General features: G+C 39.8%; 22 protein-coding genes, 3 non-coding genes and 1 pseudogene across 27 annotated transcripts; 16 read left to right on the top strand and 10 right to left on the bottom strand.

The window, feature by feature from the left end:
• Window positions 1–37,919: 37,919 nt before the first annotated feature.
• LOC145911143 (tight junction protein 2-like) lies at window positions 37,920–40,489 on the bottom strand. Its single transcript, XM_082998398.1, has 4 exons — window positions 40,401–40,489; window positions 39,451–39,621; window positions 38,874–38,976; window positions 37,920–38,083 (listed from the first exon to the last, which is right to left on the bottom strand). The coding sequence occupies exons 2-4, from the start codon at window positions 39,618–39,620 to the stop codon at window positions 38,045–38,047; spliced, it is 312 nt and encodes a 103-aa protein (XP_082854524.1). The 5' UTR covers window position 39,621; window positions 40,401–40,489; the 3' UTR covers window positions 37,920–38,044.
• A 9,901-nt stretch (window positions 40,490–50,390) lies between these two features.
• Window positions 50,391–52,191, top strand: LOC145890939 (uncharacterized). Its single transcript, XM_082981896.1, has 6 exons — window positions 50,391–50,519; window positions 50,576–50,729; window positions 51,120–51,244; window positions 51,427–51,511; window positions 51,683–51,743; window positions 51,869–52,191. The coding sequence occupies exons 1-6, from the start codon at window positions 50,410–50,412 to the stop codon at window positions 52,189–52,191; spliced, it is 858 nt and encodes a 285-aa protein (XP_082838022.1). The 5' UTR covers window positions 50,391–50,409.
• Window positions 52,192–65,389: 13,198 nt separating this feature from the next.
• On the top strand, window positions 65,390–67,951 carry LOC145912749 (uncharacterized). Its single transcript, XM_083000335.1, has 6 exons — window positions 65,390–65,469; window positions 66,013–66,169; window positions 66,314–66,438; window positions 66,796–66,880; window positions 67,048–67,108; window positions 67,483–67,951. Coding segments are annotated over exons 1-6 (717 nt in total). The 5' UTR covers window positions 65,390–65,467; the 3' UTR covers window positions 67,770–67,951.
• Window positions 67,952–69,530: 1,579 nt separating this feature from the next.
• LOC145890923 (uncharacterized) lies at window positions 69,531–72,180 on the top strand (annotated as a pseudogene).
• Window positions 72,181–73,198: 1,018 nt separating this feature from the next.
• On the top strand, window positions 73,199–76,837 carry LOC145890907 (amine sulfotransferase-like). Its single transcript, XM_082981895.1, has 9 exons — window positions 73,199–73,238; window positions 74,510–74,571; window positions 74,809–75,109; window positions 75,280–75,393; window positions 75,625–75,722; window positions 75,847–75,967; window positions 76,136–76,251; window positions 76,487–76,649; window positions 76,719–76,837. The coding sequence occupies exons 1-9, from the start codon at window positions 73,199–73,201 to the stop codon at window positions 76,835–76,837; spliced, it is 1,134 nt and encodes a 377-aa protein (XP_082838021.1).
• Window positions 76,838–79,272: 2,435 nt separating this feature from the next.
• Window positions 79,273–82,776, top strand: LOC145902885 (sulfotransferase 1C4-like). The gene is made up of 7 exons (XM_082990977.1): window positions 79,273–79,527; window positions 80,639–80,752; window positions 80,894–80,991; window positions 81,263–81,383; window positions 81,572–81,687; window positions 82,006–82,165; window positions 82,493–82,776. Exons 1-7 carry the CDS (start codon window positions 79,296–79,298, stop codon window positions 82,606–82,608), a joined length of 957 nt encoding a protein of 318 aa, XP_082847103.1. The 5' UTR covers window positions 79,273–79,295; the 3' UTR covers window positions 82,609–82,776.
• A 1,764-nt stretch (window positions 82,777–84,540) lies between these two features.
• LOC145890891 (amine sulfotransferase-like) lies at window positions 84,541–86,973 on the top strand. The gene is made up of 7 exons (XM_082981894.1): window positions 84,541–84,772; window positions 85,109–85,222; window positions 85,384–85,481; window positions 85,762–85,882; window positions 86,029–86,144; window positions 86,444–86,603; window positions 86,858–86,973. The coding sequence occupies exons 1-7, from the start codon at window positions 84,541–84,543 to the stop codon at window positions 86,971–86,973; spliced, it is 957 nt and encodes a 318-aa protein (XP_082838020.1).
• A 3,792-nt stretch (window positions 86,974–90,765) lies between these two features.
• LOC145910284 (amine sulfotransferase-like) lies at window positions 90,766–93,331 on the top strand. Its single transcript, XM_082997358.1, has 7 exons — window positions 90,766–91,049; window positions 91,383–91,496; window positions 91,658–91,755; window positions 92,042–92,162; window positions 92,349–92,464; window positions 92,754–92,913; window positions 93,167–93,331. Exons 1-7 carry the CDS (start codon window positions 90,794–90,796, stop codon window positions 93,301–93,303), a joined length of 1,002 nt encoding a protein of 333 aa, XP_082853484.1. The 5' UTR covers window positions 90,766–90,793; the 3' UTR covers window positions 93,304–93,331.
• Window positions 93,332–94,271: 940 nt separating this feature from the next.
• On the top strand, window positions 94,272–102,429 carry LOC145890875 (uncharacterized). Its single transcript, XM_082981893.1, has 18 exons — window positions 94,272–94,379; window positions 94,684–94,757; window positions 94,996–95,038; window positions 95,097–95,391; window positions 95,771–95,884; window positions 95,999–96,096; window positions 96,357–96,477; window positions 96,669–96,784; window positions 97,059–97,218; window positions 97,514–97,622; window positions 97,769–97,823; window positions 99,861–100,152; window positions 100,632–100,745; window positions 101,034–101,131; window positions 101,266–101,386; window positions 101,445–101,560; window positions 101,762–101,921; window positions 102,196–102,429. Exons 1-18 carry the CDS (start codon window positions 94,272–94,274, stop codon window positions 102,309–102,311), a joined length of 2,310 nt encoding a protein of 769 aa, XP_082838019.1. The 3' UTR covers window positions 102,312–102,429.
• A 3,371-nt stretch (window positions 102,430–105,800) lies between these two features.
• LOC145890859 (amine sulfotransferase-like) lies at window positions 105,801–109,055 on the top strand. Its single transcript, XM_082981892.1, has 7 exons — window positions 105,801–106,080; window positions 106,653–106,766; window positions 107,046–107,143; window positions 107,291–107,411; window positions 107,815–107,930; window positions 108,134–108,293; window positions 108,940–109,055. The coding sequence occupies exons 1-7, from the start codon at window positions 105,801–105,803 to the stop codon at window positions 109,053–109,055; spliced, it is 1,005 nt and encodes a 334-aa protein (XP_082838018.1).
• Window positions 109,056–111,403: 2,348 nt separating this feature from the next.
• Window positions 111,404–119,635, top strand: LOC145911031 (uncharacterized). Its single transcript, XM_082998268.1, has 4 exons — window positions 111,404–111,658; window positions 117,396–117,588; window positions 117,654–119,239; window positions 119,383–119,635. The coding sequence occupies exons 1-4, from the start codon at window positions 111,425–111,427 to the stop codon at window positions 119,560–119,562; spliced, it is 2,193 nt and encodes a 730-aa protein (XP_082854394.1). The 5' UTR covers window positions 111,404–111,424; the 3' UTR covers window positions 119,563–119,635.
• Window positions 119,636–119,969: 334 nt separating this feature from the next.
• On the top strand, window positions 119,970–121,735 carry LOC145912740 (uncharacterized). The gene is made up of 3 exons (XM_083000323.1): window positions 119,970–120,095; window positions 120,160–120,321; window positions 120,813–121,735. Exons 1-3 carry the CDS (start codon window positions 120,084–120,086, stop codon window positions 120,969–120,971), a joined length of 333 nt encoding a protein of 110 aa, XP_082856449.1. The 5' UTR covers window positions 119,970–120,083; the 3' UTR covers window positions 120,972–121,735.
• Window positions 121,736–122,178: 443 nt separating this feature from the next.
• On the bottom strand, window positions 122,179–161,522 carry LOC145890843 (usherin-like). Its single transcript, XM_082981891.1, is given in 77 exon segments — window positions 122,179–122,250; window positions 122,866–123,120; window positions 123,306–123,601; window positions 123,988–124,077; window positions 124,318–124,494; window positions 124,832–125,049; window positions 125,515–125,753; window positions 125,971–126,227; window positions 126,363–126,516; window positions 126,680–126,871; window positions 127,359–127,617; window positions 127,905–128,005; window positions 128,067–128,205; window positions 128,512–128,662; window positions 128,811–128,931; window positions 129,159–129,390; window positions 129,661–129,950; window positions 130,172–130,513; window positions 130,868–131,159; window positions 131,411–131,583; window positions 132,026–132,483; window positions 132,726–133,089; window positions 133,307–133,370; window positions 133,547–133,680; window positions 133,793–133,952; window positions 134,206–134,366; window positions 134,615–134,733; window positions 134,825–135,016; window positions 135,656–135,798; window positions 136,057–136,271; window positions 136,824–136,970; window positions 137,159–137,323; window positions 137,726–137,884; window positions 138,090–138,180; window positions 138,445–138,474; window positions 138,913–139,022; window positions 139,469–139,567; window positions 139,844–140,046; window positions 140,342–140,540; window positions 141,026–141,162; window positions 142,418–142,591; window positions 142,805–142,970; window positions 143,668–143,864; window positions 144,085–144,251; window positions 144,575–144,705; window positions 145,153–145,231; window positions 145,614–145,808; window positions 146,026–146,131; window positions 146,303–146,564; window positions 146,902–148,157; window positions 148,381–148,579; window positions 148,644–149,253; window positions 149,483–149,935; window positions 150,121–150,248; window positions 150,585–150,958; window positions 151,271–151,415; window positions 151,585–151,760; window positions 152,201–152,470; window positions 152,712–152,970; window positions 153,247–153,493; window positions 153,826–153,947; window positions 154,194–154,324; window positions 154,393–154,521; window positions 154,833–154,961; window positions 155,148–155,261; window positions 155,674–155,863; window positions 156,210–156,415; window positions 156,781–156,970; window positions 157,439–157,597; window positions 157,991–158,121; window positions 158,486–158,681; window positions 158,868–158,961; window positions 159,114–159,211; window positions 159,464–159,593; window positions 160,052–160,242; window positions 160,763–160,949; window positions 161,380–161,522. Coding segments are annotated over 77 exon segments (15,534 nt in total).
• Trnap-cgg (transfer RNA proline (anticodon CGG)) lies at window positions 140,657–140,728 on the bottom strand. Its single transcript has one exon. It is a non-coding gene; the product is annotated as a tRNA-Pro (tRNA).
• Window positions 143,024–143,095, bottom strand: Trnap-cgg (transfer RNA proline (anticodon CGG)). Its single transcript has one exon. It is a non-coding gene; the product is annotated as a tRNA-Pro (tRNA).
• Window positions 143,263–143,334, bottom strand: Trnap-cgg (transfer RNA proline (anticodon CGG)). Its single transcript has one exon. It is a non-coding gene; the product is annotated as a tRNA-Pro (tRNA).
• Window positions 161,523–162,287: 765 nt separating the features above from the next.
• LOC145890827 (usherin-like) lies at window positions 162,288–163,921 on the bottom strand. The gene is made up of 3 exons (XM_082981889.1): window positions 163,692–163,921; window positions 163,009–163,218; window positions 162,288–162,603 (listed from the first exon to the last, which is right to left on the bottom strand). The coding sequence occupies exons 1-3, from the start codon at window positions 163,919–163,921 to the stop codon at window positions 162,288–162,290; spliced, it is 756 nt and encodes a 251-aa protein (XP_082838015.1).
• Window positions 163,922–167,793: 3,872 nt separating this feature from the next.
• On the bottom strand, window positions 167,794–184,270 carry LOC145899817 (rho guanine nucleotide exchange factor 10-like). Of its 2 annotated transcripts, none has more exons than XM_082988738.1 (25): window positions 183,286–184,270; window positions 182,884–182,993; window positions 182,611–182,713; window positions 182,096–182,241; window positions 181,835–181,900; window positions 181,646–181,771; window positions 181,374–181,467; window positions 181,010–181,199; window positions 180,048–180,219; window positions 179,462–179,671; window positions 178,726–178,933; window positions 178,164–178,272; window positions 176,983–177,146; window positions 176,498–176,651; window positions 176,147–176,238; window positions 175,240–175,358; window positions 174,717–174,854; window positions 174,261–174,343; window positions 174,045–174,199; window positions 172,916–173,057; window positions 172,417–172,592; window positions 171,909–172,055; window positions 171,107–171,317; window positions 170,502–170,697; window positions 167,794–170,063 (listed from the first exon to the last, which is right to left on the bottom strand). In XM_082988738.1, the coding sequence occupies exons 1-25, from the start codon at window positions 184,151–184,153 to the stop codon at window positions 169,911–169,913; spliced, it is 4,332 nt and encodes a 1,443-aa protein (XP_082844864.1). In that variant the 5' UTR covers window positions 184,154–184,270; the 3' UTR covers window positions 167,794–169,910. The 2 variants fall into 2 exon arrangements, with proteins under 2 accessions (XP_082844864.1, XP_082844872.1); XM_082988746.1 differs by having other exon boundaries at window positions 174,717–174,788.
• Window positions 184,271–186,590: 2,320 nt separating this feature from the next.
• On the bottom strand, window positions 186,591–193,737 carry LOC145899134 (uncharacterized). Its single transcript, XM_082987857.1, has 9 exons — window positions 193,568–193,737; window positions 193,227–193,436; window positions 192,959–193,076; window positions 192,444–192,647; window positions 192,165–192,306; window positions 191,446–191,776; window positions 189,977–190,079; window positions 189,439–189,663; window positions 186,591–189,206 (listed from the first exon to the last, which is right to left on the bottom strand). The coding sequence occupies exons 1-9, from the start codon at window positions 193,656–193,658 to the stop codon at window positions 188,171–188,173; spliced, it is 2,460 nt and encodes an 819-aa protein (XP_082843983.1). The 5' UTR covers window positions 193,659–193,737; the 3' UTR covers window positions 186,591–188,170.
• Window positions 193,738–205,268: 11,531 nt separating this feature from the next.
• On the bottom strand, window positions 205,269–209,599 carry LOC145907631 (uncharacterized). The gene is made up of 3 exons (XM_082994923.1): window positions 208,531–209,599; window positions 206,379–207,842; window positions 205,269–206,164 (listed from the first exon to the last, which is right to left on the bottom strand). Exons 1-3 carry the CDS (start codon window positions 209,315–209,317, stop codon window positions 205,791–205,793), a joined length of 2,625 nt encoding a protein of 874 aa, XP_082851049.1. The 5' UTR covers window positions 209,318–209,599; the 3' UTR covers window positions 205,269–205,790.
• Window positions 209,600–210,552: 953 nt separating this feature from the next.
• LOC145907784 (protein FAM136A-like) lies at window positions 210,553–212,294 on the top strand. The gene is made up of 3 exons (XM_082994935.1): window positions 210,553–210,704; window positions 211,064–211,187; window positions 212,008–212,294. The coding sequence occupies exons 1-3, from the start codon at window positions 210,609–210,611 to the stop codon at window positions 212,202–212,204; spliced, it is 417 nt and encodes a 138-aa protein (XP_082851061.1). The 5' UTR covers window positions 210,553–210,608; the 3' UTR covers window positions 212,205–212,294.
• Window positions 212,295–212,426: 132 nt separating this feature from the next.
• Window positions 212,427–240,006, bottom strand: LOC145895341 (protein RRP5 homolog). Its single transcript, XM_082984132.1, has 38 exons — window positions 239,865–240,006; window positions 239,666–239,791; window positions 239,412–239,555; window positions 239,011–239,175; window positions 238,687–238,807; window positions 238,158–238,286; window positions 237,748–237,863; window positions 232,265–232,336; window positions 231,292–231,612; window positions 231,142–231,216; window positions 230,722–230,879; window positions 230,149–230,267; window positions 229,943–230,061; window positions 229,682–229,830; window positions 229,250–229,352; window positions 228,513–228,647; window positions 227,935–228,142; window positions 227,537–227,718; window positions 224,794–224,891; window positions 224,499–224,611; window positions 224,034–224,156; window positions 223,827–223,945; window positions 222,996–223,180; window positions 222,557–222,686; window positions 222,125–222,273; window positions 221,619–221,823; window positions 221,131–221,317; window positions 220,590–220,794; window positions 219,956–220,118; window positions 219,632–219,771; window positions 219,201–219,347; window positions 218,786–218,879; window positions 215,560–215,841; window positions 215,195–215,289; window positions 214,687–214,855; window positions 214,197–214,350; window positions 213,714–213,879; window positions 212,427–212,646 (listed from the first exon to the last, which is right to left on the bottom strand). The coding sequence occupies exons 2-38, from the start codon at window positions 239,771–239,773 to the stop codon at window positions 212,472–212,474; spliced, it is 5,523 nt and encodes a 1,840-aa protein (XP_082840258.1). The 5' UTR covers window positions 239,774–239,791; window positions 239,865–240,006; the 3' UTR covers window positions 212,427–212,471.
• LOC145913688 (uncharacterized) lies at window positions 232,555–237,377 on the top strand. Its single transcript, XM_083001436.1, has 11 exons — window positions 232,555–232,709; window positions 233,084–233,215; window positions 233,618–233,781; window positions 234,614–234,829; window positions 234,980–235,058; window positions 235,247–235,427; window positions 235,510–235,606; window positions 235,903–236,050; window positions 236,315–236,450; window positions 236,756–236,925; window positions 237,179–237,377. The coding sequence occupies exons 1-11, from the start codon at window positions 232,555–232,557 to the stop codon at window positions 237,375–237,377; spliced, it is 1,677 nt and encodes a 558-aa protein (XP_082857562.1).
• Window positions 240,007–240,475: 469 nt separating the features above from the next.
• On the top strand, window positions 240,476–247,285 carry LOC145906316 (protein MCM10 homolog). 2 transcript variants are annotated; one of them, XM_082993735.1, is made up of 17 exons: window positions 240,476–240,632; window positions 240,790–240,897; window positions 241,006–241,465; window positions 241,570–241,729; window positions 241,913–242,091; window positions 242,438–242,578; window positions 242,829–243,035; window positions 243,186–243,252; window positions 243,349–243,434; window positions 243,728–243,905; window positions 244,314–244,426; window positions 244,631–244,799; window positions 244,991–245,192; window positions 245,590–245,672; window positions 246,033–246,128; window positions 246,427–246,593; window positions 247,067–247,285. In XM_082993735.1, exons 1-17 carry the CDS (start codon window positions 240,515–240,517, stop codon window positions 247,191–247,193), a joined length of 2,661 nt encoding a protein of 886 aa, XP_082849861.1. In that variant the 5' UTR covers window positions 240,476–240,514; the 3' UTR covers window positions 247,194–247,285. The 2 variants fall into 2 exon arrangements, with proteins under 2 accessions (XP_082849861.1, XP_082849869.1); XM_082993743.1 differs by lacking the exon at window positions 240,476–240,632 and having other exon boundaries at window positions 240,834–240,897; window positions 241,026–241,465.
• A 2,560-nt stretch (window positions 247,286–249,845) lies between these two features.
• On the top strand, window positions 249,846–253,490 carry LOC145890811 (uncharacterized). Its single transcript, XM_082981888.1, has 6 exons — window positions 249,846–250,044; window positions 250,742–250,981; window positions 251,229–251,615; window positions 251,867–251,993; window positions 252,355–252,404; window positions 252,661–253,490. Exons 1-6 carry the CDS (start codon window positions 249,846–249,848, stop codon window positions 253,197–253,199), a joined length of 1,542 nt encoding a protein of 513 aa, XP_082838014.1. The 3' UTR covers window positions 253,200–253,490.
• A 5,140-nt stretch (window positions 253,491–258,630) lies between these two features.
• LOC145910207 (uncharacterized) lies at window positions 258,631–260,716 on the top strand. Its single transcript, XM_082997254.1, has 2 exons — window positions 258,631–258,747; window positions 259,659–260,716. The coding sequence occupies exon 2, from the start codon at window positions 259,688–259,690 to the stop codon at window positions 260,024–260,026; it is 339 nt and encodes a 112-aa protein (XP_082853380.1). The 5' UTR covers window positions 258,631–258,747; window positions 259,659–259,687; the 3' UTR covers window positions 260,027–260,716.
• Window positions 260,717–268,201: the final 7,485 nt, after the last annotated feature.

Below are 268,201 nucleotides of genomic sequence, written 5' to 3'. Positions count from 1 at the left end.
TGGCGTTTTACGGCTGTCTAGTGCTGTTGATGTGGAATAACACAGCGGGTTTCCAGTAATTCCAAACCAATTTAATTTTCTTCATATTGTTAACCCATATTTCAGTGAAAGTAGGGTTTTGTTGTCAAAATGAGATTTAAAAACATAAAAATTGATCTGAAATAACTGTAGAGGGTTTTACAAATAGACTTTTACGAATTTAATAAACCACTGGACCTAAATGACATCTCTCACAGTGACAACTTTGGTTTAACTTGTATCTTACAGCATCAACGTAATATACACTCTCTTGTTACTGCCAACAAAACCTTGAGATCCAAATGCACACAGCAAACAACGCATAACAATCACCGTGAATGTCAGTAACCTTTCGACAAAGCAGCACAATTAATAATTCAAGCAAAAATCAGCGCTAATCCGCCAAATTCTGTGCTGTTACATCACCAACACCTGGCCCACTGGTAAGTGTGCAAAGTGAATAAGGTTATTTAAACTGAGTAGAACGTCACTATCCAAGCATTACAACACACACCACACCCTTTCTCCCAGCCTACGCATGTATGTCGTGGGGTTTTGTCACACAATCAACTGCCATCCCTGTTCGTAGAATGAGTTTCGGTTTGTGATGATGACAAATAACTGATTGCTGAATAGATCCAGTGGTGAATTTTGCTTACCGGAGCGAATGAATTTACACCAAAACATAAACCATAGTGCTTTCGTATACTGGGTAAGATTTCTTAATATAATAATATAAATGAATAAGTTCACTAAATTTAAGTTCCTCATGACTATCTGGAACACACAAGCCGTTCGATTGTTACCGGACCGTTGGCTTCTCCACTGCTTCAACCTCATAAACCTTATCACAAACAATAAAATGCAAAACTGTAAGCGTTTTAACCTGACAAGCACATAAAGAAGGTGTTTGCGAGATGGTCGCCGCACACCATCGCACTGTACGTTCCAAAACGAAACCAGTTACATGTTCGGAAATACCTGCCAGACATCTACAACTGCTCAAAACTACGCCATATTTCGGCACCTGTTGAAGAAAAAGTCGTCATAAACTTCAGGGAATTCTCGCCAAATGCTGGACTGAACAGGCACCCCATACTAACACACAGCGGGTGTTTTGTTCTTTACGTCACTGTTGCGACTGTTGCGTCACGCTGCCCAAACAGTTGGGGTGTTTTCGTCTTCTGGGAGTTGTAGGCAGCAGTTTTTATATGCTGACAGCCTATTGTTTTATTACATTTATTTGCTAAATAGATTAATTCGTTTACAACAAGCGTTGTCATTGTTATAGGACAATGCTTTTTTGTGCCAAGTTTCGAATCTCCTAATTGTTTGAAACAATCACGCACCCTTACAGCATACATTTCATTTTCTTCTGTTGGCAAATCGTCATATACTACAAACTATCTTCAAATCAATCCCATATGTCTAAAACTTGGTTGCAAATGACGTCGCATAAATATAAATTCGTTTAGACTTGTAGTAAGATTACGAAATATGGTACACGGGCTTTAAACTGAAAAAAAAATTACCCTGCCTTTCTGGCAAAGCATAATATCTACTACAAAGCATTTACTGTACACAAAAGGTTGCATTTGCAGACATCGTTTAAACCAGTTTAGTAATGAATCATCCAACTTCAAATCCATCCATGGTGGGACGTGCAGCAGGTCACTTATCTATGGTCTGGAATGTCAAGTATTTTTTACACTTGTTGGCAAACACACGCGACTTTGTAAGCCCGGTTTTAGCCGATTCATCACCTAGTACGCGACAAATACATCGGTAGTACAGTTTCCTGTACCGCAATACTCACAAACTGATTGTGATAGAATCTTGTAATGACCCAAGACGTATTACAACCTAACAACGACCGCTTTTGTGTCAAACACCTGCAACAATCTGTCTAAGTTTTGAAGTGACATTTGGCCTTACGCCTCAAAACAAACGAATAATAGTCACAACACGTTGTAAGTCTATAATTCTACACGTTTTTTTGCGGTAATGTAAGCAGGAACATTACCATGCCTTAACCACTAAAACATTTTAACAACGTCAAAGAGGTTGTTGATATCCACATGTAACTTACACATCAACCACTGGCAAACAAATTTAACTAAAATGCAGATATAAAAATGTCGTTTGCATTTTTAACTATATACGAACGCCTGAACGTCAGTTGCAATTGGCTTGAATAACAACAACAACGCATCAGCAAACCGATACATCACGTTTTTACCAAAGGCATCTGACACAACTTCCCGATCATGTCTTGAACTTAAGAGATCTGTGGTCTGATTGAATATAGGTGGAAAAATACATTCTAAAGCACAGAGGTTCGTTCAAACAACACCCGCGCAGCTGATCACAAAACTGACACAAAATTTACTGCAATAACAAATATTAACAAATAAATAATATCGTTATCTTCCAAAAACCATTAATTATCGCAAGGACGTTTGTGAGCAGTCGCTTCTCAATCTCGAAGATAAGTTGCAGTTGTCTTACAACCTCCTAAAACTAAACCACTGTTACCACCTAATATCACAGACTTCGCCACACGCTACAGTTGGATGGTTTTCCTTGAGCAGCAAACAAAACGATGACGATAGAAAAAAGGTGGATAGAGAATGTGGGTCGGCCAGGTAGACACCAAAAGACGGTTCCTTCACCGTCTCGACTTACACACCAGAGTCTACCCACCACAAAGCAGTGTTTCGGGTCCAGCTCTTTCCACAATGAATTGCTCGCTACGCGTGTGTGCGGGTGCGAGTGACGCATGAGCGCACACGTGGATTCAAGCGGCCTCGGGCGCCTTCATGGTCGGCTGAAAACACCGGCCGGGTTTGGAAATAGTGGGAAGGAGGGTTTTCGTGTCTCGTTCCAAAACCGCGAAAGCTTGACCTTCCAAACCGCTGCACTGACCTCGGACCATTTGGCAAATGTTAATGTGTTCTAAACACGCGGATGTGTTGTGGACCTTCCACAGTAATAAGACATTACAATGATTTTTGCGAATTAATTTTTATCGTAAATTCCTACAACCGGTGTACTGCTAGATACTGCCAGATACGCAGCTGTGTAAATAAAGGGGGAAACCATTTATATTTGAAAATATTTGACAAAAATAATCACCTTCAATTTCTGGCAATATATATAACGTTGTCACAGTTGGACAATTCGTTTAGGCTTATCCAAACGCTATACCTAGACTGCATTTTTGTAACTACTTCCATTAAGACGTCAGAACTCTTGCGTCTTAGGTTGAGGTGTGACGCCGGATTTTGAATGTGTGACGTCAGTGGAAAAGGTTGGAGAGCAGAGCGCTTAACAACTCAAATTTGGGAGAAACGCTAAAATTAAACGTCGATCTTTGCTTTTCAAATCTGCTTGTGAGAATGTAGCAACAAAGCATCAGTTTCAGTTATGATTAACCCTGGTTTTCCAGTTCTCAAAAGCCGATCGTCAGGTTATGTACTTTTGCGGGTCTTCCCTCCCAACCACTTTCCAGCCATTGGTTTTGTTTATACTTAGCGCTATCTAGCGGTTAATTAAAATTAGATTAATCCTAGCATGTTTAGATCAGTGGTTCCGATCCATGTCACCCTGGGGTCATTTGTGCTGCAATGGCACTTTGATGTTATTTCGAGGTCACCAACTTTCATTGTTGCCTCAATTTTCTATTGTTCGCGACCTAATGTTTATCTTCACATTTAAACTCATAATGTTCCCAACGCAAAGAAAAACATCATCTAACGATCATATGATAAGTAAATAAGAGACTACAAGCACAAAGAAATTAAAGGCAAGCATTTTATTTGCTGTTGGTTGATGGTTCCATGCAATATTACCAATCCTTCAGGTACAATAAGTTGCTTTGTTTGGTTTGTCTTTAAATTTACGATGTGTTTTACAACATGCGTACTCTGCAAGCTTGCAACACTACATTGTAACTTAACTGTTCACCGAGCCATAGGTTGACTTAATGGAAAGCTGCATGTAGGAATAAGTAAGAGAGGAATGCGGAAATGCAGTTTTAGATGATTTAGATTTTTATTAATTTTTAGTTATTTTAATTGTTTCAAAAACTAAGACCAGTGCTGTAAAAAATCAACAAATGAGAGTTTTACGTTTGAGGACTGTTGTAACACATCTGACGTTAAGCCTCGTGTGGCTTCAAGGTCAAATCGTGGAAGGTCAGGAGTGTGTGAAAACCGGACAATGCAGGTGAGGCAAACAATCGACAACTGTTTGGGTCCAACTTTGTGATGTAAATCTCTCAGGTGCTCGATGTCGGATGAGAGCGGAGAGATAAACTTGAGGAGTTTGGCGTCCACGAACGGCGCCCCACGGTGGACCATAGACGGTGGCGACAAGTTCGAATATTCCTACAATCCATGTGGAGGATTTACAAGCGAAAAGTTCACCGACTTGGCGGTAGAAGCTCTTGCTTAAATAAGAGTTGGAAAATTCAGAAAGACCAACATACGGATATTAATGACTAAAATGTTTTAAAACGTTTGCAATGTTTAATTTGCTGTTTGCTAAATAAGTAACATGCCCTGCTATGTAGTGAGACAAGCTTCTCCTATAAGTTACATAGTCCATGGAAGACGTATAACAGCATCTGAATCAGTGGATTTTCGGTTTCCGAAGCTGATGACACTTTACACCTGTCTTGGCATTAGAGTGATTTTTTTGTCTTGTTTAAATGCGTCCATTTCACCTGAATATGAGTTTTAACAAAAAATAATTTTAGTCAGTGTAACCAGTTTTACAGAAATATCTTGAGTTGAAACTAAACAGAATCCCCATCGTTTCATTCAGGTTCACCAGGTTCGTATCAACGAAACGCACTTGGAATATGATCTCGGTGTCCAGAGTAACGAAGTATTTGAGACCACGACCTCTAGTGGAACATCTGCTGTCTACACTTCAGCCGACTTGAAAAGGTTGCTTCTGTATTGGAGTTTAACAATGTTTAAATATGCATCTGTACACTGGCTTCCAACCCTACAACAAACAAATCTTGCATATGACTACTAGATTTTTGTAGTAGCGAAATATTATTCATGAAACTTCAAATTATTGATCAAATATCTTTTGCAAAATCATTCTGTATTAAATATTGTAGAACATCTCGTGTTCTACTTGTGTGTGATCTCTATGCTGAAGAACACCAGTTGGAATTTGTTGGGGAGCTCATCACACTGCAATACGTAAGTTGGTCCATGAACTTTGCATTCATCTTTATCCAGTAACCCAAACTTGCACAAACTCTATCGTATTGAGGTTTTTTATAACGACAGCGAAGTAACAACTTATGGGAATCCCCTAATTCTTTCCCCAAAACCCTAAAGCTGAGTTCTAAAACCCAAAATACTTTGCAGGAATTTATACTTGCCGGACCTTGCGCTTGTCCTGGGGGTTGCGATGACAACGGCATTGCGGGTAAGTGCCAAAACACCCAGTTTAGCTACAATTTTATTGTGATTTGTAACTTTGATGATGTGTTGTATCATACAACCTAAATAATATAGTTCCGGAAAATGACCTTGTGTTAATTTCGTTTTTAGTGGCGACCACAACCACAACGACCACCACAACCTTAACCACAACAACCACCGGTTTGGCATCAACAACTGGAAGCAATCCAACCAAAAAACCGGATCAAACCGGTTTTAACTGGAACCAAGTCGGACTCGATTTGGTCAGTTTGATATTTCACGACCTCATTCTGGTTGTCATTATTGCAGGAGTTTACATCGTTATAAAGTTCTTTGTTGCGTCACCAACACCGGTCAAAAGCGATTCGTCCAACCGGTCGTTCTCGAATCAAAATTTTTCGAACACCGGAAATGACGCAGATGGTAATATTTACGTTGTCAACAATGATGCAGATGTGTAAACAGTAGGATTTCTACTAATAAAGATGCAACAAAAATATTGCTGTTCAACATAGTTTCAACATTGTTTAACGTAACCACCTTTTTTTAATTGATTATCATGAAATTGAGTCAAAATTTCGGTATGATTACAATACTGCTGGTAATTAAACATTTGGATATAATTTACTTTATATTTTTCGATATGACATTTGTATTATTGAAAACGAGGGTGTGCAATTGACTTCTATTGTGTGATTATTATCAACGTATGGTTGTAACCTTTTGTATTGATTGAAAATCGAAACTCAATACAAACAAAAATGCGTGGATTTCAGCAAAGTCTTGTGAAAAGGCGTTGAGTAATTCCTTGACTCGCTTTGCTGCGTGTACTGGGAAGTGGGGATGAGTTAGAGGTCTTCCCACCTCTTACCTCAACATATGTTAATGTTCAGAGATGGAAAGCCTGAATCACGTAAACATGAGAAAGATTGCAACGAGTCAGAAGCGACAAGTAGTAAACAAACAGAGAAGCAACTCAAACCGGACGTGCACGATGCGACCTAGCTTCGACTGTTTGATGTAAATCCTGGGTTAATATTTCATTTGTTGGGACAAATAATGACCTAGTCTGATACTTATTCGATGTGCTGCTGAAAGCTACAGTGTGATGCGCTATGAAAACAAACGCACATCTGCACCTGCCACTATGGTGTTTCATGAATAGTTTTAATGTTAAAAAGCTTCATTTGCGGCGGGTAATTCATCCAAAGGTGCAAAATTCAGAACACGTTTCACCGCCACAGTGTGTTGAATCCTGCCCTCGAAACATCGGTTCAAACACAGCAAAATTATTTAATGGTGGGCTGTTGACAGGGCCACTGTTTTGAACTAATAGGCGCCATCCTGCTATTTAGGTGGCAAGATCGTTGTAAGTCACACCATATAGCTGCACTGATGAGACCTGTTAGGTCGATACAGGGCCCTTGTCTGCAGCTCACTATAAAAAACATTATTGGCTCTATTGCTAAATTATTTTAATAATTTTTTGTTTTAATTTTGAATACTACTAAAACTTTTCTCTGCTGTGACATGAAAAACTTGGTGGTCGTGGTTTGGTCATATATCATTCCTGTTGGGTGAAAACATTACCTTCCCATTTCCCAACATATTGGTTTATATGAGTAATGTGTATAATGTTGGGTAATAATCCTTTCTATTTGTTTTCATTGCAGCTTTCTTGCTGGTGGCAGAGGCAGCGGATAATGCGAGGAAACCGCGTCATCTCACGCGTAACTCAATTATCGAATGCAACTATAACAACTTTTGCGCTGCGGAAGGTCAACAAATTCGAGAGTAATAATTAACGAATTGTTGCAAAGTCCCATTGCATCGCAATTAACGAATTGCACGATATGTCTGTTCATTCTGGGTCGATATGGAAAGGTTTCGTTGCTATACGTTATATTCAGAGCCCCCAGTTGTTTTTAGAGTCAGCACAAAAGTACATTCATTATTTATTTGTTGGGATGTGAAAATGGAAAAAATGGTCCAATATTGTTGAAAGTGATGCGTGATAAGATTTAAATGGTTATTCGGTTATTTCGGATTAAAATGAATTGTAAATATTTATTATGTACAGATCTGTTACAAGCAAGTGTTGGTGTTATTATATTGTTGCTAATTGACACTCTGTATCCGTTATGAGGAAATATCCTTGTCTGCTGGGTATTGTGGTGGCCGCGTGCCTTTTCCTTCCCCGGTCTCTCTCGCAACGTTGTCAACGAATCGACCAATGCAGGTGATTCATGCATAATTATCTGTTCAACTTTAATATCATAAGGTTGTCCATGGAATTTATCCATTATATGCCATGGCATGGAAAAGCCGATGAAAATTTTTTATTTCCTAAATCACATCCAACTTTGTATTTCACTTTAGGCCACAGTTTAGCATCACGCTTCCATTGGGGTTCGAACTCGCTACCCAGGGTATTCCAAGCGATTGTTCTGTTGAATAAAATACAGCAGTACTACGCAAAACCAGGGGATTCACCATTTTGGTTATCGCATACTTTATCTGTTATTAAACATGTTAATTTGATCACGTGGTTTAGACAAGGTGATCATCAATGGAATATAAAAAACTTTCTACGCAATTCAGATGTGAAACATTTGACGGTTCAGGCATCATCGATCTCAACAGTCTAGCTGTTCCCGCTGACGAAGCACCTAAGTGGACACTAGAGGGCGGTGACGGGTGGTTGTATTCGTACAACCCATGCATCGGATTCGATTCAATACAGTTTACAAATTTAGCGGTACGGACCGAGTTGAAAGTCACGACTTTTGATTACTACAAGAAATTTTTATCGATTTATCGTTTGGAATTCAGTTGTTTTCGATGCCCTAATGTCTACGTCGTTTACATCAGGGTTTTCCAAATAAGGGATTGCACGACAAATTTTATGGGCGAAGAGTTCAATAAGATAACACAAAATACAATATTTGACTGCAATATTTTACAATCCAAGCCTCCATACACGAATGCTGGGTCTTTATCTAGACTCGCAGTTTTTCAGTCGTTTTATTAAAATTACTTTTCAGATTATCTTAAAATTAGATGACTGTCAATGAGGGGCGCGTGAAGTTTGTTCTAAAAGAGGGTAGCGAGCAATAAAGTTTGGCAAGCCCTTGTTTTTACTGTAAAAAAAACATAGGACAAAAATACTAAACATAGAAATCACCGTCGCTTAAACCCCTCTAACGGACTGTTCCATGTTGAAATGTGCAGGTTTTGCAACAAAGCAACAGCAGTTCCGAAGAGTACGAACTTGGATCTCAATACTATGAGGATTTCTCTTATTCCGTCGCTGCGGGTCTTGCGATTACTTACTACTCATATGACTACCTCAGGTAATGTGTGGATTAAGATTCACCCCAGGTTACACGTTGTAAAGTAACATTAAATATATGCGCTGTTGAAGAAAAATAACTTTTTTAACTTCGTAACATTATGCATGGTCACATATAGCCTGGGTTGCCAAACCTTGCCTATTTCTAAGATTTTTATGAGCAATGGTGTAGAAAATACTTTTTTTACTTCGGGACGACCCTGTATGTATAGTTGTGGTACTATGCTGTTTTTTAAGGTTAGCAATCGTTTTCCAAAGTTGTTTGTAAATAAATTATGAACCAATGAATTATTTAACCCGCATGGAATCAAGTAAATAAGTTAACAGCTTTGTAACCAACTTTTTACCAATTCCAGGGCAACAAACGTGTACTTGATCTGCACTCCCGGCCTAACCGAACACAATCTTCAGTTCATCGGTGAAACCATAGTTACCCGATACGTGAGTTGCCTTCAAACATGATAATACAAACCTTTCCTCATTAATGTTCACATAATTAGGCGTTCCTGCTTGCGTTAAAAATACGGGAATAATGTTTTTTTTTATTATCTGTTATCCCGATTGAACTTTTCTTTCCATAATAAGTTCGTAGGATCGAATCTTAACGATACAGACTGTTTCAGGATTTCATCCTTGAAAGTCCATGTGCTTGCCCTGGAATGTGTGACGCCAGCGGGATTATTAGTGAGTGATTTCTATGTGGAATATTTAACATGCACCGTATGGTTGTCGATAGTTTCGATTCGTTTATCATTTTAGGTGTTTTTGGAATTTTCCAACTAGTGTTTAATGTTCTGTATGTTGTGCTTGTCCAAAATACTTGCCTAGTATGACATAATGGCGAGTGGAGCATGTAGTCAATAGGTTGCAGCACCAAACGAGGCTGTTTCAAGACTTTTAGTTTGTCTTAAGGACCTATATGGGTATTAGATAGGAGAAATCCTGTGTTCAAGGCCCTCGGCTGTAATGCATCTAGCGACTGTTCCGCTTGTTTCCCAATGACCGTTGATGGGTCTTGTGACTTACATAGGGACCTGGAATTCTACAAAGTTGAAAAAAAAAAAATTGCTCCTGGATGAGACTGTACAGAGCAAGGACTTTTTGGGCCTCCTGGAAGATCATATGACCAACAGGGGGGTATACCCAGCCCTTGGGGGAGGGCATTGACACTTTTTCAACAACTAAATTTGATGCCATCGCATAGAGAAGAGTTGGAACTTACAAAAAAATGCAAATGAGTGGGTAGTTGAACGATTCATTTTTCTGCAAAATCCAGTTCCATTTTTGGTTGCTCTTTTAACCAAAATATTGAGTAACCAGGGGGGCAAATGGCCCTAGGGGGGTGGCTAAACCATTTTTTCGGAGACTAATTTTGATCAAAATTTGTAGATATGAAATGGATCTTTCATAAAATCACAAATGATTGGACACTTAAACGATTCATTTTGCCACAAACACAGCCTGATTTTTTTGCTCCATTTTCAACATAAATTTCAGCAGCACCCACCAGCAAGTTACTACCTAATTGGAATAGCTCAAAACCACACTAAAACTGCCCCAAACACCTTAAAATTCGCCATGACAACAGCACGCACATGTGCGCTCATTCAACCGTAAATTTAACTTAATTGCGTCACTGCTTTGCTTGGTGATGCATGACTTTGCATTGTGACACAGGTCTACACGGTGGGCATTTCCCAGCACCAAAACTAATTTTCATAGAAATACCAATATGCGTCCTTCAATAGAAGGTCAATGGACCAGATTCCCAATTGGCCTAAGCCGCAAAGTATATGGGACATTCACCTATCACAAAGTGAAGTTTCACACCTGGTTGATCATCGATCCCAGAGTTATGGCTGTTTTTGCCAACACCCCCTAAACAACACAAAATGGCCTTATCAGCAGGGCTACAAGCAGTACAGCTAATAGGCAGAAAATGATGCCACCGACCTTAAGCGGTTCACATAAATTACACCGAAACATCATGCACCAGTCATGGCAACACCCATTTGTATGCACACATGCTCAATGACACAACAAAAGTTTCAATTAATCAATATTCGAGGCTAATTAGTCACATGCATAATGGCAAGAAATCATGGCTATCTCCAAAGCATGAAAATGACATGAAAAAAGTGCTGTTAAGTGGCCCACAAGACCTTGCAAAGTGTTTTGTATTGAAATTTAATGGCCCAAACACAATTAGGAACTACTGTACATGTCAACAAGTGCAGTACATACAGGAAATACATTGTTGGTTGCGGCAGTTTCAGCAGTGGGTTTATTGGAATCCTTTCGTCTGAAGTATCACCCACCGGCATTGGACCACTTCTTTCTGTGGCAATAAATACAGTACTTAGGCCACAAAATAATTATATTTCATGTATTATGACTAAACAAGATGAAAAAGCCTTTAATTCAAGATTTTGCAAAATAGGTCAACAAAAGAATGGATGCTGTGAAAGACAGCACATGCAACAAATGCCATGACGAATGAACAATACATTGCAAAAACTATGTGTTATAAATGACTCAAAATGTGTTGCGGAATGACAATAGAGGAAATGCATGCATTTTAAGCTATATTTCAAGTTGTTTGAAAGCTGAAAGTCATGCAACAGACCCCATACTTTATGTACATTAGGGCATTGAAAAAATTCATTTTTGTCACTAGGTGGCGACTGATGACTGGAGCTGGTTTAAAATCCTCCTATGATGTTTAACTTACATAAATAAACATATTTCAGTGTAAATTTAATGTCTATTTCACCATTTAAAAAATTTGACATTTCGCCTTAAGGACCTATATGGGTATTAGATAGGAGAAATCCTGTGTTCAAGGCCCTCGGCTGTAATGCATCTAGCGACTGTTCCGCTTGTTTCCCAATGACCGTTGATGGGTCTTGTGACTTACATAGGGACCTGGAATTCTACAAAGTTGAAAAAAAAAAAATTGCTCCTGGATGAGACTGTACAGAGCAAGGACTTTTTGGGCCTCCTGGAAGATCATATGACCAACAGGGGGGTATACCCAGCCCTTGGGGGAGGGCATTGACACTTTTTCAACAACTAAATTTGATGCCATCGCATAGAGAAGAGTTGGAACTTACAAAAAAATGCAAATGAGTGGGTAGTTGAACGATTCATTTTTCTGCAAAATCCAGTTCCATTTTTGGTTGCTCTTTTAACCAAAATATTGAGTAACCAGGGGGGCAAATGGCCCTAGGGGGGTGGCTAAACCATTTTTTCGGAGACTAATTTTGATCAAAATTTGTAGATATGAAATGGATCTTTCATAAAATCACAAATGATTGGACACTTAAACGATTCATTTTGCCACAAACACAGCCTGATTTTTTTGCTCCATTTTCAACATAAATTTCAGCAGCACCCACCAGCAAGTTACTACCTAATTGGAATAGCTCAAAACCACACTAAAACTGCCCCAAACACCTTAAAATTCGCCATGACAACAGCACGCACATGTGCGCTCATTCAACCGTAAATTTAACTTAATTGCGTCACTGCTTTGCTTGGTGATGCATGACTTTGCATTGTGACACAGGTCTACACGGTGGGCATTTCCCAGCACCAAAACTAATTTTCATAGAAATACCAATATGCGTCCTTAATGATGTTCTTTATTTCCCAATGAAGGCCGCATCTCTGTATTTCTATGGAAAAGACTTTCCCGGTTGGGAATTGCCCTTCTCGAACTCCTGCGTAACAGAGTAAAATTGTGTGTAACAATGCAATGGGTCATGCATGGGCGCCAGTGTTTTGGTTGAATGAGCGCAGATGAACAGGCTGTTGCCAGGGCGATTTTCAGCGTGTTTGGGGCAGTTTTAGTTTGTTTTTCAGGGCTATTAGTCAGGCAGTAAATTGGTAGAGGGTGCTGTTGTACATGTAGCTGAAAAACTACCCAAATATTGAGGTTGATTTTGTGAAAAAATGAATCAGAGAAAGTATGTTCAATTTGTGATTTTCTGTTAGTGCGGACCCTTGGCAAGGAATTGTGGCCAAATTTATAATCAAAATAACTACTTAAACTGCTCCCCCGGGGGCATTTTGACCCTCTGTTGGCCATTATTTTGGTCAAAAAAGCAGAAAAAAGTGTAGGTTTGTTTTGTGAAAAAATGAATCAGAGAAAGTTACCTCCATTTGCGATTAAGTGAAGCCACCAACCCTCCTCTACACAATTCATGAAGAATTAGATGTCTTGTAATTGTCTTGGGGCCCCACCGGGGCTGTTTGTACACCCCATAGGACTGACAATTTAGCAGTTAGCCTTTGCAAAACCCCCCAATGTGCTGTCTTAAGGCCGCATCTCTGTATTTCTATGGAAAAGACTTTCCCGGTTGGGAATTGCCCTTCTCGAACTCCTGCGTAACAGAGTAAAATTGTGTGTAACAATGCAATGGGTCATGCATGGGCGCCAGTGTTTTGGTTGAATGAGCGCAGATGAACAGGCTGTTGCCAGGGCGATTTTCAGCGTGTTTGGGGCAGTTTTAGTTTGTTTTTCAGGGCTATTAGTCAGGCAGTAAATTGGTAGAGGGTGCTGTTGTACATGTAGCTGAAAAACTACCCAAATATTGAGGTTGATTTTGTGAAAAAATGAATCAGAGAAAGTATGTTCAATTTGTGATTTTCTGTTAGTGCGGACCCTTGGCAAGGAATTGTGGCCAAATTTATAATCAAAATAACTACTTAAACTGCTCCCCCGGGGGCATTTTGACCCTCTGTTGGCCATTATTTTGGTCAAAAAAGCAGAAAAAAGTGTAGGTTTGTTTTGTGAAAAAATGAATCAGAGAAAGTTACCTCCATTTGCGATTAAGTGAAGCCACCAACCCTCCTCTACACAATTCATGAAGAATTAGATGTCTTGTAATTGTCTTGGGGCCCCACCGGGGCTGTTTGTACACCCCATAGGACTGACAATTTAGCAGTTAGCCTTTGCAAAACCCCCCAATGTGCTGTCTTAAGGCCGCATCTCTGTATTTCTATGGAAAAGACTTTCCCGGTTGGGAATTGCCCTTCTCGAACTCCTGCGTAACAGAGTAAAATTGTGTGTAACAATGCAATGGGTCATGCATGGGCGCCAGTGTTTTGGTTGAATGAGCGCAGATGAACAGGCTGTTGCCAGGGCGATTTTCAGCGTGTTTGGGGCAGTTTTAGTTTGTTTTTCAGGGCTATTAGTCAGGCAGTAAATTGGTAGAGGGTGCTGTTGTACATGTAGCTGAAAAACTACCCAAATATTGAGGTTGATTTTGTGAAAAAATGAATCAGAGAAAGTATGTTCAATTTGTGATTTTCTGTTAGTGCGGACCCTTGGCAAGGAATTGTGGCCAAATTTATAATCAAAATAACTACTTAAACTGCTCCCCCGGGGGCATTTTGACCCTCTGTTGGCCATTATTTTGGTCAAAAAAGCAGAAAAAAGTGTAGGTTTGTTTTGTGAAAAAATGAATCAGAGAAAGTTACCTCCATTTGCGATTAAGTGAAGCCACCAACCCTCCTCTACACAATTCATGAAGAATTAGATGTCTTGTAATTGTCTTGGGGCCCCACCGGGGCTGTTTGTACACCCCATAGGACTGACAATTTAGCAGTTAGCCTTTGCAAAACCCCCCAATGTGCTGTCTTAAGGCCGCATCTCTGTATTTCTATGGAAAAGACTTTCCCGGTTGGGAATTGCCCTTCTCGAACTCCTGCGTAACAGAGTAAAATTGTGTGTAACAATGCAATGGGTCATGCATGGGCGCCAGTGTTTTGGTTGAATGAGCGCAGATGAACAGGCTGTTGCCAGGGCGATTTTCAGCGTGTTTGGGGCAGTTTTAGTTTGTTTTTCAGGGCTATTAGTCAGGCAGTAAATTGGTAGAGGGTGCTGTTGTACATGTAGCTGAAAAACTACCCAAATATTGAGGTTGATTTTGTGAAAAAATGAATCAGAGAAAGTATGTTCAATTTGTGATTTTCTGTTAGTGCGGACCCTTGGCAAGGAATTGTGGCCAAATTTATAATCAAAATAACTACTTAAACTGCTCCCCCGGGGGCATTTTGACCCTCTGTTGGCCATTATTTTGGTCAAAAAAGCAGAAAAAAGTGTAGGTTTGTTTTGTGAAAAAATGAATCAGAGAAAGTTACCTCCATTTGCGATTAAGTGAAGCCACCAACCCTCCTCTACACAATTCATGAAGAATTAGATGTCTTGTAATTGTCTTGGGGCCCCACCGGGGCTGTTTGTACACCCCATAGGACTGACAATTTAGCAGTTAGCCTTTGCAAAACCCCCCAATGTGCTGTCTTAAGGCCGCATCTCTGTATTTCTATGGAAAAGACTTTCCCGGTTGGGAATTGCCCTTCTCGAACTCCTGCGTAACAGAGTAAAATTGTGTGTAACAATGCAATGGGTCATGCATGGGCGCCAGTGTTTTGGTTGAATGAGCGCAGATGAACAGGCTGTTGCCAGGGCGATTTTCAGCGTGTTTGGGGCAGTTTTAGTTTGTTTTTCAGGGCTATTAGTCAGGCAGTAAATTGGTAGAGGGTGCTGTTGTACATGTAGCTGAAAAACTACCCAAATATTGAGGTTGATTTTGTGAAAAAATGAATCAGAGAAAGTATGTTCAATTTGTGATTTTCTGTTAGTGCGGACCCTTGGCAAGGAATTGTGGCCAAATTTATAATCAAAATAACTACTTAAACTGCTCCCCCGGGGGCATTTTGACCCTCTGTTGGCCATTATTTTGGTCAAAAAAGCAGAAAAAAGTGTAGGTTTGTTTTGTGAAAAAATGAATCAGAGAAAGTTACCTCCATTTGCGATTAAGTGAAGCCACCAACCCTCCTCTACACAATTCATGAAGAATTAGATGTCTTGTAATTGTCTTGGGGCCCCACCGGGGCTGTTTGTACACCCCATAGGACTGACAATTTAGCAGTTAGCCTTTGCAAAACCCCCCAATGTGCTGTCTTAAGGCCGCATCTCTGTATTTCTATGGAAAAGACTTTCCCGGTTGGGAATTGCCCTTCTCGAACTCCTGCGTAACAGAGTAAAATTGTGTGTAACAATGCAATGGGTCATGCATGGGCGCCAGTGTTTTGGTTGAATGAGCGCAGATGAACAGGCTGTTGCCAGGGCGATTTTCAGCGTGTTTGGGGCAGTTTTAGTTTGTTTTTCAGGGCTATTAGTCAGGCAGTAAATTGGTAGAGGGTGCTGTTGTACATGTAGCTGAAAAACTACCCAAATATTGAGGTTGATTTTGTGAAAAAATGAATCAGAGAAAGTATGTTCAATTTGTGATTTTCTGTTAGTGCGGACCCTTGGCAAGGAATTGTGGCCAAATTTATAATCAAAATAACTACTTAAACTGCTCCCCCGGGGGCATTTTGACCCTCTGTTGGCCATTATTTTGGTCAAAAAAGCAGAAAAAAGTGTAGGTTTGTTTTGTGAAAAAATGAATCAGAGAAAGTTACCTCCATTTGCGATTAAGTGAAGCCACCAACCCTCCTCTACACAATTCATGAAGAATTAGATGTCTTGTAATTGTCTTGGGGCCCCACCGGGGCTGTTTGTACACCCCATAGGACTGACAATTTAGCAGTTAGCCTTTGCAAAACCCCCCAATGTGCTGTCTTAAGGCCGCATCTCTGTATTTCTATGGAAAAGACTTTCCCGGTTGGGAATTGCCCTTCTCGAACTCCTGCGTAACAGAGTAAAATTGTGTGTAACAATGCAATGGGTCATGCATGGGCGCCAGTGTTTTGGTTGAATGAGCGCAGATGAACAGGCTGTTGCCAGGGCGATTTTCAGCGTGTTTGGGGCAGTTTTAGTTTGTTTTTCAGGGCTATTAGTCAGGCAGTAAATTGGTAGAGGGTGCTGTTGTACATGTAGCTGAAAAACTACCCAAATATTGAGGTTGATTTTGTGAAAAAATGAATCAGAGAAAGTATGTTCAATTTGTGATTTTCTGTTAGTGCGGACCCTTGGCAAGGAATTGTGGCCAAATTTATAATCAAAATAACTACTTAAACTGCTCCCCCGGGGGCATTTTGACCCTCTGTTGGCCATTATTTTGGTCAAAAAAGCAGAAAAAAGTGTAGGTTTGTTTTGTGAAAAAATGAATCAGAGAAAGTTACCTCCATTTGCGATTAAGTGAAGCCACCAACCCTCCTCTACACAATTCATGAAGAATTAGATGTCTTGTAATTGTCTTGGGGCCCCACCGGGGCTGTTTGTACACCCCATAGGACTGACAATTTAGCAGTTAGCCTTTGCAAAACCCCCCAATGTGCTGTCTTAAGGCCGCATCTCTGTATTTCTATGGAAAAGACTTTCCCGGTTGGGAATTGCCCTTCTCGAACTCCTGCGTAACAGAGTAAAATTGTGTGTAACAATGCAATGGGTCATGCATGGGCGCCAGTGTTTTGGTTGAATGAGCGCAGATGAACAGGCTGTTGCCAGGGCGATTTTCAGCGTGTTTGGGGCAGTTTTAGTTTGTTTTTCAGGGCTATTAGTCAGGCAGTAAATTGGTAGAGGGTGCTGTTGTACATGTAGCTGAAAAACTACCCAAATATTGAGGTTGATTTTGTGAAAAAATGAATCAGAGAAAGTATGTTCAATTTGTGATTTTCTGTTAGTGCGGACCCTTGGCAAGGAATTGTGGCCAAATTTATAATCAAAATAACTACTTAAACTGCTCCCCCGGGGGCATTTTGACCCTCTGTTGGCCATTATTTTGGTCAAAAAAGCAGAAAAAAGTGTAGGTTTGTTTTGTGAAAAAATGAATCAGAGAAAGTTACCTCCATTTGCGATTAAGTGAAGCCACCAACCCTCCTCTACACAATTCATGAAGAATTAGATGTCTTGTAATTGTCTTGGGGCCCCACCGGGGCTGTTTGTACACCCCATAGGACTGACAATTTAGCAGTTAGCCTTTGCAAAACCCCCCAATGTGCTGTCTTAAGGCCGCATCTCTGTATTTCTATGGAAAAGACTTTCCCGGTTGGGAATTGCCCTTCTCGAACTCCTGCGTAACAGAGTAAAATTGTGTGTAACAATGCAATGGGTCATGCATGGGCGCCAGTGTTTTGGTTGAATGAGCGCAGATGAACAGGCTGTTGCCAGGGCGATTTTCAGCGTGTTTGGGGCAGTTTTAGTTTGTTTTTCAGGGCTATTAGTCAGGCAGTAAATTGGTAGAGGGTGCTGTTGTACATGTAGCTGAAAAACTACCCAAATATTGAGGTTGATTTTGTGAAAAAATGAATCAGAGAAAGTATGTTCAATTTGTGATTTTCTGTTAGTGCGGACCCTTGGCAAGGAATTGTGGCCAAATTTATAATCAAAATAACTACTTAAACTGCTCCCCCGGGGGCATTTTGACCCTCTGTTGGCCATTATTTTGGTCAAAAAAGCAGAAAAAAGTGTAGGTTTGTTTTGTGAAAAAATGAATCAGAGAAAGTTACCTCCATTTGCGATTAAGTGAAGCCACCAACCCTCCTCTACACAATTCATGAAGAATTAGATGTCTTGTAATTGTCTTGGGGCCCCACCGGGGCTGTTTGTACACCCCATAGGACTGACAATTTAGCAGTTAGCCTTTGCAAAACCCCCCAATGTGCTGTCTTAAGGCCGCATCTCTGTATTTCTATGGAAAAGACTTTCCCGGTTGGGAATTGCCCTTCTCGAACTCCTGCGTAACAGAGTAAAATTGTGTGTAACAATGCAATGGGTCATGCATGGGCGCCAGTGTTTTGGTTGAATGAGCGCAGATGAACAGGCTGTTGCCAGGGCGATTTTCAGCGTGTTTGGGGCAGTTTTAGTTTGTTTTTCAGGGCTATTAGTCAGGCAGTAAATTGGTAGAGGGTGCTGTTGTACATGTAGCTGAAAAACTACCCAAATATTGAGGTTGATTTTGTGAAAAAATGAATCAGAGAAAGTATGTTCAATTTGTGATTTTCTGTTAGTGCGGACCCTTGGCAAGGAATTGTGGCCAAATTTATAATCAAAATAACTACTTAAACTGCTCCCCCGGGGGCATTTTGACCCTCTGTTGGCCATTATTTTGGTCAAAAAAGCAGAAAAAAGTGTAGGTTTGTTTTGTGAAAAAATGAATCAGAGAAAGTTACCTCCATTTGCGATTAAGTGAAGCCACCAACCCTCCTCTACACAATTCATGAAGAATTAGATGTCTTGTAATTGTCTTGGGGCCCCACCGGGGCTGTTTGTACACCCCATAGGACTGACAATTTAGCAGTTAGCCTTTGCAAAACCCCCCAATGTGCTGTCTTAAGGCCGCATCTCTGTATTTCTATGGAAAAGACTTTCCCGGTTGGGAATTGCCCTTCTCGAACTCCTGCGTAACAGAGTAAAATTGTGTGTAACAATGCAATGGGTCATGCATGGGCGCCAGTGTTTTGGTTGAATGAGCGCAGATGAACAGGCTGTTGCCAGGGCGATTTTCAGCGTGTTTGGGGCAGTTTTAGTTTGTTTTTCAGGGCTATTAGTCAGGCAGTAAATTGGTAGAGGGTGCTGTTGTACATGTAGCTGAAAAACTACCCAAATATTGAGGTTGATTTTGTGAAAAAATGAATCAGAGAAAGTATGTTCAATTTGTGATTTTCTGTTAGTGCGGACCCTTGGCAAGGAATTGTGGCCAAATTTATAATCAAAATAACTACTTAAACTGCTCCCCCGGGGGCATTTTGACCCTCTGTTGGCCATTATTTTGGTCAAAAAAGCAGAAAAAAGTGTAGGTTTGTTTTGTGAAAAAATGAATCAGAGAAAGTTACCTCCATTTGCGATTAAGTGAAGCCACCAACCCTCCTCTACACAATTCATGAAGAATTAGATGTCTTGTAATTGTCTTGGGGCCCCACCGGGGCTGTTTGTACACCCCATAGGACTGACAATTTAGCAGTTAGCCTTTGCAAAACCCCCCAATGTGCTGTCTTAAGGCCGCATCTCTGTATTTCTATGGAAAAGACTTTCCCGGTTGGGAATTGCCCTTCTCGAACTCCTGCGTAACAGAGTAAAATTGTGTGTAACAATGCAATGGGTCATGCATGGGCGCCAGTGTTTTGGTTGAATGAGCGCAGATGAACAGGCTGTTGCCAGGGCGATTTTCAGCGTGTTTGGGGCAGTTTTAGTTTGTTTTTCAGGGCTATTAGTCAGGCAGTAAATTGGTAGAGGGTGCTGTTGTACATGTAGCTGAAAAACTACCCAAATATTGAGGTTGATTTTGTGAAAAAATGAATCAGAGAAAGTATGTTCAATTTGTGATTTTCTGTTAGTGCGGACCCTTGGCAAGGAATTGTGGCCAAATTTATAATCAAAATAACTACTTAAACTGCTCCCCCGGGGGCATTTTGACCCTCTGTTGGCCATTATTTTGGTCAAAAAAGCAGAAAAAAGTGTAGGTTTGTTTTGTGAAAAAATGAATCAGAGAAAGTTACCTCCATTTGCGATTAAGTGAAGCCACCAACCCTCCTCTACACAATTCATGAAGAATTAGATGTCTTGTAATTGTCTTGGGGCCCCACCGGGGCTGTTTGTACACCCCATAGGACTGACAATTTAGCAGTTAGCCTTTGCAAAACCCCCCAATGTGCTGTCTTAAGGCCGCATCTCTGTATTTCTATGGAAAAGACTTTCCCGGTTGGGAATTGCCCTTCTCGAACTCCTGCGTAACAGAGTAAAATTGTGTGTAACAATGCAATGGGTCATGCATGGGCGCCAGTGTTTTGGTTGAATGAGCGCAGATGAACAGGCTGTTGCCAGGGCGATTTTCAGCGTGTTTGGGGCAGTTTTAGTTTGTTTTTCAGGGCTATTAGTCAGGCAGTAAATTGGTAGAGGGTGCTGTTGTACATGTAGCTGAAAAACTACCCAAATATTGAGGTTGATTTTGTGAAAAAATGAATCAGAGAAAGTATGTTCAATTTGTGATTTTCTGTTAGTGCGGACCCTTGGCAAGGAATTGTGGCCAAATTTATAATCAAAATAACTACTTAAACTGCTCCCCCGGGGGCATTTTGACCCTCTGTTGGCCATTATTTTGGTCAAAAAAGCAGAAAAAAGTGTAGGTTTGTTTTGTGAAAAAATGAATCAGAGAAAGTTACCTCCATTTGCGATTAAGTGAAGCCACCAACCCTCCTCTACACAATTCATGAAGAATTAGATGTCTTGTAATTGTCTTGGGGCCCCACCGGGGCTGTTTGTACACCCCATAGGACTGACAATTTAGCAGTTAGCCTTTGCAAAACCCCCCAATGTGCTGTCTTAAGGCCGCATCTCTGTATTTCTATGGAAAAGACTTTCCCGGTTGGGAATTGCCCTTCTCGAACTCCTGCGTAACAGAGTAAAATTGTGTGTAACAATGCAATGGGTCATGCATGGGCGCCAGTGTTTTGGTTGAATGAGCGCAGATGAACAGGCTGTTGCCAGGGCGATTTTCAGCGTGTTTGGGGCAGTTTTAGTTTGTTTTTCAGGGCTATTAGTCAGGCAGTAAATTGGTAGAGGGTGCTGTTGTACATGTAGCTGAAAAACTACCCAAATATTGAGGTTGATTTTGTGAAAAAATGAATCAGAGAAAGTATGTTCAATTTGTGATTTTCTGTTAGTGCGGACCCTTGGCAAGGAATTGTGGCCAAATTTATAATCAAAATAACTACTTAAACTGCTCCCCCGGGGGCATTTTGACCCTCTGTTGGCCATTATTTTGGTCAAAAAAGCAGAAAAAAGTGTAGGTTTGTTTTGTGAAAAAATGAATCAGAGAAAGTTACCTCCATTTGCGATTAAGTGAAGCCACCAACCCTCCTCTACACAATTCATGAAGAATTAGATGTCTTGTAATTGTCTTGGGGCCCCACCGGGGCTGTTTGTACACCCCATAGGACTGACAATTTAGCAGTTAGCCTTTGCAAAACCCCCCAATGTGCTGTCTTAAGGCCGCATCTCTGTATTTCTATGGAAAAGACTTTCCCGGTTGGGAATTGCCCTTCTCGAACTCCTGCGTAACAGAGTAAAATTGTGTGTAACAATGCAATGGGTCATGCATGGGCGCCAGTGTTTTGGTTGAATGAGCGCAGATGAACAGGCTGTTGCCAGGGCGATTTTCAGCGTGTTTGGGGCAGTTTTAGTTTGTTTTTCAGGGCTATTAGTCAGGCAGTAAATTGGTAGAGGGTGCTGTTGTACATGTAGCTGAAAAACTACCCAAATATTGAGGTTGATTTTGTGAAAAAATGAATCAGAGAAAGTATGTTCAATTTGTGATTTTCTGTTAGTGCGGACCCTTGGCAAGGAATTGTGGCCAAATTTATAATCAAAATAACTACTTAAACTGCTCCCCCGGGGGCATTTTGACCCTCTGTTGGCCATTATTTTGGTCAAAAAAGCAGAAAAAAGTGTAGGTTTGTTTTGTGAAAAAATGAATCAGAGAAAGTTACCTCCATTTGCGATTAAGTGAAGCCACCAACCCTCCTCTACACAATTCATGAAGAATTAGATGTCTTGTAATTGTCTTGGGGCCCCACCGGGGCTGTTTGTACACCCCATAGGACTGACAATTTAGCAGTTAGCCTTTGCAAAACCCCCCAATGTGCTGTCTTAAGGCCGCATCTCTGTATTTCTATGGAAAAGACTTTCCCGGTTGGGAATTGCCCTTCTCGAACTCCTGCGTAACAGAGTAAAATTGTGTGTAACAATGCAATGGGTCATGCATGGGCGCCAGTGTTTTGGTTGAATGAGCGCAGATGAACAGGCTGTTGCCAGGGCGATTTTCAGCGTGTTTGGGGCAGTTTTAGTTTGTTTTTCAGGGCTATTAGTCAGGCAGTAAATTGGTAGAGGGTGCTGTTGTACATGTAGCTGAAAAACTACCCAAATATTGAGGTTGATTTTGTGAAAAAATGAATCAGAGAAAGTATGTTCAATTTGTGATTTTCTGTTAGTGCGGACCCTTGGCAAGGAATTGTGGCCAAATTTATAATCAAAATAACTACTTAAACTGCTCCCCCGGGGGCATTTTGACCCTCTGTTGGCCATTATTTTGGTCAAAAAAGCAGAAAAAAGTGTAGGTTTGTTTTGTGAAAAAATGAATCAGAGAAAGTTACCTCCATTTGCGATTAAGTGAAGCCACCAACCCTCCTCTACACAATTCATGAAGAATTAGATGTCTTGTAATTGTCTTGGGGCCCCACCGGGGCTGTTTGTACACCCCATAGGACTGACAATTTAGCAGTTAGCCTTTGCAAAACCCCCCAATGTGCTGTCTTAAGGCCGCATCTCTGTATTTCTATGGAAAAGACTTTCCCGGTTGGGAATTGCCCTTCTCGAACTCCTGCGTAACAGAGTAAAATTGTGTGTAACAATGCAATGGGTCATGCATGGGCGCCAGTGTTTTGGTTGAATGAGCGCAGATGAACAGGCTGTTGCCAGGGCGATTTTCAGCGTGTTTGGGGCAGTTTTAGTTTGTTTTTCAGGGCTATTAGTCAGGCAGTAAATTGGTAGAGGGTGCTGTTGTACATGTAGCTGAAAAACTACCCAAATATTGAGGTTGATTTTGTGAAAAAATGAATCAGAGAAAGTATGTTCAATTTGTGATTTTCTGTTAGTGCGGACCCTTGGCAAGGAATTGTGGCCAAATTTATAATCAAAATAACTACTTAAACTGCTCCCCCGGGGGCATTTTGACCCTCTGTTGGCCATTATTTTGGTCAAAAAAGCAGAAAAAAGTGTAGGTTTGTTTTGTGAAAAAATGAATCAGAGAAAGTTACCTCCATTTGCGATTAAGTGAAGCCACCAACCCTCCTCTACACAATTCATGAAGAATTAGATGTCTTGTAATTGTCTTGGGGCCCCACCGGGGCTGTTTGTACACCCCATAGGACTGACAATTTAGCAGTTAGCCTTTGCAAAACCCCCCAATGTGCTGTCTTAAGGCCGCATCTCTGTATTTCTATGGAAAAGACTTTCCCGGTTGGGAATTGCCCTTCTCGAACTCCTGCGTAACAGAGTAAAATTGTGTGTAACAATGCAATGGGTCATGCATGGGCGCCAGTGTTTTGGTTGAATGAGCGCAGATGAACAGGCTGTTGCCAGGGCGATTTTCAGCGTGTTTGGGGCAGTTTTAGTTTGTTTTTCAGGGCTATTAGTCAGGCAGTAAATTGGTAGAGGGTGCTGTTGTACATGTAGCTGAAAAACTACCCAAATATTGAGGTTGATTTTGTGAAAAAATGAATCAGAGAAAGTATGTTCAATTTGTGATTTTCTGTTAGTGCGGACCCTTGGCAAGGAATTGTGGCCAAATTTATAATCAAAATAACTACTTAAACTGCTCCCCCGGGGGCATTTTGACCCTCTGTTGGCCATTATTTTGGTCAAAAAAGCAGAAAAAAGTGTAGGTTTGTTTTGTGAAAAAATGAATCAGAGAAAGTTACCTCCATTTGCGATTAAGTGAAGCCACCAACCCTCCTCTACACAATTCATGAAGAATTAGATGTCTTGTAATTGTCTTGGGGCCCCACCGGGGCTGTTTGTACACCCCATAGGACTGACAATTTAGCAGTTAGCCTTTGCAAAACCCCCCAATGTGCTGTCTTAAGGCCGCATCTCTGTATTTCTATGGAAAAGACTTTCCCGGTTGGGAATTGCCCTTCTCGAACTCCTGCGTAACAGAGTAAAATTGTGTGTAACAATGCAATGGGTCATGCATGGGCGCCAGTGTTTTGGTTGAATGAGCGCAGATGAACAGGCTGTTGCCAGGGCGATTTTCAGCGTGTTTGGGGCAGTTTTAGTTTGTTTTTCAGGGCTATTAGTCAGGCAGTAAATTGGTAGAGGGTGCTGTTGTACATGTAGCTGAAAAACTACCCAAATATTGAGGTTGATTTTGTGAAAAAATGAATCAGAGAAAGTATGTTCAATTTGTGATTTTCTGTTAGTGCGGACCCTTGGCAAGGAATTGTGGCCAAATTTATAATCAAAATAACTACTTAAACTGCTCCCCCGGGGGCATTTTGACCCTCTGTTGGCCATTATTTTGGTCAAAAAAGCAGAAAAAAGTGTAGGTTTGTTTTGTGAAAAAATGAATCAGAGAAAGTTACCTCCATTTGCGATTAAGTGAAGCCACCAACCCTCCTCTACACAATTCATGAAGAATTAGATGTCTTGTAATTGTCTTGGGGCCCCACCGGGGCTGTTTGTACACCCCATAGGACTGACAATTTAGCAGTTAGCCTTTGCAAAACCCCCCAATGTGCTGTCTTAAGGCCGCATCTCTGTATTTCTATGGAAAAGACTTTCCCGGTTGGGAATTGCCCTTCTCGAACTCCTGCGTAACAGAGTAAAATTGTGTGTAACAATGCAATGGGTCATGCATGGGCGCCAGTGTTTTGGTTGAATGAGCGCAGATGAACAGGCTGTTGCCAGGGCGATTTTCAGCGTGTTTGGGGCAGTTTTAGTTTGTTTTTCAGGGCTATTAGTCAGGCAGTAAATTGGTAGAGGGTGCTGTTGTACATGTAGCTGAAAAACTACCCAAATATTGAGGTTGATTTTGTGAAAAAATGAATCAGAGAAAGTATGTTCAATTTGTGATTTTCTGTTAGTGCGGACCCTTGGCAAGGAATTGTGGCCAAATTTATAATCAAAATAACTACTTAAACTGCTCCCCCGGGGGCATTTTGACCCTCTGTTGGCCATTATTTTGGTCAAAAAAGCAGAAAAAAGTGTAGGTTTGTTTTGTGAAAAAATGAATCAGAGAAAGTTACCTCCATTTGCGATTAAGTGAAGCCACCAACCCTCCTCTACACAATTCATGAAGAATTAGATGTCTTGTAATTGTCTTGGGGCCCCACCGGGGCTGTTTGTACACCCCATAGGACTGACAATTTAGCAGTTAGCCTTTGCAAAACCCCCCAATGTGCTGTCTTAAGGCCGCATCTCTGTATTTCTATGGAAAAGACTTTCCCGGTTGGGAATTGCCCTTCTCGAACTCCTGCGTAACAGAGTAAAATTGTGTGTAACAATGCAATGGGTCATGCATGGGCGCCAGTGTTTTGGTTGAATGAGCGCAGATGAACAGGCTGTTGCCAGGGCGATTTTCAGCGTGTTTGGGGCAGTTTTAGTTTGTTTTTCAGGGCTATTAGTCAGGCAGTAAATTGGTAGAGGGTGCTGTTGTACATGTAGCTGAAAAACTACCCAAATATTGAGGTTGATTTTGTGAAAAAATGAATCAGAGAAAGTATGTTCAATTTGTGATTTTCTGTTAGTGCGGACCCTTGGCAAGGAATTGTGGCCAAATTTATAATCAAAATAACTACTTAAACTGCTCCCCCGGGGGCATTTTGACCCTCTGTTGGCCATTATTTTGGTCAAAAAAGCAGAAAAAAGTGTAGGTTTGTTTTGTGAAAAAATGAATCAGAGAAAGTTACCTCCATTTGCGATTAAGTGAAGCCACCAACCCTCCTCTACACAATTCATGAAGAATTAGATGTCTTGTAATTGTCTTGGGGCCCCACCGGGGCTGTTTGTACACCCCATAGGACTGACAATTTAGCAGTTAGCCTTTGCAAAACCCCCCAATGTGCTGTCTTAAGGCCGCATCTCTGTATTTCTATGGAAAAGACTTTCCCGGTTGGGAATTGCCCTTCTCGAACTCCTGCGTAACAGAGTAAAATTGTGTGTAACAATGCAATGGGTCATGCATGGGCGCCAGTGTTTTGGTTGAATGAGCGCAGATGAACAGGCTGTTGCCAGGGCGATTTTCAGCGTGTTTGGGGCAGTTTTAGTTTGTTTTTCAGGGCTATTAGTCAGGCAGTAAATTGGTAGAGGGTGCTGTTGTACATGTAGCTGAAAAACTACCCAAATATTGAGGTTGATTTTGTGAAAAAATGAATCAGAGAAAGTATGTTCAATTTGTGATTTTCTGTTAGTGCGGACCCTTGGCAAGGAATTGTGGCCAAATTTATAATCAAAATAACTACTTAAACTGCTCCCCCGGGGGCATTTTGACCCTCTGTTGGCCATTATTTTGGTCAAAAAAGCAGAAAAAAGTGTAGGTTTGTTTTGTGAAAAAATGAATCAGAGAAAGTTACCTCCATTTGCGATTAAGTGAAGCCACCAACCCTCCTCTACACAATTCATGAAGAATTAGATGTCTTGTAATTGTCTTGGGGCCCCACCGGGGCTGTTTGTACACCCCATAGGACTGACAATTTAGCAGTTAGCCTTTGCAAAACCCCCCAATGTGCTGTCTTAAGGCCGCATCTCTGTATTTCTATGGAAAAGACTTTCCCGGTTGGGAATTGCCCTTCTCGAACTCCTGCGTAACAGAGTAAAATTGTGTGTAACAATGCAATGGGTCATGCATGGGCGCCAGTGTTTTGGTTGAATGAGCGCAGATGAACAGGCTGTTGCCAGGGCGATTTTCAGCGTGTTTGGGGCAGTTTTAGTTTGTTTTTCAGGGCTATTAGTCAGGCAGTAAATTGGTAGAGGGTGCTGTTGTACATGTAGCTGAAAAACTACCCAAATATTGAGGTTGATTTTGTGAAAAAATGAATCAGAGAAAGTATGTTCAATTTGTGATTTTCTGTTAGTGCGGACCCTTGGCAAGGAATTGTGGCCAAATTTATAATCAAAATAACTACTTAAACTGCTCCCCCGGGGGCATTTTGACCCTCTGTTGGCCATTATTTTGGTCAAAAAAGCAGAAAAAAGTGTAGGTTTGTTTTGTGAAAAAATGAATCAGAGAAAGTTACCTCCATTTGCGATTAAGTGAAGCCACCAACCCTCCTCTACACAATTCATGAAGAATTAGATGTCTTGTAATTGTCTTGGGGCCCCACCGGGGCTGTTTGTACACCCCATAGGACTGACAATTTAGCAGTTAGCCTTTGCAAAACCCCCCAATGTGCTGTCTTAAGGCCGCATCTCTGTATTTCTATGGAAAAGACTTTCCCGGTTGGGAATTGCCCTTCTCGAACTCCTGCGTAACAGAGTAAAATTGTGTGTAACAATGCAATGGGTCATGCATGGGCGCCAGTGTTTTGGTTGAATGAGCGCAGATGAACAGGCTGTTGCCAGGGCGATTTTCAGCGTGTTTGGGGCAGTTTTAGTTTGTTTTTCAGGGCTATTAGTCAGGCAGTAAATTGGTAGAGGGTGCTGTTGTACATGTAGCTGAAAAACTACCCAAATATTGAGGTTGATTTTGTGAAAAAATGAATCAGAGAAAGTATGTTCAATTTGTGATTTTCTGTTAGTGCGGACCCTTGGCAAGGAATTGTGGCCAAATTTATAATCAAAATAACTACTTAAACTGCTCCCCCGGGGGCATTTTGACCCTCTGTTGGCCATTATTTTGGTCAAAAAAGCAGAAAAAAGTGTAGGTTTGTTTTGTGAAAAAATGAATCAGAGAAAGTTACCTCCATTTGCGATTAAGTGAAGCCACCAACCCTCCTCTACACAATTCATGAAGAATTAGATGTCTTGTAATTGTCTTGGGGCCCCACCGGGGCTGTTTGTACACCCCATAGGACTGACAATTTAGCAGTTAGCCTTTGCAAAACCCCCCAATGTGCTGTCTTAAGGCCGCATCTCTGTATTTCTATGGAAAAGACTTTCCCGGTTGGGAATTGCCCTTCTCGAACTCCTGCGTAACAGAGTAAAATTGTGTGTAACAATGCAATGGGTCATGCATGGGCGCCAGTGTTTTGGTTGAATGAGCGCAGATGAACAGGCTGTTGCCAGGGCGATTTTCAGCGTGTTTGGGGCAGTTTTAGTTTGTTTTTCAGGGCTATTAGTCAGGCAGTAAATTGGTAGAGGGTGCTGTTGTACATGTAGCTGAAAAACTACCCAAATATTGAGGTTGATTTTGTGAAAAAATGAATCAGAGAAAGTATGTTCAATTTGTGATTTTCTGTTAGTGCGGACCCTTGGCAAGGAATTGTGGCCAAATTTATAATCAAAATAACTACTTAAACTGCTCCCCCGGGGGCATTTTGACCCTCTGTTGGCCATTATTTTGGTCAAAAAAGCAGAAAAAAGTGTAGGTTTGTTTTGTGAAAAAATGAATCAGAGAAAGTTACCTCCATTTGCGATTAAGTGAAGCCACCAACCCTCCTCTACACAATTCATGAAGAATTAGATGTCTTGTAATTGTCTTGGGGCCCCACCGGGGCTGTTTGTACACCCCATAGGACTGACAATTTAGCAGTTAGCCTTTGCAAAACCCCCCAATGTGCTGTCTTAAGGCCGCATCTCTGTATTTCTATGGAAAAGACTTTCCCGGTTGGGAATTGCCCTTCTCGAACTCCTGCGTAACAGAGTAAAATTGTGTGTAACAATGCAATGGGTCATGCATGGGCGCCAGTGTTTTGGTTGAATGAGCGCAGATGAACAGGCTGTTGCCAGGGCGATTTTCAGCGTGTTTGGGGCAGTTTTAGTTTGTTTTTCAGGGCTATTAGTCAGGCAGTAAATTGGTAGAGGGTGCTGTTGTACATGTAGCTGAAAAACTACCCAAATATTGAGGTTGATTTTGTGAAAAAATGAATCAGAGAAAGTATGTTCAATTTGTGATTTTCTGTTAGTGCGGACCCTTGGCAAGGAATTGTGGCCAAATTTATAATCAAAATAACTACTTAAACTGCTCCCCCGGGGGCATTTTGACCCTCTGTTGGCCATTATTTTGGTCAAAAAAGCAGAAAAAAGTGTAGGTTTGTTTTGTGAAAAAATGAATCAGAGAAAGTTACCTCCATTTGCGATTAAGTGAAGCCACCAACCCTCCTCTACACAATTCATGAAGAATTAGATGTCTTGTAATTGTCTTGGGGCCCCACCGGGGCTGTTTGTACACCCCATAGGACTGACAATTTAGCAGTTAGCCTTTGCAAAACCCCCCAATGTGCTGTCTTAAGGCCGCATCTCTGTATTTCTATGGAAAAGACTTTCCCGGTTGGGAATTGCCCTTCTCGAACTCCTGCGTAACAGAGTAAAATTGTGTGTAACAATGCAATGGGTCATGCATGGGCGCCAGTGTTTTGGTTGAATGAGCGCAGATGAACAGGCTGTTGCCAGGGCGATTTTCAGCGTGTTTGGGGCAGTTTTAGTTTGTTTTTCAGGGCTATTAGTCAGGCAGTAAATTGGTAGAGGGTGCTGTTGTACATGTAGCTGAAAAACTACCCAAATATTGAGGTTGATTTTGTGAAAAAATGAATCAGAGAAAGTATGTTCAATTTGTGATTTTCTGTTAGTGCGGACCCTTGGCAAGGAATTGTGGCCAAATTTATAATCAAAATAACTACTTAAACTGCTCCCCCGGGGGCATTTTGACCCTCTGTTGGCCATTATTTTGGTCAAAAAAGCAGAAAAAAGTGTAGGTTTGTTTTGTGAAAAAATGAATCAGAGAAAGTTACCTCCATTTGCGATTAAGTGAAGCCACCAACCCTCCTCTACACAATTCATGAAGAATTAGATGTCTTGTAATTGTCTTGGGGCCCCACCGGGGCTGTTTGTACACCCCATAGGACTGACAATTTAGCAGTTAGCCTTTGCAAAACCCCCCAATGTGCTGTCTTAAGGCCGCATCTCTGTATTTCTATGGAAAAGACTTTCCCGGTTGGGAATTGCCCTTCTCGAACTCCTGCGTAACAGAGTAAAATTGTGTGTAACAATGCAATGGGTCATGCATGGGCGCCAGTGTTTTGGTTGAATGAGCGCAGATGAACAGGCTGTTGCCAGGGCGATTTTCAGCGTGTTTGGGGCAGTTTTAGTTTGTTTTTCAGGGCTATTAGTCAGGCAGTAAATTGGTAGAGGGTGCTGTTGTACATGTAGCTGAAAAACTACCCAAATATTGAGGTTGATTTTGTGAAAAAATGAATCAGAGAAAGTATGTTCAATTTGTGATTTTCTGTTAGTGCGGACCCTTGGCAAGGAATTGTGGCCAAATTTATAATCAAAATAACTACTTAAACTGCTCCCCCGGGGGCATTTTGACCCTCTGTTGGCCATTATTTTGGTCAAAAAAGCAGAAAAAAGTGTAGGTTTGTTTTGTGAAAAAATGAATCAGAGAAAGTTACCTCCATTTGCGATTAAGTGAAGCCACCAACCCTCCTCTACACAATTCATGAAGAATTAGATGTCTTGTAATTGTCTTGGGGCCCCACCGGGGCTGTTTGTACACCCCATAGGACTGACAATTTAGCAGTTAGCCTTTGCAAAACCCCCCAATGTGCTGTCTTAAGGCCGCATCTCTGTATTTCTATGGAAAAGACTTTCCCGGTTGGGAATTGCCCTTCTCGAACTCCTGCGTAACAGAGTAAAATTGTGTGTAACAATGCAATGGGTCATGCATGGGCGCCAGTGTTTTGGTTGAATGAGCGCAGATGAACAGGCTGTTGCCAGGGCGATTTTCAGCGTGTTTGGGGCAGTTTTAGTTTGTTTTTCAGGGCTATTAGTCAGGCAGTAAATTGGTAGAGGGTGCTGTTGTACATGTAGCTGAAAAACTACCCAAATATTGAGGTTGATTTTGTGAAAAAATGAATCAGAGAAAGTATGTTCAATTTGTGATTTTCTGTTAGTGCGGACCCTTGGCAAGGAATTGTGGCCAAATTTATAATCAAAATAACTACTTAAACTGCTCCCCCGGGGGCATTTTGACCCTCTGTTGGCCATTATTTTGGTCAAAAAAGCAGAAAAAAGTGTAGGTTTGTTTTGTGAAAAAATGAATCAGAGAAAGTTACCTCCATTTGCGATTAAGTGAAGCCACCAACCCTCCTCTACACAATTCATGAAGAATTAGATGTCTTGTAATTGTCTTGGGGCCCCACCGGGGCTGTTTGTACACCCCATAGGACTGACAATTTAGCAGTTAGCCTTTGCAAAACCCCCCAATGTGCTGTCTTAAGGCCGCATCTCTGTATTTCTATGGAAAAGACTTTCCCGGTTGGGAATTGCCCTTCTCGAACTCCTGCGTAACAGAGTAAAATTGTGTGTAACAATGCAATGGGTCATGCATGGGCGCCAGTGTTTTGGTTGAATGAGCGCAGATGAACAGGCTGTTGCCAGGGCGATTTTCAGCGTGTTTGGGGCAGTTTTAGTTTGTTTTTCAGGGCTATTAGTCAGGCAGTAAATTGGTAGAGGGTGCTGTTGTACATGTAGCTGAAAAACTACCCAAATATTGAGGTTGATTTTGTGAAAAAATGAATCAGAGAAAGTATGTTCAATTTGTGATTTTCTGTTAGTGCGGACCCTTGGCAAGGAATTGTGGCCAAATTTATAATCAAAATAACTACTTAAACTGCTCCCCCGGGGGCATTTTGACCCTCTGTTGGCCATTATTTTGGTCAAAAAAGCAGAAAAAAGTGTAGGTTTGTTTTGTGAAAAAATGAATCAGAGAAAGTTACCTCCATTTGCGATTAAGTGAAGCCACCAACCCTCCTCTACACAATTCATGAAGAATTAGATGTCTTGTAATTGTCTTGGGGCCCCACCGGGGCTGTTTGTACACCCCATAGGACTGACAATTTAGCAGTTAGCCTTTGCAAAACCCCCCAATGTGCTGTCTTAAGGCCGCATCTCTGTATTTCTATGGAAAAGACTTTCCCGGTTGGGAATTGCCCTTCTCGAACTCCTGCGTAACAGAGTAAAATTGTGTGTAACAATGCAATGGGTCATGCATGGGCGCCAGTGTTTTGGTTGAATGAGCGCAGATGAACAGGCTGTTGCCAGGGCGATTTTCAGCGTGTTTGGGGCAGTTTTAGTTTGTTTTTCAGGGCTATTAGTCAGGCAGTAAATTGGTAGAGGGTGCTGTTGTACATGTAGCTGAAAAACTACCCAAATATTGAGGTTGATTTTGTGAAAAAATGAATCAGAGAAAGTATGTTCAATTTGTGATTTTCTGTTAGTGCGGACCCTTGGCAAGGAATTGTGGCCAAATTTATAATCAAAATAACTACTTAAACTGCTCCCCCGGGGGCATTTTGACCCTCTGTTGGCCATTATTTTGGTCAAAAAAGCAGAAAAAAGTGTAGGTTTGTTTTGTGAAAAAATGAATCAGAGAAAGTTACCTCCATTTGCGATTAAGTGAAGCCACCAACCCTCCTCTACACAATTCATGAAGAATTAGATGTCTTGTAATTGTCTTGGGGCCCCACCGGGGCTGTTTGTACACCCCATAGGACTGACAATTTAGCAGTTAGCCTTTGCAAAACCCCCCAATGTGCTGTCTTAAGGCCGCATCTCTGTATTTCTATGGAAAAGACTTTCCCGGTTGGGAATTGCCCTTCTCGAACTCCTGCGTAACAGAGTAAAATTGTGTGTAACAATGCAATGGGTCATGCATGGGCGCCAGTGTTTTGGTTGAATGAGCGCAGATGAACAGGCTGTTGCCAGGGCGATTTTCAGCGTGTTTGGGGCAGTTTTAGTTTGTTTTTCAGGGCTATTAGTCAGGCAGTAAATTGGTAGAGGGTGCTGTTGTACATGTAGCTGAAAAACTACCCAAATATTGAGGTTGATTTTGTGAAAAAATGAATCAGAGAAAGTATGTTCAATTTGTGATTTTCTGTTAGTGCGGACCCTTGGCAAGGAATTGTGGCCAAATTTATAATCAAAATAACTACTTAAACTGCTCCCCCGGGGGCATTTTGACCCTCTGTTGGCCATTATTTTGGTCAAAAAAGCAGAAAAAAGTGTAGGTTTGTTTTGTGAAAAAATGAATCAGAGAAAGTTACCTCCATTTGCGATTAAGTGAAGCCACCAACCCTCCTCTACACAATTCATGAAGAATTAGATGTCTTGTAATTGTCTTGGGGCCCCACCGGGGCTGTTTGTACACCCCATAGGACTGACAATTTAGCAGTTAGCCTTTGCAAAACCCCCCAATGTGCTGTCTTAAGGCCGCATCTCTGTATTTCTATGGAAAAGACTTTCCCGGTTGGGAATTGCCCTTCTCGAACTCCTGCGTAACAGAGTAAAATTGTGTGTAACAATGCAATGGGTCATGCATGGGCGCCAGTGTTTTGGTTGAATGAGCGCAGATGAACAGGCTGTTGCCAGGGCGATTTTCAGCGTGTTTGGGGCAGTTTTAGTTTGTTTTTCAGGGCTATTAGTCAGGCAGTAAATTGGTAGAGGGTGCTGTTGTACATGTAGCTGAAAAACTACCCAAATATTGAGGTTGATTTTGTGAAAAAATGAATCAGAGAAAGTATGTTCAATTTGTGATTTTCTGTTAGTGCGGACCCTTGGCAAGGAATTGTGGCCAAATTTATAATCAAAATAACTACTTAAACTGCTCCCCCGGGGGCATTTTGACCCTCTGTTGGCCATTATTTTGGTCAAAAAAGCAGAAAAAAGTGTAGGTTTGTTTTGTGAAAAAATGAATCAGAGAAAGTTACCTCCATTTGCGATTAAGTGAAGCCACCAACCCTCCTCTACACAATTCATGAAGAATTAGATGTCTTGTAATTGTCTTGGGGCCCCACCGGGGCTGTTTGTACACCCCATAGGACTGACAATTTAGCAGTTAGCCTTTGCAAAACCCCCCAATGTGCTGTCTTAAGGCCGCATCTCTGTATTTCTATGGAAAAGACTTTCCCGGTTGGGAATTGCCCTTCTCGAACTCCTGCGTAACAGAGTAAAATTGTGTGTAACAATGCAATGGGTCATGCATGGGCGCCAGTGTTTTGGTTGAATGAGCGCAGATGAACAGGCTGTTGCCAGGGCGATTTTCAGCGTGTTTGGGGCAGTTTTAGTTTGTTTTTCAGGGCTATTAGTCAGGCAGTAAATTGGTAGAGGGTGCTGTTGTACATGTAGCTGAAAAACTACCCAAATATTGAGGTTGATTTTGTGAAAAAATGAATCAGAGAAAGTATGTTCAATTTGTGATTTTCTGTTAGTGCGGACCCTTGGCAAGGAATTGTGGCCAAATTTATAATCAAAATAACTACTTAAACTGCTCCCCCGGGGGCATTTTGACCCTCTGTTGGCCATTATTTTGGTCAAAAAAGCAGAAAAAAGTGTAGGTTTGTTTTGTGAAAAAATGAATCAGAGAAAGTTACCTCCATTTGCGATTAAGTGAAGCCACCAACCCTCCTCTACACAATTCATGAAGAATTAGATGTCTTGTAATTGTCTTGGGGCCCCACCGGGGCTGTTTGTACACCCCATAGGACTGACAATTTAGCAGTTAGCCTTTGCAAAACCCCCCAATGTGCTGTCTTAAGGCCGCATCTCTGTATTTCTATGGAAAAGACTTTCCCGGTTGGGAATTGCCCTTCTCGAACTCCTGCGTAACAGAGTAAAATTGTGTGTAACAATGCAATGGGTCATGCATGGGCGCCAGTGTTTTGGTTGAATGAGCGCAGATGAACAGGCTGTTGCCAGGGCGATTTTCAGCGTGTTTGGGGCAGTTTTAGTTTGTTTTTCAGGGCTATTAGTCAGGCAGTAAATTGGTAGAGGGTGCTGTTGTACATGTAGCTGAAAAACTACCCAAATATTGAGGTTGATTTTGTGAAAAAATGAATCAGAGAAAGTATGTTCAATTTGTGATTTTCTGTTAGTGCGGACCCTTGGCAAGGAATTGTGGCCAAATTTATAATCAAAATAACTACTTAAACTGCTCCCCCGGGGGCATTTTGACCCTCTGTTGGCCATTATTTTGGTCAAAAAAGCAGAAAAAAGTGTAGGTTTGTTTTGTGAAAAAATGAATCAGAGAAAGTTACCTCCATTTGCGATTAAGTGAAGCCACCAACCCTCCTCTACACAATTCATGAAGAATTAGATGTCTTGTAATTGTCTTGGGGCCCCACCGGGGCTGTTTGTACACCCCATAGGACTGACAATTTAGCAGTTAGCCTTTGCAAAACCCCCCAATGTGCTGTCTTAATGCAGCTGCAATCAATTTTTTTTCTGTTCAGCAATAGAAGTCCCCCTTCATGAGTCATCAGACCCGGCAATTGTTTTTGGCAAACAAGAGAAACTGTAACCAGGTGCACAATAACAAATGACTTCTAAAACTCAATTTTTGGGATTTAATTGAGAGATGCGGCCTGTACAAACTGAAGTTAAATCACCCATTAGTTTAAGTTTAACCACAAAAATATTGTGTGGTTTTGAATTTTTTTACCTCACCTGAATCTGAACCCAGAACATCCCGGGCGCAAATCTCGATTACATTTTTTCGTAGGCATTTGGGTCGGACGCTTTACTGCCAATATTTTTAGATGCACCAACGGAACCAGATGCAACTACGACACCACCTGGTAACACAACTGGATCTTGTGATTGTTGCAATAAAAACGTTCCGTCCTACTGGGATGACGTAGGAGCGGATATCGTAAGCTTGCTTCTCCACGATATGATCTTGGTGTTTGTAATCGTGTGCGCGATTCTCGTTATGAAGTTCGTGTTTAAAAAACGGTTGGCATTTTTCGTGGATGACGGGGACATAAGTTTCCGACCCCAGGAATCAGCGCAAGCTGCGTCCAATCACGAGTCAGCTAATCGTACGGAAGCTGTGATGACCGTCAACATCGCTCCAGCCCCAGATATGAACTTCCACAACATCGAGAACGTTTACTCAAACCAGGAATAAAATGAGTCCACCTTTTTGCCAAATCCAGTCAAACAATAGCAGTGCGTCTTTTTATCATTGTAATGAACAGTTTGCAATGTCAGTATTTGACCTTATTTGTTTTTAAATAAACAGTTTGCAAGGTATAAGCAATGATGTCAATAAACGTACCAACTCCATTTTCGTTACATTTTACATTCCTGACCCTTTTTTACACTTGCCCACCACATGACCTTGACCATTTTTGGTACGTAGGCCTTTAGGCAAGGGTGAGCGACTGAGGGAAATCTTTGACCCAATTACCGTTTTTGTCCAACTGTGACGCAACAAACAAGCTAATGTGGGGTCAACAATTTTCTGCCAAACAATAATTAACGAATAGTTTGAAGTGGCGATGTGCCAGCCAGCCAACCACCAACTTACTCAGACCATGAATTCCGCTGATAAGAGAGTTTAAAATATAACAAAGATATTTGTAACTTACGAATCTTTCGAAGGATATTTTTGATTAAAATCATTCGATAGGATCAGGTTTTTTGATATTCGTGTGTGTTTTAATTTCGGCTAAGCAAGAAAGACATACGTCTACAATGGAATCATGCTTGGTGTGACTATGGACGATCTTGTAGGTCGAACGGCTAGGAAAAGAGCTGCACTGAACAGTGGCCATCTGTATGCAGCTCACAGAAATCGTATTATTGCATCTATGCTGATTTAAACGACCTAGATGTTTATCTACGAGCATTCTAAACATAACGATCACATAAACATATTAATTAGTACCCACTGAGTACATATGGCTATACATACAGGTCTTAGTGTGATTAGTTGAGCTGCACACAACCTACATACCTGCCATGAACAAACACATCAGCTCGCTTACTGTTCTGATAGCGAGTTGCCTTTTTCTCCATCTTGCTGCTTCTCAACGTTGCAAAAGATTGGACCAATGCAGGTACGTAAATGTTAAGTGGTCGGGACCAATCTGTTTACCGTCGTATTACCACCAAAGCTGTACTGATGAGACCACATGTGAATTTTCTTGTATCTATTTTCATCATGTTGGTTCCAACTGAATCCCATTATCTTTGATTAAACCTGATACAGGTGTGAAACACTTGACGGTTCAGGCATCATCGACCTCAACAGTCTTGCACTTCCCGCCGACGTAGCACCTAGATGGACACTAGAGGGCGCTGACGGGTGGGAGTATTTGTACAATCCATGCATCGGATTCGATTCCAAGACATTTGTGAATTTAGCGGTAGGATTAAGTTTATGAATTTTGGTCGATAAACGATGCGTTGACTTTTGTTTTATGCATGCGGTTGTTCGCAATGTCCACACGAAAAACGTATGTTTTTGTACAAATCTGTGCAGGCCTTGAAACGAGAGCATCTATGAGTACGATATAGGAAACCAAGCCTTAGAGGATTTTTCTTATTCCCTCACAGCGGGTCTCGCCATTACCTACGGCTCATCCACCCTGAGGTTTAGTTGCTTTCAGGTTTTGCTTTTTGAATATAAACTTTTGGGGCCACACAATTTTTACACAGAACAACACTTTAATATTAAGTTTCGGTTGCGTTTTTCCGTTAAGCAAGCATAGTAAACACTTCATTGTAAAGTAAGGGAAGATGTCATTTATACCTTAAAACAAGTAACAATTGGAATTGTTAAACTATTGAATGTTTAACCACTTTGCGTTTGATCGTCTGCAAGAAAATAGAATTGGTCAAGAGGTGTTACAGTTACACAAGTGTACAAGATGATATTAGAGCAAAAATTTAAAAACTGTTGATAATTGCATCCCAGGATATTTATATGTAATAAACATGATAAAAAACAGTAAATGAGTAAAGGTACCGCATTTTACTTTTTTTTGGTATACAGCAGGGACAGTGCCTTTCAACAAAAACATAATGGACTTGCCTTTCATATTTAATAGCCATAGCTAAAATTCATTAAGTTGAAAGATACAAGAGTGCCAAGCTAATTACTTTACTGTAGCCCAGGGCAAAATGTGCAGCACAGGCCAACAATTATACCTCCAATGCTATGCAGAAAGAATGCCCCAAGCTATTTTGACTTTGCTGGTGACACAATGATTTTGTAGCCAATTTATTCAATAGGTGGGCCATTAAATAAAGGCTATTCATCACAATTGGCAGTGTGATGTCACAGAGCTGGGGGTGTACTTTCAGTTGAAAACCAAACAAAGGTGATAGTGAGAAAACAATTGCCCTTCATGAGTTGGTGTAACAACCACATTCCAGAGCGGTTCATTTATTACATCACAGAACAAATTATGACTCACACAGGGGCAGGGAGAAATATGTAGGGCAAGTATAAATATAGTGATGGTTTATAAATACAACAGCTAGAGACTCCCTGTAGGTGTAACACAAATTCTACCAAATAACATATTTATTAAACAAACTGCAACTTATTGTGCAATTTAACATATTGTGGGTTGCAGTTGTATTTGTTTTAAGTTAATCTTACCAGTTCAACTCTTTGCCCAGCATTTTTAAGTTCTCGTACAGCTTGTGAATGCACCATGTTGAACATTGGTTTGCCATTGACGCGCAAAACAATGTCGTTGATTCTAAAAAAGATAAATCTACTTTGAATTTTGTCTCAAAGGAACAACAAAATTAAATATAAGCCTATTAAAAACAGCAATGTTCAGGCCAACATTAGTATAGTTTTGTTTCAGTGACTAACTAATCACATAAGTTTCCGCCAAGAAGAAAAAAACACCAATTGATTACTTAAATGTTTTAAACACCAAGTGCTAATTGATGGGTCAACAAGTTATGCAAGGGACCAACACAAGCAGTACATTAGAGTAATTATAAATTTATCACTGTGATGCATCTTATACATTATTTTATCACATTATAAGGGAACATATTGCTGAGATGAACGTTCAGATTCTGAAACCAATTTACCCTTTCACTGCTGCACTTAAGAGGACTCAGGAATATTTTAAGCACAGTTAAGTTGACTCTTACAAAGATAGAAACATATGCCATATCAATAACAGGGTTTCAAATCAGTGTTTTTAGATATGTCGTACTTGAGTCTTTCTGCAGCAGGTCCTTTGGTCACGACATCAGAAATTATGATGGAGGGGTCACCAGAATGAGAGCCAACATTGTCTTTGCCCCCACTGATGGCTATTCCAAACCCCACCCCTGGGGCCTTCTCCAGCACATAAGTGTGCTCTTGCCAAATAAGCTCATCCATTCTGAATAAAAATATACAAAATCTGTGTATGTGGATTATAGGAAATAATCATTTGTGGCTTTTGAGATCCACACTTGATTGGTTGCCGTTTGCGTTACAAAGAGTGAAACCAATACATTTAATTCAACAAAGAAATACAAGGGTATTAAATGATAATTTTAATATTTATAAATGTTAGTAACTATCAACAGAGCTATTGAATATGTCTACTATACAAATATATTTGTCTTTAGTTAAAAATGGTCGTTTGCACAATTTCTAAGGACTGAAACTTTATAGTCTTCAAACTGAAAGGTTGGGTATTTGCAGAGGAGTTGCTGCTGGTCAATGTTTAACGTGACTTCAAACACTGCTCTGCCATGAAGCGTAGAATACCAAGTTGTTTATAGCATATTTACCAAAGGATAATTCAGACTGTGGTATGCCTAGAACCACAAACACATAATTATTAAGTAATAAAGTATTGTAGATTACAAACACATGATAGATGATAGAGGTGCACATAAAATTACAAACATTCTAATTAGTTATTTCGTGTAGATGTATGGGCATCAAAACTTTAGCAACTTTTGCAAATGTCTAGATTGATCGAAACAGAAATCGCTAAACCTTGTGGTTTTTAATCAGCTGAGAAACCATCAGTGTAAACCCTAGATTGACTAAACAAACCAAATACAGGAAATTGTCAAACCATAAGTAAAAGGCAATTTCCTCGGACAGTTTCCTTGATTCAACAGAGGAAAGCAGTTCAGATTGTTCAAACAAAATGGTTTCACCAACCTTTTTGTGCAGCCCCTTCCTTCAAGATTTTTGTGTACAGTTCCTTGATATACAGAACAAACAGGTCTATGACAGCCTATTAAGAGAAAAAACCTAGACAATGGACAAAGTTTTATTTTTTGGTTCAAAAAGCATTGGTTCCAACTAAACTTCACATTTATATAATACAAGGCATTTGCCGGAGCTTTGAGCTTGCACTGAGAAACTATGTATGTGGATTGCTCAACATATTTCAGTCACAGCAACAATCTTACACATGTACACATTTGAACTTTAATATTGGTATCAGCTTACAAGACATGTGTCAGGGACTTAACAAGATTTCAGATTGTTTTGGTCCACAGAGGTTTAAGCACGAGCCACAATCCCACAGGGGAATGTGGAGTTACTGTGTGTGGTATAATAGTTAGCAACAACATGACAACAGTAATACAATTGCTCACTGATCATTACGGCACAGTTGTTTCTAAATAATAAGATGTTTACAATAATGATTGAAAACCAAACTGAATAATAGGTATTATTGACACATTGAAAGAAAGTAACCAAGACACTTTAAGGCAAGTTTATTACAGTTGTATATTCCACAAGCAAATGTCATATAGGTTTATTGGCAAGACATGAGAAAATATCATCAAAATCTTTGGCACATCAATACCAAACTAAAAAATATAAAATTTTCATTGACACAAATATGAAACATAAGTTTGGAATGAAACAACTAATCCACCTGCACAGTTTATTTTGAACTGAATATCATAAAAATGGATTTCAAAGTAAAAACGATTTATTATAAATCTGTTCACTTGCAAACTGATAACAAAAAGTATTCCTTTTGATAATTATGAAATATTCAGAAGTTTATGCCAGTTTCTATTCCCTTAAGTTTAAACATTGCCCACTATAATTATCTGCTCAAAATGCTACGTGGTTTTTGAAATTACAAACAAACCTCTATGCTTTCTGACAAACACCACAAATATTATCAAATACAAAACAACGCTTCTGTAATACCGCATAACGAGGACTTCCACGGCACGAGCTTTTAACATTGATTCTTAAGCGACCTTTTGACAACTGTACATTAGCAAAACCTTAGTTGAGAACTTGTGCGGAAAAACGATTCCCGATCAATAAACGCGCCCACAACCTGGCCGAGAACGACCCCCCCAAATGCAGATTTTAAAAGTTTTTCAAAGCTTCTATCTGCACATTTTCTACGATCGATGTGACTGCGACAGCGAACACACCCATAGCAAAAACGGCGACCAGAGCAGCTTCGAAAGCGGGTTAAGGAGAGAAAGAATGCGCGATTTAAACGAAGACGCGATCCTATTGGCTTTAACAGCGAGATAAAGCCCGAGGCGAGAGCAGCGCATAACGGAATGCGCTTGTTCGTTTGCTAAGAGTGCAGGGACCTAAGTGTGCAGAACGAAACACTGCCGTATATCTGACTCCTGAATCTATTAAAAACTTCTACCAAAGAAACTACCCTTGCGACTTTTAATTCAAACATAAAACGTAACACAAACATACCTTGATCCAAAACAAAACAACACAAAACGCGCAGCGTCCAGAGCGTAGTTCTATCGCTTCGAAAGTGTTCTCTATCCTCTGTCCATATCGTTTTCTATATTCTCCCCGGCTTAAGGCCGTGCGACGGTATTTATAATATTTTCGAAAATGAGAAAAATGCGATTATTAAGGAACGTCGATTTCGAAATTAAAAATATAAACCGATTAACACATCTGTGCGAGATTAACACATCTGGCGAAATAGAAACGAAGCGATTGACCTACATGCCAGTTGCGCTTGTACGGAATTTCAATACACAAAAAAAATGACGTTTAATCAAAAAGTTTCTCTACAGAAAGTCCCCCGCTGCGAAAGTGTTTGCTGGGTGAATGTCAGGTGTTAACGTGCGTCTTGGATTAGCACGCTGAGGTTTAATCGTGCCGAACATCTTTGTGAATCGATATATCGTTGAAACGTCCAGTAGCATTTGAACGTGCACTGAAGTTCGATGTAGAATGTTGTCGCGATCTGTAGACATTCTCGAACAAACAATAGTTAAAAGTCCTAGGCCTAAGTTACCTCATACGTATCGCGCGTTGTTATGATTTGTCAGGTGTTTTGTTAGTAATTTTCTTTTTATATTTGCGTGACAAACAGCTTCGGTTTCTTGCAAAGAAGCAAGTGACTTTTAAATCAAGCGCTGCGATAAGAACAAGGACAGAAAACTGAGGATAATATACAAATAATAATAGGTTTGAGTATTGTCATGTGTCAAAAGTTCGAATTAACAGTGAAAAAATCAAACATGTCTTTAGTAATTTCCAGGATTGGCATTTAATACAGTCCACTAGGTGACGGGCTTTATGGGAAAGGTGTTGCAATGTGAAATGTAATTCGTGTTTTGGCCGTAATCACGAATCTCCCACAAGGCAATTTGTCGACACGCAGTGCAAATATATGTGTGTGATGCATCAAGCTGCGGTCTGAGAAAAATAAAAAAATAGTCGCATTGAAAGTTACCAGTGCAAAATGAGCTAATGGGTAAATCACTAAGCGGATTTTTAATTCACCCACTGCACAATGCATGGCTTCAGGCTCAGCAACCAAGCGTGTATGGCTTCTGGTCACTTGCGAAGTTGAGGCGATAGGTGCGCCGTGCGACTAGCAGTCACGTGCTGCTCTTCGGACTAGTTGTCCGGTAATGTGAAGAAAAAAATGTGTGCATTGAGTGAATGCGTCGCGACCAGCGCGATAGCCCTGTGATTGCTCACTGAAAACACCATTCTGTAAATTATGCATTTCTCCTGTTTTTTTTCCTATTGACAAGTTGATTAATTAATGTAAAAGTTTACGTTTTGGAATTAACCATGACAATAACAAATCTAAAATCATTGTTATACCGTATCCTTTATCACAGACAACAAATAAGGTTATCCACGACCGATGTTAATTCGATTTCGGGTATTAAGAAGCCGTAAGTCCCGCAATAAAAAGTAATTAATTGACGATTTGGAGTCATGTATTAATCAACGAATTTTCAAAAAGTATTTAATAATATCTGCACAACATTATATAAGGTTGACATATGACGTAACCACTAAAATGCTGGTTAGGCATTACGTAACAATAATTAACATTTACTTACGTTTCAACAAAACATGCTTTTCAAAGCAGTTTGGCATTGAGCTTAATTATACAACGTTTAACATAGTAAAAAATGCACCAAACCTTTTCGAAATACCCAAGTGCTTGTTTCTGTCGGTGTACCTGCTGTCTGCCAAAATATCTTACGCGGAACAAACCTGAAAAACTTGCTTGACATGGTTATTTCTCGTTTCACAAGTTATTTTTCTTCAGAAAATGACCACAATTTAACTTTTTCAATTGCGCAGTTATTATTTCAGAAGGTTTAAATTTGCGTGTTCAAATATCACGGCGTGCGGTCAACAATTTCTGCAGGGACCTAAGTGTGCAGAACGAAACACTGCCGTATATCTGACTCCTGAATCTATTAAAAACTTCTACCAAAGAAACTACCCTTGCGACTTTTAATTCAAACATAAAACGTAACACAAACATACCTTGATCCAAAACAAAACAACACAAAACGCGCAGCGTCCAGAGCGTAGTTCTATCGCTTCGAAAGTGTTCTCTATCCTCTGTCCATATCGTTTTCTATATTCTCCCCGGCTTAAGGCCGTGCGACGGTATTTATAATATTTTCGAAAATGAGAAAAATGCGATTATTAAGGAACGTCGATTTCGAAATTAAAAATATAAACCGATTAACACATCTGTGCGAGATTAACACATCTGGCGAAATAGAAACGAAGCGATTGACCTACATGCCAGTTGCGCTTGTACGGAATTTCAATACACAAAAAAAATGACGTTTAATCAAAAAGTTTCTCTACAAGAGCGCGCAACCAACCGTGAAAACGAGGGAGCACAAAGAAACAACCCGCCTGGGTACGCTCGCTATTTGTACAATGACGTAGCTACATCTATGTGCGCTGGTGGGTGAATTGTGTATGTTTTGTGACTTTTACGATGCACTGCGCCGCAGACCAGCGGGAAATACGATGGGTTTTACTATCGTAGAAGTCGCAGGCATCCACTTCCTTGTGGAGGATGGGCAGTTGATCGAGTAAACAAGCAAATGAAATATGCGTTTGAATTCGGATTTTCTGATCAAATGGCTGAAGGCATACAACCATATGTAGTTATCAATCGCAAAGAGTTTAGAATTACTTTTTCGTTGCTCCGTTGTATTCACAACCTTATGGTTTTTACCTTAGGCCGAACTAAAATAAGTTTTTGCGTTATCTAAACCATATCACGCAAATATATTACCACATATCAAAACAGTTTCGCAATATTATGTGAAATATTGTCCTTAGAGTTTATGCATCAGAAAAAACATCACGGAACGTCAAATGATTTACTGCATGTCAAACCACACATGGCAACAACAGGTTGCATAGCTTTAAAAAGCACAATCATAACGATCTCAACGTTTGGCAATACTCGACAGTCAACTTGTGAGTCAAGTGCAAACATTTGAAACTTGCGAACTGTGCGACTTTGACCTTCCAACAAATATTGATCTTTTCACTACAACAACAGCAGCAGCAATTTCGTGTTGTCGTTCAATTCTTTCTTGTCACAAACATCGTCGGAGGCCGTCAGTTAATCTCCCGACGGGACACTTAATCCTCTGTCTCAGAAATACTCTCACAAACCGCTGTAGTTTCTCCTGCCACCAATCTATCCAGCTGTGACCGGTAGTTACCCCGGTGCAGCGGGAAATTCCCTAAAGTTAAGGAAAATATAAAAGTTTTGTCGCTAATTATGAAATGTTGCTGTTCTGCCATGCTGCTAGTATTCAAACTTAACCAACTCCTGAAGCTATTCAAAACAAATGGTCATATATTGAGCCTTGGTGACTCGTCTGGGAGTAACACCAAACCTGCTGATTCAAACCTGGTTTTTGAAAACAAAAACAGCTTGGATTCAATTTTCCCACATTTGCGGAGAGTGTTGGGAGTCCAGAATCCACAATGGACCGATAAACAGAGGTTGAAATAGCTACGTTTTCAAAACACCGTGCAATGTTCATCTGAGCAGTTTAAGGGTTCCACGTTTTAAATTTACATACGACAAATACAGACTGCATGTACGACTGTTCTTTAAATATATTCGCAACTTATTGTAAGATTCATCAGAACAAAACTTACACAAACAAGTTCATTTAACTACACGTAGGAACAATTTTACCGTCGACAAAAGAAAATATTTGCAGTGCTTTGTGTTTTCCTACATAAATAACTTCCTTCCCAACACAGTAACCCTACACCAAAATTGGTGGTAATTTTGAACCACAATTTCATGACGTCATACCCCATTTTCCAGCGCTTTGTTGTCAATGCTTCGATTTATTTAATGGCGTTTTACGGCTGTCTAGTGCTGCTGATGCGGAATAACACAGCGGGTTTCCAGTAATTCCAAACCAATTTAATTTTCTTCATATTGTTAACCCATATTTCAGTGAAAGTAGGGTTTTGTTGTCAAAATGAGATTTAAAAACATAAAAATTGATCTGAAATAACTGTAGAGGGTTTTACAAATAGACTTTTACGAATTTAATAAACCACTGGATCTAAATGACATCTCTCACAGTGACAACTTGTATCTTACAGCATCAACGTATTATACACTCTCTTGTTACTGCCAACAAAACCTTGAGATCCAAATGCACACAGCAAACAACGCATAACAATCACCGTGAATGTCAGTAACCTTTCGACAAAGCTGCACAATTAATAATTCAAGCAAAAATCAGCGCTAATCCGTCAAATTCCGTGCTGTTACATCACCAACACCTGGCCCTCTGGTAAGTGTGCAAGGTGAACAAGGTTATTTAAACTGAGTAGAACGTCACTATCCAAGCATTACAACACACACCACACCCTTTCTCCCAGCCTACGCATGTATGTCATGGGGTTTTGTCACACAATCAACTGCCATCCCTGTTCGTACAATGAGTTTCGGTTTGTGATCATGACAAATAACTGATTGCTGAACAGATCCAGTGGTGTATTTTGCTTACCGGAGCGAATGAACTTACACAAAAACATAAACCATTGTGCTTTCGTATATAACCTCATAAACCTTATCACAAACAATAAAATGCAAAACTGCAAGCGTTTTAACATGACAAACACGTAAAGAAGGTGTTTGCGAGATGGTCGCTGCTATGCGCAGCAACATTCACACCATCGCACTGTACGTTCCAAAACGAAACCAGTTACAAGTTCGGAAATACCTGCCAGACATCTACAACTGCTCAAATTTACGCCATATTTCGGCACCTGTTGAAGAAAAAGTCGTCATAAACTTCAGGGAATTCTCGCCAACTGCTGGACTGAACAGGCACCCCATACTTACACGCAGCGGGTGTTTCGTTCTTTACGTCACTGTTGCGACTGTTACGTCACGCTGCCCAAACAGTTGGGGTGTTTTCGTCTTCTGGGAGTTGTAGGCAGCAGTTTTTATATGCCGACAGCCTGTTTTATTACATTTATTTGCTAAATAGATTAATTCGTTTACAACAAGCGTTGTCATTGTTATAAGACAATGCTTTTTTGTGTCTAGTTTCGAATCTCCTAATTGTTTGAAACAATCACGCACCCTTACAGCATATATTTGATTTTCGCTGTCGCCAAATCGTCAAATGCTACACACTGACTTCAAATCAATTCAATGTGCTCAGAACTTATCAGTTGCTACATTACTCGTTGCAAATGACGTCGCATAAATGATTACGAAATATGATACACGGGCTTTAAACTGAAAAAAAAACTTACCCTGCCTTTCTGGCAAAACATAATATCTACTACAAAGCATTTACTGTACACAAAAGGTTGCATTTGCAGACATCGTTTAAACCAGTTTAGTAATGAATCATCCAACTTCAAATCCATCCATGGTGGGACGTGCAGCAGGTCACTTATCTATGGTCTGGAATGTCAAGTATTTTTTACACTTGTTGGCAAACACACGCGACTTTGTAAGCCCGGTTTTAGCCGATTCATCATCTAGTACGCGACAAATACATCGGTAGTAAAGTTTCCTGTACCGCAATACTCACAAACTGATTGTGACAAACGTTGTTTAATGACCCAACACATATTAGAACTTAACAACGACCGCTTTTGTGTCAAACACCTGCAACAATCTGTCTAAGTTTTGAAGTGACATTTGGCCTTACGCCTCAAAACAAACGAATAATAGTCACAACACGTTGTAAGTCTATAATTCTACACGTTTTTTTGCGGTAATGTAAGCAGGAACATTACCATGCCTTAACCACTAAAACATTTTAACAACGTCAAAGAGGTTGTTGATATCCACATGTAACTTACACATCAACCACTGGCAAACAAATTTAACTAAAATGCAGATATAAAAATGTCGTTTGCATTTTAACTATATACGAACGTTTCGCCTGTTATTCAACAAGGCTTCCTCAAGGCAATGGTACAGTGCAGCACACAACTAACACCAAAAAACGTGCCAACACGAAAAAGGGGATAACGCTAACACCGCTTGTAAAATCATGTGCTGCCTTAAAAGGTCATCAGATCGCCTTTGACAAGGCTAAGGTTTTGGAAAAGGAGGTGGACCATACAAAGCGCCTCTTCCTAGAAGCGCTCCACATCCACAAGAACAATCGCTGTGTTAATGATAGGGAACAGTGCGTTTACTTCCCGGTGCTCTATAACAACTTACTGTAACTGTAGTTTTCCCGCCCATTTTTTATACATCACATGATTTTACAAGCGGTGTTAGCGTTATCCCCTTTTTCGTGTTGGCACGTTTTTTGGTGTTAGTTGTGTGCTGCACTGTACCATTGCCTTGAGGAAGCCTTGTTGAATAACAGGCGAAACGTCGGTGAATAAAGTTACGTTTTATCTTTGCCAGAGGAACAGATTATTAAGTTACAATATGCCTGGCAGCAACAAAAACATTATATATACGAACGCCTGAACGTCAGTTGCAATTGGCTTGAATAACAACAACAACGCATCAGCACACCGATACATTACGTTTTTACCAAAGGCATCTGACACAACTTCCCGATCATGTCTTGAACTTAAGAGATCTGTGGTCTGATTGAATATAGGTGGAAAAATACGTTCTAAAGCACAGAGGTTTGTTCAAACAACACCCGCGCAACTGATCACAAAACTGACACAAGATTTACTGCAATAACAAATATTAACAAATAAATAAAAACGTTTTCTCCCAAAAACCATTAATTATCGCGAGGACGTTTGTGTGCAGTCGTTTCTAAATCTCGAAGAAATTTTGCAGTTGTCTTACAACCTCCTAAAACTAAACCACTGTTACCACCTAATATCACAGACTTCGCCACACGCTACAGTTGGATGGTTTTCCTTGAGCAGCAAACAAAACGATGACGATAGAAAAAAGGTGGATAGAGAATGTGGGTCGGCCAGGTAGACACCAAAAGACGGTTCCTTCACCGTCTCGACTTACACACCAGAGTCTACCCACCACAAAGCAGTGTTTCGGGTCCAGCTCTTTCCACAATGAATTGCTCGCTACGCGTGTGTGCGGGTGCGAGTGACGCATGAGCGCACACGTGGATTCAAGCGGCCTCGGGCGCCTTCATGGTCGGCTGAAAACACCGGCCGGGTTTGGAAATAGTGGGAAGGAGGGTTTTCGTGTCTCGTTCCAAAACCGCGAAAGCTTGACCTTCCAAACCGCTGCACTGACCTCGGACCATTTGGCAAATGTTAATGTGTTCTAAACACGCGGATGTGTTGTGGACCTTCCACAGTAATAAGACATTACAATGATTTTTGCGAATTAATTTTTATCGTAAATTCCTACAACCGGTGTACTGCTAGATACTGCCAGATACGCAGCTGTGTAAATAAAGGGGGAAACCATTTATATTTGAAAATATTTGACAAAAATAATCACCTTCAATTTCTGGCAATATATATAACGTTGTCACAGTTGGACAATTCGTTTAGGCTTATCCAAACGCTATACCTAGACTGCATTTTTGTAACTACTTCCATTATGACGTCATAACTCTTGCGTCTTAGGTTGAGGTGTGACGCCGGATTTTGAATGTGTGACGTCAGTGGAAAAGGTTGGAGAGCAGAGCGCTTAACAACTCAAATTTGGGAGAAACGCTAAAATTAAACGTCGATCTTTGCTTTTCAAATCTGCTTGTGAGAATGTAGCAACAAAGCATCAGTTTCAGTTATGATTAACCCGGGTTTTCCAGCTCTCAAAGGCCGATCGTCAGGTTATGTACTTTTGCGGGTCTTCCCTCCCAACCACTTTCCAGCCATTGGTTTTGTTTATACTTAGCGCTATCTAGCGGTTAATTAAAATTAGATTAATCCTAGCATGTTTAGATCAGTGGTTCCGATCCATGTCACCCTGGGGTCATTTGTGCTGCAATGGCACTTTGATGTTATTTCGAGGTCACCAACTTTCATTGTTGCCTCAATTTTCTATTGTTCGCGACCTAATGTTTATCTTCACATTTAACTCATAATGTTCCCAACGCAAAGAAAAACATCATCTAACGATCATATGACAAGTAAATAAGAGACTACAAGCACAAAGAAATTAAAGGCAAGCATTTTATTTGCTGTTGGTTGATGGTTCCATGCAATATTACCAATCCTTCAGGTACAATAAGTTGCTTTGTTTGGTTTGTCTTTAAATTTACGATGTGTTTTACAACATGCGTACTCTGCAAGCTTGCAACACTACATTGTAACTTAACTGTTCACCGAGCCATAGGTTGACTTAATGGAAAGCTGCATGTAGGAATAAGTAAGAGAGGAATGCGGAAATGCAGTTTTAGATGATTTAGATTTTTATTAATTTTTAGTTATTTTAATTGTTTCAAAAACTAAGACCAGTGCTGTAAAAAATCAACAAATGAGAGTTTTACGTTTGAGGACTGTTGTAACACATCTGACGTTAAGCCTCGTGTGGCTTCAAGGTCAAATCGTGGAAGGTCAGGAGTGTGTGAAAACCGGACAATGCAGGTGAGGCAAACAATCGACAACTGTTTGGGTCCAACTTTGTGATGTAAATCTCTCAGGTGCTCGATGTCGGATGAGAGCGGAGAGATAAACTTGAGGAGTTTGGCGTCCACGAACGGCGCCCCACGGTGGACCATAGACGGTGGCGACAAGTTCGAATATTCCTACAATCCATGTGGAGGATTTACAAGCGAAAAGTTCACCGACTTGGCGGTAGAAGCTCTTGCTTAAATAAGAGTTGGAAAATTCAGAAAGACCAACATACGGATATTAATGACTAAAATGTTTTAAAACGTTTGCAATGTTTAATTTGCTGTTTGCTAAATAAGTAGCATGCCCTGCTATGTAGTGAGACAAGCTTCTCCTATAAGTTACATAGTCCATGGAAGACGTATAACAGCATCTGAATCAGTGGATTTTCGGTTTCCGAAGCTGATGACACTTTACACCTGTCTTGGCATTAGAGTGATTTTTTTGTCTTGTTTAAATGCGTCCATTTCACCTGAATATGAGTTTTAACAAAAAATAATTTTAGTCAGTGTAACCAGTTTTACAGAAATATCTTGAGTTGAAACTAAACAGAATCCCCATCGTTTCATTCAGGTTCACCAGGTTCGTATCAACGAAACGCACTTGGAATATGATCTCGGTGTCCAGATTAACGAAGTATTTGAGACCACGACCTCTAGTGGAACATCTGCTGTCTACACTTCAGCCGACTTGAAAAGGTTGCTTCTGTATTGGAGTTTAACAATGTTTAAATATGCATCTGTACACTGGCTTCCAACCCTACAACAAACAAATCTTGCATATGACTACTAGATTTTTGTAGTAGCGAAATATTATTCATGAAACTTCAAATTATTGATCAAATATCTTTTGCAAAATCATTCTGTATTAAATATTGTAGAACATCTCGTGTTCTACTTGTGTGTGATCTCTATGCTGAAGAACACCAGTTGGAATTTGTTGGGGAGCTCATCACACTGCAATACGTAAGTTGGTCCATGAACTCTGCATTCATCTTTATCCAGTAACCCAAACTTCCACAAACTCAATCGTATTGAGGTTTTTTATAACGACAGCGAAGTAACAACTTATGGGAATCCCCTAATTCTTTCCCCAAAACCCTAAAGCTGAGTTCTAAAACCCAAAATACTTTGCAGGAATTTATACTTGCCGGACCTTGCGCTTGTCCTGGGGGTTGCGATGACAACGGCATTGCGGGTAAGTGCCAAAACACCCAGTTTAGCTACAATTTTATTGTGATTTGTAACTTTGATGATGTGTTGTATCATACAACCTAAATAATATAGTTCCGGAAAATGACCTTGTGTTAATTTCGTTTTTAGTGGCGACCACAACCACAACGACCTTAACCACAACAACCACCGGTTTGGCATCAACAACTGGAAGCAATCCAACCAAAAAACCGGATCCAACCGGTTTTAACTGGAACCAAGTCGGACTCGATTTGGTCAGTTTGATATTTCACGACCTCATTCTGGTTGTCATTATTGCAGGAGTTTACATCGTCATAAAGTTCTTTGTTGCGTCACCAACACCGGTCAAAAGCGATTCGTCCAACCGGTCGTTCTCGAATCAAAATTTTTCGAACACCGGAAATGACGCAGATGGTAAAATTTACGTTGTCAACAATGATGCAGATGTGTAAACAGTAGGATTTCTACTAATAAAGATGCAACAAAAATATTGCTGTTCAACATAGTTTCAACATTGTTTAACGTAACCACCTTTTTTTAATTGATTATCATGAAATTGAGTCAAAATTTCGGTATGATTGCAACACTGCTGGTAATTAAACATTTGGATATAATTTACTTTATATTTCTCGATATGATATTTGTATTATTGAAAACGGGGGTGTGCAATTGATTTCTATTGTGTGATTATTATCAACGTATGGTTGTAACCTTTTGTGTTGATTGAAAATCGAAACTCAATACAAACAAAATGCGTGAATTTTTAGCAAAGTCTTGTGAAAAGGCGTTGAGTAATTCCTTGACTCGCTTTACTGCGTGTACTGGGAAGTGGGGATGAGTTAGAGGTCTTCCCACCTCTTACCTCAACATATGTTAAAGTTCAGAGATGGAAAGCCTGAATCTCGTAAACATAAGAACGATTGCAACGAGTCAGAAGCGACAAGTAGTAAGCAAACAGAGAAGCAACTCAGACCGGACGTGCACGATGCGACCTAGCTTCGACTGTTTGATTTAAATCCTGGGTTAATATTTCATTTGTCGGGATAAATAATGACGTAGTCTGGTACGTATTCGATGTGCTGCTGAAAGCTACAGTGTGATGCGCCATGAAAACAAACGCACATCCGCACCTGCCACTATGGTGTGTATTCATGAATAGTTGTAATGTTAAAAAGCTTCATTTGCAGCAAGTAATTCATCCAAAGGTGCAAAATCCAGACCAAGCTTCACCGCCACAATGTGTTAACACATTTGATTCAATTGAATCCTGCCCTCGAAACATCGGTTTTAACACAGCAAAATCATTTAATGGTGGGCTGTTGACAGGGCCACTATTTTGAACTAATACATCTCATCCGGCTATTTAGTTGACAAGATCGTTGAAAGTCACATTATAGCCGCACTGATGAGACTTATTAGGATCGAAACAGGGCCCCTGTCTGCAGCTCACTATAAGAAACATTATTGGCTCTATTGCTTAATTATTTTAATTATTTTTTGTTTTAATTTTTAATACTACAATTGAAACTTTTCTCTGCCTTGACATGAAAATCTTATTGGTGGACGCGGTTTGGTCATGTGATTTCTATTGGGTGGAAACATTACCTTCCCATTTCTCAACATATTGGCTTCTGTGAGTATTGTGTATAATGTTGAGTAATAATCCGTTCTATTTGTTTTCATTGCAGCTTTCTTGCTCAAAGTAACTCAATTATCGAATGCAACTATAACAACTTTTGCGCTGCGGAAGGTCAACAAATTCGAGAATAATAATTAACGAATTGTTGCAAAGTCCCATTGCATCGCAATTAACGAATTGCACGATATGTCTGTTCATTATGGGTCGACATGGAGAGGTTTCGTTGCTATACGTTATATTCAGAGCCCCCAGTTGTTTTTAGAGTCAGCACAAAAGTACATTCTTTATATATTTGTTGGGATGTGAAAATGGAAAAAATGGTCCAATATTGTTGAAAGTGATGCGTGATAAGATTTAAATGGTTATTCGGTTATTTCGGATTAAAATGAATTGTAAATATTTATTATGTACAGATCTGTTACAAGCAAGTGTTGGTGTTATTATATTGTTGCTAATTGACACTCTGTATCCGTGATGAGGAAATATCCTTGTCTGCTGGGTATTGTGGTGGCCGCGTGCCTTTTCCTTCCCCGGTCTCTCTCGCAACGTTGTCAACGAATCGACCAATGCAGGTAACTCATGCATAATTATCTGTTCAACTTTAATATTATAAGGTTGTCCATGGAATTTATCCATTATATGCCATGGCATGGAAAAGCCGATGAAAATTTTTTATTCCCTAAATCACATCCAACTTTGTATTTCACTTTAGGCCACAGTTTAGCATCACGCTTCCATTGGGGTTCGAACTCGCTACCCAGGGTATTCCAAGCGATTGTTCTATTGAATAAAATACAGCAGTACCACGCAAAACCAGGGGATTCACCATTTTGGTTATCGCATACTTTATCTGTGTTTAAACATGTTAATTTGATCACGTGGTTTAGACAAGGTGATCATCAATGGAATATAAAGTACTTTCTACGCAATTCAGATGTGAAACACTTGACGGTTCAGGCATCATCGATCTCAACAGTCTAGCTGTTCCCGCTGACGAAGCACCTAAGTGGACACTAGAGGGCGGTGACGGGTGGTTGTATTCGTACAACCCATGCATCGGATTCGATTCAATACAGTTCACAAATTTAGCGGTACGAACCGAGTTGAAAGTCACGACTTTTGATTACGGGCGAAGAGTTCAATAAGAATTTTATGGGCGAAGAGTTCAATAAGATAACACAAAATACAATATTTGACTGCAATATTTCACAATTTAAGCCTCCATACACGAATGCTGGGTTTTTATCTAGACTCGCAGTTTTTCAGTCGTTTTATTAAAATTACTTTTCAGATTTTCTTAAAATTCGGTGAATGTCAATGAAGGGCGCGTGAAGTTTGTTCTAAAAGAGGGTAGCGAGCAATAAAGTTTGGCAAGCCCCTGTTTTTACTGTAAAAAAAAACATAGGACAAAAATACTAAACATATAAATCACCGTCGCTTAAACCCCTCTAACGGACTGTTCCATGTTGAAATGTGCAGGTTTTGCAACAAAGCAACAGCAGTTCCGAAGAGTACGAACTTGGATCTCAATACTATGAGGATTTCTCTTATTCCGTCGCTGCGGGTCTTGCTGTTACTTACTACTCATATGACTACCTCAGGTAATGTGTGTATTAAGATTCCACCCAGGTTAAACGTTGTAAAGTAACATTAAATATATGCGCTGTTGAAGAAGAATAACTTTTTTAACTTCGTAACATTATGCATGGTCACATATAGCCTGGGTTGCCAAACCTTGCCTATTTCTAAGATTTTTATGAGCAATGGTGTAGAAAATACTTTTTTTACTTCGGGACGACCCTGTATGTATAGTTGTGGTACTATGCTGTTTTTTAAGGTTAGCAATCGTTTTCCAAAGTTCTTTGTAAATAAATTATGAACCAATGAATTATTTAACCCGTATGGAATCAAGTAAATAAGTTAACAGCTTTGTAACCAACTTTTTACCAATTCCAGGGCAACAAACGTGTACTTGATCTGCACTCCCGGCCTAACCGAACACAATCTTCAGTTCATCGGTGAAACCATAGTTACCCGATACGTGAGTTGCCTTCAAACATGATAGTACAAACCTTTCCTCATTAATGTTCACATAATTAGGCGTTCCTGCTTGCGTTAAAAATACGGGAATAATGTTTTTTTTTATTATCTGTTATCCCGATTGAACCTTTCTTTCCATAATAAGTTCGTAGGATCGAATCTTAACGATACAGACTGTTTCAGGATTTCATCCTTGAAAGTCCATGTGCTTGCCCTGGAATGTGTGACGCCAGCGGGATTATTAGTGAGTGATTTCTATGTGGAATGTTTAACATGCACCGTATGGTTGTCGATAGTTTCGATTCGTTTATCATTTTAGGTGTTTTTGGAATTTCCCAACTAGTGTTTAATGTTCTGTATGTTGTGCTTGTCCTAAATACTTGCCTAGTATGACATAATGGCGAGTGGAGCATGTAGTCAATAGGTTGCAGCACCAAACGAGGCTGTTTCAAGACTTTTAGTTTGTCTTAATGATGTTCTTTATTTCCCAATGTACAAACCGAAGTTAAATCACCCATTAGTTTAATTTTAACCATAGAAATATTGTGTGGTTTTGAATATTTTTACCTCACCGGAATCTGAACCCAGGACATCCCGGGCGCAAATCTCGATTACATTTTTTCGTAGGCATTTGGGTCGGACGCTTTACTGCCAATATTTTTAGATGCACCAACGGAACCAGATGCAACCACGACACCACCTGGTAACACAACTGGATCTTGTGATTGTTGCAATAAAAACGTTCCATCTTACTGGGATGACGTAGGAGCAGATATCGTAAGCTTGCTTCTCCACGATCTGATCTTGGTGTTTGTTATCGTGTGCGCGATTCTCGTTATGAAGTTCGTGTTTAAAAAACGGTTGGCATTTTTCGTGGATGACGGGGACATAAGTTTCCGACCCCAGGAATCTGCGCAAGCTGCGTCCAATCACGAGTCAGCTAATCGTACGGAAGCTGTGATGACCGTCAACATCGCTCCAGCCCCAGATATGAACTTCCATAACATCGAGAACGTTTACTCAAACTTGGAATAAAATGAGTCCACCTTTTTCTTAAACCCAGTCAAACAATAGCAGTGTGCGTCATTTTTTATTATTACAAAGTATTTGACCTTTTTTGTTTTGAAATTAACAGTTTGCAAGATATAAACAATGATGCGAATAAACGTACCAACTCCATTTTCGTTACATTTCAAATTCCTGCCCCTGTTTTACACTTGCCCACCACATGACCTTGACCATTTTTGGTACGTAGGCCTTTAGGCAAGGGTGAGCGACTGAGGAAAATCTTTGACCCAATTACCGTTTTTGTCCAATTGTGACGCAACAAACAAGCTATTGTGGGGTCAACTATTTTCTGCCAAACAATAATTAACGAATAGTTTGAAGTGGCGATGTGCCAGCCAGCCAACCAACCACCAAGTTACTCAGACCATGAATTCCGCTGATAAGAGAGTTTAAAATAGAAGACAGATATTACGAAACGTTCGAAGGATATTTTCGGTAGGATCGGTTTTTTTTTATATTCGTGTGTGTTTTAATTTCGGCTAAGCAAGAAAGACATACGTCTACAATGGAATCATGCTTGGTGTGACTATGGACGATCTTGTAGGTCAAACGGCCAGGAAAAGAGCTGCACTGATGAAACCTTATAGGTCGAAACAGTGGCCAACTGTATGCAGCTCACAGAATTAGTATTATTGCATCCATGCTGATTTAAACGACCTAGATGTTTATCTACGAGCATTCTAAACATAACGATCACATAATCATATTAATTAATACCCACTGAGTACATAAGGTGATACACAGGTCGTAGTGTAATTAGTTGAGGTGCACACAACCTACATACCTGCCATGAACAAACACATCAGCACGCTTACTGTTCTGATAGCGAGTTGCCTTTTTCTCCACCTTTCTGCTTCTCAACGTTGCAAAAGATTGGACCAATGCAGGTACGTAAATGTTAAGTGGTCGGGACCAATCTGTTTACCGTCGTATTACCACCAAAGCTGTACTGATGAGACCACATGTGAATTTTCTTGTATCTATTTTCATCATGTTGGCTTCAACTGAATCGCATTATTTTTGATTAAACCTGATACAGGTGTGAAACACTTGACGGTTCAGGCATCATTGACCTCAACAGTCTTGCACTTCCCGCCGACGTAGCACCTAGATGGACACTAGAGGACGCTGACGGGTGGGAGTATTTGTACAATCCATGCATCGGATTCGATTCCAAGGCATTTGTGAATTTAGCGGTAGGAGGTTTATGAATTTTGATTGATCAATGATGTGTTGACCTTTGTTTTATGCATGCGGTTGTTCGCAATTTCCACACGAAAAATGTATGTTTTTGTACAAATCTCTGCAGGCCTTGAAGCGAAGCGACGAGAGCATCTATGAGTACGATATAGGAACCCAAGCCTTTGAGGATTTTTCTTATTCCCTCACAGCGGGTCTCGCCATTACCTACGGCTCATCCACTCTCAGGTTAAGTTGCTTTAAGGTTTTGCTTCATGAATATAAACTTTTGGGGACACACAATTTTTACACAGAACAACACTTTAATATTAAGTTTCGGTTGCGTTTTTCTGGTAAGCATTGTAAACACTTCATTGTAAAGTAAGGGAAAAAGTCATTTATGCTTTAAAACAAGTAACAATTGGGATTTTTAAACTATCGAATGTTTAGCCCGGTAATTCCGAAATCACTTTAGTGACTATTACAACAAACGCTAGGGTTGATTTAATTGATTCCTAAAAAATGTCTTGTCAATTTTAGTACAACTAACGTGTATTTGATCTGCACACCCAGTCTAAGTGAACACAAGCTGCAATTTATCGGTGAAGCTCCCAGTCTCGAGAGTATATACGTAAGTTGATTGAACTACTTGATACATCCATACCGACCTGTAGATAGGTCCCCTGGCATCATGGCCCCGGTGAGGTTTGAACTCACGACCCTGGGCTTACCTCAAGACATTGCATTAAAGCCCCTTGTTCACGCATACTCGGAGCGAGATTGGAAAAATCAAGCTCACGGTGAGGTTTGAACTCACGACCCTGGGCTAACCAGACACAACGATCTACCAACTGAGCTACAGGAGCTATTGTAGGCAAGATACTGTGGTGCGTGAGCACATATCCCGCAAGTTGATAGTGGTGCAATCCTGCCTTCTTATGTCTGGAAGTATGTCTAATCTATAGGTAAAAATCGAATTGTTTCAGAATTTCATCCTTGAAAGTCCATGTGCATGCCCTGGAATGTGTGACGCCAGCGGGATTATTGGTCAGTGATTTCTAGGCAACAATGTTCCACATGCACCGTGTGGTTGCCGATAGTTTAAAGGAAGAATTGCCACTTCCGCTAAATTAATGTTTAATTCCATGCTTATATAGATTTTAAAAATATATATGTCGTGTTAATTGTGTGTATTTTCTATATCGTATTATAGTTGTGAGTATCGTATTGTAACTTCTATGCATGGTTTACAAAAGGAAAATTATGGTGCTGTATAGTATTGCGACTGGCTTCTTTTACCTCTGTGATATAGAGCATGGTTTTATGGAAATCCCCTCGATTGGGGCAGTCACAAGTTATTTATAAGATATAAATGGTGACGCACAAGACACTTTGGAAATGTATCTGAAATAAAGGGATGTGAATTGTTTACTACATGAAAATAAACTCAACGGTTTAAGATCACATCAAAAACACATTTTGAATGGTTACCTTGGTTTATTGTGTTTTAAAAGAACCCGGGTCCGGCACCACACCAGATTCAAACCAAGATATGACCAGCACAGCTCCAGACGAGGAAACAACATCTTGTAACTCACCAGACACCACCCCATTACCAACCGACACCACCACAATACCATCAGACACCACCCAAGACCAAACCACAAAAGCATCTGGTAACACAACTGATTCCGGCGATTCCTGCAATAAAAACAGTTTCTCTTTCTGGGATAGTGTGGAAGCCGATATCGTGAGCTTACTTCTCCACGATATGATCTTGGTGTTTGTTATCGTGTGCGCGATTCTCGTTATGAAGTTCGTTTTTAAAAAGCGGTTGGCATTTTTCGTGGATGACGGGGACATAAGTTTCCGACCCCAGGAATCAGCACAAGCTGCGTCCAATCACGAGTCAGCTAATCGTACGGAAGCTATGAAGACGTTCAATATCGCTCCAGCCCCAGATATGAACTTCCACAACATTGAGAACGTTTATTCAGACTAGTAAATAAGAACGTTGCATATGATTACCAAAAACACGTCGTTTGCAAACCAAAGAAAACCGATACATCATCAAACGACTGAGATGTCTTGTTTCCAAGATTTTTCAAACACTGAATCGAACGGTAGTAAATTTAGACTATAACCTTATTTAATCCATTTGGTTGAAACATGTTGTGTCGCGTGATTCCATTCAACACACTTTTCACTGCAGGTCGTGGAGTCTTTCCCGTCGGATTTAAAAATGGTTTTACTTTCTGTTATGACGAATGCTGAAATGTGTTGCAACTTCAACTTGATTCACGCGTTTCCTAAAGTTGTTGGGTTGCGTTTCCTTCTGTTGTTTGCAGTACAGCTTTACTTCGGTTTATTTTTCGTCGTGAGTGAAAGTGGCGTTGTTCACCGGAAGTTGTCGCCCTGTAGGACACACTTTAAAGTGCTGATCGACCTTGAAATAAACCTTACTTATGTATGGGAGCTGCTACGAGTGTAGAGGCAAATTTATAAAATTTTGAAAATTACTAATAAGAATGTACATTACAAAACAGGATGTGTACAAATGACTTTAGGAAAATGAATTTGATTTAGGTGCGAAATACTTGACAGTGAATAACCTTGAAAAAGAAAGCCAACGCTAGAATGCTCGACATGCTGAGTAAACGTTTCAAACACGATCTGTGTACATCATGCTTCTAGATTAACGTTTGCTCAGCATTGTAGCAGTGGTTGTAGCATCGTATTCGTGCTCTAATGAGTAACACCATTTTCTTGTAAGAAATGCAAGAACGGAGAAACTATCGTAAAAAATTGTCACAAATGTCTGGAAGTGAGGGTGGATGGCTAACGAAACTCTTTGATCTAATTACCGATTGTGATGTAACAAACAAGCTTCTGTGGGGTCAATAAACTTCTGCAATAATTAACGAATTGTTGCAAGCGGTTGTGCATTGCGCCAGCTAATTAACCAACCAGATGCACTCAGACACTGAGCTGTGATGATATATGAGGGTTTAAAATACAACACAGTTTTATTACAGGCATAGTTTATGATATTGGGGGCAAAATTTGTTGATGAGATTGGGTGATATTGGCAAGGGACATATAATGAAATCATATTGTGAAGGTTTATTATTCCATAACTGAAGAAGACGTGTTGCTTTTGCAGCAGGCATATAGCAGTTTCAAAGAATCTGACCTCCTGGCACAGCTAAACGTAAAATGAACATAAAAGCCTCGTTATTTAGCAAATGTCGGCAAAAATCAATGTTTGATTGTTGTACCTTAAATCAGATTCTTTGAAATTACCGAGGAAGATATTTACGTCATGACTTGAATCATTGAAACGTAAAAGGTTTTGTATTCGTTTAACCAGCATATGATCTCTGTATTGTATACGTATTTTTTGTAAAATCGTCTTCAGAAGTTGATAGCCACTGATACATTCAGTTGAAAACACACATGATAAGTTAGCCAACGTTTTTGTTTGAGGAAAGTTCATTATTTATTGCAAAATTGTTGGCACCAGTTGTTGTAAAACAAACGTACGCTTATTCATCGCACAGATTTTTTACACCACTGTTTTGAACGGAAATGAAATCTTTTGCAGGACAGACATGCCCTTATAGCTATTTTAACGTTTTCTATTATGCAAATCAATAAGTTTTGTTACAGCTTCCGTCGGTTTGTGATGATTTAATACATTCCTTGTGCCCAGTAGCACAAAAACTAGTTGTTTACCTGAAGCTAGCATTCTAAAAATAACGATCGCATAACCATTTTAATTAATTAATACCCACTGTATACACATGGCTAGACACAGGTCTTAGTGTGATTAGTTGAGCTGTACACAACCTACATACCTGCCATGAACAAACACATCAGCACGCTTACTGTTCTGATAACGAGTTGCTTTTTTCTCCATCTTGCTGCTTCTCAACGTTGCAACAGATTGGACCAATGCAGGTAAGGAAATAAAACTGCTATGAGGTGACTTCAACTGGATTGATTTTACCGAGGTTCGGCAACTTTTTAAACGCCGTGTGCTACAACTTATGTTAAAATTTTAATGACTTCGCGTGCGAATCAACATGCTCACACCAAAATACGTTAAAATAAGTCGGCCCGCTATGTGAATTTTAATGTTAAACTTACACTATTCTCGGACACTTTTCACCATTCATTCTGCTGACGCATCACAGTCCTGAAAGCATGGGAAATGATTGGAGAATGAATTCGTAAATCACTTTGGGTTGGCAAGCTTGCCAAGGGGTGCTGACCCTTGGTTTACCCATTATCTTTTTTTTAAATGTTAGGACACCCTTTGTATTATGCGTAAAGTGAAATGTTCCATATTATCTGCAATAAACTTGCCTACCAAACAATTAAATCGCGATAATCTTTTTTCAAATCGTTCGAATTATAAAATTCAGATGTGAAACACTTGACGGTTCAGGAATCATCGACCTCAACAGTCTTGCTGTTCCCGCTGACGAAGCACCTAGATGGACACTAGAGGGCGGTGACGGGTGGTTGTATTCGTACAATCCTTGCATTGGATTCGATTCAATACAGTTTACAAATTTAGCGGTAAGATCTGCATGGTAGTTTGTCTGAGAAAACTTAAGTCAATGAAAATCTTATTTGGAAATGATTACTGTTGCACTCTGTGATGTCACAGTCACAAGATTTACTTCGGTTTAAACGACTGACAGCTGTGCTGGTTTGAAACAAATTGTCCATTAAACAGAAAACGATCAGGCGTAATTAATGTACCTTCTAAAAATGAAAGTTTTGTAAGAACATTTCATTCTAAAGAGAACATAGGTTATAAATAAATACAAAACCATAGAAATCACCGGGGTTTAAACCCCTCTTACGGACTGTTCCATGTTGAAATGTGCAGGTTTTGCAACAAAGCAACAGCAGCTCCGAAGAGTACGAACTTGGATCTCAATACTATGAGGATTTCTCCTATTCCATCACTGCGGGTCTTGCTATTACTTACTACTCATATGATAACGCCAGGTAATGTGTGTATTAAGATTAATCCTTGGCTACACGAAACATCGTAACATCTAAAGAAATGGCCCAAATGTTTCACAAAAAGAAAGCAATGCTTTGTATGATCCAACTCAGTTGTAACAAAGTTTTTACCATTTCCAGGTCAACGGACGTGTTTTTGATCTGCACTCCTGGCCTAACCGAACACAACATTCAGTTTATCGGTGAAACCTACATCACCCAATACGTGAGTTGTTTGTGTAAAAACTTATAAACGTATAAACTGTAGTAAGATGACGGTGATTGTATCACCACAAAGTGGAAATCTTTGCTTGGCCGTTTAGTCTGCAAGATCGTCTATAATAGTCACACCAGCTGCACTGATGAGACCTTCTAGGTCGAATCAGGTAAGAATCTTAACATTACAGATTGTTTCAGGATTTCATCCTTGAAAGTCCATGCGCATGTCCAGGAATGTGTGACGCCAACGGGATTATTGGTGAGTGATTTCTATGTTATAACGTTTTCGGGTGCGGCGTATGGTTGTCGGTAGTTTGGGTTGCAACATAACAGGTAAACAAATCTGAACCAGAGGGATCAAAATTAATTCACAACATGAAAGTAATCGGAACATAAATATAAATTATTCATATTGAAATCGGGGTGTTGTGTTTTTTGTAAGATCCCGTGACCGCCACTACAACAGATTCAAACCAGGATATAACCAGCACAGCACCACCAGAAGCAACAACTACATCAGCTGGTAACTTACCGGACACCACCACAACACCATCTGTTACAACCATCCCAGGTCAAACCACCACTCCTGGTGACACAACTGGTTCTTGTGATTGCTGCGCTAACAGCCTATCTTACTGGGATGACGTAGGCGCCGGTATCGTGAGCTTGCTCTTCCACGATCTGATCTTGGTGTTTGTAATCGTGTGCGCGATTCTCGTTGTAAAGTTCGTGTTTAAAAAGAATTTGGCTTGTTTTGTGGACGACGATGTGAGTTTACGTTACAAACAATCAACGGCGTAAAGACAACTCGCTCGCTTGTGACGCTGAATGGAAAATTTACTTGATCACTAAATGAACGAAAACATCCATGTTGTTGTTTTGTCTTAATTCGAGAATCAAGCTTTGTAATTCCGCACCTGGGCTGCGTTTTTAATAGGAGCGAAATGTATAGAAAAGCTGTTTTGCACTTAACAGCTGTGACCCATTTATTGCCAGCCATCAAAAAGTGTTATATTTCTGTAACTTTTTGTGTGATTTCTAGTCAATGTACAGTACAAAGTGTGTGTTTCAATGAAATCTTCTTATGTACGTATAGTGCCTTTTACAATACGTGATAATAATTGTTTATCTTGAAGTTTTACTTATCTCTTAGTTAATGACATATTATTATAACTTAACTGTAAATAAGTTTGCATAGGTCAGTTGTGCAATATCTCCACAATAAAATACCCTTCATGATGTAACAATGGAGGCAAAATATATCGAATGTTTTCATTGTTTGTTTTCCTTTGTTGATTTTGCGAGTAACAACGTGTGCTATACGACAGGACAAACAGAGCGTGCTGGGCTGAAAGATTGATGTTTAACCTTATTTCATGCAACCGAGGTCGCATGCAACATGACTGGTGCAATTAATCAAGCCTTTGTAGCTTCCTTGTCACGCAAAGCACTGATGCCCAAAATAAGTCGATTTCACTTAAGAAAGCATTAGTATAGCGAACACTTTTTTGTGGCAAACGTTCGTGTTGGCGGGACTGATGAGAGTGACTGCATCACCTGTCAATCACCCGATATGGGGTTACCTCGCTTATGAAACACGTTCATTTTCAATCTTTGGGCATCTTGCAATGTTCATCAGGGCCCGTGGAAGCAATCAGCTGTCGTACCCAGCATTAAGCTACAGCATGTTGGATGAAAAAAAACACAAATCTCCACCTCCGCATTTAATTCTGTTTATTATGTAACAATGTTTGCAAACGTCATGGAACGTTTGCATTGTTTGTTTTCTACTGTTGATTTTGTGAGTAACAACGTGTGTTTTATGACGGGACAAACATGGTGTACTGCATTAAGGGCACAAATTGATGTTTAACCGTATTTTATGCAACCGAGGTTTCATGCAACATTTCGGATGCAGTTGATTGCGTACCATTGTAGGTCCAACGTACCAGCAGCAAAGGGAGGGCAAGTGGCAGTTTCTGAACGAAAATGCAAAATACTAAAAATTATGTCGCATTGCAGAATTTGTTTTAGTTTTTTATTATATTTTATTATATTTTGAATCTAACAAATATCTTGTTTGTAAAACATGATGAAAATTAATTGCTAAAACTCAAAAAAACATCGCTGGAATGCAACTGCAAATATGATTGATGAATTTAATCTGGTGCAGTTTATCTTTTTATAAAGTTGTGAGAAATCAATTCTTTGGTTTCAACAGGAAGTGAATTATAGTTGAAAATTATATTTTCATTTAGATTCGGTTGTTTCATCATTTTAATCAAATCAATCTTGAGCAGTTTTAACTAGGAAAGGTACAGAGGATGTGAGCTGATTTTTATCAAATGTTTTATCAATTTCCTTCAATGACAAACATTGCATTCATAATTTTCTTGTTTATATTTTCTTCAGCCATCCGACAAACCAGGGTAGACATATTCCACTTAGTTTGTACACAAGCTTTAATTATGGTAATTTATCCGGGTCTGTGTCGTGTGTTGCTGCTGGTATGCCTTTTTCTCCCTACTTCTCTTTCACAGACGTGTGTGAAGAACGCACCATGTATGTGAGTATCACAAGTTCACGATTAAATTTTATGGAAATATTCTAATGCGAAATTAAGGCCGGAAAAGTTTGTCTCGAATGTTTGTTATTATCAACAACCATACATCCGACGAGAAATGAGACCCTTAGTCAAAAAATCACGTCAAAAATCTGCTTGAATGGGACTCAATATGTTTTATAATAAAATCGACAGATTTTAACCTCGGAAACATAACTTTATAAGTGTGATCAGAAACCACAAGGTATTATACCTTATCAAAAAGTCAGGAGAGTTTCGAAGCAAAAGAGCAACAAAAACCATTGAGAGCAGCCGACAGTTGAGCAAACAGTTTTGACTTTCAGCTGATGACTGTAGCACTGGACTAGCTTTTAAACAACCAGTCACGGAAATTCCCATTTTGTTGCACTTTTCAGTCAACTTACACCCGTTTGGTACCAACTAACAATCAACTGCATAATACACTCACCAGTTGCACTGGTGAGACCCTACAGGTCCACCGTATGTAGCTCTACCAAGACTCATTTCGAACCTCACGTATTTTAGGTGTTCGATGTCCGACAACAGCGGAACCATTGACCTGCGGAGTATTGGTTCGACCAACGGCGCCCCCAGGTGGTCGATTGACGACCCGGGAACACCGTGGACTTTCTCATACAATCCATGCGTTGCTTTCACTTCTGCGCAGTTCACTGACCTTGCTGTAAGTGCTGGTTTGAAACTACAGGAATGTTAGACGCCACATGGGACGCTAACTGTGTGTGGTTAATAGAATCGCACAGGGCTTACTTTACTGAAAAAACAGAACGAGCAACGAGACATGAAACCTGTGTACATTTACATGCAGGTTCACCAGCAAAGCGACACAAACCCTGCAGAGGAATACGACCTCGGTGTTCAAGCAAGCGAAACGTTTGTAACTGATTTTCAAGGGGCCGTTTCCATCACATACTTTTCAAACGACGCGTTAAGGTATTTTGTGTGTCATAGTTTGGTCAGTGTTTGTCGGTCTGATTTGCAAAACTAAATTATTACTTTGGTTTTCAAAGCAACGTACAGATCCACTTTACTTTAATATGACAAAATTGCATCTCGATAAACTTACTACATTACTTTTGCGCTTGTTCAAATTTGGATTCGATACCATTTGTACTGCGGTTGCTGTAAAGCTAAATATCCTTTCCAATTATATTGTAAGGTTATAGGCTTTTGTACTCATCTTTCAAACATACTGGGATTCAAACCCACACCATCCTGTACATGAATCACATATATGTCCCTCGGCTGAAACAATCTCGCGGGTTTTAAATCAACATTTATTGTTTTTAGATTTTCTCGTGTGCTCCTGGTTTGCGAACCCGCTGTAACCGACCATAATCTGGAGTTCATCGGTGAACTCATAACGACCGAATACGTAAGATCAATAAGCGACCTCCATATGTATATTATTGGTTTAACTTCTGTTTTCCCACCAACATTTCCTTTGAATATAAACTTCTCAAATACATCAACGTCTGGGAAACCCGATTTATACGCATTCGATGCACAGCGGTTTCATAAATCGTCATTTTTCATTTACAGGATTTCATCTTGACAAGTCCTTGCGCGTGTCCAGGGACTTGTGACGTCAATGGAGTTATCCGTAAGTTTAATTAATCACAACATCGAATCAAAGTGTATTAATTTCAACCTTTTGCACGGAATAACTTGCCTTATTGGTCTTGACACAAATACAGTTCATCTGCTGCATTGCACACATTCCCAACGCAACAAAAGAAATGGATTCGAAACAAATCAAAACCCAAAGGGTTTTGTGTGCATACACTGCTGCCATGCGCACAACTTGTCAGGCGACCTATACGTGAGCTATAGGCAAAGGTCATTCCAATAGGCCGATCCTGTCTTGCCATGCAGCATGAAACCTTGCAGTTGCTTATTAGTTTGCCCCACACAAGAAACACGTTCCGACAAAATTCCAATGGGCAATATTAGTTAACAACACAAATGCTTTTACAGCTCCAGACACAACCACAACCCCTACAACAACAACAACATCAACAACAACTACAACAACAATCGCTGCTGGAACCCAACCCGATTGTAACAACAACAATGATGGCCCACCGTCGTTTTACTGGGAACAAGTTGGAGCGGATCTCGTCAGTTTGATTTTCCACGATCTCATATTGGTGGTGATAATTGCGATCGCACTTCTGGTCATGAAGTTTGTTTTTAGCTACCAGTTATCTTGTTGTAGCCCGATACCGAAGAACGACGTATGCAAAATACATTCCGATGTGTGAATTAAAACGTAATCGGCTTTTATTACTTCAACGACAATCCTAATGTGTGATTTCACTAACTTTTCATAAGCCATGTAGGATATTATCAGGTTATCAGCTGACGAACAATTTATTGTTTACACGAAAAAATTATGTCGCGGTTTAATGTGTTTTCCAAATTGGCTGAGATTCATGAAATGTATTCTTTAAAACCTCATCGCGTACTCTTGTTGTGCAAACGCAAATTGTTTGGATAATTTAGAGGATCATTTTGTGTTTACCGGTGTTCAATTATTTCACAAAAAAATTGTTGTTTGATTTGAAACGCCGAAGTAATTTATGTGAAACAAAGATGGTGTCATTTGTATTTGACCTTGCGTTGCAGTTTCTGGCATTCAAAACCTCGAGTTTGAGGCGAAAGAATTAAATCAAGTTTCCCGATTGCGATTTAAACTTTTGACCTCTGACGTGACTGACCTTTTCAACCGACCACACCCATGGCGAAAAGAGGGCGTGGTCAGCACGGGAAAACCAGTGGAATTTTTAAGTGTTTGCCCAGATGTTCTGATTGCCTGCTGGACGCGAGCGGAGATCTCTATGGCGCGACCTCTCTCAACCGTTGTGTACATAAGCGAGGTTGACTTGGCGTGCGTTCAAACTTGCTCGCTTGCTCAAAACGTTACAAGTGGTCAAGGGTGGGGGTCCGAGGGGCCCAGTGGACACCGGCAAGATTAAAGTGGTCTTTAGGCGCCCAGAAGTGGCGTCAACGCACATGTCGCTCATACCCAACTTATGGAATCAGCAGGCTTAGAGTAAATTTGTTGAGATGCGCTCGGGAATCGTGCAAGTTTCGCAAAATTCAAGTGCTGCAATTGGACGCATGGCGTGGCGCCCGTTTGCGGTTTGGTCGATCGGTTAAAGGGTTTTGTTGTAATAACTTTCTACCGTGGCATAGTGCTTCCTGACAACACTAGGAATTTTACACTGAAAAAAAAATAACTTTAAAAACGCCACCAGTCAAACATTGCATATAATGCAAAAAATACGACCGTTTTCATTTCTGTACAATCGTAAGGAAAATTTAGCATGTGACAATAGTAACAAGTATTACCAGATAAACAAGGAGCCTAATTTGAAGTTTTTTTACGTTTTATCAGCAGTGACGTAATTTTTCGCACGCAAGGTTAGTTAAATATTGTTTGTGGGGAATGTTGGGTTAGTTTCATTTTATCCAAGGACGTAGTTTTATCGGTGATAAACCTGTTTGTGAGTGCTTTAACAAGAAATTGAAAATACAAATTTGTGACATTGCAAATTAACATTTGTTAAATTCACAACACAATGCTATGTCCAACCATAACAAATGAAATGTGATGAGGTCCACTCCCAGCATGAATAAACAAGTAATGTTAAGCTGCAATCCTCTTTGCAGCAGTTGTAAAAGTTGGTACTTCACTGCTAGCTTGTTGTCAACAACCAAAATCACCTACCCTACTGTCATGTTTTTGTTCACAAATCTCTATATTTGCACAGTTGGGCAAAGTGAGCAGGTGCCAGCAAGAAAGGCCACACTCCAAAACAATAATCCGCACGTAGTGATGTCACAGTAGCAATTCTTACCGAACAAGCGACACAGGTCAACGGGACTTGAACGCTCTTGAGCAGTGGCGAACGTGATGTTGGATCCGGGTCCGCAGGGTATAAATATGGCTTGCAAACGGGAGGCAGGCATTGTTTTAGAAACGTTCCTGCAAGTCTTTAAGTCGCTAAACCGAATTGAAGATGCGTTCCCTCGTCTTGATTGCCTTCTGCATTGGAGTGGCCTCGGCCGCAAGCATTGCCATCCCTGGTAAGTAAACGCCAACGGTTAATTATGTTTCTGTCTGATTTTGATTGTGTATTTTTTGTGGTTTATGCCACATAACGATTTGATGAGTAAAAAAATACAAATTTGTTTTTTTAAATACAACTTTGGCAAAAAGTAAAATGCCCAAGTTGTTGTATTTGTTCACTCGTCCACTGCGATTATTGATTTTTCGAGCATTTTGGATTCTGTAACTTTTCTTGCGTACTTTAATACCACCTACAGATCGAAAACACTCACTGTCTCCAAGCTTTCATATAAAACCTACCTTGTTTTTTTACGCAGAAGTATTACCATGTTTACGCATAGCAAGGGAAGATCGCCCCAATGCGCAGGCGCTTTATATTTGGCGATTCCAGCTCTCATAATTTGATTTGTTTTTCACGTTTAGAAATCAGATCATCGGCTTCGGCCTCAGCCTCAGCAAGCGTCTCCACTGGAGGCTCCACCAAATCTTTCTTCGACTCCGTCACTGACTTCGACTCCAGCACCGGATCCTCTGCATCTGCATCTGCATCCGCATCTGCCAGCATCGGCGGAAGCATCGACTTGACCCAAACCAACGTCCCCTGCATCGAAATCGACGAACCAAAAGTACCAGAGGAGCCATGCATCACCCCAACTGTGGTAGAACCATGCATCACACCAACTGTGGTTGAACAACCATGCCAGGTATGACTCGCCATGTAGTCAAGTTAATTGAAATAAATTAAAACTTTTTCGAATTAATAGATGTTATTATGAAGCTTATAGTCAAAATTGATGACAAAACACATAATTCTGTTAATTTTTATGTCGATTTGGATCGAAAACGTGAGTGTAAGTGTGTGTAATAATACAGTAAACTTTGCTAACTACGCTTCGAATTGGATGCTCATATATTTCAATGTAAACAACACGGATGCTTTCGCAATATAATCATGTGCTGTCGACTTTACAATGACAGGTTGTTAGCGTGAGTGGAAGCACCATCACCACCTGCGACGGCCAAACAGTCGACGTGACCGATGAGAGCATCGGATGGAAAGAAATTAGCAAGGAAGAAGCCCAGAGCACTCCGTGCGCTCCGGGAACTTTCCGTCGTATCATCACCATCAACCCTGAGACTGGCGAAAGAAAAGTGAGGCCGGCATTCGAACTTAAAAAGGTGAGAGTTCGGTAATCGTGTGACTGCGAAAAAATTGTGCCATAACAATTTCTGAATTCAAGGGTTGCGTGAAAGTTAAATGATTAGGATTGGTCGTAAATGCATCTATATAGAAGAACGGGGTATCGGTTTGTGGTTTCAAGGTGGTACCTATGACAAATGGTTAATAATCACTTGTTTGTAATAATAACAGCAATGCACGCAAGAATGGCGACGTTTATGTTTACGAACCTGCTGTTTGGTTTGGTGATTCGATTTTGAGAAGTAACAAATTGAACGCGATTGGTTACTTTGTTGGTAATAATTCAAGAAGCGATAACTCAGTGTTGTGTGGGTAGAAAACTGAACAGTGCAAATTCTGTTAACGATGTTGTTAATACCCAAAGCTCCCTAACATACCACAACATTTGTAAGCATGAAATCACTTTTCCTCGTGTATCGTAAGAATTAAAATTAAAAAACTTTTTTTCAGACCCTAGCCCCGTGCGTACCATGCCCCCCGACCGTCATCTACAAACCACAAGTCCGTCGTTGCTACGTCCCACAGACAAAATGCGTGCCAACTTACAGAACCCCCTGCCCACCGACTTACTACAGACGCCCATGTCCACCAACCTACAGACGCCCATGTGTCCCCACCTACAGACGCCCATGCCCAACCATTGTGAGACGCCCAAGCAGAAGATACGCCAGCGCATGCGCATCATCTTACGTCAGACGCAACCCATGTGTTGTGCAAAAAACTGTCGTACCGGGTAAGTTTTACTAAGAAACGTGTTTTTAATTAACACCATAGTAAATTACAGTTCAGTAAACTTCGTACATCACACCACACGTTTTTTTTAAGTATTAGTGTCCCTTTTGCTTGTAAAAAAGTTACCATCCTTCAAAAACAAACAAGTTATTAAATCTTTACCTTAGAAAATTAACTCCAACGCACAATTCCAAACCCAGTCCTGCTAAATAGGATAAAACCCTGTGGTGATTTAAATATTTTATCCCATGCAGCAGAGCCATGTGCCCCGGCCGTGATCAGGATAGAGAAACCAGCAGTGCAAGTCTCAACACAAGCCGTCGCTTGCGCACAAGCAACACCTGGTAAGTCACGTGGTATATGTGACGTAACGCGAAATGTTAACCAAGGATAAAATCAAGTTAAATATCAACTTCCGCCTTTCTTTTCCTAAATGTGGAACTTATTTCAACCCCATCACCCTCACAACCAACCAATATTTTTTGTAAAATTTGAAGAAATCATAGAAGTTGCCCCGTGTGAAACCCCTGAGGTGAAAGTGCCGGAAATTGACTGTGACTTGCCCGACCAAATCACCGACCTCATCAGCAAAGTTGGAGGTGGTGCAAGCGCATCTGCTTTTGCATCCGCCAGCAGCTCAAGCTCCACCAGCTTCTCCACTCAGTAACGACATTTACCAACATTTCTTAGGAAACCTTAGAATAAAATTATGTGAAACACAACAAATATCGCTAGCTGATAATACCCAAAAAATAATGTTGAAACGACATTTTACATAAATTTGACGCATTATGTTGTACGCAGGTAAGCGTGCACGCAATCAGCCAAGTAGAGGAGACTTAGAGGCCTTCCGGTGAGTGTTACGTCACACATACGCATTACTGCGTAACAATACACTGCAACAACTTCATGTTCTTTTTTTAGGTAGTGAAGAAATAAGTGCTGATGACGTAGGATAGAATGATGACGTGTACAACGGCTATAGTGACGTAGACGGCGCCCGCTTTTACGGGATATTACCTTTCCTTGTGTCTGATCTCCCTCCTTTCCCTTTATACCTCTCTTTTTACCCGAATTGTCTTCTCAGTGAATCTTACAATAAAGTTACTTCCTTGGCGTCCTACCGAACCAAACCCATGTTAATAATTGGTGAATATTTGTTGAGGAGAGACCAAGGTCGGGGAGATAATATTTCACAACTGAGGGTTTCTTCCAGGTTTTGTGATACCGAAATATTTTTCGAAGATATATTTGGTTTACCGCGAACTTCAGCCACATCGTAAGAGTTATGTGACGTCACAAAATCTTGACAATTATTGCCACATCATCATCAGGTTTTGCCAAACCTACAATTGTATCGAGTTACATATTAACAGCTTTAGGAGATGGTACAAAAACAAACTTAAATACATCAACAAGAACAGTCAAGTAGCGAAAATTTATGTGTACAAATATGTGTCAAAGTTCGCGAAGTCAACATTTCAGGTGTTTGGATGGTGAATAACCTATAACAGGCCTCACCAACCGATGAAAAACGGATCGCTCTAAACCATAAAGGAAGACAACCTTTAGTTTAGAAACAGGCGAGTCAATTTAACACATTCTGGACTTGTTGCGTTTAAGTTCGTGTTCTTCTATTGACTCCTTATATCCGACACCAATCAGGTAAACAATCTTTTATTAAAATGGCTGAAACTTACGGCAGCAGTCCAAATGAAACCACAAGTAGAATGTAATTATGTGGAATCACCACAGAATGGGTGGATTCACCTTCATGTTCCCACCGATCTTTCTTTTTCAACACAAAATGCAATTCAATATATATACTGGCACTGGTCAAAAGCGCCCGCAAGGGAGGACCAACAAGTTACAACAGTTTAGAGACGAGGTTATTGATTTAGAGTCAGGGCGGCGGTTGTTTAAATTGCAACACTTTTGGGTTGTCCTTATGTACGTGGAAAACAGGTCACGAATATAAACAGTTCCAATATTACATTTTTCACATGAATATTACTCTGTGTTCGCTACAGACTGCATGACAAATGAATTCTATTCTACATCGGTTCCTTTGACCCTTTAGTGCGTTTCCAGCACCGAAAAAGGCCAGAAGTATTTGAAGTTAGGTTTCAAATTGTTTGCCGAGTTGGGAGAAAAAACACCACATGGTATTGTTTACAAATTGCCGAGTCATTGAGGTAGAGAATTCTATTGTAGGAGTCCTGCGTGACGAGGTAGCAACCAGTGCCCAAATCAATAATTGACTTGTTTGTTCAGCATGACGCCGCATCTTTTCCACTATAAGTACGACGCCAGTAGTAAAACTGTTGGGTCTACGGAGTGAGGATATTTGTCTATTTCTATTCACTTCGTGCTCACAAACGGTTGGATTAAATCTTTGATCTTGAGCAATTCGTCTTATGGTGATAAAATGCACAAGCAAGGTTTGGGCGCTTACGAAAAAGAAGGAAACGATAACGTTGTGAAAAGTGAAAAGTGAAGGCGAAAATCTGGTATCTACAAACCGGGGTTGGGTTTGATGCTAAGTGTGGAACAAATATTCCGCTGATATCGTAGGCGACGACCACCGCACCAAGTTGCACCCGGGTGTACAGCGAAAACATAGATTTCTAGACAGTTATTCGTGATTGCAAATACAGTTGTGCAGTGATATTTCATGTAATGGCATAATCGCATCACTGCACAGGTACTTGCTTGGCGATCACAGCTATCGTATTGTAATCAGCAATGCATGCAGCATTGCCTCGGCTGCCAAGCCTGCAAACCTAATGACAGTTGTGTAGTTTTTCGCCGATTAGGAAAAAACATAACAAGGCGCTTGGAAGGAAAAAAAATGATCTGTGCGATGACTAGATGAAATTGTAGGGAGACCAAAACCTTAGTTTTAAAGAAGACAATGGAACTCGCGGGGTTCGATTATGACTCATATTTGACATACTGAACTTGGCAAAACCGTTTTTAGACAAAAATTTCGCCAGTTCGATCCGGGGATGATATACGTTTGCTATATTATGTATGGGCTTTGGCTTTTCCATTCCAGGTAATTAACTCCACACCTTACTGTTTTTTTTTATATATATTTAAAACTGTTGTGGCGACTGCACTGTTCGCTTGCGCATCGAAGCGTGCACTGCCTTTTACTTGTGTCGCGGTGGCCGTTTTATAAACGTGTATTTTGTGTTCCTTGCTTTTTCCATACCGCACAACTTGCTGAACAAAGCATCAACCGCTTACTGTTAAATTTTTTTCCTGACTTGTTCAGTTTTTTATCTTTCAGACGTTGTCTAGAAAATCTGAAGCTGGTCAAGCTGACAAACCTAACATGGATCGTGAAGTATTTCTGACAATGACGAAGTCATTTGTGGACGAAGTTCTACCTCTGTTACCAGAAGACAGCAAACATCTTGTCGACAAATGTTACAACGAACTTCTACCGTTAACAGGACCACCCCAGAAACCAACAGAATGGAAAGGTTTCCTTATGCACCCGGGTTTTCAAGCCGAGACGGCGCAGTGGTCGTACGAAAATTTTACGCCGCGAGATGGCGATGTTCTGGTGGCATCGTACGCTAAAACAGGTATGCATGCAATTCTCCTTTACCACTTGTCAATTAGAGTATATGGCAGTTTTTTAAGCCAGGTTAGAAGCTGGTTTTGCAGTGACACACAAACGTAACAAGGCACGAACTAATATAACGACAACAACGACCTAACGTGCCAGGGGAAAAGCTGAATGTTTATTGAATAGGCACCACTTGGACATCGGAGATTGTACGTAATCTTCTCTACCACCAAGATGCAGAATTAGTGACGAAATCGCGTGGCTTAAACCAACTTTACAACTACCTTGAATACGGGCCAGGTCTGTACCTTACTTCACCAGCAAGCGAAAATTCTTCCGTCAAACAAACAGCGACTGTTACATTTGCATTCCGTAAAACGTTTATACAAAAAACCCACTTATTTGGTTATTCAGTACACAAAGGACTATTATTCAAATCTGTACAAACCGCATCCTTCACCCATTGTCAGGACCTAAACAACGATCTCAATGCATTGATCCTTTCATTCAACTACACACTATACTTTGCAGTGTGTAAATACGAGGTCAGTGAAGCAGTGCAACTTGACAGGAGGTGTTTTGGGACCCATCTACCAAGCTACCTGGTTAACTTGAAGAAGTTTAAGAAGGTTGCACATTTTTATGATAAAATCGGCATGAATATTGGAAAATAGAAATACACTATACACAAATGCACATATTTTATTTACTACAGTTATGACATACCAACTGACTCTAATTTGAATGCTGCAGATTATTTACGTCATCCGCAATCCCAAAGACCAACTCGTTTCATGGCGCAACTTTGTGAAAGCAAACATTTACAACTTCTTCCCAAGTGACGAGAAAGAGTTCTTTGACCTCCATATTGCTGGCAAGTCTGAAAAGTTATTAAAACAACAATAAGAAAAAACAAAATTACTTTTGAAATATTCTGCACAACATCATAAAAAAAGGTTGTGTGATTGTTTTTGTTCCAGAAATTACCCTTTATTGCTAAATGAATGTATTGTATATTTTTGAGAAGTATTTTCTGCTGCAGGAAAACAAGGAGTATTTGGGAAACCTGGGGAAGGATATCTTGAACATATCAAGAGTTGGTACCAACACAAAAATGACCCCAATGTCATGTTTTTGGTTTTTGAGGACTTAAAACAGGTCGAAAGTACAGCTGTTATTAAGTCTGTTTTTAACAATGAGCCGATAATGACCACTAAGTCGCAGACAGTTGTGCACACTGTTTTAAGCTCAAAGACTGTTTTAAAAGTCTGATTTTAGTGAAATATTTATTCCATTCACAAGTTTGAAAAAGAAGTAAACAATCATAACAATCAAATGTGTTGATTTTCGGAAAGCTTACGCTCTTTTTGAAATGAATCCATCCAAAAAACAGGATCCTGTGAAACAAATTAAGCAGCTTGCCCAGTTCATTGGTGTGGAATGCAGTGATGAGACAATTGTGGAGATTGTTCAAAAAACATCGTTTCGGTCAATGAAAAAAGCTGCAAAACAAAAGAATCCAGACGTTGATGCTGTATTTCAAATGTACAGAAAAGGTGACAAATTTGAACAAAACCCAACTGGTTTTCACAAAACCAGAAACCAACGTTTTACTTTAACACCAGGTCAGGTTGGAGATTGGAAAAACCATTTGACAGTTGCCCAATCGGAAGTGATTGATCAAAAAGTTCAAGATGTGCTTGGAAACACCGACATTAAATTCACATATACTTTGCCAAATTAACTAATTTAAAGTTATTCAGAAAAAGATTTTAATCAGTTTTAATCAAAATTTGCGATAAAAAATTCCTCGAATTTCGAAAACTATTCTCTTTTTCTGTGTGCGTCTGTTTTTTACTCAGAACACTTTTCAGCGATTTCAAAAAAACGAAGGAATACATTGTGCAGCATACAGCATTGTTTACGTGTGATGTCGAACGTTATGTAACATGTTTGTTTAGGTGTGGATAGGCGATGGCATTACATGCAAACAACGTAATCTCGAATAACAAGAAAACTGAAACGCCGCTTTTTGAAATTCGAGATCCAGGGCCCGGAGACGGAAATAACTTTAGTTTGGCGGTTTTTAACCTTGAATACTTCGTGGCCACCCTAGAATAATGATTAAGACCCTGTGACCCCTTAGAGTAATAATTATTTAAAAAAAACTCATTCATAAAAAAAACTTAATGGCAGGCAAAAAAACAATAACTTTATGTCACTCCTCTGTGCCCACCACAATTCCTGTGCTCGGTGACCCATGAAGATCTACTGGTACTATTTAAAGAGAAAAAAAATGATTGCAGCTGCATCGGACAAGACACAGCAAGGATCTGAGGAGCCTCCAGGAGGATCTTATGTCCTATAGGATAGCAAAACAGTCCCAGGGGGCAACTAAAGCAAGTTTCCTGTGAAAATTTTTTTGCCATTGCGTAGAAAAGGGTTAGGGCCAACATTAAATTGCAAATTGAATGAGGTTTTTGTGATTCATTTTTTCGCAAAACCATCTTAAATTTTTTGCAGCCCATTTAGCTAAAATAATGTCTGACCGGGGGGCGAAATGACCCCTAGGGGGTGATTTAAGCAACTATCTTGCAACTAATATTAACCATACTGCGTAGCCAAGAGGCGGGCCTAACATAAAATCACAAATTAAGGTATACTTCTGTGATTCAATTTTGAGCTACATCCCCTTGAACATTTTGATGGTTTTTCAACTAAACTTTTCACAGCACCCTGCACCAAACGTCTGACTGACTAAGAGCAAAAAATGCACTAAAACTGCACCAAACACGCTGAAAATCGCCCTGGCTACACCACGTGACTTCCAGCTCATTCAACCCGAAAATTGACCCCAATGCATCACCGGTTGCCTTGTGACGAAACTGAGATTCTCTATGACAGGGGAGTACAAGACGGGCATTCCCCGCGGTTGAAACTTTTTTAAAGAAATACTGATATGCGGTCTTAAGGGCGTAACTGTCCAAGTATAGAATTAATTTCCCAAATAAAATTTATATATTCATGTAACGAGGCGGTCACAAAGAATTGATAACTGAAAAAGTTAACGTATTATGGTATGCGCATATAGGTTGGCACGCATAAACATTATGACACATTTTGCAAGCTGGCACGCAGCGCTCGAAAGCTGCTAAGTTATACACGGTGAGATTCCAAAGAATGCGAGCTACCGACCCGTGTCAAAATCAATGAAGCATTTGTTTGCTCGGCGACGTCGCCTTTTTTCACTACATAGCATCAACTATGCACTCAGTAACTATGTTGGGTATTGGTAGTGAGGATAGGTTTGTTTCGATTAATTTCGTGCTCACAAATGGTTTGGTTGGATTTTATACCTTGAGTAGTGTGACTGAAGGTCATACTATGCACGTTGGTGCTTACAACACAAGGGGGACCGATGGGAGACCAGTATAGAGTATGAGGGCTGTAGCGATAAGGCAGCGACATTTAGGTAGCTTTTCGTAATCTGACAGATGTTTACTTTAAAGCTCCATTATAGGAAATTCGTCAACATATCAAGTAATCTTGCAAAATTAGTAATATTACGGGAGGCTGCGCGTAAAAAAATGAACAGCTGAATATAACGCAGTAATATTTAGTGCAATGGCATGATCGCCCCACTGCGCAGGTCCTTGCTTGGCGATCACAGCTATCGTATCGCGGAGGTTTGCAGGCTCGGCAGCCCAGGCATTGCAGCTAAGCTGGATGAGCTACTTTTTCCAGACAAGTCGGAGCAAGATTTGAAAAATCAAGCTCCTGGTGAGGTTTGAACTTACGGGATAACCAGGCCCAACGCTCTACCAACAGAGCCCCAGTGGCTGCAAGGGGAAAATTGTGGCCAAGGTGCTTGCGTATGAACAGTGTCGTGAGTTCAAACCTCACCGGGAGTTTGATTTTTCAAATCTTGCTCCGACTTGCCAGGCTGATCCAGCTAGACTGCAATGCTCAGCTGAATGCAATGTAGCATTTTTACAAAGTTTGCCTGTACAGTAAATGTGACTGGACTACAAGCAATTTACCGACTGGCATATTTCAACTTAGAGGAGAACGGATATAAACTAATTTTAACAGACTAATGGGTTGTTTCTGACTCGTTCAATCTTTAACTTTCTGTCTGTATAGAAAAACTGCCAGTTTACGAAACTAACAAACCCGAGATGAACCTTGAAATATTTCTAGCAATGATGAAGGGCGATGCCGAAGAAGTTCTACCTCTGTTACCAGAAGATGGCAAACATCTTGTTGACAAATGTTATGGACAATATTCACAGTTGATGGAACCGCCTCACACTTCAACGGAATGGAAAGGTTTCCTTATGCATCCGGGATTTCAAGCGGAAACGGCGAAATGGTCGTACGAAAATTTTACGCCGCGAGATGGCGATGTTCTGGTGGCATCGTACCCTAAAACAGGTTGGTGGGCAGTTCCTTTGCACCACAGGTTTTTGTAATTCTAAGTAAATGGTAGTTTTTTGATGACAAGAAGAAAACGAATTTTCGCAAAATATCAGACGTTTCTGACACACCTGCGTTCATCACCAGTGCTAATTGAAGATTAAGGCCGCATCTCACAATTAAATCCTAAAAGAGTTTTAGAAGTCATTTGTCATTGTGCACCTGGTTACAGTTTCTCTTGTTTGCCAAAAACAATTGCCGGGTCTGATGACTCATGAAGGAGGACTACTATTGCTGAACAGAAAAAAAATTGATTGCAGCTGCATTAAGACAGCACATTGGGGGGTTTTGCAAAGGCTAACTGCTAAATTGTCAGTCCTAGGGGGTGTACAAACAGCCCCGGTGGGTCCCCAAGACAGTTGCAAGACATCTAATTCTTAATGAATTGTGTAGAGGAGGGTTGTTGGCTTCACTTAATCGCAAATGGAGGGTACTTTCTGTGATTCAATTTTTCACAAAACAAACCTACACTTTTTTCTGCTTTTTTGGCCAAAATAATGGCCAACAGAGGGTCAAAATGCCCCCGGAGGAGCAGTTAAAGTAGTTATTTCGATTATAAATTTGGCCAGAATTCCTAGGCAAGGGTCGGCACTAACAGAAAATCACAAATTGAACATACTTTCTGTGATTCATTTTTTCACAAAATCAACCTCAATATTTGGGTAGTTTTTCAGCTACATGTACAACAGCACCCTCTACCAATTTACTGCCTGACTAATAACCCTGAAAACCATAGTAAAACTGCCCCAAACACGCTGAAAATCGCCCTGGCAACAGCCTGTTCATCTGCGCAAAACACTGGCGCCCATGCATGACCCATTGCATTGTTACACATAATTTTACTCTGTTACGCAGGAAAGAGTTCGAGAAGGGCATTTCCCAACCGGGAAAGTCTTTTTCATAGAAATACAGAGATGCTGCCTTAACTTGCAGCGAGACGCGCGTGCGAACCGTCTGCTCAATAAGAATCATAATAACTATGGCATTTATATTCGGATTAATTAAATCCAAATTTCTCGAACCTAAGCAACAAAACATCATGCGGAAATAACAGCACTACTGATTCTAGGTACCACTTGGACAGCAGAGATCGTGCGTAACCTTTTCAATCACCCAGATGTTCAGTTGGTGACGAAGTCACGCAGATTCAACCAATTCTACAACTACATTGAATACGGGCCAGGTGTTTATATCACATTATGCCATTAAACAGGTAACCCTCTGAATGGTAACATCATACAGCAAGCAGTTACCTTCATAAATCTTCAAGTCTGGTTAAAAACAACTATTTTTCATTTAGATTAAACCACACACTACTTTGCAGTGTGTAAATACGAGGTCTGTGAAGCGGTGCAACTTGACAGGAGGTGTTTTGGAACCCACCTACCAAGCTACCTGGTTAACTTGAAGAAGTTTAAAAAGGTTGTATATTTTTGTGATAAAATGGGAATGATTATTGGTATACGATTACTGTAAAATGGTTTTAATATTTGTAAAACTTAATGAAAGTTTTATTGTATCAGCAATATTATAATAGCAACGTGATGCAAAGTCTGTTATGACAAGCCCTAACATAGACCATACTAAAAAATCAAGTAAAAGATTATTTATAATTTGACACCTTGAGTGTGCATTATGATCATAATGTAGCAAACATGCTGCTCTAACTTACCATGATTTAATAAACTTGCAGATTATTTACGTCATCCGCAACCCCAAGGACCAACTTGTTTCATGGCGCAACTTTGAGAAGGCAAACATTTACAACTTCTTCCCAAACGATGAAAGAGAATTCTATGACCTCCATATTGCTGGCAAGTCTGAAAAGTTACAAAATTACTTCTAAACACAGCTAATGTGAGCACAATTACATGCAGTAAACATGATCATTACATTACAAAACATTTTATTCCAATTTTTATCCCTCTGAGGCAATTTGGGTGATTACATAAAAATCATCAACAAAACCACCTAAAGATCAGAGTTATATTTTCTACTGCAGGAAAACAAGGAGTATTTGGGAAACCTGGGGAAGGATATCTTGAACATGTCAAGAGTTGGTACCAACACAAAAATGACCCAAATGTCATGTTTTTGGTTTTTGAGGATTTAAAACAGGTTGGAGTATGTACACTAGAGTACTGTTATGAATTGAAAGGCCTTTTAATGTATATTTTGAATATGAATGCTAATTGTTAAAAATAGTTAATGAGATTTTTATTCTCCAAGATGTGAAAACACAATTACACAAAAATATGTACAAATGAACATGTTAGTGCAGCTGGTTTATTTCTTTTATGCTCTTATTAACATGTTATACATAGGCTTAGTAACAATTTCAATGTATCAACAATAATATGTCATAACACTGTTACAAAAACCCCCAATGTTTAACACAAAAGTTAAATTCATTCGAAATGTCTCTATTAATAACAGGATCCTCTCAAACAAATCAAGCAGATTGCACAGTTCATTGGTGTGGAATGCAGTGATGAGCAAATTGAGGAGATTAACAATAACACATCGTTTAAGGCTATGAAACTTGCAGAGAAAAAGGATCCAGATATTGAAGCTTTATTTCAGATGTTCAGAAAAGGTTTAAAATTGTCACCGTTACTCAAACACTGCAAACCAGTGCCTTAAAGTATTGTTGTTTAATTTTTTTTTCTTAATTTACACAACAAGGCACAAACCTACCTCAGTTTGTATGCTAAATAATATATGTGTAGTGTAGCGAACACAATGTATATTAATATGAAAATTGTAATATTGTTCTGTTTATATTCGTGAGATGTAGAGATGAAGCAAAAACTAATGTCTTTATTCTGAGTAATTCTGGTTTACTCATTAAATCACCATCAGTGGAGGCAAAACAAACTTACTTTAACACTAAACAAGAAACCAATATTTAATTTTACAACAGGTCATCTTGGAGATTGGAAAAACCATTTGACAGTTGCCCAGTCAGAGCGGATTGATCAAAAAGTTGAAGATGTGCTTGGAGACACTGAAATAAAGTTCACGTACACTTTGCCATGATTGGCCATCGTTGAATTTAACTCGGTTTCAAAATTTCGCAAAAAAGCTTTTACGCACTTTGGTAATTGCAATAATTTTTGTTTCAAAGTTACAAACAAATCTATGCAAAATTCAAACAAAAAAACTCATTTAGTGTTGCTTTTTCCTCATAATGAAACACAAATTGTAAAAACACTTCCAACAATTTATCTTGCTGCTCAACGCTGTGTCTTGGTTTCAAGAGTTAACGTGAACGTCGGTAGCAAGCCGTCTGCACAAATTATGTAAACACTTCCAACGACTCAAGACTTGCAGCTCAAGTTAATCCAGGGCGATACGAGATTTTATTTGTGGCGTTATATTTGCAGCCGTAAGCAACATCAAGCTTCGATGGAACATAAGGTCGACATTTGTGGCAAAATATCCAAAATATTATTGGAGATTATTGGGGTTCACAGCATATGCAATCATTAATACGTCATCATGTAATCTTGATACATCAATTGGTCTATAGCACATATAGGTCTACTGCAGGGGTTGCATCCCCCGGCTTATGTGCCAAGTCTGGTACGACAAGGGGTTATTTATGGGACGTAAGTGATTTGCGAGTTCCTACACAACGCCTTACATTTTGTGTTGAAGAATGAAAGGTTTAAGGGCGTAACAGTATTGTATGAATTTCCCAAATAAAATTTATATATTCATGTAACGAGGCAGTCGCAAAAAAATGGTTACTGCGAGCTACCGACCCGTGTCAAAATCAATGAAGCATTTGTTTGCTCGGTGACGTCGCCTTTTTCACTACATAGCTACAACCATGCACTCAGTAACTATGTTGGGTATTGGTAGTGAGGATAGGTTTGTTTCGATTAATTTCGTGCTCACAAATGGTTTGGTTGGATTTTATACCTTGAGTAGTGTGACTGAAGGTCATACTATGCACGTCGGTGCTTACAAAAAAAGGAGGGCCGATGGGAGACCAGTATAGAGGGTTGTAGCTATAAGGCAGCGACATTTAGGTAGCTTTTCGTTATCTGACAGATGTGTACTTTAAGGCTCCATTATAGGAAATTCGTCAACATATCAAGTAATCTTGCAAAATTTAGTAATATTCCGGGAGGTTGTGCGCAAAAACTAAACAGCTGACTATAACGCAGAAATATTTCATGCAATGGCATGATAGGCAGGATCGCCCCACTGCGCAGGTCCTTGCTTGGCGATCACAGCTAACGTATCGCGACCACAAAGTTTGCAGGCTTGGCAGCCCAGGCATTGCAGCTTAGCTGGATCCGCAACTTTTTTCTGACAAGTCGGAACAAGATTTGAAAAATCAATCTCCTGGTGAGGTTTGACTTGGGCTGCCAAGCCTGCAAACCTCATGATCGCGATACGATAGCTGTGATCACCAATCAAGGACCTGCGCAGTGAGGCGATCCTGCCTATCATGCCATTGCATGTAACATTACCGCGTTATCTGATACGGTGGTAGAGACTACGTACGTATATGTAAAGGTCGCCTGGCAAATTGTGCGCTTGCGCACAAGTGAACCTTGGCCACAATATACCACGTGAAACCACTGAGCTCATGTGGCTCAGTTGGCAGAGCGTTCGACCAAGTTAGCCCAGGGTCGTGAGTTTAATCCTCAACGGGAGTTTGATTTTTCAAATCTTGTCAGGAAAAAGTAGCTGTTCCAGCTAGGCTTTAATACCAGGGCTGCCAAGTCTGAAAACCTTAGCTGAATATAGTGTAGCATATTCACAAAGTTTGCCTGTAAAGTAAATGTGGCTGGACTACAAACAATTTACCGACTGGCATATTTCAACTTTGAGGAGAGACGATATAGACCACTAATTTTGACAGACTGATCTTTAACTTTCAGACGTTTCTTTTTAGTAAAACTGTCAGTTTACGAAACTAACAAACCCGAGATGAACCTTGAAGTATTTCTAGCAATGATAAAGGGCAGTACTGAAAAAGTTCTGCCTCTGTTACCAGAAGATAGCAAACATCTTGTTGACAAATGTTACGGACAATATTTGCAGTTAATGGAACCGCCTCACACTCCAACAGAATGGAAAGGTTTCCTTATGCATCCGGGCTTTCAAGCGGAAACGGCGCAGTGGTCGTACGAAAATTTTACCCCACGAGATGGCGATGTTCTGGTGGCATCGTACCCAAAAACAGGTTTGTGAGCAATTCCTTTGCACCACAAAATTTTGTGACGAAAACAAAACTAATTTCTGCAAAATACCTTTGCGAACCAATTTAACTCAAATTATTTGCTAGCGACAATATCATCTGAAAACAGTTGGAAACCCCGTTAAACGAGCACTGAAATATATATCTTGCTACATTGCCGCAATTTTCCATTTCATTTTGTAATGATGGCTAAAAGTTATTTCTTAATGGTAGCTGAGACCCGAATAGTGATATTAATCAACTGCGTTCTAATGCCTATATCTCAGTAAACTAACTAGGCAACAAAACATCTCACAGAAATATAAAGACTACTCATTCTAGGTACCACTTGGACAACAGAGATCGTGCGTAACCTTTTCAATCACCCAGATGTTGATTTGGTGACGAAGTCACGTGGATTCGACAAATTTTTCAACTACCTTGAATACGGTCCAGGTGTTTATATCATTTAACCACGTTATATCATTAAACAGGTATCCCTATGAATGGTATCAAGTCAGTATATTGCTTAGCAACCATAAAGTAAGCATGTACTTTAAGGCTGGTTAGAAACAACCATTTTTTTTTTTAGTTTTAAACTGGGCACTACTTTTCAGTTTGTAAATACGAGGTCAGTGAAGCAGTGCAACTTAACAGGAGGTGTTTTGGGACCCATCTACCAAGCTACCTGGTTAACTTAAAGAAGTTTAAAAAGGTTGTACATTTTGATAATAAATCAGCCAGATTATTAGTATAGGATCACTATATAATGTATTTAGTGTTGTTGACCTTCGCCAGTGAAACTTTCGTTGCATTAACAATAAATAATAGCAAGTGCCTAACATAATGCAATATATGTTGTGAAAAGCCCCAACACAGACAATATTAAAATATAAAGTAAAAGATCGTGTATAACTTGACACCTTGAGTGTGTCATGTAATCATAATGTAGCAAACATGCTACGCTAACTTACCGTGATTTAAAAAACTTGCAGATTATTTACGTCATCCGCAACCCCAAAGACCAACTCGTTTCATGGCGCAACTTTGTGAAAGCAAACATTTTCAACTTCTTCCCAAACGATGAAAGAGAATTCTATGACCTCCATATTGCTGGCAAGTCTGAAAAGTTACAAAATTACTTCTAAAAAGAGTTAATGAGAGTACAATTACATGCAGTAAACATGATTATTACATTACAAATTAAAAAAAAAAACAGAAACCAACCCACCTAAAGATCAGAGTTATATTTTCTACTGCAGGAAAACAAGGAGCATTTGGGAAACCTGGGGAAGGATATCTTGAACATGTCAAGAGTTGGTACCAACACAAAAATGACCCCAATGTCATGTTTTTGGTTTTTGAGGACTTAAAACAGGTCGGAATCTGTACACAAGAGTACTGTTATGGATTGAAATACATTTTGTGCGTTTTGTTGAACAAAGTTAAAACTATTTCATTCTCTTAAGTTGTAAATACACAATTCCACAGAAATATGTAAAATGTTATTGCAAATGGTTTATTTCATTTATCCTCTTATAAACATGTTTACAAATAGGCTTAGTAACATTTTCAATGCAATAACAATATTATATCATAATATAATGACTGTTATAAAAAAAACCCAATGTTCAAAACAAAAGTTAGGATCATTCGAAATGTCTCTATTAATAACAGGATCCTCTCAAACAAATCAAGAAGATTGCCCGGTTCATTGGTGTGGAATGCAGTGATGAGCAAATTGAGGAGATTAACAAGAACACATCATTCAAGGCTATGAAACTTGCAGAGAAAATAGATCCAGATGTTGATGCTTTATTTCAGATGTTCAGAAAAGGTTTAAAATTTTCACCGTTACTCAAAAACTGCAAATCTGTGCCTTTAAGTATTGTTATTTAAATGAATTCTTTATTTATGCAAGAAGGCACAAAGCCACCTCAGTTTGTATGCTAAATAATATACGTGTGATGAAGCAAAAACTAATGTCTTTATTCTGAGTAATTCTGGTTTACTCAATAAATCACCAGCAGTAGGGGCAAACCAAACTTACTTTAACACTAAACATGAAACCAACATTTACTTTTACAACAGGTGAGGTTGGAAATTGGAAAAACCATTTGACAGTTGCCCAGTCAGAGCGGATTGATCAAAAAGTTGAAGATGTGCTTGGAGACACTGAAATAAAGTTCACATACACTTTGCCATGATTGGCCATCCTTGAATTTAACTCGTTTTAAAAATTTCTCGAAAAAGCTTTTTATGCACTTAACTGCAATAATTTTTGTTTCAAAGTGGCAAACAAATATATGCAAAATTTATATAAAAAAAATAAGCATTGTTTTTGCTTTAACAAAGAATTAACGCGAACATCGGTAGCAAGCAGTCTGTCGATTCGAATATTTTGAATTTAGCGTTGACGACTAAGTTCATGCATTACATTAAAAAAAAACAGTTTTGGTCGGAACACGGGGAGTGATTGACGGAACCGGTCATCAGCAATTTGAACAAAAGCATTAGTTTTTATCATGTTCATTTAAGTACAAAGCTGTTTACACACCAACGTAAGCTAATACACACTGAAACTAGAAACTGGCATTTTGCCTTTGCAACAGGTCAGGTTGGACAATGAAAAAAACATTTTTAAAAGTCTGTAAGCATAACGATCTCTATACGGTAGATGTGATCGCCAAGTAAGGACCTGTGCATAAGTAGCAATACGCAAGGTTGATGGGATTCGAATCGTTTTGCCGGAAGAAGATTGCAAAGGGAAATTTAATAAAACGTGAGTGCAAAGAACGATGGAAAACAAAAGCATAGTGAGATGTGTTGTGCGCATACATATAAAAAGGAGTGCTTTAAGTAAACAACACAGATAAATGAAGTAAGCATAAAGAAAAACATTAGTGCCGTGTGTCGTTTTCGCCACATTTGTGTTAACTTTAATTTGATGATTCCAACATTTCTAGTTACGAACTATATTGCGAAAAATACATTAGTGGTTGATTGTGGCAAATTTAAAAAAATCATTGATGACGCGAACTAGTAGGCAACGCTACTGCCAAGCAAAACGTGGTACTATGACAGAATAAATGCATTGATAATGATTGTAGAAACAATCGAAACGTCTGTATGAAGTTCTTGACTACAGTATGGGCTATCCTGTTTATTAATCGGAATTGCTCTTCTAGCACTTAGTTTCTAAAGTGTTTATTGGAAACCAACGTTTCGTCTGCCATCCGGCGAGACTTCTTCAGGGTTATGTCAACAGTGAAGCATCACGCACATAAAACACTAAAAACGCAGGAAAAACGCAAGAAAACACAAGGAAAAAGGAATAGATAACACTGGCACCGCTTGCATCGACACGTGAACCAGGTGTGTAGCGGAGCGTAACATTTACAACAAGTTGTTGTAATACAGCTGGAAAATATACGCATTGCTCCTTATCGTTTATGCAATGGTAATTTTCGTAGATGTGGAGCGTCTCCAGGAACAGACGTTTTGTATGATCGTCCTCCATCTCTAGGATTTGCACGTCATTTTAACTCGGTGGCCGAGTGTGGCAGCGTGTTTTGCCAGTGCTGTCCTCTGGCTGTTCTTCGCTGCAACGTCGCGGCGATGCTCTTTTAACCGAGTCTGTAACCTTCTCCCTGTCTCACCGACGTACGCTCCAGAGCATCGCCGCGACGTTGCAGCGAAGAACAGCGAGTTAACTTTGATGAGGTGCAAATCCTAGAGATGGAGGACGATCATACAAAACGTCTGTTCCTGGAGACGCTCCACATCAACAAAAACGACCAATGCATAAACGATAAGGAGCAATGCGTATATTTTCCAGCTGTATACAACAACTTGTTGTAAATGTTACGCCCCGCTACACACCTGGTTCACGTGACGATGCAAGCGGTGCCAGTGTTATCTATTCCTTTTTCCTTGTGTTTTCTTGCGTTTTTAGTGTTTTATGTGCGTGATGCTTCACTGTTGACATAACCCTGAAGAAGTCTCGCCGGATGGCAGACGAAACGTTGGTTTCCAATAAACACTTTAGAAACAAAGTGCCAGAAGAGTAATTCCGATTAATTAGTATGCCTGGCAACAAAAATAGCAGTATATCCTGTTTATATTAAAGATGTACAAAACCGTGAGTTATGTTCCTAAGAATAAATGTGTTGCATAATCAGCTAATTTGGTCAGCCTCTGCCAGCTTCAAAATTCAATTAACCTACTTCTATCTTTTGCTGTGAGTGGACAAAACGAAAATGCTCAACTGAATGTTTGTCTCTGTCGTGTTTTCAAAAGTTTATGTATCACGTTAGCGATCATAAATGCAACAACAACAAGAAAACCCTGTCCCAGTAACTGTTTTATCATTACACAACTAAATTAGACATAATAGATCGAAACAGCGGCCATCTGCCTGCAGCTTAAATTAATATCAAAATCCGTTTGTTGCACTTGTTGTACCCTATTTGATGCAAAACTGTACTAAAACAATTTTACAGTGTTTTCATTCCAGCGCAAAAGGGATTGCTGCCAGCACCCCCACGATCAAAGCGCCTTCTATGATGTCACGTGAAAATAATTTCGCTTTCGCGCGATTTCGTTGGCAGCGGTAAAAATGCGACTTTGATCAGCTGTATCTGAGAAACCAGCCGCCATATGAAGCTACTTTTTTGGACAAAATGTTTTAAAGTTATGAACATCTCTTAGTTTAATTATTAACATGATTGATTTTTCCGTGTCACATGCACTTTAAGGGCGTAACTGTCCACGTATTGTATGAATTTCCCAATTAATATTTATATATAAATGTAACGAGGCGGTCGCAAAGAATTGGTTACTGAAAAGATCAACGTATTATGGTATGCACGTACAGGTTTGCACGCACAAAAATTTTGCAAGCTGGCACGCAGCGCTCGAAAGCTGCCGAGTCATACACGGAGAGATTTCAAACACAAGAATGCGAGCTACCGACCCGTGTCAAAATCAATAAAGTACTTGTTTGCTCGGCGACGTCGCCTTTTTTCACTACATAGCATCAACTATGCACTCAGTAACTATGTTGGGTATTGGTAGTGAGGATAGGTTTGTTTCGATTAATTTCGTGCTCACTAATGGTTTGGTTGGATTTTATACCTTGAGTAGTGTGACTGAAGGTCATACTATGCACGTTGGTGCTTACAACAAAAGGGGGACCGATGGGAGACCAGTATAGAGTATGAGGGCTGTAGCTATAAGGCAGCGACATTTAGGTAGCTTTTCGTAATCTGACAGATGTGTACTTTAAGGCTCCATTATAGGAAATTCGTCAACATATTAAGTAATCTTGCAAAATTTAGTAATATTACAGAAGGTTGTGCGCAAAAACTAAACGGCTGACTATAACGCAGAAATATTTCATGCAATGGCATGATAGGCAGGATCGCCCCACTGCGCAGGTCCTTGCTTGGCGATCACAGCTAACGTATCGCGACCACAAAATTTGCAGGTTTGGCAGCCCAGACAATGCAGCTTAGCTGGATCCACAACTTTTTCCTGACAAGTCGGAACAAGATTTGAAAATCAATCTCCCGGTGAGGTTTGACTTGGGCTGCCAAGCCTGCAAACCTCATGATCGCGATACGTTAGCTGTGATCACCAAGCAAGGACCTGCGCGGTGGGGCGATCCTGCCCATCATGCCATTGCATGAAATATTCTTGCGTTATCGGATACGGTGGTAGAGACCCCCCTAGGTATATGGCCTTGGCCACAATATATCCCGTGAAACCACTGAGCTCCTGTGGCTCATTGGTATAGCGTTGGTTGTGGTTAGCCCAGGGTCGTGAGTTCAAGCCTCACCGAGAGCTTGATTTTTCAAATCTTGCTCCGACTTGTCAGGAAAAAGTGGCTAGGCTGCCAAACCTGCAAGTGCCGTTTTGTTAGTTCAACTTTAGGGCACATATTGATATATTTACACAACATAATCTTTAACTTTCAGACGTTTCTTTTTAGAAAAACTGCCAGTTTAATAAACTAACAAACCCGCCATGAACCTTGAAGTATTTCTAGCAATGATAAAGGGCAAAACCGAAAAAGTTCTGCCTCTGTTACCAGAAGATAGCAAACATCTTGTTGACAAATGTTACGGACAATATTTGCAGTTGATGGAACCGCCTAACACTCCAACAGAATGGAAAGGTTTCGTCATGCATCCGGGATTTCAAGCGGAAACGGCGCAGTGGTCGTACGAAAATTTTACGCCTCGAGATGGCGATGTTCTGGTGGCATCGTACCCAAAAACAGGTTTGTGAGCAATTCCTTTGCACCACAAAATTTTGTGACGAAAACAAAACTAATTTCCGCAAAATACCTTTGCGAACCAATTCAACTCAAATTATTTGCTAGCGACAATATCATCTGAAAACAGTTGGAAACCCCGTTAAACGAGCACTGAAATATATATCTTGCTACACTGCCGCAATTTTCCATTTCGTTTTGTAATGGCTAAAAGTTATTTCTTAATGGTAGCTGAGACCCGAATAGTGATATTAATCAACTGCCTTCTAATGCCTATATCTCAGTAAACTAACTAGGCAACAAAACATCTTACAGAAATATAAAGACTACTCATTCTAGGTACCACTTGGACAACAGAGATCGTGCGAAACCTTTTCAATCACCGAGATGTTGATTTGGTGACGAGGTCACGTGGATTCGACAAATTTTTCAACTACCTTGAATACGGTCCAGGTGTTTATATCATTTAACCACGTTATATCATTAAACAGGTATCCCTATGAATGGTAACAAGTCAGTATATTGCTTAGCAACCATAAAGCAAGCATACACCTTTGAGGCTGGTTAGAAACAACCTTTTTCTATTTAGTATTGAACTACGCACTACTTTTCAGTTTGTAAATACGAGATCAGTGAAGCAGTGCAACTTGACAGGAGGTGTTTTGGGACCCATCTACCAAGCTACCTGGTTAACTTGAAGAAGTTCAAAAAGGTTGTCCATTTTTATGGTGAAATCAGCCAGATTATTAGTATAGGATTACTATAAAATGCATTTAGTGTTATTAACCTTTTTTACACCAGTGAAACTTTTGTTGTATTAACAATAAATAATAGCAAATGCCTAACATAATACAATATATGTTGTAAAAAGCCCCAACACAGACAATATTAAAATATAAAGTAAAAGATCGTGTATACTTTGACACCTTGAGTGTGTCATGTAATCACAATGTAGCAAACATGCTACGCTAACTTACCGTGATTTAAAAAACTTGCAGATTATTTACGTCATCCGCAACCCCAAAGACCAACTTGTTTCATGGCGCAAGTTTATGAAAGCAAACATTTACAACCGTTACCCCAATGATGAAAGAGAATTCTTCGACCTCCATATTGCTGGCAAGTCTAAAAAGTTACAAAATTACTTCTAAAAAGAGTTAATGAGAGTACAATTACATGCAGTAAACATGATCATTACATTACAAATCTGTTTTACTATTTTTGTGGTTATTGTATGATTACAGATGGCCCATAAAAAACAGAAACAAACCCACCTGAAGATCAGAGTTATATTTTTTGCTGCAGGAAAACAAGGAGAATTTGGGAAACCTGGGGAAGGATATCTTGAACATGTCAAGAGTTGGTACCAACACAAAAATGACCCAAATGTCATGTTTTTGGTTTTTGAGGACTTAAAACAGGTTGGAGTCTGTACACAAGAGTACTGTTATGGATTGAAATACATTTTGTGCGTGTTGTTGAACAAAGTTAAAACTATTTCATTCTCTTGAGTTGTAAATCCACAAAAATATGTAAAATGTTAGTGCAAATGGTTTATTTCATTTATTCTCTTATTAACATGTTTACAAATAGGCCTAGTAACATTTTTAATGCAATAACAATATCATATCATAACAAAATGACTGTTACAAAACCCCCAATGTTTAAAACAAAAGTTAGGATCATTCGAAATGTCTCTATTAATAACAGGATCCTCTCAAACAAATCAAGCAGATTGCCCGGTTCATTGGTGTGGAATGCAGTGATGAGCAAATTGAGGAGATTAACAATAACACAACGTTCAAGGCTATGAAACTTGCAGAGAAAAAGGATCCAAATATTGAAGCTTTATTTCAGATAATCAGAAAAGGTTTAAAATTGTCATCGTTACTTAAACATTGCAAACCAGTGCCTTAAAGTATTGTTGTTTAAATTATTTCTTAATTTGTAAAACAAGGCACAAAGCCATCTCATCTTGTATGCTAAATAATTTATGTGTACAGATGAAGCAAAAAAGTCTTCATTCTGAGTAATTCTGGTTTACTCATTAAATCACCAGCAGTAGGGGCAAACCAAAATTGCTTAAACACTAAACAAGAAACCAACATTTACTTTTACAACAGGTGAGGTTGGGAATTGGAAAAACCATTTGACAGTTGCCCAGTCAGAGAGGATTGATCAAAAAGTTCAAGATGTGCTTGGAGACACTGACATAAAGTTCACATACACTTTGCCACGATTGGCCATCGTTGAAATTTAACTCGTTTTAAAAATTTCTCGAAAAAGCTTTTACGCACTTTAGTAATTGCAATAAATTTTGTTTCAAAGTGGCAAACAAATCTTTGCAAAATCTAAATAAAAAAAACTCATTTAGTGTTGCTTCTCGTCATTATGAAGTACAAATTATGAAAACACTTCCAACGACTGAACTTACTGCTCAACACCGTATCTTGTTTTCAATTTAACAAAAGAGTTAACATGGACTATTCGGTAGCAAGCCGCTTGTTGACTTGAAGATTTTAAATTGGCGCCGAAGACTTCCATCCAGCACAAGTTAATCCAGAGCGATACGGGATTTTATTTGTTTTGTTTGCAGACGTAAGCAACATCAAGCTTCGACTGAACATAGGGATGACATTTGTGGCGATTTTTCGAGCTAATTTCATGCCTTACATTTAAAAAAAACACAGTTTGTTATTTTTGGACAAAAGCAAAGGTTGGAAATCATTGTAACTATGGGTCGGGAACGGGGGTGATTTCCGGAACCGGTTATCAGCAATTTGAACAAAAGCATGAGTTTTTATTATGTTCATTTACGTACAAAGCTGTTTACACACAAACGTAAGCTAATACATACTGAAACTAGAAACTGGCATTTTGCCTTTGCAACGGGTCAGGTTGGACAATGAAAACAAATTTAAGTTTTCCAGTCAGTACTGATTGATCAAAAAGTTTAAGATATGCTTGGACATTCGGAATGCAAAGTCTGTAAGCATAACGATATCTATACGGTAGATGTGATCGCCAAGAAAGGACCTGTGCATAAGTAGCAATATGCAAGGTTGATGGGATTCGAATCGTTTTACCGGAATAAGATTGTTCAAGGAATATATGATGTAGTTCGTAAATTGCCGAGTCATTTAGGTGGAGATTTAGATAGTTAGATGCCTACGCGACGAAGCACCGACCCGTGTCCAAATCAATAATTGACTTGTTTGCTTGCTGGCCATGTTGAACATCGTGCTTACGAACGCGAAGGAAGAATCTTCAAACAAAGTGACTGGAAGTGCAAACATTGCTTGGCTGCTAACGAACAAAGGAGAGTATGAGAGAACAGTGTTTGGAATGACAGCTGCGCAAGGTGGAACGACGATATTTTGTTAACGTAAGTATGGACACTTAGCAAAAAGTATGGACTTTTAGGCAAACGGCAGTTTTGTTCGTCATCATCAGCAAGATCGCATATGTGAAGGTTGCCTGGCGAGTTGTGCGTTTGCGCATAAGTGTATCTTTGCTGCAATAAAACACTTCTAACATAATAGCTCCTGTAATTCAATTGGTAGAGCATTGAGCATCGTTAGCCAAGTGTCAAACCTTAACAGGGAGCCAGATTTTTCAAATTACACTCTAATTTGTTTAGAAAAAGTGGCTGATCCAGCAAGGCAACAATGCCTGTAAATCCAAGGATCTCGATACAATAGCAGTGATCGCCAAGTAAGGACCTGTACAGTGGGGCGATCCTACCTTATCATGTAACACTTCTGCAGGATCATACAGATGTGACACTTGAGGCTCCATTGGGAATTTTAAACACTCTTGTAAAATCGGACAATTAGTAATACTAAGGGAGGTTGTACGCAAAAAACTTATTCTGTTCGTAGTATTGTGTAGGCAACACAGTCTGTACTGTGAATGTTGTGTATATCGACAAGTAATTGTCTGAATATGACAGTGTTTTGGGCGAAATCGTCATACACCATAAATGTGACAAACTGGTGAGATTCAAGCGTAAAAATTAGTTTTTTTTGACTCGTTTAATCTTTTACCTTTCAGACGTTGCTTAGAAAAGTTTACGAAACTGACAAACTCACCATGGGTCATCAAGTATATTTGACAATGAGGAAGGCTGAGGTGGAAGAAGTTCTACCTCTGTTACCAGAAGATAAAAAACAACTTGTGGAAAAATGTTACAGGAAATTTTTACAGTTGATGGAACCGCCTCACACCATACCAGTGTGGAAAGGTTTCGCTACGCATCCGTGCTTCGAAGCGGAAACGGCGCAGTGGTCGTACGAAAATTTTACTCCGCGAGATGACGATGTTCTGGTGGCATCGTACCCTAAAACAGGTCGTAAGAATTTCCTTGAATCACAAGTGTTTGTTAATTAGTTCAAAAGAACAAAACCATTTTCTGCAAAATATTTTCGTGAACCAACTCAACCTGACACAAAAGTTATTCCTAAATGGTATTCGCTACTAGAAACATGACCAGCGTCATCTAAAAGCAGTCGATGATAATAGCATCAAAACGTAATTTAATTAACACCGAAATACATCTTGCCACTTTGACGCAATTGTCGACTATTTTAATTTCCCTTTGCTATGTCATTCCAAGTTAGTGGTAACCGAGTTCCGGATTTTAATGTAAGTGTTTGTGTCCTAACGCCCACATTTCAGCAAACTAGGTTACGAACATCTTATAAAAATACCAATACCATTTATCGTAGGCACCACTTGGACATCGGAGATTGTACGAAACCTTCTCAATCACCAAGATGCAGAATTAGTGACAAAATCGCGTAGATTCAACCTATTTTACAACTATCTTGAATATGGGCCAGGTTATATCAAAACGCTATTATTTGGAAACCATAAAGCAAGCATACACCTTCATAAACTTCTGAGCTGGTAGAAATCAACCATTTTCCATTGGTTTTAACCTGTATTCATTGCAGTTTGCAAATACGAGGTCTGTGAGGCAGTGCAACTTGACAGGAGGTGTTTTGGGACCCATCTACCAAGCTACCTGGTTAACTTAAAGAAGTTCAAAAAGGTTGTATATTTTTATGGGAAAATTTACATGATTACAGAAAAAGGGTGTTGCTAAAACACATGCAGTGGCGCTTTCATTTTTCATTAACAATATTACAACAGCAACCACATAACACAATGCCTATTGTTGAAAGCCCAAACACAAACAATGAAAGTTTTGATGTCAAAAGTTGTGTGAAGAATTGTTGTGGCAACAGCTCTACATAAATAAATGAACTTGAGCAAAAACCATACAAAGTTACCTTAATTTAAATGTTGCAGATTATTTACGTCATCCGCAACCCCAAAGACCAACTTGTTTCATGGCGCAACTTTGAGAAGGCAGATCTTTACAACTTTTACCCAAAAAATGAGAGAGATTTCTACGACCTCCATATTGCTGGCAAGCCTGATAAGTTATTACATGTAGTCGAAAAACAGTAAATGTGAGAACCATTATATCCAGCAAACCCTATCATTGCATTATATATTATTTATACATTTTTGTACACTTAGTTTTTGTATGACTACATATGTTCCATAAAAATCATAAACAAAACCACCTGAAGATCAGATTTATATTTTCTGCTGCAGGAAAACAAGGAATATTTGGAAAACCTGGGGAAGGATATCTTGAACATGTCAAGAGTTGGTACCAACACAAAAATGACCCAAATGTCATGTTTTTGGTTTTTGAGGAATTGAAACAGGTTAGAATCTGAACACAAGAGTACTATTGATTTGAAATGCCTTTTAATGTATATTTTGTACATGAGTGTAACTGGGTTAATTATTCTATTCTCCAAGGTGTGAAAACACAATTCGACAAAAATATGTACAAAAAAACATGTTAGTGAAGATGGTTTATTTTAATGCTCTTTATGAATGTATGTAAATGAGCTTAGTTAGTAACACTTTTAATGTATCAACAATAATAACATAATAAAACACAACACAATAACTGTCGTATCCAATAAAATGCAGGATCCTGCCAAACAAATTAGGCAACTTGCTCAGTTCATTGGTGTGGAATGCAGTGATGAGAAAATTGAGGAGATTGTTCAAAAAACATCGTTCAAGGCTATGAAACTTGCTGAGACAAAGGATGACGATGCTGAAGCTTCATTTCAGATGATGAGAAAAGGTTTAAAATCTTAACTGTTATCTAAAAAGTTAAATCTGGGTACATGTTTCAGATGAATAAATTGACAAGATTGCTTCATAAAAACATATTCCAAGTTACACATAAACAAAATCATTTGAAAGCGTGGAATTACTGTGCCGTGATAATGTATTGTTTCCAAGTTCGCATGCTCAGTAATTAATATTGAAGATGGAAGCTGAGAAAGCTCAATTTGAAAGTTAGTAGTGGCACTATCTGTGGAGGCACAACAAACTTAATTTAACACCAAACCAGAACCCAACATTTACATTTATAGGCCAGGTTGGAAATTGGAAAAACTCTTTGACAGTTGCCCAGTCGGAACGGATTGATCAGAATGTTCAAGATGTGCTTGGGGACACCGACATAAAGTTCACATACACTTTGCCATGATTGAACATCCTTAAAATTTTATTCAGTTGAAAAACTTTTATGCAATTTGGCAATGACAATATTTTGCAAAATTTTTTTGTTTCAAAGCGGCTAACATATGTATGCAAAATTTAAACTAAAAAAACTCATTTTAATCCAGAGCAATGCGGAAATTTATTTGTAGCGGTTTGTGGCAGATCAAGTTATTCACGCAAGTTTCTTAACCTAATTCAACACACAACTCAAATACAGACGGACCGAAAGCTGCAGACGTACATAGTCTTTCCTTTAGAACTTGCAAGGCCTTCTGTCATCTGGCTTGACGACAGATATTTTTTTCATGTTAAGTATGTGTTACCGGTTCGCACTTCTTCTAACATTTACTCTGCCACCCAACTAGACTCTGACACCAACTGGAACTAGCAATGTAGTTATTCGCTCAATCAGTCTAGTATTTGAGTTGTCTATTGAATTTAGTTAAGAATCGTCCGTGTGCAGCGGACATAAGCGTTGTTAGCGCCATTCACGTGTATATTGTTGTATGACCATGAACTGTGTTCTGCAATAACGGTCAACACAAATCCCGTCGTGGTATTTTTACACCAGCCCGCACTAATGTGTACGTTATGTAAATTTTTTAGCCAGTTTCAAAACTTTTTTTACATATGAATCATGTACATTAGTGCCACTAACATCGTCAATTTCTGTTGCAACAGTAATAGCGAACTGAATAATAAAAATGTTTTAAGTAAACGCTCTGCACATGAAGTAAAACGTTGACAACAATTTGTTTTGTTGCTCAAGGTGTATTGGCTATTACAATAATTTGTCGCGTTGGCGCTAACCGCACTGCAGATGTGAATCCCCTCAGTCGCTTCAAACAGCGCGCGAAAAATCCGCGAACTGTCGCGACCGCTACGCATTGCCAGCCACAAAAGTCAACCGCGTCCGGTATGCAGAGCCCTTCAGGCCACATGAGTCTCCAGTAGGAATTGAGTGGCTGTAGGTAAAGCGACTTCCGATTGGTAATACTTCGATTCAGTGAGAAGCAGCATTCAATGGAGTATCAGAATGGAATGGAATGGGTTGAAGAAAGAGATACAATCGCTGTTGAGAGAGATCTACGAACGTGATTGATTGAAAACTGATCACGCGTGACCAACACCGGGAAGTGTTTACAAATTGTCTTTGACGTTTTAGCAGCGATAAATACAACGAAGTAATACAAGGAAAACGTGGAATGTAGAATGTAAACCAACAGTTACTTTGTGCAGGAAATAATTGGTCCGCTATTACTTGAACGTACACGTTGATGTGAGCTGGCCGTTATTGCAGAGCCGTTATTGACCGTTATTGCAGAGCACAGCAGGCTCACGGTCGTACAACTGTATACACATGAATGGCGCTAGCAACACCTATGTTCGCTATACGTGCGTAACTTGATCTGCCACAGGTTGAATACTAATCGTTAGCCACAACATCAAGCCTGAATTGAATCTAGGGTAGACAGTTATGGTGATTTATCGAGCTAGACGAGGATATAGCCATGGGCCAGACAAAAGCACGCTGGTGTGATAAACGACATCAAGTCATGTCGGGCAAGAATTGTGGTATGTTGCACGGCGTGTAACGAGATGCTGAACCGTATCAAAGTCAATAAATGACCTGTTTTTTCAGTGACGTCAGTTTAGCCTTATTGCTGCAGAATGTGGGCGAGGCATAGTTGGGGTGAGTGAGATAGCTCTGACCGAAACAATTTTCACAAACGGATAAAAACTCGACTGTTACTAAAGTGGTCAAAGAAAGTAGTTGAAGTGACTGAGCATTCTTAGGTCGGTTAGAAAAATGAGGGAATGAAGCTAGATTAGTGAGGGACGCATGGTAAGTAGAAGGTTTTCGCAGAGGTCTGTAAAACATGCAGAGGTGAAAAATAAGAGTGTATTACTTTGAACAAGAAAACTAAAGCTAGGAATCTGTTGATTGGCATAGTATTAGTGAATACGTTTTGTTTGGCATAGTATTAGTGAATACGTTTTATTTGGCATAGTATTAGTGAATACGTTTTATTTGGCATAGTATTAGTGAATACGTTTTGTTTGGTATAGTATTAGTAAATACGTTTTGTTACTTAAAAACTGTATTTTCAACAAAATTGTGTCGGTTGAGCCTTTAGTTTTGTATTCAGGTGTTTTGTCAGTTTCTGACCAGTGCAACCATTTCACTGTTATAAGTTGTCTGAATCAAACTCTTAGCTGATCAACGTGATGGAGAACAAAGATGACAACAACAAGGAGAAGAAAGTGATGCTGACCATGAAGAAGTCATTTGCGGAAGAAGTTCTACCTCTGTTACCAGAAGATAGCAAACATCTTGTTGACAAATGTCACGAAGAACTTCTGCCCTTGATACAACCACCCCAAAAACCAACCGCATGGAAAGGTTACGTCATGCATCCAGGCCTTAACGCCGAGACGGCAAAATGGTCGTACGAAAATTGTACACCGCGAGATGGCGATGTTCTGGTGGCATCGTACAGCAAAACAGGTTTGTGAGCAATTTTTTGGACTTGTATCTGTCAACAAGGATGTAAACAGTAAAAAACACAAAACAGCAATTGCCCCCTAAACAACTCATTTCAGCTCTGCGTCAGGATTTTCACCGACATGTCAGTGGTTTAAGAGTCCAAATTTCGTATCGAAGAAACGTAAAAAACGTGCTCTTATGTCCAAGATCTCATATGTCAGTGATTGCTAATTGCCATCGAATTCCACTGAATATTTGCATGGCGCTGTGTCGCCTGTGTCACAAAAGTAGTCTAGATCTATACAAAACACGGCAATGTGCTTCGGAAGCATCCGGAATTTATGCCACATAATTTTGTGTTTTGGACATAAATATTGGTCAACGTACTGGCATAAATCGGTGCATAACTGTCACATATTAGATATGGTAACTCTACCTTATGACACATGTTATAACGTAAGGTTGCAAAGCTCAGAAATAACAAATACTATTTATTGTAGGCACCACTTGGACAACGGCAATTGTACGTAATCTTCTCTACCACCAAGATGCAGAGCTAATGACGAAATCACGCGGATTCAACCCACTTTACAATTACCTTGAATACGGGCCAGGTCTGTACGTTACTTACTTACTACAAGATGAAAACGGCATCAAAATGAGCCAATATGACTATACAGCTTCTCATTTTGCTTGTACTTGCTCTTTGTTACACACACGACAATACTGCTGGTTTTCAAGCAGTTGCTTCTAATATGATTTGTCTCCGGTGGTGCGTACCAAGTTTGGTACCAAAGTCTGAAAGCCACACGAGTGGGACAAGATAGGTCAAAGCAATGTGCACTGTCTTCCATTCTCTAATCCCCTTTTCCCTTTAGTGTAACACATATCCTACCTTACAGTTTGCAAATACGAGGTCAGTGAAGCAGTGCAACTTGACAGGAGGTGTTTTGGGACCCATCTACCAAGCTACCTGGTTAACTTGAAGAAGTTTAAAAAGGTTGTACATTTTTGGTCAAAACGATGTGGATGAAAATTGGTGAAATATTGCAACAACGGTTCAACTTTATGACAATTGCAAATCTCAAAAGAAATTAGCAATGTACAGGAAATTTGCTGATTTTAAATTTGCAGATAATTTGGACCATCCGTAACCCCAAAGACCAACTTGTTTCATGGCGCAACTTTATGAAAGCGAATGTCTACAATTTTTTTCCGAATGATGATAAAGAATTCTATGACCTTCATATTGCCGGTATGTCTGACAAGTTACATAAATTTTGTGTTGCTGTGTTATGCCTAGTTTTATTCAGGTAAGCAAGGAGTGCTTGGTAGACCTGGGGAAGGATATCTCGAACATGTGAAGAGTTGGTACCAACACAAAAATGATCCCAATGTCATGTTTTTGATGTATGAGGACATAAAACGGGTTAGAAGTTTAAAGTAAAACTGTTGCTTTTTCAGCTTTGGCATTAGAGTTCATTAAAAAAAAATTTAAATCTGTTTTGTTGCTTCCAGATATTTGGTGAACATATAATATCCAAAAATACATACTAACCAGCAGCATATTGCCAATAATATTCATTGTAGTTGACTGATGATCTGATTGAAATGTTCTTCTTCAACACAGGATCCTGCCAAACAAATTAAGCGGATTGCCCAGTTCATTGGTGTAGAATGCAGTGATGAGACAATTGAGGAAATTGTTCAAAATACGTCGTTCACAGCCATGAAAAAAGCTGTTGAGGAGATTCGAGAATCTAAAGATGCATCGCGGATGTACAGAAAAGGTTAAAATAAAACATTATAAAAAATACATTAGGCCATAGTTTCAAATTGCTTTACAAATAGATAAAGTTACACAAAAAACACTAGTGAGTTACTGTGTGAACATTGTTTGTTTAAATTTGATTCGTCAATGTTTGAATACAAACTATAAATTCTAGTACACGTGGGTTGGCAAATGCTAACATTTTTCCTTCCACATTGCGTTCCCGCCGTCAGCAGCTCGCTAAACTCACCTAGTACTCAAAACTAAAGCTTATTATTATCTAAATATACCAGGTGAGGTTGGAGATTGGAAAAACCATTTGACAGTTGCCCAGTCAGAGCGGATTGATCAAAAAGTTGAAGATGTGCTTGGAGACACCGACATAAAGTTCACGTACACTTTGCCATAACCGACCATCCGTGAATTTGTTTCCTTGTTTAATTGGAAAACAAATTAAATATGCATTTTACTTGCATCATCTATTTCTTGCCAGTATTTGTCGCAAAGAAATTCCAACTGGCCAAATATGACACCACTGATTTTTCAAATAGATTTGGAGGTATTACTTACAGATTAAAACCAAATAGTAAAAAAATGCTTTTGTTCTTAGGAGCCACAAATGTGAACATGTGCTTTATCTCGTGTATTTGAATGCATTCATTGTATTCTACATCTATTCGAATAAATTGATAATAAATATCAAGAATTTTCGAAATCAAATAAACAAATAATTGTGCTGGGTAACAAGTTATGTAAACTGTTGCATTGTCACGTGATCGAGTTTGATTGTTCTGATTGAGAATACAAATAAAGCACACGCCATATTTTATTGACGAAAAAAATGCAAGTCGGTACAAATAAACAATAAAACATCCAGCAGAAAACAAAATGAAGAAACATGATCACAAATGTGTGTCGGTCAAATTTAAACGAGTTTCTTTCACTGGAAGGTCGGTTGGATCATCTTCATCAGACTGAAGAGCAAAATGTAAAGATTGAAAAACTGCATGTCTTTAACCTCTTCCAAATTGAAAGCAGGTCATTACCCGGTATGCCAAACAAATATATAAATATCATACATGAATTATTTATTTATGATTATAGATATTATTGTCACAAGTAAATTGAATGAGCAAGATACACACTTACTTGGGACATTTCCAGTGATTTACAGTAAGCGTGTAAAACATAATTATTCACAGCATTACAATATAACAAGTCACTTTGTTTTGGCAAAGAAATTTAACGCTTGGACGCACGCATTCACGTTACTCTTATCGACCATTTAAAACTTTCGCGACCATCGCTCTAAAATAATTAACCCACTTGTGTAACATACGTCACAGAAACCAGTGCCTGTATTGCCTAATGTTTTGCGTGCAGCATTGCACAAGTATTGCATAATCCCATAATGTGACCCAAATGATTTATCCATCAAATGTTCTCGAGTAAAGTGATTCATTCAACATCCTGATGAGACCTTTTAGGTCGAAACAGCGGCCATCTGTCTGCAGCTTATACACAATTCATATTATTGGCTCCACATTGCTTATCATATTCAACATCCTGTTTACCACATAACACCACACCTATGTTCGTGTATTATATTACTTCAAGCGCCTCATGATATCACGTGACATTATTGACCAATCAGCTCTCAGTAGGGAAAGGTTTAAAAAGCCCAGTGTGTTCCTGTAAATTCATTCTGTTCTGTTGCGTTTTATTCTATTCGCTTCGCTTCTATTCTATCATAATTCTATCGTATTACTGTTACACTGCTATTATTACTGAGACTCTACAAGCTATTCGCCGGCTCGGGATTTATTCCCACAGCCTGATAATAAACTGTTTATTCGGATACAACGGTTTGCTGGTGAGGTTCAAGCCTTACACATGCGACTCCGATTTTAACGTGTCTCCGCCTTGTCTGGTCGCAGTAATAGTGCGCTGGGACATCATGACTTGACCTAGGGGCATTTTTAACTTGAAGAAGTTTATATTGTACGAAAGAAAGTTGCAGGTTTGTTTAAAAAGCAATGTAATGCATTGTCCAACATTTATTCAGACCATACCAATCTAACTATCACTAAATGATAACTCAACTCTTGAATTTTGCTGTTTTGCTAATAAAAGATTGTTTATTCTGAAATTTTGTCAGAACCTAGATAGATATTAAAGCCCTATTTGTTCAGTGTCAGTTACATGCGTTCCCTTTATCTGACGAGATGAGAACTAGCAATGCAGTTGTTCGCTTAATCAGTCTAGTATTTGAGTTGTCTATTGAATAAGGTTCAGAATCGTCCGTGTGCAGCCGACATAAGTGTTGTTGGCGCCATTCATGTGTATATCGTTGTATGACTATGAACTGTGCTCTGCAATAACGGTCAATAAAAATCCCGTCGTGAGATTTTACACCAGCCCGCATTAACGTGTACGTAATGTAAATTAATTTTTTGGCTATTTTTAAAACGTTTGTTAATGTGAATCTTGTACATCAGTGCCACTAACATAGTAAATTTCTGTTCCAACAGTATAAGCGAACTGAATAATACATATGTTCTAAGTAAACGTTCTGCACATGATTATTTTTTTCCAATGTTAACAACAATTTTTTTTGTCGCCCAAGGTGTATTGGCTATCGAAATGATTTGCCGCGTTGACGCCAACCGCACTGCAGATGTGAATCCCCTCAGTCGCTTCAAACAGCGCGCGAAAAATCCGCGAACTGTCGCGACCGCTACGCATCGCCAGCCCCAAAAATTCAACCGCGTCCGGTGTGCAAAGCCCTACAGGCCACCAGCATATGAGTCTCCTCTCCAGTAGAAATAGACTGAGTGTAGACAGGGCGACTCTCTGTTTTGAGCAAGTTATCCAAACCTTGCTTAGCTTTCCAGAACGACAGTTAAGGTTGGCAAACATCTTGTGATTGGTAATACTTTGATTCAGAAGTGTTTACAAATTGTCTTAAATGACGTTTCAGCAGCGATATATTTACAACGAAGTATTACAGAGAAAACGTGGAATATAGAATGTAAGTCAACAGTTACTTTGTACAGGTACAAGTTAATGTGGGCTGGTGTGCAAATACCATGAGGGGATTTGTATTGACCGTTATTGCCGAGCACAGTTCATGGTCATACAACAATAAACACGTGAATGGCACCAACAACACTTATGTTCGCTGTACGTGCGTAACTTGATCTGCCTGAGGTTAAATACTAATCGTAGGCCACAAAATAACGCTTTAATTGAACCTAAGGTCGACATTTATGGCGATTTTTCGAGCTAGAAGAGGATTTTGACATGCGTCAGACAAAAGCACGCTTGTGTGATAAACGACACCAAGCCATACCGGGCGAGGATTGTCGTATGTTGCACGGCGTGTAAATGACCTGTGTGCTCAGTGACGTCAGTTTAACTTATTGCTGCAGAATGTGGGCGAGGCATAGTTGAGGTGAGTGAGATAGCTGTGTCCGAAACAATTCATTTTCACAAATGGTGAAGCATTCGACTATTATTGAAGTCGTCGAAGAAAGTAGTTGAAGTGAAAAGTAAAAAGCGAGCATTAATAGGCGGTTAGAAAATTTAAGGGACACTGAAAAGTTCACGCAAAGTACACTAAAAAATGTAGAGGTGGTGCAAAATAAAAGTCCATTACTTTGAATAAGAAAGCTAGAGCTAGGAATCTGCTGATCAGCATTGTGTCAATAAATACATTTTAAACATGCTTATCATCAGAGGGGTTACTAAAAGAATGTATTTGCAACAAAATTGCGCTATATTGAGACAGCACAATTGAGCCCTCTGTTTTGTTATCAGGGTATTTGCCAGTTTCTGACCAGTGCAACCATTTCACGTTCATAAGTTGTCTGAATCAAACTCTTAGCTGATCAACGCGATGGAGAACAAATATGACAACAACAAGGACAAGAAAGTGATGCTGACCATGAAGAAGTCATTTGCGGAAGAAGTTCTACCTCTGTTACCAGAAGGTAGCAAACATCTTGTTGACAAATGTCACGAAGAACTTCTGCCCTTGATACAACCACCCCAAAAACCAACCGCATGGAAAGGTTACGTCCTGCATCCGGGCCTTAACGCCGAAACGGCGAAATGGTCGTACGAAAATTTTACGCCGCGAGATGGCGATGTTCTGGTGGCATCGTATGGTAAAACAGGTTAGTGAGCAATTCTCTTGTACCACAAGTATGTGTCAACAAGGATGTAAACAGTAAAACCACAAAACAGCATTTGCTCATTTTCGTTTGTGATATAGGATTGCTCTGCGTCAGGATTTTTACTGACATGTCAGGGGTTTGAAGAGTCTAACTTGCGTGTTAAAGAAATGTAAAAGCGTGCCCTAATGTCCAAGATATCGTATGTCAGTGATTGCTGATTTCCATCTAATTCACTAAATATTTGCATGGCGCTGTGTCGCCTGTGTCACAAAAGTTGTCTAGATCTGTGCCTTTACGAAAAACGGCAATGTGCTTCGGATGCATCCGGAATTTATGCCACATAATATTGTGTTTTGGACATAAATGTTGGTCAACGTAACTGACATAAATCGGTGCAGAACTGTCGCACATTAGATATGAAAACTCTACTTTATGACAAATATTTAAGGTTGCTGGCAAGAAAAAACGACAGCATTCGTTTGGCTGAGGTAACTTATGATCATACAAACCTCATTTCATGGACACCAAAGCTGACGTATACGCACAGAAATACCAAATACTATTTATTGTAGGTACCACTTGGACAATGACAATTGTACGTAATCTTCTTTATCACCAAGATGCAGAACTAGTGACGAAGTCATATGGATTTAACGCACTTTATAACTACCTTGAATACGGGCCAGGTCTGTACGTTACTTAAGCATCTTCTAGGTATAAGCAAAATGAGCCCATAATGATCATACAGCTTGCCTCAGTTTGCTTGTACATGATTTCCGTGACAACACTGCTGGTTTCCAAGCAGTTGCTAGTCACAATGTGTTCTAATGAGTAGCCGGTGTTACGTACCTAATTTGGTACCTCAGTCTGCAAACCACACAAGTGATGCCGGATAAAACAATGTGAACTGTCTTTAACTCTCTAATCTCCTTTTCCCTTAGTGCAACAAATATCCTACTTTACAGTTTGCAAATACGAGGTCAGTGAAGCAGTGCAACTTGACAGGAGGTGTTTTGGGACCCATCTACCAAGCTACCTGGTTAACTTGAAGAAGTTTAAAAAGGTTATACATTTTTTGGTCAAAACGGTGCAGATAAATATTGGTGAAATATTGCAACAACAGTTCAACTCTTGGTGCAACTTAATGACAATTGCAAGTCTCAAAAGAAATTAGCAATAAACATGACAGATGCTAATTTGAAATTTGCAGATAGTTTGGACCATCCGTAACCCCAAAGACCAACTTGTTTCATGGCGCAACTATATGAAAGCAAATGAATACAATTTGTTTCCAAACGATGACAGAGAATTCTATGACTTTCATATTGCCGGTATGTCTGACAAGTTACAGGAATTTTGTGTTGCTGTGTTGTGCAGGAAAATTAATTGTTTGCGTGTTCTGCTGCGACTGTGTTTTCTAAACTCCGCTTCAGTAAACAAACCACACTTGGGTTAGTTTGTTTATTCAGTAGACACCAAAGATACGAATGAAATATCGAGCAGAATACAGAAGATGATCCCACACACAGTCGATCCAAATGCAGAATCAGTAAATTTCAAAGAATGCCATCGCGTGAGCCACGAATGAATTATACTCCAATCACAAACAATTCTCTCTGTCAATCTTACTTATCTCGGACATTTCCATGAACCGAAGTGTTTACCTGGGCAGCGCAAAACTGCAAGTCATCCATTTCATCATATCACGTAACAGTTATGCATACTTTTATGCAGGAAAGCAGGGAGTACTTGGTAGACCTGGGGAAGGATATCTCGAACATGTCAAGAGTTGGTACCAACACAAAAATGATGCCAATGTTATGCTTTTGATGTATGAAGAGTTAAAACGAGTGAGAAGTTTGAAGTAAAGCTGTTGCTTTTTGTGCTTTCGCATTAGAGTGCATTAAGAAAAAATTAAATCTGTCCTGTTGAAAGAGCTGCCAGACATTTGGTGAACATATAATATCCAAAAATAAATACTATCCAGCATATTACCAATAATATTCATTGTAGTTGACTGATGATCTGATTGAAATGTTCTTCTTCAACACAGGATCCTGCCAAACAAATTAAGCGGATTGCCCAGTTCATTGGTGTAGAATGCAGTGATGAGACAATTGAGGAAATTGTTCAAAATACGTCGTTCACAGCCATGAAAAAAGCTGTTGAGGAGATTCGAGAATCTAAAGATGCATCGCGGATGTACAGAAAAGGTAAAAATTAAAACATTAGATAAAATATATTAAGCCATAGTTTCATACTTACGGGATATAATGCTCCTTTAAATTTACCATTTTGGTGTTGTGTCTAGCAGGTCGTCGATTTTTTATTGCGAATATCGTGCGCGTCGAGTAACATAATTCCGGTAGCCTGGTAACTAACACATGGGAAATGATGCTGGTTTTGATCACAGGTTTCTTGTACTCAAACGTGATGTATTTCTTCATCCTAGTCCTACATAAATTTAGGGAAAATGCTTTCACACCTGCGTGCTACGTCTCTTTGTAGGATAGTAAATAAAATCAACGCCCTGATGCCCAATCGTTTTACTCAAAAAAATTCAACAAATTGCGTTGAAAATAGTTACTGAAAGTTACACAAAAAAACAGTAGTGAGTTACTGTGTGAAAAAATGTTTGTTTAAATTTGATTCCCATTTCATACAGCACAAATACAATAAACCAGAAATTCATCAAAGCTTGAATAAAAACTATTAATTCTATTGCACTTGGAGTTGGCAAATACTAACGTTTTTCCTTTAGAGCTGTTTTCCACATTATGTTCCCGCCGACAGCAGCTCGCTTGAACTCACTTAGCACTTAAAAATAAAACTAAAGCTTATTTTATCTTATTACATCAGGTGAGGTTGGAGATTGGAAAAACTATTTGACTGTTGCCCAGTCAGAGAGGATTGATCAAAAAGTTAAAGATGTACTTGGGGACACTGACATTAAGTTCACGTACACTTTGCCATAATCGACCATCCGTGAATTTATTTCCTGGTTTATTTGGAAAAAAAATGTAAACATGCACTTTACTTGCATTAAAAATTTTTTACCAGTATTTATCATATTAAAATTCCAACTGGCCAAAATATAGCAACACTCCGAATTTCATGCTGCAGCGGTATCACTTATCCATAAATTCAAACAAAATATTAAAGAAATGCCCACTTCCCTGAGAAACGTAAACATGCTTTTTATCCCATACATTGGAATGCGTCCATTGTATTCTACATTCTGTTGAAATAAAATAAAGAAACAAGAAATCACCTATGTAACATCACTAGGTTGTCTGATTATAGTGGTAGAGATCCTCTACGTATATGTGAAGGTTGCCCGACAAGTTGTGCGCTTGTTAAAAAAAGTGGCTGATCCAGCTTGGCTGCATTGCCTGGGCTGTCAAGCCTGTAAACCTCATAAACGCGATACGTTAGCTGTGATCGCTAAGCAAGGACCTGCGCAGTGGGGTGCATGCCATTGCATGAAATATTACTGCGTGATCGGATACGGTGGTAGAGATCCTGCCAATCATGCTTTTGCATTAAACATTTATTACTGCATTGTCTGAAAACAACCAAGAAGAAATTTAATACAGCTTATGACGACTGACTTCCGTGACACGCAGAGCCTAGACGCAATAATGGTTTTGTTTTGATGTTCTGATGAAGTCTCGTTGGATAGCAGGCCAAACTTCGGTAAATAAAAATCATTGTTTAAATTATGCCTGGAGAACAAATTCTCCAAAAATTACAACATGCCTGGGAGTAACACTGCATTATTGGTTTTGGAATTCTTGGCCATACTGTGTTCCTCCCAGGTTCGTTTCCGATGTTTTATTCCTAGTTTGGTGCCCGGGGACTGTAGAGTCACCACAATGTTGAAGTTTTCGCCTGGCTCCATAGCTGGCAAGATCAATGACCTAGTCACTTCACTTGTTCCAGAAAATTAATGTTCAATACATTGTGTGGTAGCAGCCATCAACCAATCAGCAATCTTTTTACATAAGACCACTACGATACATGGGTACAGAAACGGGGCATCAAGCATATTAAAAATAAGCCAGCAGTTACCTCCAATAACCTAGCCGTTTTTTTACATCACGTCGTCATTATCGATGAAATCGAGAGAAAACAAGCATTTAAACCTCAAAGTTTGCATGTGCTGGATTTCATCAAATCGTATACAAAGTGGATTGTGAACATCAAAACAACTTGTGCGTGTACCATGTATCTGGTACAGTGTGAACTTAACAAAGCCACACACTGAAACCATGTTGTTCGCCTGTTTTAGAAGTCTTTTGCAAGCGAAGTAAATTCAAGTAGACCTTTAAACGGATTGAGCGCTCCGGCCCTCCTCTTGCACAAAAACGGGAGGAGCGCTCCGGCCCTCCTCTTGCACAAAAACGGGAGGAGCGCTCCGGCCCTCCTCTTGCACAAAAACGGGAGGAGCGCTCCGGCCCTCCTCTTGCACAAAAACGGGAGGAGCGCTAGAGCGAAGCGAAATTATTTTCTTTAGTTGTGCATGTAAATGGTCTTACTGCCGTGAAAGTGCCGTTTTCATTTCGCATTTAAACCTTTTAGAACTCATCCTAACATACCCTGTCACACAACGGCGACAAAATTACAAGCTTATCTGTTTAAACCTCTCACCAGAATCATTTGTGTTTTTGTTATCAGCATTTCATTCACCATGCTGGTCGAAAACAATGGAAGCATGCGCATTGTTTTAGAACTTTAAGCAACTTAACTGGTCTATTTATGTGCACGCGAGGGAAGAAACCACTTAAAAGTGACATAAAAATGTAAGCCCCTCTGTTTGATCGTAATGTTTACCCATTTTTGATTGGTTGCCGAGAAACGTGAACTCAATAAATTACTTCCTAGTCATTGAAGTTGAGTTGGGTCTACGTGCGAGCGAGTGACGTCGGTGTACACATTTACAGCTTCATCCGTCTTTTTTAGTTTTAACTTCCGTCAGATTGCGTAGATAAATTATGACTGTGCTTCAATGCGTGAAAACCATTATGCATTATAAACTATGGGATTGTACAAACTGTATTAGTTGTCTTAACACCTTGCTGCATACAAAGGAAAATAATGTTTGCATTGGTGCCAGACTAGAGTGAGGGATCTTTGGACTTTTTAAAGCTTACGAAGCAAACAGACATAGCAGTTGCTGATATATTTCAAAGTTTCTCTGCATAGTGATGTTTTTTTGTTTTTATTTGAATATCACTTGTACTGTATTTCTATCACACTCAAATTATTCTTAATGTTAGCCGGTGTTTAGACGCTGGTTATAACTAAGAGTATATTAGAACGGTTTTGCCTTTGGTTAATTACAATGGATGATACTGGAACACTCACTGAAAATGAAGATGAGGTGGTGGTTTTAACAGATTTTGAGTCAGATAGCGATGAGAGTCTAGTTTTTGAGTCAGATAGCGATGAGAGCCACAACCAAGAGGATCGAAGTAATTCACCATCCCCACCCAATACAAACGATGATGCATCACTTTCAAGTCCAGAAGCAGGAAGTCCTACAGGACATCGTGCACAACCTCACGTTCATAACATAGTAAGCTTAAAGTAATAACGCATGAGTCATAATACTTAGCTTCCGACCGTGCACACTGTTTTGATTTATGAGTTCTCACTAGTGCAGCTTGGTGACTGTTGCGCTGTACTAGCTTTTACACCAGCAGGCACAGAATTTTTAACTTTATACTAGTGTCACGGAATTATTTCCTACTTAGGTCCGGGCCCTGCAGTAACGGCTCACCACTAAAGCCAAAGTCTCTCACGCTGGTTCGCTAAATGGGCTTCTCTTTAATAAACAGCTAAAGCGACGGTAAAACGTGCATATGCTCAGTAAAAACCAATACCATCGATACTCGTTTCGCGACACTCACAACCCGTACAGCACGACGCCCATCTCAAGAATGCTGGTCGTACCGAAAACTACCGCCTTACACCGGCCAATCAACCAATCAACGTACACGGAAATCAATGGGGCGTTACCGGACGACGTGGCAAACATAGAAAAACGACTACAATGTGAAAATAACGTGTGAGAAAAGATGGAAAACAAAAGCATAGTGCGATGTGATGTGCGCATATAAGTAACAAAGGGTAATTTAAATAAACAACACAGGTGAACAAAGAAAGTATAAAGAAAAGAATTAGTGTCGTGTGTCGTGTGTCGTTTTCGCTACATTCCCCCCAACCCAAAGACAGTCCCAATCCGCTGGGACTATATTTCCGGGGTAAAACTTGGTTTGCTTACGTTCCCGCACCGGACGGCAAGGTCCGTCAGTGTTCGACGGGGCGTCCAATGGACGAGCCGCTGGCTCGGTTTGCATGTTTTTCCTTTTCGGAACGCCACATGCGGGTAAGCAGACCCCTTCGACTTTCTCTTCCTGGTCCGATCGCTCACACTCGTCCTCTTCTGGGAAGTTATCGGTTGTGGGCTTCATCCGGTTAAAGTGAACCGTTTGCTTTTTTCCAGCCGCGTCCTCGATGATATAGTTGACGGGGACAACCACTTGGACAGTGCGGTATGGTCTTTTGAAAGGTGGCTGTAGCTTTTTGCATTTTTCCAGCGGGACTGCTGGGTTCGTGATTAAAACGTAATCGCCGACTGAATGTGGTCCCGTGTTGTCGCCGGTCGTATTGATCCGCTGGCGCTGGAGTCGAAAACTTTCTCGGACGACATCCTCCGTTAGTTCTAAACAATCGCGCAAATGATCGATTTCTGCATCGTATGACATCTCGTTCCGCTGTTTTCCGATTCCTCCCCCAACCAAGTCTACGGGCAGTCGTAGTGGTCTCCCTGTTAAAAGCGTGTGCGGTGCGAACCCGTACTTTCGTGGGCGCTTGCATTGTAAGCCGCGACCACCGCGGGTAGTGCTTCGTCCCATTTGTGTTCGTCTCGTTGTATGTAATTGCGCAGCATTGTTATAATTGTTTTATTATTGCGTTCCAGACCACCGTTGCTCGAAGGTCCATAAGCAGTGGTTCGGGTTTTGTTTGATCCTGTTAATCTTAATAAGTCGGCAAACAAATTACTTTCGAAATTCGTACCCCTGTCGGTATGTATTGTTTCAGGGACCCCATGAACGGTGAACCAGTTCCGACACAGCAAACTCGCTGTTTCGTTTGCCGTTTGGTGGCGCATCGGCCAAGCGCGAACGTACTTGGTAAATATATCGCATGCGACCAAAATAAACTGATATCCAGATCGCGTTAGTGGTAGAGGCCCAATCACATCAACCTCAACACGCTGCATCGGGCTATTTACCGTCGAGCGGACCATTGGTGTCTGTGGCCTTCGTGTGTTTTTTTTTATTGTATTAGTACTCGATACAACCCCGACAAAACTGCTCTACTTCTTCCCGCCGCCTGTACCAGTAGTACCTTTCGGTAACTTTCGAGAGAGTCTTCGCGATGCCTAGGTGCCGACCGCCAAGCGCGTCCTTGTGTATTGCAACCATAACCCCTTGTCTTAAACTTCGAGGGAGGACTAATTTAAGTACGATTTCTACCTCCGAATCAGTTTCCACGCACAAAACATTTCCCTTCTGCCTTAGTCGAGGGAACAGCGACCGCCAATGACGAATTGAAGGGGAGCAACGCCGTATGGTTTTGAATTTAGGGCGCATACCTTTTTTCAACCAATCCAACACAATGGGGAGGTCATCGTCCTTTGTTGCTCTGTCGCGATGTCCTTCAGGCTGTAGCCATAGGCCGCTTTAAAGTCCACTACCTGCACCTCGACCGCTTTTGTCGTCAACTTGTATGGGAAGTTTGGGTCTTCGCCACTGTCCTGTACACGTAACAGCGCTTCAGCGTTTCGATGTTTTTCTCCCGGTCTGTGTTAAATGTCGAAATCAAACGTCGAAAGATGTTCCACCCAACGTGCACATTGTCCGTAAAGTTCCTTTGACTGCCATAACCAACGAAGGGAAGAATGATCTGTGCGAAGTAAAAACTTCCGACCTAAAAGACAACAACGATACAGTTTGGTCGCAAATATCACAGCAAGCAACTCTTTTCGTTTCGTGGAATGGTTTCATTCGGCACGGCTTAGAGATTTACTCCCATAGGCAATTACGCTCTCCTTACCGCCCACGTTCTGTGATAAAACACAGCCGACCGCGTTGTCGGACGCGTCTCTGTCGACTACACACTGCGAAATCTGGATACTGCAAAATAGGTGCTCCGCATATCCGCATACACGATAATATAGTCCAAATAGGCCAAGCACCGCGCCATTCTATGCCTTTCAGAACCAGACGCTTCAATTGTTGGAAGGTAGCCGCGGCATTACACAATCCTATTCGCATGACATTAAATTCGTACAATCCCATGTGATTTGTGAAATCTGTTTTCTCCCGACTAGAGGGATCCATATCTACTTGCCAATACCCCCCGATTTTAAATCCAACGTTGAAAAATACACTGACTGTGACATTTGGACCAAACTATCGTCAATGCGAGGAATGGGGTAACTATTCTTTTTAGTTATTTCATTTAGTTTGCGATAGTCCACACAAAACCGAATCTCACCGGACTGCCTTCTGACCAGTACGATGGGGCTGCTCCAAGGTGATTTGGATGGACGAACGAAACCTTGATCAGCCATCTCTCGAATGATCTCTTCCACCTTCTCTTTGTGGTGATGGGGCATTCGACGCGGGGGTTGTCTTGTTGGGGGATGATTTCCTGTTTCAATCACATGACGAACGCTTTTAGTTCGACCCAAGTCGCTTCCCGACGTGGAAAATGCTGCCCTGTGTTTTGCCAGCAGTTGAAGTAGCGCATCTTGCTGGGGCACCGACAGTTCGTCACCAAGACTAACCTGTTGAAGGATGTCGCAGACATCTTCGGAAGTGCTTATTGTGTTTACCGAACATACGTCCTGCTCCAACTGGCTAAAACAAGAAGCGTGTCTGCAGGCAGTGCTACGATTGTCAATAACCACACATGTGCCGGGTTCGGTCAAGTTGCATCGCCGAATGCAGATACGGGACAAATACGAGCAATTCGCAACCCTTCTGGCAATTCTATTTGTTTGTCATTAACATTGGCGATTTGAATGGGAACTGTATCACAATCCGGACGTAGCAGTAACCAACCCGTATTTTTCTACCACACTGGCGATTCTCTCTGTTAGAACAGGCATGCGACACTTTCCCCCCGTATATGGTGTACTGTACGTTCGTGCTTTAGCGCATACCCCTGTGAAAGGTGGGACTTTCAAATCATCTACAAGGCAAACGTCCACTGGGCCAGTGATTGAGGGCGGCCTGCTGGTGATTGGTACTCCGCTTTTTCCGATCGTTAAGGTGTTGGACTTGTAGCAAATTCCATATTTATGGGCTCGCAAGAAATTAAGGCCTAGGATAAAGTCGTGATTGAGGTTTCGTACAACATACACAGTTATTTGTTTTGATAAACCTCGAATCTTAATATAGACCTTTACACGACAATCCACTCGGAGTTGTACTCCATCGACACCTTCTAGCCGAGCGTCCACTTCGGCAACTTCTTTTTCGCTCAGATGCAAATCTTGCCACTTTCTGGCGTCTACTAAACTGACGGCTGAGTCAGTGTCTAGGAGGGCGAGTCCTCGCCAATTGTTAAGTTCACAAAACGTGGAGGAGAGCGCGGAACAACAGGTACGGTTGCTGCTGGATTACATGGGGTGCATTCTCTCGTCGTTGTTTTGCCAACTGTCCCGACCTGGCGTCCCTGGAAACAAAGCAACACGCTTGCTTTTGCCCGTCCGGGCGTTGATTATTGGCATATTTACCCAGAGGACAGTCACGTCGTAAATGTCCTACACCACCACAGCCGTTGCAGTTGCGGCTCCTAGGGTCGAATGGGTGGTTTGGTGAGCTGCGCAGAGACTGATTCGCCCGTTTCAGTTCCTTGATTTCGGCCTGCATCGCCGGGAGTGTGGCTGTCAGTTCTTCGGAATGTTGTTTGCTTTGCGTCTCATTTTTTCCAGTTTATTCAACACCGCTCCCAGTCCAGGTTCTTTTGATTGCACGGCGGTGACCTCCAAGGCGGCCGGGATATGCGAGTCCATGACGACTTGAGCGGCCGCCACAAAACTCCGCTCGTATACTTGATTAACGCTGGAATGGTATCGGCCAAACGTCGGTCTTGTAGCCTTCGTAGTAGCGTTATATACAGTACTTCGTTTTTCAGTGCAGACTCTGAATTACTGCTGTAGGCCATGTTTCCGAGCGTCTTGAGGGCATAAACAAATGAACGTCCCTTTGCCCCAGGTAAGTGCTTCGCGTTGCCTCACAGGGCGGCCGGCACTGGTCTCATGTCGCAGGGCACGTTTCCTCAGTTCCTCGTATTCGACTGTGTAGAGGTTACCCTCGCCGTCCTCTATAGCCCATTTCATGTCATCATTGACGGATGCCAGGAACAAATGTCGTTTCACCTGGTCCGTAGCTTCAATACAGTAGGATTCGAAAGTATTAAATAATCCACAAGGTCGTCGCCAGGCTGCAGGGGCGGTGGTTGCATTAAAAAGTTAAAACTCATTTTTAAAAGACAGTTATAAAACGACATAGCATCGGAGTCTTGTTAGCGGTGACAGGGTCCTGGTGTGCTCGCCAAGTTGTCACGGAATTATTTCCTACTTCGACGCGGACCCTGCAGTAACGGCTCACTACTAAAGCCTAAGTCTCTTACGCTGGTTCGCTAAATGGGCTTCTCTTTAATAAACAGCTAAAGCGACGGTAAAACGTGCATATGCTCAGTAAAAACCAATACCATCGATACTCGTTTCGCGACACTCACAACCCGTACAGCACGACGCCCATCTCAAGAATGCTGGTCGTACCGAAAACTACCGCCTTACACCGGCCAATCAACCAATCAACGTACATGAAAATCAATGGGGCGTTACGGGACGACGCGGCAAACATAGAAAAACGACTATAATGAGAAAATAACGTGCGAGAAAAGATGGAAAACAAAAGCATAGTGCGATGTGATGTGCGCATATAAGTAACAAAGGGTAATTTAAATAAACAACACAGGTGAACAAAGAAAGTATAAAGAAAAGAATTAGTGTCGTGTGTCGTGTGTCGTTTTCGCTACACTAGTTTGGAGTCAGCTGCTATTCGTTGGGTTGCAAATTAGACACAAAACCACCCGAGACTAACCATTGCACATTTTGTTTGAAAAAATGCTTGGAAACCAAAAGTGTTATAGTTGAGCAGTGCTTAACATTTGCTCGCTGTTCATTATGACTCATTTGCTTTAGAGTAACATTTGCTTAACTATTTTAGAATGTGTCCAGTGACGAGGGATTGCCATGGTTTGGGGATATGAACATTCGTTCCGAGGGATCAATTTACACAGGGCCAGTTTATCAAACAATTCATCAACAACAAACCCAAAATGAGTCTGTCATGGACGAATGGCATTTATTACAGAGCCAAGCAAGCACCAATCCTTTGACTTATCACATTCATTGCATTTGTAAGAGAGATTTTGAATTCATTTTTCTGCCAAGCTTTGCAGGTCCAAATCCGTTTTTTTCGCAGGTACAAATCTTCAAAAGTCTCTGAGCCAAAAAGTAGAAGAGATCGCCAATGACCCATGTTCCCTGGTTGGGATTACTAAACGTGGCATAACTCCACTTGATCTCCCAATGGTAACCTGCCTAAAATCAACCACAAGCAAAGGGATTCCGCTTCCTGTCGTCCCAAAAGATGTCACTTCATCACAGCTTTTTATTTATTCAATTGAAACAGCCAAACAAGAAGCGGATGAAATTTATAAACCCGAACAAAATAATGCAAAACGTCGCCATGTAGAACAATATGGTAATGTGGTGGGAGTAATTGGGGAAAGTGGATCTGGAAAAACAACATTAGCAAAAAAGTGGGCCCTGCAAGCATTAGAAGGCCAGCTCTTTGGAGAAGTTTCCTTTTTTTTCTACATTGTTGTCAGGTCCATCGACTTCCAGGAGAAAACAACTTTACTTCGCTTCTTAATAAACGCCTTGTTGCCAGAATTAAGTTATCCACTTGCAGAGGCAAATGCCATCTTTGATGAGATCAGGAAAGATTCAAAGGTACTAATAATTTTAGAAGGCGTGGATGAAGCCGACATGGACTTTTCGTCACCAAAAAAATTAGGAGTTGGCTGCAAATCTGAACACAGAGCAGAAGTTTTCATCAAACTATTAGCAGGAGGATTGTTGCTTCCACGCGCCCGAAAGATTGTCATCTCAAGGCCAGCCAAATTTTATAAATTAGATCCCTTAAACAGACCAAAATATGTTGCTAAGATAAAAAAAATGACGTCAGAAACAAGAAACAATCTTGGGAAGCAAATATGTGGTACAAATTACGACGCAGTACTCGAAAAGCTGTCGCAAAACACCAATCTGCTCGCGTACTGCGGACGCCCTGCAAACTTTGTTCTGGCAGCAAACTACCTTAACAGTAATGCTGGCAACATTCACTTGATATCACTTGCCCAAGTTCTCGCCTACACATGTTCACAATATTTAGGTACGGAGCACCACAGAAGTCCTACTTTTACGTTGGAGAATCTAACAAAAATGATCTGGGATGGTTTCTGCAATGACAAGCATGTTTTCACTGCCGATGACCTGAGAAAGGCAAAAGTCAAGGACTCCGCAGCCGAGGTTTTCGTGGGCACTTCCTTAACCGCAAAGGGAAACGTGAAGCTCAAGATACGAGAGGGGCATACACGCTATGCGATTTCACCTTTCATTCTGCAGCAATTCTTTGGTGCAATGCATCTGATGATGGTGATGTCTGTTTCAGAGTTTGAGAAAGAGCATCTGGTACTTAAAGAAGAAGAACAGACGTGGGATGAAATAACGAACCTCGCGTTTGGAATTTGCAACCTACAGGCATTTGAAGACCTCGAAACCATGTTTCCCAACTGCTCTCGTAAAGATTGGCACGACAAAAAAATGATGCTCATTAATTTTGCTTCTTCACAAAACATATGTTCGGACAAACTGGTACTTCTAAAAGTTTACAGTTGGGTTCGTGAATCTAAAGATCCCCACATACTATCCTCTGTATCGGCCAGGTTGCCAGAAGAAATCAATCTTGGCAAACCAAAAGTCGAAGATATCATTAAAAGCATGGTGCGTTTTAAATTTTTGATGATGTTTAGACAACGCATCAACTACTGTATCCCCAAACTACATATTTTTTCTAAGAAGAGTATTTTAGAGATTTGCTCTAAATTTTTTACCTATTTTTACCATGTGCGCTTTTCGTTTGGTAGCCTCTGTATGATGATCCTTGGGCCACATACACCAAAGCTGCTTCATTGAAATCCATCTTGTCTAAAGTGAAAGTCGCTTCTGATAAGATCGCGATGCGCGGGGAAAACATTGATACTCAAGCGGCAGAATCTATTTCCGAAGTTATAGCGGAAAGAAACACATCCGTAAGGGCGCATTAATGGTTACAGGGCGGCTTACGTTATTGAATGTCATTCTGATATTTGTCTGCGCTTTGTGTTTTAATGAAATTTACCTTTAACTCGCACCATCGTACCAATATGTTTTATCGCTCAAGGTTGCCACCGTATCTGACAATTTAAAAAAAAAAGAGGACAGATTTGCTGACAATTATTGTTGTAGGGCACCTAAGTTTGCCTTTAACATTTACGAGCAATCCAGTAAACACATTATTTGTCACAATCACATTACGCGATTATAACAACATATATCTTAAATAAAGAACACTCCAGCTTTGATGAAAGTGTTTTTCGACCGTGCACAATTGTTTGTTTTGCCATTTTTTACATGGACAACGTGTTAGAAATATTTGCAGGTGAAATTGTTGATTTCCTGGAATAACATTGGGGATACCGGGGCACTTGCAGTCGGACGTTGTATCCACAACCTCACGGAAGTAGATTTGAACGGATGCAATATAGGTAGCGCCGGAGTAAAAGGGCTGGCTGAAGGGATTTCAAGAATGCCGAGACGGGTAAAACTACATTTAACGATGCACAAGCGCTACGTTATCTTAAATATTCTATTGATTATTTAAGCTGAAGAGGATCAGGTTGTCAAGGAACCTGATAGGAGATCGTGGGGCCACTTCATTATCCAGATGCATTTATAATATCGAAGTGGTCGAACTTGCTCAATGTGGGATTGGAAATCAGGGCATAATAAACCTTGGTTCACAGATTGCTTATTGGGAAAGACCCGTAAGGAAATAAGAATATGCACATGTTTAAATTACGTCATCTTGAAAGTTAGGTTAAAGCACTGCTTCAAACCATGGACACCCGCAACTAAATCACACATGGAATATGCTGATAAATTTGTGGCAGTCTGCTTTACCAGTCAACCAACTTTGTTTGCAAAGCAAACACTCGCCAACGAACAAATAAATAGTCACCACAAAGTGGAAGTCTTTGCTTGGCCGTTTGGCCAGTGATAGTCACACCATGCAGCTGCACTGATGAGACCTTTTAGGTCGAAACAGTGGCCATCTGTCTGCAGCTTACACAATTCATATTATTGGTTCCACATTGCTGAACAAATAAATGGCTGGCAATATACGCCCACAAGCACAAACTTTTATTTTTGACTCGGCTAAAACGCCAAGTTGCAAATCAGATCGGGATTCAAATCCCCGATTTACTAATGTTCTCTAAACAGTTATAAAGAGCTTCAAATTTCTGTTTTATTTTAGATAAAGGAACTGGATTTGTCGAATAACGTGCTCACCGACAAAGCTTGCGGTGCACTGATTGCTTGCGCCCACAGCGTCGATTGGTTACATATTAATGGATGTGGCTTCACGCAGCGCGCGATAAGCAAGTTGCGAAGTTCTGGGTTTTCGATGTTCTGAAAAGACTGACTATTAAACAACTTTATTCGCACGAGTTTTCGCGAGCTTAATCTCGGTTCATCGGGTGATGCAATTGACGTGACGAATAAAATGTGGTAACGGCCTTAAAAGCAAGAAAGAAAGATGCACGAAGAGGTGATAACCGTTGGTCACTTTGTGCCCGTGGCATCTTAGTGCGTGTAGTGATTAATAAAGCCCCGTCATATATAGAAATTAATCCAACTAGTAAGTGACGTTTAAAGGTTACTGTGGAAATAAATGCATGCAGAGTTTTGTAACACAATATGTATGTATTTACTTCCATATACAGAGTAACGCAATATGTGTATATTTACCTTCATACAGAGCAACGCAATATGCATGTATTTACTTCCATATACAGAGTAACGCAATATGTGTATATTTACCTTCATACAGAGCAACGCAATATGTATGTATTTACTTCCATATACAGAGTAACGCAATATGTGTATATTTACCTTCATACAGAGCAACGCAATATGCATGTATTTACTTCCATATACAGAGTAACGCAATATGTGTATATTTACCTTCATACAGAGTAACGCAATATCTATGTATTTGTATTTAAAACCGCTTTCGATTTCCAGAACAAAGCATGAAACTAGAGTATGTGAGGAGAAACCGTCTTTCAGTCGTTGATATAAACATTGCTTGGTGTAAGAACGGTTTTGCTGTGATAAACATATGCAACATTGCATTTGATTTAATCTGTGTAATTTTCGAATAGTAATGTATAAGAAAGGCTACCATTTTATCCGGTTAATCACGATTACATATCCTGAATCTGCACTTTCGAATTGTATTTGTGGAGTGGCAGACAGTGTTAGAATGAGTTACAAATCGAGCAATAATGATAATGATTTTCACACACAGACAGAAACGTGTATGTATCAAAAAGTCATTCAGATCATAACAAAACGTACGTTGCCAAACCATTTTCGGTTCTTTGTCGGTTTGGGGGTCACTTTTGTTTATGAAGCGGGATCTAGTTTGTCGAAATCAAATAAATACTGCTGAGTGACACGTTAGGTAAGCCGCTGGTAAGGACACTGTGTACTGTCGCATGTTTTAATTGTTCCAAATAGGAATGCACATAAAGTACTCGCTATCTTTTATTGTCGAAAAAATATTCAAGTCAGTACATATAAACATTAAAACTTCTATCAAAGAATAAAAAATATGGTCACAAATGAGTGTCGGTCAAATTTAAACGAGTGTCTTTCACTGGAAGGTCGGTTGGATCGTCTTCATCAGACTGAAAAGCAAAATATAAAGATTTAATAACTGGATGTCTGTAACCTCTGCGAAATTATAAACAGGTCATTACTCCGTATGCCAAAGCAAATATATAGATATTATTCATAAATTATTTATTTTTAATATGTTATAGATATTATTGTTACAAGCATAAGCAGGAAACACACTTACTTGGGACATTTCCAGTGATTAACAGTAAGCGTGTAAAAACAATCAATTTTTCAGAGCGTCATAAATAAACAGGTCACTTTGTTTTATGAAAGAAATTAAACTTTGTTTGCGCATGGATGATACATTGAAACTTTAATGTTTCAACTTAAAACTTTACATACGTTCACAACACTGTAAAAGGTCCGTCTTTCTCGTAATAATACGTCAGTGGATATTCCTGCTCTCGTCTTTTACGAAAATACATTCTACGTTCGGGCCTACGTTGCTGCATCGGTAAATACGTCATCTTAACAGAGGTAGCCGCCACTTCGTCATCACACAATACGTCATCATCATCACTGATATTATCCTGAATTACCGGGTCGACTGGGTATCGGTCCTGGTTTGGAAACCGCACCCTGTCTACCCTGTAATCAGCAAAGTTAACGCGTTTCCGACTTACGTTGCTGACCAATCCGCTGTCGCCACGTGGCAACCTGCGTTTTTCAAATCCAGGGGTCCCACTGATGTAAGCGAGGCTGTCGTTGTAAACGCGATCCCATTGGTCGTCGCATTCGATCACGTGCTTGTCGTTGAACATTGATTGGTCGAAACTGATATCATGGTCACCGATCTGGTGGTGGTCACGGCCGAATGATTCCATTGATCCAAAGTGACGATTGCGCGGAACGAGACCACGTGACTTCATGGAGTCGCTCTAAAATATTTACTGTTTGACGTCATTTGTATATTTTGTTGCAGAAAGAATAATTTTTGTCTTCTTTTGGGTGAAGATTCACGGAAATTTTCCTGTGATAACAATTAATTTTGTGTGGAAAAACAAAGTAGAACAACGTTTTCAGAATCTGCCCAAATACATTTCATAAAAACTCAACAACTCACATTAACGCTGTAAGTTTTGCGTTTATGGTGAGGCATCGTACTGGCAAGCAAATCACCACTCGGTGGCACTCTTTGGCCGGATGGTGGCGCCTTTAGTGGGGAGCGCTGTCTCTCTGGCGCCTGTTTACGGCGCAACGCCACCAGGAACACTGTGAAAACTACTACCATGACGACGGCTGCCATGGCAACCACGAACCAAACGTTCTGGTAGATTGGAATTTGGGCGTTGGCGAGGTCCACGCCTCCTTCCACGTCACTTCCTGTTGGGTCTTCTTCTTCGCTGGGAACGAGTATGTCTGTAGAATGTAGGTAGATTTGAAGGTTTCACGTCACGAATTAAGTGGCCATAAATGACCTTGAGTATTAAATATGAGGGCTTGAATTACAACTGCAGCCGATGACGATCGTTGCTTCCAGTAATAACACAAAGTAAGCGCTCTCTGTGTATTTTATCTTATCTATCCAGGCCTCAGGCGAGCGATTTAGTAGTAATACACACACACATGCTTTTAAACAGGGTTTCTTATGTACAAAACAATGCTAATGGGCCGAAAATTACTTTCTTAAATTTAACCAGACTGGTCCTGTTTAAAAGCAAGTGCTTTGTGTGCATTAAACAGCGACAAGTGTTTGTAGCATATACTGTAGTCAAGACTTTGGATTAATAAGACACAATTCTCACTTCCATTGGTTCCCTTCGTCGTGTCGTATTGGAGTGTTGGAGATTTGATTGAACCGGTGTCAGTATAAGCGGTGATTACAAAGCGGTGAACTGCAAAAGTATTTTTTCCTCACAATTGTTGTTAGATAATAAAGGGTTTCAGGCTTGTGAGAGAACAGCGAGGATTTCTCCAAGGTACATTAACATTTCAACTTTATTTACACTGAGAAAGCCTAACTGAATAGATCGGTGCATAAAAGTTGCGTTTAATTGTGCACAAGAACAGACTAATTACAATGTGCCTGGCAGCAACATAACATTGTAACTTAATTTTGACAACCGAAAACGAACCTTTTAGCGACGTTCGCCGCAAGTTGCACACGTGATCAGTGCCGGCGTAAATCATGTCTTGATTATCCATGACCTCATACCGCATGAGGGCGCTGTTAAGCGCAAATGACGTCGACCACCTGATGACGATGACGGTTATGTTGCTATGGACAACGAACTGTTGCACGTAGATAGGACCTGAATAAAAGTGGAAAAAAAATATCAGATCATTTGATTTTGTTCATGGAAAACATTAGAATACAAAACATCGTTTGTTGAAACTTGCTATGTTTAGAATGTAAAATGTGTATGAATGTTTATGTTTATTAGGATAAGCTTCAGGTTTCATAAAGATTGTGTTTCGGGTACGCATTTGGCAATCATTCGAATGGTTGTCAAAGAGTAAAATAAACATGATTTCTTTAGACAACAAGAACAGAGTTACGATTAATTAAAGGTGGAAATTAGGTTTAAACAGTAACTTCTGGTTGCATTTTGAACCACAATTACCGCTACACTAGTTTTGATGTGTTACCTGTCTTTGCGGTTACCGCCGACTTCCACTCAGACTCCACGCTTCCGTAATCATTGTACGACCTCACCTGGAAGGAATAACGCGTGTACGGGCGAAGATTTCGAACCAAAGCATTGTGACGTCGTCCCGAGTAATACATGATCGGCGACTCTGCTGCGCACTCTTGCGGAAACGGTTGCAGTGGCGCGGGGCAAGACTTGCGGACGAACAGTTCGTACCTGTAAGAGGTAATGTATATAGTTTCCATTGTCGGTACTAGACGTTGCGCAAACTCAGAATCAAAATGATTAAGGTTGCAAACAAAATTCTGTGCCGTCTAATTTAAAAGTTAGGTAAATGCTACGAGCTGCACTGATCAGACTTTACCGGTAGAAAGCTCAATAATCATTGTGGCTTTCAAAAGGTTGTTAGCGTCATAATAACAACGGACCGTGTAACTCAAAAGTGCAAATATCAACAATCCTAATTAACAACCCATGAAAATCACCAAAACGCCAATCACAACAAGCAATGAGAAATACATTGTTCCCATTATCAGTACCAGATGTTGGGAAATTTAAGCAAAATATCAACATTGTTTGCATTATGTTTGTATTAACTTAGAAGCGAAAAACTAACAAGCAAAGTAACAATACCGCCCATAAACAAGAAAAAGGAAAAAGTTTAATAATTTTGAAACTGACTTGGTAATATTTCCGTTGGGCTGACGTGGGTAGTTCCAACTGACCGTCAAGTTGTTACTTCCAACCTTTGAAACAGTGGGGGCGTCCTGATCGCTAGGGGGCGCCGGTAAGGTTGTGACGTAAGCTGCAGGTCCTCGCGCACACAGTGATTCGTGCGTGCACATTTGCAAGTAGAACTGGTAGGTGGTGAAAGGAAGCAAACCAATGACAGTCTGCTCTGCCCCGATTGCTCTGCCGACCTTTTCAATGTCAAACATTTCAGCTTTTAATATTTCAACCATGAACATCTCCTCAACTAATTTTGTGATGAGTAACTTTGACTTTTTTTGTTGTTTTATGCAACAAGGTTAATACCTACAAACTTTGGGTTTATTTTTGAAGCGGAATTTCTGCAATTAAACTTCTACAGTTATTCAGTATCGGTAAATATTCTCAGTTGGTTTTGACACAACTCACCAATTTTGGCGTCTCTCTGCTTTTATTGGCTCGCATAAACACGTGATAAAATCTGATCAATCCGTTGGCGACTTCGGGTTCATCAGCGTAAACTTTTACAGAACGTGACGTAACCTCACTAAAGCTTGGCTCCGGTACGCCCTCTGGTGCCGCCTCTCCAGATCTAATGGTGGAGGACCATTTGCTCGGGGCTTCCCCTGCACTGTTACTTGATATCACTCTGTATTGGTATTGAGTGTAGGGAAGGATTTGGTAATCTGAAAGAAAAAGGAAGACTTCAGTCGTAGATTATGACGTAATTGGGGGGTATGAGGTGAATTCCAGTCACGTGGCACCACACTGCAAGCTAATTGGTGCAAACAAAAATTCAAAAATATTCACAGTTTTCTCACCTGTGTACGAATGTTCGGTGACGTTGGCGATCAGTTTCGGTTCGAGGGATTCCCCTCCTCGCCTCGTTTCGATCAAACGGCGCCGGAACAGATGGTATCCGGTTATTATACCGTGAAGTTCACGTGGTGGAAGCCAGGTAACTTCCAGAGTAACCTAGGGTTCAGGTATTTATGGTAAAATTGCAGTGATATGGCTTCCTGTATAAACGCACCGGCTAATATTGATCTAAATCTTTGCTACTTTTCTGACCATATTCTTATTTCTGGAGAAGATATTCTGCAGACATGTGACTTGGCGGTAAATTTAAGCAGGCTACCTGATCTCGATGTGGTAACGTGACAATGGGAGGCATCTGATTGGCTGGCGGAGCTTCCATGGTCCTCTGCAATCTTCGTTCGCTCATTACACAACCCTGCTCTGTGCAGGCTCGCATCCAGAAGATGTATTCCTCGAAGAAACTGAGACCGAGCACTTCGTATGTGAATACTGCGCCGGAGAAATTGTAGAGCTGAAAAATTTAAATGTGATGTTAGAAGCAAAGTTTCATCATAAAACACTTGTAGTTTTAGTTAGTTCCCTGAAGAGAACGTTTGCTGACCTACGGGCAGTCGAGTGCAAATGTTACAATTTTGACGTTAAAAGGATAGATCCTGTAAGGTTTGGTCTAAATATTATGACGACTTAAGTACATGGCATCAACTAGTTTATTTCTAGGAGTTTGGGAGTCTACCGTGCATCATATACAACACAATAACAAATCATCTTTTAGTTCTTCTTTAAACGATATTGGAAACATTGTAAACATTCAGCACATGACGAAAAAACTATCAAAGCGAACAATAGTTTTTAACAATGGAGCAATTTTCACACTTTCATATCTTAGTCGTCTTCAAACATTTATGGAAACGTGGAAGACAGCACGCAACAAACAAACCTCTCGTACAAAAAAAAAACGATGAACGATAATTTGTAACAATGGAAGCAACTCCTCTCACTTTTTGATCCATCATTGTCACGTGACGAACGTACAGCGTGTAGTTGGTAATCACCCCGTTGGGGTTAGCGGGACTTTCCCATTTCACCCGGATAGACGACGAAGAGGTGGGGGTGAGAGTGGGCGGGGGAAGTCCCGAAGGGGAAGACGGGTCGGTGGTTTCAGAAATCGGGGGTCGACTTTCAACATTTCCAACCGGGTTGAACGCGACCACCGTATAGGTGTACGTGGTGCCGGCTTTTAATCCGAAGTCGTGATATCTGAATCAAGATGTAATATACGGAGATTGTGTTGTGTACGAACCCAATATAGGCCGAAATACTCTGCCTTTACTGTGTCCTGGAAATGAACACAAAGGTATGTGCAAAAGCTTTCATCAATTAGCCCGATATACCTCACGTTTTACAACTTGAACATTTTTTAACGTTAGGGAAATCTTTAAAACTAATCGACATCATTTGAGAGAAACCAAATCCGACCGCGTCGCCGCTTATATTATGTCGTGTGAACAAAACTCTTGCTCATCTGAATTTCAATAGCAACCAACCTTGTTGTTGATCCGTCACCAACTGTGACAAGTTCGCCTCCTCTGCGCACTTCGTACCGTTTGATGGCGCCATTGGGATGCTCGGGAGCTCGCCAAATAATCTTAATATATGGGAAGAATTTAAAATTGAACTTGTGCAAGGTGAGATTTTCGGTGCTTCACCTCTATTGAATTCGGGCTTGTAACGTGAAGTTCTGGTGCTCTCATGCCGGTAGGTGGCGCCTGTTGCGTGCGAACTTCCGCTTCCGGACTCTCACGGCATCCGCTGTTTGTACATGCCTCCAACTTTACGGTGTATATCCTGGCGGAAATCAAATCAAGCATTTAACCTTCATGTGTGTGCTACAAAGCTATCTACTTTAGGAGAGCACATTTTTAGGCCGGGTCCACACATATGTGCTCTGCGCCTAAAATAACTTGCATTTTTATGATCAATGTGATACAATTCTTCGTTTGTTTTTTATTTAGGCTGGCATACGAGCATATACGCTGGTTCAACTATAAAAGTTGCGCTGTATGTTCATTCGTTGGTGACATTAAAGTTTCTAATAATGACGAAACTTTCTTTGAAACTTATCTCATTTGAACAGAAAGACACATAACCAACCTGTAGGGTTTCAGATCGCCCACAATGATACCGAGATCCAATCCTTCAAATCTCGTCACACCGTCCACAAGGAGACGGTAGAGAGTAACAACACCGTTTGCTATCTTGGGCCTTACCCACGCCGCCTCGATGGCTGTCGAGTTGTAAGGAACTAAAGAAACACAAAAGAGCACTTTTAACTAACATGCAATATTTTGGAAAAGCTATGTTTTTATATTTGACTTGCTACACACTTTGTCAAAAGAATCAGTGTCAGAATTTAACATTTTAGAAGCTGTTTTGAATTGACCCGCACATACCGACACTAGGTGCCGCCACATACAATGGCGCTTCCTCGTAGGTTCTCATGGTGGTGACGTCACTCATGACGCAACCCCCGGCTGTGCAAGCTGACACCGTGTAAGCATAGACTGTGTACGGCTGAAAAATTGGTAAAAAATTAAGTCGAAATACGTATTTGGAACTAAATGATGATTAAATCAGCAACACAGAAGATACTCCGGACGCTTTTATGTAGGTAATACTTTAGTAATGTCCTCAGAAAGGTTGCATCACATTTGTCACAAAAAATCGAATGCAGCATATTTAAGCTAAAAAATGCCAGTTTTTCGTTTCAAAATTATCGCAGCTTTGATGACGTAACTAACCTGAAGGTCACGATCAGTGAAGCGGAACTGCGTCACCGGAAAACTCAGTGGAGTGGAACCGTTTCTTTGCACCCTGAAAGTCTGCAGCACTCCGTTGATACGCTCCGGTAAGCGCCACGAGACCACTAGTGACGTAGCGCTGTTGTCACTTGGGTGAAATACCTCAGGCGGGGAAAGTCCCTTAGGTGGGGCTTGGTGGGTTTCGGTGCTTACCCATTCGCTGTCCACGTGACTATAACATAGGGTGCGTTAGGAAGGTTTGGGGTTGACAATGGAAAAGAAATCATGCGTTGTGGTGTCGGTATGACAGACCTTGTATTCGATGTAAAACGCGTATTGCATTCACATCTTATTTGAGTGTAAGTGTAAGTTAGGCCATCTAATGTGCTTGGTATTGTAACGAACCTTGTACTGGATTTAGTAAGGAGCACTAAAAATGTACTCTTTACGAACTTGTTACACAGGCAATAAAACAATATTATCCGTCATTCACAGTTGTTACCCTGCGCTTGTCCTTGTTCGGATTTTGTAACTGTATCTCGTGTATGGTTCAACTTCGGAATCGCTATAATTGTAATCGTCATAAACGGGATCCATGACGGCATAAACAACATTTCCACCACCATAATCGTCTATTTCAACTTGTCTGCGTTTCCTATGACGTAAAATAAGACTTACATACTATTTGTGTTCAACTTGGGTAATGACTCAAAACTACCTGTTTTTTGGTGACCAGTTTTGGTCATTTTGCAAATGTCCAACGTTTGTCTCATCCAAACTATCTACCTCCCTCTTGTGGACTCGTCGTTGGCTCTGTGGAGTTAAAAGGATGATGTTGGGGTTTTAATCGAAACGAGTAGGCATAAAATCATTCCCTCAACTATAACTACACTGTGAACATTCAATATGTATTGATTTTTGTATGGTTGTGAGAAAAAGAGTAATATTCTGATTTGACATTTTCCAAAACTAATAATCAGAAAAAAATGCAAAATTAAGTAGTAGGCAAACACATTTAGTTCAGTACTTACCCCGCTACCCCGGGAAAGCACCTTTCTGATCACGTGATAGCTTGCGATGCGTCCATTGGCTCTTGATGGTTTCGTCCAGGAGACCATAACAGCTGTGGCATTCGAAAACTGAACTGTAGGAGGTGGTTGATCGTCCGGCGCTGTCTCGGCGGTTTGGAAACGATACGGCGGGGATCGGGTGCACAAATCCCGGCCGGTGCAAGCTTCAAGCACGAGGGTGTAGTTGGTATATGGGGTGAGGCGACGAAACAAGAACTTCTTGGCTTGGGAATTGTAAATTGGAGTTTCTTCGAACCCGACCTCGTATACTCTGTAGAGGGTGATCTGCGATGAAAGTGGTTTTGTTACAACACAGAAATAATCAACGTGAAACAAACGTTGCTAAAAACTGGATCAGTGCAGTGCAGTATTTAATGTAATAAAAATATGACAATTTTGCGCAGTTTAAAATATAGGGCTTCTCAAGTCATGCTGGTGGTGCTGAGATGGCTTGCGTATTTCATTCAGGATTAGACGTATGTTTAATTATGATGTCACAAACATGCTAACTTCCTCATTCGGCTAAAAACTACATATTTTATTTCCAACTAATCAACCATACAAAGATGGCTGCACTTGTAATGGTAACCATGTGATGTATCATTAGTTAATCAATCATATAAGTTACAACATACTTACCTCCCCATTAGGAACAATTGGCTCCTCCCAGGTCAACAACATCGCTCTTCCATCGGGAATCTGACTCGCAACCAGAGGTCCAACCTCGATAGGTGGCGCCGACAACGTGGTCACGTAACTCCAGTCGCTCCGCCCTTCCAGTGCTTGATTGACAGCCACCAGTCTCACCCTATATTCGGTGTAGGGTTGGAGACCGCTGAACGTGGCGTCGTGAATGGATGAGTGAATGGTCAGAGCCGTCTCGATCGGATGATTGGTGGTGGGGTCCATTGTCTCTTTCTGATACTCCAATCTTAAACGTCACGAAAAGATTATTTTGTTTGTTTTTTCATCGTCGGTGTGTTGTCATCAAAGACAAGGCAAATATTCAAGTGAATGATATTGAAACTTAACAAAGTGACCTTCGGTAGAAGTAAAAGACAAAACACAGACAAACAAGTTACGAGAACAAAATATAATGGAACATTTGTATTTAAATACGTTAAACCAGTAAACGTTTCTCGTCTCAAGGAGGAAGTAATCAACAATGTTCACAGCATCAACCTGTAACTGGTGACGATTCCGTTAGGACGACCAGGTTTCTTCCAACGAGCTCGTACAGCAAACGCAGATACGGCTTCCACTTGAGGTGGTTCGATGTCAGTCGGGACATCAGGCAATGTTAGGATTTCAGACCAATCACTCGATGCTTCATCCTTGTCATTCATCACCTTGACCTGAAGTGGAAAGTTTGCTGTGTGAAGCGATATTTTAATCGAAACATTTCTCGTGCGATAATCCATAAGCAGTCGGGTATTTCTGCCCAATGTATTGTAATTGAAGTATAGGAAGTTTATATGTGACAAAACTGGAAGTGTATCATGCTGTCGCATGACAAGGCAGAAAAAGGATTTGATTCAGCCTGGTTGCAATGCCTTTGACTGCGATGTCAGTGAACTTTATAATACGTCACAAAAATCTACATTCCAGCTACATTAAATCCGCACAGTTACACAAAAACAAATATGAAGAAAGGATTTTGCTCCTCAACAAATAGTTTTTCTCAAAAATGTTTTTCTGCAATGTTTTGCGCTTACCTCAGCTTCCAAAGCTACATGAATAGTTGCACATGGACTACCTGATCTAATAACCACAAAATACATTTCTCTTTGCGCTCACCTTGTATTTGTACTTAGTGTGTGGCCGTAATTCCGGATCAACATCAGAATGTGAACGTTGCAACGCATTTTCTCCCACAAAAATCAGCTTATCGAATACCACATCCGAATCCTTCGGATCCGCTAGGCGCCGGTACAACCTGTATCCTGAAATTATGCCGTTAGGCTCCGTTGGCGGATCCCAAATGACGTCAATCGCCCGCGGACCGACTGCCTTCAACTTTGGCGACGGTTGTCCACCTGGTGGCGCTGAGTCGGTTCCACCCGACGCTGCATTGCCGACGTTGCAACGCTCTGTGACGTTAGAATCGGTGGTTGTGACGTTATTTGATGCATAACAAGTGCGGATTCGAACGCGGTAATTCGTGGCGGGAGTGAGATCGTTTATCACGTGACTCTGATTGTGCCCGACTGGAATCAACACTATGACGTCATAATCATGTGAAAGCGGTTCGTTTTCTTGACCGAAATCTGTATTGAATGAAAGTAAGTTTAACATAACGAAATCTAGTACACATATTGACTACATTATTGTATAGTTCGTCACAAAGCTGCTGTTCTAATTTTAGGGTGACTCAAAAACAAGGCATTGTCATGAACGCACGCATTTAGTCTACATGTAAACTGCGGGAGCTTAGATGGTAAAAATATTTAAAAAGCATTTTGTGCCCGTGGTAGAGTTGGTTCAATACTATACTAACCATCCTCAATTTCTCTTTTGCTTCTCCTCCGAAGTGTGGTGGCTGTTGTTGTTCCTTCAATCTCCTCCATACTCCCTCCACGCTGCAACACCACCTCATAATACATATTTGTTGCATTACCATAGTCGCTTATGACGTCATTCCAGTTTGCGCGCATAGAGGTGGGACCGAGTACTTCTACGGAGACGGTAGGGAAACGACTCGGAACAATTTGAGGGAGTTGAATGGAGTAGATTGGGCTGAGGCCCGAACCGGCGCCATTGGACGCCCTAAGTCTGTAGTCAACCACGGCGCCCGGCGTATGCATGACGTCAGTGTAAGTGGTGACGTCAGGTCCACCGGAGTAGATTACTTGCCACGGTGACTGCAATGAAGGTAGATGTTAGAGTTAGCGAATGTTTTCTGTCAGGCATTGAGCTATATGTATCCACATTACAAGGCAGGCCTATAGACTGGTTGTGTGTTATATATGGTCGAGTTTGAATTTCAATTTGGAGGGTGTTAATATGTGTTAACTTTATGGAAGAAAGCGTAAACGTAGATTTTTTTCTTCTGACATTTAAACAATAAAGCATTTCTACCTGACTGATCACTTGACCTGGTGGTGAGTTGGGACGTTGTTGATTCCTGTAACGCCTTAACAATCTGCAAGCAGAAATGGAAAACAAGATTTAATGGATTAAACAAACAAATCTGCAGTAGGGGTTCGATAAACAATTTTCATTGCAACGGGTAAAACCGTTGTTTAATTGGCTTTTGCTTGGGACAATTTGTTCACATTGCTCAGGAATCCGACTTGATGTAAGCTCGTGACTCTTTACCTGTATTCGTTGATGACGCCATTGGGATGTTCCGGCTCTGCCCAATACAACTCTGCCGTTCTTGCGTTCACAACGAGTGATGCAGGGCGATGCCATACCCCACTAGGTGTCGCCTCGCTTGTACGTTTACTTACCTAAATGGATTTTGTTTTAAAAATATTCTGGTTGGTAATTCAGTTCATCTGACTGGCATAAAATCAACTGTAAATATCTGTATTCTTACATTTTAGAGTTATTTCAACATACCTCATTGCTCCCCGTGCACCCAATAGAAGTACAGGCAGTTACTGTGTAAGTGTGGAGGGAGTAGGGAAGCAAGTCGTTGTGTTCGAATCGAAGTTGTTCAGACGAAGTAGGAGCTTCGAGGGTAAATATGGTTCTTACTCCAGTCTCGTTCAGCATGTACCTTTTCATTTGTAATGTTGTGTATTTTCAATAAAGTGCGAAATAGACGCTGATAAGGATTTTGCTTTCAATTAGTTTAAAAGTAAAGGAGGGAAATGTTTATTGACCGCAGCCATCTTTATGTCATCGCAATTTACGAAAACAAGAGAAATGAAAAGGCATTACAGCTTAACTAGAGACCAAGCAGCACAAAAGCGTAAATTTACGTCTTTTATTGAGCAACAAGGACATTTTATTACTTAATAAAAGCGTACCTTTGAATGAATCCGTTCGGTCTGGGTGGAGCCACCCACGTGATCACAATCTGATATGGTCCAGTGACCAGTGTTCGTGGAGGCGGAACGTAATCTGGCGTCCCTTGGATGCTGGTGGCCCGCACGGGAGCGCTGTTGGTGCATCCGGCTTTAGTGCATACCTGACCAAACGCCACTGATAAATTTCCACATTAGGTATTCCATCCTAATGGCTTAAACCAGGCTACACACACTTAACTACACAACAATAGTTAGGTTTGTAGAATGGCATCATCAGCATCCTTATTCGAATACACCTAGGTTAGTCGTAGATATCATCTTAAAAATACTTGATGGACGTTCAACAAGAGAAATATAGGAATCCATACTTGCAGGATTTTTCGCAATTAACAATAATCCACATATTCACCTTCAAAACATATTCGTATTCTCTGTACGAAAGAATGTTTCGTGTGTCCGTGTGACGCCAAGCGTGACCGCTCCAAATCTCCAACTCGTCACGCATTAGTGAGTAATGCGTGATTACTCCTGCGTCATAACGTGAAGATTAAAGTTAACATTTCCACGTATGGAAAGAAACTTGTATGAATTCAGAAATAAACATTTATATATTGCTAACCATTTGGTTTTCCAGGTGGTTTCCAAGTTAAAGTGATTGTGTCACGGTCGACCGACGTCCAATCAGGCGTCTCCACGTCATCAGGTGGTGCTTGAGGGGTGGTAACATCACTAGGTTGACTCTCACCGATCCCAGCTTTGTTTTCAGCCACGACCAGGTATTGATACTTTGTGAAGGGATTTAATTCGCCATCTGGATGAATTGAAACAGGATTAATTACTTTATTTCTATCTCCTTGGGTGGTTTTATGTTCTTGTGATTGGGGAACAAACATCAGTTTTGTTGGTTGAGAAACGTTTTGTGTTGTTTAAAATATTTTTTTGAAATAACTATTAACGTGGAGGAATTATATTGTAGAAATCTCCAAATAGCTTTATGGTCCACAAAAACTTAATAGCAGATAATTTAAAATCTTCAGACAGGGTGTGTACACGCACTGTTTCGACCTGTAAGGTCTCATTTTACACTAGCAGGCACTTTGTGGTACCTTTCGGTCAACGTCGATCTGTTGGGTACCCTATACTGAGTACCAAACAACAGAGACGACGAACCACTGTGGAGCGCACTTTGGCCAAACGGATCTGCTTGGTAACCGATAGTGCAAAAGGCAAAACACACCAATGTAATATATGTGCAAAAAAGCCATATTATTGCACATAGATAATTTAAACATATGCGAAATATATAAGTTATCAATTAAAAGTCTTGCAAAACAAACGACTGATAGGGTTTATTATGACGTTGTTGAAAATATTTAAGTATACTACGATGTTTATGCAAAGAAACCGGAAATCGTGAAAGGCAAACGAACAAATCTTAAAAAACTTTTACCTTGAAATGACAGCACATGTGGAGGACCAGAGAACACAACCATGTATGACGTGGGACATACGTCATCGGGATGAAGGTATGGTGACGTCACTTTGGGTGGTTTTGCACGGAAACAGTCAAAGTATTCACGATCAAAATCACATCTGGAAATATTGCGTCAGATGCTTATTTGTTATGGTGAAAGGTTGAACAAAGACAACATGGCAGTTTTTTTATTGGATTTCTTTACTTTCTACTTGTTTAGTTTGCAGTACTAAAATGGGAAAACGTGTAAGTCCATTTCCAATGCAAGTATTTGAGAGCATTAATTATTAGAAACGTGAACATTATCATTGCTTTTTTCACTTTTTGAAACAAACTTTCCAAACATTTCTTGATAAAATTTGTGCAATTTCGAATACCTGTCACATGCAGAAAACATTGACCTTTCCAGAGGACAAACCATCCCCTCCCCACAGTGCGGTGGCACGGTGACGTCACCGAGTGACGTAGTGGCTACGTCAGCGCACATAACCTCCGCGGGATCGTAGCCGACTCCGTTACAACATGATTGGTCGGATGAGATGAGGTTCGTCAAACAACACGTGGATGGTTTTGATTGGCTGATTGGGTGAACCTGAAGATACGTGATTGGCTGGTGCAATTTGGGTTTGGTTTATTTTAGTTAACACAGCTATTATAACTGTTAAAATGTTGGTAGTATACAAACTAACCACTAAAAATGTATTGGGTAAAGTAGTTTTGTACTCAATCTGGGTAAAACGATAAACAACCCAACAAAATTGTGCGTTCACAGGCCAACTATTTTAAACTGTGTATGTAGGTACAATTTTATTAGAATTTTCCATTACGCCCAGTTTGCTATTAAATAAAAACATGGAGCAATATTGAACAATTACTGTGGTGGCGTTGAAGGAAATAATCATGGCGACAAACACGTTTTCGGTAATTCTTATCAACAAAAATACATCATGCTTTTTGTTCAATTTCTCAACCCAAAATGCAGTTTTTCGATTCTTGCAGTGCATATTCTTAAATTACAACGAAATTATACTTCTTTCTATTCAACTGCTAACAGTGCTAGTGATGACTTCGTTAAAAAAGTTACGATAAGAAGATAGTTCTAGAGCTAAGTACGGATTGAATGCGTTAATGGGAAATGTATTACCATGAATTTGTGGGATCTCTTGTCTTCACAGCAAATCGTAGAGTTTGATTCCACATACCGGGTTCCACAGCAAGACTGGAAGGGCGAGGGTTCGAACCCAACACCTCTGGATATTCCACCACAGCAAACCTTTTTGCTTGAAATCATCTGAAACAGTTGTGTTGGTTTAATAAAAACAATGTTTTTTTAGATTTGATCATTTAATCGAATTGGCGACTTTTTAATAATTCATGTATGAGTTTAAATTCGTCAAGTTGCTGTGTATAGTAACAGACAAAATAGAAAGGAATCACATTCAAATGTAGTTTATCACGAGCATAAACATGAACCCCCACCTTTCCACCACAGCACTGCTGTTCAAAGGCGTCGTGTAAATTTCCGTCACAACACACTTGCAACCCGCTATTGAAATAGGGAACTCCCCCGCAGCAAGTATCGCCCGCCCCGACCGATACGCGGTCCTCTAGCGGATCCTTGCAGCAAACCTCTCCTATTGACACCTGAGGAAAGATAATGTTTGAAAGTCAACCACGCCCACAAGTATTGCTGGTGTTGTGTGGATTCGTATGGCTCAAGAGAAGTGGTTTCTAACCAGAGGTATACGCAAAGGGGAGGTCAGATAATTCCAAGGGGTGAATAAATAAATAAGAGTTGTTGATTCCCTGTTTTGTTTTTTTGATAAAATATTCAATATTTTTCTATCGCTGGTTATATGCAGTAGTGCTATATTATCAAAACCTCGACATATTTTTCATTGCATTTTACATTTGTTTTAACTTCAGCAATGTGCATTTAGTTAATATTAGTTTTGTCCTTAACCAAACCTGCAAAAGATTATGAATACAGCCTATGAACACAGTTACTTGATGATTATAGATACAGTGCAACGTATAAGTGTTCACCTTCAAATATCGTCCGTCGCAACATTGTCGCCCGTTGGTCCATGGGTGGAACTGACCTCCACAACAAACGTCACTCGAGCGCCCTCTGATGGCGACATAATTCGAGTCGCAGCATTCTTTCGATCCATCGACATCGTATAAAGTGCCACTGCAGCAAACCTGAGTTGTTTTGCAAATATAATGTAAATAGTTCGAAATAAATATAAGTTGCTACATTATTTTTTTCACTTCCAAATCTTTCTTGCTCACTTGTAAGCATAGAACTTTATTTCAATTAGGCGACCAATTAACCTTGTGTTCAGTAAACGCCTTTCTTGGTCAAGAACTTACTTCGTCGAAATTTCCAAACCAAACCCATTTTTACCTGCTTGGTTGGTGAGAAGCAAGTATCTCCACACACTCGTTCCTCCCTGCTACATTTCACATACACGCAATCTACCTCGGGCTGCTTCTGTCTGTAATTGGGACACGAGTAGATCAAATTATTTAAAATAGTTTACCGCAAAGCACGAGTTAAACACTACAGTGCGTCGTATTGGTTTTTGGTTTCTAACTTCTAAAGTGTTACAAAAAAAAAACAGAAACTACAGAAGCAAAACATGACTATGAGAAAAGGCACATTATTTTTTAGATGTCGTACTTGTGATTCATATATTTGATAACAAAGATGACAAACTCAGTAAATCAATAAATTCCCCACGACATTGAAAAAAGTTTACCTCATGAAATCATCGACGTCCGTGTTATTCCTTATGTTCGCACAAAAGTGAGGAAACAAACGTTATTATATAATACAAGTTGAAGCAAATATGTTTCATGATATAGGTTCACTGGCAAAGTAGCCAGGGCATTGTGGAACATAAATACAAGTTACCAAAAAGCATGGCAACAAAACTTATCTCATATTCAACTTGATTTAAACCTTAATATTTCGTCTAGTTTACACTAAGCTGGTAACATAGGTAATAGACAGGGAAATAGCGATTCTGCCCTTTCATAGTTCTACGAATGAAAGTTACGCCTTAGCTAATACAACTTATTGAACGCTACCAGGCACAAAACATGTTTAACAAGGTCAAGAATCTGTTTAAAATTTGATGAACCTTAAGTAAACTAAAATAAGACAACGAACTGCTTGTTATTGGATATAGTGTGAATATTTTCATTATGGATAGCAAAGTACTCACATATCCGAACATGGAATCAGGGATCTACGCTTTAACTGATAACTTCGTAGAATTCCATTGGGCAGATTCGGTTTCTCCCAAGTAACTTCGACAGTTCTGCTGTCAATTGCCTTCAGCAGAATATGAGTTATGTAACTTAATTGCTTTTTTATTTGTAAACAATCGAACAAAAACAAGTTTTGCTAAGAAAGCAGATTGTAATCAATATACGGTGTGTACAATTTATATTATTCGAAAAACGTTGTCAGAAAAATAACCCCATTCATAAACAAACTCGCTGACTAATGGAAAAGAGTTTAAGCCGATTGAGAAACAATAAGAAAACAGAAATGAAAACCACTGTTGCGTGAATTTGACATTAAACTTTTTTTAACAGGGGGCGATGGGGACAAAATTAAAGAGAAAAATAACGGCAAATGCAAGTTTTAAAAGTAAATCAAAGTAACTCTCACAGCTAAATTATGAAGATTTATAACACGGTTACCTACCTTACTTGCCCCAAAGCCGTAAGTTAAGTATTTTCTCTTTTCTATTCAAAAATAATATGACGTCGAACCTGCAAACTTGGATTCTTTATTCCGGTAGGATTTGTTTCCAAGGTGGTTGCCAAGGACGCGTTGCTCACTGCGCATGCGTAAACGGTGCAGGCTTCAAGCTGTGTTTTGGATAAAAACAGGAAAAATACTATTTGAAAAAATGTCGAACGATATAAACAGGAAAATGGTTTTGTGAGTCACATACAGATGGCTACTGTTTCAACCTATAAGGCTGTTTCAACCAATAAGGTCTCATCAGTGCATCTTGGTGTGACTATATGCAGCTCACAGAATTCTATTATTGGACACAGAAATTCCAGAGAAAAAGTTGTTATTTCAGTAAATGACACTGGTAATAAAAATATAAAATATTTAAATTTTTCAAGCCGTTTCACCTTAATTTCGTATATTGTGTAGGGATTTAGGTCTCTTATGATGTAAGAGGACGGCTCAGTTAGATTGGTCACAATCTTTACGTCATCAAGGATGATGTCATATGATATTATTTTCCCGTTAGGTTGGACCGGAGCAAGCCAGCTCACTCGGAGTTCCTTTGCGCTTAATGAATAAACCACTGGTTTGCTGAGACCTCCAGGAGCTGCAAACATAAAAAAATCATGATGTTTTGTTGCAGCGAAGATTTTTTTTAATTCTGAGAATGGTGGAAGCAAAACGGCCAAAAAATTTAAAACTACCGCAAAGACCGCCAGGAGGTACAAACCAATGCCTTTTTGCTACAGCGTACACCCGAAAACACAGACTGTTTTCAATTAGGAGAACAACAGTAGCAAAAATGACGGAAAAACCCGAAACACCGCAGACGCTTGAAGGTAGGACAGAGAAGATATTGTTGTTTCCGTAAGTTTTACTCCTGGGTAAAAAAACTTGCCCACCTCCGTCATCAGTTGTTGCATCTTTCGATTCGGAGGTCACGTTGTAAGCCCCGTTGTCCACCACAAGGTCAAACGTGTACCTCGTGCCAGGGTGAAGGTCACCCAATCTCAGTGACGTAACAGTCGGGTCGAAAGTCAAGGTTTCATTAACATCGTACTTGCTGGCGTTGTATCTGATGTAAAAGGTGTGGACTTCACCCTGTAGGGTTTATTTATATAATGAAAAAGTGTTTTCATCTGGTGTACATACAAAACAACGTGTTTACAAAACGTTAAATTATCTCATATACAAGTTGCATATGAGTTTAATCAAAAGGGCTCGTCCGGGAATTGAACCCGGGACCTCTCGCACCCGAAGCGAGAATCATACCCCTAGACCAACGAGCCGCGCACACTACTTTACCTCATGGTGTTTGGTTTTACACAGCCCTGACTTGTGATATCGGGAAAATATCAATTTTATTTATCATAAGTCTCGTGTTTAGTAAGTCTTGTGGTTTGTTATTGACGAGACATTGATGATTTGCAACATAAAAAAATTAAATCCCTTTGTTTCTTATCATATTCTGCAATTCATTCCAAGAGGACCATCACGTTTTATGCTATTGAAAGCTTTGTGACTTTATATGTTTCACTTCACCCCAGAAGTTATTAAAATAATTTGGGCAACTGATCTATGATCACCTGTAACTCCGACATAACCGGTTGTTCCCACCACAAATATACAGAAGTGTGGTTGTGAACCGCTACATTTAACATTCCTGGTGACCTTGGATACCCAGCCAGTGTCGTCACTGTGGTTACGTCACTCGCGAGCGAACCTGGAGAGAAACGTGGTGTTTGTTTAAATAACAGTCTTAAAAATAGTGATAAGTGTAACTGAGATATGAACTGTAAAAGAACATTAACTTTTAGTTGTCACAGGAAATCAGTCATATGATTATTTCCTTCACATGCAGGATGGAAGTTCTATTTGTTCTGTTAAAGTGCATATGACACGGCCATGACAACTTTGCGTAAAACTAAAGGTACATCTACAACAAACATATATCCAAAGGTTTACGGTTCTACGTAACTAAAAAATGTAGAAAACTGCACGAAAAGTAACGGCGACCAAAAATCGTAAACCTTTTGTGCTGAGGAGAAAAGGACATCACATAAGGCACTTGCGTCGAAAAAATGCATTATTTAGATAGGAGAAGGCGCCTGTTTTTACAGATATCGGATAGTTTCAAACATAGAAGAATCCACAGATTACGTTACCATAAAGGTCAGGACAGGGTTTTGCATCACACCAAAATTTGTCATTGTGACGTCACGAATCAAAGGCTTATTTGTCCCTAATTAACAGAAGACCATAGGGTATAGCAGAAACGACATAACTGTGATGGACAAAACGACAATGCTAAACTAACGGTTTGTCTCTGTCGTGTTTTCAAAAGTTCATGTATCACGTTAGCGTTCATAAATGCTGTAACAACAAGAACACCCTGTCCCAGTAACTGTTTTATTATTATACAACTAAAGACATAATAGGTCGAACAGCGGCCATCTGTCTTCAGCTTAAATCAAAATCCGTTTATTGCACTTGTTCACTTTTTGTCCCCTGTTTAATGCAATATTATGCTTAAACCAGTTTTACAATGTTTTCCATTCCTACGCATAAGGCTTGCTGCCAGCACTCGCGCACGACCGAAGAGCCTTCTATGACGTCACGCAACAATATCTCGCTCTCGCACGATTTCGTTCGCAGCGGCAAAAGTGCGACTTTGATCAGCTGTATCTCAGAAACCAGTCGTCGTATCAAGCTACTTTTTTCGCCAGAAATGTTCTAAAGTTATGAACATTTCTTAGTTTGATTGTTAACATGTTTGATTTTTACGTGTCATATGCACTTTAAGAGATGCATTGCGGGTTTTGTTTAAAAAAAAGACGTTTCTGTTCCAAATTAAGAGCTGGAAAACCCATGACATGTCTGCTTTCCAAATTTATCGCGTCGTTGCTTTTTTTTATTTAATCACTTTTGGAAAATTAATCCCTCTTTCTTCAAATATTTATACAGTCACAGTCCTATACCTTCACTGTTAAACACAGACAGTCTGTATTGGCACGTCGTGTATTTCTCCAACCTCCTATCTTCGTACATGAACTCAGTTCCTCTGTATATCGTCTGACTGACGTTGATATAAGGAGGTGGTGAAGGTAGTAGAGGTTGTCTGACGATGGTTCGACTCAACTCATAAAGAATATCTGAGAAGAAATACAAATTGTGTTTAATTTGGGAAAAATGAAATATTCTTACTTGTTTATAGAAAAGAGCTTCATAGTAGTTTTGGTGAGTAAGAAAAAAAATCTTTTTTAGGTAGTCAAGTTAAATTGAATATTTTGTGTGTTGCCTTCATTGCCCATAAATGCAAAAATTACATGTTTTAGTTTCAGCGTTGGTTTGATTTGATTTCTAACCTGGTCCGTTCGGATATTTGGGAGGCTTCCACTGTACGCTGACGTGTCGCTGTGTGATTGGAGTAGCGATTGGCGGATCAAGGTCACGTGGTACTGCGGGGAAGGTTCTTGCGCTGGTGGTTGGACTTTCGGTGCATCCCCCTGTTGTACAAGCTGTGATCGAAACCTGCGTTGAACACGCGTTGATTAGCCTATGTTTGTTGGGAGTTTTATAAAAAAGGGCTCGTCCGGGAATTGAACCCGGGACCTCTCGCACCCGAAGCGAGAATCATACCCCTAGACCAACGAGCCGCACGCGTTTTTTTAAGGAATAATGGGATAAGTAGGTTATATTCTGCGAACTGCCAGAAATATTAATAAAAATCGCCACTTATTTTTGATGTTACGAACGAATATGGAATCTATAAACCAAGCTTTTCACGCATTGATAGAAAGGGAAATTAGGAAAATAAAATTCTGGGCTCGTCCGGGATTTGAACCCGGGACCTCTCGCACCCGAAGCGAGAATCATACCCCTAGACCAACGAGCCGACATGCAAAGCTGTAACAAACTTACAACAACGAATCAATGAAAGATAACTGTTACAATGGCCTTCCTTTCACGTATAATGTGTGGTTTATAAAAAAAAAAAACTTCAGCTGGATCCATATATCTGTGCTTTCATCTGGGACACCACTTGTGCATGTGACGTGTGTATGGCACTACGCTAATTCAACTTGTGGCAAGTATTTAACACTCCGATCACTAAAGATGGACAAACTTGGACAAACTTGGACAAACTTGGACAAACTTGGACAAACTTGGACAAACTTCGAAAGTATCAGAACGTATGAAGTTAATTTCATAGAAATATGTAACTCACTTCGTAGTCGTTAAATGGAATTAGCCCAGTGACGTTGAATGACGTATAAGTGACGTTTTCAATTGTAACTCTTGGGTCGGGAAAGGATATTTCGTAGCGTGTGATTGGTCCGTTTGATTCGATTGGCTCCGCCCAGGTTACTTGAACAGTTTCAGAACCGAGGACGCCCACTTGCGGCGGCAAGATTCCAGACGGTCCTATGCAATATATGAGTAAAAAACATGGCCAAAATCAACAAAATGGCTGTAAAGTGTTGGTGGCAAAACAAACTTTCAGAAAGACGATCTGTGCGGTGTTAAGTGTTGTGCTTGCAACCATGTAAAGGACGTAAACACACATTTAATGTTTCTATGTGAAAGTTTGTTATTTTACATAGGTCCCATTTCTTCATTCTTTTTGAGTGCGCCACACACTTACTTCCGGGTCTTGTTCTCACGCTACTCCAATCGCTTGGGGTGGTTCCCCCTGCCAAAGTAGCGGCGATGACGCGATATTCATATGAAGTGTAGGGACGCAACTCTGGCGATTCGTCCAAGTATCTAAGCGTTTGGGAGGGCACAAACGCCCCCAAAAGTCTTCCCTCGCTACAGAGTAGAGGGACAAATGATTAGAAATGCCAAACTTATGGTGTAGTGACTTGACAAGTTGCCAGCAGTTGAATACAAGGCGCCCAAAGAACGCTTTGCCAAAAATGTGTTGAAAGCGATACTGTGTTGAAAATGAGTTTTAAACAAATTTATAGAACCTACTAGCTAGTATATAGTACGAAAGAAGTTCGTAATCTCAACACAACCAGAAGAAATTGTTCTTTCAACTGAACATGTACGATAGTATTAACATATTTATTTCCAACATTTAGTCTGAAGTTGCGAGTTTATTTTTCCTTGAAAACAGATGTAGTTTTTACCTTTCGTCGCTTTCGTTGAGTCTACGTTCAAGTCTATAGTTGTCCAGAACTCCGTTGGAGAGACGTGGACGTTTCCAACGAACCAAAACCGAGGCTGGAGTGTCAGACCGAAGCACGGGCGCCTCCAGACCCTATAGGATTATTGGTTGTTACATAACAGTTGATTTTTGAAACTTGTCAAGCAGTTCGTTGCACCAACAAAGAAACAAATATCTTAAATAGTTTTTGGAGAAGTATAACTTAAACTTTTGATAACTAGACTTCAAAACAAAGTATTTTATAAGCAAAGTGGAGCCAATAATATGAATTGTGTAAGATGCAGACAGATGGCCACTGTTTCGACCTAAAAGGTCTCATCAGTGCAGCTGGTGTGACTTTCTGACAACTTTGCTGACCAAGCAGCCAAGCAAAGACTTCCACTATGTCAACCAAACGGATGACGGTGATTGTAAAGTCACCACAAAGTATTTTATGTTAGTATTATTAATATATTGTTAAATAATATTAGACAACCTGTAATTATTCAAACCGGCTACCAAAACACCTTTACACATTAGAAATAAGATTGAAATACTGACCTCTGGTGGTGCGGCATGAGTGATCACGTGTTTTGATTCTGAGCTCGTCGTACATCCGGCTGAAGTACAAGCTTCGATTCTGGAGGAAAGGCAAGCGGATAACAAGAAATATATCCTACTATTTCAAATACCTGGGTTGATTAAAAAATCCGACCTCCAAACATAGAGCACGTTGTTAGAACATAATAACTTATTAGAATAGCTTTTCTATTACATTGTGTCCTTGGTAAACATTTCAGCTCAAGATTTTTTTTACAAAAAAAAAACGATTGACAAAATGTTTTGTAATCAAAAATGAATGTCTGCAGAACTACTGCAATAATGAACTCTGTTTCGAATCGTTTTATTTTGGGCGTTTTTTTAATCAGTTTCACATCCGCCCAGACCAGTTTACCCACCTTATATATGCTGTGCATTTATGTTGTATTTGTTCACGCAAAACAAATGATTTATTTTCTCACCGATACACGTATGTTGTGAATGGTTCCAATCCATCTGCCTGATATGACGTCAGGTTTCCCGCCACTTCGTCACGCATTACTTCGTTTTCAAACACGTGATACGCTCGAATGACTCCGTTCGGCTCTGCTGGTCTTTCCCACGTGACGTGGACTTGCCATGCGTCCACTTGGTAGATTATGGGAGGGTCGATTTTACTAAAAGTGGAAAGTAGAAGGTAAAGCGGAAGGGCGTTGGTTCGATTCCATCCAAGGGATGTTACGTTTCACAGTTTGCAAGGAATGGACGCGCTGCTGATATAAACATGTAGAACAGCAAAGAAAGCTTTCACGACAAGCCAGATAGACGTAACCAGTTAAAACGAAGTGTTATTTGAAGTTAAAATTGGGATAGTCTGATAAGGGGTTGCCATACCTTGGTTTATCTTGCAATGTGTAAACGGAAACCCAACCGCTTTTAGTGGAACCATAAGAATTTGAGGCGATCACTTGAAACTCATATGCCTTGTAAGGAAGCAATCCTGTAAAAGGAAATAATGGTGTTTTTAACTAACGGTACAATTAACATAGAATCTCTATGTTGAATACGAAAAAAATCTTGCCTTAGTCAAGTGTTTAAGAACCAACGAGACAAAGCATGTTTAATTGCTCATTTAAGATACTAGTGCTACTCTGTGTACAAATCCGCCTACCACTGAGTTGGTAACTCATCTGCCGTGTGACGTCATCGAATAGATTCTTCTCGTTCTCTGGGGGTGAAATTGGTCGGTATTGAAGTTGGAAGGAAGAGTTTCCAGGGGCGTTATTTCGCGCGGGGTCCCGCCACGTTATCAGAATAGACGTGGGTGATTGCGGGGTCAGGTTGGGGGTCTGAAACCCATCCGGGGCACCAGGGTGCATCGTCACAGAACGCATGTTACTGATGACGTATCCGGCACCGTTGGACGCGTTCACCTGTTAAAATATTTGGGATTTAGGCAGATATTTACCTTACAAAACTGGTAAAAAAATTATAAACTGATAACATCAACTGTTTAAAGATGTGGTTTTATCTAAAATGCATCTAAAAAACAGCAAAACTGCAAAAACATATGGATATTTAGAATTGTAATGAAAATAAGAAAATGTGCAGGTAATAATTCATAATTGAAATAAAATAATGACAAGTTTATTCCAACATATTTTGTTATTTTCCCATTGTTATTTAGCAGAAGAAACATGAGAAGAAATGAATGATCTAAATCAAGGTAGGGATATTTAATTGAACGCCCGTTGCTCAACACAGACCAACCTTAACAATATACTCGGAATGCGGTATAAGGCCCTCCACGCGTTTCCATTCATCCGTGTCCGGTGACGTCAGCATAACACGTGACTCGCGAACGATCCCATAATCCCCGGCGGCAGGGTCGTGATAGAAGAGACCGTCACATAACACGCTGTACTGCATCCTGCCGTTCTGCCGACGCGGTGTATCCCAACGTGCGTCAAGTGACCTTGAGTCAAGGGCAGTGACGTCAAGGTGGACCCGACCCTCGGGAGGACTTTCCCTTGTCCTCTTCGCTTCTTCCGAACCGAAGGAGCATCCCTTCTTCGTGCAAACTCTCAACCGGAACTTGTGGCGACTCCATGGGCTTAATCCTCCCAATTCCACACTTCCAGGATCGGAGGAGTTTCGTATGAGGACGTCGTTCTGGTACAAACTGTAGAGCGTGATCTCACCGTTAGGGAGAGCGGGTTTCCTCCAAGATACGCGAAATGCGTGCGGCGATATCGCACTTACATCTGGCGGTGGAACATCTTCCGGTACGCTCTCTTTTGTTTGACACGGTGTGGCGCTGCTGAGTTTGCATCCGCCTTCTGTGCAAACGGCCAGTGTGACGTAATATTGCGTGCCAGCGATTAAATCTTCGAGAGTGTGTTCCAGAATAGGCATTGTGTTGTTATAAACGACAACGCCAAGCCCAGAATACGATTCGTTGCGGAGATACAGAACATAACGGTCGAGAATTCCATTCATCATGGCAGGTTCCAACCAACGAACCTCGACTGTATGTGGGCCGCGAACCGTGACCATCGGCTGGTCCACGTGACTTGGAGGCAGCTGACCGGAATATAACGTCACTTCCTGACTGATGTTACATCCGGCGCCCGTGCAAACTTCGATCTTAAATCTCTGTGCTGTGAAAACGGGTAATCCCCGTATTGTGAACGAGGTGTTGAGTCCAGTGTAAATCTCACTGCCATTGTGGAACAGTGTAAAATGGGTGATGCGACCGTTGGGGGCGTCTGGCTCCACCCAGAGGATCAACATAAGGTGTGCAGTTACTCTGGTAGTGGGCGCTCTCACTCCATTGGGTATTTCTTCCAAGGTTTGCAAGACGACGCTACCTTCGCTGTTGGTGCAACCCCGCTTAGTGCAAGCCTCAATACTGACACTGTAGTTCGTGTACGGAGTGAGATCGGTTATCCTTCCTTGGTGGAAATCCCCCGGGTACGTTTTTCTAACCGAAGAGTTATTCGGAGTTGGAGTTTCGTCGGATGGAACTAAACGAAATTGCGGTCGTTAAAATCATTGCGGTTTCAATGGGGGAGGTAATTTTAAACAAGCTCAATGTCGATAACTTGATAATTGTTTTCTGTTGCCTGGCGATGTTTGTCTTTTGCATTGTTATCAGTTACCAAGAGTACAAATTCCGAATGAAAAAACGTACGGCAATCAACATCCATGGTAATTTTATTGACAATCTTTTATTAAATACGATCTCACCTTGTAATTCGGTTGCAAACAACGTGTAGTTGAGAACGACACCGTTTGCACGCAGAGGGCGCCTCCAGTGGACCTCGATCTCCGTGCCGCTGACGCTTCGTTCATTGTAAGGCACAGGTAAGGTTTGGGGAATCCCCTCACCGGATCTTGCCACTGCCCAGGAACTTTGCGCCTCTCCGCCTGCGTTGGAACTCGTGACCTAATGAAGAAACGTGATTGGTTGAAATTTGTTTGGCATCGTTTCGCGCTTGTTGACAGAATACCTTGTAGAGATAACGCGTAAATCCGTGTCCATCCAGGTTGACGTCATCAAACACGTGACCTTCGCCGGTGTGTACGATTTCCATGGGCGACTCCATGCATTGATTTCTATGACCAAAGTCCTTGACAATATCGTGAGCGTCCGATATAATATAAATTGTATCCTCTACCGCTCCGGATCCTTCGCCGCTAAACGTCACAGTTTGAGCGCCCTCTGACGCCCCCTGGGGACAGCCGTCCAAATCCACGTTCACAGCTTCTTCCACATCACGTGACAAGCCCAAGCCCCGCCTGTTGATTGACAGCTGGCTTATACAGCCGCCGAACGACCTCGAATCCTCATCCAGCAACGTCACCAGGTTGTTTAACCTTGAAGTGGTGACACCGCCGAGATAAAGGTCATGGCTAAGGTCAAAGGTCATCGAATTTCGTGCATGGAAAAATGTCGTTTCGTTTAGACCGGGTCGGCCGTCAACTTCAATGGAAAGTCGATTTCGTGTGTTACGAAACAATGCAGTGTGCCATTCTCCGTCACAAAGAGTGTTCGTTGAACCATTTGTGACCAAATAGTCCACTTCTTTCGCATCATTTGTTGAAGTCGATACAATGTACCTGTGAACCATGATGCAGAACAAAGTTTAAATAATTATTCATAAATGGTTTGTTTGCATAGAATTATACATAATAAAACCATCGGGAAGTTGTGAACTGAACACTGTTTATATTTGGATGCTGAATCCACTCCCTCAAGAAATATTACCATATCTAGCGTGAGCTTATTAGGATCAAACAAGCACCTAATGACGTAAACGCGATATTCGAGAATATAAGTTCCACGAACCTTAATCTTCCTTTGTGGAGTGTCGCCATCATGAAATCATCACTCTTCACTCCCCCGGCGTAAAACAGAATTCCGGAATGGAACTCGGTTCGAAAGCGAAGTTCGACGCTCCAAACCGATGGATCGAGAAAACCCAAGGTCACGGAGAGCTTTAAGTGACCTCTACCGAGAAAGTGAACGGCAGGGCGACTCAAGCTGACAGGACAACCTTGCCACGTGTCATACGCGCGATGCCATTGGTCAGATTCGTTCCACGTGACGTTACTCCATTGGCCGAGCGAACCGTTGCGCTGAACGCGAATGTCTTTTATGCAACCTATGTGACCTTGGCGCACAACCACGTGGTTGCCAAGGTCATCTGGCCGACCAAGATCAAGGTCGTCTGGAATTCCGCCCACGTAAACACCATCGTTTACCCCTATCACGGTGGTTTCCATGGGGCTCGTGGCGTACCTGTGAAGCAGGTGTTAAAGAAGTTAATATGGCACAAGTTAGACCCTACAGTAAAGTAAGGTTAAGTTAGTTAACTTTCAACACGAAAACAAATTCGCAAAGATGTGGAGGCAAACACTCGAGAATATGCATTTATACATGTTTACGAAACCATTGTGCTGCATTGATTATATAATATCATGTACCCTGTGTTAACTTCGTCCACCTCCATGTATCCATCCCTGTTGAATCGATTCACTTCTATACGATGCCATTCACCATCGTTGTATTTCCTCCCCCCGTCATTGGTGGTTGTAACAGCTGTAGGGTTGTCCTGTTCATGTTTTAGACGTTTAAACCACGGTATCGTTTGACAAAAAAGCAACAAAACACAATGTACACAGTAATTTACTGACAATTGCTACAAACTTGGTTGAGAGTTGGGAAATTGATTGTGGAACTCCAATGCTCCTAGATATACTTTTTTGTGTATGTACGAAAATATATAATCACCTTCACATGGGAGTCTGACATGAAAACTCATATGGTTTTATCGACGTCCGTGTTATTTTATTTTGCACATTTATTGTTCATTTGCTTCACGTTTTAATCAATAATTCATGCTCTTGATTAACTCTTCATATAAAAATGGTAGAAACCAAATACTTACTTGTGCGTCGAACAGGAACCACGGCCTTCCAGCTCTTAGTTGCAACACCACGTACTCCTGGCGGACTCCTCCAGACGATAGAGGTGATGCTGCGAAAAAGAGGAGTCCATCTTCCTCGTGGGTCCGGAAACTCAGTTGGATTCCAGTGTACGAAGCATCGCGGGGAACCACCGAAGGGGGAAACCGCACATGGGACTTTCCCGGGAAGCGAACGCCGCGTGACATTTCTATGGGAGGTCGTGAGAAAGCCACTCGGGAGCGGTAGAGAGTGAAGGTGGGGCGGGGCCCGTTCACGTGGTCGGGATCGTTCCATTTTAACTTGATGGAGTTTTCAGTGCGCTGCGTGGGAGTCGGTGGATGTTGATCCTGTGGGGCTGAACAAAAGTACGGCGTTCGAAAATCGCAATTACTAGAACTAAATGGTTTAACCGTATTGTACTTGTGGATCGGTAAAATTTAAAACAATCTTAACGGCCCGGTGATTTCGAAAAATCTAAACTAAACGGCAAAGAATATAACACATTGCAATGAAAATATTTTTCAATTCGGTTAAAGTTGGCACCACACACTAGAACAAATCCATTTACTAAGAAAACTGAAGGTCAGCTAATCAACTTGAACGCGGACCAACAGTTTAGAAACACTGCACTGGACGACAGCAGTTTAGTGCAGAAAAAGACAATAACCTGCTGGGAGTGTGGTTGCGTTGGACTCAGTGCTCAACACGCACGAAACAGAGTTGCAAAGATTCATTTTTATCTTGTGGAAGGAGAAAGGCTCGAAACCAGTTGCTAGAAAGTGGTGAATATTCGGCCCGCACGAATAAATTACCTGAAATTTACAACAAAAATGTTAAATTTAACCCAAAGTATCCGGTAGTAATGGTGTTTCAAATATCCGTAAAACTAATCAGGAAAGGCCTCAAACAAGTTCAGCCAATAGAGAATCTTTTATTTCAAACTACTTGGACTCTCAACCCAATGTAATTTATATCACTTACCACATCCTCCAGAGGCGGCGCGAAAGGATTTCCGCTCGTATTGTTCCGCGTCAAGATCACCTGATACATCACCACGAGACCTCGAACCTCAGTAACGGGATGGGGGATTTCCCAAGTGATGTTCATCTCAAACGACGATATTGGGTTGAGTTTAGGGGCAGGCATGAAGACGGGGGCTGCAGAAACACAAAATAAATGCGACTAGTTAACCCGAAAGCCTGTCGTTAGTCGCTAGCTGTTCTAATGAGACCTGGCAACTGTCTGCAGCTCAATTTTATGCCGTTTAAAAGTACACATGAAACAAAACAATTGGTTTTCAATACAATATTTTCACCACAGAAGTATAAACTGACATAAATAAATGGAGATACGTTTGCAAACACTACATGTCGATCTGTGCATTTCTTGCACAAACTGTTCTGCGGGTTTAACGGGTTTAAATATACAGAATAACAATGTTTACAGCCGTTTTATTGGAGATTTGACATTTCTAAGTTTCATAGACAATTAGTCTCGTATGATCCATTTGTTTAAAGCAGACTTTTTGGCATTGATTTGCCACAAACATGCAAATGACCAGCAAAAATTCTCAAAAGAATTTGACCTAGTTACTTACTGCCCTCAAGTGTTCGAGCAGTGGCCCACGGGCTCTGTACCGCCCCCAGTGTGTTTGAGGAAGACACGAGGAACTCATACTGAGTGAATGGATCCAAACCATCCTGGGTGAAGTTGGATTCGGGAGGGTTAAGGGGGTTGTATGCATTGGGTGAAGCAGGACGTGGATCGTAGGCACCGTGACTCCTGAACACAACCCTTTGGAGGGGTCGGTTCACCCCGTCATCCCCGGGTTTTCCCCTCATCATGACTTCGTATTGGTTGATTATACCTGGGGGGTGTAAGAATTTTAAGTTTTGGTTCTTTGTATAGAGTTGCAGGATTTGGGTTTAGTTTACTTCAGTAATTCAAATTAACAATACTTTAATAAGAAGTCACAGAAACTTATGATGCCTTTTTGGGGAGAAGCATAGTTTCTTACATATTAACATATTAGGCATAAAAAAGTCGGTACGCATTGATATGTTTATATGTAAGAAAGTTCGAACACAAAATTACCAACATATATTTACCGTTGGCCTGGTCAGGCGGAGACCACGTGACTTGCATTGACGTGTTAGAGATTGGTGTGATCTGGGGAGGAGTTTGACCTTGAGGTTTGTCCTCTGGCGTCATGACAACTACGGGCTTGCTGTCTCCGCACCCCCCACTTGTACAAGCCCGAAGTGTAAAAGTGTAGTTTGTGAATGGATTCAAGTCTTCCACTGCCACTGACGTCATCAGTCCACGGTAATGCACCTCTACCACGTCATCAACTCGCGTCGTCACAGACTGAAGTAAAGGTAAGACAATTAGTTACAGTACTACTTGCTCTTTAATCAGAAAATTTGGGCCATAGTTTGGATTTGTCTTTTTTCTTTGCGACTTGAAATTACATATTAGTAACAGTGTGCGATATATTGAAAGTTTTGAGAAACAACCATTATGACTATTGGGTTGTAAGTTTTAAAAAAATGTGCTAAAAATTGCCACAGAGGATTTAACAACATATGACGTCAAAATCAAATTATTTCTGAAATATGTGAAACTAAGCATAATCTCTCATACTTGCAACACGTATGTCTCAATAGGTCCATGCGCCACATGTGGTTTGGCCCAAGCAAAATGAGCACTTCTGGCCTTAATGTTTGAAACCGTCAGGGGTGGAACTCCAGTGGGTATCCCGGCAAGGGTTCGAACCCGCAACCTCGGGCTTCTGACAGATCCTCCGATGTTGCTCGTTTCAATGAAGTAATCATATGTGGTGTACGGCAACAAGTCGGTGTCATTGTATTCGTACGATTCCGAGAATGGACTAGAATGTAATTGTACTTTTTATTTGCATGGATGGCTTTAAAAACACGCAAATTATCCAGGGAAATGTATTTATGTTAATTTTATAAAGTTACTTCAATGCCAAAATATTGTTTTTCAATAACAGTCGTTTAGTATGTCTCAGAATAAACTCTTCGGGATAAAGTTTAAACGCATCTCTCCTATGCTACAAAAAAATTCTTCCTAGTGTTGCATCTACACGATAACCCGAACAATAAAGATAGCACTAGGATATCATTCATATGTTAACATTGACCCCAACGACAAGGAATACTTTTGTCATCAACAAAGCCAATCCACAAACTTAAGTACCTGCTATTGTTTAGAGTGTGAACGAGTTCCGAGTTCCTATGCAGCTTGTAGACCAAAGAGTCGCCGTTCGGATGATCTGGGGGGTTCCACGTCATAGATATCCATCGTGACGTCACGTTACTCTGGAAACAAGTTAATAAGTTGGACGTTGAAAAGAACAGCGTGGACAGTGTTTACGTCACAATTATAAACTCAACGCAAATTTTTACGTTTTTAAGGTCCATTGTATTGCTAGATGAAATATAAGCTGATGGAAGTTGCAACTTCAGGAACAATAAAATGCAATAGTCTTACCCAATACTATGGCTGCTCCAGAAAAGTCTGGAAATTTTGAAACTAATAACTGTTTGTGTGAGAAGATTACAAACCTCTGTGGGTGCCGCTTGTTGCTCGGGGTGGGAATAACATCCCATTGGATTCGACAAACTGAGATGACTCGATCCGGGTCGACATGCATCACACTGCTTCCCAATCACATTCCCCTTGCATTCACATTGACCTGGCAAAAAGATAATATTCAGTGTTACTTCTGCCACATGCCTGTAAGCATAAGCACCAAAGGTTTACCGGTTATGACATTGCATTCGCTGTTTTCACTTCCGGCTACGTCACATCCGCACGTTTCACACAGACCGAACAAGGGGTGAAAGTTCCAGAATGTTGAATCGCACTCGTCGCATCTACGACCAGTCAAACCTTAAACATATCTTCCTGTTCAGTGAACTCACATTTTACCTCAACTGCTTCATGGAAGGAACACTATTAACGGATTTGCTCATAATTCTGAGAATAAAAAGACTGGCCCATATTGTTGTTAACATTGTCATGTTTCATGTACGAAAAAATATTTGCTTCATAGAGTGTTTGAAATATAGTAGATTAGTTGTTTCTAAGACATTCTTTGTGTGTCGATTTGCTGTCATTCTCTATTAGAAGCATTGCTAAGGGCTTACGTATTTTGTTTGAAGAATTGTTGTGATGAAAACTGGTATTAACATATTACATACCTGCTCCTGTGTCTTCAGGCTTGCAGGGGCAGTCCCCTGTGACGTTGTTGCAAACTTGACTCGTGCTGCCCACTGGGTGGCAGTCGCACACCAAGCAACCGGATTCGTTTTTGGCGGGAAGATAGAAACCTTAAACAAAAAAGAATCAGAATTAAAATCTTGGAGAGGAACCAACATTAACTAATGTTAGTTATACATTGGCCCCAGTCTTTTTAACTCATGCTCCTTTGGTCGTTGTAAGTTTTGCTGTTTCTTTTTAGCTGTGCGCCTCTAAGTTTACGTGTTTTCCTGAATTTAAAGATGGGTATTTAATACCTGGAGAACATTGATCGCAACTTCTTCCTTCTCTACTCTGCAAACAAGCGCACTGTCCACTGTTTGAATTACAAACCAACTCGTGTGGAGCCATCTGGTCTCCGAATGCAGTCCCTGAAAGTGGATGTAACGGTTAAAATGTTACTCACATGCACAAACCCAATAATTGAGTGGAATATCATTACTTTTATAGTTTGTATTGTTTATTGCAACTGTCGCAACATCATACGTTTGTGATTTGTGCAAAAATATAAAGGGAGTTACAAACTGAGGGAAGCAGGAAGTACAACACAGGAAAGGTTTTGCGGTGTTTTGAATAAATCTTACTTTTCGAAAACTTCACCTTCCAAAATCATCCTTTTAATCTCACACAACAACTCAAAAGCTTATCTGGAAAAATACTATTTATGTGGATCGTTGCTGAGCAACGAATGAAAAGCCATTAAATATTTTATTTGCCAGAAGAGCCGCTGTGTTAACTGGACAGTATGTATGGCAGCGTCAGCAACGAACTTTTGATTCTCACCTTTAGGGTCACAGTTGCAAGGTTCACACCCAGTCACCAGTGAACTCCTCAACCCGAAGGTGTTTCCCCTGCATATATTGCAAACCCTCCCTCTGACGTTACCCTTGCAAGCGCACTGACCGTCCTCCTTCCCACAGAGCAAGGAACCTCCCACTGTCCCTCGCTCATCACAACTGCACGACTCACAACCCTGAAGCACATTTTGTGGCAACTTAGAATTTAGCAGAACTATCGTTTAAAAAGATTTTTAATTAAGGAAAATTTTGAAGTACTTTGAGTATTGAACAAATGCATTGACTTGAAAATATTAATAAAATAAGACATCATAGTTTAGGTCAAGGCCAGTCAACTAACATTGCAGTGTCATCAAAACAATAATGCGATGAAAATTACGTTTATTTACCAGCAAAATACAGTAAAGTCAACCATACAACATTTGTCTTTCCGTTGCAACAGCAGAAAAACGACAGTATGACTCTCATAAGTTAAAGCAACCTTTAACTCTTTTTAACGGAACATTTTAAGACAATACTTACCAATCTATTGGATTCGTTCAAGTTGTAAAACTCGTCCACACACTCATTGCACGTGCGCCCCCTTGTGTTGGCTTTGCAGACGCACTGACCCGTGACCTTGTCGCAAATGGTTCCGGGTTCGGTTCCGGCCATGTTACAAGCGCAAGGGCGGCACCCGTTGAGTGAGAGACCCCAGAACCCATCGTTGCATTCGTCACAATACATACCTGTGACGAAACAGTTGTGCCTTGCTTAGACGTTGACATCCAAAAAACGAATAAAATTAGTTGCCTAGTTAACCAAACCCAGGGTTGTATACTCCAAAAACTAGTGAGCTGTTACGCACACCATTTCGACCTATTGAGTTTTTTTAGTTCTGCTGGTGACTGAGGTTTGAAAATAGTTTCTTAATCAACCAAACTATCCTCAAACTAGATTAATAATTTCATCCAAATCTAATCTTATGGAATAAATGACAGAGAGGATAATCAAGAAACCTTTTCACAAAAAAAAACAACGTCACAAAACCTTGTCACCGCTTGTGACGTCATCATTTTCAATCGATCATTTTTTATTACCAGTTCGTACCGACCTTGTACGTTGGCTTTGCATTCGCACTGTCCATTTAGCGAGTTGCAGTATTGATTCATGGCTCCTATCCTGTCACAGTTACACGGTTCACATCCTAGAGGATTCGAATCCGTGAGGTTCTTGAATCCGTACAGACAAGTTGTACATTGACGTTCTCGAACGTTCTCGCGGCATTCACACCGACCACTCCTCTATGTGGAAAGAAATACATTGAACAGAAGCAAAATGTGTCACAGTATATAATGGGGCGCAGGCCGTTTAGACTTGTATAGTACAATAAAGTTGTAGACCACTGGGATTTGAACCCAGGATATCCAGGTCACGAATCCCGATCAGGGTTTCGTTGAATAGGTTGGTTGTCCGATAACACTATCATAGTCAGCAGCGGAGCTGGTGTAACCTTGCTGGCTGGCACAATGTTCACTTCACTAACATAAAAATAATAAAAATACTCCAAGCAAACCACTTAAATTCCAATACTCGTCGGACCTTCAACAATTGTGAATTGTTGTACAAAGTTTCCAAGGTATATGCGGTTATGGCCGCCTGACTCGATAACCCTTATGGTTTTATCGGCACCCATGCCATTTTTTTATTTTGCATTTTTATTGTTCACACGCGTTCAAGTTCTTTTTTTAAAATTAAAATAGAACTGAAACCTGGTTGCAAGAGATACTTCTATTGACCGTCCCTGCTAGGAAACAAGCACACTCCTCACATCCCTCAACGTTGTCCTTGTCAAGGTTGTAGTAACCGTCAATACAAATGTTGCATCGTCGTGACGTAACTTTGCTCTTGCAGTTGCACTGACCATCAATCTGCGAGTAACATAACAGTGGGAACAAACGTGCATTCGGGTGTTGCTTAGACAAAGGAAAAACGTAAACTTAAAAAAATCACGTGCTTCTGTGCTTAAGCGTATTTCTCTGCATGAAACAGATACAGATAATTTTAACGCCATTAATCAAAACAGTGCAGTCAAGTTAAAATGTTTATATCTAGACGATAGTCTGAGACTATCAGGCTACGTTAGCTGCTAGATATTAAAAAAATTCTTACTACTGCTCTTCTGGCAATAGCTCAACGGAGATTTATCAAACCAACTTGTTTGGAAAATTTAGGCGGGACTTCTTTACAATTATGGTCAATGAAAAGTTTGTAAAAAATCTCATAAAGTTTGCGTTCAAATTTTGTGTTCAAGTTTAACCCACTTTTTCGCAGTCCATCGTCTCGTTCACGCTCCCCTTCCTGTTACAAGCACACGCAGTACAAACATCCTCAGCATCCAACTCCTTGTGGGATTTGCGGAAAAAGAACTCGGAACATTGCTCGCAGTGTAGACCTGAGTGAAGAAATGTGGCAAATTGTGGTGAAATGCGGTGAAATGTTGTGTTTACCATGAAGCAAAATTCAAAGTGGATTTAAAGGTCATATTTTAGGTAAGCCAAGTAAGTTCAAAACGATTTAAAGATATTAGCAATCCAATATGTAGGACAAACACAGTTAAAGCTGCATTAAAATACACAAGTATTTCTCATACGACGTCCAAAATCAGTCAGCATCAGGGCGTTTGAGAGGAATAAAGTGCCTGGCCCTCATTATCGCGTTAAGATTATAGAGATGACCTGGCCTTTCAACGCAAGCAATGATATTCACGAGTCCGGTAGTATAGGCCTGGTTGGAGTCTTACAATCCAAGTGCTAAACCTGATGTGTGATGTTTGCAGTTGTCGCAAACTCCTCCTCCTCCTCTGCTGTAATCCCCAGGAAACTCATCTCTCCCCTCCTCATAGTGACAACTGTCAGCATGGGAGTTACACTGACACTTCTGGCAGTTGTACGGGGCTGTGTTGTCGCCCATATGGTAAGGCTTGTTGTTGTAAAGCGGCTTGCAACGCTCGCACTGCATTACAGCAAAAAAAAACGTTCACAATTTTTTGTTTTTCAGATCTGTATAAATAGATAGACTTCAAGAGAGAAGTGTGAGGTTCTTTCAACTTTTCAAAAAAACTTTATTGGGACAGAAAGTCGGTAAAAATAAGAATTTAGGTTGGTTGCAAATTAACAATTGGTACAAATATAAACCCACCATGCTGCCATCTGTGTTGCTTTCCTCCACACATTGGCATTTGTACGGATTGACTGAAGTGTCACAAGCCTCAGCATGGCCGTGGCAATTACATCTAAAAGGCAGAAGCGAAAGTTCATTGAAACTGCTGCATTCACTTGACAATTTATTGTTCAACTTTTCACCCACTTGTTTGTAATGTGAGTCAGAATTTAAATCACCACACGCATATTATGAAGAGTTTTTCTTTGATGAAAATAAACTTACTTTCCAACAATCTGAATTCCCTTAAGTCCATAATATTGATGATTGAGGTGGACTGTGTTGGCTTGGGTAAAGTATTGGAACTGGAACCGTACTTGGACCTGTTCGGAAAAGTATGAGAACATAAATATTTCAAATATCATTGTGGTAAATTGGATTACTCAGTTCGATTCACAAACAAGGTAAAGGAAAATCACAATTGTTGGTGCCGATAAAATTTTTCGTCACACAAAACAGCATGATTTGATGCAACAATTTAATATTTAAACACAAGGTACTTGATATAGTTCTATCAAGTGGTGAAATCCCAAAGCAACATTGAAACCATGTCAATATCTTAGCCATTGCTTCACCTTAGATGCCTTTACAAAGTTCATTAGATCTTGGTTTCCATAGAAATCGTGTTGTCCTGGTCTCGGGTTTCCCCCCTTCTGGAGAAGGTCGAAGGTCACTGTACTGTTGCGGTAGAGAATCGCATCCGTCCTTTTCACAAAAGACTTTTTATGAAACCAAATTACTTCAATAAAAACTTGTCATTCTTGGGCCCAAATGTCATCAAAAAATGATCACAAATGTAAAGATGAGGTTTCACAACTGATCCCGCGTATTTATGTTTAAACAGTCACGAGTGCTAGGCCGACGGAAAACGATTATTTATAAAGCGTTTTCAAAACGCTCAAAACCACAATAATGCCTCAACAAATTAAGTGCCGACGACAATGTGTTTTCTGCAACACGGTAAGTAGAATATTTGTCATGTTTATAAAGTGAAATGTAGGTACAATAAATAGGCCTGCGTGTTTAATAAAATAGTGGAAAGGTTTTGAACGTATATATCCAAACTCTCACTTTTGTCAATACGAAATTACCATAAACCTGATTTTGGTATAAATTTTTACATCAGTACACTAACACACACAGCACGTTAAAGCATGACTTACGGAGCAAACTGGGAGCACCCCACAGAGGTTGGAAGGTAAAGAGGGGCGTTGTTTGGGACCGAGAACCGGATGGAGCAATCGTCAGCAAAGTATCCCCAGGCTTCCATGTCTCCTGCTGTTGCGTTCGAGATTCGACTAATCGTGATCATCTTTGGTTGGGGACTATAGAAATACATCTTCACGTAGAAGATCTGTGGAAAACAAGTCTCCCTGAATCCACTTTGTAATAAGCGACGTGCGTTGGGTTGTTATTTTTTTTAAAGTTTTTTGCACCAAACGACATTTTTTATTTTATCGTTTTGCAGTTATCTTTGGCAGTCATCAATAATTTAACGACAGAGTTCGACTGGACTTATAACCGACACAATGCAAGCATATATCTTCCTCTATTCGATTTGTTTATAACTTTACGTATGTGCTACAAACAGCAAAGCACTGTTTCGACCTATAACGTCTCCTCAGTGCAGTTGTTCGCTTTACGTGTGTGTTATTTGTATTTGTAGGTATCGGAAATGCAACATATTATTGGTCATAAGCTTAGGAATGGACAATTTAGAATAACAAATCCGAAGGATTTATTTGGAGGAATCCTAATTTCACTTTCAGGTTTTAAACAAAGTTGCTTTTAGCAGTTCTGACACAATGGCATGTTCAGAATATTTTTTACAAAGTGCGTGAGAACAACTTCCAAGAAAAGGCGAATAGACCAACCTGGTATTCCCCGTTTTCGAGATCGATGGTTAAGGAAAGACCTCCAGGCATATAAAGGTCATCAGCCGAAACCCACGTGGTTGAAAGATCGTCATCAGTGATGTAATCAAGAGGATGCGCGTCAGGAGAAAGTCTGAGCTCACGGATGGTCGTGTCTGTGTCTTGGACTCCGTTAGGAATGCAGAATCTAAATATAGCAAGATGGGTCAAATGCTGAACAACGTATTGCAGGTATTGTAGGGAAAGCAAGTTCTTTTATTTTGGATGAGTCATCGATGCGATTTTAATTCGATGATCGCTTCAACAACAATCACATGCGCATTTCACGACGTTTTTGTTAACGTTCCCATCAAGGGTTAATCCTCAGTTTAAAAGTAAATGTGACACTAAGTAAACTGAATTAAATAAACCGATGTACAGGTTATCTATAGTGCTTACTATTACAACTATTCTATAATGCTGATTCGAAAGCAAACTTAGGTAAGTAAAATCGACGTTTCTGTTTATTTCGAAACAATTTTTTCAAAGGAACCAACGTCTATCGAGCTGCCTCCTATGATTTCTGATTAGAACAATTGATAGAAATCTTCGTCAGTGAAAAAATCAATAACACCAACCTTTCCTGCACTGGGTGAACCCGGGGAAACCCCGAGGGACAGAGACATTTTGAGACGATATTGATTTCGGGGAATACCCCAGTGGCGATTTCCTGTATCTCACGATTTGTTAGAACTTTGTTGTACCACCGGAAATCCTGCATACGTCCGAGGAATTGTTTCGTACCTGTGACGTCACAACGAAACGGGTCATGATGAATACAGTTGCTACACGAATGACTGCTTTTAACAAAAGATAGCGGTTTCTATTTGCCGTTTCAGGCAACCCGTCAACTGAAGTTGCATTTCAAACAACGTTGCGTCTCACAAACGGTGCAGCTTCTTCACGTTCATGACGGAGTAATTGAAACACCGACCAACAAAAAACGCAAGAAAAAAGAACAAGTTGACACCGCTTGCCGCGTCACGTGATCAGTCACAGAACGCGGCGAAACCACTTTTGCAAAATTTTCTCCCTGTTTTTTACACAATATGTTGGTATGATGACGACACCAATGTTGATTTGTTCAAAACCAGACAATGCAAAGCACGTGACGACACGATAATCACATGATCACGACGATCATGTCATAGGTATGACAGCACGTGACACCAGTCATGCATGACAACAGAGGACCACGTGACACCTGACTTACTGTTGTAGAGAGAGGGTAATTCTTTATCGATAAACAAGGCAAGACCAGACGAGGAGTTCCATCCTTTATGTTAGGTATTTTGTTACAGCAAAGAACTTACTTCAGTTCAAGCTACAGTCATTGTGACATTTAACTTTGAAATTTATTTAGGAAGAAATTATTTATTTTATTGCAAGGTTGCAAAGTTTTTAAAGCCAAACCATTTGTGAATACAACTTTAACGTTGCAACGTTTGCTATATAAACGTTAACCAAAACAAATTAAAACTCAACATCACTCACCTCTGACTCTCTGCCCCACAATCACACGAGGACTGATGTTGACATCCACCATGGGGGAGTTAAGTCTGGTTGAGAAAGCTGGGGTCCCGTCGGCCCCCGGACCGTCCACAAATATGCTGACGTCACGCTGGTACACCTGGATGGTCAAGTGGTGCCACTCGTTGGAGGGGAAGCTTACTGGGAAGGGGTGATACTGGGGTCGTCCGAGGTTATTCAGATACTGGATCACAACCGACATCCGGGATACCAGCACTGCGAGGACTGTGAACTGTGGGCGCCTCGGTCCGCCTTGCTTCTCAAATATCACCCTGGAAAATAATTTTCATCGGTGCTTTTCATAGTTATTTTAATAAACCCTCGTGATCAATAGAATAGTAAAGACTGTGCGCATCAATCCAAACGATATAATAGTGGCAAGTTGTTGTTTCATGTGTTAAAATATCTTGCGTTTTATAGTTTCAATGGATTTATTGTTTCTGACGATGCCTATAGGGTTAAATATTTCCTTGAATTTTTCAGGCTGATCCTATATTAAAGCTTCTGCTTAAGTGTGTACTATTATTACTGAAAGTACAGTGATCGTCAGGTTAACATTAGAAGTTCGTGACTTTGATTTACACGAATAATACTAGAAGTAATCTATATAGTTGCAAGGAGTTGTTTAATGTTATAAAATCCCTTGTACTAGACACGAAACAAAGTCATCGACTAACCCTGCGTTTCGAGGAGCTTGCTTTATCCAAACGCTGAGTGTGAAATGTCCTCTCGGATCCATCTTGGTGACTTGAGAAGGTGCGAATCGACAGTTAGGATTGTTGGAGAACAGAAAAGATGGCTGTCCCTGTATTATCATGTCTGTGTAATCCGGTACCACGCAGTCTCCTTTCTCGCCGTCGAGCACGTTGATAAAACGGAAGGGTGAACTGTAAAGACACGGACATATCAAACAATCATCCCAGTTCTTTTTAAATTGTGGTTTTGGTAGGTACTCATGCCATCTTTACATCGTAGTTGTTTCACAGAAAACAATATTTTCTTATTTATCTGTGGTAGAAAATCGAAAGAAAAAGCTCCATAACGAAATGAATAATGGGTATTTCATAGAAGAATATCCAAGCATGTGATTGCCTGTCGAGCTGAAAAGACATACAATTTGCAGCATGTTTGAGCTGAAGTTGAGGTTGAGATTCTATTGAACATTATATCCGTAAACCTTTGACTCGACTTATGATTTCATGATTTTATACCATTCATTTTTTCAAAACCCTTCCACGTTTTGCAACACAAAGCCTTCAAAGGAATGGAGAGATTTTTGTACATTTTCTACTTCCAGATAGTTCTAACTTAAGTATCAGAAGTTGGGTTTAATTTTGTTTCGAAAACACCCGGTTCTTACCTGGTATCGGGGTCTTTTTCCCTATCTCGTCCCGGGCACTGTTGGTCGCAAGTTTTTTGAGTGCAAGCCTTATTTTCGAGCCCTGCGCTTGAGTCCACAGGAGCACAGAAACTGGAGGGAGTCGGGTGGCCACAAGTTCCACCTGCGGGAGCCGTCCTTATCTTTTTGAATTTTGCCACGTCTTCTAGGGGCGGGTAGCTGCCCTTGGTTCGACCTTGAGCAGTGACCATCGCCACGAGGCAAACTAGGGTTACCACCAAAAACGTTAACTGCATGATTTTCTTCGACTGCCCAACAGCTATTTGTATTGTTACACGGTATTTTGCATGATTTTCTACGTAAAACACACAACTGAAAAAAAATAAATTAAAGTTTAACTTTTCACAATAATTGATACGCTCCAGTGAGCTTGTTTTTGCACTGCCATAAGAAATATTTAGAAATACTTGCATTAGATAAAAGAGACACTGTCCCGTTACAAAATTAATTTATTCTGTTAGGTAGCAGGGCTTGCCAGAAAAATGTTAGTTTTGACCCAAATTACCCGCGACGCTTTTTTATCGCATTTACAGAACTGTGTAACACTGTTTTTTAGTCATTTAAAAATAAATATTACCAACAAATGTCAACACTGATTTTTATAAGATTTTTTCATCAAATTATTTCGTCAAAAGTTACAACAAAAACCTTTGAAATAAATAAAGCCTGCGAATGTTTCTTGAACATTATCATGGGTTATACTTTTTGATAAAAAAAACCTTTAAAAATAGTTTTAATTTGCCTAAAGAGGTGCTACTTTAGTCTCTCGTAATTTACCAACAAACTTGCATCAAGCAGCAACTCTGTCGGACTCAGACTATACCGCTATCTTCACTTTAAGTTTTAATGCAGCTTCGGCCGAAAACACCTGTCGTCCAATCTATGCATAATTTAAATGAAACAACCCCACGTCTACTGCAAGATGATATGGGGTTATTAAATACAACCATGAATTATTAATCACCATTCATTTTCAAACAAGGTAAACTTTATAAAAATGTTGAACTTATTACCAAACTGAGCTTTGCTTTCTGTTTAAATTAAAGCATGAATTAGTCGTTGAGAAATTGGAAATAGTCGTTTTGAGAAATTGGAAAGTAAAAACCGAACTCAAATACCTCCACTACAATATCTTGAACAAAACTGCATTATATGATACATTTTAAAATTTTCTACTTCAAGGCTCCAAACATTATCGAAATTAAAATTTCTATACTTTCAAAACCCATTTCCTTACAAACAGTTACAATTTTTTGTTGACAAACAACAAATATTTACTTTATTTTGAGTCAAAACCTCGTTAAAAAGTGAAGTCGCCAACACAAAAACACCAATCAACATCCAGCTGCTTTCAAAAACATTCCTGAATTGATTTAAAGCGGTCGTCATTGGCAACGGTGTCCCGAGTAGGTAACAATGGATCGTGTGTCGAACACTGGCGGGCTGAGGGAGGGGGGCAGCCGGCCCTCTGCGCCAATTCGAGAGTCCTCCACAAGGACCCGAGAATTTCCAAGTTCCACAAACTCGCTACAGCGATCACTTTTAGACCGCAACTTTATTCACTCCGCGACATAACAATGCCTGATTGTGACGTGCAAGCAGGTTGTGTAACCGCTCGACACTGGTGGATAAATTTGGTAAATTAAGCCAGAAATTTTGATGTTGATAACCATTTCAAATAGTGGTGTTTTAAGCATGCGAAAAATATGTTCATTAGCATTTGTTGTTCTATTTTAGGAAAAGCGTATGTGTCCATCCAAGCGTATCAAAGATTCTTTCGCTTCAGTGATTCTGTGATGTTTGTTAGGTCGTGATCGGTGTATGAGTTGGTTCAATGGCAATCATTAACGAACGTGAACTTAGGTTGTTTACACTGCAACACGCATTCATATATAGTGCTGGAAGTCGACATCCTAAATCTCTTGCACTTACAAGCAGATTAGGAAAAGACACTGAATGTGTCCTGTTGGAGATTCGTTTGGTTTCAAGATGTAATTACACACATTACACATGGAAATAACATTCACAGAAGGGAATTGTGGATATGTTGAAGTGCCCAATATCGACTTTTCGAAGGACAATGCATTAGGTTAGTTATGGATATTCAAATCTAACATTACAAATTTCAACAATTTGTGTTGTTGTTTATTGACCAACCTTATGGATTATGTTTATTACTAGTGAAAATTCTCTATAAGTTGATATTGGATAGTTGCCACTTATTTCAGTTCTTTTGTGTGATAAACAAGTATCATCAGAATTGCAATGTGTTTTAATTCCACACAACTTGTTTTGTCTTTTTTGAAGAACAACGAATTGTGCGCAGTGGTTACAACAGACGCAATCTATCACAAAGCATGTGGGAGACCAACTATAACTGACCGTACTTCTTTCTTTCTCGTTCGAAGAGACATTCAGTTTAAACCGGCAATCGTAGCTCTTATGAGCAAAGCGAAACAAGGTCCAATGAACAAGAACTCAAAACGACGCATCAAATTCTCACATACAATAGGCCCGGTTGCCAATACTTCATACACTTCTCGTGTTGAAGTTATCGATGTGGAAACCAATGAGGTTTTAATGGAAGGTTGTGCTGTGTCGGTATTCGTTGATCTTGCTACAAGAAAACCGACGCCAAATCCACAAGAATTCAAAACTTTCATTAACAAACACAATGCCCGACCTCCAAAGTGGATAAGAGAGACGCCAAAGAACCTCCCACCCATGGTGAAAACCTTCTCCATTCGCAGGAGAATCAGTTTCATGGACACAGACTTCAACGGGCATGCGAACAACGTGATTTATTTCCGATTATCGCTGGAGTGTTTGTGTGAGGCGGTGACTCAAGGTTTCCAAACTCATATCACTAAGTTGAATGAGTGCGCGGTACAGGAATGCACGTTTGCAGTTGTCGGTGAAACCAAATTATCGGATGAGGTGAAGGTGGAAATGTGGCAAGCGGATTCGAAGCATTTCCATTTTATTTTGACGGTTGAAGATCGGCAAGTGGTTCGGATGACCTTGCTGGTTGTGGAAGCAACAAATTGCTGGAGAGGGGAGACTACGCCAGCACAGAACGAAGGCATCAAGAGGAGGATGTGAGAGCCACAGTCATGTGTTCTGCGGAACCGTAATATGAGTTAACCTTTATCGTGTTTACAGAGGAGTGCAATTATTAAAAACTGCTTGCAACTAGTTTAGTCTCCTTTATATTTCTGACTTGCTTGTTTTGTCGACTGACCCTGTTTCATCGTCACCACCTTCTAGTTTTGTTGCATCAAACCTTTGTGATGTAAACTATATTTTAACGGAAATGAGGAAATCTGGTTTAAATTCACAAAACTTGTCAGATTTTTTCAAATTCATTTATCGATGTAAATATACATGAGGCGGAAAATGGCAGACTTGATTCCTGTTTCCTAAGTTACCCAGTTTGTACGTACGCTCAACCCACAGTTTTGTCTCTTTTCGTTTGTTGATTTAATTTTTTTACTGCACCGAGATTTGAACCTAGGATATCCTGGTCACGAATTCCGATCAGGTTTTCTTCTTGGTATATTGGTCGGGCGCTTGACCAATTCTGCATTCTTTAATTTTGCCACAACATAGACCTCCACTGGGCATTCTGTATCAATGTAAACTGAGGATAGCATGCTAACAATAAACATTCAAGTCATTTTTATCCTGCGGTAGTTTTGTAATGGTTTCATAGCCAAGTGCACTGGTACTGGAATACAGTCAAGAGAAAAATCGCGCTGAAACCGTTTAGGATTTCCTCGTTACTTGAATACCACGAAAAAACGGCTCTGTCCTCAGCGGTTTAGATTCACCAACCCCAAAACGTATTATACGCTTCACCAACAGAGCGTTGCAAAAGTTTGCCATTAACTCCTGACTGGCCGAATGATTATTTACCTTCGCTGGGTGGTGGAAGGTTTTCGTGGGCGAATATTCCGATGAATGGTTCCGCAAACCGAATCTTAACCATGCTAAGTGCTGGATTTTACCAAGGGAAGATAACTTATGGTTTTGCCAACCTGTTGAAAATCTTTACATAAAAATATTCAAAGCAAGCGTTTAGGTTTATTCCAAAGTTAGAAACGCTGACACAATTTTACATCGAACGAAAGAATAAAAGGAAATTTAACGAAATTTTCAAAACAGGCGAACACAATTTCATGCTTTATTGCAAGTTTTGAAATCAAAGCTGAAAAAAAACAAAGATGCAAAAAAACCAACTAAACTGTAAATTTATAATGTTGTTTACTTGTATTTTGTCTGAAGTTCAAAACTACATTAAAGTTGTTGGACATTCGTTTAATCGTGAAGAATGGACTTCCAACCATATATGCACAAAACTAAAGCGTTCTTTCACATAATGCAACGAAAATAAGAACAGAACCGACCAACAAAGGTCTTAAAAATGCAGGAAAAAGTTATAGGATTTTAAAAATGTCAGGAACAAAAGCACGAGGTCAACCAATGCTCCGTGGCGCCCACATGCGGTGGTAAAAAGTGCGTCGACGCAGGTAAAAGTGTTTAAAAATCGCGAGCTGTACATCGGAAACGAAGCCACCTATTCACGTCAACAAAATGACGTCGCACCCTAAATTGTGACGTATGTAGACGCGCTTGTTGGCATGGCAACAGTTTTACTGACCAGCAGTAAAAAGGGGCGTTTTGATCAGCGTTAAGCAAAAACGTTGCAAAATCTGACGAGGAATTAAATACAGGAGACACGGCTAAGAAACGTGAAGGTTAAGGGTTTGAACCCCACCAAATCCACATTGACCGACGCTTGTTTTGATACAAGTTTGCTTTCTTGTCTAAATTTTCAAACTAGGTTTGCAATTCTAACACTCGGTGGCAGCATTGGAACAAAGCTATTAACAATGGGTTTAGAACCCGGTTACAATGACATGATGGGAGTAAAATTGGACATTTTACAAAAGTTCAGGACACTTAAAAACACGGATGATAATTTACTGTAAAAAATTGAGTTGGATTCTTAGTAACAAACACAAATAATGTCACGTAGTTGTCACACAGTGGATGACGTATGAGATGATTCTGTGACGTCAGTAAACTTCCAGGGGAATATCAACGACCGCCAGTAACGGACAACCAATGGTGAGTCACATATAACCAAACAAATACCACTGGGTTACAGAGGATTATTCTGTCACGATTAAACCGAACGTATGTTTTCTTATTATGTACTTTAGTAAAAGATTAATTGTTTTGTTTCGATTCAACCGAGGCAAAATGTCGGGAAGAAGATGGTTGGGAGCACGCCAGCGCGCAATACCACCTAGTGGCGAAAATATCAAAATTGGACTTAAATGTTTTAAAATACAATTCCTCAATCACATGTGGGATTACGACGGTGAAATCACTTCTTTTCAATGATCTTGACTTTTTATCAGTAAACCGTTCCTATCTGGTGCAAAGAATAATAGTGAATACAAAGAATTGAATGAACGTAAATGGAAAAGAAAGTTAAGAACACATTTCACACGAAAGCAAGTTGCATTGTTGCAGAACGAAACGCTCAGAAGGTTCAGGTTTAGTTTCAAAGAGGGTTAAAACCTAATATGGAGGAGATGGTCAACTTGATCAGGTTCTAACTTATAAAACAGCACCACGAATAACTAATGTGGTCGACGCAGCCAAAAACACGATAAAACCGTTTAAATCGGGCGTTTGGCGGAGCTAAAATCTTGTACAACGAAATGGAGAGAGTCAAACTACAGAAGCGAATTGCTTTGTACAAACGTTGAGCCTCGCAAAGGTGCAACTTATCGGTGAGGCGTAATAAGGAACTTGGAATTGCACTCTGGAAATGGACATTTTATGTCGCTCTTACAATACTTGAAACGCCGCGAACAGGAGAGCGCCACCTACAGGCAATAAAACAAGAGCGGCAGATTTACAACGAAAGGGCAGAAGAGTTGTCACTGCAATCGGTAAGCTATGTTTGAAACGGGTTAAGGCAAGAATTACCAGGACGTTGAACAAAATAATATATTGCTATCTTGATAACAATGCAACTGTTATAAACCCGCATAGTTTGGCATTGGTTGGTTGCGTAGTTAAGTTTACTTTGATCGTAATTAATGGCTGCTTTTGGCCGAACAAGGCACGACCTGGCACAGAGGCATCTCCAACGAACTACAAACTTTACACAACCTTCCAACACACAATGGTAGGGACGCGGTCCGTTTTGGAATTGGATTCTTTGTTCGATTTGGCGCCAAAATGTCGGTAACCTTCCCCGCAAGCAACAACGACCAAACACTGACGTGATTTCTTCTTCCAATGGACGAATGTTGTCTGCAGACAAATTGTTTCGTAAAACTAAATTTGATTGAAAAGATACAAATGATTTTTATAAATCATCCTTTAAATTTCTTACAGTTGGGTTGTTGGTGATAAGACCATTGATGATGGAACAATGTTCATTGTTACATAGAATGAAAAAGTTAGAAAAACAATATTTGCTGACAAAATGAAAGCTGTTGTGACCGAGCACGTCACACAAGTTTATGACGAAAGGTGATGTTGAACTTTTAAATGAAAATCTTTCGTTCATTCGGATAGGTTTCACTCTGCGATTTATTGTATTTCACCAACGTTTATTAGCAATAAACATTTTTGTGCCAGATGTTCAGTTCTTATTGGCACGACTATTTTTTGTGGGTAAAGCTCACAGAACTATTCGCAGCGTCTTATGAAGCAGACTTGAAAGAAGAACAAACAAACATCACCCACCTTTCTTGGACTTTCGATCGATTGCAACTTCATGTTTTGGTAAATGCTGTTGTCCTCGGGAAGCAACTCGCACGAGGTGGAGAGGGCGCCGTCTAGCGGAAGTTCCCCGGGTCGTGGAGGGACAGGCGGACTTTTCGGGCTTGCGAGGATTGAGTGACGATTGCTTGGGGTTTGTAGGCCGGGTTGAGGGTTTCTGCTGTTGATAATGGTGTGAAAATTTAATTTATTGTTAACTAATTTACAGCAACAGACCAGAGTTATCACTAGATTTTTTCGCTTTTGCCTCATATTTATTCCTTTTTATACAGATGATCTGCGAATATGAACAAACTATTTGCATTGAGATTTCTGCACATAATCCTTGAACATGACCAAGCAGACAAGACACAAGCATAAATTGTTAATCTGGCTAGCAGAGACATCAATAATCAATAATATTGGCATAAAAATGCCTGTGCAACCTCTTGATTTTATTTCAATCGGTAAATGAAAACCCAAGTAAAAGATTATTCGTTTAAGGGCTGGGAAAAAGACATAATAGTTTAACACAAACTATACAGTTTCTTTCAATGTTAAGTAACCATTGAACATGAGTTTAGCAATACCTTATATTGATGTAGTTGTCATTGGTGTCCCCGGAATTAGGGATGATCGTCTTGTCAAGGTCATCTCTCTCCGGTACAGGAGGAGGATTATCCTGGTCAAAAACCGGGGAGTCATCAACCTCCGCATCAACAGGAGTAGGAACGGGAAGAGAGGGAGCGAAGAGGAAGATGAGAGGACGACACAAGCTGTGACGACTAACCTTGATCGGACCTTCAACATTCAACACACGGTGTCAGTGTTACAAACTATTCGGCCACCTAACGTCCAAAGCAGTGTTGTTGCAATCGATCACCTCCCAGTGCAACTAGCTGCGATCCTGTTGCAGACTGTGATTCTCCATGAGGAAATCACCTTCACATGGTCGCCTGACTCGATAACCCTTATGGTTTTATTGGTGCCCAAGCCATGTGTATATTTCTTTTGCGTATTGCATAGTTGTTTTTAGGCAAAACACAAACAGTTTGATTTTGTTGTAAATCCATTTGATCAGTGACTTTCAGGCAGAGGTGCACAATGTTTCGATCTACCAGACCTCGTTAGTGCAGCTTGTGACTGCGGCCGGCTTTAATGTTGTTTTATGCATTCTATTACAACATGGTACAGTAAAAAGCGGATTCTAAAATTATAACGGGGTGATGTCACCCACATGGCAAAGGCTGCTCTGAAGAACTGTTGAATTGGTAAGACGAAAGATTTTCTTGACATAAAATAATTAACAGAATAACTGGAAGAACCCTGATTTTAAAACTAACAAATTCTTCAAAGACAAATAAAGCAGCAGGCGGGTAGGTTATTTCTTACCTGTAATCTTAGGTACAGAGCCGGGTAGTTTGGGTAGCGGCATAGCAAGCAGCAAACCATTGCTTGTACCCACTAGTAACTGAGAGTGCCCGCTACACAAGCTGGTCACATGACACTGGGTGTCGATTTGTTCGTTCGGTTCAAGATCTGCAAAAAAACACGAAGCAGTTTTGTTTTAAATCAAGTTCATTGACATCAATAATTGTGTCCATACTTTTGATACAGGTGTAGTATTTGATTGTACCATGGTACTTTACAATGAAATTTGCAAACAACCAAAGAAACTGTTTATATGCAATGATCAGTGAGCTACAAACTGTGCATATTGTTTCTGCTATTTACACAGACATCATATATGTCAAAACAGTGAGCACTGTATGCAGTTCAAAAACTAATACTTAAACAAGTTTATTAAAAGTAAATTTTCAAAATATTATAATTTTAATAACATTTTTTTATAACTTTAACATTTTTGAACACAAGTTGGATTAAATACAAGTTGACAAACCTTGCACAAAATCTCTGATAACCCGGGCAAGGTTTAAGTCCTGAAGTCTTTTCAATGAGTCAAGATGGTAGAGGGTGATGTTGCATTCCTCACAGAAGTTCACCCACAAACCGTGGCCAACCCGGGTAACCAGGTTTACCACAAGATTTTCACCAGCTTGGACGAGCGACCGAGAACTGGTAGGTGTTAAAACGAAACAAGTATGAAGAAATATATACAGTTTTAAGCAGGCTGATAATGTTGTAATTATTAAGGACAGATTTAGTGCCGTAAGGAAAGTTTTCGTAAAATATGAAAAAGTTTTACTTGATTTTGGTAAAGATAATTTGTAAGTAAACGTGTCAATTTATTTTGTTTTTTGTTGGAAATTGGCCGCTTGGTGGCAGCGTATCAAAAAAAATTTTTTTTGACAATTCTGCTAACTTGCAGCTCAAAAAATATAAGAAAACACTCGTTTAATTGAAGGTAAAACGTTGATTTTTGTCGACGGAACACAAACCTTTCGATTGCAAGTGATTCCATATCTACTGTGACGACACTGTTGCCAGAGCAACCCCATAACTTATCGTCGAGAGGTGAGAGGCAAGTTAGTGGTCCGGTACCAACCACAATGGATGACATGAGGTACAGGTCGTTGGTACCTGGCAGGGTAACAAAACAAAACAACAACATTTCGAATTAAATTAACTTCAATTAAATAGAACTCTTGGTAAAGTGTCAGAATCATCAAATCTTATGGGCAAAAAATACTTTTTCGACAAGTTATATAAGAAAACACCTTTAGTTATTTGTCGTTACGATTGTGTACTTTTTTTTCTCCGATGAAAACATTTTATTCAATGCGAGTTTTGCCTTCGATTTGACAAACACAATTCTTGTATAAATATCTATAAAATCCGCATCCCCAAGACGGGAAAACAGATCGATCGCATATACAGCTGACAGTGAGGTTCGAACCCACAACCCTTGGTATTACAAGGCAGGCTTTGCAACCAAATTAACAACAGGTGCTGTGGGATCACTTTAACCGCACAACTTGCAAGGCGTCCCAAGCCATTACGTCACGTGGCAAAGTAACATGACCTTACGTAACAGCTGTGTTACGTAACGTTCTGCTTATTGTCTTACAGATGATGAACCCGTCTTGTGGTGTGTGGTTTCTGTGCTTACTTTAGGTTTGCTTCGTCAGACGGAAGGCCAATGATTAAAATCTGTAAAACCACTTTTCTACCAGCGTTGATTTGTAATATTTGCTGAGAAAACTTACGCTAAGTCCAACTTAGCTTCAAGTTACGATAAACCGCTCCTTCAAAGTTTATCAAGGCACCAATGTGATCATTTTTAACAATATCTGGTTGTGTTTGAGTTTGTCTGACAGAAACTCTAAAATTCAGCAAACCGTGTTTCGTCTAATGCTCGTGTATGCGCCAAGCTCTTGGTTCCTAAAAAACGTTTTTCTACATTTTCCAAACCATATATTTCCCTTTCAAACGCCTTTTCAACCGCAAGGCACCAATATAATCATTATTAAGACTATCTGACTTTGTCTATTTTACTTCGTGTGTTTAAACTTGGTTTTGCTTTAGTACTGGTTAATTCCTAAAAGTTGTGTTGCTAATATTTCCCACCTGGTGGTCGGTTGTACATTGCAAGAGTTCCGTCCAATAAACCGACGTACAAGTTATTCCTGTGGGCTTCCATGATCATAACGGAAGACATGGTCGGCACGGATACGTCACTGATCTTACGGTAAACCCCATTCGTGGTTGAGAACTCCCGAAGGCTGGAATACGGTTTAAAACTGTTGGTGAAACCGTTCAAAATATTGTAATCCTATCACTTACCACCCAGCCTCCATTCCGAGCCACACACTGTAACCCTCACCGTTGGCATTCCAGTGCTGCATGCATTGCACTGAACTCTCAACCTAGAGAGACAACACCAAACACTGGCATTAGTTGAGGGTTGTTGTGTAATGCTTAGGAAACTTATGTTTAATAAATAACACACTAACATAAACCAACAAATGAACTTTCAATCCGCAAACATCAACTCTTGCTTCAATTAAGATAACTGGGTTTTTGTGTAACAAGCCAGGCAATTATTTTACTGTTGAAATGTGTTTAAACCAGTGTTGAAAGTGAGCTGGTATGCTGCTCCGGTAAAATTTGTTTTTTATTTTTATCTCTGGTAAAATCGATTGTTGGCTGTTATTGTGCTGGTAAATTCGATTTAATCCTTATGAAAAGGTGGAAAATTACCAATATTTAAAACAATTCCAATTATATAATGACTCTTACCTGCATGACGTGGACTTTCTCCACGCAATCCTCTGTGATGTAATAAACACTGACAATGGATAAAACGGTGCTCTGCGCACAAGACAACCATAGCAACGTCACGTGACTGAGGGGCATGAAGGAATGAGCGCATTGTATCTGGACACATGTCAGTTGGTTACTGTGACACATGTCACTTGGTAACTGTGGCACATGTCAGGTGGTTACTGTGGCACATGTCAGGTGGTTACTGTGGCACACGTCAGTTGGTTACTGGGACACACGCTACTTGGTAACTGTGGCACAGGTCAGTTGGTAACTGTGACACATGTCAGTTCGGTACTGTGACACGCCAGTTGGTTACTGTGACACATGTCAATTGGAAACTGTGGCACATGTTACTTGGCTACTGTGGCATATGTTTTCCAGTTAACGGCAATTTTGGAGTGACTGGACACGAACTAAAATAGTTTCAATCGAAATTTAAATAAATTCAGGATACCACAACCTTGAACCAGGCAATAGTGAATATAATTTCATATACCTGCAAATTGCTGTTGTGCAAGAGGTGAGCTGACAGGCTTCGGAGAAACAAAGGAGTTTTCCAGTCAGCTCCATTGTGTAGATTATCCGATCGAAACCATCCTGATATATTGGAAGATGCTGGGCATAAAAATATTGTTTGTATTAGTTTTCTTCATTTCTTTATAAAGGAAAGAAGAATAGTTCCAAGATATGACCCTTGAATTCTAAGGGGAAGAAAGGGGCATCATTTTCATCATAATTAATACATACATTATCACTCTACAGAAAAACAAAATTGGATTCAACTAAATAGAAAGGTTCTTATCGATGCCAACCATTACAATATATAGTCATTTAGCCAAGTGTTAATTTTCAGACAAAACAAATATGTTTAAAGACAAACTACAACTTGTTCTTAAATGCATTACTAGCAAATTTGCAATTTTTTTTGTGGAAATTGCAAGAATCTTTGATACGATTTGTAAAATATAGCTGACAATGAATAGATTGTTCTGGGATGTCAAAGATACAACCAGTCATTAACTGTAAGGTTAAATACACATACAAGGAATGTAAGGGGGGTGATAGCAAGGTTGTTCAAACAAACAATAAAATACAACGATCTCAAAAGTAGAAGTGAAGGTTTATGGTCATAGGTGGCGTTGCATTCCATTTGCTATGGTAAGGGTTGCCATTGGCCAAGAATGTTTTTGTTTTTTTGTCTGGCTGTTACGTTAACGAAATTTTACTATTAATCCACGTTAAGTAAAAAAATGAGAACGTTTAATAAGAAAACTAAGCAATGCAAACATAATCGATTCACCAGATGTTTCAAACATTGAAAAAAATACTAAGTATGTACACCAACCTTGGCTATGAGGAATACAATTATTATCATGAACATAATTACGGTAACTTATTCTTACAGTTAGCCAGTTTTGCTCTTGAAATTGCTTCCAGCCAATCATCCTTCTGCGAGGCATAAGCAGACACCAATGTCCTTGTCACCATATCTGACCTGAAACAATTCAGTGCAGTTGTTTGAATATGCATAAAAATACAATTAAACTACAGCAAGAAATTTGTGAACCCATTTTTTTGTAAAATCATGCATTTTTGGACATATATCTTAATGCAAAATCATTTTCATGTTATCACAATCATCTGCATCTGCCAAACCAGATGGTTTTATATTTAGGGTTGCACCTTTCCTTAGTGACCCACAATGGCTGTTTTATGTGTGGTAAGCAGTCAATTGTGTTGGACAAGGCACTTACTTCCCAGGAAATCTAACAGTGAAGGAGGAATTCTCCGGTTGACTGGCGAACTGTTCTGCTTGACGTATTTTTGTCTGCGTGTTGTTTATACATTTCTCGATCGCACTCGATGAAATACCATCGTGCGAAGTCTTTAGTTTTCCCACCAACTTGTCTGAAGTGCAATAAAGCGTCCACAGTAACCACAGTTAATCTTAAACACTTTATTTTTAATATGCAACTGAAAATTAAAAAAAGAGTCCAAAGAATTGTAAAAATCAGTCAGGCCGACAGCTCTAAACACGTTTAACATATCTTTCTGCTATAAAACATTTGCCTGATTGATTTTTTACAGTTTTACTCCTGAAGTTAAAGTTAAATGTTGTATTTTATGTGACATAGGTGAACTCTTTGTGACCCCTAAGGCCCTAAATATTCGTAGCATGATTTCTTAGAAGGTCACGACATCTGAACAAGGAACAATCAAGTAAAGTGTCAACACTAACTTATTTCCTGCAGAAGGATGAAATCAGCCACCAACGAATCCCTCTCAACAACACCAGATTGTCGTATGGATCCATCGATGACTTCAACCACGTCCAGCCCCACTCTCCACTTCATCTTGTACATGTCCTTGCTTGTTGACGTAACTCCCCGCTGGTGGGGACGCCTGGCGAACACAAACAACATATTGTCCGAAAACCAAACAAAACTTGAATGTTACAAGTGAACAGTGGGGAAATTATGTAAAAGTTTAGGCACACTTGCACTTTTTACCCAACTACCAATTTAAACATATTACCTCAAGGAAGAAGATACTATTACCATACACATGAAAGGATTTACAAGAAGAACAAGTCTTGTCATATTACAAAAAGTACTGGCTGATACAAACAAAATATATATTAGCAGGACATTGAGGCAAAGGCAACCATTGACTGTGAAGGATTGTACATCCACTGTGATAATTATGATGCAGACATGCTGTGTGCAACACAAAGTAACGACAACAAAATGTGGGCATTCCATATAAAGTGCTACACAACAAATTAACCCCGGCATTGCTGTCTCCAATCTATTTGGACTATATTTTAAGCACTTATGTCAGCAGATCATTTTCAAGTATCTTAAAAAATACTTTAACGTTAAAGTGGTTTATATACCGTATCACCATGGCAACAACATTCATACTCTACAAATACCAACAAGTTGAAACATGTCCAACATTAACGATGCACCACACACTGGCTGGCTATCAACAACATTCAATACTTTACAACATGCACACCAAAGCACACATGTATGGGGTTGGACCTTAAACTGAGAGAGAGACTTCTAAACGTATTTTGGAGAGCCGCGGATATTGAGCCGGAAGAGGAAAGTCTGGGTCCGAGAACCTTTCTATCGTCCCAGTTGTGGGAGTAACAACTATTATATAAGATGACAATAAAACTGTAAGAGTGATCAAACAGTTAAAACTACCTTTTAGGTCGAAACAGTGGCCATCTGTATGCAGCTTACACAGGTAAAACTACTGTCTTATAACACAAGCAAAATGGAGAAAGAAATGCAAACCAGGTCATGTAAAAGTTCCTGCTTTATTAACATAGAGAACATTTTTGCACATTTTTTAACAATAATAAATTTTCAAGTTTTGTTTCACAAAATCATTTAGAAAAAAACAAACCTGTTTGTAATGGAGCAGCAGATGAGCATGTCATTGGTGAGAACAAGCAGACATTCCTTCATCTTCTCAATCAGGTTGTCATCATTGTGTTCACATTCTTTCACTTCGGCTAAATTATTAAACAGACGTTATAACTTTTTGAGTTGAACGATTTCAGTTAAGTAGGAACAGTGCTGTACAACCGTGTTTTACTGATGTAACACTTACAAACTTATTAAACTTCGACAGCACAAAAGGTTTTTTTTTCAAATGTCTTTGAAAAAAATGTAAAGAAAATGTCAATCACGCCGCGCCACAATGTTTACAAAGCACTCAAGTAAGGAATGATATAAGTATGCATTAGCAGGGTGATTATTGATGCTGGTTCATGGGCAATAAAACAACAAACATTATCTATGACTTCATCATGAAAATACAACCACAAATTACACAAACATTCATTCCAATAAACTTACATCCAGCAGTGTTCTGTGTAGTTAGAAGCAAAGATGCAAGTTGTACGGGCAAGTAAGTGATAGAAGGGTGGCAACAGTCTTGTTCAACCAAAACATAAATCACCCACCTTGCTTTATGAGCTTTCGACGGTGTCCCTCCTTTGTCTGGGCCGTCAATTTAAGGTTGCTGTTTTCCAATAAACTCCTCAGGTCAGCCTCATCCTCATCAGCTGCTTTACGATTGTTTAAGCGTTCAGCGAGGGTTTCCAACTCTGTGAGTGCAAGTTGGAGGGGCAGACAATCGGGATGTGTGGACGGGGTGTACTTCAGCAAGTCCTTAAGTGATAAAGAGTGGTTTGATTTTACCAGCTCCTCTATATCAGACATGGACAAAGTATGGGCCTGCAAGTCAAATCTTACTCGTTGGTCTTTAAATTTGGCCCTCCAGGGGCTGATGAATATTTGTGTTACTAAGAGAATTGGTCACATTGCAAATTGATGTCATTTTAGTGGACATTTTAGGAATTTGTGATTCTGAATACGACCCCCCAAGTTAACATTTCTATAATTAAGCTTTGTGACTGTATAGTATTCGAGTCATGTACAACCAAACAATCTAATACCAATACTGGTATTATTTCTTTTGTTTTGCATAAAAGTGTTCAAATTTATTGACACATTGGGTATTGTGCTTTGCTCAACATTGGGTATTGCGCTTTGCTCAACATTGGGTATTGTGCTGTGCCCAAGTAAAATCTAAACTTATTAAAACACTACTGTTAATTAAGTACATATTTATTGAGTGCAATTTAAACATTGCTTTATTTAACTGAACAAAGTCCCAAAATAAAACTTGTTTCCTACCTGCACAAACATGATAAACTGTGGGAATCGTTGAACTGGTTTCAACATAAGCCCGTACAAGTTGAGCCTGTCAGGGCTTTCCGCCTGTTTGTCTTTCAAGAAGGCGAGGAATTGTGGTTTACGAATGCACGTCTTTCGAACAATATCCATTGCTGTCGTGAAATTGTTGATAAAATCGCCATAACTCTCCAAAACCACGGCGCTGGAAAACTGAAAAACAACAACAAAATATTCAGATGGTAAGCCTTTAAATCATTAACTTCAATCATAAATCAATATATTATGTAAATAATCACTAATCAAGCAGTTTAAGTGGGCTATGATAGATGGAAAGGTTTATGATGACTTTTCTTTCAGAATGTGGAGTTCGAAAAGTATGAGATACCAATTTATTCCTTTTCATTAAAACCTGTATTAAAACACAAGACACACAGAATCAATAAAATATAATGCTTTGCTTATGTTCTTCCAAATATCGCAGTAATCATTTTTTTGCTACTGCCATGAATAAGTTGTGTTATTAGGCCTTGATGAAATATAAACACCACAAAATGGTTAAGATTTCTTAAAAAACTGTCAAACTCACAGATGCCACAAATGTTTCACCGATGCATTCGTGCTCATCCCAGTTGGCCACGATTGAACCCAAACCAATCTGGAACAATCGGTGGCACTGGAGGATGGATGAAATTTTATAGAAGATCTTTTCCACCATGTCGGTTGGTATTATGAGTGGTTTATGCTCCAGCAGAGCCTGTCTGTTGAAAAAGCACACATGTGAAAAGCAAGACAACATAATAACATTATATAATGGAAACAACAGACACAATAAGCTGTGCTATTCATCTGAAGCTGAAGAAGGTCAACATTATATATCAATTCAAATATAAAACAGGTATAAAGGCATTATTGCCAATACAAGGAAACCTGCACTCCTGCCTGATTCTAACTGGTGAATGCAGAAGTGTTTTATGCCTTCGCACGATAAGGCAGTATAAAGTTTAATTGAATGTAAAGATGAACTTGCAACATAGAATAACAAGGGTCGTGTGTGAGATAAGATAAATGTGATGACAAATCAGTAAACTTCAACCAAAGCATGCTGGCTGTATAGTGTGGAAAAACATGACATCAAGTGTCATCAGAAACAGTTTGTTGCTAATCAGAAACAATATAAAATCAAATTTTAAAGCATAAACTATGACTATATATAAAATGTGATGCAGCCCTAGTAACACAGAAGTTTCACAAATACTTCTTGAAGTTTTGTGGTGATAATTTGATGTAAAATTTTCAGATAATAGACAGTATGTGTTCTTTTCTAGCAAGACTGATTTTTATTGCCGTATATTAAACTGCAATCAAGACAGCTGTTAATGAAATGGCTAAGTCTGCATTAAATACTTAGGTTACTACTTTCATCCTCGTGCGCACATGGCTGGCACATGACATTACTACTAAATGTCCTGGGGCATTGCTAACGGTTTAATGCTTTCATATTTACAGATTAGCCATCATTTACAACACTGCTCATATAAGCTTGCTAACCTGTAGTCTGTCTCGAGTCTCTGTAGTGACTCTATGTACAAATATTCACTGGAAATGATGGAGCCAACGATGTTGCGTCGTTTTGACTGGTTCTTGGTTAATCCTGTTGGTACGAGCACTGGTAGTTGTGGCGCAGAATGGTGCTTCACCAAATCCACTTCGAGAAATGCATTCTGGTCTCCTTCCAAACCTTAAACGAAACAGACTTTTAGTGAAAAGAGGACACATTGCTGTTATGTTTGAAGGTAAATGAATACAGGGTAACACATGCAAGCAAGTACATACATCAAACCCCTCTTTCAGCTAAATAACAAGTTAACCAAGAAAATTACAAACTCAATAAAATAGAAAAGTTTGTAAATACTTGTTTCACTGTCTTGGACACTTTTTGAGTTGGAAATTTTTTTCTTGACGGAGGATCTCTCCCAGAACTTGAACTTTCCAATATCTTTACCAAACTAAAAAACAAACATAAAACATCACAATAATCACACCAAGCTGCACTGATGAGACCTTATCTTAGATCTAAACAGTTGCTATAATCAATCTTAATGGGTATCATGCTTATATTATAAAACATTACTTTCCCAAAAAAAATCTTTCAAAAAAACAAAAGCATTTGTATAAACTTCTTACTTTGTCATTTAGTTTAGAGCCAGATTTTTCAGTTTTCTGAGGTTCCTGGCTCGCTTCTTCATACTTCTCATCATCTGTGTCAGAAAATGAGTCAAATTCCTGGCTGCCCCATTGTGAGTCTCCGAGCTGTTCAAACAAAACAATTTGTTGCTGGGTTAAAAAGAAACAATTTCTCATGGTAGAACTCACATTGGGACCATAATCTTCATAAATTCCTTCCTCTTCATCAGTCTTAGGATCGTTTTCACTTGAATCCTACACAAACATTCAATAATATTATGTAGAAAAATTTAATAAATAATATCCAATGTATCATTTTGTTCAGTTAACATAGTGAACTATTACAGGATTTAGCTTCAATTATTTGTAAATTTTTACGACACAAGACACATATCAGAAAATCACAAATAAAAAATGTACCTAGACTAAAAGTAAAATACAACAACTTACCCCCTCAAACCTGTTGTTGTTCGACCCTTCATCATTCAGGTTCCGGTAATAATGATCAACAGGTGGGTCTGCATAATCCATATTTTCCAAAGCTAGTTCGGCATCACGTTCAAACTGTGTTATTGCCCTTCCCCTCATTAAAGAACCTAACCAAACAAATGTCATATTTGAACAAGGGTGATGTTGATACTCAAGATAATAGAAAATAAAAGTAAATTAAGAGTCACAAAATTTTACAAATAATAATGGGACGGTGCGTTACAACTCTGCAGACTAGGAGAGTCAGACCGACAATAGGAAGTAATTTTGCTCAAATAACTGACAATGCCTTCCCATAAGGAAGTTGTATATTTCAGTGTAAACAGTTATGTGTGCCATGAGTGCAAATATTGTTACTACCATGTGTTTGTTACTACCTCCATTACAATACAGTTTCTAAACACAGCAATAATGACATAAGGTTTTGTTCCTACTTTTGTGAAGAATTAATCAAACAAAAAATTTTTTTCGCCAACCTGTAACGGCGTGTATTGGATCATGTGGATTGTAGTTTTGTCCGTGTAAACTGCGAAGAGTTGCTGTCCTTGCATTTACACCAGTCAGAACATCGTCGATATCCTACAACAGACATTTTAACTAATTGGTTGCAACATCTCTCACAACAAGTGTGATTTTGCAAAATATGGTCTGGTAGAAAGTGGCTATACAGAGTTGCATTTAACAAGAAAATTACAGAAAGTGTTTACATGTTAAACTAAATCATTCACTCTTACCGATTATAAATTTACCTGTAGGTCATACGGTTCCTCTTCCTCTTCCGGTGTTTCATCAGCAGAATATCTTGGGGTATTTGAAGAGTTTTTTAGAGCTGTTGTATATGGAAGTGCAGCATCAGACCCTGTCATAAAAAGTTCAACAAATTCAAGACAATTTTGTGGTGTATTACCTTTTAACAATTTCGTTGTGTATTTGTAAATTTTTGAACATATGTTGTTGGTTGTTTCATAAACAAAGCATGTTTTATTTTATCAAGAAATGTTTTATATTTGTTTTTTTTATGACAGCATTGAGATTTGCAAAGATGAATATAGGATCAGTTATACGGGTTTGAAGTTTGAAAAGTTATAATAGAGTTGTCTAGCATATGCATGCCCTTGTGTCACTTATTCTATAATATATAAAATATATACCCTTTTTTGGTGATTTGTGTTTTTCTGTTTGTCGAGCGAATTCGTCAGCCGCCCATTGCATTAAACCAGGAGAGGATTTTCCCTTGTCAGAAAGCTGCGTGAGACTTTGGTTCTGAGCAAATGCTGGTTCGCTTTGTGACAAATGCGACATGTTACTGAGATGTGGAGGGATGTCCAAAGTTTGCGGAACGCTGACAGTTGAACCGGCATAGGAGTATTGTGGATGATCAAAACTACTCCTGGGATTGTTTAAGATATCTTGATTTTCATTGACTTCATCAATCTGTGTTTGGTGATTTATCTTTTGTGACAGTAGATTTATTGTAGGACGCTGATGTCTTGTATATTTCCAAGCCGAATTTCTCTCCCCAGGCTGTGGTGTTTGATTTTCGTCAGCTTCCAACTTAACGCTGAGTTTCCGTTCGAGGGTACCACGAAGTTCCTTGGCTCCAGGCACATTTTCCTCACACAGGTCGGGTGAGTATGACCAGCGATTATTTACTTTCTGAGACGATTTTCTTGGAGTCACATGATTTTCTTGTTCATCTGATAAAGTGGGGAGGCTTGATAAGTTGTCTGAGGAAATGCTTACACTGGTTTCTTTCTTTTTCCAGCGTAGTTTTCGCAGAGATTTCCTCCAGCCCTTTGGCTCTTTGAAAACATCATCCTCTTTCTGTTCCAAGTTCTTGTCATCTGGTTGGGCTTTGGGTAAAATATTTCCATGCACACCAACGTCAACATCCGAACCTGCATCGGCGCTTACTGGGATAATTTCAAAGGAAGTCGCAGGAACAAAGTGGTTGTCTGCATGTTGGTCATTTTTCGACGCCGATTTTTGACGGCGAAATAGTCGCATAAAATCTCCCATTACACTTACAGTAAGCGTAAGCGGACAACCAGATTACACAAAAACCTATAAACCGCATACGAGATATTGTCAACAGACTTACTTGGAATATTTTTAACAACCTGCTTCTTTCCAAATCCAAACACAAGACTTCTGACGTCTGTAGTACATTTCAAAGTATTTCAAACATTTGGATGTAATTAACGGAGTCCTTAAATTACGATGAAATTAAATAACGTTTTAATTCGTTTCTTCAAAAACATTGTACTTTATCTTGATTTATATGGAGCAATTATCTCCTGTATTGCACTTTCCTTTGTATCACTGCAGTTGCCGCTTCAAAAAACACACGCAAAAGTCTTTGAATAATCTAATTCTGAAAAGATATCGAAATGTCAGCAGTGCTTGAATAGCTTGTTCATTGGTTACGCCATTATATTCTTGCGCACTTCACCGTTCACAAGGACCGTTAAATTGTCCCCAACCCTTTGCTATCAACGAACCTGAACTTTATGTTTATTAAATAATCTGTGTTTTTTTTTCGATTGGTGAGTTATCGCCTATCTTTCACATCTCAGTATTAGCATACCTTTCCATCCACCCTGTTAGCAGTCCGTTTTTCCCTTTTTCTTCGTAGTCTCCTTGTCGTTTATTGCGTTTTTCCTGTCCTTTTTTTCTTGTGTTTTTATCTATACTCCACTGTACAGTCTACGCCTAAATGAACAATTTACTGCCGTAGGATCCGTTGTTGTTTCAGACCTAGGAGCGCTGCACACCAACATCACAACGTGCGATTGACCATCAGCAAGACCTACGTTGATTCAACAAGCGCAACCTCCATACGATCCCGACCGTCTCCAACCAAAACCACCACATTTGGACTGTCCTCGGGACGTTAAGGTCTGTCGATGTGGATCAAAGGAAACGTTCTGAGAACCGAATTGGCGTTTGCGTTTCGTTGGGTTTATTGCTTTGGCCAGCACGGCCGGGTGGCCACCTTTCGTCACATGCAGCTTGTCGCAACCCATAACCTCATAGTGCGACTGGCTGCGATCCTACGACAGACGGTGATTCTCCGTAAGGAAATCACCTTTACATGGGCGCCTGACTCGATAACCTTTATGGTTTTATCGGTGCCCATGCCATTTCATTTCCTTGTATATTGTTCTTCGCGTAGTTGCTTTTTTCGCAAAATAAACATGATTTGCTTTGATTTGAGTTAAAAGCCGCGCTACGAAATTGCATTTTTATATTTCTTTTGGTCGTGTATCGTATTTAACAAACAAAACAGGAAGCGTGTAAACGTGATTGAATGCATCTCCAGTGTCTATAAAACAACAATACAAGATGTTGGTTATAATGAAAAGGCTTATTCGTACTACGTCACACACGCTCTGCACACAACTGCGGAACCTTGCAACATACAACGGATGGAAGATGTGGCAAGCGCGGACCGACAGATTACGAAAACACGTGAAAGATAAAAAAAACTGTAGTAAAAATCAAAACTTTTGAAAACGCAGCGAAATGCCTCCAGAAAAGGAAGTTATTTTTTGCATCCAAACAAGTTTTACAAAATGTTTGAAACAAAACAACTTCCGAGAAACTGAGCGTCGACACACACAAAGTTGTAAGCAAAACGGCTTCACCCCCAACGCGTTTTCATGTTGTTCGCCCACAATATACTTCGTTGTTTTTCAGTTAGGTTTTCCTGATGAAAACTGCACGCGAACTGTTTCAGCAAACACCACAACCCTGCTTCCCTATGTTCCACTACGAGACAAACTGTGGTTAAAACGTTTTTAATCTGTGGTTACGTTTCATAGACACGGTTGTTCTTCATGAGCATTAGTATCAGGATGAATTTTTTCACTAAAATATGTTGAGATTATGCTGTGGTCGCCCGTTACAGGAATTTGAGGCCCTTCCAAGCGCGGATCCAAGTGTGCGATTCGGTCAAACAAGTCTACAAACAAAAAGTCTTGTCTAATCGGCCTCCATCTGCTACGACCGGCCCTATTTTCGGTTTTGAATTTGGTTGTGGCACTGTCAAGGTTGCGAATCACTCATTTGCACGATCAGACGGGCTAAAGAAAAAAGTATAGCAAACAACAATTAACATTAACTGGTCACAACATTAATGAAACAGAACTTACGTTAAATTTGTGTTAATGCAGTCAGGCGCGTACGGATGCAAATTGGACTCTTCATTATTACCCTTGACGTTTTGAAGCGGTTTTAAAGATTGGGCAAAATCGCAAGAATACAACAAGAAAAACACTATCAACAGAGGGCGCTAAAGTTCAAATTTCCAACTGGGAAGCGTCTGTTCAGTTATGCGTGTAAAATAACCTTTCGCACGTTTTATGCCCCAGTAAGCTGGTCACGGTCAGTTTGACACGAAACGCAGTGTTGCTGCCAGTGAAAAGATTTAGACAGCGTACGGTTTCCACGCAGGCCATGACATTGCAATTTATTGTAAGTAAAAATTCACATACTCTGCCACGACCTAGTGCAAATGTGTCGCAAAAGCAATCGGATACAATACAATAACCACCAACAAACAGTTTTCCAGTTACGTGAAATGGAATCTGAATCGAGAAGTACCACAACACAATGACAAAATTGAGAAAGTATTCGAGACGATTGTAACAGCAACAGCGAGGCAAAAACTGGGAATCTGGCCCGGGCGTCTCCATTGCCCAAAAATATAATAAAATGGCTTTGATCGGTGTAGAAAAAGCTTTAAAACGAAGAAAATCCACAATCAAGTCAACTATAAAGATTTGGAAACAGGAATCCTTTATCCTGAAAGAGTTTCCAAGGCAACATCGTGTTACAGATGCAAAGGGATCGAACATATCACTGTAATGCGTCATAAAAAAACATCTTTGAACAAAATTATGCCAGGAAATCCCACAAAAACTAAACTTTTTCGGATGTAGTTGAACCGCATCACACTTAACGATCGCGTTTATATAATCAATTGCTAGATTACCACAAACTGAATGGAACCGGTAGGGGTAAAATGGCGATGGTCAGAATACACGAAATGATATAAGCAAGTTTTTAATAAATTAAAGTAAAACAGGTCAGCTTTAAAACTGGGCTTGTGCATCATGAATGAAGTTGTTTGTTTGAGAAGAAAATGGGTTTTGTAATTTTATTCTCATTGTTGCCCCTGTAAGGTAGCGTGTTTCAGAGCCAATGCGGCTTAAAAAGCGACGCGAAACACGCCTACGCACGAACACACCCAGAAACCAACACCAGCGACAAAGCTGCGATTCGAAGAAGCCGACGACAAACGAAAGACGCGAATGAGACAATGGAATAGAACAATAACAATGGCGTGCGAGCAAACGAACATTGTAGGCAAAAATGAAACTGTATTGCACGCAAAATGTGAAGAATCATCACCCACAATAAAATTAGAATAAGGCATCGACAGTATTTGAAGTCAATATGTTTTACATGATATGTTGCCCTGACGGCAAAACCACCTCAGCAACATAATTGAAGTAAAAAAACAAAAATTAATTTTATATCACGTTTTATAATAATAACGCCAGATTTTTAAACTTTGGCTCATACATCACAAAATGTTGAAAATCTCCAATCAAGGACCTATGTTTTACACACGATTTTTATTTGTATTCAGCCATCATGGAAAGAAAAAATATTTGGCCGCGTGAAAGTAACTAATGTTTGTAAAATTGACATAAAGTACAATTGTAACCAGACATGAAACACAGCATGAAATGGCTGCACAATATTACTCGTGAGGTGGTTTGTGCAATTGGCATAAATCAAAAACTATAATATTCTCAAACTAAGAAAATATTTTTTAAAGCAAGGCATTGTAGCATGTATGGCCATCTCTCAAAAAATGTCTCAAGCTTAAAAAAGTGTAATAAGGCAGATTAGGTTAAAAAATGACTTTAAAAAAATGACCAGTTATTGCATAAAACAAACAAAGATGCTGCAGAGAAAAAATTACAACCATTGCAAACTGTAAAAGTTGAAAGGTTACAGTGTGAGCTAACTTTGTGTATCAGTTGTTAAAATGTTAAGTTTGCTTTTATTCTGCCGGCCGTCTATCGACGAACTCTGGGGCCGCTCAAAATCAACAAGAACCAAATCATCTTTCTCACCTCGCTGCCATGAAAATGAACCGTCCAATGAGGAAGCAGGAAACAAGTCAGGTGACTTTAAGGCATAATTGTTTGGGTGAATTTTGTTGCCGTGGCCTTGAGGGGAGTTGCTCAGCGGATCTTGACTGTAACTGTGTGTTCTTGAAATACTGCCGTAACCTTGGTTTGGAATCCCACCCCCGGAGTCATCCAGGGATCGGCGGAAGAGCTGGATCCCTCCTCCTTGAGACAGAGGACGCAGTTGCTTGGTAACAGCGACTGCAACTGATCTGCTCCTCTTTGTAGTTAGCTTGATCTTCTTTGTTGCAGTTTTATCAATTATGGTGTCATCGCTGTCAGAATCACCTCCAGCATCAGGTGATGCAGAATTTAGAAAAAGATGAGGATCTTCGTCGGGAGGAGGAGTTGGAGTGTGAGGATGTACGATGGATGCTGCATCTTCTTCATCAAAACCACCATGGTAAGAGTGAACGCTATGTCTCAAACTTGCAAATGAATCTCCCTGGTTATGTGATCCCATATCATTCGGATCACTGACCCTGTTGATGTGAAGTTGACCTGGTGGACTTGACACAGTTGTTGGGACTGATGAGGATTTGACTGTGGAAGTGTGACGATGAGGCCATATTAGTGTGCGACTGTTTGCCGATTCATTTAATTCAGATTCAGTATCATCGTCAAAATCTGAATTTATATAACCGGTTTCTTCACGGACATCATTAAGTCCATCCCTTGATCCTGTAACGTCCACACGTTTGTCCACCACCGACGAGGGTCTCAGTTCTTCATCGTTCAGATCATGGATTCTGTCTTTTGCATTTGTTCCAGAGCCTTTGGATGTGTCTAAAGCATCTGGAGTTCCAGCAGTATGTGCAGATGATCTTTCACTGGAAGTTGATGTTTTACCGCTTGTGATCTTTCTCCTATAAAGACAGTTTGTTCATCAAACCAGAAAAAAACAAAAATTAAGCACGCCTTTCATAATGTTTATATTCCATGTTTTAAATGACATAAAGTAGATACTTTTTAACAGCAATCAGTTTCAAGCTTTTTTTTGTTGGTTGAATTTACTAAAAAAAAACCTTGGAAGATGAAAACAAAACCTCCATAAAATTCGGTGACAAAAATTTAACGAAGGAAATAAATTATTTCAACCTTTTTTTGTGTTCTCCTTTTTTTGTTCCAAGCGTTTTCTCAGAAGCAACAAGATGTAGACCATCGGTGGCAGCATAGAGCACAGGGACACGAAACAAAACTTTGTCTCCACCTTGTGATGTGCTTCCATTTACCGCAACTTTCTCGCTGGTGATGTTTGACGAGACACTAGAGGGAGCTTTAACATGTCCATTCGCGGATGCAGCATAGGTGGCTTTGGGTGTTCTGCAAATACCAAGCTTTAGTATTGGCTCAAGGTTTCATTAATATTGAATTACAGGCATAATCTTTTGCAGACAAATTTAAGAGAGACTTTTCAAAAACTACAAATTTTATTTTCAAGTTTTACCAACAATTGCACTTCGAAATTACATCAATTTATGATTTAGTAAACAACTTCCTAATGTTAGAAAGTTTTGCATGTGGCAAAATTCAACAAAACCATCTCAAATTACAGCCCTCACACTCAGGAAAGTGGTTTTAATGGGCCATAACAAGCATTTGTAACACCCCTTATTACATTTTTGCCTTTGTTCACCTGGTATTGTTATTATTCCTGTTCGCCAGTTGACGCTGGTGTTTTTGACGGCGGCGCTCCTTTTGTCTGATCTGCCGGAGGTTCGTTGCTCGATTTCCGTGGCCTGAAAGGCACAAACAATATACCAGGCTGCCATTGTGAGCACATAATTATATTGGCAAACAAGACAATAGCTTATGTAACATTTGTAAAAGCTTGTTTGCTGACATGAAGCCTGAAAAAACAACATTTTTAAAACAAAAAAATGGATTTCACAAAAAACCTTGATAATAAAATAAAACATTGTTTTACCAGGTAAAAAAACTCCTGACTATTTATGTGTTAACTGCATGAAGAACTTTTGGCTTAGAAGTACATAACAGTAAAATTTTTTGCAGAAAAATAACACACCAATAAGTCATATATGTTAAAACTACTTTTAGGATTAAACAAAGAAAAATTAAACAATGCAATTGTAAGTAATTGGAGTCTGCATGACAAATTCACCGGAAAACGAAACGAATACAGTTTGGTTTGGTGGTTGGTAAAACCGGTTGAGCAAGCAACTTTTATGATTAATAGCCCTTGAAACAATGACTGTAACCACTCCACTGTTAATACAAGTAACACAGGTTGCACTCGATACAATTTGTAGTCGAGTATCATCAACAGTAGCGTTCGCCCTTTGTTCAAACACTGACAGAAGCATGTGTAGTGATGTATGTTCGGGAGATCATATGCTCATGATTTTGACAATTTGCACATTATGTCGAGAGCACTTAGAACAATACAGGGTGTGATGACAGATGTTTTGTTGTTGCAATTTTATGTAAGACAAATTGTTTCATGTGTTTATATTGTGTTTTAACTAAACTTGCTTTCATTGATTTCATTTCATTGGCAATTTTATCCACAAGCTCTATTTAGAAATCCACAACTATTCCAAATTAGCATGAAAACCATCCAAACAGCCAATTAAAAAAACATCAGCAGACAACACCACAGAATAACAGTGTTCTCATGTTACACAACTCACAAGTGGATTTTGTTCAAGCAGTGTCACAAACTATTCAGTGACACATGTCATGTGGGGGTCAAATTGTCGCTTTTACAAAAAATGTGTGTGTCTTGGATGTGTTGTTCTAGGTAATCATCATTCCAGCAACAACCAAGGAGTTTAAACTTACGAGGAACAAGAGGAATCATGATAGGTGTTTAGTTTATGACAAATGGAACCTGGCAACTTTAAATGGTTCAGTTGGCAAATTTCATTGAAAAAATATATACATAAAAACCGTAAATTAATCAAATCCTGGAAAAACACTGTCCTATTTTTCACAAACCAACTTCATACTTTGTGTGGGAAGTGTTTGAATATGAAACTACATCTATTCCAAAGTCCAAGTTTACTTTTCGTAATTGCAAACTCACAAACACTGGAGCAAGCAGAGTTAGAGTGTATATGGGGCCACAAAAGCAAATGGACTTACTATTGGCAATGGAAACAGTCGCTGTCCCACAGCAAACGCATGTTCTGATACGTCGCCAATGATCTCGAAAATAGAGGAACGTCAGAATTGGGTAAAGTGATGAGAAACAGAATAACATCCACGTCAAAGCAGTTTGATAGTAAAACTGTGTGTCGTTGTAACCCGTTGACTCCGTGAGATTTCCAATGTCAGAAACGGGAATGAACGCTTGACCCACGCTAAGTTGAGTCAAAATATCAATCACTTGATAGGGAAGTTTGAAGAGTAGATACAAAATGAAGAGGAAAGTCACGTATCGTCCACATCTTGCTTCTTTCAGTACGGTGGATTGCTGAAAGAAATAATATAGCACCAGTTGGTCATGGAAATAAAATTGTCTTGGTCTATTTAATTTATACTCTTAGTTGCGTGGGGACAATTACAAGGTCAACTGGGTTGAAGTGCATTATTGTTATATCTCTATAGTTATATACAATGAAATATGCAAAAAGGGTACTTTCCCATTAAAACACATCCACATTATATGACATCCTATTACTGGTATTGCTTCCTTAATACAGAGAGACACAATGCCATTCTGATGCATTTTCACGTTTTTCTTTGTAATTAGCAAAGCACATTATATATCTCTAGTATAAATGTAATAAAAGCACATATGTAGTAGTATTCATTGCAGGGTGTTTAACTAAGGATAAATCTGATGAAAACTAATAAATCACCTGTATTAGGTAGTTGGCATACTGCGGGGAGTTGGCTGATATTAGTTTCTTTCTCTCTTTAACTGCTGCCACGGCAACAAGGGACAAAAACACAACAACAAGAAGAATGGGAAGGATCATGCATAAACTGATCATTGATGCACTGGAACATATGAAAGGCAATATGTAAATGTCACTGACAGTGATCCATGAAAAAATATGTAATAGACAGTTAAGCTTGTTACACCTCAGTGTAAGATAATGTTTCAATGAAAAAATTTAACAATAAGGACAACTTACGTATAACTGACAGCAGTGCCTTCCTGTAACCCACATAAACATCTTTCCACAAAATCCCGAGCTTTCATTCCACTCATCTGGTTTTGGAAGAGAAGTGGAAGAGCAAAGAGGAAAGCATGTATCCATGTGTATAGGACAGCATAATTAGCTTTATGCACAGTTGCCAAACTGTGGTACATGGAAGTCCAAGTGGTGGCCACATACCTGTAAAAATTAAATAAACTGGGGTTTTTATATGGGTACATGCACAAAGGTACATCTCTTTTGATGAACATTCACACAGTATTCTGCTTTTTGTTCTTAGAAACAGCATATGCCAAATTTTCTCAAAAATTTTTAATTATATATTAAGCAACCCACATTTCACAGCGAATTACTCATTATATCATTGTAAACCAAAAGCAAATCTATACAACTTATTGTAGACCAACACAAAAAACTTTTCAACATGTTATCTTGCGTATAGCATGCTGTGTCAGCATATGATGATAATATTGACTTCACACACAACTTGCCTATCAATGGACATGAAGAGGATTGTTAACATAACACCCACATTCTGCAGTTGAATAAAAGAAGCATTGAAGCCAATCAGAAAATCACCAAACATCCATTGTCGTTCAACTGAAAAACCTGCATTATACAAGCAACAAATTTAGTATTTAGAAAGATATAACTTCCCAAAGCTGATTTTGCAAGAGATGCAAAAATTAGTTAGGTTTATGTTCAAGTTTATGAAAAGCTCCATTTACAAACAAATGAGACCAAGCAATGGTAACTCACCAATAGCTAAGGACATTGTGAGAGCACATTCTACCAGTCCATATATAGCAAGACTGATTAGAAATGCATTGAAAGGATTGAAGCGTGATTTTGTTGCCTGGGCAACCGACAGCATGACCAGTGCATTACCAACCAGTGATAATATCAGAAGGGCAACGAGTATTGCTGTACGAAGTATTACCACCTCATTGGCTGGGGATACAATGCCATCTGCAAGCAAAAAAAGCATGATCACATTTTGAAACATTAAAACAAATATGGCATATATATTTTAAATGTTGACTTGCTATATCCACTGAAAAACTCTATTATGATGCATATAAATTAGCATAACTGCTTACCATTGGTGGTACTAGCAATAGTAATACTTGGATCTTCTGATGTAGGAAATGCTTCACTGGCATTCATTCTACACAATTCAGTGGCAGGCATTTGCCTTCACAAGCACCCCCATAATGGGAGCTTACTTGGAACAGAGGCAGCAAACTTTTGTGCAAAGCAAAACAAAAGGTTTCCTAAACAAGCAGGAAGAATTAAACTTAAAGCAACCAGACATAAAGAAGCAGATTTAATAGGACAAAAATGTTCTGGGCATGATTATCAGCCTTGGGAAGTTCAATTTCTTTAAATGGAAGATAAAATGCCCTCCCTCTTCTTATATTGCATGACTGGTTCTTCTGTGTTTTCTGCACTGAGTGTCTCTATACTCGAACAAACTTAAAAACCAGCGGGTCTCTGAAATGTAGCCTAAAGTCAGTGGTGGGATTCAGCCGGTTCGCACCGGTTCTATGAACCGTCTCACGAAATTTTATGAGTTACCGGTTAGCATTACTAGCTACTGTCAATGGATTTTTTGTAACAGAACCGGCTGAAAAATATGACTTTTGTGATAGAACCGACTGACAAAAAATTGGAAACGCTCCACTGCCTATAGTGATAGTGATAGAAAACTGACTGCTCAACATCAACCTTACTGGCAGCGGGTAAGCAGTCAAAAGAGCAAAAGAGAACGACATCAGCTTGTAGACTTTGTTATTGAAAAATTCCAGTAAGTTTCATTGGACCAAGTGAAGTCGTATTCTCACTTTTGCTATGCTATGTCACGTGATAAAGACATACAAACGTCTTCTGCTCTCTAGCGACAGCACGAACTGTAAAACAAAACCAGTAGGCGTGCTAAAGAGCAATAAATTAATTTGGTACCGTGTCTGCTTTTTTGCTGACGTATTGCATAAATAACCTTAACCAGGTAAAATTATACCCTCGTGTCAAACGCAATTTATTGCAAAGAAAATATGTTTCGCTAAAAAGCATCTTCAGTTAATTTTCACCATTTTACTTTCGTTTTCCGTTTTACTTTATAACTGATAATGCTTTCTAGCGAAACACGTTTTCTTTGCAATAAACTGCGTTTGACATGAGGATACTTGAATTGTAATTTCTGAAATGAAGTTTCCACCTGTGTTACGCACAACAAGTGGCGTTGGAAAAGGTTGATTTCAGAAAGAAAATATTAAATGTTGTTAACCAGGTCATGGCTCATATACAACGTTTTATAGCTACACATTATTCACGTTTATAGACCATTTTGGCAAATTTGATTAAATTTTACAGACTTTTTGTTTCCACATGTTGTCATTGTTTCGTTTACAGCTGAAGAAAATCGTTCAAGTTGGTTTTGTTGGCTAGGGGGCAAATGTAAGCCGCGCTTTTTTGAAGTAAGGAGAAACCGCCGATTCCGTTACTTCTAAACTGTCGAATAATTCTCCATATATTCTCCCTAACAAAGCAGTTTCACTCAATAGGGGACAATGGAGCAACATTTCATCCTCTCAAGAGAAAATTTGGCGGCGTTCTTTTGTGTGGTGTTGTATAGCAACCGCAATAAAAAAAATCATTTTATCAACGATATGAGTTTCATTGGTGATTGCTCGCTCCGACTGTTTCTGACCAATCTGGTTTGTAACGATATAAAATATTGTACTTTCTGCGGTATAATGTGATTCGAAATATTATGCATGCGGGTACAGTAATTATTAACATATAATTATCGATATTTAAGCTTAATTTTTCAATTCACATACCGTATGAGTACCAAAAACCCACTAAGGTATGTCTGGTTTGCGTTCAACGACAATTATGAAAGTTAAAAGTTTGTTAGGGTGTAGATTCTTGTGATCAAATGTTTTTATGTGTCTGTATACTTATCTACTGGCAAATAACTTAACCCTGGCCCAGCGCTTTATGTCTTGTGTCGTCACAAAAACTTTGTGTCGTCACAGAAACAAAACTTTTATGCAGCAACACAAGAAAAATGGACTTAAAATATTTTAACAAAGCACCATATTTTTCTACATTTTTATACATGTGGGCAGTGATTGTCGTATGTAAAGATAATTGTTACCAGATAAACCTCGCCAAAAAAGATGTAAATGTATGCACGAACCATACATGCGCCGATAAATCGTACACGCAGTGTTGATTCAACTTTCTTATAAACAAGAACAACCTTTAAACACACGCATTTTCTACCCCAACGCTTGTGTTATGTCATTGCCGGAAATATAGAAAATCAAAGCAGGCCCATGTACATAAAAGAAAAGCAGTTTTCGTGGAAAACGAGCAATCAACTTGAGCTTCCGGATTCTGCATACCACGGTATTGTCGCGGATTCTTTGTGGTAAGATAATGGCGCGTTGAGCTTGAAAGGGAAAGAAAAATAAACTAGCAGTTTGGGGTTTGGTGAAGATCCCGGTTGGCTTGTCGGCAGTCAAAATAACGGAACTCTCTTCACCCGGCGCCCGGCAAAGAAAACATACAACTTAATTTGTGCAATTTTCTTTCGCCCTGTTGTGCTTGCCGCTCTGCGATGCCGGCCGGCGCCGGATTTTGTAATTCTTCTTTCATTTTTCTTCGTGGCCGAGGTGAAGAGAAAGTTAACAATGAGGAACGCGCGAAGGGAAAAGTTGTCAAAGCCCCGGCTCGTGAAAAGAGAAATACTTCGCTACGGAGCAACAAACACCGGTGCCCTCAATTTGAGGATTATCTCGCTCGCCGCGTAAATATCAACAAATCCGAAGCGGCACGGTAGGGGAGAGAATTTCCGTTCGTCACAGGCAATTGTTAAATGCGACCGGTGCATAATGTCTCTCTGGTAAATGTGTAAGTTCATTTCTCCGGCGTTGTCCTCATCCGAAGTGTTGGTAATTATGTAAACATGGTAGACGTTCAGTGCAAGGATCCCGGTAATAGAGGTGACTTGCATAACGCGTTACACAAACAATTGTCACAGACACCGTAATGACAGCTCGGCAGTGGAAGCACATAATTTTGCTTACAACAAATCCTTGATGTTAGGGTTCCTTGCCGGGGTAATCTTGGCTTAAAACTGGCCGCGTTCCACAAACATTTTGTCAAAATAAACTCTTGAAAATCACGTTTCGTGGTCGATATTTTCGGCTACTCTGAATGGCATTAAAACAAGAAAGAAAAATGCTGGAAAAACAATAAGTAACAAAATAACAAATTTGTCACCCAAATCATGACCGAGAAATTTTACGCGCGCGTGTGCGGTCTTAACGAATTACGCGAGTCATTCCACAATCACCTTTAAATTTGATCCCGCAAAAGTCAACTGTCATGACTACACTCGTACATTGAAGGTTTAAAGCACAGTAAATGCTCCCATGCCCACCGTGATATTCCGCTATCTCATTTATCCTTACACGATCTCTAAATACCCCCGGCGCACGGACTATGGAAATTTTGTGCCGATGCTGAAATAGAATTGGCGGAAGGAAAATAACGCGTATTTTTCCGTGTACTTAGGTGTGACGCTGACAAACTACCAACTCCTACCATGACAAGGTCATTCCAAGGTTGTAGCTTTTATTTGTTCGTTGGAAGAAACCTTGACATCACGTGACATCACGTGACATCTTGTGACGAATCATCGTTTTTATCGGTCGATCGGTGTCTTAAGTGTTGCGAAAACACTTTGAGCTTCAAACTTAAAGCAAGTGAGAAAATCACGTTCACTTCCTTCGCCCGTGCGGTCACGTGGTTTCAGGTATGGGGTCATACGTATAACATTCAAAGTGAAAATTGGCTCTAATGTTGGTTGTTTTGCGTTCAAACAGCAGGCGAAATTGTGTGTATTTTTCTTCTTGAAACACGCGTTGTTTTAAAGAAGTTTAACGGAACGTGTTCTTAGACAAACTTTTGGCCGTTACGATTATTACAAATAAGTCTCGTTCAAAACAAGACCGACGGTTTGTCAATATTACGTGCGCACGAAGAGGTTTCTTCGAAATTTTTACATCATATTTCAAGATAGTGCGCATTGTTTTCTGAATGTTTTTCAAAACATGATCCTAATTCTCCTCATTCACCCACAGATTGCAATGTGAAGTTTGTTTCGTAACGGACAGAAAAAAAACTTGCAACAAAAATACTACAAAACTTGATATCACTTCAAAAACGACACATGCTGTCTGCCCACGTGTAAGTGTAACGCCACAAACTCGGTTGTAATCTCTTAACCGATTGTCAGACGCGAGAGTCGCGACAACCACGCGATTAACCGTACGCAAAGGTGTTCGATGGTGTACGTGAGAACGTGAACCACACCGAAGCCGATCTCAGCGCCTCGTGAAACTGGTGATTGGCGGCGTAATGCGAATGCGGTCGGCTTCAATCTTCTCAGACGCGATTACATTGTTTCAACGTTGGCGTGGTTACGTTCTCTTTACGTACAATTCCGCCTCCCGCTTTCAACCAGTCACGCAGAACCGCACGCAGACGAGAAAATGCTTCACGCTATATATAGAAGCGTCACTCGGTCGGATTCTGCGGCTAAGCGGGGGACGATGGCTAGTGACGTTGAGACTTTCTCACATCTTACATTCGGTAAATGAAATCACTGTACTGGAATGCGTAACGACGCAGTAGAAGGTTCTAATACCTCGTCGAACCGGCGAATCGAAGTATTTCCCCTTCAAATTCCACCGCTTCTGTTTATTGAGTGACCGCGCCCGACTAACCTCGTTCGGATGTTACTTGGAAATCTTAGCACCGTGGCATTGTGCCAATATTTTAGTTTCTCCCCTGAAATCTAACTTTTTTCAACTTGTTGTGCGAGACACAAGTTACTTCACGTAAAAAATTGCAATATAATTTAAATGCGTTTTGAAAAAAAACAAAACATAATGTAACCGAAGCGCCAGCAAGAGCGCAGAGTAGAGTATTACTTTTTTGTTGAATCGTCTGCTACAAACATAAACTAATACAACGCACTAGCAGGATTAAAAATTGCCGAAATAGCATGTTACTTTGCTCATTGTGAACGGAAAACTATTACTACATAAGTTACTATGTATATGTAGTGCTAATTATCACGAATTAGTTGTAGCGAACCAGATGACGCCGAAAAATTTTTCGCAAAATAAAAAAAATCTCCAGTTGAAAGTTTGTGAAACTTCCGAAAACTGAGATTCTCGGGAAACCGTAGATTTTTTACGCTTTGCCAGGAGGACAAAAGCTCGGGAAACACCGGTACTTCAACCTGAACCAAACTTAAGTTCCCGAGGAACTTTTCTCAAATTTGCAATCACAGTTAGATGGCAATCACAGAAATGTCACAAGCAATAGTGCAGGAATCCACTTTTTCGGATGAAATTCACAAAGGCTAGAAATAAATTTACCACAGCACAAAGTGCTTGCGTGGATTCTTCCACTATATTGCTGCAACAACAGTAATCTAGGTCATCCGTAGCCATGTGCAAGTACGCATTCGATTCTGTTGGTGTTGAGGAATTAGCGGCTTGTTCCCCGTCATCAAAACCAGGTGTTAGGGGTGATTTTGGCCCCTTATTTTTCCGGTTTGCGCTTTGCACAGCTGGGGACGCGGCTCCAGGATGAAAAAACGGATCCGACCGATTCATGAAAGTCCAAGTTGGAAAGTTGCACGCTTCAAAGGACCTCCGTAAACAGTGCGCGGCTGGGTGGAAAATTTTCTTTTTTTCTTTTTTTATTTGTATTATATATTATTAACGATTTCTGGGCAATGCGAACGATCCAACTTAATATAAAAAAAAGCTTTTAAATCGTCTTCGGCCTGAAGAGTCGTTTTTTAATCAGGTATAAACTGTTTGTCAGACAACATATTATCAGGGAAAAGTGTACTGTACTGAAAACACTTTGAATCGATATTGGAAACATCTAAGGTTGAATGAAACATCAGAAGCTGGAAATCATTCCACGCCATTCCTTTTACTCAGTAAACATCGTGAAATTCTTCCGCCGCGCGAATTTGTTCTACAACAGACACGTGACGAAGTTCGCAGCTGTCTGGCGCGCATCGATCGTTCCTGCTCCGGCGTCATTACTCGTGCTGAGGTTAAATCAAGAGCTGCGCCCCCTAAACGTGGAGAGGGGAGGTACAGGTGCGCACGACACGCATGACCGCCCAAGATTAAGGCACGTGCCTCCAACAGATTTGCACGCTCCAATGAGCGCTGCGCGGCGAACCGTAAACGATTTTCCGTTCGTTTAGTTTGCGATCATATTGGAAGCAGGTGGTTGGTTTGATTTATATCCGTTTCAGGTTGCACAGACGTACAACGGTGTTGAATCTTGCTGCGTAACGCAATAGAGATATATTTACCCTATATAAGTAACCCATAGATGTTTTAATTAAATGTTGACGTTTTAGTGATTTTTGTGGGTTATTTTTACATCAATAATGCGCCATCGAGTTTACGTGAACACCGAAGAAAATTGTGCAGTTTCAAAAGAAGCCCAGAAAGTTTTTATTGCTGGTCTTCTGGTAATAAATAAACGAAGATTTCAATAAAAACCCTCATTTCTTCCCCGGGGTTATAATTTACAACACAAATCAGAGTCTATGGACCTGTTATAACAGCAAAAGTTGTTCCTTCATGTGCCGGGAGCGAATGGAGATGCTTCTTTTTGTTCGTTGTGTAGCAATAAGACTTAGATTGACAATTTAATTGGTGCCAAGTCCCTTCCACCGATTTAGTTTGTTTCCAAATAGGTAAAAATTGCTGCCGCAAAATTGTCATCGAGACTTCTCCGGCGACAATTGGATGAGCGATTTTATAATTGTTATGTCACAAGCGAAGACAACGATATCCAGAATTTAGCCGGTGAATGGAAGCTAAGGAGCAGAAATCTTGTCAAATCATCACGTGTACTTAAACGAAGTGCCAATCTTCCTAATTGAACCAAACAATCGCTTGAGCGAACAGCTTGCCGCGCCAGCAGCGCTTATTCGTCTGTGACGTAATAATGCTAAGAGGTCAATCAAGCAAAATGTAAGCGCGAGTGGTTTCTGCCGGTTAAGGTTTTATTGCTGCAAATTTCGACGCTAATTGCTGGGTTTTCCTCAAGTGTCGTTGCTTCCATTCGACAGAATCGACAAATTAGGAATCAAAATCTTCCCAATATCAACTTTGCGGTGTTTGTTTGCTTCCAGCAGTCTGCTGTGGGTTACGTCAGAGTTGCGACACTTTTGTGTCTCAACCAATGCAAGCCACCAACCACGTTTACTTGTTCAGTGGCTTGTTTGTTTGTGTTCGGCCGTGTTTGTGTATAAATAGTATTAAATAAATGTAATAATGTTCACATTTCCACGGTTATTAGTAAATGCCACAAATTGAATGTCAGGGCAAATGCGAGGACCTTTTCCCCTCAGTGTTTCGAAATTGTAGAAAAATGTGAACAGAAAGACTGCACAATTAGCCCGTTTTGCCGCAACGTAACAAGTGAGTCACTAAGTAACCTAGAAGGTAAAGTCACCGTTGCGATAAAGTCCGGGTTCCCGCGGTGGAAACGCAGCAGGTAGAATTTCTTATTTCCTGTATTTAATATCTCATTGAACCGGCAAAGTGTGATTCCGAATATCATGGCGTTGTTCTGAATGAAAGCTTCTTCCCTTCAGCAACGGAAAACTTGCTAGAAAATTCCCCCCGTCTTTTGTCAGACGCACGTGCTCCTCACGTAACTCATTATCGTGGGTTTAAAGCGACGCAAAAACGCGGAGGCGAGGAGGCGTGCCCCGGGGGCTTGAAGCGGCGGAGAATTGGCGGATTCATCGCCCGATATAGTGCTGGTATAGGAAACAATTGAAGGTGTTGTCGCCGGTTGTATTGCAACTGATGTTTTGGCCACGTTCTGCGCACGGCACGCAGTCTTGGGCGCACGGCGCCGGCGTCGATTTTGGTTCTTGTAAGGTTTTCCTCAGCCGCTGTTTCTCGTTCCGATTCGTTTTGAGAAACGCTAGAAAGCGCGACCCCGGGCGTTTCCGCCGGCTTCTAGCGGTCGGCCGCACGACACATTCAATAGTTGCTACTTTAATATAAAAAACACCCAATTCCTGCTGGTTTGTTTTTAAGTGCATCGACAACACGAGAATGAAAAAATTGAGCAGGTAATGGGGGTAAACCACAGGAAACCTGGACTTGCCCACGCGTCTTGTAAAGATTGTCATCACAGGTTGCATAAAAACATCATACGCCCACTGATTTTTTGGTGCTGCATTTCTTAAGGGGGTTTTTGTTGGTGATCCCCTATCGAAGTTTCCTTCAGTATATTACAGCGGTTTTCAACCTTGTGTGACGCACTTGGAAAGATACACCGCACTCGCGACGTAACAATTATAATTCTATCTGGACGTTTTGTTCCTGTTTACAATTTTCGGTCGAAAAAGGCTGACTTTAATTGTTATTTTCCTCCATTTTTTCTCAACAAATCCAAGTTTTCGTTTGAAATTTTTGCTCGGCGGCCTAGGAAATTTATAATGAGGGCGTCGCGACGCAGTGTATAAGAACGACTGTTTATTGGGCCATCAGGATCAAGTACACTACGTTATAGTAAGGACTTTGACACGTCCTGGCGCCACAAATCCAACAACGAATCATTTTCGAACACAAAACAAGGAATAAACAATTCTGCCGCATTTACCATATTTCAGGCAATTTCTTCAAGATGTGAAGTTTTTACGAAGGGAACTGATTCGTACAACTCATTCACTCAAACTTAGTAAATTGGGCACGACCCAATCTCAATTGTCAGGTATATCAAGTGTAAAAATCATCGAGAAACTAAGTTTGTTCGATCTTTTTTTCAAACTTCGGTCATCATCATATTTTGCCCACATATGGTTGAAAAAATTCCCCGACAGAAAAAAGCAGAAAATTTCAAAAGCGATAGATGTCAATGTGATTTAGGACGTTTAACAGCGAATTTAAACGAAAAAACGCGAAGAAGTATATAAGCTTATGTGTTAAACCTGTCCACCTATATGCGAAAACTGTGTTGAAATGATGCCAAAACTCACTGTTGTGTTCGTAGATATTAAGTCTAAACAGGAAATTGCATATTCCTGTTTGTTGCGTGAAAGTTTTTGGCAAAATGACTTTTCTTCAAGACGCTGTAGATGGCTACAAGTTATAACCTAAACCTGTTGCCACCACGTTCAGTAATCACGTGATAGTGGAAGTTTTGTTTACAAAAAAAGGCACTCCAAGCAATGAATGGCAAAATCCAAGTTGTCGCGAAAAACTTTATACGTGGTTAAGTCGCAACCTTTCTTTACCGCAGTAAACACACGTGGACACCGTCGAAATGCAACTTCAATCACATGACAATGAAATCGCGCGGCGACGTCGGAACCCAAACGGCGTCGGATGCGAAATTGCCCGGAGGCCGAAAAACTTGCATGTGCTTGTTCTTATCGTTTATCAAATTTGGTGATTCGCCTTTCAGCAATGGAGTGGGCGTCATTAACTTCACGGGGTAAATCAAATATGAAGAGGCGGCTAATTTTTAACACTTTTCCGATGTCACGTGTTTTACCTGTTTGTCTTTCTTTGTTATCTTGCAGCATATTTGTATTAAATACTTGTTCGTGCGTTTCTATTGGCTTGTTATTGGAGAATAAAATATAGTTTCAGAATAATAATGAAAATTTTTTCGACTTGCTTTGCAATACTAAGCTGGATTTACAATATTTACAGATGTTTTGGGTTTTTGTTGCTCGCTCGTATGTCACGATAAGCACATTCGATAGTAAGGTCGTGGTTTTGGTAAGCTCTCAGTGCAACATATGTTTGCATGAGTATTTAGCTGCCCAGAAACTAAAAATAACCCATTGTTACGTTTGTTAGATCTTCACACAGGATTTATCAGATCGTTAAGTGAATTAACAAGCGAAGATTTTAGTGTTCAGGAATGTAAAAATATTTCGTGCAAAAAAGCATTCTCAATAAACTTTGGAATTATGTGGCGACTTTAAAATATACCGAGCGTTCAAAAAAACTTTGTAGCTATCTCGGACAAACATTGGTTACGAATGCAACGCTGTAGCAAAGTTACTGTAACACAGCACACACCTTTACGGAGGATTGTTTGAACAAAAGTCCTAAAATAAACAGGCGTAATAAGGACCTTTAGACTGTATTCTTAAAAAACAATGACAAGTAACAATAGACAACAATGTTGTATTAACGGTTAATAATCACTTTGAACTGCCACACCATGCTTAAAAAATGCTTTTTTAGTCTGTGGTTTTACTAATTTTGTCTTGCGAACAGGTAAACTTCGTCAGAAAAATGTCAATTTTTTGATGTTCGGTGAGTTTCTTTTTGCACTCGTCCGTGTAACAGAATTAGATTTAGGCATTGAACATAATGAGAATTGCTTTGCATCTTGAGTGTGTGTAATTAAAGCAATGCTGTAATGACAAAGCAATGCATTCAGTAAGGGTGTGGTTAAACTATGTGCAGATCGCAAAACAGATAATGCTTCCCGAAAACAGTTATTTCCGTGTACATAAAAACATTCTTTCAACAATTTACCGTAGGGTTTTGTGCACTGCCAGTGTCCGGTGGTTTTGCCGGTACTGCTTCAGCGGGCACGTATTAGACAAAGGTACATAGTTTTGTTGGGACAGAGTGGCAAGATTACGAATGACTCATCCCTAAAGTATGCGAACAGCGCCATTGAAACTATGTGAGTGCCAGTCTTCCATTCACTAGCCCAACAAAATGGCATCATCATGCCAAAAAATGAATATATTTTATTCTTGTGCGACATTCAAAGTTATAAATATATGTTTTTAAATTGTATCATCAACCTATCGATGTATATAATTATTCTATTTAATGATAAATTACATTTGCAAGTGAATTATAAGGTTTTAAGCTTATTTTTGGCTTAAAAAAAACACCATTACCATCCTGTAAAAGGTTTACTATGCATCACTCTGTCATGCGGTTTGAATATGTGTAAAAATTCTATTGTGTTATTACTTAAAAGTATTGTTTCAATGTGTAATGTTATTTGTGATCAAAGATGTTAATTGCATCACTTTTAATATCCAAACTAAGCACACATTTTCCAACTAATCACACATTTTCTTCCAAAAATACCCAACCACATTGTTGAAAACATCATAGGTCTTTGAAATATGAGCACAGTAAAATATGTTGCTGTAGATAAACAAAAAAAAAGAAGAAAAAAAATGTTTTGACATTACAAAGGTTGTTACTATTATTCGGTCATCGGTTACTAGATTTGCATAGTTTGCCACCGTGAGAAGGTTTGAACATTTTTCGAAACGAAATCATCCGAAGGCGGCAAGGATTATTTGAATGCGTTCAATCGGTTTTAGGTTTTCCTTCAAACAACTAACTTGCGTGAGGAAAATGATTAATTGCTATGTGGAGGATCAGCTAGTGACTAACAAATGTATTTCGAAACATGAAGATGCCGTATTTGGAAATTGCGTTTCTCAAACCACAAAAATGGCATATTTTTTCTGTTGATATTTTCACCTCAAAAAAGTTTAAAACTGCAATCATGAGGAAGCAGGAATTTTTGTGCGATAATTTTAGTCCCTAATATAAAAAATAAATCGAATTTATTTAAACCAGAAAGCTGTTAAACAGCGGTTATTGAAGCAACGAATTTTGACAAAATATTTTTCACGACTACAGTCAGGATTTCATAAAACATGTGAAATTCTTTAAACATCTCTTTATTCCGTCACAAAAGCAAAAACAAAGGTTTGCATCACCTGACCGATCAACAGCTGGTGGCAAATTGAGAAAAAAGGAAACAGCTGAAGCATAAAAGACTAAACCGCCGAATAAAATGAGAATGAAAAAAGGAACAGAAATGTTAAATTAAAACGCTGTGAATAAGATTGTCTTATTTGATGGAACTATTTTAACAAACAACTGATGGAATGAAAACAAAGTTGTGTTGAAATCATAACAGAGAACTTGTATAGACGTGATATAATATTTCTATGCTGCGATGCAAATCTACACAATGAGAGAACTGCTTAAAATGTGAGTGAAAAACGATTCGGAACACAACGAGAGTTAAAACTATATACTGCCGAAAGTTCGCCAGCAGCCGCTTGGCATAAATACACCATTTGCCCAAACAAAGTTACGGTAAAAATGTGAAGAAACCGCGCGCAATAACAAACAAACAAGCTCATATGATTTCTATGTGAAACGGTGGTGGAACCCGAATCTAATAGTGCTGGTAACAGTGAGGTGGCAGGGAAGGGTCGGGCCCGGGCAGGAATTGGGACGGATGAGGGCCCATGGGGTCGTGGAAGCCGGTGAAATTCAGCCTCGGTACGGGCGCGGACGGAACCGGACCTGCCGATGACGTCACGCGGCTGGATCTGGCCCCCTTGGAGCTCCCTCCAGCGGTGACCTTCTTGGTCTTCACCTTGTCGTGGATCTTCTTGTGGCGTTTGCATTCGTCACTTCGAGCGAATCGCTTCGGGCAGATGTTGCAGAGGTAAGGCTTCTCACCGGTGTGCGTTCTTGTATGGGTTCGAAGATGGTCACTCCGCGAGAAACGTCGGTTGCAAACGGTGCAAACAAACGGCTTGTCGCCTGTAACAAAGAGGGACGCACGTTAAAAATCAAATTCAAAAGAAACGAATTTTTTGTCAAACTAAACGATTTACTAAATTAAAGAAGTAGTTATACAGGCAAAACCGCTTAAAGCTGTTGCGCTTCAGTTGGGAAACGACCTACCATGTGCACGCTTGACGGTAATTACGCACATGTGTATTATGGATGTAAACAAAGTTTCACGCGTAATTACCTGTGTGTATTCGTACGTGTCGATTCAACTCGTCAGTTCGAGAAAATTTCTTTTCGCAGCCGTGCATGGGGCAAGCGTAGGGCTTCTCGTATGGGGCTTTGCCAGACTTCCCTCGCGTGGCTTTGGTCGGCCTTTTGAACGGCGCGTGTTCCAGCACGGAACGAACGTTGAAATCAGGTATGCGCGACATCGACACCTCAGAGTTCATCGCGGCGGGAAATGCCCCGTTCGATGCCGGGCGATAGGGAATTGTCTCCCGATGACAAGTGCCGAATGCGTCGGTTTGAAGGCGGCCATCTGGTACTGCGTAAGGAGGCGGGGGTGGCTTCGCGGGGTCGGAATGTATCTCGTAAGTCGACTGCAAGGCACTGTTGAAAGGTTGGAAGATACATTTTTGCATATAGCTCTCAGCGTCCATGTTGCCAGGGGTTGAGTGCGCCGAAAATGGCCTTTGATCAAATATGAAGTTTGGAGTAGGCGACATAATGCCACACTGGAACATGGCTTCGGTTTCAGCAACTTTGTCTGGGAGACCGAAACTCGATGGTGCGGCACCGTTGACGTAACCGTCGTTGGCGAACACGAAATTGCCGTTGAACTTTTCTCCCATAGATGTGCCGGCGTTGTAGAGGTCTACCCTGGGCATGTGTATTTCCCCAACACCGGCCTGAACCTCCGACACGAGCTTTTCATATTCGAGCTGTGCCGGAGTTACATTTGAAGGCTGTACGAGTGATGTCTGTTCCACAATGACGCTTTGCGGGTTCAAACTTGAGTCGAATTCGTTTTGTCGGCTCGGCGAAAACGGCTCACTTTTAATAACAGTGGTGTCAATTTGACCGCTCGGAACTTGGAATATATCCGTTCCCGGATAATAGGAGTCCAATCCCACCTTGCTTTGAAGGTCGGGCACACGACCTTCACCGGTGTACGCCTGTTGTTGCTCATATGAAGGAACAGCAACGGCGCTTTGTGTTGGCGAACTTGGAGTCACCGACGTCTCCCCCATCTCTGTGTAGGCCAGAAACGGCCGCGGTTCCGAAGACGGCGCTCCTGGGTACTGTGTTGTGGAATACGCGCGAGATATGACAGAAGCTTGACGCGATGCCTGTGGGCTTTTGGTATGCCGACTTTCACTGCTGGCTGGTGAGGAATAAGACATTTGCAGCGAGCTGCGCGAATACATTGACGTCTGTTCGTTCAGCCCAGAATGGGAACTGTAAGCGTTTGAATCTGGACTGGGGGCGGAACATGCTGACGACGCGGACGGAGATTGCTGGTAAACAGTTGCTGAATGATGGTAACTGTTATGGAGTCCTTGACTGCCACGGAGCAGTGACGACATCGAAGCTGTATCGGCTGCCACGATATCGGAAGGAGACGGGACCACGCCCGGCGTGGCCATTACGTGGCCAAAAGGTTCAGGCGGGCTCAGGTACTGTATGGAATGCATGCTGCTACTTCCTGTAAACACAAAACGGAGAGTTTAGTAAAAAGTAGGGCTTTAAACGCTAACATCAAACTCAACATAGAAATCATGCTAGTAATTTGAACTATATGACCTCAGAATATTAGTGAAGGTCGTACGACTTTGATATCCTACCAACTGCAAAGTTCTGTTATTTGCCTCAGGCTGAGCTAAGCTCTAACGCATTGCTGACTGCCCTTATTGTAATGGCTTCGGCGCGATGTACATTTTTGGAATGGCGACCTGCGCGGCTGCCGAATCAAGATATACTAGGCCATAAGAAAAAAGGTGTAATTAGAGATCTCATTGAAATCGCCGCGGTCTCCAATAATCTTTCCGATAACCGCGTCGTCATAATTGATGTGCTGGCCCATTAAATGGGGCCAATACGCCAAATTATGACGTGCTTACATACGATTTAAGGTGAGCAGAAAGGCTTAACACAGCGAATGTCAACACTTGTTTACTAGCAGGTTATTACGCTTAGCAATTACCCGATGCCTGTTGCGTTTTCTGATTACGTAGGTTCGGCTTGATTGCTAAAATTAATGTTTATGTCTGGCGGTGTTTACAAATATGTAATCGATTTTTGTGTTTTACGTTTTATGGCAACTGGAATTACGTCATACCTCGGCCACCATGTTATCAGCTTTATTTTAGCAACAAAAAAGGTTGAGGTTTTACCTATTGAAGTTGCCGTTGTCTGAAGACTGGGCGCTTGGTGTTGATTCTGCTTGGCCAGTTCGCTGCACGAGAAACCTCGGCTACGAGGAACAAAATGGCGCGACGCCGCTGAAACTTCTCTGGATTCAAAAGTTGAAAAACTTGAAACGTCGCTGCTGACAGACGAGCGGGGCGGAGAATTCCTATCCAGATTGACTTGTCGGTTCGGCTCAGCACCTTGAATGAACTCATCAAAGTCGTCTATTGCCTGGCAGGTACTTGTGTTTTCACAGCTCTGCTGGTTGTCCTGTTCGGGCTGGGTTTGCTTCTGATATGCCTGCTTGTCTTGCTCAGCAGCGTTGCTGACAAACTCGTAGGCGGGTGGCGGCTCGACCGGCTCTAAAGTCGCAGATAAAAAATCCAAACCACCCACGTTGGTATGTGAGGATACAGCAGCAGAGTCGTCTTCCGCATTTATATTTCCACTCTGTGTTGTACTGCATGACGGAGACGCAGTAATGTCAGTGGTTTGTTGAACAGGGCTTGCATTGCTTGGTATGCTTACTGAGCCGCAAGTAACGGCACTGGCCTCGTATACATCGCCCAACTGGTTTAGTACATCCAATGCCACATCGTCAGACCAAAGTCCATAATCGTCCCCAACCATTAAGTCGTCCTCGCACTTGTAACGTGAAATTATATCCACCTCATGCACCTCGTCGCCGGAACTATATGAAACTGCAGGGCTACAATCCTTCCAGGGCAGTTGTATGTCCACCGCCAATCTCTCACTGACCGGTGCCAACATATGGAATGATTCTGTAAATTCTCCGCTGCTGCAGAAAAATTTCTTCGCCTTTTTGTGCTGTGACGTTTTCCCAGGCTCTGATTCATTAACAGACGGTATGATGATTCACTTGTGGGCTTTCTGATGTCAACTGCAACATGTAACTACCAGTCAAAACTGACCGAAGACTTGCACTTGCAAAAATCTGTACTGTCCGTGAAAGCTAGTCCGACCTTGTCGAACGCGTATTGAGAATGAGTAACCAGCGCCGTGCTCCCGACGTTTTTATGAATAGGCTTCGTGCGATCCAGGGTTACGCCGCTTGACGTCACGTTACTCGAGCACGCGGAATGTTGCAAATTTCTCGCTAATCTGATCGACTAATGAACAATTTTTTTACTCTACGGCGAGTTTTTGTGCTCATCTACGCACATGCAAAGAAAAAACGCGATTACGCGACGTAAAAGCGATGATTTTGACAAAAAACGCGCGACCGTCGCCGTTTTCTCCCCAGTCGGGGTACATTCTCAGTTACCCAAATAAGGCAGGGTGCGCCACAAAGGGTCGCTTTCTCCTGGCTGCGTAGCGATTTTCGGATCTCGTCGCTTCGCCTTATTCGGAATTCCGAACGATGTTAATGTGATCGTTTATTTTATCTTCGGAACTTTTCGTAGGGTTTCGGTACCGGGTTGGGCTGCCTAGACGCAACCGTCGTTGAATGGGGCTTACCACAGTGGGCAAGTGAGAGACGGGTTGCGCCTTCTAGGACATTTCTCATTATTGCACAGCTACACGTGCTGTGCGACTTTCGCTGTGGTTGTGGGGTCAGAAATAGAACGGAATGCGGATCTTTGCTGCGCACAGCGGTGGTGTGGGCTGGTAGCCGGTTGAAAGTATGGGTGGGTGAAAAAGTACGACACCCACTTTTTAAATGGGAAACGAGTTTGATTGTGGTTTGGTATTTGCCACGCTTTTATTTCCTATATGCGTGGCATAATGGCCAAAACGTGTTGGTTTATGAAATGAAAGTGATACCGTAGGTGTTTATGTGTTTACGTTTCAATGCATTTAATGCACCTGCGTGCGGTTTCCTGCCTTTTAAAGTCCCACCTAGGTCGCTATGCAACGCACGAATTGTTTCTTCATGAAATATTCCTAAAGTTTTTGCCAACAAACATAGTTGCACATCGAAACAAGATTGATTTGATTGTAATATTACAGTTTCTGAGTTACACATGATCTTATATTTTTTATAAACTGTTTTTCTTTTATATGAAGTCTTTAAATTTAAATGCTGATCTAAAACTATAAAATGGAGGAAAGAGTTAAGACATCTTTAAGTAAGATCGATGATGCTGCTGGCAACATGCAGAGGGAATTGGAAAAACAGCACATCAGGAAAATACAGGTAATGGATTTAGGTACACACAATATTTCATGTCATGATAATATAGAAAATCCATTTTCTTAAAGCCTTAGTACTGGACCAACAGACCCATTGCCAGCCATAACACTAAATAGAAACATATATAAATATATATAGGAGCCTGTTGGCAGTTATTTAAAATGCCAATCATGTAGACCCTTTATTGGGGATTAATAAAACAACTTCATGTACATAAACTATTTTATGTTCTTTATTCAACATATAAAGTCATGGCTTATAATACATCACAATTCCAAGGCTATGAACTCAGTCCATAATAGCATTGTATTGTGATTATGGATAACGGACAAACAATATCATGACCCACAATGTTTGTGTAGCGCCACATGTTTATGCAAAGTGCTGCATGCTGTGAAAACACGTCGTCAACTGCTGAGCAAGTACAGGAGTGCATTCGAAGCAGCCAGCAACCCCTCACCAAAGTACAGGCTGTCATAAAGCATGGTAAATGCTTAACTTTACCTAATGCTTTCTTATGTTGTGATAGGAAGATTTATTGTCTTGTTTAGAAGTTTAAAGCTTTAATATGATTTCAAGAGCACTTTACATTGTACAGTTTTAATTGGTTTTGCAACCTTGTCATGCCATGAATGGTATGATAAAAAATTGGCAAATATAAACTGTATTTAAATAATGTCTTGTCATTAAAAAAAAACATTGTGCTTGTATATATATCATTCTTGTTTGTAATTTAAATAAATCAACACCATACATCAATAAAACCAATGGTTTGAGATGCTATATATATACATGTAATCATTTGGATTAGGTGCTCCGTAAACACCTTTATAAGTGATTTTCTTTTTGATTTGAGCTGTCACAACAAAGACAGTTGGTACAAATATAACTTCAAAACACTACAGTGTTGTTATAACTGTCATGTCCCTATGTTGTGTATTACTAAGGCATTTCATTGCAAGCATTAATGTTCATTCTACATGCTTGTGACGCACATATCTTAGATATAAACAGTACATTGTGTGGGCTTCGAAGGGTGTATTTTTGTCTCATTGTAGGCGTACTGCACATGTGAACACATATGTCTGTCTTTATAATCCAGTACATATACTTGTTAAATTTGGACTAAAATAAACTATTTTTCATGTATATACTAAATAACAAACTAAAATTTTTCTTATTTAGATAGTTTCCAACTTTACACCTTTTTTGGGTCCTTTAAATAATATCTTTTAACAACTTAAAATTAGTGACTATTGCTATGGTACCCCAGTCAGTGTGTAACCACACATATTTTTTTACAAAGAGCTTGAAGAGTTTCAGCAGAGGTTGCAAAGGTGTATGATGACCTGCCAGGATCGTGCAAAGGACCACTTGGCTACATCAGGACAATCAGAAGTTGAGAGGAAATTTGCAGACTGCATGTGTACATGTGCTGATGACCATTTAAAACTTATACCCCTGATGAAAATGCGTTTAGAAACGGCGATGCCAAAGCACTGACGTTAATTGTATCTGATGTCTCTGGTTCTCCGTATTAGCCAAGTGTGGATCTTGAACGTGTGTTTGCTACTGGTCAACGATGCATTAATGTATGCCAATAAATTCAATTGTCTTTTGAAGTGTTAGTAAGTATTAACATTGTAAAGACACTTGTTTAAAGAATTAAAATCCTTTCCATTCACTACAATATTAAGTTCACAAGTTGTCAACGCAAAATGGTTTTTATTAGACGTCATATCGTTGACAAGGGCTAGTCCTTCCCATTGGTCAATCGTCCATAACACGTGACGCGTCCGAGTTTATGTAGTCTAGCGCCCTCTGTCGGATAAGCGCCGCTGCAGAATCGGTTCCGTGTCTAGTTTCGAAGTCGACATAACGTTTAAAGAAGGATTTCATCTTCTTGCTGGAAATTGTCAAATTCGTCACTCTGTCGAATGCGTCTCTGCAAGTGGAGAAAATGAGTGAATAATATTATGTTCAGGGCGTTTGAAAGCCACTGTGATAGCGATAAGAGTAATTGAAAAAATGTTGAATTGCGCATTTTCCCGGAATAACATACACCCGTATATTCTGCAAGCGAAATTATGACATTCAACTTAACAATTTTGTGAAACATAATTTGCCCAAACAAAATCCTGCAGTCCATTCATCGTTTTTGTTTTCCAGACGTTTTACCATCCTTTCATTGTTACACGTGTTTACTACATAAGAATTTATAGCAGTGAGAAATATATTTTCCCAACTGATACCAGGTTGATCCTGTTTTGAAGCTAGTGCTTCACGCTACAAACAAAATTCAAAACATCTTTGAAATGTAGGTGGGCGGTGATGATAATCTACGTAACAAACGTTTGTTAACAAACAATTATTTAACAAACACCGGCATCGTACAAACCAAGGCTGTACTGCAGGCCAGGGAGAAAAAGAAGGCGAAAACATTTCGAACGCCGCACACATTTGCAAGGTGTAGGTGACCTTTGAAAAGCGCCATAGTAGTACGTCAACAATTGCGCACGCCGCTACGCACCCTTAACTAGTTAATGGTTAACTTCAGTCTTAAAAAAGCCAAGAGCGAAGTTTGTGTTGTCATTCCGCCGAATCAAGTGTAGAGAAACGGCTTTGAGAACGCGGGTTGTCATAAACAATGCTGGTAAACGACCTCTAACCCCTCTCTCCCTTTTGTTCGATTAACGACCGGAGTTTATCAAGATGGAGTCGGTATCACACGTCCCTAGACTCCAAACAACTTGTTGTACCCAAAAAATAGGGTGGAAATTGAAGGCCGATGACCCATACTATCCGCAGCTTACCGACTGAATTTAGGTGCAATGTTTGTTGAAAAGTAAGCATTCGAAAATATAAGAGTGTAACCGAAACCAAATTGAAAAAACTTCTTTCCTGGCGAAGATTTTCCGCATTTCACGTTTTCATGTGGAATCACAGCAGTGTTTCCTAATTTTTTTTTGCAAGCGGAACCCATATTTGGGACGACGTACAGCAATATTTTACCTGGCTTCGTCGTATTTTCTTGCTTTAACAAGCGTGTCTATGTAGACCGACCAGATATCGGTCCGTTTCGGGTAGGTGCTCAGCGAGTTCTCGAACATCGTGCGACCCCGTTCCGCATCACCAAACACGTACTCGAGTTGTCCAAACTTCGAAATTAATTCCATGTCTGGAAACAGAAAAGTTATTTTCATAGACCTAAGGCGAGTGGCACTTTCCTTGCAAAATCAAAATCCCTAAAATAGCGACGAGATGTTATTGCAATTTCCCTATACATATAAGCTAAATTACAAACATTTTTAAATCTTTTAGGCTGGTACTTTGCAATAGAAGCAATAGTATAAAAGCAGTGTCGAAAAACTAACTTCTTGGCTCTTACATACGTAGTATGATGAAAGTTACCCAAGTCGTTCTTCTCGTGGATATGAAGGCAGGCGAAAACACAAAACACACAAACGTGACAAAAAGTTTTTCAGAAAATCTTACGCTGTTTTTTCTCCAGTGACTTAAGAGATCGTTTGAAAGCGTCCTGAGCTTCTTCGTGTCTTCCCGCTTCCATCAGATAGCGGAGGTAGGACATCCACACATCCTTGTTCCTCCTGAACTTCTTGCTCATCTTCATGTAAACCTCATCCGATTTCTACACACATGAAAAATTTTTTGGATCACAACACATAAGTGGATCAGCTCCTGTAGCTAGAGCAGCGGATCTGGTAAACCAAGGGCAGCGAGTTCAAACCCCACCGAGAGCTTGATTTTTCAAACCTCGCTTCGATTAGTCAGGAAAAACGGCCTTGAATCAGTTTAGCTGCGATGCCAAAGAATCTACTTTGATTAATAACAAGTGGTGTCACAACTTGCTCTATCGAAGTCCCGCGCGAAAAATCCAGGAGAACAAATTATCAATGACTTTCGAACAAACATCATAAAGAAACTAAGAGATCAAATATTCATTATGACGCCACTACAGACTCACGTCCAGTTTCCCCGATTTTACGTAAATGTCGACCAGGTGGCGCAAAACCTTCAGTTGGTCGTTGTGCTGCATAGCGCCATTTAGTGTCTCCTCCACGGTGACGTCAGAACCGTATAAATTCTCAAGGTTGAGGAGGGCGACCCACACGTTTAACTTCTCTTCTTCCTCCCTGACAAAATGAACAATTCGTTCAACTCAAAGCTTGGGCAAGTTGGGTGGACAACGCGAGGATCTCCAAACATATTTCAATAAGTAGTGATAATGCTGTTTTAGCGAAACATGTGTTCATAAAATAAATTGGGTTTGGACAAGAGGTGTTTTAGTATTATGAGATTATTTGTCAATCAACCAGTGTGAACAAAATGAGTGGCGTTGGAAAAAGGTTGATTTGATGAGAAATTTTTCCATATTATTGTTCTACTATATGTTATTGGTCACAGCTTCAATATAAAAACACAGGCACAAACTTCACACACATTATCCATATTTATTCAAAGCAAAGTCCCACCTGAACGATATAGTTTTTAGGGCTTTGTTGGCCACAGCCCTTGCCTTGTCGACTTCGGTCGCATGAAGGTGGAAAGCCATGTAGCGAACCCAAAGCTGGAACAATAATTCTGCTGATTAACCTGAAGAAATGAAACTTCAATACGAAGTGTGCATTCAGACCATTTATGTACGTGGGTGTGCTAGTTTCACAAATTCAATATAACGTAATAATTGTTTGTTCAATAACGGTTAGCAAGCGCTTTGTTAACTCCGTGTAGGCAATAAGTACGCGTTCCTCTTTCTTAAATTCCTACACCTACACGTGCAAAAATCAACGCCCAGGATAGCGAAAACCCTTTGACGCCCTAGATAAAAATCACCAACCATTGAATTCTGCGGGTTGGAAACCATCAGTCTTTCCCACTCCGCTGCGCTCTTCGGCGAATGTGATTGGTCAAGAAGCTCCATCTCTCTCCTCTTCGTCTCCTCCTCCTCCTCTTGCGCCGCCCTTTTCTTTTTCTTGCCGGCCGCGACCTTTGCGCCGTCCTCTATTCCGCTGTCGTCATCGCTGTCACGTGGTTTGGGTTTGGAAATGACGTCATCGGACCACACGAAGCCCGGGTCGACGAGTGCGACATCTGGTGGTTGGGATTCGGCGTCTTTCACCTTCGAGAGGAGCAGGTTGTGGTTATCAGATATAATGTATGTCAGCTCCATATGATCAGGATCCGTATGCGAGATATCGGAGGTTCGAATCCCGACAAAGCCGACACTCAATCGCAACTAGTTGATAATTAAAGGTGACGCATCAATCTATCAAGCAGAGGTAAGTCGCATCACCACCGCTTTAAATCGTGACGGTGACATACCGGTTTTAAAGTTACCCGATAAATACTTTTTACGATTTGTGTTCATGAGGAATGCAACTTGCTAGTTTGACAAAGTAAACATAAACGTTTGCCAAGTATTTTGTTCATCAACAGCCACGAGACTCGCACAGACAAAACATGATGTACATAAAAAAGTAACGCAACAAGCTCACGGTCACAAAAGGCGTCAACAGCACGAGGTGGAAAAATTGCAATTCAGGATCGTTCAACAATTCAAAAATCGTCTTACATTTTTCATGCTTTTTGCCATTTTCTTGGAATAGATTAGAATGGTTATCTGACCTTTTAACAATAACCGATTCACCGAGTTTCGAAATCCCTTGATTATTTTGTTTGTGGCATTGTTACGTAACAATTATAAAGCGATATCGGAAATGAGACTGGGAAAATAATCTATTTTGGATCCATTGTGACTGTCACATCACAATACGCATTGCAGCGTCAGAGGATGTGGCGGGCAATTAGATTCTCAAGAAGTTGACAGCTTATCTTTGAGAGAGAGGGATAATAATTGCAGAGCTTTCAAAACGTTGAAACAAATAAGTGTCAAGTTGCAACAGTTAAGGATGCAGCAAAAGATTTACGCAGCAGGGCCACAAAAGGTTATTCAGAAGAAGGCTATTCCCACCTGCGAAAATAGTACTGACAATAACAGTAGGGTGAGCCAGCGTCATCCCGACAATCAAATACCTTCTCGCCTATTTTTGAATATAGGGGCGGTATTTCGCTCAATTGCCATCAGTACATTGTCAGTGGGGAAGTTTCCCACAATTTCTTCATGCGTTTTATTGAAATTTTTGTTTCAACTTGAACTTCAATATTTCGTCGGTAAAGCTTCCAACATCATAATGTTTTCATGTTTCAACCGTCTACTTTATACAGTGGACCCAAGGGGGTGTTTAAATATATTTCAAGTTAATAATATGAGGTTTCATATAACTGCAACTCAACCTACCGAAACCAATCAGTACACCAGACTAATTTAAATATAACGACGCACTTTTGTTCAGTTTCCTTTTGGCCAAAAGTACAAAAACTTCAATTCAGGTTCCAACTTATAATAAGAAAGCCCTTCGCCATCATATCGTTCGCATTTCTTTGTTCACTGATTTTACCAATGCTATTACGTCACAGTTATGTTGTGTTTATTTTAATCGGCGTTGAAACCGCTACTATCTATTTGGGACGTGAGGGATATTTTTTGTCGGTCGCACCAAAAAGTATAATTGCGGACTTCTGCTCCACACATATGTGAAAAAGCACCTGGTCGATTATGCGTTTGCTACATTCGCCACAAGGTACTCATTTTATAATTGTGTCCAGTTGGTGGGACATTGACCTACGTATGCATTCACAACCAACAACCAAACTATTGCATCGCTTAACCCTTAATCCCATAAAAACAACACTAACAGAATACGCCTTCCTGATTGCGTCAAGGGTGTATGATGACCTTGGACAAAAAAAAGGTCACAGTCGTTTTAAGATTATCAGCGTGCACTTAAACGCTGTGATTTGGCAGAAGGCGCTGCAGAGCGCGAACATACGGTAGAGGTAAACTTTGGAACAACTTATGCGTGGGGGGAGCGGATAGCGCAGACGAAAATAGACCCGCACAAGAGAGCTGTAACGCGATGCCGGGTATTCGAGAATATCTTCTGTTTCGAACGGGATTCTTTGTCTCGAGAAAGCGGAAAGGCGCGAAAACGAACGGAAAGCAATCAAAGTGAATTATTTTCTCTGCGCGACGGAAAGACAGTTATTTTTAGGTGCGTGGTTGGAGGCTGCTGTGCTAACAGATGCGTCCCCTCACAGGTTATATGTGCGAGGTGTAATCAGTTCCCATAGTTGTTGCTCACAGGAGTGCTGGCGTAGGCAAAACTTCCGTGGGATGAATGGAGAAATGATAAAAGATTAAAATAGTTAGTTGGGACCAAAACGCTCGCTGACACGTTGACCCGAACAGCTGCCTATCAAAATTGAATCTCCATGGCAACACAAACCTGTTCTAACCACAACGTATGAAAGATTTGTCGCAAATCATGCCGGCCAGGAGCCCTAATTTTTATGCGTCTACCGCGGAATATTTAAAATAGTTACTTGGCACTGAAACGGGCGGAATTGATGGTGTCCAAGTAACCAAACATTCAGTAATGGACCCCAATTTTTGTTTTTTCCGTGACAACACAATCCCCACCAACCACAACATCTTAATGCAATGGTGCCCAAACATGCAAAAAACTTGACTTTTCGGACTTGGGGGAGTTTTTTGCATATTCCCTGGAAACGTGGAGAAACAGACCAAAATATTGAAACCAGTATATCTATGGTATGTATGGTATCACATTCGCCAAGAATTGCTTCCGGGTAAAACGCTCTTGCTTGATAGGATATATATTTTTTCATTTCGGTTTCCGGCATAATATTGGCGGTTTGTAACAGAAAGAAGGTAATACTGATGCATACCAATGAGATGCCAATGACAGAATACTCTAAACTATTTGCGTGAAGCAGATTAATCCCGCGTTGTCATATGTTTTTATGATGCGCCCTTAATGCGACATAACCTGTCTTTTATGTGGTCGCCAACGGTAAAAAGTGGATATTTTAAAGCAAATAACACAAACAAGTTACACGCTTGCTTCACCAGGTCATGACCACGGTAACAGTTTAAAAAAATTTACGTAGTTCAGCAATAAATTCCTGAAGAAAACTTTTACCTTGACTTTGCGTTCTTCCGGTTCAGACTTGGTGATTAAATCTTCTACATTGGATTTGGTCGAAACCACCGTTTTCATCTCTTTCTTACGTTTTCTACGCAAAAAAGTAGCAGAACCGTAAAATAATAACACGGGAACAAAAAAGTCAAACAAAGCTTTAGAAAACATGTTTCGCAGTATGTTTGTTGAAAGCTATAAAATCTAGTTATAAATATGGGCTCGCAACCAAGGCATAACAGCCATGTTGCATCGGCAACAACGCTCCACTGATTGGGCTACGCGAGCTCAGCGATTTCACGGGGTATATTGTTGTTTCTGCGCACCCGCAGTTACACAAAGTAAGCATGAAGTTTCATTGTGGGCTTTTCACACGCAAAACAATATTTAAGTTTAATCCACATTTCGCAAAACTTACTTTTTCTTCGGTGAAACATCCTCCGTCGAAGATTTCCGTTTCCCGCCATCTCTCAGCGGTAAATCAAGCGTATCCGGTATGACGTCCTCTTTACCCGTGTCCTTTTGCAAGAGTGATAACTCCACTCTGCCCTCGTGCGGCGACAAGCTGCAAGGATTTTCCCCGTTAGGTTGGCAAATAAAACTATGCTATGTACAATACCATACAACCGCATGATCAAGGGAGAACTGCATTGTCCCGTTTGCTTTGCAACACTTAGTTTAACGAGATGCAAATGTTATTTCATAAATATTATGTTTATTGTGACACGTTGTGATTTTTTAAACACTAATTCATATAAATTTAAGCATGGGGCCAATAAAAGAATTTCGTGAGCTCCAAAGTGACACCAAGCTGCACTGATGAGCTTATCAACTTTAAATAAAACCCACCTCACAACAGAGCAAGTCACCAACATGCCCGGTGTGAATAAATCCTTCGCTTTATCGACGGTTGGGAGAAAATACTTGGAGGCTCGACTGAAAACCACTCGACCGTGACATGTGCGCGAAAGCGTGACGAAAATTCCGGCCTTAAAAACGAATTACAAAGCATTTGATTTCAATTGATTTTAAGGAAATACTGACGAAGGGCAACGCTTTTCCTTATTTAAAATTTCAAAAATTATTTGTGGAAATTATTCAAAAAACATAAAAATCAAGTTAATTGTTTGGAACAAGAGTTTAGCAAAACAAGGCAGGAAAGAAGCAACTCACAGAAGAAACAGATTTGACGTATCCTCTCAAAACCTGCTTCGGTTTTAAATCCTTCACAGCAACAACATCTGGATCGACGGGAGGTGACGTCACTTCACGCATGGCTGACTTGCGAAGAGACAGGACGAGGTTGTCTCTAGCGCCACCACCGATCACAGTGCATCTAATCGGTGATATTTGGTTTGAAAAGCTTTTATTTTATAACTCAACAGCACTTACAAACACGCAGAGAGCTTTGCTGATAGAATTACTGATGATTCTGATATGGTAAGATGCGGAAAAATGTTTCGTGATAACAACAATGACTTGCATAGTCGTAAAATTGAAAAACAACAACGGATTAAATTTTTTGAAAAACATACTTGTGCTAAGCAGCGGCAAAACTTTTTGCCACGAATATTGTGAATTTTAATACTTCTATGTCACTTATAATAGAAAGCTATTCGTTATGGATGTTTCCAGGCATATTAACAATACAAAAAGTCTTTTAAAGGATCTTAGAGGCTCTTCGGACAATAATATCTTTATTTCTGTACAGGTTTCGGTTGCTATGCAGCAACTTACACCAGTATGTATTTGTAGAAATGTCAACAATTCAGCGTCCGAAAAACAAAAACTCACAACCAACCCTTACCTGACAATCTGACCCACAGAATAATTATCCAGGGGATTTTCCTCAAACTCATCCGACAAATCGGTCATGAAAACTTTACCCTGACTTCTCAGCTCGGTTCGAAGCAAAACCCCGTCCTTCACCACTTTGCGGACTTCCCCGTTTGTGATACAGCCCTTACGCACGTCTTGAACTTCTTCTTTCGTTTCGCAATCGACCAACAAACCTGGAATACAACACAGTTGTGAGTACTTTGCTTACTGTATACTTTTGTCTGCTACATTATTATCCAACAAGCAACTTAAGAAACACTATGAAAGGGTTCACTCAAAATTCTCAGAATAAAGAGATTGGCCCATATACTGTCAAATACATTGACATGATTTATTCTTTTGAAACGTTTAAGCAAAAACTTATGTCATCATCAGTTCACAATTCAAATACCGCAAGACGCCAAAACAGACAAACAAACCCATTGTTACCGCTAGGGTGAAGTCGATTCATATAAAATGTCAAACGCCAACTAGACGTCTACGAAGGAATATCTTGTATCCTCAAATACCTTTTCTGCTCACAACTATGTTCTTTCCGTCGTTCCGCACCACTACACAGTGCAGCGCCCTCCCGTGTCGGAACTTGCTTTCGGCTTTTGTCACCTGGTCCGGCTGCTTCGAGGCTAAGAGCCGCGGCAAAGAAGCTTGTACGTCCGGTTGAATTTCGACACGAAAACAGTGACGGTGTTTGTCGTACTAAAAAATTGTGTACCGAAATTACGGAATATTACTTCTAAAATGTCCTTCTGGTCTCCAAAACAGCCTCACAACTGCATGTGAAACGCTGATTAAAGGCAAGCAACGGAAACAGAATTTGGCTAAAATTGTGCATGTACATTTGTGGGTTAGCAATTAACACAAGTGCCAAGTATCAGCAAAATCCAAGAGGTACAGGGTTGGGGCCATGGCGCGATTTGACGCGGAATCACCCATGTGACGCCAAGTTCATAAACAAACTTAACAAATTGTTTTGATGAAAGGATGACTTTTCACTCACATTTTTCACAAACGCCACAACTTCTTTTCCCAGAGGATACTTCTGCGTCACACTAACGTCACCGTCTGACGTCACACCCTCCTTGCGTCTCATGCTGAGCTCCGGCACGCCCCTAGTGACGTGTCGTGTGATTTCCAAAAATTGGTGGGTTTTAACGTCACGACAACCGATCACGTGACACTTGACGGTTTCGCCGACGTGGATTCTGAGCAAAAGAAAACTTTAGGTAAATTTATTTGAATTCCTGCTTTTAATTTTTCCCTCATTCATGATAATTTACAGCTCTAAGTTGCAGTGTGGTAAGATGCATTTTAAGGGACACCGAAAGTTATAAACTTTACTGCAGAATGCGAACAGATTGTAAGGAACGCCCAAAAAAATTATTTACCCATAACTTATGTTGCGGTTGTCAATTTTTTGCGGTCGTCAAATGAATACACCAGAAATGCCGAGAAACCGAAACGTAATAACTCAAAACAATAACGTTCCACAACAATCACCCTCACCTTGTGATCGGGTTCGAGTCATCCTCCACGTCATCCATAATCTCCGACACGTGGAGTCTTCCCACCAGAGGGCGCCCCTTCACCATGGGAAGTGAGTTGATGAGGATGAGGGCGGAGGTTGATCGGATCGACTTCACGCTTCCCTCAACCTGGAAAAAAGAATCGGATTGGCAAAAATTAAATTTAAAATTTTCGCTGGCGAATGAACGAGAATTTAATTGTTCTTTTATTCCGTCACAATTAAACGCGTAACCAGGGTAACCCTGAGAGAGACCGGTTGAAGAGCAGGTGAATAAAACTTACGTTTAAAAGTTACGTAAAACATTTGAATGATAAAATAGCAGAAACTTTTTGGTTTTTTTTAGTCAATTTTTCAATGATTAAGAGCAAGAAGTTGTCATTTTTTCAAATGATTTAAGTAACATTTCGTACCTCCAATCCAACTTTAATATTCTGATGCGTGAAATCTGTGGGATAAATGTCTGATAGTTCGGAATCCTGTCTGATGCGTTTTCCAACCCCAGCCTTCACCTTTACGTGGCCGTACACAATCCCCTCTTTACTGAAAACGTGGAAATGTAATGAAACAAAAAATAAATGGGTGAAGCAGTGTTTCCCAAAATAAATTTTAAATCGTGTGTGCATGCTTTTCCCATTATTAAATACTGGATGAATGGGGGCAGTGGCATTTACACGATACGAAATAAATGCACACAACATCGAACACTTTCTTCATTATTGCTGCAGGATTACGTCTAAATAATAAAATTACGCCCAAATAAAACGACCAAAGAACAGTGAATTCTAAACAGATCGCAGTGCAAAAGTATTCCAGCATTCTTGGTACCGCCCATGATTCGATTCCACCTACATTTTTTCAACGGTAACTTGGACGATCTGTTGTTCCTTGAAAACCCTCTCGGTCGACTGAATACTGTCGTTATAATGCAACCTTGTGGGAAGGCACACCACGTGACCGGTTGTCGTCGAATAGGCGACCGCCACGTCATCGTTGATGTGTAACACGCGGCAGTGGAGCGAGGACCCGACCGAGTGCTGCAGGAGTTTTACATGTGTATTATTTCTATGGTATCTTAATATACATTTGAGGGAAATAATTATGCGTGCCATGGATGTTCATGATTTAAATCACGTGTTCAATAGTAACATGGCCTTGGGTGCAAAAAATTTAAGTTTGGTACTTTGAACGAGCAACCCAAAGCTAGTTAAACTGGGCATCATAGAGCAGACGTTCCGAACAACGCTGTGTTCATCATCAGTACTAACAACTACACAGCGTTGGTTGAAACGTCTGCTCTATGTCCAGCATGACCTATTTTAACACGAAACATGTTGGCAAAGGATGGATAAAGTTGTTGAAAAAGTTATAGCCCGGGTGCCATTTTCAAACCGATGCCCTGTGTTTTACAACCCGAGTACAAAACCAACACGACACAAACTGAAAGTCAAATCAAGTAAAACCTATAGTAAAACTATATCCACGAAGCGGCCAACAAAAAAATATACAGATGTTTTTTCAATTATACATAAATGTGAAATGTATTCAAACTTTATAACCAGCGTTTTAAGACAAATGCTTTCTTGTCACCCTTTCTTGTGTAAACGTGTATTTGCTCAGAGGTAAAGTTAAACACGGACAAGATCCCAATCCCACCCATCAAACTGTTGTAAATCAAATTACCTCATCACTATCCTTCGCGCGTCGTTCATTCACAACATTCGAAACGTTTGTCACCACCAAGTGTTGTGACGTCATATTGGCGCTTATGACGACAGCTTTGTTGTCGTCGCATTTCTCGCCTGTAATTAAAAGTGAAAATATATGTATCATGCAAATACGTTAACAGTGCTTAAAAATTTCACACACAAGTAGTTTTCAACATCTTACTTTGTGTGTCGACGAGCTCGCAGCTAAAATCCAACAAGTCGTCATCAGTGATGACGTAAGATCGCTCACCGCCTTCTGCGCCCATCTTTATATCCACAACTCTTCCCAAACACGGCTTGGAGTCTGTCAAACATTCTTTGAAATTAAACAAAGACTTTTAAGGAGATAAAAAATCAAATCATTTGAATAAATCAACTACTCATATGAAGAATACACAAAAGAAATAGAATGTCATGGGCGCCGATAAAAGCGGAAAGGTGATCACGCCAGCCGCCCACCACAAGCTATGGTTTCATTGCGCTCAATGCAATCATTTTGGAAAAGATGCCAGGTTATTGAATACTTAAAACTACGAATAAAAGTAATTGAAATTTAGCAAACACTAACGCGCCGACACATTTTTGACAAGTGACCGTAGTTTAATCATGTCAAGAATTATCCTGGGCGTAGCCCCTGTAATTGTACCTGAATCACCGCCGCTCAGTTCTGAAGTTAATTCAGTTTCGCGTAGAAATTGTGAAATAATCGAATCAGGGGCTTCTAAAATGCATTCTGACGGACGCAGAGAAACCAAAAACCTGCAAAAAGAATTGTCACAACAATGTTGCTTCATAAATGGGGATTTTAACAACGGACAAAGATACAGACGCAGTGTAAACCAAACGTCTTGCTGTAGGGAAAACAACAACACAATTGCTATGGGTTCAGCAATAATATGGGAAAGGTAACAAAGCGATAGGATTAAGTGTGTCAAACCCACCTGCGCTTCTCTTGGTCCACGTTGGTAACCATGGCAACCACCGACTGACCGACGAAGAAGAATTCACGCGTGTCCGCTAAGTAGCGGTCGCACATCGCCTGTGATAAAAAAAAGTTCGGGAATTATCAACTTGACATTTCTCGTCAGAAATTTAACACTTCGCCGCGAGTGTTCAACGCTCATTTTTCAAACAAAACACAAAAATGAAAAGCAGGGTTTAAACATACATGCTGAAGGTTTGAAATAATTAGTAAAATATTATCTTAACCAAAAAATGAAGCGCTAAAGATACTTGAAAATGATTTGTGTTGACATCTATAAAATAGATGTATATTTAACAAGCCTAGAAATCGAGCAAATTAGTAAGAAGTGAAACAATATTTTCCAAGGCGCTGTCCCTTAAAATTTGGACAAATTTTAGAACTCAGAAATGAGGACGACATGGCGGCCCTTGTTATAAAAGGGCCGTTGTTTGAAATGACGTCAGCCGTTTACATTTTCCAACTCACTGCATTAAAAATGCACCTGCGGGTATTACGTCACAATGCCTCCGTTACGTTGGTGATAGAAACGGAACAATGCAATTGTTGAAAACAATGCTCCAGATGCTGCTTCTGGATTTAAGCCAGGTAAACTACGTTGGCACAAAGAATATGTAAAATTGACAGACAAACCGTATTTACATGAAATTATTTAAATCAAAGAAACATTTGAAAAAAAAATATTGATTTTATAAAAACTCCAAACTGCTGTTGCGGCATTGTGTAACACCTGGCGTTTTATTACCAGGCGTTGTTTGGAAAAAAAGGGATTTGGCAATATTAAAAAGAGTTTAAATTTAGCGATTGAAAGGAATTTGATGTAAAAAAATTGTGGCGCAAGATACAGCAGATACACAAGTTTTAGCTGCACTATAGCGAATTATAGAATGTATTTACAGTTGCATGCAGTCTGTTAGCAAATTACAAGGCTGGCCAAATACGAATAGTCGCAGTTTAGCATTCTGCAGAAATATGACGTCACAACCGCGTGTTAAAACAAAAAAGTCGTTCAAATCATCTTTAGTGTTTCTAAACGGTGTGGACCATACGCAGTTTAGGAGTAAGTCACTATTTTATTTCAAAGTCAAGAGCGGGTTTCTAAATAGTGGGCACGTAATTTTTGCTTATAAGGTATTGGGAGCGGAAAAAGTTCAGAAAATTCGGATTAAATTCTGAACATAGTCGCAATTGAAAAAGAATCTACGGATTCTGTTACATGTCAAATCTTGTCAATGTTGAACAGGCAAAACCTGTTCAAATCATCATCACCCACCGCTTTAACAATTTTTTTTACTTCTAATCAGTTAATTCTAGAGTTGCTGCAAGATGTTTATCGCCAAGAACACAACAACAACATCTATCCGCTCAGAAACTTCCGAGATGTCTCGGCTTATAATAGGAATCGGGGTCACCACGTTATTTATAATTTATGCAATGTTTGCGGTCTTCTTATTTTGGATAACATGTTCGACAATTCTTGTCCCACCATCTTCAGAATTTTCATCGATGACGTCATCGCAACCCACGATGGATTCAACTGACGGCCATAGAAGGATAAAACTTCACACGAGGTGCTTTCCCCACAACGAAACTACGTTGGGATAAACTTTCAAGGCAACATCGTGCGGCCACCAATAACCTTTTCCAACCATTAAAATAATATAGGGAGGTGCCTGATTGGTCAATCCGAAAAACGGATAATCCGGATAAAAGTTTTTCATATCTCGTAAACCGAATTTAGGTGGATTTTCTTCTCAAATCATATTTTAGTTACATCTTTATTGTTTATTCATAATAACTACTTATTTAGTTAGATTCTTGAGTAAATTCATGGCTTTCCACCACAGTATAACATTGCAACGCTTATGACGTCACAGTTAAGTCGACCAATGTTTTTAGGGTAATCGGTTAGAAACATGTGTTGCAGTGCTAGAAGGTATTAAATATGTTAAAGATCTGTATAATTATGGCGCTATAATGGCAACACCTACATGAGCTCTGTTTTTCAGAGCCCACGTGACGTCACTTCCGAAAATGAGCAAAATGCCCACCAAGGAGCAAAAAAAACAACCGCGAGATGGCGTTAGTGAGGGGGAGATAGAGCCGGAAAACATTGAACATGAAGAAACCTTCGTTTAACTTTGTGTACTTTTTTGTGATCGGTGATTTAGTCGTCGTGTAACTTTGCAAATAGTTTGTCGATTTAGTGATACTGGATAACGCAGTAAACATTTGTGTCGGAAAAGTCAGGTTATTAATTGTAAAAATATACTTGGACGTTGTCTTCAGGTTGTACGAATATTTTAATGGGATTTTAAAACCAAATACAAGTGGTTGTTTCGCGTGGATATTTGGTAATTGCAAGTAATTACTGAATGTCTTTCCACGTTTGCCAGGGATAATCCAAAGATAAATAATTTCACGGCTCACAATTTCGAAACATTTGTTTTTAGTGTTGATGATTGTTGTTTGTTGACGTTTGATTCGTTGTGTTAAACCCTTATGAAGTTTCGCTGTATTGCAAACGTTAAATTTTTGACGGAGTTGACTGAAAACTGTAAACAACTGTGCGCTTTTTGTCCAATAGGCAATTTACATGGGGGGTATTTCTCAAAAGATAAAAATAAACTTTAAATGACTTCATCGGCAGAATCACCAAATAAGGAAATTAGTCTTCGAAGCAAAAACAAACAAAATCTTACCGATTTCGGACACAGTCCAGTAAGTCCGTTCCCGAACTCCACAAAAACACCGTACTCGGTCACGTGATGAATGAACCCGGGTGACGTCATACCCTGTTCGAGGTCACTGAAGGTCAGAGGGCCGTCGGCGCCTTCCTCGGCGCGCCGCTTGAAATTCTCGACCAGCATCGGTTTGCGGGACACTGTGACGTCACAATTGGATTTGTAGTCACACAAATGGTGATTGTGCATTTAGAATTAAAATTTCGCCGACAAACTACTTACTATTATTTTTTGATGGTTCACTGTTTCTGGAAGTGATTGTGAGTACTTATGTATTTCGTATTGTTAAAGGGACCCAGGACTTTCCACTACAATTATGATCTGCTTAAACTTTTTCACGTGAAACAATGAAATACCCAGAGGTTTTGGTCGCATTGCGATGACGACACAATCACTCAAAGTTGACCCAATCTTAACCCGATTCCACATTTCCGATGCAATCGTTGTGAAGTCTGACAAATGTTGAGTAGGAAGGAGGAAGGGTCTGTGGCCATCTTGAACAGGTTCGACCATTTTAACCTCGAAACCAGTGTCTGTACGTTTGGTTACTTCAACTTTCACCATCTGAATTTAATGTGGGAAGTTAGTTGACTGAACTTGACAAATCGACTTGACGTAAAAGGTTGGCAACCATTGACATACAAAGAGCCGACAAGTTTGACGCAGAATTCCAAAAATCAAAAAACAGCTTCAAACTATTGGTGGTAGGAACCACTGCACTGCATTATGTTGTATATGTTTTCCTATGTGTTATTTAATTTTGGAAAGAGCTCTAACTACTTGAACTTATCGGCAACATCAGTGGTTCAACCTTAGGTACGCGATTTTTTCCCCAAAACATTCCTATTGGTTACGTCAAAAGGTATTGCCCAAAGAACGCCTAACCACTTGTAATAAGTTTCTGTTAATGTATATTCGCCCGCTGGTTCTCTACCTGTCCAAGGGTGAGGCCTCCCGATTTTGTTCGGTCCCGCACTTCCTTCGCTTCGAGTTTTTTCGGTTTCAGACAAAAGGAAAGAAGCAAACGTTGAGTTTCTGGTTTGCAAACGAGAACCCGACATTTCATCACCTGGAAAAATAATAAATATTTATTTGCCTTCGTCCGTCATATATTTTACAAGTCAGTTATTCCGTTACACGAACTGTTGATGCTGTGAAACATCTCGGCACGATTGGCATATTGAAAAAGAAAAGGGATAACGTGTAGGTTTCAATTTTTCCGTAAATTTCATTGTATTAGCCTAGAAAAACTCCCCCTGGTAGCATTTGAAGACTAAATTTGCCAACATGTTTAACATACTAATTTGGCAAAATTGTTGTGAAGGCAAAAGAGAGGTTTTGATACCCGAACAAAATTGCATTAAAAACTTGAAAACACTCAAGGGAAGCAAAGAAATAACGTAAAAATAATTAATGGTTTTGCCCAAACATAACCGTTCAAAAACTACACGCCGTACGGTAAAAAAATTGCAAATTTCTTGCTTTCAAAATTTACCCCCAAGGTAAGTCAAATTTATACCCGATTGGGAGCCGTTGGCCAAGAATAAAGTAGAAAAATACAAGTTACATTCCGCTATTATCACTAAAGATAAGACGCAAGAAAACAATTTCATGGATCGAGCATTAGGGAGGAAAATTAAAACAAAACAAATGCGAGTGAACGACACCCACCTGCCCGACGAAGAAAGTTTTCTCTGGTGATTCGACGAACTCAGCTGACAACTCACGAGTTGGGACGAGCCCAGTAACGTTGTTGTACATCTTAACCACACACCTAAGTTCAAATAAAATCACAATGTCTTGACACATGTTGCCTGTAATACATATATCACCACCCCAGGGGCAACTGTTAGGACCTCACTGTGCATCAGCATTTCTATTTATACATGTTTAAAAAGTAACCACAACACAAACACTACGTGTCAACTGTCAAGCCAAATCTGGCACTTGGTTTGCTTCAAAAGGCAAATTAGTCATCACAAAATACAACTGTTAGATAACGTACACGCAATTTAGCATGAGGTCTTCAAACTAGTGAACATCTATCTTCCAGAAAAGCATTAACTAGCTGTAATAACATGCATATGTGTACTAGTGACATACCCGCTTGGCTTAATACTGGCTACAAACACGTGGACGATATCGCCCGCCTCCAACTGGTTGTAACTGGTTATAACCGGTAATTTCGAGTTGACCAAGGTCGGTTTGTGGGTGAGATGCAAATGGCGCCGATGTGGATCCGAAGTCAGCACCTGCACATATAAACGTTATTGGCGTTACCGGTATCGCTTTCCGCCAATGTGTACACAAAAGTGTACTTTAAGGACATCATTTTCTCAAGAAAAAAGACCGATAATGACGTACCCGGCAGGTGATGACGTCACCCTCGTTGAACCTTTTCTCGGGATGCTTAAGAATGATGTCGGAAAAATGAATTCCAGAAATGTACCCACGTAGGTGTCCGCCCGATTTAAACGATTTACCTTTGAAAAAAAAAATTAAAATGAAAAAAAAGTTTTTGATAAATGAGGTTAAAATGAGACCAAAAAGAACTTCCACATGTAATTTACCTTCACCAGACCCAAGCAAAACCTGAAATCCTTTAGGTTGAACTTCAACTATTTTAGCTTGGACCAAAGCACCAGGCATTATGTCCTCATAACGGAAAAATGTGGCATCCATTATACTCCTGTTATATAAAAGCAATTTGTGTGCTTAAAATCTTGTGGAAAGTTTCACTAGTAGGTGCAATATACTCTTTTATAGGTCTGTCTTGTTTATTTTATAGGTTTATGTATGTTTTGGTCTAAAAAAAGGAAGCCTAATTGCAAGTCAAAAGTTAAGAATTCCATGAAATTTGAACATTATACACAACATCATGAAGTTATTTAATAAATTGAAGCTCTTCTTGCAAAAAAAACTTTACTTGGTCCACATTTCAGTCTTTATCCAACCGACCTTCATCGGGACAAGTAGCCAAATGCAAACACGTTTTCATGCTTTGAACTGAAACGTTGATCAAATAAAAACATTTCTTTGCCAGAAGAGCTTTAAATTTATTAAATATTATGCCTGGGAATGTCAGCAACAAATCACGAAGTTATATTCTGCAACAGAAAGTAATAAATGGATTTAAAACTCACTGCTTTGCACTCAGCTCCAACAAACCATCTACAGACAAATTCTCTGTCACACGAGCTTTGAGTGTTTTATTACTGAGCATGTTCATTAAATCAGCTTCACTTTTTTCATCAGACAAATTGCGTTGGAAAATCATTCCACAAGGTCCATTTTTATCAAGCTGTCAAATGAGGTTAAACATTAATGTGATAATACTGTGAAGAATTATTCTTAAATATGTGGGTTTTTTACCAATAGTTTCTCTAATCGTGTTAAAACACCTTTCAGTCCAGAGATTTTTAAACTTTATTGGCTGCCGAACCCTACAAGGCATTTTAGTAAAAAAGGAATTCCCAATGTTTTGATATGGAAACTGTGCTCCGAAAAAAAAACACTAGGGGAATTACAGATTGAGGATATTTAAAATAACTATTAAATCCTACCTGACAAAGCAGCAGGAACCCTTTTACAATTGTTAGAACTTTGACCTTGCATTTATGGCCAACAGGATACCTCTCCTAAAAAATATTGCACAATAACAATCAATAGGACAAAAGAATTAAAAAAATATATATATATCTATTAAGTCTGACCTGATATAAGTCCAAAACATCAGTTCTGAGATCATCGCGCCAAACTTTCGGGTTAGTGGTAAGAGCCACATGTTTTCCTGCAGTTATATACAATACACAAGCAATTTGAGCTTGATTATTATTTAGTGAATCATCAGAGACATTGATGTGATCATCGGCATCCTTTTTCTTTTTTTTAAGCTTTGGGGGTTCGGTCACTTCATTGTTTTCAGTTTTTTTCACTTCATTTGAATTGTTTTTTTGGGAAACTCGTTGGGAATTCAGAATTGTGACGCTGCCTTGAAAATCAAGAAATTTTCCAATTGTTCCTTCATTGAGAGTCTAAAAAACAAAAGTATTTACAAAAAACAAAACTCTAAAAGGTTTAGTTTTGTTTGGATTCACATACAAAATATTAATGGGTGTCAATGCAATTTGGTAACATTTCATAGTTGTTTTGGTAAAATGGTTTGTTCTCTCATAAAGCCTCTTCATCATCACAAGGAGCTACACAGTGACATAACAATGGGTCAGTTGTCCACTTAAGAACAAGAGGATTCTTTGAGGGATTTGGCACCTGTGTTAAAGTGACCAATACTGATATATACATGAAACCAATGTCCTTGAGGGAAAGTTACTAATTGGTGTAACACTTGGGAAATTTTGAAATTAACTGAGCTCTCCTTCGGGCGCTGTGGTTGGCGGTTGACAATGTATCGAGTGTGCTTCAATTAAGCGGCTGTCGCAACTTGAGGTGTGTATTGGCTAAAGGAAAAAAAAAACTGCCAAGATTCCATCACAGTGTTTTAAGTTTTGGGAATGCATTGGGTCTTTTGTTTGTGTCAGAAGCAGTTGGCAAACAAGTGTCAGATATAGCGATCACTTCTATTCCAACAAATATTGAGGATATAGGTGAAAATATTGAGCAATTTACCCTTGCTACCCCATTAAAAGTAGAGGAATATCTTAACCATATTTTTTTACAATAACTCACCTGCGTTGGAGTAAACTTGACTAACGTGCCAGGAAATATTGTGTCCAGTGTGATTCCATGTTCAGGCTTTGCCTGAAAAGTAATTGTTGCCATGGTGATTGGTATTTACTACTACTGAAAATTATAATTTTTTCCAAATGTGTATTTTTGTTGGCAGGAACTGAACATGTTGCACTAATGTTCATAAAAACTTAACTTAGGCTCCAGTTGTCCATCAACCAACAGCAACTAGAGTGGTTTGAAAATATTTTGAAAGGATGCCCAGAGCATTTTGAAATGCAGTACATATGATGGGCAGTTCTGCAAGTGCACAGAAGAAAGGTGAAACAAGCTCAGAACAAGCAGCGAAACAACTTTTGCTACAAAGGAAAGTAACCACGGACATCTTGGAAAAGCTTGCCAGAGTCTTGCCAACAGTCAACAACCCTCTCTCAAAAACACTCAAGTAAGATGTTAAAACCCAAGAAATTTAGAATATAAACCTTCCTCTGTCAAGGCTCTGCTATTTTTTACTGCAATTGCTGCAAGAATGTCTACATTATTATTGAAAAATATAGAGACGTTGTTGTTAGTTGATGAAAAAATTGTCTTCAAAATCTGCTCAAAGGGGTTTTATAAACTAAAAACCCGGTGACAACAGGCATTGTAGTCACAAGTGTTATTTGTTCATTAGGATGTTGTATTAATTCAAACTGAAACACACCTTTTAATGCCTTGTACAGTACATATTTACGCAATAAAATGTGAGTGCTTAAAACAAAACTATGTTATCCAAGCTATTTAGAAATGTTTTGTTTGAAATAAAACTATGTTATTCAGACTCCAGAAAACATTCCAACAGGAGCTTGAATGGGGAGGAAACCTCATGTATCTGGAAGAGTGGAAAAAATGGAAGAAAGATGATGCAACAATTGGAAATCTTATTCAACTTCTTAAGGCAGCTGGACACAAGTAAATAACAACACTTTCTTGCAGCACAGCCTGCTAAAACCTCTACTATTGGTTTTCTAATTTGCAATGCAATGAAACCCCATTTTTTTTTATCACAAACCCAAATAAAGTCAAGGCCATTTCAATTTAAAAGCAAATGAAACTCTCTCTTATGCAATGACACTACTGAACTGTAAAGCACTGTTATGAAATCTCATGCAGTTATATATGGGACATATTTTACAATACAACAGATCGGCGTTGACTGAAAAGTACCACAAAGTGGAAAACTTTGTGTCTGTTGGTTAAGTGCTACAGTTATCAGCTGCACTGATGAGACCTTACAGTTTAAAACTGTGTTCATTACTGGCTTCAGCTTAATCACTTTATCAATCTTTTTAAAATTTTTTTTACACAATACAGGCCTGATGTGTACGAGTGCCTATTCAACATCAGCCGAGAGCCAAAAAATGCAACAACGGTTACAGACAAAGTGGAAACATCACCTCAGAGTTCACCTCAGTTACAGACAAGAAGAGCACAAACTGCATCAAATCTGTTGCCACCTCATCTGCCAATATCTAAATGTAAGGATATCTGCTTATTTTTGTGCAACTGAATTCTTCTGAATAAAAATGCTGATTTATGAATGTTTAGGTCTCTAACCTTCATTAGGAAACTGTGCAGGTTGTAATTAAAAAGTCAACTGTTTTTGTTTTTAACTTTCTTCATAGGAAACTACTAATTATAATCAATATAATATAAACAATATAAATTATTGTTAAAATCTAGAATCCGGAAAAGAATATGAGAATTATTGGATTTTTGGTTTTGTTTTAAATTTTGATTGCCAAAATGTTGCTAAACAAGCAACAAAACACCAAATTCTTTCTATGAAATCACTCAACACCTTTGAAATGTTGTTTGTTTGCTCAACGATTCCACATTTCCAATTAAAAGACGGCACTGCCAACTTACACATGTCCAACTGTTTTTCAGTTCGCAACTATTATGAAAGTAATGGCAGGATCACTCAGCTTATGGTTGGCCCTCCACCTTAAACAAACTCTTCTTGCTATGAAGACAGTTGACCTGTGTAAGTTGTAAACCGGCATTGTTAAACAACATTGTAGTCTTGCAACATTTGATAACAATGATTCAATGAATGTCACATTTGTCGACAAACTAATGTATGAAGTGGGAAACACATCAAAAAATCACCTTAATCTACATTTAGAGTAAAACCATTTTTAAGGGATTAAAAAGGCATGAATTGTTCAACTCATAGCATAGTTTTTTGTATGTGTATCAGCTTATGAAACTCTAAATGGTTTAACATTAAAAGTTTTTCATACGTGTTTCAGACTTTAATGTAGAACGAATCGGTAGAACAAGTTTTGTGAGTTTTTTTTTCTGCAGCACCCAGAAGAAAACAGAGCGTGCAACGAAAACAATCCACACCTCTCCATCGGAGTGCAGACACACCTCTGGAATTGCGCAACTTTCCAGTGGAGACAATTCTTCTGCCACACGACCACAAGCCAATCGCCACAGAGATTACATCTTTATCTGGTTGCAACAAACCAACAGCACAAGAAGACATTGCTTCATTGGAGGACAACTTTTATGAAATGGGTAAGCAAACACAAAGTAACCGCAATAAATGATTTTTTTGTCAATTCACAATTTTTCGTGAGGAATGGTAAAGGTATTCTAGCAGCTAATTGGTTAAACGGTCATATGTACAAAATTACGCAACACTGGACAAAACTCTCCATTGTTCAGATGCAAAGGGTCGAGATAGCGGATTCAGAAACTTGCATTCATCTCATGACCCACACTTCAAAGTCAGCAGAAAAAACAGGTAAAATAGAAGCATTTTAACAATTGAATTTTTGGGCGGCAGAAAAGATGCAATATTCAACCTCTGCCACACTTCAGCATTCAGTGGTTAAAAAAAATGTTTAAAATTTAACAGAAATAGTTTTAAATTTTACCACAAGTTTATATTATTTTACTTTTCAAATTATAACTAATTACACTTTTAAACAGCCCAGCATCAATGGAAGATTTGAAGCAACAAATGCGTCATGAAGCAATGCACCCATGGACTGACTACAGAGAATGGGGTGATGTCGTCTCTAACTGGACCTTTGGAACCAGTGACAGTAACCGTGACAACAACCAATCAGTGATTGGCGAGTACATGCCAGGCCTGGCAGTGGTTCATCAGGTAAAAAACTTTTCTTTCTTCTTTACTTATGTTCCCAAAACGTTACTCAGAATAAAGTTTTTATTGTGTAATTGTTGTGCAGAATATTGTGGCAACTGACACAAAGGAAAAGATGCTTCACTTTTTTAACACATCGGGACAGCTCGTAAAGTCAGTCAGCACCGGAAACTTGACCCCAGGTAATGTCTTAGCATCTGTGCTGCAGATCATTAAGCACCAAAAAGTGGCAAACGAATTAAGGTTCTGGGAGTACCCTCTTTCTGGGATAAAGGTTACATACCTAAACTCATCTAGCCAACTAAAATGACAACACCTGGCAACATCAGTATCACTACCTTCAGCTGCATTAACTGTAATTTAGATTTGCTATTTTTAACCACATACATTTAGTCAAATAAATGCACACAAATGCTTGAAGGATCAATGTATACTGCATACGATGATCTACTGTATATGTATTATGCCTGCTTTACAGGTGGAATATGCTTCACAAACCATGACACAATAGCTGTAAGCTGTGGAACGGTTGTTGGTTTGTGGAGTACAGACGGTGAATATATGGGCGAGTTTGGAAGAGGAATGTTTGGATGGTGCAGAGGAATTTGGATGGATCACACCAACAGGTTTATGTCAAATGTTAACCCATAAATAAACTGAATTGTTGGATTGTAAAGACAAAGGCAACGATTCATTTTAGCTCACAATATTCACTTAAAATAGGTGATAAACAGTTCAGGTCGGTGTGATTAAAACTTAGCCCTTAAGTTTCTTTAACTGTTGGTCAAGAGTTGACCAAACATAGAATTAAAATCAATTTCACACATTTGTGACCAACTTTGGTGAGGCCAAAGGAATTTGTCAACCATGTGAACGGAAAAAACTTTCAGGTTCATAATATCAGATATGGAATCCAACACAGTCACGGTGCATTCGATTGATGGTCATCTGATCACAACCTTGCAAGCTATTGGTCCGAACCAGTTCAACAAACCATATTATGTCACTGTGAACCATAGAAACCAGGTAAGCTACATAACAGGGGTGTACAAAAGTGCCTCAGAAACAAAACAATTATCACCACTTACACACATGTTTTTGTAAAGAAGTACAAAAATACAGTCTTAGAAATATGTTTTCTTTTCTATTTTTAAAGTCTTCAACAATGTTGGACTGTTCACAAAAAATTGTGCATTTTAATTCCAACGTTCATGAGGTGTAACCAAAACTACAACACAAAGTCTACAAAACCTTTAACCATAACTTTGCCTGGCATTTTGAGAATCAAAAATCCAATATGTTCTCACATAGAAATATTGATTTGTTTTTAGATATTAGTTTGCGACAGCAGAAATCACTGCGTCAAAGTGTTTGACAAGAATGGCCACTACCTGAGCAAGTTTGGTTCATTCGGTGGGTCAAGCGGACAACTCCGAGTACCCCTGGGTTTACACACAGATTGTTGTGGAAACGTTCTCGTTTGTGATTACGGAAATCACAGGTTATTTCATGAGCTTTTGATTGAAATCCACTATTTCGAATCATTACAACTGTGACAACGAAACATTTATTCTAATCTTTCCACAGTTTGTAAATATTATAATTGTTCCCTAGTCAACATCTTCATGTCCCGAAACTTGTGGATATAAATGTTAATATCTACTGGATTAAAACACGTAAATGAAGTTTTCAAACACCCAACTTTACCTAAGTATCCATATAAACAACAATAAACCCTTTGACTTAATTTACAGAATAAGCATGTTCAGTTGCGGGGGTTGGTTTCTCAAAAACATCCTCACCAAAGCACAAAGTTTTGGGCAACCCATCGCCGTGACAACTTTCAGCAAAAGGAAACTTGCCATCAGCACCATGGGCAGAAACTACCTCAATGCATTCGAGTTTGCAAGATTTGGAGAACGCAGTTCGCCGTTGATAGACTACATGCAATGAAGCGTTTACAGTTTTGAGCTTGGCGATTGTATTCTCTTATTAGTTTCTGCAACAATCATGCTTAATTTTTGTGTGATGTTTGCAATACTTTGTTACAACTTCTTGATAGTTTTTCCCCTTTTTGTTGGAAAAAACATATTTGTTGCTATTTTTTACCATCTTCACACCAAAAATCAACTGAATTATTTTGTTCACCTTCATATCTTAAAAAATATTAATATACACACATGAGTGTTATAGTTTCTGGAAAAGAGTAGCATCACAACAATATTACATATTTGTCATGATACCATCCGGTTACCAACATATTCAAGAAGAGGCATGTATCCAAGGTACTTTGTGTATATAGTTATGATGGGTAAGCACTTACAAGCATCTTGTTGAGTCTTTTGGGGTCATTAGAAAGTGTTAAAATGGTTCCGTTGCTCTTTGCAGTGAGTACTGTGCATCTCATGACACTACCGACCACAAGTGATTTGCTGGAATCTAAATATACAATAGTGACATTCAACCTTATACAAAACTCTGTAACAAATAGAGTTTGTATAAATACTGGACATGAACATAATGTTAAACAACTTATATAGTTGCTATTATAAAAAAAAAATAAAATAAAATACCATTTTGCGAAGCAAAAAAACTTAGTATGAGGTATGTCTGGATTTGCCAGGAATTCTTTGTTAGGTAAAAAAAAAACAGTCAATGAACTATTGCTACAGTCTGGCTGTTCTTTAGTAAATTTATTTGAAGTAAATTTATGTGGAAAACTGTAAGTTTTACCTGAAGCGCTTGTTGTCATAAATGCCTTTACTCCCTTTCTCCCCACATCAATTGTGAAACCGTGATCTTCTACCGACTTCACGGATCCACTTAACATCATTCCCGGTTTGATTTTAGTGAACACAATATCTGTAACACATACAGTTGTTACAGGCATGCTTTTTTTCAAACACATGGCAAACTATGCATTACATACTAAACTACAATATGAATGTATATGGGAATAGGGTTCTTTTACATTATTGTGTATCTACTGTACTGGATGTGTTACTAATCATGTAGATCAAATAGATATTATATGAGCAAAACAGCTATTATAATAAGAGCTGCAGATAGGGTGTGTACACGCACTGTTTCGACCTATGAGGTCTCATCAGTGTAGCTGTTGACTGTGGCACTGTACTAGCTTTTACACTTATGGGCACACTGATTTCCACTTGGAAACCTCATAGGCCGAAACAGTGCGTGTGCACCCTGTCTGCAGCTTTCAAATACATATTGCTACAATAACATATCACAAAATACTTACTTGAATTTACAACATTTGGGTCCAAATTGAGCTGAATGCTTTTCCCTTCTGGTCTCAAATCGCAAACGGAACCAACGAGCAACTGACCGACATGGAAAAGCTTGTCCAGTGAATGCTCATCCTTGTATATACAAATTATTTAATGAGCTACAGTGTAACATTAACATATAAAATTATTAAATGTCACAAAAAAGATACATATAAAGCTGATGCAATAGTGCAAATGATGCATGTCCAAAAGAATGTAGGAGTTATTATGACCAATAAAGACAACGAGTGCACATGCCTGTAAATTTTGCAACAATGCAATCAAGGAAAACCTACATTTTGTGTTTCACTTTCCAGTTGTGATTGTAGAAGTTGAGTGAGTACAGATGAGATTCTGTGAGCTTTCACATATGCAGTTTGACAGTTTGGTAAGCTCACCACAAGCTCAAGTTCATGGATTGCTTTCACACAACCAAGAATTAACATCCCATCATATATTTTCTGAAGAAAATTTTCATCAACATGTTTTACCAGGAAAATCATGAATTGAGTGGTTTGCCAACAAAACCCACCCTTCATTAATTGCTTTCATATTAAAATATTTGAACATTGGATAATTTTGTGCTAAACAAATCCAAAATGAACAAAACCAGAATATGTCAACTGGTTTATTCTATATTGTATGACAAGGACTGGATAACACGAAGGGATGCAAATAAATTGAGCCTAGTTCACACCTTATATTGCAGAAATTCAATTCCCTTAATTTTAAAGCTTTCTTCTTCTTCAATTTCCTTTTGTTCAGCCTTTGACCAACCAGCTTTGTCCAATTCATTTTTCCTTTTTCTGTCCTTTTTGTTTTCTTTAACCACTTTTGGTGCCTATAAAATAAAGATTTGGTTTAACAGAAAGTGTCGAAGAAATTTAAATAATAATTTGACACGTTGTTCTAATGAGTAAATTCCATAAACTTCACCACTGTGATCAATACCTCTCGAAACAGCTTTTCAGGTTGATCTATTTCCAATTTTTTCTTTCTCTCTGTCCCCGGAGCTGGTCTCGGCGCTCTTCCACGTGGAAAGCATTCTTCATCAGACATTGGAATGTTGGTAAAGTCCTACATGCAGTCAATTGCATATCAGAAAGAAAATTCAATACCGTCCAACAACATAATACGTTTTAACACATACCCTTTAGTTTGCAGTGAACTAATATCTGACGAGCAACAGCAGCAACACGTGGCAGTAACTTGATGTTAAACGTTGCCCAAAATTACAGAAGAGAATATTCAGTTTATACGCTTTGCAAATTGATTCATTTCTATTTGCAACTCACTCAGCTGATAACGCACGTGTGTTGCTTTCTGTGACGTCACACAGTTGCCTCACGTCATAGAAACAAAATATTCTTGGACATAATGATTATTATTTAATGCAAAACAACATCCTATTAAATTATTATTTAATTTTGGTGGTTTGTTGTAAAAAAATTTTTGATCCGAAAATGTTGATCCACCCCTTGAGGTCGATGAAACCTAATTTCGTGCGTGGTTTTTGTCAAATTTGACCAATAATTTAATTGTTCCTTGTTGCGTTGACAATCAAAAACAAGTCTATTGTCATTTCTTGATTAATGGCTAAGGAAAAGCAATTAGCTGTTCTGCTGATGAGCTAACACGTTTTTCATGGCAAGTATTGAATTTTGTATAGACTTGTTTCTTTTTTAATCACCTAAACCTTTGAAGCGTAACGATACTCAATGAAGCGTTGCTTTTTCGCGCGCGGGTTCTTGAAATGCAAACTAAGGTCCTGGTAACAATTTAATTAGTTTGATATTTAATATGGCAAGCGGCGTACAATGTCAAATTCCTTCGGCCAGTGTAGCCGATGACATTGATGATCTGTTTGACCAAGACGGAAATGGAGAACTCGTGGATCTTGAAAACAAAGAAAATTGCGGTAATAACAGAAACTGTAAGCCTATGCTATCCTATTGTAACAGAACATTTTTTGTTATTATTCTGTTTGGTCCGTCCTGCAAATTTAAATTTGTTATTTGACATGGAAGAAAATGACCAATAATGTTAATATGTCAAGTAATCAACATGTTATGTAGAACCTGAAGATGATTTGGATGAGTTGGCTGCATTATTTGAAGAAGAAGAAAGAACAGCAGCAGAATCTGAAAATAATGCAGACAGCAAAGACGTTTCTCAAATGGAAGGTATATTAGAGAAAGAAAACAAGTTTGTTGAATAAATCTTTGTTTTAGATACATTCTTTAGATTTAATTTAGATGTGTTCCACATTTATGCAAACAGTTTTATTTCAGATGAATATGCTAAACTGCAGGCACAAATGGAGGCTCTGAAAGAAAAGATTCAAAAAAAGAAACCCAGCGGTTCTTCTCCACCAAGTTCATCTTCAACTGATTCAAAATCAGAAGGAAAACGAACTTTCCTCGATGCCTTCAGCTCTGCCCTGTCTCAAACTACCCCAGAACAACCAAATAGTTCTGTGGACAAAGTAAAGACCAAGCTCAATGTATCAGAACGCTTGCCACCACAACCAGAGCCAGATTCATGCTCAAATCCTCCACAAAAGAAGCGAAGGACGTCCTTCTATCCACAAGTGAAAGCAACTAATTCTGTCGAGGGCAAATCAAGTGCAGGATTTCATAACACAAAACCAACACCAAAATCAGGAGGTCGCATCAATCAATCAAGGGCATTATCCCACAAACCTAACGTGGAAAAAATTGAACTTGAGCAATATTCAAGACTAAGACTAAAGTAAGTGGACATAAAATTAGTTTATTCACAGAAAACTTATTGAAGTTTTACTCACCAGCTTCCTTGCCTTTTCTGTTTTGGATTAATGCCAATGTTTTATCCAGACATAGGTATGTTTCATCAAGTGAAATGCAACAAAGAATGCAATCGAAAACCTACCTTAAATTGGGACTGATAAGACCAACCTTGAAGTTAGCAGAGGAAACTGATTGGGTAACAGTTGCCGTGGTTGCCAAGCAACTCGATCCACAAACTGCCAAGAATGTAAGTTCGCTAACAGAAAAAGCTTTAAATGTATCACATGAAAATGTCTGCGCTGTTTGGCACAGCATTTTTGACAGATGGCTTTGTTTTTTCTGCATGACTTGTAATGAAACAAAGTAAACATATCAAAATTGTGTATGAATTGATTATATATAAGTAATAAACTGCTAAACTAAATTTTAGGGCAAACCTTTCAGCATCTGGCATCTGACAGATCTTGATGATTGCACAAAACATGTTGCCTTCTTCTTGTTCGGAAGAGTTCATGAAGAACTTTGGAGAAAGATTACAGTTGGGACAGTTGTAGGGTTGCTCAACCCTTCAATAATGCCACCGAAAAGGGATGACTCAGCAGGAAAAAAGTAAAAGTGCAGAGTGCTCATTACTCATTCGTGCTATAAATACTAGTTTTGAACAATGTGTATACTTACAACTGACAGGAAAGTCCCAGAAGGGCCCTTTGCACAAATATATTGATGTAGAGAAATTTTTAATACAGCTTCACACCATTTTGCCCGGTTTTGTGCAATTTTTAAACATAGTTTGAAAACAATTCCCAAACATTAAAGTGCAAAAAACTTGTAGTTTGTTACATAATATATAGCAGCATATTAGCTTTGGCTTTCTTGTTTAAATTCCCAAACAAATTTCATTCCTTGCAGTGTAAGTAACAAACAATATCTATAAAACCACAACATTTTGTTGTAGTTATGACAACACACCAGCATTAACTGTGGATGTTGTTGAGCGAGTCATGAAAATTGGAGTTTCTGCTGATCTTGGTTGGTGTACTGCAACTAGATACAGAAACAAACAACCAGCTGGGAAGTGCCTTGCTTTTATTAACAAGTATGTGTAATAATATGTTGTTGTTGTTGGTAGTTGTTGCACTCGTGCCATCATGACATAGGGCTATGTTAGCATGGCAACCAAGGTAAATTAAAGCCACTTGAGTTTGAAAATGTTTTGCATTGGCCTGTTTTCCTAAGGTGATATAATTCATTTGGAGCCTTTTTTGTCCTGTCTTTCATAGGAGCCTTTTTTAATTAAGTTCGTGTTGAGTTACTTGCACTTCACATATATGTGACCCCTATTTTAGACAGTTTGGTGAAAGTTGTGTGTTTCACATGCAATCAAAGTACAAGAAGATAAGTTCGAAGCGAGGTGAACTGCAAGGTTCCGCTGCAGCCCCAGTAGCCGACAGATACAAAAAGACACTCTGGAAGAAAGTGAAGGGGGATCAATTCTTTTATGGTGGGCAAACATTCAGTGCTGCTCCACCTTCAAGCAACCCAAACATACAGAGGTGAAAATTTGTGATGAATTTGAAATAATAAAACTTTGGCATTGCATAAACACAGGAATAACAAGATACCAGATGTTCAACTATAAAAAAACAGCAAAATAAATACATTCAGTATATTTGGTATAATTTCAAACTTGTGTGTTTTTGTAGAAAAGAATCCAAGATGAAATTAACCAACATTTTTGGAAATGTTAGGCAGGGATTGACACCGGAACAGGTTTGTAAAAAAATTGTTTTTTAACAATGACGTTAATGGTGTAATGGCTGTCACTTTTTTATTTTTGCATGATTTTCTAATTCTTGTGATTTGCAGAAGGAGAAATTGAACAAGTCAAAAGTGATGCAAGCTGTGGGTGGAATCAAACCTGAGCAATCGGTCACAGGATGTTCTGATTCCTTGTAAGGTTTTTTTGAACCTTTAGATGAAATACAGCAGATTTACCGTGAATACTGTGAAAGTTAGGCAGTGTTCTCTGGTATCTAGTTTCCCATTTCTTGCCAACATTTTCCTAAAAAATTCACACCCGATTTTTTCCATCTTTAAATTGGACATTGATTTTACGAACATTAAGGCCTTGCATGTTTAGTATGAGAAAATTTAAGAAACATTTATGAACCACCAGTAATAGCTGCTTTTTAGTTGAACAAGCCTAACACAAGCATAGAGAGGTCAAATTATTGATTGTCTTTAGTGCTGAGATGTTGTCCTCCGGAGATATGGTGGCGGGATCCCGTCAGTTCCTCAACCACCTCCAGAAGAAGGAGAAAGAAAAAATATTGGAACAAGAGAAGAAGACTCCTTTATCTCCTGTTGCCGTCCTCCAGGAGAGGAAAAAGCTGATGCAGGAGAAGTTGAAGAATTCAAGCAAAGTAAGAATAATTCCTGGCTCCTACTTGATTCCTGCTTAATTTTTATTGGGAGACATTACCAACGTTGACAAAGTGTATGCTGTATTAGTCATAATCCTATGAGTAAACACAATGGCCCATAGTTGTTTTTTAAAAGTTTTTGGCAAAAGCTTGCCGGCATCAGTTTTAAACGTCTCAAATAAATAAAACATGTCAATGTTTTTAGCACTGTGGGCCAGTCCCAGTGTGTTCATTCTCAAAAAAATTCTATGTTGGTCGCTGCAAAATTTTCCAACATGCACTTAATACGCATGATTGACCACTCCTGTGAAAACACTTCAATAAATGAAAGTTAGTGGCAGTAGTTAGCAGAAATAAATCATTTAGGATAAACTTATTGATGGCAAGGATTTCCAATATTTTTTGCAGGGAAATTCTCCAAACCCCCAATCAGTTTGTTTCATTTCACCCGACACAATTAAGAAATGCACAGAGAATTTGTTCAACCAACGAAAGAAGCAGAATGTTAACAAAACGTCAAGGTCAGTCACCAAATGTTCCCGACAATAATTCTGCAATTATGTTTTCATTTATTTAATAAATAAAACTCTGGTATAGTAGTAATAATCTGCTACTCTTGGCATCAACACCTCATGGTTTTGACTTAAAAGGTCAAAACAGTGGCCATCTGTATGCAGCTCACTTAAAACATATTATTGACTCCATTACTTACCTATGTTTTTTAGTCTTCTGAACAAAAGCCCAATGCTTTCTAAAGCATTATCACAATCCCCTGCACCCCAACTATCATCTAACGACAGCAAGAATGAGGGAGTCGACTTGTTTAGTAGTTGGATTTCCAGCAAAAAAGTTGTGAAAACAAACTCAACGCTAACACTGGCAGAACTAAGAAAGGTTGTCCTGCAGATTTGTATCGATGTAGACAACTAATTAAGAATAAAATGATCGTTTAAATTTTTAATTACTGCGGACTTTTTGCTATTGTTTAATTTCCAAAGTATTTTTTTATTGATTTGTTTATTATCCTTTTGGCAAAGTTGGTGGGTGGTAATAAATACTAACATTTTCTGTATCTTCATGTACAGAAGAAGGCAATGGCCAAGTTACGATCAGACTCTGGAGGGGTTGAAATTAAAAAGTCGAACCCTAATCGTTCGATGATCGGGAGAGTCAAAGACATAAAATCATCGGAGAAACTGAAGGAAAAAGTAAAAAAGAAAGTTGAATTAAACCGACAGGACCTGGAAGAGCATGAGAATGATGAAGAAAAAGAAGAAACAACCAATGGTTAGTCTAGGATCAGATCTATGGTGTTAAGCCCACTAAAATATTGAAATATAAAAGCAACTTTTGTGCCACCAAAACAAAGATTAACATTTATTCTGTTGAAAAATTCAGCAACATACTAATCCTGTTAGTGTGGTATATTGGACATAAGTAACATGTTGTCGACACTGTCAGACATTATCCTCAGTCAGTTCAAAGCTCACCTAGTTGTCCTGGCAGTGTGGTGACAAGCCGGTAACACACTTGACCGTAAACACGCGTGATTGAAACGCTTTATATCGCGTGGATGCGTGTACGTTCGCAACTGACACAATGCTATCAATTAACTGTGTTGATGAGTATTATGCCCGGAAACATCGGCAACTAAATGCATGCAGTAAAACCTATTGTATCGCAGTGTTGGGTGGAAGTCAGATGTCAGAAGAGGAATTTAAGAGAATATTAAATGCAACCTCGTCGCATTCGTATGAACTCGACATAGTAAGTAAATAGTATGCATGTGTGTGTGTGTATTAAAGAGTGGACTTACGCCACATTGCCATGCTGACACGTTTTACTGTGAAAGGCGTGGAACTCTATTGAAAGATGTTTATTGATTTTAACGGTATAAACTGGACTTTGTTATACTGGACTCTATAGTATTTGGTACAAACGGCTTGTGGGCTTGTATTCAATTCGCAACATATCTATTTTTATATACGTATCGGTGCACCTTACTTTCGTATCAAAATCGGTCGTAACATTTTGCCATGGAAGGGGTTAGTCCTGTTACAAAGTATATGTATTACGTTAAACTAGAGGTAGAGTATCACTGTACGACCATTGGTTTGTTCCGTTCAGGCCGAGATGAAAAGACAGGAAGAATATTTCAATCCACTCATACAGAAGGAAATGATGGAAGAGAAAATGGCGGACACGTACGAGATGCCTGCGAAGGTTAGGGTTTATTAAAGGTGTAACCGGAATTTGCGACTACGTGTTTGGTTACCTGTGTCGTTATCAGCCAACACAGGGGCCTTACGCGCATCTATGACATATTTGTCATGTGATCTGGTCGCTTAACGAGTTGGTATTTTTTTCAAATCAGAACGGTTTGCTTGTCATTTATTTCCCAGAAGCACCAACTGTTATTTGTCACAAATTAGTTTATTCCTTTGTGAATATAATCACATACAATTTCGAAAAAGTTTTAATTTTTTTTTCGCGTCCTAACCTTTATGACGTAACACTATAGGTGGTGACGTGTCAGCAGTGTTGTTATACGTTCTGGGCTCCTCACGAGCGTTGCAAGCAGTTACATCACTCCATGCAGTGGAAGAACGTGAAGAAGAGGTTTTTCGAATGCACCAACTGTAAACAGAGGACGGTGACGTGGGACCCGTACCCTGCAAAGGCTTGCAGGTGAATTGTTGTGACGTTACAAAGCTCGCCTGTTCTACTGTTCGGTCATAAGCGCACTGAAAGCTTTCTCATGTTGCACTTAACCAAATTAAGTAACCATAACGGCACGCACACCACACATGTTCATTGCCATACACGAAGATCTTTTGATCAAAGCAAACAAAATTTCTTGTATTTACAACTTATGACGTCGGCCAAGTCAGCTTGATGTAATTGTGGGGGGAGCCCAGCCACACATATTTATTACAATGATAATGGCATGAGTTGTTGTCGGAACGTCTTTAAATAAATAAATCATTTCTATGTTTGGTGTTGTACAGACTTTTGTTCTTAACATTATGAGTAAATTGTTTAACAGCGTTCCAGTAATCATACAAAGATTACGTGGTTGTCGCGATTCTCGTGTGAAGTCAATCGTGACAAAGCGTGTCAGAAAAAGGGTTGGATTTTCATTTTCGCGTTTTCTCACGCAGGGAATGTGGAAGTGCCAGGAAATGGAAGCGGACATGTATGCTGAAGAGCAGAGACCTCAAACTCGATAGCGAAGTGCTGCTCATCCGTGGAATCGAACACTCCCAGTTTTTAAACGCTTTGAGATGATGACGTTTCAACTTGTTGTGTTTTCCTTGGTGACGTAGTTAATATCGTGTTGCTTCCGGTGAAAGGAATATTGTACTTTTTGAAATCATAAATTCCACAGTGTACGTATGTGATTTTCACCAACACAGGTTTAGTTTGTCTTCGGCTTCACACAGGTAAAATCCATTCTTTTGGATAATCAGCGGCGAACATTTGTGACTGACTTGTTAGTGAGTAAAAAAAATTAAAAAATATCCCACTGGAACGGTTGAATTAACACGAAAATAAACCATTGTGTTTTCGCCAACCGCAGGCAAGGTCTCCCGAACAAGTTAAACTATTGGGGACACAACAGTCGTTTTATTATTATATTGCTAGCTGGAGTCAGCCGGTGGAAAACTATCACTGAGTTTTGTTGTTTGTTTGTAAATCAGGTATGTGGGTAACGGCAAAGTGGGGTTTGTCACAGGATTGTGCTCATTGTAGCAACTTCCTTGTCTTAAAAATATTAAAATTGAATTTCATTGATGATTTGCATGCTTTACACAGGATAGTAACCACCAGCCCAATACGCACACCCTCATCCAGCATACAATTTCTTGATCCGTCTCTAGACATCGGAGAGTAAACTGTGTGTTAAGTATTATCCTTTTCTGATGCACGCAAGCCTGTCGCGCATCCTTTCAAACTCTGCCACCATATTACTACGTCACCTGGGCATAAAGATTGATCACAGTTTCGCAGTAACTTCACGCTAATAAAGATTGCAGCCAAAAGTTCCGGGTTGATCCATCTTGTCACGTGGACTGTGACGTACAGTAGCTTTCTGATGAAACAACTTCCGCGTCGGGCTTGGGAAAAACTTTATTTCACCACGGCAAGAGAAGGAAAATTCAAACCCTGGCTGTAGCGGTGATAGTTTCTTAATTTCAATGCACCTCAAGCAAATAAAAGACGGAGACTCAGTAACAAATTAGCACAAAATATTATAAATAATCCTGAGTCGTCTGTTTAACACTGTTTTGATATATAAAGCAATGTAAAAGTGTCCAGATCCGCCAATTGTACAAAAAGATTAAAGTTCCATTAATTCACTCATGTACAATCGGATGTCTTCGTTTCCTTACTCTGACGAAAGCGCATGCTGTCGTCAATTGGTTTCAAAATGCATATATTTTTTAATTGTATTGTTTAAATAATCTCAAAAGCAATAACGTCACCAGTTATGACGACACGAAATCACAAACGTATGCCGTTACATTACCAAGGAAAAACAACTCGTCGTGTCTCCGCACAGTCACATTGCAACAGATACTTACGATCAATGTTAACACAAAAACATATCTCTCATAATACATATTAATTTGATGGTATCCCAGAAAGAGCTTAAACAGTCTGAAAAAATCTAAAGCGTTTGTGTATTTGGAATAAGGTTCAGATTTTCTTTTCTATTCGCCCTAAAGTCATCGCTTCCTTGATCACAGCGGAGTAGAAACTTAGTTGAAGCGAGGGTTGCTCAGTTTCCTTCTATTGTTAACTTTTCACACCACTTTCACAGTCTATTGTTTCACCCTAAAAATAGGACGTATCGTGTGTTTATACTTATTGTCTGTATCACATCACAAAGGAACTTTCAGGACATGACGTTACGTCTTTCACAGGGCGGGGGGGGGGGGGGGGGGGGGGTTGGGGTTCGGGGGATTGGTCTGAAGAACCCGCATCGCTTTCTATGCGTAATATTGGAAGTTAATGTTGAAATCACAGGTACGGGTCCTGTTACATAGAACACAGGGACAGATACAGTTGAAGCATTGCGACTATTGTGGGTTTGAACGGAGAGTTATAGATGCAATATTATTGTGTTGGTGTGCACGCAGAGTGTGGTAAAATAACTTTTGCACTTGAAAAGCGTGTAGGTTATGACTACGCAGCCTTGCTTCCGGTAACTGAGGCACTAATTTTTCATGTTAATCAATATTCGTGTCTGATAAAAAGAGATTATAAATGGGGATTCCCACTAGGTGTTACTGCCTGACTTTATTATATGTCTGTTAATTCCAAATGAATTGAATTTCAAAGTAGATTCATGAAGGGCTTTCCCCTGCGTAGCATCGAAACTCCCACGAATAACCCGTTAACACTTTCATACGTATTTATTGATGAATGTAATGCTGCCGCTTGGACAAACTTACGGCTATATGCAAGTGGGTGGCCCTTGCATCATTACCCCTGCTGTGGTGAAGCAAACGTTGTTTGTAGCTGGAAGTACAAAGTTGTTGAGTGCATTTAGTGATGCAAACAGTGGTGAGCGACTGCGACCGGTCGCCTACAGACTTTGTTACTATAATTTGCCAGTTCTGATTAATTTGAAAACAGAACTCGCATATTTGAAATTAAAGGAAAGTTTGGTTTGTGGGAAAAGTGCAAAAGTGATTTTAAAGATTTTGATTCCTGCAGATCGCTTGATATTATTTGTCCACATCCAATATCTATATAAGATAAGGAAAGACGTTAAGAGTTAATCACTATTTTGCAAATGGTATTCATAAAAGTTTTGTTTTTCTCTTTAATCTATGTGAAAATAATTTAAATAATGAAAATAAAATAATATTTGTGAGTAGAAAAGTGAGTGTCGTCGTCTTAGACATAAACAAGATGAAATTACTGATCGTAATGTTTGGATTCTTTCTTCCTGTTGTTATTTCACAAACTTGGTACAAGTTGGATGACGACAGGGAATATTTGATCGGACCCAAAGTTAATTTATACACAGAAGCGGAAACAGAATGCAGGGCACACAATGCAAATCTCGCCAATGTTAAAACAACAGAGATATTTAATTTCCTGGTGGAAAAGATTGGAACAGTTGCAGGTAAATTATCTCCAATAATTCTATTTATTTTTTTAGAATGGTGGAGTTCCTTTTGAATCGAATTTTCCAAACGTAGAAACAATAAAAAAAAATTCATACAACGCTTTTTTCAGTCAAGACAATCAAAATAAAGTGAAATGCTGGGTCTTTGTGAGAACAAAATATGACGGTACGAGATCACATGAAATTATCTGCCATGATTATAACACAAAAAAGCTGCGTGCATATGTAGTTGCCTTTACAGATTTGTCTGCAATGCGTGCTTGTTGTCTACAAGTTTGTTTCAATTATGCTCGATGTTTTGTGCAAATGGAAGAATTCCATTCGTGGCATTCTGGCGTTACATGTTATGTTATTTGGTTCATGGATTCAACATTCATCCGTTGTTTTTAGGTTTATCGAGAGTTTCATGCATGTCAGGCAGCGCAGGCCTTACTTGCTGATTACAGCTATAAGTTAATTATAGTTCGCCAGAAACATAAAATTAGGTTTCACCACCGAGAAAACACGATCAACAACTGGATTGTTCTTTCTTTCGATGAAAAAATAACAAAACAAACAACTTTGCGTTGTATAACAAAAACAAACAAATGTATTTTTCTGACGTTTTATGTCAGAACCACTCGGCTACCTCATCAACAGGAGTGTCGAAAAAATATCTTTTCTTCATAAAACTGTTTGGTTTTCGTTATTGTAGCACGCCCGTACTCGTTCTACATCGGAGCAACACGAGATTCGCGAACAAACAACTTAACATGGACGGATGGATCGAGTGTTATCAGTGGACAGTGGTTTGAAAACGAACCAAACAACGCAGATAAAAAAGAGTATTGTGTGATAATGGGAAGGATTAAATCACTTGACCTAAAACCATACAGATGGAGAGATGTTCATTGCTCGCGTACATCGAGATATATTTGTGAAAGAAAACCCCCAGGTAAGATCGCTGCTAAAAAATCCAAGTTTCTTGCTGTGAAACCGTGTTGTTGTAAGAAAAAACCCTTACAAAGTGGAAGGACCTAATTAAGCTGCTGAATGTAAATAGGTGTTTGTAAAGTCAACAAAAAAGGTTTAACCGTGTTCCTTAAATTTAGCCTCGAACCAGGCGTATGAATAAACTCGATGATAATTTTCTTAAGAAAGTTCGGCTTTGAAAATATGGTAATAAGTTGTGTTTTAAACAGCTAAGGCGTCTATGGCAACCACAACCACCACTTCTGCCTTCCCCAATACAACAACAACAACCACTAGTACAACAATACCATCCACAACAACAACCACCACTAGTACAACAATACCACCCACAACAACAACCACCACTAGTAGAACAACAGCCCCAACTACAACAACAACATCAACAACCACCAAAAGAACAACACCCACAACTACAACAACAGCTACAACCACCACAATACCCCCAACTACAGCAACAACCACCACCAGAAGAGCAAAATCATCCGCAACCACCACCAGTACAGAAATACCATCGATCATCACCACCAAACGTAGCGTAACTATGACAACAAGTGAAGTCCTACCATCAGATAGCGAAACATCATTCCTCCCTAATGGTACGATTCAATAACCTACCCAGGTTAAAGCTAAAAGAGATTTTTTTAAGTTTAAAGTTTGTAATCGTTTTTGTTTGTTAGATTAAAGTTCGTAGCATAATCAGAGGCCTTTTCATTTTCCTGAGTTGTGCATCCGTTTGACGACGACCCATTTTTTGTTATTTTATCCCTTATGCCTTGAAAAAATAAACATATTTGGATAACATGTAATCACCTGGTTAACGACATTGTGAACTGAAATTTGATTGCAGACACTTCATCTAATCAATTGCCACCAAGCTCTACACCAAACAACAACTTCATAATTTTTGCTTCGGCTGGTGTTGGGGGTTTTCTCTGTCTCGCCGTTGTTTGTGTGATATTTTACAAAAGAAAAAGGTAAAGGCATTTATCCCACACCTTGTCAAGTGCGTGTTGATATGTTTTGAATTATAATACATGTTTATCCATAAATCTATATAATCTTATCTAGAAAACTATTTGTTGAAAACACAACGTAGTTTAACATACCTCGGAGTGCCACCTTATTTGGTTTAGTGTCCACGATTATGTTTCCTCTAAATACGTTGTGACAACCACAGGTGTGCGCTGATTGCTTAAAATCTAATACATACATGTCTATAGACTTTTTGTTTCATTCGGATATTAATGAAATTGGTAAAAGTTCATCTTACTCTCCCCAATGCAGGGTTAAAGTATTAAGTTGGCCGAACTTTAACAAAGTTTTTGCTTGATTTAGAGCTGAGGACAAACTCGTATCGACGAATGTTCAAACGGAAAACGTCCACGGTGAGAAATATGTTTCGTTTTCCCCCTTAATATTGTTGCGTGCGGATGTGTTTTAGTCATTTGGCCTGATTACCAGTGGAACCCCCTATTGTCCAATAACGCGGTTTAGTAATTCTAACCATATTGCGCCTATAGAATTTGTTCGTCGCCTGTACTATTTGATAAATGCTGATTTTTAAAAACAGAAAGATTTTTTTGCCAGGACAACACTGGAAACACTAATGTTTCACATAATGTTTGTGTGCCTGTGCCACAGGTCTAGAATCTCAACCAGGAAATCGTGACAACTCTGAAGAATTCCCAGTTGTTGAAGAAAGTTCTTCGGGACAACAAGTTGACAGGATTCAAGAACTTTCATTTGATTCTGCGTTGAGTGCAACATACGCTACTGCACAGGATGAAAACATTAATCAACCGCAAGTGTCGCGGATTGAAGAGCAAACATACGCCACAGCACTGGATGTAGAACTTGTGGATAATTACGACCAACTTCAACTGGAGTCTGAGACTTACAACACACTTCATCAAGACGTGGAGCAACAGGCAACGTACGACCACCTTCAACACCCCGTACCAGACACACAAACATACAACACATTGCAACTGACCGATAATGACACAGATACTTACGATCAACTGCAGCATCAGGCGACAGCAGAAGAAGTTTACAGTGGTTTACAGAGTGACGATAGTTGTGATAGATTACACAAAGTTCAGAGCGTCCAAGTCAATGTCCATCGAAACCATGACGTCACAGGCGAAACTTACGCCGTTGTCAACAAAGGAATAAAGTAACACCATCGCTTGTGCTGTGTGGAATTTCAACACTTTAATATGTTTTAAATCAATGCTGTCTTTGTTTTTGTTTTGTTTCAAATGAAAGTTTGCGTACTTTGAATCCCATGTTTTCTTTACAGCCAACAAAGACTCAGTAACGGATTTTCCAACAATTCCTACAAGTAATCCTTGAAGTTGTCTAACTATATATCTACAGGCGAAATATATCTAGACAACTTCAAACAAGCGACTAATGATTACTTCCAGGAAATGTTTTGTTTCGGTTCTAATTCTGATTTTTGTTGTGAATCGAGCGACATGTTCCATGTATCTTCTTTCCCGTTTCACGAAATCCATTATGGCAGCGTTGTCATCTACTTGCGACAATAATTGTGAGACTTACAATTGTGCCAAGCATGTTTTTACTCAAGAGATATTATTGTATATTCAGCATACATCATCTTTAATTATTTGTCTTGATTGTATATATGTGTCGTAGACGTGTACATTGTATTGCCAAGGTATACAACGTCTTTATTTCCATACGAGGCACTCACACTTACAATTGGACGTTGTATAATATATGCAGATACATGAGATCGCTATTTCCTGCTGTGGACTGGGGAATAGGAAAATGTAACTTTGAGTCGATAACATCTGGTTTGTGTCGAGTAACAGAGCCAATAAAAGAGCTGCATACAATGCAGATTGTTATGACCTGTAGGTCCCATCAGTGCAGTTTGCGTTAACTAAGTATTTTCATTGGTTCTTTTACACGGTAGAGCTTATATAAAGCAAAACCGCCGACGGTACTTGTTCAAATTGTTGCTTGGAGTAGACAATTCTCCATCTAGCGTTTCGCATGTATCGGTGACTGCAAAGTAGCCACAAAGTGGAAGTCATGATGCCCATGCTGCTTAGCTGCCAAGACCATTGTTAGTCGAGGGAAGTCGAACTGGTGAGGTCCAATAGCTCGAAACAGTGTGCACTGTATGTAGAACATCTCGCGATGCTTTTCCTGCGAGCAGTGTTGTAAGGGGGGTCAATTTCATTTTGGCAACTTGTCTTCAGCCCCTTTGGACAGCAGGCGGAAACGTCCGTAGACAAGTAAAAAACTCTTTTTTCGCGCATCCTTTCAAACTCTGCCACCATATTACTACGTCACCTGGGGACAAAGATCGATCACAGTTTCGCAGTAACTTCACGCTAAGAAAGATTGCAGCCAAAAGTTCCGGGTTAATCCATCTTGTCACGTGGACTGTGACGTACAGTTGCTTTGTGATGAAACAACTTCCGCGTCGGGCTTGGGAAATTTTTAACTTTTTTTCACCACTGCAAGAGAAGGAAAATTCAAACCCTGGCTGTAGCGGTGTTAGTTTCTTCCACCTAATTTCAATGCTCCTCAAGCATATGTAAAATTGTTCAGATCTTGCAATTGTACAGGAAGATTATAAAATTCACTCATGTCCAATCGTATGTCTTCGTTTCCTTAATCTGACGAAAGCGCGTGCTGTCGTCAACTGGTTTTAAAACATATATTTTGTTTTCAATTAAAAAAACATCTCAGAAGCAATGACGTCATCAATTATGACAACACGAAATCACGAACGTATGCCCTTGCACAGGAAAAACGACTCGTCTTGTCGCCGCACAGTGAAATTTACGAACTTTAGCCGGGACTTTAGTGTCCACGATTATCTTTCCTCTAAATACGTTGTAACAACCACAGGTGTGCGCTGATGGCTTAAAATCTAAAACATACATGTCTATAGACTTTTTGTTTCATTCGGATATTAATGAAATTGGTAAAAGCTCATCTTACTCTCCCCAATATAGGGTTAAAGTGTTAAGTTGGCCGAACTTTAACAAATTTTTTGTTGATTTAGAGCTGAGGACAAACTCGTATCGACGAATGTTCAAACGGAAAACATCCACGGTGAGAAATATGTTTCGTTTTCCCCCTTAATATTGTTGCGTGCAGATGTGTTTCAGTCATTTGGCCTGATTACCAGTGGAAACCCCCTATTGTCCAATATCGCGGTTTAGTAATTCTTACCATATTGCGCCTATAGAATTTGTTTTGTCGCCTGTAATTGTTGGGAAATGCTGATTTTTTGAAAACAGAAACACTTTTTTGCCAGAACAACACTGGAAACACTAATGTTTCACATAATGTTTGTGTGCCTGTGCCACAGGTCTAGAATCTCAACCAGGAAATCGTGACAACTCTGAAGAATTTCCAGTTGTTGAAGAAAGTTCTTCGGGACAACAAGTTGACAGGATTCAAGAACTTTCATTTGATTCTGCGTTGAGTGCAACATACGCTACTGCACAGGATGAAAACATTAATCAACCGCAAGTGTCGCGGATTGAAGAGCAAACATACGCCACAGCACTGGATGTAGAACCTGTGGATAATTACGACCAACTTCAACTGGAGTCTGAGACTTACAACACACTTCATCAAGACGTGAAGCAACATACAACGTACGACCACCTCCAACACCCCGTACCAGACACACAAACATACAACACATTACAACTGGCCGATAATGACACAGATACTTACGACCAACTGCATCAACATGCAACAACAGTAGAAGCTTACAGTGGTTTACAGACTGACGATAGTTGTGATAGATTGCATAAAGTTCAAAGCGTCCAAGTCAATGTTCATCGAAACCATGACGTCACAGGCGAAACTTACGCCATTGTCAACAAAGGAATAAAGTAACACCATCGCTTGTTGTGTGTGGAATTTCAACACTTCTACATGTTTTAAATCAAAGCTGTCTTTGTTTTTGTTTTGTTTCAAATGAAAGTTTGTGTACTTTGAATCCCATGTTTTCTTTACAGCCAATAAAGATTTAGTAACAGTTTTTCTAACAATTCTCACAAGTAATCTTTGAAGTTGTCTAGATATATCTGCAAGCGAAATATATATATATATCTATAGACAACTTCAAACAAGCGACGTAAAATTACTCCCAGGAAATGTTTTGTTTCGGTTCTAATTCTTATTTTTGTTGTGAATCGAGTGCCATGTTCCATGTGTCTTCTTTCACGTTTCACGAAATCCATTATGGCAGCGTTGTCATCTACTTGCGACAATAATTGTGAGACATATGATTGTGCCAAGCATGTTTTTACTCAAGAAACAGTATTGTATATTTAACATACATCATCTTTAATTATTTGTCTTGTTTGGACAAAACCCCAAACCCGGACTGTATATATGTGTCGTAGACGTGTACATTGTATTGCCAGGGTATACAACGTCTTTATTTCCATACGAGACACTCAAACTTACAATTGGACATTGTATAATATGTGCAGATACATGAGATCGCTATTTCCTGCTGTGGACTGGGGAATAGAAAAATGTAACTTTGAGTCGATAACATCTTGTTTGTGTCGAGTAACAGAGCCAATAAAAGATCTGCATACAATGCAGATTGTTATGACCTGTAGGTCCCATCAGTGCAGTTTGCGTTAACTAAGTATTTTCATTGGTTCTTTTACACGGTAGAGCTTATATAAAGCAAAACCGCCGGACGGTACTTGTTCAAATTGTTGCTTGGAGCAGTGAATTCTCCATCTAGCGTTTCGCAAGTATCGGTGACTGCAAAGTATAGCCAGAAAGTGGAAGTCATGCCCATGCTGCTTAGCTGGTAGGACCGTTGTTAGTCAAGGGAAGTCGAACTGATGCATGAGATCTAATAGCTCGAAACAGTGTACACTGTATGTAGAACATCTCGCGATGCTTTTCCTGCGAGCAGTTTTGTGGGGGGTCAATTTCATTTTACCAACTTGTTTTCAGCCCCTTTGGTCAGCAGCGGAAACGTCCGTAGACAAGTGTAAAACTATTTTTTCCCGCATCCTTTCAAACTCTGCCACCATATTACTACGTCACCTGGAGGTAGAGATTGATCACAGTTTCGCAGTAACTTCACGCTAATAAATATTGCAGCCAAAAGTTCCGGGTTAATCCATCTTGTCACGTGGACTGTGACGTACAGTAGCTTTGTGATGAAACAACTTCCGCGTCGGGCTTGGGAAATTTTTAACTTTTTTTCACCACTGCAAGAGAAGGAAAATTCAAACCCTGGCTGTAGCGGTGTTAGTTTCTTCCACCTAATTTCAATGCACCTCAAGCATATGTAAAATTGGTCAAATCTTGCAATTGTACAGGAAGATTATAAGTTCCATTAATTCACTCATGTCCAATCGAATGTCTTCGTTTCCTTAATCTGACGAATACGCGTGCTGTCGTCAATTGGTTTCAAAACATATATTTTGTTTTCAATGAAAAAACACCTCAGAAGCAATGACGTCATCAATTATGACAACACGAAATCACGAACGTATGCCCTTGCACAGGAAAAACGATTCGTCTTGTCGCCGCACAGTGAAATTTACGAACTTTAGCCGGGACAAAATTGTCGAATTCCCCGCAATTCCCTGTTGGGTGTTGAAACATACACCGCACAGCAGGAGTCGAAACCAGAAGACCATTTGTATGCGTTGGCACACGATTTCGCCAATATTGACGGTTTGCAAGGATCAAGGATCGAAAGAGCAAACATACGCCACAGCAGTGGAGTGGTTTACAACACACTTCATCAAGACGTGGAGCAACAGGCAACGTACGACCACCTCCAACACCCCGTACCAGACACACAAACATACAACACATTGCAGCTATAACAGTGGTTCTTAACCTTTTTCTATCACGCCCCCTTTTAGTAACGGTCTTGTGCCTTACGCCCCCCTAAACTGTAAATAGGTTTTATAAAAACATAATATCTATCAATTTAAGCTTGTTTATTTTATCTAAAATTACGGGACCAATAAACGGTTTGTGACGAAACACATGAATCATCACAAAAGGTATTTTGTGACGCAATGGTTTCTTTGTGAATGGTTTCTTTTTTGTAACAGTAATTAAACTACAAAGGCGGATTTTTCATTTAAAGTACAAGATTTTTGTTCCGAAACTGTAAGAAAAATATGTCAGACAGCATAGGACATTAAAGTCACTACAAAAAATGAAGTTTTGGAATAGAGCTTGCGCCCCCCATGAGAATTGGTTGACGCCTCCCCGGTTAAGAACCACTGAGCTAGACAATAATGGCACAGATACTTACGACCAATGTTAGCACAAAAATATATCTCCCATAATACATATTATTGTGATGGTTTCCGAGAAAGAGCTTAAACAGTCTAAAAAAAAATCCAAAGCGTTTGTGTATTTGGAATAAGGTTCAGATTTTCTTTTTTATTTGCACCAAAGTCATCACTTCCTTGATCACAGCGGAGTAGAAACTTAGTTGAAGCGAGGGTTGCTCAGTTTCCTTCTATTGTTAACTTTTCACACCACTTTCGCAGTCGATTGTTTCACCATAAAAACACGACGTATCGTGTGTTTATACTTATTGTCTGTATCACATCACAAAGAAACTTACAGGACATGACGTTACGTCTTTCACAGGGCCAGGGGGGATTGGTCTGAAGAATCCGCATCGTTTTCTATGCCTAGTATTGGAAGTTAGTGTTGAAATCACAGGTATGGGTTCTGTTACATAGAACACAGGGACAGATACAGTTGAAGCATTGCGACTATTGTGGGTTTGAACGGAGAGTTATACATGCAATATTATTGTGTTGGTGTGCACGCAGAGTGTTGTAAAATGACTTTTGCACTTGGAAAGCGTGTAGGTTATGACTACGCAGCCTTGCTTCCGGTAACTGAGGCATTAATTTTTCGTATTAATCAATATTCGTGTTCAATAAAAAGAGAATATAAATGGAGATTCCCATTAGGTGTTACCGCCTGACTTTATTATATGTCTGTTAATTCCAAATGAATTGAATTTTAAAGTAGATTCATGAAGGGCTTTCCCCTGCGTGGCATCGAAACACTCACGAATAAGTGGTAGTGATACTTCCCCTGCGTTAAAACTGTTCATATCTATTGATGATTGCAATGCTGCCGCTTTGACAAACAGACTTACGGATATATGCATGTGGGTGGCCCTGCATCTTTACCACTGCTGTGTTGAAGCAAACGTTGTTTGTGGCTGGAAGCACAAAGTTGTTGAGTGCATTTAGTGATGCAAACAGTGGTAAGCGACTACAAGCGGTCGGCCAGAGACTTTGTTACTATAGTTTACCAGTTCTGATTAATTTGAAACCAAAACTCGCATAATTGGAATTAAAGAATAGTTTGGTTTGTGGGAGAAATGTAAAAGTAATTTTAAAGATTTTGATTCCTGCAGATCGCTCGATATTATTTCTCCACATCCAATATCTATATAAGATAAGGAAAGACGTTAAGAGTTAATCACTATTTTGCAAATGGTACTCAAAAAAGTTTTGTTTTTCTCTTTAATCAATATGAGAATAATTTAAATTATGAAAATAAATAAAAAATCAGAAAAATATTTGTGAGTAGAAAAGTGAGTGTTGTCGTCTTAGACATAAACAAGAAGGAATTACTCATCGTAATGTTTGGATTCTTTCTCCCTATTAACACTTCACAAACTTGGTGCAAGTATGACGACTACAGGGAATACGTGGACGTGGAGCAACAGACAACGTACGACCACCTTCAACATCCCGTACCAGACACACAAACATACAACACATTGCAACTGACCGATAATGACACAGATACTTACGACCAACTACAGCATGAGGCAACAACAGTAGAAGCTTACAGTGGTTTACAGAGTGACGAAAGTTGTGATAGGTTGCATAAAGTTCAGAGCGTCCAAGTCAATGTCCATCGAAACCATGACGTCACAGGCGAAACTTACGCCGTTGTCAACAAAGGAGTAAAGTAACACCATCGCTTGTGCTGTGAGGAATTTCAACATTTCTACATGTTTTAAATCAATGCTGTCTTTGTTTTTGTTTTGTTTCAAATGAAAGTTTGTGTACTTTGAATCCCATGTTTTCTTTATAGCCAATAAAGATTTAGTAACAGTTTTCTAACAAATCCCACAAGTAATCTTTGAAGTTGTCTAGATATATACCAGCAGGCGAAATATATCTATAGACAACTTCAAACAAACGACTTAAAATTACTTCCAGGAAATGTTTTGTTTCAGTTCTAATTCTTATTTTTGTTGTGAATCGAGTGCCATGGTCCATGTGTCTTCTTTCACGTTTCACGAAATCCATTATGGCAGCGTTGTCATCTACTTGCGACAATAATTGTGAGACTTATAATTGTGCCAAGCATGTTTTTTACTCAAGATACACTATTTTATATTCAGCATACATCATCTTTAATTATTTGTCTTGTTTGGACAAAACCCCATACCCGGACTGTATATATGTGTCGTAGACGTGTACATTGTATTGCCAGGGTATACAACGTCTTTATTTCCATACGAGGCACTCACACTTACAATTGGACAGTATAATATATGCAGATACATGAGATCGCTTCTTTCCTGCTGTGGACTGGGGAATAGGAAAATGTAACTTTGAGTCGATAACATCTTGTTTGTGTCGAGTAACAGAGCCAATAAAAGAGCTGCATATAATGCACGTTGTTATGACCTGTAGGTCCCATCAGTGTAGTTTGCGTTAACTAAGTATTTTCATTGGTTCTTTTACACGGTAGAGCTTATATAAAGCAAAACCGCCGGGCAGTGCTTGTTCAAATTGTTGCTTGGAGTAGACAATTCTCCATCTAGCGTTTCGCATGTATCGGTGACTGCAAAGTATAGCCAGAAAGTGGAAGTCATGATGCCCATGCTGCTTAACTGCTAGGACCATTGTTAGTCAAGGGAAGTCGAACTGGTGAGATCTAATAGCTCGAAACAGTGTACACTGCATGTAGAACATCTCGCGATGCTTTTCCTGCGAGCAGTTTTGTGGGGGGTCAATTTCATTTTACCAACTTGTTTTCAGCCGCTTTGGACAGCAGGCGGAAACGTCCGTAGACAAGTAAAAAACTATTTTTTCGCGCATCCTTTCAAACTCTGCCACCATATTACTACGTCACCTGGGGACAAAGATCGATCACAGTTTCGCAGTAACTTCACGCTAATAAATATTGCAGCCGAAAGTTCCGGGTTAATCCATCTTGTCACGTGAGCTGTGACGTACAGTAGCTTTGTGATGAAACAACTTCCCCGTTGGGCTTGGGAAATTTCGAGCTTTTCTTCACCACTGCAAGAGAAGGAAAATTCAAACCCTGGCTGTAGCGGTGTTAGTTTCTTCCACCTAATGTCAATGCACCTCAAGAAAATAAAAGTTTGTTTTTCTTTGAATCTCCTGTTGTTGCTATGGTTAACGGAGACCCAGTAACAGATTGGTACAAAATACTACACATAATCCTGAGTCGTCTGTTTAACACTGTTTTGATATGTAAAGCAATGTAAAAGTGTCCAGCTCCACCAATTGTACAGGAAGATTATAAGTTCCATTAATTCACTCATGTGCAATCAAATGTCTTCGTTTCCTTAATCTGACGAATACGCGTGCTGTCGTCAACTGGTTTTGAAACATATATTTTTTTTTCAATTAAAAAAAACACCTCAGAAGCAATGACGTCATCAATTATGACAACACGAAATCACGAACGTATGCCCTTGCACAGGAAAAACGACTCGTCTTGTCGCCGCACAGTGAAATTTACGAACTTTAGCCGGGACAAAATTGTCGAATTCGCCGCAATTCCCTGTTGGGTGTTGAAACATACACCGCACAGCATGAGTCGAAACCAAAAGACCATCCGTATGCGTTGGCACACGATTTTGCTAATATTGACGGTTTGTAAGGATCGAGGATCGAAAGAGCAAACATACTCCACAGCAGTGGGGAGACTTACAACACACTTCATCAAGACGTGGAGCAACAGACAACGTACGACCACCTCCAACACCCCGTACCAGACACACAAACATACAACACATTGCAACTGGCCGATAATGACACAGATACTTACGACCAACTGCAGCATCCGGCAACAACAGTAAAAGCTTACAGTGGTTTACAGAGTGACGATAGTTGTGATAGATTACACAAAGTTCAGAGCGTCCAAGTCAATGTCCATCGAAACCATGACGTCACAGGCGAAACTTACGCCGTTGTCAACAAAGGAGTAAAGTAACACCATCGCTTGTGCTGTGTGGAATTTCAACACTTTAATATGTTTTAAATCAATGCTGTCTTTGTTTTTGTTTTGTTTCAAATGAAAGTTTGTGTACTTTGAATTCCATGTTTTCTTTACAGCCAATAAAGATTTAGTAACAGTTTTTCTAACAATTCTCACAAGTAATCTTTAAAGTTGTCTAGATATATATCTGCAAGCGAAATGTATATATATCTATAGACAACTTCAAACAAGCGACTTAAAATTACTTCCAGGAAATGTTTTGTTTCGGTTCTAATTCTTATTTTTGTTGCGAATCGAGTGCCATGGTCCATGTATTTTCTTTCACGTTTCACGAAATCCATTATGGCAGCGTTGTCATCTACTTGCGACAATAATTGTGAAACTTACAATTGTGCCAAGCATGTTTTTTACTCAAGATACACTATTTTATATTCAGCATACATCATCTTTAATTATTTGTCTTGTTTGGACAAAACCCCAAACCCGGACTGTATATATGTGTCGTAGACGTGTACATTGTATTGCCAGGGTATACAACGTCTTTATTTCCATACGAGGCACTCACACTTACAATTGGACAGTATAATATATGCAGATACATGAGATCGCTATTTCCTGCTGCGGACTGGTGAATAGGAAAATGTAACTTTGAGTCGATAACATCTTGTTTGTGTCGAGTAACAGAGCCAACAAAAGACCTGCATACAATGATGGTTGTTATGACCTGTAGGTCCCATCAGTGCAGTTTGCGTTAACTAAGTATTTTCATTGGTTCTTTTACACGGTAGAGCTTATATAAAGCAAAACCGCCGGGCAGTACTTGTTCAAACTGTTGCTTGGAGTAGACAATTCTCCATCTAGCGTTTCGCAAGTATCGGTGACTGCAAAGTATAGCCATAAAGTGGAAGTCATGATGACCATGCTGCTTAGCTGCTAAGACCTTTGTTAGCGGAAGTCAAACTGATGAGGTCCAATAGCTCGAAACAGTGTACACTGTATGTAGAACATCTCCCAATGCTTTTCCTGCGAGAAGTTTTGTAGGGGGACAATTTCATTTTACCAACTTGTTTTCAGCCCCTTTGGTCAGCAGCGGAAACGTCCGTAGACAAGTAAAAAACTATTTTTTCGCGCATCCTTTTCAATCTCTGCCACCATATTACTACGTCACCTGGGGATAGAGATTGATCACAGTTTCGCAGTAACTTCACGCTAATAAAGATTGCAGCCAAAAGTTCCGGGTTGATCCATCTTGTCACGTGGACTGTGACGTACAGTAGCTTTGTGATGAAACAACTTCCGCGTTGGGCTTGGGAAATTTTAACTTTTATTCACCACTGCAAGAGAAGGAAAATTCAAACCCTGGCTGTAGCGGTGTTAGTTTCTTCCACCTAATTTTAATACACCTCAAGCATATGTAAAAGTGTTCAGATCCACCAATTGTGCAGGAAGATTATAAGTTACATTAATTCACTCATGTGCAATCAAATGTCTTCGTTTCCTTAATCTGACGAATACGCGTGCTGTCGTCAACTGGTTTTGAAACATATATTTTTTTTTCAATTAAAAAAAACACCTCAGAAGCAATGACGTCATCAATTATGACAACACGAAATCACGAACGTATGCCCTTGCGCAGGAAAAACGACTCGTCTTGTCGCCGCACAGTGAAATTTACGAACTTTAGCCGGGACAAAATTGTCGAATTCCCCGCAATTCCCTGTTGGGTGTTGAAACATACACCGCACAGCAGGAGTCGAAACCAGAAGACCATCTGTATGCTGAGTATAAATAGACTGGCCCATATTGTTATAAACACTGTCATGTTAAAATAAGATGTTTCGACAAAAAATTATGTCATCATCAGTTTGACTGACGCGATTGGTGTAGCTCCATCATTATAAGGAGTTGACCTCTTCCCATTTAAAGATCGCCAGAAGACCCTGCACCTCTCGTTCGTGGTATACAAGCTTTCCTGTTCATGTGGACAAACATACATCGGACAAACATCTCGAAACTTGTGCACGCGGATCGATGAGCACAAACGATCCCCAAAATCGGAGGTGTGCAAACACCTACTTGACCACCCGACTCACAAGGTTAAGTTTAGTGAGCCACAAATCCTTGCGCTGGCGAGAGACAGGTATCGTCTCCTACTGATGGAATCGCTGTCCATACAACAGCAACAACCACAACTCAACGTGGACGGCACTTCTGCACCACTATTTTTATTTAATGTGTTATGATTGTTGCGTTTTATGCCGTTTATTGTGTATTTTGCGTCGCTTACTGCGCACTTTCCGCCTCTTAGTGGTGTGTGGCCGATAGCAAAATGACGTCACCACCCGCGCGAGCCTTATCTGTGACGTCGGTCAGGTCAACTCCTTATAATGATGGAGCTACACCAATCGCGTCAGTCAAACTGATGATGACATAAGTTTTTGTCGAAACGTCTTATTTTAACATGACAGTGTTATGGGCCAGTCTATTTATACTCAGAATTATGAGAAAACCTGTGAGTTGTGTTCCTACATCTGTATGCGTTGGCATGCTTTTGCCAATATTGACGGTTTGCAAGGATCGAAAGAGCAAACATACGCCACAGCAGTGGAGTGGCTTACAACGCACTTCATCAAGACGTGGAGCAACAGGCAACGTACGACCACCTCCAACACCCCGTACCAGACACACAAACATACAACACATTGCAGCTATAACAGTGGTTCTTAACCTTTTTCTATCACGCCCCCTTTTAGTAACGGTCTTGTGCCTTACGCCCCCCTAAACTGTAAATAGGTTTTATAAAAACATAATATCTATCAATTTAAGCTTGTTTATTTTAACTAAAATTACGGGACCAATAAACGGTTTGTGACGAAACACATGAATCATCACAAAAGGTATTTTTGGTCTGAAGAACCCGCATCGCTTTCTATGCGTAATATTGGAAGTTAGTGTTGAAATCACAGGTACGGTTCCTATTGCATAGAACACAGGGACAGATACAGTTGAAGCATTGCGACTATTGTGGGTTTGAACGGAGAGTTATAGGTGCAATATTATTGTGTTGATGTGCACGCAGAGTGTTGTAAAATAACTTTTGCACTTGAAAAGCGTGTAGGTTATGACTACGCAGCCTTGCTTCCGGTAACTGAGGCACTAATTTTTCATGTTAATCAAAATTCGTGTCCAATAAAAAGAGAATATAAATGGGGATTCCCACTAGGTGTTGCCGCCTGACTTTATTATACGTCTGTTAATTCCAAATGAATTGAGTTTCAAAGTAGATTCATGAAGGGCTTTCCCCTGCGTAGCATCGAAACTCCCACGAATAACCCGTTAACACTTTCATACGTATTTATTGATGATTGTAATGCTGCCGCTTGGACAAACTTACGGCTATATGCAAGTGGGTGGCCCTTGCATCATTGCCCCTGCTGTGGTGAAGCAAACGTTGTTTGTAGCTGGAAGTACAAAGTTGTTAAGAACGTATAGTGATGCAAACAGTGGTGAGCGACTGCGACCGGTCGGCTACCGAATTTGTTACAACAATTTACCAGTTTTGATTACTTTGAAAACAGAACTTGCATAATTAGAATTAAAGAATAGTTTGGTTTGTGGGAAAAGTGCAAAAGTGATTTTAAAGATTTTGATTCCTGCAGATCGCTTGATATTACTTCTCCACATCCAATATCTATATAAGATAAGGAAAGACGTTAAGAGTTAATCACTATTTTGCAAACGTTATTCATAAAAGTTTTGTTTTTCTCTTTAATCTATGTGAAAATAATTTAAATAATGAAAATAAAATAATATTTGTGAGTAGAAAAGTGAGTGTCGTCGTCTTAAACATAAAAAAGATGAAATTACTCATCGTAATGTTTGGATTTTTGCTTCCGGTTGTTTTTGGACAAACTTGGCACAAGTATGACGTCGACAGGGAATATTTGATCGGAGCCAAAGTTAATTCATACAAAAAAGCTGAAACCAAATGCAATGCAAGCAACGCACACCCGGCCAATGTTAAAACAACAGAGATATTTGACTTCCTGGTTGGAAAGATTGGAACAGTTGCAGGTAAATTACCTCCAATAATTCTATTTATTTTTTTAGAATGGTGGAGTTCCTTTTGAATCGAATTTTCCAAACGTAGAAACAATAAAAAAAATTTCATACAACGCTTTTTTAGTCAAGACAATCAAATAAAGTGAAATGCTGGGTCTTTGTGAGAACAGAATATGACGGTACAAGATCACATGAAATTATCTGCCATGATTATAACACAAAAAAGCTGCGTGCATATGTAGTTGCCTTCACAGATTTGTCTGCAATGCGTGCTTGTTGTCTACAAGTTTGTTTCAATTATGCTCGATGTTTTGTGCGAATGGAAGAATTCCATTCGTGGCATTCTGGCGTTACATGTTATGTTATTTGGTTCATGGATTCAACATTCATCCGTTGTTTTTAGGTTTATCGAGAGTTTCATGTATGTCAGGCAGCGCAGGCCTTACTTGCTGATTACAGCTATAAGTTAATTATAGTACGCCAGAAACATAAAATTAGGTTTCACCACCGAGAAAACACGATCAACAACTGGATTGTTCTTTCTTTCGGTGAAAAAATAACAAAACAAACAAATTTGCGTTGTATAACAAAAACAAACTAATGTATTTTTCTGACGTTTTATGTCAGAACCACTCGGCTACCTCATCAACAGGAGTGGCGAAAAAATATCTTTTCTTCATAAAACTGTTTGGTTTTCGTTATTGTAGCTTCCCCATACTCGTTCTACATCGGAGCAACACGAGATTCGGGAACAAACAACTTAACATGGACGGATGGATCAAGTGTTAACTGTGGACAGTGGATTGGAGGGGAACCAAACAACATAGATAAAAGAGAGTATTGTGTGATAATGGGATGGATTTACCCACTTGATCGAACATACAGATGGAGAGATGTTCATTGCACGTATAAATCGAGATACATTTGTGAAAGAAACCCCTCGGGTAAGATCGCTGCTAAAAAATCCAAGTTTCTTGCTGTGAAACCGCGTTGTTGTAAAAAAAAACCCTTACCAAGTGCAGGGGCCTAACTAAGCTGCTGAATTTAAATAGGTGTTTGTAAAGTCAACAAAAAAGTTTTAACCGTGTTCCTTAAATTTAGCCTCGAACCAGGCGTATGAATAAACTCGATGATAATTTTCTTAAGAAAGTTCGGCTTTGCAAATATGGTAATAAGTTGTGTTTTAAACAGCTAAGGCGTCTATGGCAACCACAACCACCACTTCTGCCTTCCCCAATACAACAACCACTAGTACAACAATACCATCCACAACAACAACCACCACTAGTAGAACAACAGCCCCAACTACAACATCAACAACCACCAAAAGAACAACACCCACAACTACAACAACAGCTACAACCACCACAATACCCCCAACTACAGCAACAACCACCACCAGAAGAGCAAAATCATCCACAACCACCACCAGTACAGAAATACCATCGATCATCACCACCAAACGTAGCGTAACTATGACAACAAGTGAAGTCCTACCATCAGATAGCGAAACATCATTCCTCCCTAATGGTACGATTCAATAACCTACCCAGGTTAAAGCTAAAAGAGATTTTTTTAAGTTTAAAGTTTGTAATCGTTTTTGTTTGTTAGATTAAAGTTCGTAGCATAATCCGATACCTTTTCATTGTCCTGAGTTGTGCATCCGTCTGACGACGACCCATTTTTTGTTATTTTATCCCTTATGCCTTGAAAAAATAAACGTATTTGGATAACATGTAATCACCTGGTTAACGACATTGTGAACTGAAATTTTATTGCAGACACTTCATCTAATCAATTGCCACCAAGCTCTACACCAAACAAC

The sequence above is a fragment of the Ascidia mentula genome, chromosome 1 (assembly GCF_947561715.1).
Source record: "Ascidia mentula chromosome 1, kaAscMent1.1, whole genome shotgun sequence".
Taxonomy (NCBI): Eukaryota; Metazoa; Chordata; class Ascidiacea; order Phlebobranchia; family Ascidiidae; genus Ascidia; species Ascidia mentula.
Note: the sequence above shows the minus strand (reverse complement) of the source record. Positions and strands in the feature narration are given on the sequence as shown.

Excerpts from the sequence above, each read along its gene's own strand:
- LOC145911143 (XM_082998398.1), bottom strand. The coding sequence starts at position 39,620 with ATGGATGAGCTTATTTGGCAAGAGCACACTTATGTGCTGGAGAAGGCC. Across the intron at positions 38,977-39,450 it reads CCTGCTGCAGAAAGACTCAA|AATCAACGACATTGTTTTGC; the intron begins GTACGACATATC and ends TATCTTTTTTAG. Across the intron at positions 38,084-38,873 it reads CTGGGCAAAGAGTTGAACTG|ACGATCAAACGCAAAGTGGT; the intron begins GTAAGATTAACT and ends ATTTTCTTGCAG.
- LOC145890939 (XM_082981896.1), top strand. The coding sequence starts at position 50,410 with ATGAGAGTTTTACGTTTGAGGACTGTTGTAACACATCTGACGTTAAGC. Across the intron at positions 51,245-51,426 it reads ACTTCAGCCGACTTGAAAAG|AACATCTCGTGTTCTACTTG; the intron begins GTTGCTTCTGTA and ends TAAATATTGTAG. Across the intron at positions 51,512-51,682 it reads AGCTCATCACACTGCAATAC|GAATTTATACTTGCCGGACC; the intron begins GTAAGTTGGTCC and ends AATACTTTGCAG.
- LOC145912749 (XM_083000335.1), top strand. Across the intron at positions 66,170-66,313 it reads CGCAGTTCACTGACCTTGCT|GTTCACCAGCAAAGCGACAC; the intron begins GTAAGTGCTGGT and ends ATTTACATGCAG. Across the intron at positions 67,109-67,482 it reads TGACGTCAATGGAGTTATCC|CTCCAGACACAACCACAACC; the intron begins GTAAGTTTAATT and ends ATGCTTTTACAG.
- LOC145890907 (XM_082981895.1), top strand. The coding sequence starts at position 73,199 with ATGGCTGAAACTTACGGCAGCAGTCCAAATGAAACCACAA. Across the intron at positions 75,394-75,624 it reads CTACCTTGAATACGGGCCAG|TGTGTAAATACGAGGTCAGT; the intron begins GTCTGTACCTTA and ends TATACTTTGCAG. Across the intron at positions 76,650-76,718 it reads ATTTCAAATGTACAGAAAAG|GTCAGGTTGGAGATTGGAAA; the intron begins GTGACAAATTTG and ends CTTTAACACCAG.
- LOC145902885 (XM_082990977.1), top strand. The coding sequence starts at position 79,296 with ATGATGAAGGGCGATGCCGAAGAAGTTCTACCTCTGTTACCAGAAGAT. Across the intron at positions 79,528-80,638 it reads GGCATCGTACCCTAAAACAG|GTACCACTTGGACAGCAGAG; the intron begins GTTGGTGGGCAG and ends TACTGATTCTAG. Across the intron at positions 80,753-80,893 it reads CTACATTGAATACGGGCCAG|TGTGTAAATACGAGGTCTGT; the intron begins GTGTTTATATCA and ends ACTACTTTGCAG.
- LOC145890891 (XM_082981894.1), top strand. The coding sequence starts at position 84,541 with ATGATAAAGGGCAGTACTGAAAAAGTTCTGCCTCTGTTACCAGAAGAT. Across the intron at positions 84,773-85,108 it reads GGCATCGTACCCAAAAACAG|GTACCACTTGGACAACAGAG; the intron begins GTTTGTGAGCAA and ends TACTCATTCTAG. Across the intron at positions 85,223-85,383 it reads CTACCTTGAATACGGTCCAG|TTTGTAAATACGAGGTCAGT; the intron begins GTGTTTATATCA and ends ACTACTTTTCAG.
- LOC145910284 (XM_082997358.1), top strand. The coding sequence starts at position 90,794 with ATGAACCTTGAAGTATTTCTAGCAATGATAAAGGGCAAAACCGAAAAA. Across the intron at positions 91,050-91,382 it reads GGCATCGTACCCAAAAACAG|GTACCACTTGGACAACAGAG; the intron begins GTTTGTGAGCAA and ends TACTCATTCTAG. Across the intron at positions 91,756-92,041 it reads ACTTGAAGAAGTTCAAAAAG|ATTATTTACGTCATCCGCAA; the intron begins GTTGTCCATTTT and ends AAAAACTTGCAG.
- LOC145890875 (XM_082981893.1), top strand. The coding sequence starts at position 94,272 with ATGTTGAACATCGTGCTTACGAACGCGAAGGAAGAATCTTCAAACAAA. Across the intron at positions 95,885-95,998 it reads CTATCTTGAATATGGGCCAG|TTTGCAAATACGAGGTCTGT; the intron begins GTTATATCAAAA and ends TATTCATTGCAG. Across the intron at positions 101,387-101,444 it reads CTATGACCTTCATATTGCCG|GTAAGCAAGGAGTGCTTGGT; the intron begins GTATGTCTGACA and ends AGTTTTATTCAG.
- LOC145890859 (XM_082981892.1), top strand. The coding sequence starts at position 105,801 with ATGGAGAACAAATATGACAACAACAAGGACAAGAAAGTGATGCTGACC. Across the intron at positions 106,767-107,045 it reads CTACCTTGAATACGGGCCAG|TTTGCAAATACGAGGTCAGT; the intron begins GTCTGTACGTTA and ends CCTACTTTACAG. Across the intron at positions 107,412-107,814 it reads CTATGACTTTCATATTGCCG|GAAAGCAGGGAGTACTTGGT; the intron begins GTATGTCTGACA and ends ACTTTTATGCAG.
- LOC145911031 (XM_082998268.1), top strand. The coding sequence starts at position 111,425 with ATGGATGATACTGGAACACTCACTGAAAATGAAGATGAGGTGGTGGTT. Across the intron at positions 111,659-117,395 it reads AACCTCACGTTCATAACATA|AATGTGTCCAGTGACGAGGG; the intron begins GTAAGCTTAAAG and ends TAACTATTTTAG. Across the intron at positions 117,589-117,653 it reads TTATCACATTCATTGCATTT|GTACAAATCTTCAAAAGTCT; the intron begins GTAAGAGAGATT and ends TTTTTTTCGCAG.
- LOC145912740 (XM_083000323.1), top strand. Across the intron at positions 120,322-120,812 it reads TTGCTTATTGGGAAAGACCC|ATAAAGGAACTGGATTTGTC; the intron begins GTAAGGAAATAA and ends GTTTTATTTTAG.
- LOC145890827 (XM_082981889.1), bottom strand. The coding sequence starts at position 163,921 with ATGGTCACTGCTCAAGGTCGAACCAAGGGCAGCTACCCGCCCCTAGAA. Across the intron at positions 163,219-163,691 it reads GAAAAAGACCCCGATACCAG|TTCACCCTTCCGTTTTATCA; the intron begins GTAAGAACCGGG and ends GTGTCTTTACAG. Across the intron at positions 162,604-163,008 it reads CAAGCTCCTCGAAACGCAGG|GGTGATATTTGAGAAGCAAG; the intron begins GTTAGTCGATGA and ends ATTATTTTCCAG.
- LOC145899817 (XM_082988738.1), bottom strand. The coding sequence starts at position 184,153 with ATGGGAGATTTTATGCGACTATTTCGCCGTCAAAAATCGGCGTCGAAA. Across the intron at positions 180,220-181,009 it reads AGACTCGAGACAGACTACAG|ACAGGCTCTGCTGGAGCATA; the intron begins GTTAGCAAGCTT and ends CTTTTTCAACAG. Across the intron at positions 175,359-176,146 it reads AAGAGCAAAACTGGCTAACT|CATCTTCCAATATATCAGGA; the intron begins GTAAGAATAAGT and ends TTTTATGCCCAG.
- LOC145899134 (XM_082987857.1), bottom strand. The coding sequence starts at position 193,658 with ATGCCTGCCACTGAATTGTGTAGAATGAATGCCAGTGAAGCATTTCCT. Across the intron at positions 193,077-193,226 it reads CACAATGTCCTTAGCTATTG|GTTTTTCAGTTGAACGACAA; the intron begins GTGAGTTACCAT and ends TGTATAATGCAG. Across the intron at positions 189,664-189,976 it reads AGGAATAATAACAATACCAG|AACACCCAAAGCCACCTATG; the intron begins GTGAACAAAGGC and ends TGGTATTTGCAG.
- LOC145907631 (XM_082994923.1), bottom strand. The coding sequence starts at position 209,317 with ATGTTGGCACCGGTCAGTGAGAGATTGGCGGTGGACATACAACTGCCC. Across the intron at positions 207,843-208,530 it reads GACAACGGCAACTTCAATAG|GAAGTAGCAGCATGCATTCC; the intron begins GTAAAACCTCAA and ends TTGTGTTTACAG. Across the intron at positions 206,165-206,378 it reads ACACGTACGAATACACACAG|GCGACAAGCCGTTTGTTTGC; the intron begins GTAATTACGCGT and ends TCTTTGTTACAG.
- LOC145907784 (XM_082994935.1), top strand. The coding sequence starts at position 210,609 with ATGGAGGAAAGAGTTAAGACATCTTTAAGTAAGATCGATGATGCTGCT. Across the intron at positions 210,705-211,063 it reads AGCACATCAGGAAAATACAG|CGCCACATGTTTATGCAAAG; the intron begins GTAATGGATTTA and ends ATGTTTGTGTAG. Across the intron at positions 211,188-212,007 it reads ACAGGCTGTCATAAAGCATG|AGCTTGAAGAGTTTCAGCAG; the intron begins GTAAATGCTTAA and ends TTTTTTACAAAG.
- LOC145913688 (XM_083001436.1), top strand. The coding sequence starts at position 232,555 with ATGGGCAGTTCTGCAAGTGCACAGAAGAAAGGTGAAACAAGCTCAGAA. Across the intron at positions 232,710-233,083 it reads CCTCTCTCAAAAACACTCAA|ACTCCAGAAAACATTCCAAC; the intron begins GTAAGATGTTAA and ends TATGTTATTCAG. Across the intron at positions 236,051-236,314 it reads TGGATGGATCACACCAACAG|GTTCATAATATCAGATATGG; the intron begins GTTTATGTCAAA and ends AAAAACTTTCAG.
- LOC145895341 (XM_082984132.1), bottom strand. The coding sequence starts at position 239,773 with ATGTCTGATGAAGAATGCTTTCCACGTGGAAGAGCGCCGAGACCAGCT. Across the intron at positions 220,795-221,130 it reads CATAGTTGTGAGCAGAAAAG|GTTTGTTGGTCGATTGCGAA; the intron begins GTATTTGAGGAT and ends GTTGTATTCCAG. Across the intron at positions 220,119-220,589 it reads TCTGTGGGTCAGATTGTCAG|ATGCACTGTGATCGGTGGTG; the intron begins GTAAGGGTTGGT and ends ATCACCGATTAG.
- LOC145906316 (XM_082993735.1), top strand. The coding sequence starts at position 240,515 with ATGGCAAGCGGCGTACAATGTCAAATTCCTTCGGCCAGTGTAGCCGAT. Across the intron at positions 242,092-242,437 it reads GATGACTCAGCAGGAAAAAA|TTATGACAACACACCAGCAT; the intron begins GTAAAAGTGCAG and ends ATTTTGTTGTAG. Across the intron at positions 245,673-246,032 it reads ATTCGTATGAACTCGACATA|GCCGAGATGAAAAGACAGGA; the intron begins GTAAGTAAATAG and ends TGTTCCGTTCAG.
- LOC145890811 (XM_082981888.1), top strand. The coding sequence starts at position 249,846 with ATGTTTGGATTCTTTCTTCCTGTTGTTATTTCACAAACTTGGTACAAG. Across the intron at positions 250,982-251,228 it reads TTGTGAAAGAAAACCCCCAG|CTAAGGCGTCTATGGCAACC; the intron begins GTAAGATCGCTG and ends TGTTTTAAACAG. Across the intron at positions 252,405-252,660 it reads TCAAACGGAAAACGTCCACG|GTCTAGAATCTCAACCAGGA; the intron begins GTGAGAAATATG and ends CCTGTGCCACAG.
- LOC145910207 (XM_082997254.1), top strand. The coding sequence starts at position 259,688 with ATGTTTGGATTCTTTCTCCCTATTAACACTTCACAAACTTGGTGCAAG.